Source organism: Delphinapterus leucas, chromosome 10 (genome assembly GCF_059928025.1).
Source record: "Delphinapterus leucas isolate spDelLeu-1000000601 "Yukka" chromosome 10, BTC_Dleu_Yukka2, whole genome shotgun sequence".
NCBI classification, from domain to species: domain Eukaryota; kingdom Metazoa; phylum Chordata; class Mammalia; order Artiodactyla; family Monodontidae; genus Delphinapterus; species Delphinapterus leucas.
Genome location: NC_143138.1, coordinates 13,347,418 through 13,595,263, shown reverse-complemented (window position 1 = coordinate 13,595,263; position 247,846 = coordinate 13,347,418). Strand labels below are relative to the sequence as shown.

General features: G+C 39.4%; 3 protein-coding genes, 1 long non-coding RNA gene and 2 pseudogenes across 5 annotated transcripts in view; 2 read left to right on the top strand and 4 right to left on the bottom strand.

Moving 5' to 3' along the window:
- Window positions 1-1,659: 1,659 nt before the first annotated feature.
- On the bottom strand, window positions 1,660-10,971 carry FAM8A1 (family with sequence similarity 8 member A1). 2 transcript variants are annotated; one of them, XM_022586732.3, is made up of 5 exons: window positions 10,167-10,968; window positions 8,964-9,084; window positions 7,222-7,345; window positions 6,571-6,710; window positions 1,660-5,089 (listed from the first exon to the last, which is right to left on the bottom strand). In XM_022586732.3, exons 1-5 carry the CDS (start codon window positions 10,873-10,875, stop codon window positions 4,945-4,947), a joined length of 1,239 nt encoding a protein of 412 aa, XP_022442440.2. In that variant the 5' UTR covers window positions 10,876-10,968; the 3' UTR covers window positions 1,660-4,944. The 2 variants fall into 2 exon arrangements, with proteins under 2 accessions (XP_022442440.2, XP_022442441.2); XM_022586733.2 differs by lacking the exon at window positions 1,660-5,089 and adding an exon at window positions 5,096-6,175 and having other exon boundaries at window positions 10,167-10,971.
- Window positions 10,972-19,951: 8,980 nt separating this feature from the next.
- Window positions 19,952-21,708, top strand: LOC111181286 (small ribosomal subunit protein uS2B pseudogene; annotated as a pseudogene).
- Window positions 21,709-34,616: 12,908 nt separating this feature from the next.
- On the bottom strand, window positions 34,617-175,113 carry CAP2 (cyclase associated actin cytoskeleton regulatory protein 2). Its single transcript, XM_022586729.3, has 13 exons — window positions 174,093-175,113; window positions 146,603-146,724; window positions 143,013-143,113; window positions 120,693-120,770; window positions 78,383-78,526; window positions 77,964-78,049; window positions 70,527-70,632; window positions 51,659-51,839; window positions 50,399-50,574; window positions 49,292-49,415; window positions 49,116-49,198; window positions 44,411-44,551; window positions 34,617-41,279 (listed from the first exon to the last, which is right to left on the bottom strand). Exons 2-13 carry the CDS (start codon window positions 146,721-146,723, stop codon window positions 41,169-41,171), a joined length of 1,452 nt encoding a protein of 483 aa, XP_022442437.2. The 5' UTR covers window position 146,724; window positions 174,093-175,113; the 3' UTR covers window positions 34,617-41,168.
- On the top strand, window positions 150,038-167,224 carry LOC149748141 (uncharacterized). The gene is made up of 3 exons (XR_016394551.1): window positions 150,038-155,534; window positions 162,185-162,401; window positions 162,483-167,224. It is a non-coding gene; the product is annotated as an uncharacterized LOC149748141 (long non-coding RNA).
- A 6,634-nt stretch (window positions 175,114-181,747) lies between the features above and the next one.
- LOC111181285 (S-formylglutathione hydrolase pseudogene) lies at window positions 181,748-206,865 on the bottom strand (annotated as a pseudogene).
- Window positions 206,866-239,328: 32,463 nt separating this feature from the next.
- Window positions 239,329-247,846, bottom strand: part of RBM24 (RNA binding motif protein 24) — a 10,186-nt gene continuing 1,668 nt past the window's right edge. The window contains exons 3-4 of the mRNA XM_022586727.3: window positions 246,535-246,589; window positions 239,329-239,750 (exon numbers count right to left, since the gene is read on the bottom strand). Coding sequence (XP_022442435.1) covers window positions 239,387-239,750; window positions 246,535-246,589 — 419 coding nt within the window. The 3' untranslated portion in view covers window positions 239,329-239,386. The remainder of the gene's footprint in view (window positions 239,751-246,534; window positions 246,590-247,846) is intronic.

Genomic DNA, 247,846 nt, shown 5'->3' with positions numbered 1-247,846 from the left:
TTTCATTAAAAATGTGCTGGAAATATTTCATTTTATTTAGTAATTTTTTTTTAAAAGCAAGTAACTGAAAACCAAACTTAGGGTGGCTTATTTTATGAATGAAGTCTGGCCCCCAGAACTGAGATCTCTAGGGCTAGAGTATTTGGGACTTCGGTAGGACTTGTCTTTTCGTGTCCACTGCTTTAACTCTGAGCCTGCACACGGCAGCTGTAGAAAACATTCGTGGTAGCAGCTCCAGCCTCAAATCAGTCCCTGCTTAAGCCCAGCAGAGGTATCTCTTCGTCGGACTGGTACAGGCTGTAGACCCACCCCTGTGGCTGTAATAGCAGCCTTGGGTTCCATGCTCCATACACAAATGAAAGTCAAGCGCTGTCTGTGGAAGAAGGGGAAACGTTATGGAAAGAAAACAATAAAAGCCCACTTCTCGTGCTGGATCAATGAGGAATTGTTTTTAACTGAAAATAATCTCTGAAGGTAAGAAAGGCATATGCAGAAAGATGGAATCATCAGGTATGTTTATATAATTTGATTTACAAGCGGGTCCGTTGTTCTCACTGAATGTACATCAACATGCTTGGTGAGGTGGGCCAAATGTATATCCTGGGACCTGCTCACCAGAGACTGATGCATCACTGGGTCCAGGTAGGGCCCCAAGTCATTACATGAGCACCTGGAAGACTTCTGATGCATGAGGTCCAGGCATGCCACTCTCAAGTGGTAGGTTGGTTTTTTAGTAATTTACAGTTTGGGGCACTAAGAAGTACAATTCAGACAACTGAAATAAGTCTTTAGCTATTTGTTACAAATTTCTCTTGGAATTATTCACGGAATTAGGATTTTATTACTTGAAATAAGTGTTGGACTAATTTTAGGAATTTGTAGCCAGGCCATAAACTTCCTGGTTTAGCCTGGGGAAAAACTTATGTTTTCTTTAATTGTATCACTATGTCATGTGCTGGGCCTGTTTGGAAACTGGCGAATTTGGTACAGTAAAATTGATAAAAATGGGTGTGTTGGGTCTAGCTACACACACCAGCTATATGTACCACGTCAGAGCTTTCATTTCCTTGTAATACGGGGCAATTTTTATAAGCTTACCTCAGACATCCACTGTGGTTTCCAGAATGTGTAGTAGTTCATGGCTGAGGTGCTGACAGCACATTGTCTACAGGATTCAGACCACGCCACAGTTTAACTACATTTAAGTTTATCCTTTATTATCTTTGTGTTTCTCGAGGAACCTGTTGTGTGTCCTGTCCTCGTTTTGTTTGCAAAGGTCTGAATAGGGAACGCTTTCAAGACCAGACTAGGATTAAATTGCCCAGCTCAGTCTTCTACTAGCTACGAGACCCTGCCTGCTGGGTTCCTCTCATTTGTAATGTGGGTCCTTAGTATCTTGCACTGCGGTTGGAATGGTTACTTACTTACTGCGGTAAGGAACGGACAGGATTAGTTTAACATTAAAAGCTTAGTCATCTACAGCTAACTTCTGAGTGACTTGCTAAAAGAATATATCTCAAAGTGGATGATTTTGTTTTTTGATAGACCTCTATTTCTGAAAGCATTCATCTCCTGAAGGCAGAGAATGCTAGAGCAGCTGTATTTGGAAGCAAGAGATTCTGGAGCAAACCTCAAAGAAACAGGCAAAACACAAAAGCATTGGTGACCAGGTATTTATTGAGACAAAGAATACAAATTGGTGGCAAATTATTAAAAACAGAATGTTGAATTTTCATTTATAGGCAGGCCATCAGATACTGTTTGTGGATCAAGCCATACTATATAATGAACTGCAAAGAAATACGCACACAGCTTGAGATGAGGAACTTTACCCAGGCAAGCACGTATTGCAAAGATTTTGGCCTTTGGTATGGGCTGGAGGGTGGGAAATGGCAAGTAACTGAAGTATTTGCCAGATTTTAGGAATACTGCTATTATTTAGGAATATTCTTTAAAAGGAACAACAGCCTGTTTTCACAGGGGTAAGTGTAGAATAAAAAAAGTTAATACATTCCCATCAAAAAGCCCTTTATTCCAAAGTAGTTTAATTTTCAACTCCTGTCTTCCTTTTGCTGGAAGTATTTATGCCTAAGTGAAACGCCCAAACAAGTCACTTAAGGGGAAAAAAATCCTTCTTTTAGTTAGAACAATTTTTACCGTCATTTGAAACATTAAAGACTTTTATAAATTTAGACAAAGCCCTCAAATATAATGTTTTTTCAATCCTAAATATTTGGGAGAAACTAGGTGACTGTTTAGGGAGAAAGAAGTAACTTCTGAAGCAGTGCCACATTGAGTACCACACAGGTGCTTTCTCTCTAGCCAGACTCCCTAAAAGCACAGCTTGCTTGCCGCTGCTCCCTCACCTAGCTCAGCCCAGCGTGCATTTAGTATGTCAGACTTTTCTCAAGGTGCAGGAGCCACTCAGGCTGCACATTTCATAACAGGTAGAGTTTCTAGATGCCTAAATTAACCGCATGACCTGTGGTTTTATATACGGTATGTTCACTGAAATAGTATTCTCAGCATAACAACTCCTAATTCTTGTTCCCTTATTATCTTGTAAAAGTGATGAATAACATTAATACTATGAAGACAACTTTCTTTTTGCCTTTTTTAGGCTGTAGAGCTTCAGTATGAGAATTCTGTCTTGACACAGAAAATTCAGCATTTCTGTAAATGAAATATAATAAAGTATACTGAAAAGAGGGAGGCCCCAGCCCCAAGAGAAAAACATGTGGCTCCCCCTTCTTCCCCATTTTGTCATTTTTTCCCCCCCAACTTGGGAATCAAAAATCTCCCTAAGTGCTGAATTCTTAAACAGACTTGGATTTTGTTGTAAAGGCAGACAAAGTAACACTTTTTACTTGATAGGGCTACATAGTGTAACTTGAATCCTGAGAAATGCATCTACATAGATATTAAAGTATAAAACAAACTGGACTACATATTTCCTTTTGTTTTACTGTATAAAAATAGCCTAAGTGGTGAACCATCGAGGAAATTATACATTAAAGGTGTATTCCAGAGCTACATGTCGGAAGGGTACGTTTCAACTCCAGTTCCCAGTCAGGGGCAAAGGGGCTGTATACTCTGATGCTAATGTATACAGTACTAATCGGTAAGTTTATGTAACATTTCCTAATAATTTCTCCTCTAATTTAAGAAGTCAGTGGATGGTTTGGGTTTGTTTACTGTGAAGGACCATAACAAACACTTTCTCTTCCCAGAAACAGGTGAATGAATGATCTGTTTAGTATTTTGACACATTTAACTAATAGGCTTTCTGTGATGGATCTACTATAAAGTTATTTTGAAAAACATTGTTTATGAAAACCATGGTTCATGGTTTATGAAATTTTACAATAAGAAAAGGCATCAAGGACACTGTTAAGGTTTCTATAAACAAATTGAAAATATTCACGTTTTAAATGTCCAAAAAAAGCCCACTTTAAAAACTGATATAGTAATAGCAAATGTATTTGCTGTTAAGACCAAAATAAAGCCTAGACTGATCCTGTAAGCACCCTAGTTATGAACTGTTCAACACAGTTTAGTGTTTTGGGGGAAAACAACAGAGATGCAGAAAATGCCTAAGAAACAAAACTTTTAGTTCAGATATACCTCAGCACAGCTAACTGGGCCATCTAACAAAAAGCACATACACACACTTAAAACTCTACAACTATGCAATCGAAGAATAAATTAAAATGGCAATACACAAAGTGTTACTTAACATTTCCCTCAAAAACATCATCCCTGGCAGGCCCCAAATGAGCTGTTGGCCCACAGAACCAAAGAACTTGGAATAACATCTGGAAATGCTACTCTTCCTTGTTACAGAGAACAGTCCCTAACGGGAAAACTGGTAAGTATTTCACAGGCTACTAGTATTTAATCATGAAATGCTAAGATTATTTAATTCCTTGAACAATATAATAAAAGGAAACTAGTATGTGGATATCCTGTATATAAAGAGAAGTTATATTCAGAACACTGAAAAAGCACTAATACTTTCTTCATGCTGCGCACATACTGGGAATATTGTTTTACAGTAGATATGCAACAGTTTGATAGGACTGCTTTTCCCCACATATTTATGGTTTGATTTAGGGCACTGAAAACACTTGCACATGAGTTTCAATTTAAATTTACAGTGAAAACTTACCCCTCCCCCCAACCCCATTAAAAGCAATCACTAACTTACCTTTTTCTTTAAAAAAACAAAAAAAAATCAAGGATAAGATAGCAATATGACTTAATACTTTTTCATCATCATGCAAAATCTGCCCCCAAATACATGTTTAGGCATTAAGAATAGTTATAAAGTTACATCATTCCTGCAGTAAACTGCAGTACAGATTTTAAAATTTCAAGTCAGGGGACTGCTAGGCCGGCCTCACTTTCCCCTCTCTCTTGCAGCTAACTCACCAGCTCCTGGGATGGGCGCTAAGTGGCTTATCAAATGTGTGTCCCCACTCCCTCCCCGCAAAAAGCAAAGACAAAAGTTTCCTTAAGAAGTGTTAACTAAAAGATGAGTGTGTTCACAAAACACAACTGGACATTTTCCATCATTTTGGGATAAACCAAAATAAGCTTTTAAAGTTTCATTTGGAGATTTCAAAGCTGAAAATGCTTTCAGCAAGTTCTAATACCTTAGATCTTAAGTATATACTGTCCGTTGCTGATTATGACACTACTTGCCTTCAGTTCAATCTAAAAATTTTAACACTTGAACTTAACAGGTTTTTCTTCTGGAGAAGTTCTTTCTTTGACATTCAAGTAAAATCAATACTTTCAGCATAGTCACCTGCATCACACTGGAGCGACTGCTTTAATTTCTAAATCATCAGTTAATGTAACCCAGGGATACTGATGGCCTTGATATATAGTTTAGTCTTGTCATTATTCCAGAGAGTATGGAATTCAGGGCTTTTTGGGGCATCATCTGACCCCATTTCTTTTTACCACAATGGTTCCTGCTACAATGTCATAGGCTGTTCGATTATGCTGAAAAAACAGCAGCGTGATGAAAGCAGGGAAAAAAGAAGCAATAGAAAAATTCTTGATCAAAGCTCGTATAGTGGACCTAAAAAATTAAAGCAAAAAAAAACCAAAAACCAGATAAGTCGTATACCAACTACATATAGATTAATAGTATTCTATCAAGTTCAAGATGTATTTAAAACATATTCAGAGTATAATTAACAGAGTTTTAACCTTTGATAACTGAATTACTTTCAAGCAGCAAAGTATGATCAAACCACCAGGACTAGTTCTAAAGACTTTGTAACATAAAAGTTAGTTCGACTTTAGAACTTACACATGAAAAGCAATAATATGTCTTAGAATGTGAACTAAAAGTTTACAGTATATTTTGACAGAAGACTAGAATAACTATTCCCTTTACTACCCTTTCTCTGGTCACTCAGTACCTCTATACTTTTAGTGTGTTTTCACCATCTTCTAAACTGAGTACACTTACGCAGTCCCATTTTCTACCTTCTGTGAAGAGCACCAGCATTTCAAATTACTGTATTTGTTTATCAGATCTTTCTCTGTGGGCTTCTGTGATTAAGGAAAGCTTTCAACAGTAGCTCAGAATGGAGAATTGTCCTACTAACATTAGATTTCTGCCTTTCGGTGCACTGAACGGTTATAGGATAACACAGCAGCTGAATGTGGGCTCTGAATCCAGACTGCTTGGTTTCAGATTCATTTTCTACCAACTACTAGTTGTGTTACACATCTGTAATAAGAGGGTTATAGTACCTAACTTAAATTAGTTAAACATATGCAATGTTTTTAAAACAGTGCCTGGTTTATGAGGTGCTCAATAAATATTAGCCATTATTGACTCATTAAAAGTAATAGCCAGGATTATGAGAATCACAAAAATGTAAGGAAATTTTGAAGATGTGAGCAAATTCAAGGCTTTTTCTAGAGTCTCTTGTTTAAACAACCCAACTCTGAATCATTCTGGCAGCAATTCCAGCCAGTATCCTGTTTTGCTCAACTGATTACCACCTACTCACCTCCACAACTTCCATTATCACTATCTGTACCTTCCCCCAGAGCCAGATGCCAACAGCTAGCCATGAGTACTGGAAGTATTACAAGCTCTATCACTTAGGAGCAGGATGCACGCATGTATAGCTGTCAAAATTCTTATTGCCTATTCAAGATGGGATAATGACAGGTATTACCAAATGGAAGCTTCAAGGCACAGCAGTAACTAAACTCCAATATCCACAGATCTAGAGAATAATAAAGCTAGGCCTGGAGCACTGATACAGAGAGTAGCCACGCCCAGATCCTCCTCATTATTGTGACCTACAGTTCATAAAATGCTTACCTTTGAAGATATATACTGAAGAGAAGTCTATAATCATTGAAAACATTCAAACTTTGTTTTAAACTTAATAAATGTAAGCCTATTATATGCCATGAAGAACCAACATCCTAAAAATACTTTTATCAAATGGTATAACTTGTGAAAATAATTTTTAAGTACAGTAATCAATACAATTCATAAGTACATAATACATTAAGCTAAAAAAAAGAACTTACGTGGTAATGCTAACATTTGAGGAAGGAATCACTAAAACCCGACTTGGCGCAATAAGCACCGACGTATCGCATGTCACAACTCGAAGCCCTAGCAGGAACTTCCCTGGGGTGGCTCCACCTGCTCCCCAAATGCAAATTATCTAAGGAAAGAAGGATAATTTTATAATAATTTACTGGCTCAACTATACCAACTTTAAAGGTAAATTTTCCTGCCGTATGATTCATGTTTTAAATTTTTCACGTTGGAAAAATTTCATAGAATACTTAAGGGTTAACCTTTTAATGCATTTCTGCAGGTCTCTAACATCTTCAATACCACAAGATATCTACTGTAATATTTCTCTATGACCCATTATATTTTTTAGCAAGTTGCTTCTATGGAAAGATGCATTTCAAGTTCCACAACCAACTTACAATATATTTTTGGACAAGACTGAAATGTATTACAAAGAAATGTATTACAAATGAAAAATGTCTCCATTCTGAAAGTTTTAACTTGGAAAGTATTATGTTAAAGGAAATTTAGAAAAAAATAAAGACATTTGATAAATACATGATTAAAAATAAAAATCTCCACTACTTTTTTGTCTTGGGCTGATAATCTAAAATTAGATTGTTAAATATTAATATTTGCTGAACTCAGCAGCTTACCTCATACAAACAAACTAATAATCTGTATATAAGCGCCACAACCATCATTTTCTGCAAGTCTTCCATTGATGTGTCTTCATCTATTTCTTCTATTATATAATGCATAGCAAACTTAGAGATATCCCTACAAAAAAATAGTTTTCGGTTACAAAGAATGAGTTACCAGAGCAGTTGCATTGATTTCTTTTTCATTAGTGTACATCAAAAACTTTAATTGAAATTATAAACTAATCTTTAGGTTTCAAACTGTAGAGCTTCACAAAACATTCATTAGTTTATTCAACAAACAAGCAGCACTACCCTGAGCAGGCGCTGTACTAGCCCCGGGGATAAAATGGCAAGTGAATTCAACATGGTCTCTGCTTTCACAGAGTTGCTAACCCAGCAGGTAAGGCAGAATAACTAATAATGAAGTGGGAAAAGGGCTATAATAGAGAACCATTGGGTACTTGGAGACACGTACCAGGCACACTTAACTTAGTGGAGCCTTCCCAAAAATGACATTTAAGGTGAGATCTGAAGGATGAAGAGAAGTTGGCCAGACTAAGAAGGGAGAAATTTCAGAGAGAGGGACTAACAAGAGAGAAAGCCTTTAAGCAAGAGTATGATGGAAGCTGTAGGCAGTTCAGTGTGGCTCAAATAACTGTGACAGGTGAGTGATTAAGAAATAAGGGTATTTGTTAAAATATATGAGGACATTAATAAGACTTACCCTGATGGCAATGAGAAACTACTGAAGGATTTTAAGGCAGGAGAGTGGCAGAATCAGATTTTATGATCTCTTTGGTTTTCTATCAGAGACTGAATTGAGATAAAACAGGAGACAGTAATCTGAGATACCAGTTAGAAGACTTGTGTTATAATCCAAGCAAGTGATGGCAGTGACTGGACTTGGGAGAAGCAATGATGAAAAATGAAATTCTGACAGTGAAAAGGAAATGGTATGGGTTGAAGGTTATTCAAGAGACTGAACAGAGTTAGTTGGTACTTGATTGGATGTGTAGGGCATAAGGGAGGGAGAGACAGGGAAGAATCATAGTAACATTCAGGCTCCTGGCAGGGGCCCTGAAATTTAATTACCAGGGTCTGAACTTGACTGTTGCTTACTTCCTTTGTAAATTCTGGGCTTAACTTTTTGTAAGCCCAAATTTCAATCTCTATAAAATGGAGATATTAACCTCTACAGTGGTGGCAAGGTTAAGAATCCATACAAAGGCTAGCCCATGGGAAGTGCTCAGCAAGTGATAACCGCTATTATGATTGTTAATCTGAAAGGAAGATTATGCAAATAAATAGCTCACTTTGCAGTTCACTTGGAACTTGCCTGACAGTATACGCAACCCCATTTGGAAATGCCATCTAGCTGATTATTAATAGTTCATCTACCAAAACCTCTTTATGCCTTTGTGTTTAGATACTCCACTCTGAAAATGACTGTAAGAGAAAAATTTGCAACTGGCCTAAGAAAATAGTGAATAAAATCAAACCAGGATTGGAGGTTCCTTTCACCTACTTTTGATAGGTGAAATTCCCCACATCTTGCAGAATTAAGTATTTTTCTCTCTTTTGTAGTTATTTTTTAAAACCAACAAGAAAGCAAATCCAACAAAGCTCCTATAAAGAAATCACTGACACTGGCACACAGATTATCCATGAAGTCACTTGCAGGCATGAAAAAAAAATTAAAGCAAGATCTCTAGACAGTGGACATTAAAACCCTTCTGCAAATGGCCTTAACTTACTTTATTCCACTGAGGTGCATAATGCTTAAGACAATGGTTGCTTTTATAAAGAAGAGAATAAAGAAATCCACCATCTCTGCCATGAATCTGTGGGCCAAGGATGGAATAACATACTCTCTACCTGTAAATTAAAAAAAAAAAAAAAAGTTAGGAAAACTAATCGTTACACATAGGCCTTGGAACCCAAGCTAGGTAATGAATGTAAAGTCAGGGTACAACTTGCTGATAAAAAAAATTTTATAACTGCAACAATTATTGGTATTGACTTCAATAGGGCATGTTATTAAAACAGCAACGCTACTTCACTATTTACTGAGCAGTTTAAAGCTTGTTTTCACCCCCTTAATGTTTAGAAATGATTTCACAGATACATTTATTTCAAGTACTCAATACATTTCACTAGGGATTCAAATGAGGAGACTCCAGGTGATTACAAGCCTATGACACAAAATTAAACTTTTTAAGCAAAATATCAAGTGTAGACGGTACGAAGTAAATCCCTGAGCCCCTCATCTTACCCCTTATTTAGTTTGTCTTTCTATGTAACAAATCCAGGGATTATCAAGCTGCCATCCTAAATTTTGAATCAAATTCAGGCAACTAGGTCTTGTCCCATATTATCTGTGGCTGGATAAAGTAAACAAAAAGTCTAAATAATACACTAAAAAGTGTAAGTGACTCAGAATATTCTAATTCCCATACAGAAGTAAACAGACAACACACAAGATGAAGCCAAGGCCCAAAGGTTCATAATTCCATTTGCATTCCTGAAAATCTCCTTTAATATCCGTCAGTTCCACTGTCCCTAATTCATAAAACAGTTATCATATTAACTATAGATACTATAGTTAACACATCCATGTCTGGATGCTTTCCAGCATCATCAGTCAAAACTTCCCCTACCCCCAAGCCGGGTTTGCCGTCTGAGAGTGAATTAAGCTTCGGATCTCACTCCACACCGTGGAGACGAAGGCTAAGGGGACGCTTTGAGGGGCAAAGACTTCTTTGCACGTGGAAACCACCAGACCGGGGGGCCAGGGAACCGATTCGGAGCGCTAGGTCTAAGGGGAGGCGCGCGCAGGGCCGCGCTGTACACCCTGCGAGCTGACAGACGCGCAGAAGCCGCGGCGAGCGCGGCGGCGGTGACAGCGGAGAGGGGCCCGCCGGCCCCGCCCCCAGGTCGCTCCCCGAAGAGCCTCTCACCTGCCTGCCGCCCGGTCTCGCTCGGGGCTCGCGAGGCAGCTGCGGGTCCTACCCTCGTCGCGGGGGCTGCCCGGGCCGGCGGCTGCACGTGAGGCGCGCGGGCTCCCGGGCCGGCGACCGGAGCCGAGGCGGTGAGGCCGGCGGAGGCCGGCGGCTCGGGCCCGGCGGCCGCGGCGCTCAGGAAGTAGAAGGGGTTGTAATAGCCCAGCTGCAGGGGCGGCGGCCCGGAGGCCGGGGCAGCGGCGGCGCCGGCGCCCGCGAGGTAGCTGGGCGCGGGCGGCTGGGGGCTGCAGTAGGCGGGGAAGGCGGCCAGGCCGCTGTGCCAGGTGAGGTAGCCGCAGTAGGACTGCCACAGCCACTCGTGCACCTGCCGGGAGTACTCTCGGGCGCTCAGCCGCGCCGGCTTCTCCCGCGGCGCCGCCGCCTCGGGCGCCTCGCAGCCTGCCGGTGCCTGCGTGCCAGGGCCGGAGCCCGCCTCCCTGCCATTCTCGGGCTCGCGCGGCGGCTCCGACTCCTCGGTGGCGGCCGCGGGGGGACCGAGGCCCGGGGCTGGGGGCCGGCCCGGAGCCTGGGGTTCGGCCTGCGGCCCGTCCCGGGGCCGTGGGGCGGCGGCGGGAAGGCCTCTTCGGGAAGGAACGGGCTCGTGGTCCCCTCCGCCGTCGTCCTGCCCGGGAGGGCGGCCTCGGGCTTTCTCCGGCCCCTCCGCCATCGTCGCCTCAGCAGCACGCTCGGCGGTCCTGTCACTGCGCCGTCTCACTCCCCCACTGGCCCCTCCCCAACCGCCCGGTAGCCACCGCCGCAGCCGCAGGCGTCAACAATTCGCCACCGGAAGCGGAAACCCACCCCCTCGTCGGCGTCGCCGGCGAGGGGCGGAGCCAGGAGGCGGGGCGTGAGAGTGGGCCTTGGTGCTCAGAGCCGTGGGAGGCAGGAGGACTCCTCTTCGGCTGGGCGTGGGCTTATCGCTTGAGGGGCCCAGACCACCACCCGTCCCCCAGACACACACCTCTTGTGGTTTTAATCAAGTTGGAGGCCCGAGGCTTCTCCAGATAATCTCACGGGATGTGGACTCAGGCTGCTCCAGGAGAAAGAGCTGATGGAAGAAGAAGATTTCAGAGAGAGGTCCCAGGGCTCGGCGCCGCCTTTTCTGTTTGGGACCGCGACAGTTTTGGTCTCTAGGCACAGGGCTTGTTACTTGTTTCCGCCTGCGTTCATTCCAGTTAACTGGTCCTCGCCCATCTGTACTCAAGGTGATATGAGGCATATCCCCTTAGAGGATAAGAAATTAATAACCAAACCATACTGGGATCTATCAAGATAGTATGGCTCAGCGGCAGAGATCTTGATTGTAAGAGAAAAGAGGAGTTATGTTGATTTAAGAGCTAGACTCTGTCCTTATCCTGGAGCTGACCTGTGTCCATAATATCTTACTCTCCACTGCTGCAGACACAAGCCTACTTCAGCAAAATTGTGCCTTTCCTCAGACCCGTTATCTCAACCTTTGGTGCCTGCCTTTTATTTTCTGTTAAGGCAAGGCCCCGTTCATATCCCAGGGCTTTGGAGCCTCCTCTGAGTACAGAAGCCCAGGCACGATTTCCCCTTCCTCTGAATTATATATGGCACCTTACATATGTATAGTTTAATACACCTTCCTATGTCCTTAAGTTGGTTAAGTGATAGGAATATATCTTTGTATCCCCAGTCCCATACAGGAGATCTACAGGGGCCAGGTATCGTGGGTTATACTTGTTAACAATGATTCCCATAATCACTCTTGACTTTGCTCTGGGAGATGAAAGTAAAAGGCTTAACTTTTGCCCTGAAGGAGCTAATGATTTGGTTAAAGGGAAAGACTTTCATGAAACACTCGAAGACCTATTTAAGACAATACCAATATAATATGAGTCCAAAATAAGGGAAAGATAATGGTGGCCTATTGCTAGAAAGGTTGCCCTTACAGATGTGATTTTAAAACTCAACTCCGGGACTTCCCTGGTGGTGCAGCAGTTAAGAATTTGCCTGTCAATGCAGGGGACATGGGTTGGATCCCTGGTCCGGGAAGATCCCATTATGACGTGGAGCAATGAAGCCCACGAGCCGCAACTACTGAGCCCACGCACTGCAATTACTGAACCCGGCACTTCTAAAGGCCGTGCTCCACAACAAGAGAAGCCACCGCAATGAGAAGCCCACGCACCGCAATGAAGAGTAGCCCCTGCTCACCGCAACTAGAGAAAGCCTACACGCAGCAACGAAGACCCAACACACCCAAAAATTAAAAAAAAAAAAATCAACTGTGAAAAAGTTGTAACACTTAAACATGCATTCCAAGTTTGGGTCGGGGAGGAAGGAGAAGCAGGAACAAATAAATGAAGACGGCATGGAATGAGTGTAAATATTGTGGTTATTGGAGACACTGGTCTTTGTTTTGCATACCACTGATTAGGTAGCACCTGGCATAGTGCCACTCACATAGCAGACATTTATATTTATCAGTATTCTTTGCTGCAGTTATCAGAAATCCAATTGTAACTGATTTAAGAGAGAAAAAGTAAATGAATTTATTGACTTGCATAGAAAGTTCAGGAGTAGTTTAGGTTTCAAGGATATCTAGTTACAGATAATCATAACAGCTTCAGGAATCACCTGTTTTTCTTTGACTTCGCTTTTGAGAGAGTAAGAGTGTTTCTGTTTCAGTGATAAACCTAATTCTAACTGGCTTAAGCAAAAATAAAATTATTGCCTTTTGTAATCAACAAATTCAGAGGTTCTACATTATAAGAAGGTTCAACAGTACATCTAATAGACATTCCAAAAGAGAGAAAAAGAAATAATGGCCAATAATTTTCTAGAATTGAAGGAAGATGACTCTTTACATTGAAGAAGCACATCAAGTCTTAGGAAAATAACATATACATATAACACATATATGATAAATATAAGCAAAGAGAAAAATAATGATCTTAACTAGCAGCAGTTAAAACGTAACCTGACTAGAAAGAAATGACATTTAGACTGGAAGCCATATTGTCAAAAGTAAAAATATGCCAAAGATAGTGGAACATATATAGTACAGAGTATATATATATGTGTATATATATATATATATGTGTATATATATATATATATATATAAATAACCTGGACAACGTAGTAAATCATCACTCAAGAATGAGGATGTGATGTAATGCACCACTGCTAATCCAAACAACACCCTGATCAACCCTAGTCCTTTCCCATCAAACTCAGCCAAGGACTGAAGTCTCAGGGATATAAAAAGGGAAGTATTCATGAGTCAAAAATATAAATGGATTCTGGAAAGAGGGCAGTACGTGAATCTTGAATCTCCATGAATCACCACATCAAAACAGACTGTATAGTGAAACCAAAAATGCATGAGGCAACATTTACAACTAAACTAGGTAACAGATAACTCCACAAACCCCAAAATACAAGTGTGGGATCAAACCACAAATGCAAAATTGCATAGTGTTAATGCCGAAAAAAATCAGATAAAAACTGTGAAGATATTAAGAAAATTATATAAGACATGAAAGAAAAATCAGAATAGGGACTTCCCTGGTGGTCCAGTGGTTAAGACTCCATGCTCCCAATGCAGGGTGCACGGGTTCCATCCCTGGTCAGGGAACTAAGGTCCCGCATGATGCGGCAAAAAAAAAAAATCAGAATTAAAAATACCTCAGAAATAAAGTAACAACTTGGGAAAGAATTAGAAGTAAGAGAAAAAGTGGTTTCAGAAAATACTGAACTAGAAGGAACACAGGAGTAAATACAGATGGTGCCCAAGAGAACTAGAATTTGAAAATGAGATTTTTAAATAAATATAGAAACAGAAATGATTTTAGAGAAAAGATAAATATTGAAGATAGGTAAAGAAGATCCAGTGTACGGATTAAGAGTTCTTGATAAAGAAAACCAAAGCTAGCTAACAGAATACAACGCATAATTCAAGAGAACTTTTCCTGAAGTAAAATACATATATTCTATTTATATATATTCACATATATATTCATATATACATTTACATATATATTCGAAACCTCACACTGAAAGAGTATACTGTGTGCCCCTGAAAGCACTGAGCGTGAACAAGATGTATTCTAGTCAGTAAAATTACTAGACTTTACGTTTTGAAAAATGGTCATTTAGGCCAAAAAAAATTTATGAGAGAAAATTGGATTACCACAAGACTTCAACATTAACACTTTATGTGAGGAGAAAATGGTGAAACATTTAAAATATTCAAAGAAAGAAAATGAGAACCAAGTACCCTGTATCCATCAAAACTGACTTGAAAGTATAAAAGCCTTGGGGCTTCCCTGGTGACGCAGGGGTTGAGAGTCTGCCTGCCGATGCAGGGGACACGGGTTCGTGCCACGGTCCAGGAAGATCCCACATGCCGTGGAGCGGCTGGGCCCGTGAGCCATGGCCGCTGAGCCTGCGCGTCCGGAGCCTGTGCTCCGCAACGGGAGAGGCCACAGCAGTGAGAGGCCCGCGTACCACCAAAAAAAAAAAAAAAGTATAAAAGCCTATTGGTTATCAAAATGAAAGGGCTCAGACTGTTACTTGAGTGCTTCCTGAGGGGTGAAGCTTGGCAACAAAATTACTGACAGTGACAGAAAGACAGTTAGTGAAACTTTCAATATTACTTGTAGAACTAAGACTACATGAGGCTTTGTTTCAGTCAGGGTCAAGAGAAAGAAACTACACAATAATTTGAACAGAGGACATTTACTATGAATATTAATGGAATTGGAATAAAGGGAGGCTGACTAGCAAAAGGCAAAGAGAATTCTTACCATATAGGAACAGTAGATACAGGGAACAGCCACCACTCCTGAACTGAAATAGAATGGCCAAGAAGCACCCTTGCCCCCATGCCCCATCCACCTCCTTGTTGGAGAGGGCATGACTGTGGCTCCCTGCTGTGGCCTCAGTGCGCCCCGTTAGAAATCCTCTCTGGAGTTCTTGGAGAACTAGCCACAGCAAGGTGACTTTATCAGAATTCACCGCAGAGTGCCCAGAGAAGCCACGTACAGGAAGGTGCTATACCAGCAGCACACCACTTCATGAAGCCATCTAAAAACGGTGTACTGGGGGAAGCTGCCCTGGGAAGCTGCCGCTTGTTGTTGGCTACTGGGCGCTGCTGAAAGGAACCACGCACTCTGCAGGAGCCCAGGGAGATAAAGTACAGGAGAATCAGAAAGAGAAGCCTCTTCCTCCTCCAGTGCCTCCCCGCCCCTACTCCGGCCCCGCCCCCTCCTTGCAACAGTACCTTCTGCTAACAAAGCCTAACATTAAACCAGCTGATATGGGAGAAGTATTTATAGAGTTCAGCTCCATTATTGCACAGCAAACAAAGATTTGGAGCTGAGAGCCACAAAAAGTATAATCTGAGATGGATTTGTATTCTGAAATATTGGTACAAAATTACTGTAAAACTGGAAAGGAGTTTGGGAGGAGCATCGACAAAAATTTAACTTTTCAGTATATTGATGGTGGCAATATTAGTATTTTGAGAATGTATGTTTAATATGGGGTAAAATGAGTAATTATCATTAGTATGAACTATCTATCTAGTTTCCTGCATCTTTTCAGTAGCAATGCTCATTCTTATCATCTGGAGTGTGGTTTTGAAATACCAAGTCCCACTTAAAGAAACAAAGGCTACTTGGAGAAATGGGTGATTCTTGATCTGGGGTAGGAAATGTATAGAATGAGCATAAAATATCTTGACATACTGAAGAGCAGAGGAACTATTAAAGACTTCTAGGGTCATGTCCAAAGGACCCAGGAGCCAACTTGAAGAGGCTCCCCATTGGCCAAAGATGGGACAATTTGAGTTTCAATAAGGGTAATAATTAGAATGGACTGAAACCCATTAAATAAGTTTAAATACATAAATTCATAATAATAATGTAGTCTTACCAGAGGGATTAAACCTGAATCTGATCAAGTTGAATCTGATCAACTGCCAATTTACAGGAAATAGAGGACAAAGACACATTGAAAACGCCATGAGTGTGCAATCTGCAAAATCCAGACTGTGGGGAACCCTGCAATCAGACAGCTGAGTTCAACAGATAAATTGTAAGAAAAGGAAGGGAGAGAACCAATAGATTAAAGGAGACTTAAAAGACATCAAATTATCCTAAACGATACATTAGAACAGTTAGACTAATTGATATTTTCAGGACACTAAAATCTGTAACAAGACAAGGATGCCCACTCTCACCACTTCTATTCAACATAGTATTGGAAGTCCTAGCCACAGCAATCAGGAAAAGAAATAAAAGGCATCCACATTGGAAGGGAAGAGGTAAATTTGTCATTATATGCAGATGACAGGATACGATATATAGAAAACCTTAAGACGCCACACAGACACTACTAGAACCGATAAACGAATTCATCAAGGTAGGAGGATACAAGGTTAACATATAGAAATCAGTTGCAGTTCTTTACATTAACAATGAAATATCAGAAAGGGAATGTAAAAAACCAATCCCTTTTAAAATCGCGTCAAAAAATAAAATACTTAGGAGTAAACCTGACCAAGGAGGTGAAAGACTTATATTATGCTGAGAACTATAAAATATTAATAAAGGAAATTGAAGATGACTCAAAGAAATGGAAAGATATCCTATGCTCTTATATTGGAAGAATTAATATTGTTGAAATGGCCATACTACCCAAAGCAATCTACAGATTTAGTGTGATTCTTACCAAATTACCCATGACATTTTTCACAGATCTAGAAAAAATAATCCTGGGCTTCCCTGGTGGCACAGTGGTTGAGAGTCCGCCTGCTGATGCAGGGGACACGGGTTCGTGTCCCGGTCTGGGAAGATCCCACATGCCGCGGAGTGGCTAGGCCCATGAGCCATGGCCACTGAGCCTGCACGTCCGGAGCCTGTGCTCCGCAATGGGAGAGGCCACAACAGTGAGAGGCCCGAGTATCACAAAAAAATAAATAAATTAAAAAAATAATAATCCTAAAACTTATATGGAACCATAAAAGACCCAGATTCGCCAAAGCAATCCTGAGGAAAAAGAAAAAAGCAGGAGGCATAACCCTCCCAGACTTTAGACAATATTACAAAGCTAACAGTAACCAAAACAGCGTGGTATTTGTACAAAAACAGATACATGGATAAATGGAACAGAATAGAGAGCCCAAAAACAAACACACACACACACATATAGTCAATTACTTTGACAAAGGAGGCAAGAATACACAAAGGAGAAGAGATAGTCTCTTCAGCAAGTGGTGTTGGAAAAGTTGGACAGCCACATGTAAATCAATGACATTAGAACACACCCTCCTCCCACCATACACAAAAATAAACTCTAAATGGCTTAAAGACTTAAATATAAGACACGACACCATAAAACTCCTAGAAGAGAACATAGGCAAAACATTCTCTGACATAGATCGTACCAATATTTTCTTAGGTCAGTCTCCCAAGGCAATAGAAATAGAAACAAAATTTTAAAAATGGGACCTAATCAAACTTACAAGCTTTTGCACAGCAAAGGAAACCATAAATTAAATAAAAAGACAACCTACAGGCTGGGAGAAAATATTTGCAAATGATGCAACTGACAAGGACTTAATTTCCAAAATATTAAAAGCGCTCATATGACTCACTATCAAAAAACAAACAACCCAATCAAAAAATGGGCAGAAAACCTAAATAGACATTTTCCCAAAGAAGACATACAGATGGCCAACAGGCACATGAAAAGATGCTTAACGTCACTAATTATTAGAGAAATGCAAATCAAAACTACAAGGAGGTACCATCTCACAGGGTCAGAATGGCCATTATTAAAAAGTCTACATATATGAAATTCTGGACAGGGTGCAGGGAAAAGGAAACCCTCCTATACTGTTGGTGGGAATGTAAATGGGTGCAGCCACTATGGAAAACAGTATGGAGGTTCCTCAAAAGGCTAAAAAGAGTTACCATATGATCCAGCAATTCCACTCCTGGGCGTATATCTGGACAAAGCTATAATTCAAAAAGAAACATGCACCCCGATGTTCATAGCAGCACTGTTCACAATAGCCAAGACGTGGAAACAACCTAAATGTCCATTGACAGATGAGTGGACGAAGATGTGGTACATATACACAATGGAATACTACTCCCCCTTGTGGTTGCCAAGGGGAAGGGTGTGTAGGGGAGGGAAGGGACGGGAGTTTGGGACGAGCAGATGCGAACCATTATGTATGTAGGATGGATAAACAAGTGTCTGTATGGCATAGGGAACTGTATTCATTATCCTGTGATAAAACATAATGGAAAAGACTACGAAAAAGAATGTATATATGTCTAACTGAATCACTTCGCTGTACAGCAGAAATTAACACGTTATAAATCAACTATACTTCAATTAAGTATTTTTTAAAAGACATCAAATTAAAGAGTAAGGCTATATTATAGTGTCTAGAGGTACACTTAAAGACATTTTTAAAAGTGGTGATTATCAAAGTCAAGATAGTGATTACTTTTGGGGGAGGCAGGGGGTTTGTGATTGTAATGGAGAACACAGGCTTCTGGTGTGACTGACAAAACTCTTGATTTGGGAAGTGCATACAAGTGTGTTCACCTTGTAATCAACCATCTGTTTATTAACCAAGATGTTAATGAAACATTTTAACCAAGCTGTTAATGAAAGTGACAAAAATGGAGAATTTTTCACTCAAACACCTAAACTCTAAAGGGTATATACTTTAGTAAGAGGGAAATGGAACTCAAAAGCAAGGAATGAGATGCAAAAAGAAATGACTTTGAGTAAATTAGATCCTGAAAGAATATAATTCCTGAGTTAAATGAATTTGAGAAAGAGAGTCTGGAAAAGCATAGTGAATTGACCACATTCACTCATTTTCTTTCCAAAACACCCACTGAAGTGAAACAAAGGAATAGTTATAAACTGACAAGGTGGCTGCAGTTTTGCAAGACAGTAGGTCATTGATTTGAGGAGAGGCTCAGAACCTGAAGGTATAAGGTACTTTGGGAAGTGGAAAGTGCCTACAGGAAGCTGATGAGTAAAAATCTGTATGCTGAATAGTGACTCCTTATCCCCCACTTTCTTCCCATTCCTCTTTTTGAAATTCCATCAGCCAAAGCCATGCCTCCTAAACTAGATATTGGAGTATTATTCTTTCGAGAAACTGAATGGTCCCAGAGAAAGCCTTCTATATGTTGCCATTTGGAGGCCAAGAGCAAAAAATTTGGTTTACCAGCTTATCACTCTCACCTGAAACCTATTAGTATATAAAAATAAGTGTAGAAAGAAGTCACCCCAAACAAACCTATTAGTCCCCCAAACAAAAGTGAAATCTATAAATATGAATTGCAGAGAATAATATTGATGAGTATTTGACAATTAAAAAAATAGTTGGATAGGTATACAGAAAACCAAACAAATTTTTAAAAGAAAGGCAATCATTAATACCGGGAAAAGCAAGCCTTTCTGTGTTACCCTAAAAGGGGTCCATATGGCATTGTTCTGAGTTCCCATCTTAACTCAAAAGGAAACTATCACAATGTCCAGAGCCCCCGATAGCCTGAAAATGAAGGAGGAGGGTGTCCTCAAATTCCTTGCAGCAGGAACCTACCTTGGTGGCATCAACCTTGACTTCCGAATGGAATACAGCATCTGTTACCGAATCGGGTTCATTTTGCGGGATGTGCAGCAAGCCGAAACGCTGAGACACTGCAGTTTGCAGCCAAGAGAGGGTTTATTCACAGGGCAACCAAGTGAGGATACGAGGATATGGGCGGACAAATCTCAAAACCGCCTCCCTGAAGGGGAGCAGGGCGGTCTGAGGCGTGGGGAGAGTCGGGAAAGGTGATTAGAAAAAGGTGCGGTAATCGTCGTTCTGCGCAGGCGTAATAAGCTACAGGCCTCCCCACGTTCCAATGACGAGGCACTCAGCACAATCTGAGGGTGGAGTCTTCAGCCCTCTGATGTCAAAGGTCACCGAGGGGGCACTCGTGCATGCCCTGTTGGAGGGTGGGTGGTCCTAACCAAGTTTAATCAGCTCAGATGGAACTAGACACAGCTGACTCCAAGTCCCAAGTTAGGCTACCTGCTGCTTGGAGGACATGCAATTAAAATAACCTTGATTAGTGAAGGCAGATGAAATGTATTTAACTCATGATTACCTATGGTTTCACATCTACGTCATAAATCTGAAGAGAACCTGGGAGAAGCTTCTCCTGGCAGCTTTTGCTGTTGTTGCCATTGAAAACCTGGCTGATGTCAGTGTCACGTGAAATACTCCAGGAGTACCGGCCAGTGAGCTGTGCTGAAGTTTGCTGCTGCCACTGGAGCCACTCCTCTTCCTGGCTGCTTCACTCCTGGGACCTTCACTGGCCAGATGCGAGCGGCTTTCTGACTTCTAGTGGTTACTGATCCCAGGGTTGACCACCAGCCTCTCACAGAGGCGTCTTATGTTAACCTGCCTACCACGGCTCTGTATAACAGACACTCCTCTGTGCTGTGTGGACACGGCCGCACCGCGCACCAGCGGGAGAACTCACTCAGCCGGTCTGATGTAGTGGATGCTGCTTCAGGAAGTTCTGCACATGTACAGCACCATCTCCTGTGACCACCCCTGGGAAGTCAGGCCTGATCATTACTTCTACAGAGATCCTGAGGAGAGTGAAAAGGAAGAGCAGGCTGCTGCTGAAAAGGCCGGGACCCAGGGAGAATTTCAGGGGGAATGGACCGCTCCAGATTCTGAGTTGACTGCTACTCAACCTGAGGTCACAGACTGGTCTGAAGGAGCACAGGTGCCCCCGAGTCTGTCTAGCAGTTTCCTGCTGAGGACTGGAGCGCTCAGCTGGCCACCAAAGACTGGTCTGCAGCTCCCGCCACTCAGACCACTGAATGGGAAGGAGCAACCACTGAGGGGTCTTAAGCTGTTCTACAGACCAGCTTAAGACTATTTCTTAAATAGAAAATGGAAATAAGGGTGATGGAAAATAAACAGTTAAATAACAGAATAGCAAAAAAAAAAAAAAAAAAAGGCTCAGGAAAGGAAACATTAATCATAATTACTACTTGGCTTATCATTGAATAATATTTACAGAGTCATAATAATATCAATACTATTATTTTAACCAAAATTTGTGATGTATTTACTATGAGAGAACAGAGGAAGAGAGAGAATAGAGGAAGTGGGGGAAGAGATAAGTCGGCTAAATGCTGATCTCCTTATTAATACAAGTCAATAGTTGACATCTAAAACTGATATATAAAAAAATCAAAGAAAAAAAAATCAAAGTAAACATATTCTTTAGAAATACGGAAGCAATGAGGTACCACATCACACCAATCAGAATGGCCATCATTAAAAATCTATAAATAACAAATGCTGTAGAGGGTGTAGAAAAGGGGACCCTCCTACATTGTTGATGGGAATGTAAGTTGGTACAGCCACTATGGAAAACAGTATGGAGGTTCCTCAGAAAACTAAAAATAGAATTACCATATGATCCAGCAATCCCACTCCTGGGCATATACCCAGACAAAACTATAATTCAAAAAGATACATGCACCCTTATGTTCATGGCAACACTACTCACAATAGCTAAGACATGGAAACAACCTTAATGCCCATCAACAGATGAATGGATAAAGAAGATGTGGTATATATATACAATGGAATATTACTCAGCCATAAAAAAGAACAAAATAATGCCATTTGCAGCAACATGGTTGGACCTAGAGATTATCATACTAAATGAAGTAAGTCAGAAAGAGGACAAATACCATATGTTATCACTTATAAGTGGAATCTAAAATATGCCACAAATGAACCTGTCTACAAACCAGAATCATGGACATAGAGAACAGACTGGTGGTTGCCAAGTGGGAGGGGATTGGAGGAGGGATGGAGTGGGAGGTTGGGGTGAGCAGATGTAAGCTTTTATATGTAGAATGGATAAATGACAAGGTCCAACTGTATAGCACAGAGAACTATATTCAATATCCTACGATAAACCATAATGGAAAAGAATATAAAAAAAGGAATGTATATGTATGTACAACTGAATCACTTTGCTGTACAGTAGTAATTAACACAACACTGCAAATCAACTATACTGCAAAAAAATTTTTTAAATACAGAAGCAAACGTCAGATGAAATAGCCAAAAGAATGGAAGGTACATAGGGTCACCTTCGTGGAAACTAAATGAAGGCCCCCCTTCTCCAAGACACATAAACCTGTAAGAAAGTTATTTTAATATCTTGATTTTGTAAAAGCAAAACCAAAAACGCTATCGGACTTCCCTTGTGGTCCAGTGGTTAAGACTCCACGGGGGCTGGGGTTCGATCCCTGGTTGGGGAAGTTCTGCATGCCACGCAGTGCGGCCAAAAAGGAAAAACAAACAAAACAAACAGACAAAAAATCACTGCCATTTGCAAGAAAATAATGTCTGTGCTGTTAATACACCTGCAAGGGTTACGCAGTGAACTCCCTCCACAGCAACAAGCCTGCTTCCAGGGAGCAGAATGGGGTCTGCAGTGGGGAAAGGTGGGGCAGAGTATTTCCAGTTTTCGTCTACAGTTTGATTTTTTTAAACTATGTATATCTATTACTCTGATGGGGAAGAAAGAAAAAGTGAAGGGAGGGGCTGGCTTCAGGTATGGCTAAATAGAGAGGATTCAAGTAATGTCATCAGGATCTGGATTCTCCCAGCAACGCAAGCGCTCCTGTTAGGATCAAAAGATTGCTTCAGCCTTTACTTTCTCTCTGTGTTCCTAGTCTTGAGAAGGAGTGAGCTTTCTAGGGGTGAAAAGTTGTGGGTCGATACATGGAGCCTGGACCAGTTAAGTGGCAGGGAAGTCACTGAAAACAAGACAACAGCAGCAGGAAAGAACATTAACAGAGTCAAATAGGAAGAGAAGATTCAAAAAAAGGAGAACGTTTAAAATATAGCAGAAAAGTCGAGGAAAAGGAAGATGGAGAAAAGACCACGACATTGACGAAGACATTGCTGAATTTGAGAGGATAGTTCCATGGTGCAGTGGCAGCCCAGTCATTTTGTTACAGTGGTTTTCAAAGTCTGGTTCCTGGACCAGAAAACAATAGCCACACCACCTGGGAACTTGTTAGAAATGCAAATTCTTGGGTCCCACGTCAGACCTTCTGAATCAGAGACTCTGGGCCCGGGCCCCACCAAGCTGTGTTTTAATAAGACCTCCAGTTGCACACTGAAGTTTGTTGGCGGTGTGAATTGGTAAAATCTCGATATAGGACAATTTAACAATATTGGTCATAATTAGAAATGCATATACCCTCTAACTCAGGGTTTTCACTTATAGCAATGTGCCCTACAGTTATCTGCCTGCAGACAAAATGACATATACAAGGTTGTAGCATTATTGATTGGAAACTAAATGTCCATCAACGGGGACTGGTAAAATCTACAGTGCTGCAGCTATTCTATACAATGCTATGTAGCTATAATAAAAATGAGGAAACTCTTCATGCACTGATGTCCCCCAGATAAATTATACCCATATCTCCAGATTAAGTTGCAAAAACAAGGTGCAAAATAGAATGTGTGGTGTGCTGTCATTTGTGTAAAATAAGAAAGGAACAAAATTATCTATCTATCTATATAATGCAATGACTTTATGTATGTTGACAAAACCTCTGGAAGGACAAATAGGAAATAATATGGTTATCTACTGAGGGGGATGGAAACTGGGTTATAAGCAAAAGGGTGAGAGAGTGCTTGAACTGTGGGACTTTATCACTTAATCAAAAAACATTTATTTTGAAATTCTCCAATGAATTCATCTCTGTATTACTCTACAGCAGGTTATCATCAATTTTATTTTTTTGGCCGAGCCTCATAGAGTGTGGTGGGGTCTTAGTTCCCCCACCAGGGATCGAACCTGGCCCAGGCAGTGAAAGCGCCGAGTCCTAACCACTGGACCACCAGGGAATTCCCATCATCAATTTTAGTGCAGACGCTACAACACTGCCTACAATGGCCTCCCGGCCTCCAGGGCTGTCTAGTCTTGACCTGCTCCAATTCATTTCCTACACAGTTATAGGAAATGTTATATCTGCCTCTAAATCCAGATAATCAGTCAAGAGAAAGACAGAGTCTTTGATACCTTACCCGAGTCCAGCAAATCCTCTTCCCGAGGTGATCCATGCTGGAAAAGATGAATCCCCATCCTAGGTGAGCAGGTCTCTGTACAGATCACACATGTGGAACCTCAACAATATAACTGCATTAGAAGGCAGCACAGAGCTATACACATAAAGTATCAAGGGGGCCATTTTATTTCTTCTTCTGTAATTGTTATCAAATATTTTGAATTTCAGACCCAAACTAGAAAATTTTACTTTAAACACATTTGATATTTTTAGTTAATATGTAACAAGATCGCAGAAAATAGGCTTTATACCTTGACCTAACCCTTCTTACTCTGACATCTGAGGTTTGGGAGCAGAGGGAGAGGAGAGCAGCTAGTGTTTGGTTGTGTAGTGACAGCTTCTGTGTGTGTGTGTGCGTGTGCGTGTGTGTGTTAAGAACACTTAACGTGAGATCTACCCTCTGAACATCGTAAGTGTACGATACGATATTGTGAACTATAAGCCCGATGTTGTACAGCAAATCTCTAGAACTCTAGTCTTGCACAACTGTCTGTTCTACCTGCAAGAAGTGTGGATCCAGAGGGCTTTATATAGGAGGTGATTTTGAGCTGAGTTGAGTCATATAGTTATTTATTATAAGGACATAGTAGGGAAGGTTACTCCAGGGAGAGGGAGGAACAAGGCTAAAATCGTGCAGAGAGCTAAGCTGATACTATGGTCTGGAGTAAAGGTAAATCTGGAAAAGTAGGGACAGGCTGGATTATGAAGGGCTTTTAATCCCTTAGGAGGGAGTTTGGACTTTATCCTGTAGACAACAGAAGCTGTTGAAGACTTTTTTTTTTTTTACAGTGAAATATGCAGATCTTTATTATACAGTGCAGTGAGTTTGGGCAACTGTGTACACCAAAGTAACTACCACCCCAGTCAAAGTACAAAGCATTTCAACCCAGAAAAGTCTCCTGGGTCCAGTGGTGTGCAGGAGATAGCTCCCACACAGGCAATTCCAGACATCTCATCCCCATATCCTGTTGTTATCTTAAAGAGGGCCATGATGGGAAATCAGCAAATACTACAAACCAGAGATTGCCCCATGCCCCCCTGCCCCCGAGAGCCAGTTTTCCAGCAAACTGTAGCTCATGCCCCTTCTCAGTCAATCCTCCATGCCCAGAGAGGCAAATCAACATAGGTTTACTTCTGCTTGTTCTTGAACTTCACGCAAATGGAATAACATTTTTTATCTTGTTTTCTTCCATCAAAATGATGTCTGTGAGATTCATCAGTGTTGTGATTTATTAGTAATTTGTTCCCTTTCTGTTGCTAAGCACCATTCCAATGTACAAATAAACTGTATTTTTTCTAATTTCTTGTTGAAGGACATTCATTTGTTTCCAATTTGGAACTATTAGTTTTTATTTATTTTTTTCACCTTTATGGAGGAGTAATTGACAAATAAAATTTTTATACTTAAAGTGTATAACTTGATGATTTGAGGTACATATGCATTGTGAAATGATTACCAAATTCAAGTCAGTTAACAGCCATCAGCTCACATAGTTATAACTCTTCTTCCTGTGTGCTGAGAACACATACAGTCTACTCAGCAAATTCCAAGCGTACGATTCCATATTATTAACTATAGTTACCGTGCTGTACATTAGATCCTCAGAATGTATTTATCTTATAACTGAAAGTTTGTACCCAATTTTTAAAAAGCTACTGTAGGGCTTCCCTGGTGGCGCAGTGGTTGAGAGTCCGCCTGTCGATGCAGGGGACACGGGTTCGTGCCCCAGTCCGGGAAGATCCCACATGCTGCGGAGCGGCTGGGCCCGTGAGCCATGGCCGCTGACCCTGTGTGTCCGGAGCCTGTGCTCCGCCACGGGAGAGGCCACAACAGTGAGAGGCCCGCGTACTGCAAAAAAAAAAAAAAAAAAAAAAACCTCCTGTAGACATTCTTGTGCAAGTATTTTCATGATCATATGTTTTCATTTATCTTGGGCAAATACCCAGAAGTGGAATTTATGGGTCATAGAATAGGTTTATTTTTAACTTTGTAAGAAAGTGCCAGAAAGTTTTCCAAAGGGGTCGTAGTGCACAAGCAATGTATGAGAGTTCTGGTGGCTCCAGATACTTGCCAGCATTTGATGTCACAATGCCTTTTTACATTTAACCATTCCAATGTGTATGAAGTAATATCACTTCATAGGATTTTGATCTGCATTTCCCTGAAGGCTAATTATATCACACATATTTTTGTGGGCTTGTTAGCTATTCCTTTATCTTCTTTGGTATTGTGTCTGATAGAATTTTGCAGAGTATTTGATAGAATTCATCAGCAAAATGTTCTGGGCTTGGAGTTGTCTTTGGGGAAGGTTTTTGATAATGAATTAATATCTTTAGTAGATATTCAAGTTTTCTAATTCATTTTATTAGTTTTGGTAAGTTGTGTTTTTCAAGGAATTTGTCCATTTTTTTCTAAGTTGTGGAATTTATTAGCCTAATGCTTTACTTTTCATAATATTCCCTTATTATCCTTTTGTAAAAATATTTTATTTTATTTACTTTTTTATACAGTAGGTTCTTATTAGTCATCAATTTTATACACATCAGTGTATACAAGTCAATCCCAATCGCCCAATTCATCACACCACCATCCCCACCCCACCACGTCTTCCCCCCCTTGGTGTCCATACGTTTGTTCTCTACATCTGTGTCTCAACTTCTGCCCTGCAAACTGGTTCATCTGTACCATTTTTCTAGGTTCCACATACATGCATTAATATACGATATTTGTTTTCCTCTTTCTGACTTACTTCACTCTGTATGACAGTCTCTAGATCCATCCACGTCTCAACAAATGACCCAATTTCGTTCCTTTTTATGGCTGAGTAATACTCCATTGTATATATGTACCACAACTTCTTTATCCATTGGTTATAGGATTTGATTTTACTGTGATTGCACCCCTCCTACCGTCTCATTGTGGCTTCTCCTTTGTCTTTGGATGTGGGGTACCCTTTCTGGTGAGCTCCAGTGTTCTCCTGTCGATGATTGTCCAGCAGCTAGCCGTGACTCTGGCATTCTCACAAGAGGGAGTGAGAGCATGTCCTTCTACTCCGCCATCTTGGTTCTGTGTGAGCTGTTGAAGACTTTTAATCAGGGAGATAAACCTGGTCATATTTGTCTTTTATAAATCTCTCTCTGGTAGTCGTGTGGAAGATGGGGTGGAGGGGTGCCAAATTGGAGACTGGGACTCCAGTTGGGAGGCCATAGTCTAGATAAGATGAAGAGAACCTTGAACCAAGTCACTAGTGATGGGGCTGTAAAGGAAGGGGGGCATTGGAGTGAAATTAAGAAAGCCCGATTTGCTAAATTTGGTGACTGAATGGATCTGGGGAGATAGAGAGAGAAGCATCACATAGTTTCTGACTTGGATGCCTGAGTGAATGCGCTGTGATGCCCTTCATGGAAATGAGAGATGGCAGAAGGAAGTGCAAGATGGCAGAAGGGAGGAGCAGTAAGGTGCCTGTGAGATAGCCAAGGGGTATGGCTGTTGAATATATTGTGTCTGTAAAGATACAGATAGAAGAGTCATAACCATTTACAGGTGGTCCTTGGAGTGACGACTAGATGGAAAACTCTATGAAATGAAAAGAAAACCAAGGACAAATACCAGGGAAATATTGAAGAAGAAGACAAAAAGACTGACAAGAATAGCTAGTGAGGTGGAAAGGAAACTAGGATTGAGTGCCAGGAAAGATTTTCCATAAAAAAGGACTCTACCTGGTGTCAAAACCATAAATAAATTAAGGAGGGTGAAAACTGTGGTGGGCATTTTTCTTTTTTGACCATCCTACCTCATTTTCCCTCTTTTGATAAGAGCACCCCAATTTCCTCTTACTGAATAACCTTCTCTTAACATGTGCAGCTGTGGTAGAACTTTCAGGGCATTCTGCTCTGTCATTCTAAGCCATGGGATTGGTGTGTGACCTAAGCTCATCTAATTGGACATGCTGACCTGGGACTTGGAAACTTGAACCAAGTGATCCAGGAGAGATCCTTGATAAGATGGTTGATTAGCTCTTGCTATCTACACATTTTTCTTCAATTTCAGAGACTGTGATATCCTTCCAGTAAGTTCCTCTGACGTGGAAGTTAGCAAGTGCTGGTTTATGATCCTTCTAACTAAAGAACCTTAATTGGATTCAGCCATTAAGAGGTCACTGATGGCTTTACCTGAGTAGTTTCTTGAGGTGAAGGGTGAAAGGTTGATTGAAGAGGGAATGGAAGGTGAGGAAGTAGACATAGTAATTGTATACTAAACTTCTGGGAGTTTATTTTGGAAGAGAAGGTGTTAGGGAAATAGCTAATAACTTTAAGCCATGTTTGAAGCTGCGTTTTGCTAAGATAACTGAAAAGAGAGTTCCTAAAAATCAGGCAGCTATGAATCTGTGGTTTTAGTGTTGATTTCTCTAATTTTTAGTGATATTTAACTTATCAACATATTTCAACTGTTCTTATTAGTAATATTGACAAACCCACACCTGATGGCAAATTGCTTTTTAAAGTGTACTTTAGAATAAAGGTTTGTCTGATCTGATACATTGATAGAAAACAATTTGAAAAAAAAAAAGTATAACCACTGCCATAGGTTTCATCTGAAAAGATGTCCAATGCACCAAATAAAAGATTAAATTTTAAGATAATTTGATTTCTAACTTTTAGAAATACACATAAAATAAGGCATCTTTTCCGACTCTAGCCAAACTTGGAGTGAGTTGCTCTATGTTTTTCTGCCCGCCAGTGGTTGTCAAAGAGCATTAAGAAATTTATCAGGTTTAAAAATATTGTATATTATAAGAATACATTTTCTTCAAAACAGACTTTTTTATTTTAGGAATTCAAAGTGATTTATAAATGTGTCAGCATTCACTAGAGGCACATGCTATTCTTGAAAATGGGCGGACTCATAAAGCAACATCAATCTCAGTGTAAACTGACTTCAGACAACCAGTAGGTGGAGGAATTTCCAAAGCTAAGAACCACGGCACTCCCCAAACCCGCCTTCAGAATCTGAGAATCTTAAAAGTCATCCATCCAGTCTTCTCCATTTTATCCTAACAGAAACCAAGGACTGTTGACTAGCTTCACGTTATGTATGTTGACTAGCTTTGAGTTACATATACACATAGAGCCCAGGAAATTCCAGTAAAAGGAAAGACTATTTTAGGTTAGGATTAGACTTTACTGGTGAAATATGAGCATTTGGGGTAAGGTGAAAGCATTTTAGGTATGTATAGCATGAGATAAAAAGCTGAAAATAAGCAGGGTGTATGAAGAAAATGACTATGACATAAGGGAGGAAAGAGGCCAGAAAGAGAGAGCCCTGGTGAGATGTTGGAAAGTGTTAGGATTTGCATAAAGGTCAAGGAAGGAGGCTGAGTTTGGCTTTGGTCCAGGCAACAATGGAAAACTGTTAAGAAAGACAAAGAACAAATATTTTAAGCTATCGAGTGTCGGTACATCATGATGAACGTGAAAAGAATTGATTTGCCTCTGTCGGCTTCTCCTTTATTTAACAACACCGGAAGCAACCAATCCAGGGGGAAAAGCCACGGAACCTTTTGAGCACGCAGGTCAATTTAGTCCTCATCTTCCTAACTCAGATTCTCCCCTTGGAACTTCCTCCTTGACCTTGGCACATCCTACCACGCTTCTTCCTGAGCTCCCCCCAAGACCCCATTATTATTTACTTTATTTACATGATTTTTTCTTATCATTATGATAAAGCGGGGTCCCCTGCCAGGCCAGTCTGGAGTTGTAACATGTAGGACATTAACTGAAACTTCAAATCAGCTCCATCCAGTGCCCACTCTGTTCTTGGCCCCCCTCACTCTTGCGGTCAAAAGAATGAAAAATTCCACAATTCTGCTGGTTTCTTCTCCATTTTCTCTTATCATAGTGTTTTGTTGACCTGTATACTCTTTTCTAAATTTAATACCCTGGCTCAGTTTATTCTCACTAGCTAACCATGATAACGTACCTGCTTTTTATACACTAGCTTGCCCCACTCCCACCCCATCAGTTCCGTGCATAGATAGGCCGTATCATGTTTTTGCCTATTGGACTGGAAACATTACTGATGGTACCCAGTGTTGATGAGGTATGGAGAAACAGGTTCACTCACAGTTTGTGGAAATGTAAGTCTGCACAACTTTTTAAAAGGACAATTTGGCAGCATCCATCAACATTAAAAAATATCAGACTTGTGACTCTTTAATCCCCCTTTTAGGAATCTACCTTATAGACATAAGAGCACTAGGGTAAAAAGATGCAAGTCAAGCATATTTTCTGTAGGATTATTTATAAGAGTAAAACAATAAAAAGAAATGAGCTAGTCATCAAAAATTAAAAGATCAGAAAGTAGAATGATAGTATAACTTGTCAACAAATCCAATAACTAGTTCTTTGAAGAAAAAACAATACATAAAATTGTGGCAATGTTAATTAAGAAAAAAGAAGAAATTATAGCTGTAGGACATTAAGAATGAGAAAGAACATATAATTTATAATACTGAAACGATTAAAAAAATAAACAGAATACGATGTTCAATTTCATTCCAACAAATTTGAAAACCCAGAAGAAACGGATTATTTCCTAGAAAAGATAGATTGCCAAAATTAACTAAAGAAGACAATATCCAGTAAGAGAACCTCAGTCTTACAACCTCAAGGAATTAAATTCTACTAATAACCTGAATGAGCTTGGAAGAGGACCGCAAGCCTTAGATTGAACACTAGATGAGAACACAGACTAACTGGCATCTTGATTTGATTTCGGTCTGTGAGACCCTGACCAGAGCACTCAAATACATCATGCTCAGACTTCAGGCTGCATAAACTAGAGATAGTAATGGCCATTAAGTTTGTAGTAATGTGTTATGCAGCAATAAAAACTAACACATACACATAAAGAGTTTTTCTGAGAGTTATATTTTCAGTGTGAATTACACCCTTCATTATAAAATAAACTTTATTGTTCTGTTTAATATATTTACTTTGAATTTTATTGTATTATATATATTATTAGTATTGTGACTCCTGCTTTCTTGTTGTTTGCATTTATTTAATATCCCTTTGCCCATCCTTTTAGCTGTAATATTTTGAGATGCTTTGTTTTAGATCTGGCTTTTAAAAACAGTGTATATAACTGTTGAATCAAGTTTTTCTATTCTCATGATATAATTTGTCACATTTATACCTATTTTTATACTATCTTTGGTCTATTTTTTCTCTTGCTCTATTTTTACTATTTCATTCGTCCTTTTATTTTCTGCACTTTGTATATAATTATTATTATTATTTTTTGCTGCTCTGAGGCGGCATTTATTGGCTCCCTATATAATTATTTTTTGTGTTTTCTCTTTTCTAGTGTTTTAGAAAGTATGCATTTATCTTTAAAATAATTTTTAAGAAATTAAAAATAAAACGTAAGTTTCTTTAAAGAATTCTTCAAACTATAATTTTGCTCAAAGCAGGGACCATGACTCTTGCCCCTTGTATCCTTAGTACCAATTACATAGAAGTACTTAAAAAATGTTTAACTTGCTGAATTGAAATCACTAGGTTCTAAACACTTGTGCTGTTAGATTTTACCACTCTTTCTGTAAAATAAACATTTAAAAATATCATTTGATTTTGCCATTCAGACTATGTTTTTCAAGTTGATTATAAAACATTTTCTTCATGTATACTCTTTTGAAACGAAAACCTATAATCTGAATCAGATAAAATAAATTGATGAAAAGGTAATTCTCTTCTTTTGAATATATTTTTTAAATTATTGAATGTTTAGTAATCACTAAGAATTATGAGAAATTTAATAACCAAATGCTCATGTTTACTCTGACAAATTCAAACAATAAGAAGAATCAAAAGTGGAAAGATTCTTTCCTCCAACCCCATACTCTGAATATAGCCTTTGTTGCCATTTTAGTGTGTATCTTTCTATATTTTTCTCTATGCTATAATGGTGATGATAATAATAGTAACTAAAGCTTCTATGACCTGTACTGTGTGCTATGAGTATATTTATTTACTCCCTAAAACAACCCAACAGCTAAGTACTATTATTATTATAGCTATGTTAAAGATGAACAAACCAAAGTGTAAAGAAGTGATTTTTTTCCTCCCAAATCATACAGCCAGTAAGTGATAAAACTAGGATCCAGGCTCTCAACCACTATACTAAACTGTCTCTCATCAAATATATATTTACATCTTTATATACAAATATAGTTCTTTTAATTACATACACTTTAATAAAAATTTTCTTACAATCTGTTTTTCTGATACGTGCTCATTTTAATGTACTCTGCACATCTTTCAAACTCTTTAGAGGTATTTCTAATGACTGAATCAGTAAATCAGGGGTTTCTGGATAGCATATTAGTTTTGGTAGACTAGCCTTCTCTGATAACTAAATCCAAATATGTAACAGTTTAATCACAAGGTAATTTTATTTCCCATGTAACTACCTAAAGCAGGTCAGGTCAGTGAGTGGCTGTCTTCCATATTGTAACTCAGGGACCCAGGCTCCTTCTAACTTATTATTCTTGCATAACAAGAGCATATTGTCATCTGCATGATTGAGGCTGGTTGCCACATCCAGGATCTGGCTGGTGGAAGGGAAAGGGAACATGAGAAAATATGCTCTCTTAAAAGACTAAGTCCTGAAGTGGGATTTACATTACTTAATACTTACATTCCCTCAAGGAGCATCCAGTCACATGGCCAACAGACTGCAGTGGAGACTGGGAAATGCAGCCTAGTAAGGAAAGAAGAATAGATCTTGGTGGTCAACTAGTGACTCTGCCACAGGCAGTTTTGTTGTATATTTGAAAAACATTTTAACACACTGATCTCATTTTAAAAGAATTACATGTCTTTAAAGGTGTCACAGGCATTTGTCAAATGGGCACATCTCTGGTTTGTGGCCGATCCAGAATGAAAACCATGTCTTCTGATTCCCCGCCAAACTTCTTTCTGATTAATGCAAGCCTTATTTTACTTTTTTGAAGAGTTAATGAAGTGTGAGCTTTTTTCCCCTGAAGATAAATTCTATTGGAAATATGTCTGTCTGGTAGATGAAGAGAGACTTATTTCTGTAAACTAAAGAGTATGGAATTAATTTAATTTGAGAAAATAGTTGTCTAGCCAGTTGGTAGAAACAGCCTGCAGAATGTAGACGATATTGTTGGTGGAATTATTTTAGATGCTAACAAAGGAGAGAACATTTTGATAACTCTCTAGAGAACCAGGTTTTAGTTGTTAATGATGGGACATCACTCCCTGAATTCCACATCCACTGAATGGGCTTATATTAAAATATTCTTTTTATTCAGACAATTACACATGACCTGTGAATGAGCATATAGTAAAATATTGACCACTTAATCAGGTAATTTGGATGGGTAATTTGGATACCTTAGGTTTTCAAATACTATTTCTTTTTCAATAGGCATATACAATTAATTTCTTTTTGCCTTAGTTAGATAAATATAAAAATCTGTTTTGATTTGCCATTACAGTCAGAGGTAAAGAAGTGAGATTCACAATGGTGGAGGAAACTCCTGGTTTTTTTAATCCAATTTTTCTCTATCCCAGGATATGGAGAATATATACAACTTACAACTCCTTTAAATATCCTATTGCCATAAACTTATATCATTTTCCTGAAGACACATACGATACATGGTTCTTGTACAATATTTCTCTGGACCTCTATACATCTTTTAGTAATGCTACAGGATGATGTCTTTAAATATCCATAAAGGATCAAAGATTTTATCATGTTTGATTGCAGAAGGCAATTGCTCCCCCCTGGAACTAACTGTCTGCATCTGCCTAACTCTGATATTTTCTCTATAGCTTTTAAGCTGAAGAGGAATACCTGAAGCACGGGGTGTCATAGTATCAGCGGCACGCAGGGAAGGCTGCTGGGGAACATGTGTCATTAGCTCATCCCTGCTAGGAATGTGTACCATTCATTATATGTGGGCATGATTATGCCCTATAGGGACCATGAGCAGGAAAGTACAGTCTTCCCGAACAGATCTCATCTTACCAAACAAATCTACAGAATTGTTATGTTCATGGGAAGGCTTCCTATTATAAGTTTCTTGGCTTATGAGTTGAAATGAGGCCATAGAGTTATTATTAAAAATAACAAAAAATTTTTAAACGTGTACCTTCTGATTAGTTTCTAAGATGAATTACTGACACCATGGAAAATTACTAATTGAATTTTAATGAAAAAACCCTTGTGATATTGGTGAATGAAATTTAATAATTAGTATCATGGTTTAGTAAGTGTGGTCAGTGATGTATTTCTTTCATCTGGATCTTCATTTCAGCATGAAGTATCATTTTTTAACTATGATGATCCTAAAAAGCAAGATATTAAAATAAAAGTTGACTTAGAACTCAAATATTCAAATTTGTAGTTTTAAGCAAGAATTATCTTTAAATATAAGTACCTTGTACTGGAGGGAAACCTGAAAAAAATTCTCTACCAACAGGCAAACATTATCCTTCATTAGTTACATATTCTTTGCCACATTACTAGACAGTACAGGAACAAAAAACATTTGGAGAAATATGGATGAATTATCAAGGGCTAATCTGAGTTGGTTTATTTTTCGCTTGTAGCATAGATATAAGCTTCATCATACACAGAAACATTAAAACGGTTAAACTTGCAAAAGATATCTGTGAAAGACTATAAAATCAGCTTTTCTCAGCTGAGGCAATTAAAGTCTTTAAAATTATATCTGTATCTCAAGTGGTGCAGAAAGTGCCAATGGTTTAAAATAATTCTTTCGAAATGAACATGTTTAATGAAAGTCATTTAAAAAAATATTATACTTTTGAAATGATTCTTAAGGATTTGGTATCAGACATAATGAAAAGACTCCAGACCCATATCCAACCACCTATTCTCCATTTCCAATTAAGTGTCACAAAGATGCTCTGAGCTAAACATGTTCAAGACTGAACCATGGATCCCTCCAGATCCTGGTTCTATTTCACTGTTTCCTATCACAGGAAAGAGCTGATTTTACATCTATGATGAAAGGTATGAGGAGGCTACGACTGACACTAGAAATGCGGATGAGGAAAATATGGTATGTGTGGGCAATGTGCGTTAATTTTAGCCATGTTGAATGAAGTTGGGACAGGCAGGTTGAAATACTCTGTGGACACTTGGAGTTAAGAATCTGGGAAGGGACTTCCCTGGTGGCGCAGTGGTTAAGAATCCACCTGCCAATGCAGGGGACACAGGTTTGAGCCCTGGTCCCGAAAGATTTCACATGCCGCGGAGCGACTAAGCCCATGCGCCACAACTACTGAGCCGCGTGCCACAACTACTGAAGCCCGCACACCTACAGCCCATGCTCCGCAAGAATAGAAGCCACTGCAACAAAGAGTAGACCCTGCTCACCGAAACTAGAGAAAGCCCGTGTGCAGCAACAAAGACCCAATGCAGCCCAAAATTTAAAAAAAAAAAAAGATTCTTGGGAGATGGATTTGAGTTGGAGAGTCATCTACATAGAGGTGATAGATGAAGTTAAGGGAGAGGAACGAGCACTTGAGACAGGGGGGAAGGTAGAAGAGACAAGAGTCAGAAGTCTATTGTGTATCACAAAATCTAAGGAAGTTTAATGAGAAACAAGAAGCATCAAGAATCTCAATGGATGAGGAATGAGATAAAGCCACTGGATTTAATGACCTTTGAGAGTTTCTGAAACTTGGTGAGACTAGAAGCCGCATTACAAGAGTGATAAAAAGGTGTGTGTGTGTGTGTGCATGCTCACGCACTCCACTCCTTGCTCTATCTCTAACTGGCTGCTTGTCTTTACACAAGTTAATGTCACTGGACCTCAGTTTATCCTTAAAACGAGGGGATTCCCTTGATAAACACGTCTAGATTCTAGGAAGTTGAGGTAGATATTTTCAATGAATGAAAGAGTAAAAAAAACTAAGTGTATTTCCTACCAGTTCTAGAAATAATTTTCATAGATAAGGAGAAGTGGTTAGTACTGACTACTCACTTCAAGACATCTTGCTGTGAAAGCAAGTCTATCAGTAATAGATTAGCTAATGGAGACAGTATTATCAAGGAAAATATTTTCAAGGCAGCGAGGACTCTTTTGGATTATTTCATCATTTTGGTCATATAAAATGATACTTTGTATTATTACAAAGAGAGATAGGAGACCCTTGGCATTTAATTTTTCTGACATATTTTTGTTTTGACTTTTTGTGAATGTGTACAACATGCAATTCTGCAAAGTATGGATTTCTTACTCCTTTGACAATATTTATTAGGTCATAGCATTGGTAACACTGGAATTCAACACAGTACAAGAAAAAAACATATTGGAAATGCAGTGTTGTCTTTGGTAATTGTTTTCCTATACATTGCCAAAGGTTTTGTTTTTGTTTTTCTCTTTTTCTTTTTCAATAAATCCAACCTACTCAAAAAGCCAGTAGGTGATTTAAGGCATCAAGGCCGGTAAAATAATTCTGTGAACCTCAAATGCAGATTTTCAATATCTTCAATGAAGTATTTTGAAAGGCTGATGCCAAGTCCAAAGCTGGTTGAGAGATTCCAAGAATTTTGAGTGAACTTATTTCTCATTATAAAATTATTACTATGTAATAGGTATATAGCAGTTTTTTAAAATAGTCTTTTCTTGCCACTTAAATTGTTTTCCTCCAGAAATTTATAAATTTATTCTAAAAGTTATTTATATTATATATTTAATTATATAGTATATATAATACTCTATTACATTTATAAACTACATTTATTTTCTGGGATGTTTACATTAACAAAGATCAGTGAAGGGGATTCTCTCAGTGAAGAGGCCTTGAATTATAAAACTGGATTCTAACTGTCACTGTTTGCAGATGACATGATATTCTATGTAGAGAACCCTAAAGCCTCCACAAAAAAACTACTAGAACTAATAAGTGAATTCAGCAAAGTAGTAGTATAGAAGATTAATAAGAAATCTGTTGCATTTCTTTACACTAATAATGAAATATCAGAAAGAGAAGGTAAAAAAAAAATCCTGTTTAAAATCATGTTAAAAAAAAGTACCTAGGAATAAACTTAACCAAGGAGGTGAAAGACCTATATGCTGAAAACTATAAAACACTGACAAAAGAAACTGAAGAAGATTCAAAGAAATGGAAAGATAATTTGTGTTTTTGGATTAAAAGAATTAATATTGTTAAAATGACAATACTATGCAAAGCAATCTACAGATTTAGTGCAATCCCTATCAAAATACCCACAACATTTTTCACAAAACTAGAACAAATAATCTTAAAATTTATATGGAAGCCCCAAAGACCCAGAATTGCCAAAGCAATCCCAGGAAAAAAGAACAGAGCTGGAGGTATCTTCCAGACTTCAGATTATACTACAAAGCTACAGTAATAAAAACAGCATGGTAGAAGAAATCTAATGGTTAAATTTTCCATTTGTATTTTATTTTCTTGAATACTTTTTTTCATAGCTGTCTAAGAAGATTTAAAAATCATTGCACTTTGGTCAAAAAAATAATAAATTTATCTTATAAAAAAACAGCATGGTATTGGCATAAAAACAGACATATAGATCAATGGGACAGAATAGAGAGCCCAGAAATAAAAACCCATACACCTACCGTCAATTAATCTATGACAAAGGAGACAAGAATATACAATGGAAAAAAGACAGTCTCTACAACAAGTGGTGTTGGGAAAGCTGGACAGCTACATGTAAATCAATGAAATTAGAACATTCCCGCACACCATACACAAAAATAAACTCAAAATGGTTTAAAGACCTAAATATAAGACATGACACCATTAAACTCCTAGAAGAAAACATTCTTTGACATAAATTGTAACAATATTTTCTTAGATCAATCTCCCAAGGCAAAAGAAATAAAAGCAAAAATAAACATGTGGAACCTAATCAAACTTAAAAGCTTTTGCACAGCAAAGAAACCGTCAACAAACAAAAAGACCTATGGAATGGGAGAAAATATTTGCAAATGATGCAAACTACAAGGAGTTAATATCCAAAATATACAAACAGCTCATACAACTCAATATCAAAAAAACCCCAAACAACCCAATCCAAAAATGGGCAGAAGACCTAAATAGACATTTCTCCAAAGAAGACATACATATGGCCAACAGAGATGTGAAAAAACGCTCAACATTTCTATTAGAGAAATGCAAATCAAAACCACAATGTGGTATCACCTCACACCAGTCAGAATGGCTATCATCAAAAAGTCTACAAACAATAAATGCTGGAGAGGGTGTGGAGAAAAGGGAATCCTCCTACACTGTCGGTGGGAATGTAAATTGATGCAGCCACTATGGAGAACAGTATGGAGGTTCCTTACAAAACTAAAAATAGAACTATCATATGACCCAGCAATCCCACTCCTGAGTATATAACCGGAAAAAACAAAAACTCTAATTTGTAAAGATACATGCACCCCAATGTTCATAGCAGCACTATTTACAATAGCCAAGACATGGAAGCAAATCAAGTGCCCATCAATAGATGACTGGCTTAAGAAGATGTGGTATATATATACAATGGAACATTACTCAGCCATAAAGAAATGCAATAGTGCCATTTGCAGCAACATGGATAGACCTACAGAATATTATGCTTAGTGAAATAAGTCAGAGAAAGACAAATACTATACATCACTTATATGTATACAAATAATAAAAATGAATAAAACTTAAAATAAAAAATAATACAAATGAATCTAGTGATATATGCAAACCACAAACAGATTCACAGACATAGAAAACTTATGGTTACCAAAGGCGAGAGTGCAGGGGAGTGATAAATTAGAAGTATGGGATTAACAGATACAAACTACTACACATAAAACAGATAAGCAACAAGGATTTATTGCATAGCACAGGGAATTATATTCAATATCTTGTAATAACCTATAATGGAATACAATCTGCAAAAAATATAACTGAATCACTATGCTGTACACCTCAAACTAAACTAATGCAATATTTAAAAAAACTGGATTCTAGACTTTTCTGACAGTTCTTCCAACTGAAAATGGCTTTATCTGATATTTATCTAGAAGAAGCTATTCTTCAGGGAAACTGATGGCATGCTGGGTAAATTCTCTAATTCAACTAGAAAAGCTCAGCTACATTTTCTAAAGCTGACATACGAGCAAGGAGCAAATCAAAGAGGAAGATATTTTAACACCCTGAATTCATCACAGTATTTAAACAATTAGAATTTTACTTTATTTCAGAATAAGTTTACAGCTGAAAAAAAGGTATTTACTAAAGCCACAACATTCTTCATACGGACAAAAACTTTTCTAGCAAAACTGTGGTACACAAGCATTAGTAATTTGAATACTATACGGTTATAGAAGATATTTAAAAAATGGAAATGATGTATTCCAAAGGCTGTACTAGGCACAATATATATGCTTGTATTGGGTCTGCAAGCATTATACTAAAATTCATTACATGTAATCCAAGAAGTTGCAGGTTTCCAGCACTATGTACTAACAAGACAGAAAGGAATATCAGAGTTACTCTCGCGTTGAAAAAGCATGTACTATCAACACTGCAAAACAGGAGCAGCAAGCCAAGCCAACAAACAATCCCTTAGGTTTTAGAAGTTGTAATATAACTATGGCTTTTTCATTTTCATTTTTGAGACTGGCTAGCGAGTCTGGCAAGTGGAAAAGAAGAAAGTCTCTAATAAAACACTAAAGACATCACTTACAAGGCATCTGATATTTCACAGGTTCAAAATTGGAAAATAACAACTGAGCTTGTTCCTAGAGCAACATTGTGAGGTATTATAGAGCAAAAAACACCCTGCTTTTTCCTATCAATCTTTTGGCATAAAAATCTCAGAAAAGTAGGGCTTCCCTAGTGGCGCAGTGGTTGAGAGTCCGCCTGATGATGCACGGGTTCGTGCCCCGGTCTGGGAAGATCCCACATGCTGCGGAGCCGCTGGGCCCGTGAGCCATGGCCGCTGAGCCTGTGTGTCCGGAGCCTGTGCTCTGCAACGGGAGAGGCCACAACAGTGCGAGGCCCGTGTACCGCAAAAAAAAAAAACAAAAAAACTCAGAAAAGTAAAAGTTTTCCAAGTGACATGGCAGAAAAGTATTTAAGATAAATCATTAGAGTTTACTTTTGGTTTTTGGTAACTGCAAAGAATAAAGGTCTTTTCAAGGACCAAGAAACTGGATGTGGTTCTTAGTACGGAACTTATGTTTTTTTAAAAACATGGGTTGAAATATGTATTCAGGCTGACAGTGTATTCATGCTGATAAAGGTGGTAAAAAGAAGAAAACAAAAATCGTACATTTTTTAGAGCATACTACCAAATATATGGAAATTGTCTAAAAGATAAAAATGTACATCTTAGATTCTCAAAGGTTTTATTTTTCAACTAGCAATTAAACATAAGTGAGTCATGCAATATTTTTACCTCTTAACTACTGTGATAATGATATGAGGGGAACAGACTTCTCTTTTTTTCCCTTTAAATGTATAACGCTCACAAGTCATCATGTGGAACTCAAATCACACACAAAGGCAAATCATGAAGAAACGTTAAATATTCCAAAATGCCCACGAAGGCGTGCCAGAAATTATGCTGTTTCTATAGCACAGAATTGTTGGAGGCCAAAGCTAAAGCAGTAGGTGCTACTGCAACCCCTAGGTCTTTAATGCTGCTTTTATTTGTTTTTGTTTTTTTGATGGGGGGGATTCAGGTCAGGGGGTTCGGTGGTCTCTCAGAAACCATAATTTCTGCAGGTTCAGTGACCAACTTGGATCCATCCCATGCTGTCTTGAACTGTTCAGGAACGGGAAATTCTCTCTGGAAAAAGGCCAGAAGAACAAAGTTATTTAAACCAAGGCTTTGCAAACAGATGGAAGGCTGATTAGTGTCACATGATGGACAAAGACATTTTATGGAACCCAAACCTGCATCAGGGAGCAATGCATGGTCACGTGTCAGCTCTGTGACTGCCTGCCGGCATCCTCATTGATGCTAGCACTTACTAAGAACCAGGCATTCTGCTGAGCACCAGATATACGTGAACTCAGTTAATCTCTGCAAGAACTTTAAGAGCTAGGTATTATTGAGATGCCATCTACAGGAAACAGAGGCCTGAGAGGTCAAGCCTCTGAGCAGCCAAAGTTCAAACCTGAGACTTTTTACCCTTGACCCTGCACCAGACTCAAACATGCACTGGGGATCATGCTGAAAGGCAGACTCTGTCTGATTCAGTAGATCTGGGAAAGAGGATGACAATCTCCATTTCCCACAAGTTCCAAGGGGATGCCAAGGCTGCTGGCCCCCAGTCTGAATAAGGGCTTTATCCCGGCGTTATGTCTACCCTCTGATGAAATATGAAAATGTGCTGCAAGTTATATATAAACTTGTTACCCTTCATCCTGCTTTCCTACTCTTCCCATTGGGGAATACATGCCCCCCTTCCACACACACCCCTACACACACACACACACACACACACAAACAAACACAAAGAAAAATGCAGAACAGTCAAAATAAAATTAGTTTGGGCTGTCTCCTTTTCCTGGAGAGTGATTCCCCAGTCATTGCAGGAGAGGGCAGGAAAGGAAGCTGAGGAGCGGTCCCCTGAGCCCTGGCTTTGTGACATCCCTGGACTTCCTGTACCGCAGTGTGATAAGCTGGTGCCTGTGCTCATCTGTCGGTGAGATGTGATGTTTCACATCTACTGGAATACACACACTAACACGTATCTTCCTAGATGTTGGGTCCAGCTGTTTCTTTTGGAAGAAGCTATTTATTTAACTACTTTAAAGGGAAGGACTTTTCTATCATGAGTGGTGAATTCTCCTTGAGTGAAATCTGCGATAGTCTTAAGAGAAAGCAAAGAAGCCACAGTCTGAGACACCTAGTGTGTGTGTGTGTGTGTGTGTGTGTGTGTGCGCACGCGCGCACGCGTGTGTGTGTGTGGCTAACATCCTTTCTGGGGCTCTTCTTGATGAATAAACCAGGCTTGGTGTACCAAGCCAGGTGGAGAATGCTCCAGAGTGGAGGCACCTCTTTGATGGTAACTGCACTACAGCTGTTCCCAGTCTTTCTTGGGAGTGACATGATAGTAATGTGATGACAGACCTTCTCTGGGAGACTGATTCCCTTCAAATGAATCATCCCCACCATCTACTTCGAGATTACAATGCCCGTGGCAGGACCTCTGTATTGCTCCCTACTACCCCCAGCTGGAAAATGCATGAAGTGGGCCATGGACTGAAGACACAAGATAATTCACCTATAGAGGGGAGACTACGTTTTCAGCATAAAAGCTCAGGTTCTGAGCTATACTCATCCTTTAGGTCAGTGGATCCCAATCTTGGCTCCACGCTGGAATCACCCGGGAAGTTTTAACCAATACAGATGTCTGGATACCACATCCAGGGATTCTAGTTTAGTCTGCAGTGCTCGTCCAAACCCCCATCGCTTTTCTTAGCAGTTCCAGCCAGTTTCCATGAAGCTGAGCCTTCTGCTTAAACAGCTGCAAAGGCCAGGAATCATCCTAATTTTTAGCTTTCCTCTTCTGAAGCTGTTCTGTATTGGCTTTAGCTCTTCAGTATTTTTTTTTTAGGTGGAGAGCCCAAGAGGAGATACTTCTCTAGCTCAGGGTTAGGCTGTCCAGATACCTAGTGAAGCATGGCCCAATGCTTGTGGAGTTTTGTTCTTTAGACTTAAACAATGAATTCTGAACTGAAATATGTGGTGTGTGCCTGGGTAGTGCTCACTGGCAGGTGGGGAAAGGAGAACATGGCAGCAATCCAGTTGTCTGCCTAAGGAGATTAACCTGAGTGCTGACTGCAGTGTAGACGGCTGGTGATTGACCCATAGGCTAATGGGGGGGTCCTCTTTCAAAGGTGTGCCTAAGTTACGTTTTCTCCCATCCTTCCCAGTTCACTGCTTCCTTGCACAGTTAGAACCAGAGGGAATGATCTCTGGATTTACTTCTCCACTTTCAGGAAGCAATAACTAGGGACTTCCCTGGAGGTCTAGGCGTTAAGACTTCGCCTTCCAATGCAGGGGGCGTGGGTTTGATTCCTGGTTGGGGAGCTAAGATCCCACATGCCTCTTGGCCAAAAATTCAGAAGGTAAAACAGAAGCACTATTGTAACAAATTCAATAAAGACCTTAAAAAGGGTCCACATCAAAAAAAAAAAAAAAAAGCAACAACTAATAGGAAGTAATAACTTGCTTTCAAATGGCAACAACCAGCAAGTCCATCACACTGCATGGTGCAGAAAATGTATTTATTTATACTTCCTTTTCAATGTGTGAGAATATCTGCTTGCTTCTTTTAGAAACTGCTTTGCTGGGGAGAGGAGACAAAGAAAATACATGGTGGCTTAGGCTACCGTTTCTTAGAAGGGTCACTGGATGGACTGATAATATCAGAATCACCTGGGTATATTAAAACTACAGATTCCTGGGCCCCCTCCAAGCCTCCTGAATCTAACCTCTGGGTGTGAAGTTTGGGAGCTGGTATTTTCATCAAGCTTCCCAGCTGATTCTTATGCTGGGTTTGAGAACCACTGACGTGAGAATACCTATACAAATAGGTCCACTTATTATTACCTCCTTTCCCTCCTTTTTTTCCCCCAAAGCACTTCTCCCTCTTTTCTGTTTGCCTCCACCATAGCAAAGGAAAATATTTAGTCCTAAGTAATATGAACTCAGATGCCTGGTGTACTATTTGATAAGAGCTAGCCCATTAAGGTAGTTATTAGGAAAATGCTTTGAGAATCACAGATCCAGGACCGGGCATAGTCAAGAAACTAACAGGGGAGCAGATAGGTGAAAAGCCACTCTCTGAATTCCTCTCCGCCTGTGAATTATTCTCCAAAGGAAGGTCACAGGTTGGGAGGTGATTAATCAGTCTCTAAGAATGTTAATAATGAAAAATTCTTCACAGTCTTTTCAAAGGTACTTACATAATCACCGTCCCGAGGGATAAGTATATTCATCTCAGATGACTTGGCACTCACAATCTCACAGTCTAACGCATCTTCACTGAGGTATATGTGGCAGCCTTCTGTCTTATTAATGGAAATTGTTGGCACTTTCCCCATCACCTGAAATAGAAGGGAAAAAAATCTAGGGCCAAAGCAAATAAACAGAAATTCCAATGTCCCCAAATAAGTACAGTCCACAGGCCTAACCAAGCATTAGGAATGGCTGGGTTAGGGCTGGAGAGGCTGGCTGAATGACCAAGTCTCCAGAGTGAATTAGTACGTGTCATTTGGGGACAGAATGAAAGGACCACACAAGGGGATTCTCAAACCTCAGGGTCTCTTTCCTGACACAAAATAAAGGGACTAATTGGAAAACAGCAGCTAAATGTTCAGAAAAAGTTTCACAACCCCGTTAGTGGATTTGAAACATATATTTGATTTCATGATAAAAGAAACAAGATGCATTTGCTTTCATGTGCTTAAAATTTTAGTTTTGACGAATCTCTAGGAAACTTGGATTAAAACACGCACTAATACTGTCATTTAAGAGTAAATAAATTATTCTGTAATTGAGAAGATTTTTCCTGAATCTAAATAAGAATAAATAAGAAACACTACAATTCTTTTCACATAAGTCCTTTGCTAGATAAAAATCTCATTGGCTGAATGTGAAGCTTAAATGAGATAATGAGTGTCTAGGTATTCTGAAATGTATTCATTTCAGGAGCCAAAACTGGAGACTTGGTTCAGGCTACTCACTGTATAGGTAAATAGTACCATACACAAGAGGAGGTGGTTCTTTGTATTGTTACAAATATCAAGTGCTATAAACATTATGATCAGTTTTAAATTTCTTTTTTAACAGTCAGTTTTCAGATATTCCCACCCCCAAAATCTCTACAGGCACAGACTATTCCCCCAACGACCATATTACAACTACATAATTTTCCTTCTCGTAATGGTAATTGAAGCGATAACAACATCTCCTCTTTCACCCTGAAGAAAAGGCTGGGTTGCAAATTAAAGGAGCAACTACTGTGATGGTGAAGGTGATGTAAAGAATTCCTTAGGGGAATCTAGCCAGGTCACTACACTTCTCTGTTTTCTCCTCTCCCCACAGAAACTGGACACCAAGTTGGAATTGAGACCCCGTGCCAAAAGAAAAAAAAAAAAAAAAAAGGCAGAGGTAGTTTAAGGTCAGGTAAGCACAGGGGTTTGCCATAAATAAAATAAAATAATATCTATATGTATATATCAAGAATGTGTCAGCAGTAACGTTTTGGCAATTTCTAGGTTTATTTTATAATGATGAAGAGCATTTCCATAGCGACCAGAACTGTATGAATACCAGGCAAGCAAAGGGAAAGAAGTAAATTGTCAGTGTGTCTTAGGAGATTCATTTATGAGACAGAGTGGGGTCACATGAGGATAGCACATTTAGCACATAAAATGCTAAAATATCTATGTATCTGAAAATCTGAAAAGCAGTAGACTTTTTAAATAGCCCTGAGGGGGTAAGAATTGTCATTTCCACATCATTTTTAGTCAATATTTCCTTAGAGTAAATTATATACAGTACATGCCTTTTTTCCCTGGTACTCTGTAAACATTTTGAGAACAGAGATTGTTTCTTATCAGGAGAACCGGACTAAAAAGTAGCTCCTCTGTTGAGTGACAGGTGATATGTGACCTTGCCCAGGCCAATGCTCTAGCATTTAATACATGTACCTGTATTCTCTGTTTTTCTTAAATTTATTTCTCTATACGTTTAAAAAAATTTCCATATAATATCTTAGTCTCCTCTCTCCCATAATTTGTACTATTTTTCTAGGATAGTCTGCAAAAAAACAGAATTACTGAACTAAATCATATGGACTTTCCTCTGTGCGCTTTTCCTCCTTTCAATCTTTTTAACAGCATTATTGAAGTAAAATGTGAAAACATAAAATTCACCTCCCTTAAGTGTACAATTTAATGATATTTAGTGAATTTGTGCAACCATCACTTCAATTCAGTTTTAGAATAGTTCCATCATCCCCCAAATACCCCTCATGCCCATTTACAGCCAATCTCCGTCCTCATCCCCAGGCAGCCTGCACTAATCTGTGTTCTGTCTTTATTGTGTCCAGGCCCTTTTAAAATAGTTTATTAAGTGTTTTAAATAGGTAATGACAATCACTTGGTTTGAACATCCAGAAGGTTGAAGTGTTCAGTAAAATGTCTCTCCCTTGTTTCTGAACCACGCTGCCAAGTTTCTATCCCTCTTGGACAGATAACCATGATTTATCCTTCCAGATTGCTTTAAGGCCCATAGCCTTAAAAATGTATATTTCAAACACAGAAGCATACAAAGAATAATATAACAACAATGTAAATATATATATGCCTGTTAAACAGCTTTATCAGAGTTTAACATTTTGGCTCATTTGCCTTTTTTTTAGGACTATCATCTTACAATATAGTTGAAGCCCCCTCTCTACCATCCCCCATCTCACTGTCCTCCTTCCTTCCCTCCACAGATGGAACAACTCTTCTGAATTTTGTATTTACAATTCACAGCAGGTTTGTCTCTTGCATAAGGTGAACTTGAGCCCTCATGAGTATATTTAAAATGTGCGTATTGTTTTGCATGCTTTTGATCTTTATATAAAGGGACACATTATACAGTGCCTATTGTTCTATAATCTGCCTTTGTCACTCAAGGCTGCTTCTGAGATTTTCCTATTTTTATACATGTAAGTGTAGTTCATTCATTTATTTAACCACTGTATTCTATTAGGTGGATTTATTTATTCATTTACCAGCTGGTGGACATTTAAATTGTTTTTGTTTTTATTGCCATTATGGATAATACTGCAATAAATATTTATCCATGTCTCATCAACATTTGTACTAGACCTTCTTTAGTGCACACACCTAAGAGTGAAATTGCTTGGTTACAGGCTATGACTGCCTTTGACTTTATTAGATGGTGCCAATTTGCTCTGCACAGTGAGTGTAATAGTTTACTCTCCCAACACTGATGTATCAGGGTTCTCATAACAATGCTTGTACCATGAGACTTTTTAATATACAGGCAGTCCTCAAGTTGCACAGTTCGGATACGCATGCGTTTCAGCTAACATGCCCCTTGCAAAGTAAGGACAGCCTGAATTCAAAACTGTTGAGTGTAAGAAGATATAGCTAATTAATCTGCATTTCTTCTTCTATTAGGCAGGTTGTGCATATGTTCATATATTTATCAAATACTTCACTTTTTCTTCTCTGAATTGCCCTGATATTCTTTGCCCATTTTTCTACTGAGTTGTTAGTCTTCCTCTTGATTTGTGTTAAGTTCTTTTTTTTTTTTTTTTTTTTTTTTTTTTTGCGGTACGCGGGCCTCTCACTGTTGTGGCCTCTCCCGTTGCGGAGCACAGGCTCCGGACGCGCAGGCTCAGTGGCCATAGCTCACGGGCCCAGCCGCTCTGCGGCATGTGGGATCCTCCCGGACCGGGGCACAACCCATGTCCCCTGCATTGGCAGGCGGACTCTCAACCACTGCGCCACCAGGGAAGCCCTGTGTTAAGTTCTTTATAAATTCTGGTTATAAATCCTTTTTGATTATCTGCATTGCAAGTATCTTTCTTCAATCCATGCCCCATCTTTCAGCTTTGTATGTGATGTCTTCTGTTGAACACATAAATTTTAACGTGGTTAGCACCTGTCCTTTTCTTTATAGTTTGTGCTTTTTGACCCTAATTGCTTTTCTACTGATTTTCTTTTGTATTTTATTCTCAAAGTTTAAAAGTATTTCTTTTTATAATTAGGACTTTACTTTTAAATATGGTATGAGGTAGAGATTAGATATTTTTTTCCCACATGGAGGGTCCTAAAATACATCTCCATGTATGTGCCAACTATTGAATGTACTACTCTAGTTAAAAGGGGCAGTGGTGAAAAGCCTAGTAAAACCAAAGAGAACAATCTATAAAACTAGCAGCCAATTTTAAAAAACATTATCAGGAAACATCAGATAATAAGGGGTGATTAACAATACGAAAACAGTGTAATCAAAGATAGTAGTTATAGCTGTGGCCAAAGTAAGAAGTCATTTAGCTTTTGGCATATTATAAAATCCCATTTGGCTAAATAAATATTGCTAAAACAGTGCAGATTTTCTTCTGTTTTGCAGATTCAATTGCAATCCTGCTTTCCAAGTTGTTTTTCTGATAATCTCATTGACTCTTCAGAAAAACTTTACCCAGAACCAATTTTTCCTGAGGGAAATAAATTCTCTTCCGCATGGTACTATTATGCTAGGAGACCCTCTTAATATTTCGGTTCACTCATTAGTTGATTTATTCCAATCACCCATTCATCAAACATTTATTGGACACCTACTATGTTCAGGTACTGTGCAAATTTCTGGAGCTGTAAAGATTAATTGGCTGTTCTTGAAATAGAAATGGTAAACTAGTAATTGCTGTGCAAGATAGGATGTGTTATAAGAGGTTGAAAAGGGGGAATTAACACTGTCCAAAAAGTAAGAGAGGGCTTCAGAGAGGAGGTGAAGACAGACCTGTGTCTAGAGGGAAAGAGAATAAGAGTTTTACAGGTGGACATGGAGGGCCCCTTGTAAGCAGAGGGGACGTCTAGGCAAAGCCACAGGTAGTGGGGGCCAGGAATGGCTGAAAGGGTCAGTTACCTGCATCTGAATGTCCTTGGAGTTGATCACTTCCACAATGCCCACCACATTGTCAAACACAAGGCCAAACTTCTTACAGCTGTCTAGGGAAAAAAAAAACAATCTACTAAATTCATTCAGCATATTTATACAAAGCAGCTTATCATAGCAGGTACAGACCCATAATTCTGCCCTACCAAGTGTAATGGAATTTATTTTCCCTTTTATCTGTAGAGTAGACTTGCTGCATTTGAAAATGTAAGCCACCTGTCTCAGTTCAGTCTCTGAAATCACAAGGTCATTCCTGTCCTCTTGGTATTCCTAAAATTAAAACATATGCAAATATTAAATATAAGGATGCATAAATTAAGTCCACCGCATGCTGAAATTACTGTGGAGCATTCACCAGTTACAGCTTCTCAATATGTTCTTCCTTTAGGAACCAATTTCTTAACAGACCAAACCGCAGGTCTGACTTTGTCACTGTAATGTTGGAAATGAGAGGAACGGCTGCTTGGAAGGGGGGTCGGTGTCAAGTTGTGAAACGTCAGGCATCAGGCACGCTGGCTAGTGGGCGGGGGCTGCAGCAGGGACGTGAGGGCTTTGGGTTGAGTCTGGCCGCTGAGTCTGGACTTGATGCTGCAGTACTACCTGCAAGTAGGAGCTGGACAAATAAACTAGCAAAGGTCACAACAGTGGTCTAAGTCCCAGTGTACTTTCGGACCATGACAGCCTTTCTGGGGACTTTGTTCCTCCATCTTTAGGGAAGGCCCCTGAACTGGCAGGGGGCACCAGCTTCCATCCACATTCAAGGTGTCTTTGTCCTGCTCAGACAACTGTGAAAGTGGTGGGTGACGTAGTAGGTTATATCAGCACCTCGGCCAGTGGAATAGGATGAAACATCCTACAGTAGACCAGAATGGGGCACAGATTAAAAGTTTCCAGAAAGAGGATTCAAATTCATAGAGACAGAAAGTAGAAAGGTGGTTGCCAGGTGGTGAGTGAGGGGGAATGGGGAATTATTGTTTAAGCGGTGCAGTTTCAGTTTTACCAGATGGAAAGAGTTCTGTGGATGGATGGTGGGGATGGGTGCACGACAGTCTGAATGTACTTAATGCCACTGAACTGTGCACTTAAATGTTAAGATGGTAAATTTTGTGTTATGTGTACTGTACCACAATTTTAAAAATAATTTTTAAAAAGTTGAAGAAAAAATGGGAAATCCTTAAGACCCTGGCAAACAGTTTAGCCATTGTTTCTTTCATCAGAGTATGTCAGAAATAAAGTTAAAGGGCTTCACTCACCACTCTCCATTTCTTCCCTTCCAACTCTAACACAGGAGCATGTTTCTTAGGAGGATGAGACTGGGGACACTTGGGGCCTGGAGTGTGGCTTTTGGTAGGAGACGGAGTTTGTCCTCCGTGAGCCCGGAGGCTGGGATTCTTGTATGTCTTCTGGTCATCTGTAACATGCCGGAGCCCTGGGAAGGTAACACATAGACACATTTCCTACATTTTATGCAAAGGGAAATGTCCCTAACTTCTTGTATCAACATGATGTAAACAGCACAGGTAATGCTATTTTCATAACAGTTGAGTGTTTTCTCAAGGTCAGTATGCAAAGGCTGAGACCTATGTTAAGTTTAGAGCTAATAGAAGCCCTGTAAGTATTTTTTAATTTGAGGAACCTCTTTTTTTTTTTTTTTTTTTGGCTCTACCACATGTGCTGCAGGACTTTAGTTCCCTGACCAGGGATTGAACCATTGCCCCCTGCAGTGGAAGCCTGGAGTCCTAACCACTGGACTGTCAGGAAATTCCCCTTGAGGAACCTCTTCTTGAAGGAGATAAGCTAATAGATAAAAATTATGCAAAATGCAAACCCCCTCGCCAGAAAGGATTCCATGATTTACTTCTGTCATAGCTAAATCATTTCCTAGATACAGTCTAAAAAGTTAGGGCATTTCAGTAAGCATAGGTCAGAGTACGGAATCGACTTAAGGGTTATGAGTCCATTCCCTTCCTTTGCGGATGAGGGGACAATGCAGCCAGTTGCAGCCACAGAAATAGTTTTGGTTCTTAGCTCCCAGCACAGCACACAAGAACACTTATACCATAATTCCTATTACCCATGCAAAGCAAAAATACATCTGCATAAGGTTTTTGGCAACATGAATTTATTAAGTATATGATTAAAAATATTAACCATTCACAAAGGTAGTTCAATGATATAATTCTTTGACAAGCCCATACACCTCTGAGGACAGAGGTTCTATTATTTGTCATTTTTATTTCACTTGATCTTGATGCCTTGATTGTAGCTGGTGCTGAAGCATCAAAGGCTGAAGTGGTGATACAGTGCAGTGGTCCATTTAGAACCTAGAATCTCTGAGTTCTTCTTTCTGATCCACCCAACAGCCCACTGAGCCCATCTACCTTGAGATGAAGAACACACGGCTCTCCATGTAGTAGGGACTGGCATGGAATGATGTATCCATCACCGTGGGCTCTGAGGAATCTGTGTGCCTGAAGCCAGAGGGAGACAGCCTCAAGGTCTGGTTTTCTCACCTTTTGTAATTGCTTCCCCTTGGTTAAGTTGTGCAAATAAAGCTGAGCGTGAAGGAGAGGACTCCTCTCTTCTGCCCTCACTATCAAAGGGTGGAGGTGGCCCTGGAGGAGGTGGAGGTGGAGGAAGGCCAGGCCCAACAGAGAGGACAGACAACGCTGATGCAGTTGATGCTACTGGACCCTGTGGGAGAGAGAAGACGGAAAGCACTCTATTGAGATGATATCCTTGCTGAGAGCTGGGATTCTGCCAACATCACTTAGAACCTGTTGTCAATGAGGGAGTGGGGTTCGAGATTCACAAAGGGCACCCAGGGGTATACCTGTGCACCATGGGTCTGTTTGGGAAGACCTGGGACCAAGTGGGGGTTTGCCTTGGGAACACGGAGCATCATGTAGCTGTATAGCCCTGTCAGTAGAAACTGCACGTGCCAGATTCACACTGCCAACTCAGAGGCAAACAAAGCCATATTCACAGGCTCATGTCCAAAGCTCAGGATATGAATGAAACTGGGCTTTGGCCAATTGATAATCATAAGAAAAAAGTGGTCCAACTAGTAAGAGGATTCTTTTGGGGACACTGGGAATTACAACCACCAATGAGAGAGAGAGAGAGAGGAAAAATATTCAGTGGTTAGCTTTATGAGCAGCTAAAGAAAGAGATACTGAAACTCTTTCTCTGCAACTCATTTTTCAAGTATGCATGCCTCAAACCGAACCCCAAGTGAGGACCACATGTGACCTGGATGCCTGTCAAACATGAAGGTGATCAGGGTCCAGGATGCTTCTGATGGTTTGGTTCATCTAATGCTGACTGTTAGTAAACCAGAGAAAATTGTATTTTGCCTGAGAAAGACCTATGCTTATTCTCTTCTCTGCTATGTGAAGTGCAATCTTTGTTTTCAATATGAAGTTCTAACAAATTCAAATGTCAGTAAAAGGTGATAGACCATAGAGGGATTTGTTTCAATGTTTTGAGAGGACCCCACAGACGAAGCTGTCACAGAGCTTAAAACTAGTAAGATAGAAGCACACGTATACAATAACCTTGTGTTATGTACCATTTTACTTTTAAATCCTGAAGTAGAACTGTATGACTATGACAAAGAATGAGAAGTTAATTCAAGTAAAAAAACGGAAACTATAAAAATTGAGAGTGATGAAAATGTGCCTGAGGCTTATATGTTTTCAGTACGAAATACGATATGTAAAACATCACATAAGTGCTAAATATTAACAAAGACAGCAGATCCTTATTTTCGTAAACAACACAGTATTACAAAGTGTCAATATCAGGAAGTTTTAATCTGTGGTAGTTTTCCGCTGAAAATAAAAAATCCACACTATTTTCAAAGTACTTATACAATCCCTATTTAGTGTAGAATTATCCTGAAAATAAAAGGTTCTTCTCTTACTGAGAATGCACATCTTAAAAACTGAGTAGGCTGGAGGTCTCATCTCCTGAAATGATAATTTGTGATATTTTTTTTTGTTTATAAGGAAAAACAGCCTGACTCCATCAGGATTCCTGGGTCAAGTAGAAAATGACTGCACAGTTCTTGAGACTGACCAATTTTTTTTTTTTTTTAGCATTTTAAATATTTCCTATTATGTTACTGGGGTGAAATTTGAACATTTGCTCTGAATCATAAAGTGTAAAATATAAGCTTTGCACATCAAAAAATATTCCAGTTCCAGACACTCAGAGCCACGACATACTACTTTTACTCACAAGCACATAATAACTCAAATAGTCAGCGAAGGGCCAGGCTCCTCTCCCACATGTGAAACACTGCAGCTTTAAAGTTCTCCTATTTTGTGGAAAGGGGAGACAACACCGGCTTCTAAATCTTAGAATGACTTAGATGGTTCCCTAGCTCTCAGCATTCATTCTTTTCATGGCTCTCTCCAAGAGCCATTAAAGGACACTGAAACCAATAAGCCACATATCCAGCTTCTTGGAACTCTGATACATTCAGATGGCTGACCCAGGAACACCTAACAAAGGATTTTACTGCAACAAGTGTTGACTCTAAAAGCCAAAAAAAAAGAGGAGAACTCAGGACCAGCTGAAACTCTGCCACTGGCTTATCCGTTGTGCGTTGGCTCATTCCTGCATCGGCCCCAGTGAGAACACACACCTGGGCTCCAGTTTCCAGGGTGACTTGACAAGCAGTGCCCAGGGGATTTATCGTACAAGTGTCCTCGAGAGCAAACTCAGAGAGTCCCTTACCAGGTGCTCATGGGCTGCCCCTCGTGATGAACTTATCTTCGCCTCCTCTTCTCCTCCTGCAGGCAGGTGGGACCAGGGCTTTCTGCGTTCTCACGTGCCTGGCATGAGCAGCAGCCGCACTGATTGGAATCACAGCCAGACGCTGTCTTCACGCACCCCGGTGAAAGAGGGGAGACGGGCAGGGAAAGGAAGGGAGCCAGGAATTCTGGAAAAGCTTTTCCATGCCAGGCTCTGGTTGTTTCCACTCATCTAACACATATTTAATGCTCAGTGTAGGACAGGCTCTATGCCAAGGGGTTCCCAAAGTTGTCTGAACATCAGAATCATCTGGGGATCTGTTAGAAGTTGCCAAGCCTAGGCCACGTGGCAGGAACATTCTGGGGAGGCAGCACATGGGCATTTTCTGAAGCTCCCTATAGGTGACTCCAATGTGTGCACAAGTTTGGGAACAACCACGGCATGCTTTGTGCTGAGATTCATCTTAGTCATCACAACCACATTACTAGGATTGAAATCCCCCTCTCACAGAAAATAAAGCAGGAAGTCAGAAAGTATGACCCGATATTAAATGGCCAGTAAATGGCAGGGACATAATTCAAGCACGTACCTGCTTGATTCTAAAGTCTTCTTCAGGGAAATCCTTTATGCTGTATTCAGACGTAAAAAAAAAAAAAGCCACTAGTCAAATTAACCAGAGGTGTGGGCGACCCTACACATATGTCATGTTGCTCTTGGGCCTCTGTCTTAAATATACGTGAAGTGTTGGGAGGCGGTGTAATAATTTAATTTTTATCTCCACTACTCCTTGCTCCCTCCCTCTAATGCCTTAGCAGCTGACTGGGCTCCTATGGCCAACTCTGGAGCCAGGCTTGATCCCATGGGGATATGTCTTGAGTACTGACACTGGCATCTCAGCATCAAGTCACCCTGGACACTAGTTTGTACTGACTCTGTGCCTGCGTTCTAGCAACTGGACTCTTGCCTTATTCACTTTTCCTGAGTACCCACAGGTGCCAGTAATGGGGTACTTGCACCCAAATCTCAGTTTCCTGCCTAGTGTCCAAGTTGTTCTGGGATGGGGACCTGCCCCCCCGCCCGGGGACTGGAGATTTAAGGGCATTTCCTCTGGGTGTGATCTAAGATAAAATCTCATGGCAGAGGTAATGCACCAGGTTGTCTAGACTGAATGAGAAGTAGTGGGTCAGATCAAGCCTACAACCTCGGTTGCCTGTTGAGGGATCTGCTGCTTCTTGTTCTCAATGGGATATGGGCCCTGTGGGAAGACTAGCTAAGAGGGGAAAGGAGCATTGGCAGGGGGGCAGATCTGGCCCAGCTCACACTGTGAGTCAAGGCCGTACAGGGATACAGACGGAAACTTCCAGTGGGCAACTCCGTCTCTGAGCCTGCACCAGGAACCTGAGAGGGTCCTGGGAGACTCACAGGGGATAACCTTTAATTAGGTTGCAGACTGCATTCATTTCCTGGAATAGAGGCTATGGGGTCAAATTTACACATACAGAATAAAAGACATTTAATAAAAGATGCCGTTCCCTTGCAAATTATCTGAGTATTTCCGGTCCTTCTAAAAAAAACCCTTAATAAAACAATCTTCTATGGTGTGTTTTACCCTAACAATTTTACTTCTACAGTGTAGAATTACACTTCTAGAAACTCAGGACCTACAGAATTATGATATCCTGTGACTTGCACAAGGTCACACAGACTGGAAAGTAAAGGTGAGGTGAGGGCCGAAATGAAGGAAGTCGAAGGGGGAAAGGCTTAACCTGAGTGAAGGAGCAGCGACCCCCACACAGCTGCTTTTTAAAGATGCTACCTGATCCTGACGAAATGAGGCTGAAGTATCTTAGACCCCAAACTGGAAACAACTGAAAAACACATTTTATTAAAGCCATTGTAACAATGGTTTCCAACTTAAAAAAAAAAAAAAGCCATTTATGATTTTAAGTGGCCGCATTTAGGGTACAAGCGTTCACTTATGTTGTAAGAACACAGCACAAAACCTAACAATGCTGCTTCTGAAAGCTCTATTAAGATTAATTTTGAGAGCAGATGTTTGATTATTTACTTTTTTTTTTTTGGAGTCGGGGTAGAGGCGGCACAAAGACTTTTTAAAACGTCTGCAAATCCCTTTCTCTAAATTAATTTCAACTGTCCTGGGAACAGCCGCTTCCTCTGCCTTTAAATATATGAACTATAATTATGAAATAATGAAACCATTGTATGTGGCATGTGGAAAGCTCGTAATGTTTTGGTTATATATACTATATATATAAAATTCTATAATTGTATTACATGGAATATATTTATGTGTTAATGTGCATCAGAATTTTTTCCATTAAATGTCACTTGAAATAATTACCTATCATTTTATTACTTTGGAAGTTAGGTTTTATTCTGAAAGGGAAACTATTTCTAGTTCTTAAATGAAATCTCCACATTGTTTTGACACATGTAATTAACAACCACTTCTATCTCCCACAGCCCATACCACTGTCTTAGTTATCCAGTTAATTCAGCTACAATCTAGCTTTGGATCTAAATAATCTGCAAAAGGGACTCCAATTCTCCACTTTGTTGGGTCTGTTGAAAATAAGACTAACAGACTACTTTTAGATGGAGGTTTTATGTCTTTGTGATAAAATTAAGCAAAAAAGTGAAACACAGCTCTTTAGGCAAAAAAAAAAAAAATCAGCTACAAAGAAAAGTTTTCCATCTAAGATTTTCTGTTTAAGCGTTACATTTTTGGGGAATTTTCAACTTTCACTTTTTAAAGTCTAAGATTTTTCAAATTCAGCAATAGGGGTAGCAGATGTTTGGCCTAAATAGAACCTCTTTAATAGACTGAAAGTCAATTAGAATAAGTAGGCTCGTTTGTCCATTCCACATTTGCCTAGAGCTACCTTGCAAGGAACTGGGTATATGATGAAGAAGTAGGCATATGTCTTGTTTGTTAAGAAACTCATAATCTAGTGGGAGTGTCGAGTACACAAAATAGTAGCTGCAGATTCAGTTTGATATGTGTCGTGTGTCACGTGAACAGGAACACTGGGAGCACAAAGGAGGGTGTGGCCAGCTCTCCTCAGGACAGTGGGGTCAGAAGAGCCAGAGAACGACTTAGGCCGGGGCCACACCATCGAATGCTCTGTAGAGGACACAGGTCTTATAAGGAGAGACTGAGGGAGAAATGTATATACACGTAATATTAATCTCCAACTTTAAGAGCAGGCCTGGCAACCTACATCTTGGTGTGTGTTTTTCCCAATTTCTTAAAAGGCAGAGACCAAGAAAATCAAAATCACCCCTGTGACAGTATCTTGGAACAGACGGATTCTGTCCCTCACAGCAGAGCTTTTGTTATGATGTTTCTTATATAAAACTAGCTTAGTGATAGTAATATTTTGAGCCACCATCTTTGTAAGTATTTGTGGAGATCACAGATAAAGCTACAAAATGAAACAGCTGACATGCAGTGGCACTGTTTATGGGTTTCCTGCCCACCCCCCATCCTTTCCTTATGGCCACCACCTCAATTCCCCTTCACGCACACACACAGATGGCTGTCTTCAGTTTCTCGGTCAGGTTCTCTCTTTTGCTGTCCATCTCAGAGACAGCCTGGTCCATTAATCGCCTGGCTTACACTTAATGCTTTCCAGGTACATTACACGTGCCCAATTATACACTTTAAAAGTGTTCAGGGACTTCCCTGGTGGAACAGTGGTTAAGAATCTGCCTGCCAATGCAGGGGACACGGGTTTGATCCCTGGTCAAGGAAGATCCCACATGCCGCGGAGCAACTAAGCCCGTGCACCGCAACTACTGAGCCTGCGCTCTAGAGCCCGTGAGCCACAACTACTGAGCCTGCGTGCCACAACTACTGAAGCCCACACGCCTAGAGTCCATGCTCCGCAACAAGAGAAGCCACTGCACCGCAACGAAGAGTAGTCTCTGCTTGCCACAACTACGGAAAGCCTACGTGCAGCAAAAAAGACCCAACGCAGCCGAAAATAAATAAATAAACAAACAAACAAACAAATAAAGCGTTTAAAAATCACAAAGCCATTTCAGTCACAAATACACTTGGACTTATTACTTTAACCTGCTAAAACTATAGGACTTCACAGTGCTTTACAACTGAGCCTTTTGCCAATGCTGTTTATTAGTTTTTCCAAAGATGAAGAATCTGAAATGATCTTAATGTAACATGGCATATAAACAGGATAATGATAAACCTCTCACATACCACAAAAGGAGGGAGGGATTAAAAGAACTACAGTTTCAGAACTAAAGACTAACTTTCTATATACATAAACTAGTTTTCATAGCAGTAAAAATACTTCACAAATTCATGGTTTAGGGTTTGTTTATATTTTAGCCATCAAAACTAGTTTCTATTTTCTGAAAGGTGTACTTAGATCAAGAACTTGGCGAGACTGATACATTTCCAAATTTGTCAATTTCTATAAGTATGTCCAAATTTCACATGCATATTTATACCACACTTTTATTGGCAGACAACCATTTTCAAGAAAAAAGATTGCACATAAACAAACAATCATCCTTTATACATGAGTATAAACCAAAGTGAATTTGTGACTTTAATCTCTGTTCTCTTATTTCTATCACTACCTATAATTTTTAGACTTCTGCCAATGAAAGCAAAGTTTCTGGGGGCCTTTCCAAGAAAACAGAATTGTTAAAAAATATTACAATGAAGAGCTATATAATATTTTAAGCATATGTTTATTAACAATTTTTAAAAAGTCAATTTAGGGAATATTTCCTATTTCATCTATGGTAACAATACTACTCGAATTTCAAGTTGCCATAAAAATACCAAGGGTACTTATATACTGTCAAAATAAAAAGATGGTCCCACAATTAAGAAGGAAATGTAAGGTCCATTTTGATCACTTTTCTTCAGAGGCAAGACACCAAACTCCCTTAGCCCAACATAGAGGTACAACAGGAAAGGTAATGAAAAACCCAAATCTCATGGTTTCGCCAATAACTTCTGATGGTTTCCTCATCCCCATTCTCCCCACCCTCCTGGGGTCTCTGTATGTTATTCCTTTGATAATCTGGAGAGATGTGAAATATGGCGGTAGATGAAAAAAGAACAAGAAACAAAGTCTCTTCAGAGAAGGAAAAACAACTTTAAATTGGAAAACAGCCTGAGAATACCTTACACAGTCTATATCGGTTTGTGGAAACCAGTAACTTAGTGTTTTTATGCTAACTGTTTCCTAATTTATAGATCTGGATGTGGCCCTTCAAAAACCACAGGTGGTGATTCCTGTTGTACATGCCCAAAGCAGAGATGTTTGATAAAAGCAGACCAAGTCCTCAGAGCAGATTCCAGAGAATATGTTGAACACAACCTAATTTGCTCAAGTGACCCTTGAGCTATTTTGCTATTTTGCATAAACTGTCTTCATAAGTAGCTTTAATGATTGGTTTGGCCTATTTTTTGCTACTGCTCCGTGGACCAAATCTAGGATTCCCAGATTGTTTTTTCTTCTTGTCTGCCAGCATTGGCAGCTTGAAAATATAATTTCTCATAAAAAAAGGAAAGATAAAATTAAATTTTCCATGGGAAAAATTTCCAGAGTTAAAGATAGCAGAATATACCCAACAAAGAGACAAACTATAGATAGCCAACAGTTGTAAGACCAAGAGTGATGTGTGGCTTGAATTATCTGGACTCTGACTTCATTCGGCCAGAAAAGCCTAGATCTGAACAATCATTGAATTAAAGTTTGTTTTGCTTCTGGATTTTAGGATCATAGAGAAATAACTGTATTTCTTAAATTATCCATCCTTGGTAAACGGCAGTGGTGGGGAGTGAGGCAAAGTGAGAGCTGTTGTAAAGATGATTTACGTTTGGCTCTGTATTATTTACATTATTTACTTAGGAAAAAATAAAAAAATAGAAGCATCAGCATCTCCTGAGGTTTATAGCTGAGGTGCACTAAAGACAAAGTAACTTTTGCCTCAATTTCAGTTCCAAATTTTGCAGGAAAGGTCTGGGAAAGTGTCTGTGATTAGCTCAGCTTCTATCAAGGGTGCAACCTGGACCAATAAATCTGGACTTAGCTCTATGTTATATTCTATGAAGCGTTTCTTTTACCTTTAGAAGACAATCTGCACCTTCCCTCCATCCCTTCTTAAGAAAACCTTTTTACTTAATCTAATATTAGCTTGTATTTCCTGAGTTTATACCAACTGGGAATTAGGGGCATGCAGACGGCAAGGGACAAGTGCAGGGAAGGCATTGCCGTTGCCTATAAGAAAATGCATTGTACATTTCCATTACCATCATTTGATATAAGAAATAAAGGAACAGTATTTACGTGGCTCTTAAACAATGAACACAATTTGTAGTTAGTGGAATAAGCCTCTGGAAATTTCACTGTGAAGAAATGCAATTACCAATTACTGTGTTCAATTTAGCAAAAGTGTTTGGACATTGTCTGTATTTAAGGCCCTGTACCAGTCACTGCTGCAGATCCCATGCAGAATGAGAAAGAACCCTGCTTTCAATGAGCTCACAGCCTCAGAGGAGAGAAAAGACACTTCCATTCTCCCTGACAGCAGGCAACTGGCTCTTAGCCTTCATGTTTCTGCTCAGGTTGTGCCTTTGTTTGGAAGGCTCTTCCCCAATTTACTATCTGGAAAACTCTTACATACCCTTCAAGGCTCAACTCAAAGTTCTCTTCTTTTTGTAGGTTTTCTGGAACTCTCCTAAGAGGAAATTTTCTGTTTCTCTATTGCAAGGGCTCATTAGGAACACCCTTATTATGATACTTCACATTATATCGTAATTATTTGTCTGTGAATTTGGGTTTGGTCATGTCTTGAGCCCGAGCTCTGAAGAGCCACCCATTATTCATCTTAATGTCACCAGTAATGCACCTAGTGCCTGAAACGTGGTAGGTGCTTCATAAATATTTACCAAAATGAATAAGTAACTGCTTTATAAGGTAGAAAGTGCTAAGCATCATAAAAGAAGTACAGATTTTAAGAAGTACTACAGAGGTTCTGTGGAGGAAAAGGATAACTTCCAGCTTGGAAGGGCATGGTAATAAGCAAGGGTGGTCAGAGAGGCTTCTGGGAGACAAGACCATTCGAAATAGACCTTGAAGGATGGATGAGTCAGATTTGACACAGGGAAGCAAGAGGAAGGGGATTCCAGGAGGAGGGTACATGAACATTGTCATTACAACAAATAAATGCAACTGAATTGTTAGCAATCACACAAGAACTTACAGATCCACATAAGTACTGTCTTTCAAAGCATTAGCTTCTGATGCGACACACTTGTTTAATAAAAAACTACCAGTATTCAAAACTTTCTTTTAGGACTGCCTTCAGACCTGTTTACAAAAACACACATACCAAGTAATCACTCATGCCTTTGTATTCTGCTCTTTTTGACTGAAAAGAGTTATTACTTGAATTAATCCTTCTCCAAAGAGGGTCTCAATGGCTTTTGGCCATTTGAAAAGATAAAATTCACTTGTGAGGAGGGAAGACTTGCTATCACTTAGTATCCTAAAAAGGACGGGCCCCAAGTTTCAATTGCCATCGCCCTGCTCACTGGAGGTGGGGAGGGACAGGGAGGCAGATAAAGCCACACAGCCCTGGCGGCAGTTACCGGGAGGCCCAGCCGCAGGCAGTGGAGGCTTTGAGGCATTCCTCAGGGAGTTAAGAGGTTGGACCCAGAGGCATGGCACCTCAGGGATGAATGAAAACTAGGGGTGGAGGGGTGGCGGTGGGGCATTGTGGCTCGCTCTGGGCTGGGACTGACCACCGAGTTCAAAGTCTCCTCCTATCCAGGCGCCCCCAGCTCTGCTCTGGGGAGTACCTCTGCCTGCACCTTTAAACCACAGCCTCCTGACTTTCCTAAGAGGGGTTGGAGGAGACAGTAGTCAACAGGACACCCCCAATTACACCACTGCCTTCAACACTATGCCTTAAAGAATTCTAAATGAACACACCTTAATTAAAATACTCCCAGGGTGATGGCTTAAATAAATTAGGAACATTTATTAACTTGCTGGCCCCCAGGTTTAGAGAGTTTGAGTTCTTGGTTATAAAAAAGTCCTAGTAAATAAAATAACCTTCATCATTAAATTAGGCAGTTTTAAAAGCCACTACTGTGTGATTTACGGAGAGAATAAATACTCTAAAAACATCTATGTATTGTTATCAACTAGCAATAAAACTCAAAGGTATTTATGAGATAATAAAAATAGTCCTAAATATAAAAAGCTTGCTTACAGCTTCATAGTACAGCTAACTCTAAACTACTGTGTATGAAACTGACCTACACTTACTCTACTGAAGATATAGCAAAGGTAAAAATAAAACCCGCAAATAATCCCCAGACTTCAAAAGGCAGAAATTGAAGCTATAAGCAATAATCCATCAAGTCAGACACCTGGTCCATAAGTAATGAAGAGATCATTACACAAAATCTTTTTGCACCATGATTCCGTAAAACTGCATCTACCTCCAGCCCTTCAGAAATTGCATTCTAAAAGTCAATAATAAGATAGATGTTGGCAGCCTTTTTCTAACCTTACCCTCCCCAGATTGTCACAATTGATCAGCCAACCCATTGTTCTTAGAGCTTTGTGACCCTCAGCTCTTAGTTCTCCTCCTCTTTCTTGTCTTTGTCTCTTTGATTGATTTATTCCATTCTTTTTTTTTTTTTTTTTTTTGCGGTACGTGGGCCTCTCACTGCTGTGGCCTCTCCTGTTGCAGAGCTCAGGCTCCGGACGCGCAGGCTCAGCGGCCATGGCTCACAGGCCCAGCCACTCTGCGGCATGTGGGATCTTCCCAGACCGGGGCACGAACCCGTGTCCCCTGCATCGGCAGGCGGACTCTCAGCCACTGCGCCACCAGGGAAGCCCGATTTATTCCATTCTTAAGTAACAGTGTCCCCCCAGGTTTTATCCTTCATCATATTCTCTTTTTCTATCTTCTCTTCTGTTTAACTATCATCTCTAGGTTTCCCCCTTCAGTGAACTTCAGACCTGCATTTCACCTGCCTGCTCCACCTCCCCATCTAGATGGACATCTCTGGACATCTCACCTGTGCCTCACATGCAACATGGTGAAAACTCAGGTGAATATATATATATATTTTTTGAAGAACTTCGGACTTTGTAACTTCGAACTTTGTTTCTTTGTTTTTTGAACTTGTTTCTTTGTTTTTTGAACTTTTTTACTTTCTAAAAGTACAATTTGAACACAAATGAATACTTTTTTTTTTTTTTCCGGTGTGTGGGCCTCTTACTGTTGTGGCCTTTCCCATTGCGGAACACAGGCTCGGATGCGCAGGCTCAGCGGCCATGGCTCACGAGCCCAGCCACTCCATGGCATGTGGGATCTTCCCGGACCGGGGCACGAACCCGTGTCCCCTGCATTGGTAGGCAGACTCTCAACCAGTGCGCCACCAGGGAAGCCCTCAGGTGAATATTTTCTTGCTTCTCTACCAGCTCCTCCTGTCGATATCCCTATTTTTATTGATGTTACTATTATTCTCCCAGACTTCCAGATTGGAAACTTTGAGTTTAGATTTGATTTCTCTCTCTTTTTGTCCTCCAAATCAGTGTCCATTTCATCTCTTGCATTCCATTGCCTTTGTTACACTCAAGGTCACATACTCATTATGCCATCCTTGGCATCCACTAAAGTCTCCTAACATGTATTAGGGCCTCTAGTCTCTCCCCTTTTCCATTTATCCTGAACAATTACTAGATCATTATTTACAGTGAGTAACTTTCTGCTTAAAAACCTATGGTGTACCCCTATGTTCAATGCGCCATTATTTACAATAGCCAAGATATGGAAGCAACCTAAGTGTCCATCAACAGGTGAATGGGTAAAGAAGATGTGGTAAGAAGAAGATATCAAGTATATACAATGGAATATTACTCAGCCATAAAAAATGAAATCTTGGGACTTCCCTGGTGGCCCAGTGGGTAAGACTCCACACTCCCAAGGCAGGGGCCCAGATTCAATCCCTGGTCAGGGAACTAGATCCCACATGTATGCCACAAGTAAGACCCGGCACAGCCAAAATAAATAATAAATAAATAAATATTTAAAAAATGAAATCTTGCCATTTGTGACAACATGGATGGATCTAGAGGGTATTATGCTAAGCGAAATAAGTTAGAGTAAGAAAAATACCATATGATCTCACTTATATGTGAAATCTAAAAAACCAACCAAACAATCATACAAAACAAAATGAAACAGACTTATAGATACAGAGAAAAAAACGGGTAGTTGCCAGAGGGGAGGGGGATAGTGGTAGGCAAAATAAGTGAAGAGGGTTAAGAGGTACAAACTTACAGTTATAAAATAAATAAGCCACAGGGATGTAATATGCAGCACAAGGAATATGGTTAATAATATTGTAATAACTTTAGGAAATGATAGTTACTAGACTTATTGTGGTGAACATTTCGTAATGTATGCAAAGGTCAAATCACTATGTAATACACCTGAAAGTACCATAATATTGTACATCAACTTTATTTCAATTAAAAAAAAAGGCTGTGGGGAAGGAAAAAACCCTGCACACCACATATGGACCCATCTTCTTAGGATAACACGTAAGGATTCCACCATATGGCCCCAATTTGCCTTTCTGGCCTCATCTCTTGCCATGTTCAGCTCTGCAAAACTAACAGCTTTTCTGTCAAAGTACTTAGTTCATGTCCTTTGTGCCCAACTGTCTGCTGAATTCTCTGCTAAGAACTGCCCTTTCCTTTACTGTCTGCCTAGGGAACTCCTACTGTCCTTCAAGACCCAAATCAGTACACCTGAAACTAATATAATATTATAAATCGACCACACTTCAATAAAAACAAAACAAAACCAAAAACCATAACAAAACAAAACAAGACTCATACCAAATGTAGCCCTTTGTTGCCCTTCCTGCCCACCCAGAAGTCTAATTAGCAAGGTTTATTTTCCAACATGGCCTTGTATTGTTATTTATTTTTTTGCATTGTAATTAAAACCTGATGCTTGATGGCAGAAACTGTAGCATTAATACAATGTCTGGTGTGTGCTTTGTACAAGGTGGGTATCCAATAAATGGTTATTAAGTAAATGAATTACTAAACAAATGAATGAGTAAAAACTAATGGTCTTCCTTGAGTCTCCCACAAATTGGACTCCTTTGGTCCAGCATGACTATACTAGAGTAGTGCTTTTCAAATTTTAATATGCATATAAATCACCTGGGGAAATCTTGTTAAAATGCAGGTTCTGATTCAGGAGGTCTGGGGTGATGTTTGAGATTCTGCATTTCTAACAAGTCTCCAGATTGCTGCTGGCCCAAGAACCACACTGTACTACGGGATTGGGTATTCCTTCCACGTCTTCCTGGTCTATGTAAGCATCGTGCTTCTGCTTACCTCTAGCATGCTATTCACCCTATTCTATCACGTTGTGTCGTTTTTATGTTCTTCGGCTAGAATGTAAGTTTCTGTGGACAGGAACTGTGTCTACTGTGTCACGTACCCATCTTTGTATTCTCAGCACCTTGCTGAGAAGCTGGTGCACAGAAGGTGGGCGCCTAAGCAACGTTTGTTTAATTTCTGTAGTCTCTTTCAGGCTGAACTCAGAGCTGTTTCCAACCTAACTTCATTATCTGTGTGTTTAGAGCTCCTTTGTTAGTCAACGACACCCCTAACTCCCTCTGAGCAGTCTGGATCTCTTCCAGAGGAGAACGAAAGGAACTGTCTACCCAAAGCCCCCAAAGGGAGCTAAAAACCCAGGAGTGATGACTAGACTGACCACTGATATGGTCAGGTAGACTGGAGAGACCCACTCTCCGTAGACCTATAGAGGTATTCAGTGAGCTAGTGGTAGAGACAAACAACACACCGGCTGAGGTTTCACCTTGATTAATAAACCTAAGGCACAGGTTTGGTACAAGTTCTAAATGAAAACTTTGATATAAAAGATTGAGGACAGTTTTTGCTTGTAAAAATCAAGAGGAAACCAGAGAGGCCAGAAGACTTGAAAACTTACGAGACATACATATTTAATCATGTGCTACAGAGTCTACATTATTTATGAGTCAGGGTGCCCTCTGGCTGTGTTTTAATTTGATCACCAGCAAACTGTTAAACTTTTGCTTTGTTAATGGACATTTGGCCTTTACATTGAAAAAAAAGGCTGAAAAGAAATATCTACCTGGGGGAAAAGGAGTGATCATAGAGTGTCCTGCTTTGAGAAAAATCAAACCCCGCCTTGTCTATAATTGTGACCACTCCCAGTGATTTCATTTACTGGAGGTTCAGGGGAGTTTAGGATGGATGACAACTGGTGTACAGATTTAAAAAATCCACATTATCAGTAGAAAGAATTACATCACTACAACATAAGACTTTATACACGTCCATCTATGTGTAGTTTTATTCTATTCTACAAATAATTATACCCTGGCTATTCTCAAAACTAATTTGGAAAGACACATAAAAGGACAAAAATATGTCAACAAATTTCACACCAGAAAGTTAAGAAAACAACCACACTGTATCCTATTCATAGAACTATCTTCATGACCTTTTCCTGGCCAGATCTACAGAGAACAGAATAAAAGTTGGAATGCTGATCTGGACAATTCATAAAAAGAATCAGTTATTGCGGTCATTATAAGCGTAAAGATCAGGCCTCTGTCTTTCAGCTTAAGTTATCTGATTTGCAGGAACTGCCAACGAATATTACAAATCTGACCAACTGCAAGGGATGATAAATAATAGTGTCTCTATTGGGTTCCTGCCAAGAGATCAATTTATTCAACAAAGTGCATTTGAAACCCAGGGCTGAGGAAACTGTAAATTAATATGGAAAAGGGTTCCCAATAATTAAACTAACTGAAAACTGCAAGTCATTTCTGGTACAGAGTCTTTCCAGTCCATGGTCATGTGAAAAAAAGCTGACCGAATGAGAAGATTCCATTTACCACAGTAAATGTAACAAGAAATTCCAGATAGATTACTCCACAGCTGCTTCCTCCCCCAAAACGCACCCACCCCGACACGAGCACACTTGTGCACACACATGGACCCTCTCTCCAATCACTGTCCTGAAAAATTGCTGGCCTCAAAGATTTACATTTTGTGGAACAACTGAAGGGCACAACAGTTGCCTGGCACAGCTGCAGTCTGAACACAAAGGCTAGGAGGTGGGAACAGCAAGTTCAGTTCCAACTGTTAACTCAAGGGAAAGAGCATTTCTCAGAGCAATGCAAGCTTGGAAACTCAGTCTAGAGCAGCATGCTGTTGGTCACTAACACCCCATAGAGCTCAAATCTCAAAATCCAATTTGAAAATAGAAGAAAACAATGGTTACTCAAAATACTTGAGCTGTTGAGTCGCCATAAGCTTCTTGACTTTGTCCATTGAGATGGAATGCATTTCTTAAAACTTCTGAGTACTGTAGTGGCAACGAGTGCCAACACCCCACCCTTCTGCATACTTTTTGCAGACTTGTGATAAGTGGGCAAATAAATGAAATGATTTTTATTTATTTTTTCCTCCCAAAAGCTATTTGATCAGATAATTCTAATAGCCTTTTCCCTCTTCTTTGCAATAACACTGTGATACTGGCTGTAATTGTTTATGAGTTATTTTGCTGGTATGTCAACAGGCCATAGTAAATGAGAAGAAATCAGTTTGATTCATTCTAGGGATTATGTTTTGGAATCTTTCATATAGTTTTTACTAATTTAGATTTAAAATGAAAAACTATAATTTTTATAATATACTTTGTAATAGTTTTTCTTAACCCCAAACTTTAGAAGAAGAAGATAAAAATATTATGAAATATATTTCTATGCATATATCTTAAAGTTTGTCAAAAGATTTTGTATATATGATGTTATCACTGAACCAACATTTTCTTACATAATCATTCCTCACTTTTAATATCTGGCCAAAACTTTATCATACTACTTTTCCATGAAAGAAGTGAAGTAGATGCTCTGCTTTATAATGATTACCATTTTAAATAGAATTTGCCCACATCATAACATGTGCTCAATAAATAATAGCTGTCATTATTATCATGGCAATCCATACCTCCTAATGTATGCTGTAAGGATTATATTTTATATAAATAAATAAATATTTATATTTATATAACATTTATGTTTTACAACATGTTTTTCAAAATGTGGGATGTGACCCATTAGTGCATCACGGAATCAATTTAGTGGGTCTCAGCCAGGATTTTATTTAAAAATGAAGTAAAACACAAAAGAAAATATCTGAATGCATTCCACGTGGTGGAAGAAAGTACTGTTTTGTGAAACTTGTTTTAGTATTGTGAGAAGGGTGTGTGTGTGTGTGTGTGTGTGTAAAATATATTTCTTACTATGGGTTGCCTTTAAAAGTTTCAAACTCATTGTTACAAAGCATATATTTCTAACGAACATGATGAAAAGATAGGTGTTCACTCTAGAACAAAGGAAAACAACTACATTTATTTATCTGTGATAATCGATCCTTCTTTTTTATATTCAAAACATAATTACTCAGCTTTGTACATTGCATTAAAGGTATTCAAACCATTTCAAAAGTAATTTTCTATTCATTTTCCATGGGCACCATTGGAGACTTAATAGGCCAATGTCTGTTGACATGATTATTTTCCACAAATGGATTCTCATTCCTTTTCCATTTATCTATCATGAAATAATAAGACATCCAAGGACTCTTGATGTTTAGTTTTCTGTTTTGTCATGATGTCCTATCTCCATGGCAAACATGTGACAATTCCCCTTTATGACAAATTGATCTATAACAAAACAGCATCTCATTTGAAATGTATGAAAAATAATTCCAATTAGTCTACACAAAGACCCACCTACCTCCACACATACCCTTCCATATTAAAACCCTTCAAATGTTTATGAACTCTCTTTACAGAATCATAATATTGTGGGCAGAAGAAAAATAATCAACTTACTGTATCTTGCATTTCTTATGGAGAAAACAGGCAAAGTAGAAAATAAAAAGAAGCATCAGTCTTTAGTGGTCAGTGTTAACATTTGTACCACAAGTGTTGGGGAACAAGTGTAGAAGTCCTATACTGCTTTGAAAAACCACAAACTCTGCCTTGGTATAAAGCCCATGCTACTGAAAGCAACGTTCTGCGTGAAGGTTAGCTGCTGGTTATGACTGTGGGGAGAGTGAGGGTTCTACCTTTAAACTGAGTTCACAAATATGCCACTTCATCTTCTCAACATTTACTCTGGTTAGACCATCCACTGTGACAACTGGAAGGTAACATTCATTTCTAATGGACTGAAGTTTCCACAGGAAGCCTTTTTATAGCAAGTGCAGAGATTTTAAAGAGCAGGGACGATCCTAAGAGTACCCTAATTCACGATTTAGTTCAAACTATTTACTGAGTACTTACTCCATGCCAGGCACTATGCGAGGGGCTGGAGACAGAGATGAGTTTCCAATCCAGTGGGAGAGCTCCATAAACACACAAAAAATTACAATTCTATATGTAAAGGGATATGACTGAGGTATACTGAAGATATGAAGGAGGCATAGAGGAGAGCCATCAAACCAGATGGGGCACCAAGGGAGATCAATGGAAGTTTCTTTTTTTGGGGGGGGCCAAGCTGTGTAGCTTGCAGGATCTTAGTTCCCTGACCGGGGATTGAACCCAAGCCCACGGCAGTGAAAGCACCAAGTCCTAACCAGTGGACCATCAGCGAACTGCACTCAATGGAAGTTTCTTAAAGAGATGATGTTGAAACTGAGTCTTGGGGAAGAGGGTTCCCCAGGGAACTCAGGTCATACAGCATGATATATGTTCAGGACATCACAATAAAGGTTAAACAACATGAGACTTGCAAATTTTGAAACAATGACATTTTGATTTGGTTCATTCTAAGTACTGCATGTGTTCAGAATTCCACAAGTAGTTTGGTAGTGCTGGGCCAGTGAGACGGGGAAGACAGGAGAGACAAGGTGAAGAGGAAGGCAAAAGTCAGATTAGAATCTCATGTGGGAATTCAAGTCGGAACAGACACAGCTGGGATTTTATCCTAGGACTAGGATACCATTCAAAGCACTAGGATTACCGAAGTATTGAAACATATTACTTAGTAAATTTTAAAATGCCAAAAGGGAAATTTAAAACATTTAAAAAACATTCTATTCATAATTCTATCTTCTCAAAATTATAACTATTTTCAAATCTTGTTTCCTTCGATTTTACTCACACAGTTTCTTAATACATATGCCGTCTTAGTGCTCATAACTTTTGCATTCTACTTTATCACTTAACATTGACTGGTAAATCATTTCCCATGTAACCACCATATGTGGTATCGTAATGACCCCAGAGTATTTCACTGGGTTCTTCTGACAACTCAACCATTTTCTTTTTCTGTGTCATATAGGTAGTTTCCAGACTTTCCTATGACAATGGCATTTTCATAAGCAGCTCTGCATGTATATTTTATCTTATGCTTTCCTTGAGGTAAATTCTAAAATTGCCAGGCTACCAAGAATGAATAGTTTTATGACCTTTTGTTACTCAGGTGGAAGAGGGCTGGGTACTTACTGTTTTGCTCCAAGTAAGGCCTGCAGTGTGGTGTTCCTTGATGTATGCTTGAAGCTCACTCCATATGTTCAAATACGACTTTACCCAATCCACATGGCGTAAATCACTTTGTCATAAAAGAGAGTGGAAGAGAGTGGATTTAGGATCTATTTAAAGACATTGGGGAGCACATGGCAATCCAGTAACTAAGGCTCCAGATGACCCTGGAACAACTGTCTTTCTAGACCAGTCAGTGTGGACTGATTCTGAAAAGAACCTTGAAAGGATGGTGGTCCTGGTCTCCCCTGAGAGGAGCTGAGTGACCTGAGCTCCAGTGCGGAGTGGAGAGGCCCACGGAGAGAGCATCCACCAAACTTAGTCAGTTCATCCTCGTGTCATCTCTCACGGGGAGATGAACATGGAGGGGAGACCACTTCTCTCCGTACTGCTTCTGATGCAAAATGAAAAACAATGCACTTTCAGGCAGGAGAATGGTACAGAAAAGAAAAAAGGTCCTTTGGTTTGTTTTCTAATAATTTGTGGAATTATTCGGTTGAAAGTATAACCAAATTGGAGAATTCTGGGCTGATATGGAAAGTTGCTATAGTAAGAAAAATGACTTCCTACAAATGGGTAACACTCAATACTTCTAAAGGGACAGTCACTTAAATTACTTCAATTTGATACTCATAATGACAAATGCAAGTGAGGCAGGGCATGACTGGTATTTTTATTCCAATTTTACTGAACCAAGAAGTGGTAAAATGTTAATCCAACTTTTAAAGCTGGATTAATATACAGGATTGGGAGAGCTGTTAGAAATATTAAATTTATAGGTAGGCAAAAATAGTTGCATTTCCTTTGGATTATTTCCACTCACACATTTTTTCCTACTTTGAATAAAGTAGTGGTAAATGAGAAAATGATGAAATCTCAGTTAACAAAAATTTAATCACAAACCTGGGCCATTAATCTGAAGACAATCACGGAAGGAAATCTCTATTATTCAAGCTCTTGTCAGTAATGACTTGTCTCTGGACATATTTTGTTTTCCTTGAAAAGCTCTGAGTACCACGAGCATGTTTAGAATCCCATTGTATTAAGTCATGCCATTTAAGAAAAGGGAAATGGGGAACTGAAGTCGTAATTATCTGCCCCTCAAAGAGGAAAAACATGAGTGTGATTTTGTTCTACATCTTTAGATTTACTGACTATAATGATCAAATCTATGACATATTTCATTGTCACTTTCTCACTTTTACAATCAAAACCCAAACCCATATATTTATATATATGGTCATTTAATACATACATGTGCATATGTACAGGTGTATGTACATACAACACACATCTGTAGGCATTCTAGAAAAAGCAGGCTGCACGTTCAGTACACTTCTATTAAAAAGTTTAACAAAGGATAAAGTCCAAACCTGCATAGGCAAATTCATCTTTCTTTTAACTATTACAGTATGATTTTAACTTGAAGAAAGTTCTAGCAAAACTTGTAATAACGCATAACAATATGGTGCCTTTTAACCTGAAGTCAGTTTCTAAGAGACAACAAATTGAGAAGGACTCAACTATACCTCCACAGCTGCAAACCCAGCCTCAGTTCCACTTCCCCTGTAAGAAGCTATGGGAAGGATGTGTGACTCTTAATGATTATGACTCAAGAGAGGTCTGACCTCTAGAAAGTCAAAATAATTAACCTGCTCTATTCATTTATTGAAAAAGAGCCAAGCAACCAGCCAAGCCAGTCGAAAAGGTTGCACAGATGCAGAGTCCACTGGCCACAGCCCTTCTGTGTAAACCACAAGGAAGCCTGCCTTTCACCTCCTCCACCCACGGCCCTGTCTGTCAGGTAGGCAGCAATGCGACTGCCTCACTGGCAATGCCTCATCAATGAGTCTGCAACACCCCACAGCCCTCACTGAGCTCACACAGAAGGAAGACACAGCCGGCTTGGGTGCACCCATAAATGGGTGTTGAGTGACTGGTTGTGGAGTATTGGGCTTGCTTTGGGTTATCGATCCTGGAAGCTCACCGCTGACTTGGGACTGGTCTGGCTACTTGTGCAAGTGAGGTGAATAAATCCACACCCGTGGCTGCATTTCCCCAGCATATTACACACTCTTCAGGTGGTCCATTAAGTTTAAGTGAACTGTCCTTGATGCTGTCAAAAGTACATTTTCTACTTAATAGCCGACATTGAGGAGCAAATACTATACTCTCTTTGTATATGTACAAAAAAGGGGAACCCCTAACCCTCTTGGCTATACTACCACCTGGGGAGAATCACTCACACCCATGGGCCCAAGATACACTCAAGTAGGGACTGGGAGGACAACAGGAGCTGATGAACTGAGATAAAAACAAAAATGGCCTCCAAGGGTGATACGCAAAATGGCAGAGACTTAGGTGTCTTAATAGGCACCTCTGTATATTCCGAGAAAAGACTAGGTAAAGAGGTCTTTTATGATGACGAAGTCGTCATGGGCTGTTCATGCTGACATATTTTTGCAACTTAAGCTTGTTCTTTCCTGAACTGCTATTTTTATGTGAGCAGAGCAGATTGTCTTGCATTTCATTTTTCTTTTTTTAATTTTTAAATAGATCTTTATTGGAGTATAATTGCTTCACAATTCTGTGTTAGTTTCTGTTGTACAACAAAGTGAATCAGCCATGTGCATACATATATCCCCATATCCCCTCCCTCTTGCGTCTCCCTCCAACCCTCCCTAACCCAACTCTCTAGGCCATGGCAAAGCACCGAGCTGATCTCCCTGTGCTATGCTTCTGCTTCCCCCTAGCTAACTATTTTACATTTGGTAGTATATATATGTCATGCTACTCTCACTTCGCCCCAGCTTCCCCCTCCCCCACCGTGTCCTCAAGTCCATTCTCTATGACTATGTTTTTATTCCTGCCCTGCCACTAGGTTCATCAGTACCATTTTTTATCTTTTATTTTTTTTGATTCCACATATACATGCCAGCATACAGTGTTTTGTTTTTCTCTTTCTGACTTACTTCACTCTGTATGACAGACTCTGGGTCCATCCATCTCACTACAAATAACTCCATTTCATTTCTTTTTATGGCTGAGTAATATTCCATTGTATATATGTGCCACATCTTCTTTAACCACGCATCTGTCGATGGACATTTAGGTTGGTTCCATGTCCTGGCTATTGTAAATAGTGCTGCAATGAACACTGTTGTACATGTCTCTTTTTGAATTACGGTTTTCTCAGGGTATATGCCCAGTAGTGGGATTGCTGGGTCATATGGTAGTTCTAGTTTTAGTTTTTTAAGGAACCTCTATACTGTTCTCCATAGTGGTTGTATCAATTTACATTCCCACCAACAGTACAGGAGGGTTCTCCTTTCACCACACCCTTTCTAGCATTTATTCCTTCTAGATTTTTTGATAATGGCCATTCTGACTGGTGTGAAGTGATACCTCATTGTAGGTTTGATTTGAATTTCTCTAATAATTAGCGATGTTGAGCATCTTTTCATGTGCCTCTTGGCCATCTGTATGTCTTCTTTGGTGAAATGTCTATTTAGGTGTTCTGCCCATTTTTAAATTGAATTGTTTGTTTTTTTTGACATTGAGCTCCATGAGCTGGTTGTATATTTTGGAGATTAATCCTTTGTCTGTTGTTTCATTTGCAAATATTTTCTCCCATTCTGAGGGTTGTCTATTTGTCTTGTTTATGGTTTCCTTTGCTGTGCAAAAGCTTTTAAGTTTCATTAGGTCCCATTTGTTTATTTTTATTTTCATTACTCTAGGAGGTGGGTCAAAAAAGACCTTGCTGTGGTTTATGTCAAAGAGTGTTTTTCCTATGTTTTCTCCTAAGAGTTTTATAGTGTCTGGTCTTACATTTAGGTCTTTAATCCATTTGGAGTTTATTTTTGTGTATGGTGTTAGGGAGTGTTCTAATTTCATTCTTTTACACGTAGCTGTTCAGTTTTCCCAGCACCACTTATTGAAGAGACTGTCTTTTCCCCACTGTATGTTTTTGCCTCCTTTGTCATAAATTAGGTGACCATAGGTGTGTGGGTTTATCTCTGGGCTTTCTATCCTGTACCATTGATCTACATTTCTGTTTTTGTGCCAGTACCATACTGTCTTGATTACTGTAGCTTTGCAGTATAATTTGAAGTCAGGGAGCCTGATTCCTCCAGCGCCATTTTTCTTTTTCAAGATTGCTTTGGCTATTTGGGGTCTTTTGTGTTTCCATACAAATTGTAAAATTTTTTGTTCTAATTCTGTGAAGAATGCCATTGGTAGTTTGATAGGGATTGCACTGAGTCTTTAGATTGCTTTGGGTCGTATAGTCATTTTCACAATATTGATTCTTCCAATCCAAGAACATGGTATATTTCTCCATCTGTTTATGTCATCTTTGATTTCTTTCATCAGTGTTTTATAGTTTTCTGAGTACAAGTCTTTCGCCTCCTTAGGTAGGTTTATTCCTAGGTATTTTATTCTTTTTGTTGTGATGGCAAATGGGATTGTTTCCTTAATTTCTCTTCCTGATTTTTTGCTGTTAGTGTATAGGAATGCCAGAGATTTCTGTGCATTAATTCTGTATCCTGCAACCTTACCAAATTCATTGATTAGTCCTAGTAGTTTTCTGGTGGCATCTTTAGGGTTCTCTATGTATAGTATCATGTCATCTGCAAACAGTGACAGTTTTACTACTTCTTTTCCAATTTGTATTCCTTTTATTTCTTTTTTTTCCCTGACTGCCATGGCTAAGACTTCCAAAACTATGTTGAATAATAGTGGTGAGAGTGGATATCCTTGTTTTGTTCCTGATCTTAGTGGAAATGCTTTCAGTTTTTCACCATTGAGTATGATGTTTGCTGTGGGTTTGTCATATATGGCCTTTATTATGTTGAGGTAGGTTCCCTCTATGCCCATTTTGCCTCTTCTCATTCATACTGCACAGTTCTATAGTCTCCAACACAAAGGGCAACATTTGGAGTTATATCATTGGGCACAATTGCCTCAAACACAGTTCTCTGGGTGCAGGGAGTCTGTTACTGAATATCAGTAATTTAACCAAAGTTTCCTTAGGGTGGGAGAGACCTCAGGAGGAAAAGAGGTGGGCGGAAGTCTGTCTCGAGAGCTGCGCTTCCTAAAAGCTCTAAGACCTGTTTTGCTAACATAGAATGACTAAACTCTATAAGGGGAAGGGAACACTGCGGCTGGATTTTGTCTTATTTTGTTTAGTATAATTGCTCTATTGGGATATAATTCACATCCCAGGCAATTCATCCATTTAAGGGGTACAATTCAATAGTTTAGTTCAAATTGTGCAGTCATTAACACAGTGGTTTTAGAACATTTTCATCACCCCCAAAAGAAATCCTACACCCATTAGCAGTTACTCCACATTTCCACCCAACTTCCCCAGCCCTAGACAACTGCTAACCTACTTTCTGCCTCTGTGGATTTGCCTATTCTGGAATTTCATATAAATGGAATCATACAATATGTGTTTTTTTGTGTCTGACTTCTTTCACTCCGCATAATGTTTTCAAGGCTCATCCATACTGCTACTTGTATATTTCATTTTTTAAAATGGCTGAATAATATACCATTGTATGGATATACACTTCATTTGTCTATTCAGCAGTAGCACATTTTGGTTACTATAAATAATGCTGCTATGAACATTCATGTACAAGCATTTGTGTGGACATGTTTTCATTTCTTCTGGAAATACACCTAGGAGTGGGATTGCTGAGAGTGACTGTTATTTTCTAGTACAAAAAAGAAAGTATTGGTACATATTTCTTAAAATGATTGGTGGATGTATGGGTATTTTTTGTATTGTAATTTTTATATCTTACATATATTTATAAATATTCTTCTGTATCTACTCAATGTTTATTAAAACCAAAAATAACCTATAAAAGAAATAGTTATACAAGTTTTGAATATGTAACATTGGTCAATGACCTGGGACTACAGGAGGTATTTATTTACACATTCTGTGCAATTTTTCTATATTCCATACAAAATTTGTCTTATAATGTTGTTTTCTTCTTTTCCTACTTAAAACCTGTTCTTCTGGCTCATATTTTTAGATCTATGTTAGTAATAGAAAGAAGTGAATTGAAGCAATTATCCAGACTATTCAGGTCCTCAAGTTTCCTTTCATCTGGACAGTATGGGTCTGTGAGTGAAATGCAGGAACCCCTGCATTTGCTGACTGATGATCATTTCTACTCCCGTCACCTACGGGCTCAGAGGGGGATTCACTCTGAGCTCAGTGCCCAGGGGGTGGAACTTTGTTGCTCTTATTTTCACTTCATTCCTTTCCTGCATGATGACGCATCAGCCACATCACATCTTGCCAGCTGTTGACAAGGCAGGCCATGACATCATCAGAGGTGAGGGATTTCATGACACCCCTTCAGCTGTTCAGAGATATCTTCCTGTCTATTCAGCTCTGGCCTCTCCCCATTTAGTCCCATTTCCAATTCTAGCCCCAGTTTGCGGCTCTCTAGGATCTATTATTTGTGCTGGAGAATGCAATGTCCTTTTAAGCTGGCTCTCCAGGCAAAACCTGTTGGTTCAGTCTCATCAGTACTTTCAACAGCACTTTGAATGGCGGCTGTTCTTACAGACGTCTCTCTTGTCAACCCAACTGTATTTCACCTTAACGCAATCTCTGGTTTCCTTCTCATTGGCCTGGTTTATTGTCTCATCTCTGTTCCTCATTTATACTTCATTTCCTAAGCCCGTTTATTTTCTCTCCTCACCCACCAATTCTATTTTTTTAAAATTTTATTTATTTTTGGCTGCGTTGGGTCTTCGTTGCTGCACGTGGGCTTTCTCTAGTTGCAGAGAGCAGGGGCTACTCTTCTTTGCTGTGCATGGGCTACTCTTCTTTGCTGTGCATGGGCTTCTCATTACAGTGGCTTCTCTTGTTGCAGAGCACGGGCTCTAGGGCACGCGGGCTTCAGTAGTTGTGATGTTTGGGCTTAGTTGATCTGTGGCATGTGGGATCTTCCCAGACCAGGGATCGAACCCATGTCCCCTGTACTGGCAGGTGGACTCCTAACCACTGTGCCACCAGGGAACTCTCACCATTCTATTTTGATCAATGTAAAAGGTTTGTCCATTTAGGGCTGGTCCATCACAAACCATCACAGATCTCTCTCATTATTGTGGGGATACATAACAGAGTGACATGCATTCACGTGGGGAGAGTTTATTCACTACCAGAGAACTGAGGCAGACTTTCTAAAACACACATATTATCTGGATCATTGATTTCACTTTCCACTTTGCTTTATCTGCAAAGATGGGATTTTTCCTTAATGTTTGTAGTAAACTAGACTTTGAAAGGAATCAGTAATGAACTACATTAAGCTTGGGGACAAATGTCTATCAATCAATCAATTGAAAATCTGGTCAATAAAAGAAGGTACGTACCTGTGTTTGTAGTCCTTTAAGACCCTGTTAGTGTAAAAGGTGGCAGCATCATTCATCTCCTTGACATAAGGACCGGGTTTGGGGGACTGAGAGAACAGGACCATCACCAAAGCATAGAAAGAAAAAAAATAATAGGATAAGAAAGAAAATGCCTTAAAGAAGAAGAGAAGCAATGCAGATGTTGACTTCAAAGCTGGAGGCAAATCTTGCTCTGTAAAATCAGTGAAGCACTTTCCACATCTCAGAACACAAAGCCCTGAACTTCAAAAGGGTAAGAAAGAGCTGATGTATTCAGCCTGAAGGGAATCTTCCTTTCATGTAACAGGCGGAGGATGGAGAAGCCTGAAGGCAGCCATGAGTTCTCCCAAACACTCCACAAACCTGACGAGGTGCAGGGGCAACATTCCAGCCACACTCACCACAGCTATCCACCCAAGGGCAGGGATGCTTTCGCTGACAGCCGAGAGATGATTAAACATTTTACTCCCCCGGTTTCTCTCTCTGAAAGTTTGGATCTCCTGAATCTTTTCCGATATTGGTTTCAGAAGTGCAGCCACATCGTTCTGGAAGCAAACATTGAGCACTGTTACTGAGGACAGAGCGGAGGCACAGCACCTCCACCCACGCTGGCCTAAGCAGGACTACTCAGCGCCTGTCATTTGTCGGGCTTTCAGAATCCAGCAGATTTTCTTATGGTCATACTGTATTTTCATTTTCTGAAGTATGAAGATTGCGATTTCTTACATTATTAATGCTGTCTCCTGAGACATGGAAAAAATGCAGCAGTATGATACAGTCCCTGTTTTGGAGACCGCTGCATGGAACACAGTGAAACTGAGTGTAGATCAAGTTATATTTTCTAATGGAATGCACAGATCACAGCCTAGAATAACACATGTCTAAAATCGGGATAGGTAGAAGTTAGTAAAAGGATATCTTCCTATTCCTGTGGGAAAATGATGTGAGGAAGGGTCCTTGGTTTTTACCTTAGTTACTAATCCATAAAGTGGAAATCTTTCACTGAGGCTCTCTGCAAGAAAATGTAACAGCTTATAATATTTATAGTCACCTTAGTCTGGTTTGGTTTTCAGCATCATCCTCAGACAACTTGGCTGATGGCTACTCATCCCTCTTTTTTTATTTTTTAAATTTTTATTTATTTATTTATTTTTGGCTGCGTTGGGCCTTAGTTGCTGTGCGCGGGCTTTCTCTAGTTGCGGTGAGCGGGGGCTACTCTTTGTTGCGGTGCATGGGCTTCTCATTGTGGTGGCTTTTCTTGTTGCAGAGCATGGGCTCTAGGTGTATGGGCTTCAGCAGCTGTGGCACATGGGCTCAGTAGTTCTGGCGCATGGTCTTAGTTGCTCCGCGGCATGTGAGATCTTCCCAGACCAGGGCTTGAACCCAAGTCCCCTGCGTTGGCAGGCAGATTCTTAACCACTGCCACCAGGGAAGTCCCACCCCTCTCACTTCTGATTAATTGATTCAACAACTGACTTTTCTAGTCACATAAAAACACTTCTAAAATTATGTGAGCTGAGTTATGAAGTATCACAGCGATTGGTGCTTGTAGCATCTCCCCATAGCATTCTTGACTTTTTTTGGTTTGGAAGAGCAGATACAGTTATCTGATTTTTTTTTTTCCTCCAAAGAAATAGCAACAGTTTGTACTTCAGCTTTGTAAAAGCAGTTGAAGAGGTTTTGGCAGTATTTTACAGTCTTTTAAAATAGAAAAGCCCCTTAAAGCTCCTTAATTTCTTTAACCAAGGCTTCAGAGGTTCTTAACTGAACTTCAAGGTTCTCAACTTGGGCTACACATTGAAATCACCTGGAAGCTTTCAAAAACAGGCCTTGGGGGCTTCCCTGTTGGCACAGTGGTTAAGAATCTGCCTGCTAATGCAGGGGACATGGGCTCGAGCCCTGGTCTGGGAAGATCCCACATGCCGCAGAGCAGCTAAGCCTGTGTGCCACAACTACTGAAGCCCGCGTGCCTAGAGCCCATGCTCTGCAACAAGAGAAGCCACCGCAATGAGAGGCCCACAAACCGCAACAAAGAGTAGCCCTCGTTCGACGCAATTAAAGAAAGCCCGTGTGCAGCAACGAAGACCCAACGCAGCAATAAATAAATTAAAAATAAAAACAAAAAAACACAAACCAGGCCTGGGCCCCACCCCCAGAGACTCTGATTTAACTGGTCTGGGGGTGGCCTGAGTTTCGGGGGGAATTGGAAAAGCTCCCAGGTGCAGATTTTAATCATTGCTACAATGGTAGTTTAACATCCTTTAGGACAGTTGTTTGTGCCAGGGACAGCAAACCATTAGGGAAGAAATAATGCTCAGCTGCAGTAGCTTCCAGCCCTCACTTCTTCTTGGCCCTGTATATGCCCTCCCCTAAAAGAAATGTATAAAGGCTTTGGAATTATAATGACCTTGGTTCAAATCTTTGCTCTGACACTTTATGAGGCCTTGAGCAAACTACTTAACCAAAGCCTTGGTCTCCTCATCTGTAAATCAGAGACAGTAATACTTACAGCTTATAGGCTACAGGAGAGGTGACGTCTTAAACCTCTGGCACATGGGATGGACACAATAAACGGAAGTGATTATTATTATTACTATTATTCAGTTAGCTCAGACTGGGGGTAAAAAAGATGTTCTCTGTAATACGTAATATTCATTTGCCTCAAACAAACAGTCTGTGTATTTAAGATAAGAGAGGCTCCAAATAAACATCCACGTAGGCTAACAGGATTTTAGGGTTACGGGAGTCTAAATTAGGTCATCTAGTTCAGGTTTTTGACAGACTCAGCTAAGTGGGTCACATTCAGTATTTTAAAAAAGTAACTGAAATAGAATAGAAAATATCAGAGGGCATGTCATGTATAAGGTTGGGTGTTTTTTTTTTTTTGGCCACACTGTGCTGCACGTGGGATCTTAGTTCCCCAGCAAGGGAGAGTAAAGGCTCAGGTCTGGATGAGACTGCTTGGGTTGAAGTCCTTGCAAGTCAGTGTACTAAGCTCTAGAACTTTAAACAAGTGGCCAAACTTGTCTATGATTCCGTGATCACATCTCCAAAATACTGTTGATAATGGCACTCACTTCACATGGCTGTTAGAAGGAGTAAATGAGAGAACATGTCTGTGCTTGGTAAGGAGGCAGGTACATTGTGAGTGCTCGGCAAATAGCAGGAGACCCCAAAGACATCTGCCAGTTTAAAAATCTCTGATTGACAAGATTCACTGACCAGCTCTTTCCTATCACTGACATGCAAAGTCAGGAAAAACATTTTCTAACTGAGATCTGCAGCTGGAGAGGCATGTTTTTGTTTGGGAGAAACAAAAAGAAATACAGGGAAAGAAAGCAAAGCATTCTTAAAGTTCTCAGTGGACTTTTTTTTTCCTGTTTTATTGAGAAATAATTGACATACATCACTGTATAAGTTTAAGGTGTAAATATATGCAAATCAAACCAGCATGATGGTTTGATTTACATATACTGTGAAATGATTACTACAATAGGTTTAGTTAATTAATATCCATCATCTGATAGGTACAATAAAAAGAAAAGGAAAAAGAGTTTCCCCCTGTGATGAGAACTCTTGGGATCTACTCTTTTAACAACCTTCCTACATATCATATAGCAGTGTTAGCTATAGTCGTTACGCTGTACAGTACATCCCTAGTACTTATCTGTAACTGAAAGTTTATACCTTATGACCAGCTTCCTCTGACTCCCCCTTCCCCCCAGCCCCCAGTTCTGGTAACCACAAATCTCTCTTTTTCTGAGTTTGGTGGGGTTTTGTTTGTTTGTCTAGATTCCACATATAAGTGAGATCATACAGTATTTGTCTTTCTCTGACTTACTTCACTTAGCATAATGTCTACAAAGTTAGTGGACTTTTAAAATTCTTCCATACTGAAGGAGGTGAAAAACAAAAAAAGGTTGCTGCAGAAGCTAGCCAGGTCTTGTGGAAAATTCATGAATACCTTTCCACCTTCTCACTTTCCCTTCTGGCCATTACAAAGGAAAGGTCTCATAGGTGTGACAGGAAGACCCTGAATCAGGGTTGTTATGGGCTGAATGTGTCCTTCCCAAATTCAAATATTGAAGCCCTAACCCCCAGGACCTCAGAATGTGAGTGTATTTGGAGGCAGGGTCTTTAAAGAGGTGCTTCAGTTAAAATGACGTCATGAGGGTGGACCCTAAACCAATATGACAGGTGTTCTTATAAGAGATGAGGATGCACACACTCACAAGGGAAGACCATGTGAGGACACAGGGTGAAGACAGCCGTCTGCAAGCCAAGGAGAGAGGCTTCAGAAGCAACCAACCCTACTGACACCTTGATCTCGGACTGCCAATCTCCAGAATTGTGAGAATATACATTTCTGTTGTTTAAGCCACCCAGTCCGTGGTACTTTGTTCTGGCAACATTGGCAAACTAATATGAGGGTGTAATGACAGTACAGGAAAAGCAAACAAACACCCCCAAACTCTCAACAAAGAAACAAAACCCCTCTAAACAGTCCCTGCCCCAAACACAGCTCTTCCATTTTCTTGGTGAATGACTGCTAAAGTCAGGTTTAAATGCCCTCCCCTGCAATTTCACTCTTTAGAAGGGAAACACTTCCCTCTTCAAGAGATTCTTTTTAGTCCAAATTCAACACCCAATCAAAGGTGCGTTATATAGGTTTTCCCAGAAGGCAGCTGAGTATTAATTATGGCAACACTAGTAAAAAGCATCCTAATTTTCTCCAGTGATTTGCTCAGCCATGATATTCTTTTCTTTTTTTTACATCTTTATTGGAGTATAATTGCTTTACAATGTTGTGTCAGTTTCTGCTGTATAACAAAGTGAGTCAGCTATAGGTATACATATATCCTCATATCCCCTCCGTCTTGCGCCTCCCTCCCACCCTCCCTATCCCACCCCTCTAGGTGGTCGCAAAGCACCGAGCTGATCTCCCTGTGCTATGCTACTAGCTATCTATTTTACATTTGGTAGTGTATATATGTCCATGCTACTCTCTCACTTTGTCCCAGTTTCCCCTTCCCCCCTCTCCATGTCCTCAAGTCCATTCTCTACATCTGCGTCTTTATTCCTGTCCTGCCCCTAGGTTCATCAGAACCATTTTTATTTTAGATTTCATATACATGGTTAGCATATGGTATTTGTTTTTCTCTTTCATTCTGTATGAGAGACTCTAGGTCCCTCCACCTCACTACAAATAACTCAATTTCATTTCTTTTTAAGCCATGATATTCTTGATGTAATGACATTTTTGAGAAAGGCCAGAATATCTGAATTGTTAGTGATATCTGGCCTACTGCCCCAAGGGGAAAAAGAACCAGAAACTGTGTATTTACAATGTTAGATAGATTTATTAAGGCCATCTTTGTTTATCTCTAACTTCACAAGAACAAACTCTGAAGTCTGAGGAGACAGAGTATTCTGGAAGATATTTTATATTGGTTATCTGATGAAAGCACCAAAAAGATTGAGAAAGTTTCCTTCTGCCTTAGTTTGGCAATTGTGTGAAGAATTGTCCTCATTAAAAAAAAAAAAAAGTAATGCTGAGAGGACTAAGTACAACGGCTATGTGCACAACCCTAATAAGCAGTACAGCTTTATTCTGTGCCAACAGATTTCTCGTGTACTTTAAAGGAGGCTTACATTCTCCAGCTCATCCTGAACTTTCACAGCTGCAATCAAAAACACAGAGAGAGGGCTTCCCTGGTGGCGCAGTGGTTGAGAGTCCGCCTGCCGATGCAGGGGACACGGGTTCGTGCCCCGGTCCAGGAAGATCCCACATGCCACGGAGCGGCTGGGCCCGTGAGCCATGGCCGCTGAGCCTGCGCGTCCGGAGCCTGTGCTCCGCAACGGGAGAGGCCACAACAGTGAGAGGCCCGCGTACCGCAAAAACAAAAAACAAAAAACAAAAAAACCCCACAGAGAACATTCGAGTTATGGTGTGATTTCCATCAAGGCTGACTGTATGGGATATCAGAGGAAAAGTGAATTGCGGAGCGGTGGGGGTCTGTTAGAGGAACTTCCACTTGTTTAAGTATTAAGCATGTATTAAGCATACTCAATAAATACAGGTTGAATTGCACTGATGTCAATTAACGCTACAAAAGGGCTTTCCACTGATGGGAGATAAATTTCAGAGGCATCCTGGGTTTTTTTCAATGGTGTGCATTGGTGGTAGCTTTTCAGACACAGCTAAAAGCTAGTGTGCTTTGGAATGACTTTAAATCGGCCAATTTAACATAGGTCTCACCCAGATTTTTTTTTTTTTTAACTTATCACTAAGGTTTCTTTTATTCCGAGAGACTTTTCCCTGAAAGAAAATCATTTTTTAAGACTCATGTGAAGGTTAGCTGAAAAATCTCCCTTGCCCTTCCCCAGGTTTCTGTGGCTTTAACAGAAGGTCAAAATGGCCAAACTGGAGAAGATGCATGTGCAAATTGCAAGTTTCAGCGAGTGTTTCCAAGCACTATCTTAGCTTAATGGGACTGTACTTTGGAGAGTATTTCAGGACTCCATGTCTTTATGACCCTAGTTTCTGCTTTAAAGTTGAAGAGTTGAGACCCATTATCAGCTTCATCTCAGTTTATCAGCAAGCTCTGTAGAAACTTTACCCAAAAAGGAAAACCAAATTCCCACTCATGCTTTTTTGTAAGGGGATGGAACGAATTCTGGGAGTTTGACCTCAAAGATGTGTCATTGAGTAAACTGAAATAAGCTTGTTATTTCTGGAATCCATGGTTCTTGTGTAGTTTCTACATCAGGTAGAAAATGGATCAATCTGCTATTATTTCTTTTAAAATAATTTCTTTTTCTGATTACATGCTCTTTGTGAAACATTGGAAAATAAAGATGGAAAAACATAAGTAAACAATAAACGTCCTTAATTCCACCACACAGAGAAAAACACTGCTAAATGGTGATTTTTTTCTTGTAGATGTAATTATCAGAGATATCGTCAAAACTAATAACTTTAAAAATAATGGCTGTTAAGACCATAAGGAATAATCGTAAGAGCTGAATTTAAGCAGTTCAGTTAAAACAAGCAAGCACAAAAACAAATAAAAACCCATCAGTATATTGGCAAGTTCTCTGAAACTCTATCATTTTTAGAAAGGATGTTTTAAATACAAATACTACAAAGACATTACTGTTACAACTCAGGAAAACTTAATAGCATTAAAGTAAAAATTGGACTTTTTAATATTTGACTCCCACCTTCATTAAAAAATTCTAAGAAAGCTTATATCAAGCAGTACATCTTAGCCAACCATACTAGCAAATATCAATGACTATTACTTTGGCTTAGTTGTTTTTGTATAAAGTTTTACCAGTTGATTCCATGTGAGTGCATATGACATGTATATAGCACAGAAAACATATGGAAAGATACTCATCAAAGTTTTTGTTTAATTGTATTGCCTTATCCATATATTTAAAATTTTCTAATATGTATATGCATTTCTTTTGTAATGAAGGGAAAAGTTTTAAAACATACTAACCAGTTTTGTACCTTCAATGGTAGAAAAAATTTCATATAGGTGCTATTAAATTTATAGATATCAAATAATATTAAGACTCTTTCTCAGCATTAGGGAAGTAGCTTCAGGAAAACATGTTCAGAAATAATCAGAATAAATTATTCAGCTGAAGAAGAATAGTTAACATTTTTTTCAGGCAAAGGTTATCCAAATCAGGAACAGTGTTTGCATCTAAAAATATATCATTTGGGCACATTCTAATAAATGAAGCAATTGTTTTCATCATTTTAAGTCAAAAGCAAACTTTTTTTAATCAGAAATGCTAATTTGCATTAACTTGCTTTGGTGAAATTGTAGATATTTCTCTAGACTAATTTCCCTTCATTATTCCTCTAATATAAAAATTTTCCACTGTCCAGAAACATTTTGGAGGTTTCAGAATATCCTCACGATAATACTTTCAGAAACATTTGTACATTTAAGACAACTTGAAAATTTAAAAGATTTGCAAAACTGTCACAGAAATCAATCTAAATAAATAAAACTGAGATCCATGAATGTATGTGATGCTATGGTAGCTGCCATTGTATTGCATTATGACAAATCCCTCAGAAAATATTTTTATATGCTCTTAAGGCTCTACATTCCACATATATGTCTTATTTTATGATTGTTAAACTCTCTTAAAAGTACACTGAAGGGGCTTCCTGGGCAGTCAAGTGGTTAAGACCCCACACTTCCAATGCAGGGGTCACGGGTTCGATCCTTGGTCAGTGAACTAAGATCCCGCATGCGGCACGGTGCGGCCAAACAAACAAACAAAAATACACTCAAGAATCCCAAAGGCTTTTTTTGCTTTCATTCCTTAAAAATCATTCTTAAAGAATTAAATTCTGCCATTTGCAACAACATGGATGGACCTGGAGGGTATTATGCTTAAAGAAATAATTCAGACAAAGAAATACAAATACTATATGTTTTCACTTACATATGGAATCTAAAAATTTTTTAAATGAATGAATATAACAAAACAGAAACAGACTCATAGATACAGAGAACTGGTTACCAGAGGGGAGAAAGGGAGGAGGAGCAAGATGGGGAAGGGAATTAAGAGGTAGAAACTATTAGGTATAAAATAAATAAGATACAAGCATGTAATGTACAGTGCAGGGAATATAGCCAGTATTTTATAATAACTTTAAATGTAATATAATCTATAAAAATATCTAATCACTATATTGTACACTGAAAATAATATAACGTAAATCAACTAAACTTCAATTTAAAAAAATCATTCTTGGGACTTCCCTGGTGGTGCAGTGGTTAAGAATCCGCCTGCCAATGCAGGGGACATGGATTCGATCCCTGGTCTGGGAGGATCCCACATGCTGTGGAGCGACTAAACCCGTGAGCCACAACTACTGAGACTGCGCTCTAGAGCCCGCGAGCCACAACTACTGAAGCCCACGAGCCACAACTACTGAAGCCCGCACGCCTAGAGCCTGTGCTCCCCAACGAGAGAAGCCACCGCAATGAGAAGCCCGCGCACAGCAACGAAGAGTAGCCCCCACTCACCACAGCTAGAGAAAGCCCACACTCAGCAACGAAGACCTAATGCATCCAAAAATAAATAAATCTTAAAAAAAAATCATTCTTAAAGAGTAAAAGGAATGAACTGCTTTCCAGAATGAACTGCATTGTCCTGATACTTATGAGAGAAGCTTCCAACATGCATAAACTCCTACTTAAATTTTTAATACAAATCTATCAACAACCATTATACTCGTCAGCACATTTTTTCCCAGTAATAATATTTGAAAAATAAACTATTTCAGACATAACAGAAAAGCATACAAAGTAATGACAAGCACCCATATACGTGAAACATAATTTAATATTGCATTGGGGCCCAGGATCATTCCTATGATATCCCTTTACTGACATTTGCCAAAAAAAAAACAGCTGGAAATGCAGAGGTCTGGAGCCTGGGACACAAAACTATTCAGATAGAACCTCAGGGGTAGCACTGAAGCTTGATGTCAAATTGTTGTATTTTTCTCATAAAGGTAGAACAGTTGCAAATTGGGCATTTTTAGTGTAGTCTTTTCTGCCAAAGGATTCAGCAAACCACAGGCTAAACAGCCTTCTCCAAAGTCATTTTTTAAAAAACTATTCAGGTAACAATTTACACTGTTGCTTATCAATATATTTAAACCTCTCAGAATCATGCAAAGCCTTATTTAGGATTTTGGGGCCATTGACCCAATGAACAATGGACACTTCTTTGTCAGTTCCCACTTCCTGTTTTTAGTCTTTGCCACTGTTCACAAGTGTGAGCCCCACCTGTCATCATTTTTAGTTTTTGTGCGCAGTATCTAGGGAAGCCCTCGCTCTAAAACCTACAATTTATTCATCAGAACAAGAACACAGTTCTGCTGATGTGATACGTGGGCCACAATTTTCTCTAAGCTCTCAATGGTTGACTTGTCTCAGAATGGTAGGTATGTGATATAAAAAGTCAAGTTCAATGGCTATCTAAATGTATACACAGTAACCCAAATAGTTTGTATCCTTACAATATCTCATCTCCTGAATCTTACTGCAACAACAGGGGTCAGAAGACGATAGAAACGAACAAACTTAACATTAACTGCTCCTCAGAATGAGAGTTACAGTTTTCATTATAGTTGTTCTGTTAGGAAGAGAATTTCATTGATAGTACAGGAAGATAATAGTCCAATCAGAGAAAATACATCTTTTTCATTCATTCATGTGTTGGCTAACGACTGTACGTGGGACACATACAAAGCTCTAGTGTCTCTCTCTTGTATGACTGGACTTGACAAAATGGGTTCCTAGAAAATGCTGGGTTCATGGCAGGGACTTGGCATTAGCTACATTATTTGAGATCCGGGAAGGAAGCAGTGGGTCAATAATGGGCAATGACAAATAAAGACATACGAAATCATGGCACAGAGAAACCAGAAGGGAAAATTAAGTTGAAAATCAAAAACTTAACCTGGTTACCCACAGTAAGCATAAGAGAATAGACTGGATGGTTGAGAAGAATCTCATCTTGTACTTTGTCATTGTTTCAACTTATTTTATGGACCCAGCTGAAAAGACATCAACTTTCCCTCTCTCTGGGTAGGTACTATCTGGCTTCTGACAGTGATAAATTTTATAATCACCCACAATTTTACTTTATGGGATTCTGAACATTAAAGCTGAACAGTAGATCTCACTGTGCTTTACTTAAACGCACAGGGACTTCACTAACAATTTCTAAAGTTGGAGAGAATTGCCAAAACCATTCAAATTTACCAGCTTTATAAAATCTAAAACAATATACTGTGATCAGAAATTAGTTCTCTGAGATAGAAAAAAAATCTGAACTGCTGTAAGTTTTTAAAAATTGAAGTACAGTTGATTTACAATGTTGTGTTGGTTCCTGGTGTACAGCAGTGATTCATTATACATATATTATTTTTCATATTCTTGTCCATTATGTTATTACAAGATATTGAATATAGTTCCCTGTGCTATAGAGCAAGAACTTGTTGTTTACCTAGTTTATATACAGTAGTTTATGTCTGTTAATCCCAAACTCCTAATTTATCTCTCCCCCTCCCCGAAGTGCTATAAATTTTTGTCTACCAACGTCTGAGTATTAACTGTATGCCATTCACCATGTTGATTGGTTTTCCCCAGTTCTGTCCACTTTGTAACGATAAATCTCAGTTTAAACTACCAAAGTCAGCACTTGAAGGATCCCTGTGCAGTCAACTGCATTTTCTGGGTCACTGTCTTTCCCCTAGATATGTGGCCCATGGTAGAGGGATGGCCAGATCTTCTCTTCGGGATTCATTTATGCAGAATATTGCTGAGATGACATAATCCTACAGTTTCCAGTTCAACCTCAGAAGGTGCAAAAAATGTCGACAACTGCTCTGTAAGTCTTAAGACATCCCACGGGGTGGATTTGCCATTATTGTACCAAGCTACTGATACAGAGTTCCAATCATCCTTAATAAGAAATGAGCTTTCTCTTTTAAGGTTACCACAACCTTTTTCAGATTCTACCGTTCGCTGTTCTCAAGAGCGGTGCTTCCCACAGTGCATCCAACAGAGCCCCGGCCCTGGTTCGGTGAACAGCTCAACACAAACCGTCTTCCTGATCCATGGAGTTTGAAGGAATTCTGCATATGGCATCTCCCTCTGGCAAGTCATGATCCACCTCAGAATACGAAAGGAGTTACTACCGAAGTCCATTTATCTTGTTTACCCTGATGTCTCTCAAGTTTTTTTGCCCACAGAACCTTTGATTCACACCTCCCTCCCGCCCCCCCACTGGTTTTCTGTGGAACAGACTCTGGGAAAGGTTGCCAGCAGAAGCCTGTGAAGTGGCTTCAGGGAGTCACAGGGGTCTGCCGGGCTGCTTACCGTGTGTTCATTTTTCCTCTTCCTCTCCAGTTATCCTTGCTCATTACCATGGAAACACTTTCAAGGGCATTCAATGGAGGCAAAGAAGTCTCTTCTCTCTCATTTCCAACACACACACACACACACACACACACACACGCGCGCGCGCGCGCAGAGCGGCTGTTTTCAGGAGCTATAATCATCTCTGAGAGGATGGCTGGCACAACCCTCCCCCTCTGCACTGAGGTTTTATCTTCTGTTGGTGTCTCACAGTCAGTCTTTTTTTGGCCAGCCCTGCCCGCACTGCTAATCACCACTGGCAGGTAGAATCTCCTTTGTCCTTATCTTCTCTGTTTTCTCTTTCTCCTTGCACACATCTAACCTTGTGTTTGGAAAGGCAGACCATTTAGAAACAATGCCACTCAATCACAGTATTCCTTCTGCAGAGCAAACTGATGGCTAATGACATTTATTTGCCTTTAGTCTTCAAGTCTTGAGCTATCTTTTCTCTTTGTGCTGCCCCATGGCCATGGGATGCTTCTTTACTACCCAAGGGGGATTTCTGACTGCTTCCAAGTCCAGAAGCGTCCCACAGCTTTTCCCGATGTAAGGCTCCCTTATACCATAGATCACATGCACTCAAAGTCTGATCAGTGCCAGTAGGTTGCTGTGCTTGGTTTTCCACATTGACCCCAAAGGGAAAGCATGGCTAACAGCATGTGTGAAGCTAGCAAAAAACGTGACGTACATCCAGAATTCCTTTCTATGAGGCACGTGCAGGAAGACCGTTCTTTGATCTTTGGCTCACTTATTAGATATAAAGCCTATAGCTCTTGACTATGTAATAAAATGGAGATGACTGTGTCACCATATCTCTAAAGATATATCTAAAGATTGCTACCTGTTGGTCCACTTGTTTCTTCATTTATTCAACAAATATATACTGAGTGCCATCTATGCGCCACGGCTGGTCAAAAGAGGTGGAGTAGAGCAGTAAACAATACAGGCAATTCACAGCAGTAAACAACATAATGACTCCTAGGTCCCCACCCTCTTTTGTCCAAGTAGGGTGGGGAGTGTATTAGTCAGGGTTTTCCATAGAAACAGCACCAACAGGATGTGACTACATATATAGTTTTATAAGGAATTGGCTCATGTGATTATGGGGGCTGACAAGCCCCCAAGATTTGCAGACTGAGGCAGCAAGCTGGAGACCCGGGAAACCTGATAGTTTAAGTTTTCCCACCTGAAAGCCAGCAGGCTTGAGACCCAGAAAACTGATGTTCAGTTTGAGTCCAAAGGCAGGAAAAAGCTGATGTCCCAGTTTGAAGGCAGTCAGGCAGGAGGAATTCTCCCTTACTCAGGGAAGGGTCAGCTTTTTTGTTCTATTCAGGCCTTCAACCCATCGGATGGGGCCCACACACATGAGGGTGCTTTATCCAGTCTACTGATTTAAATGTTAATCTCATCCAAAAACATGCTCACAGAAACACCCAGAATAATGTTTGACCAAATATCTGGGCATCCCATGGCCCGGGCAAGTTGACATATAAGATGAATGATCACAGGAGGAGATAGACAGTAAACATAATGAGTAACTAAATTAAATGGTATGTTAGTTGTTAAAAGCCATAAGGGAAAAAAATAATAAAGTCAAGTGAAGGGAATCAGAAATATATGTGGGGGATGAGTTTCAATTTAAAATAGGGCCAGACCAGACACTATAAAACTCTTAGAGGAAAACATAGGCAGAGTACTCTATGACATAAATCACAGCAAGATCCTTTTTGACCCACCTCCTAGAGAAATGGAAATAAAAACAAAAATAAACAAATGGGACCTAATGAAACTTAAAAGTTTTTGCACAGCAAAGGAAAACATAAACAAGATGAAAAGACAACCCTCAGAATGGGAGAAAATATTTGCAAATGAAGCAACTGACAAAGGATTAATCTCCAAAATTTACAAGCAGCTCATGCAGCTCAATATCAAAAAAACAAACAACCCAATCCAAAAATGGGCAGAAGACCTAAACAGACATTTCTCCAAAGAAGATATACAGGTTGCCAACAAACACATGAAAGGATGCTCAACATCACTAATCATTAGAGAAATGCAAATCAAAACCACAATGAGATATCATCTCACACCAGTCAGAATGGCCATCATCAAAAAATCTAGAAACAATAAATGCTGGAGAGGGTGTGGAGAAAAGGGAACCCTCTTGCACTGTCGGTGGGAATGTAAATTGATACAGCCACTATGGAGAACAGTATGGAGGTTCCTTAAAAAACTACAAATAGAACTACCATACAATCCAGCAATCCCACCAGTGGGCATATACCTTGAGAAAACCATAATTAACAATGTTAATTGCAGCTCTATTTACAATAGCCAGGACATGGAAGCAACCTAAGTGTCCATCGAAAGATGAATGCATAAAGAAGGTGTGGCACATATATACAGTGGAATATTACTCAGCCATAAAAAGAAACGAAATTGAGTTATTTGTAGTGAGGTGGATGGACCCAGAGTCTGTCATACAGAGTGAAGTCAGAAAGAAAAAAACAAATATGATATGCTAACACATATACATGGAATCTAAAAAAAAAAAAAAAAAAGGTTCTGAAGAACCTAGGGGCAGGACAGGGATAAAGACGCAGACGTAGAGAATGGACTTGAGGACACGGGGAGGTGGAAAGGTGAGCTGGGACGAAGTGAGAGAGTGGCATGGACATATATACACTACCAAATGTAAAACAGATAGCTAGTGGGAAGCAGCCACATAGCACAGGGAGATTTGCTTGGTGCTTTGTGACCACCTAGAGGGGTGGGATGGGGGGGTGGGATATGGAGGGTGGGAGGGAGACGCAAGAAGGAAGGGATATGGGGATATATGTATATGTATAGCTGATTCACTTTGTTATACAGCAGAAACTGACACACCATTGTAAAGTAATTATACTCCAATAAAGATGTTTTAAAAAAAATAAAATAAAATAGGGCCAGAGTCAGTCTCATTGAGAAGGTGATATTTGAAGAAATAGTTGGAGGAGGCATTAGCCACGTGGATATCTGGGGGAGGCAGATACAACCACTGCAAGAGGAAACAGCTGTTGCAAAGTTCCTAAGGCTGGAATGTGTCTCCTGTGTTCAAGGACTGGCAAGCAGACCAGTGGAGCTGGATGAGTGAGGGGGAAAGTGGTGGGGTATGAGGTGGGAGAGGAAGCAGCAGGGAGCAGGGGCACAGATCATGAGGCTGTTGAGAGGACTCTGGCTTCTGTCCTGAATGAAATGGAAATCACCAGAGGGTTTTGAGCTGAAGAATGACATGGTGTGATTTTCTTTTATGAGAATCACTCTGGCTGTAGTATTGAGACTAGATTGTCAGGGGGGCAAGGGGTAATGTGGAAGCAGGGAGATCATATTTGAGGCTTTGCAATAATTTGGATGAGAGATGAAGGTAGCTGCGACCAGAGTGACTGCAGTGGAGATTGTGGGAAGTAGATTATGGACTGGAGGTGGGCTACCGAGCAAAGGAAGAGTCCAGAATGACTCTTTGGTTTTTGACCTGAGAGAATAGAAGGATGGAGTTGCCATCACTTGAGAAGGAGACACTGCAGAAGGAACAGGATTTAGCAAGAAGGCTAGGAGCTCAGATTCAGACACACTGTTTAATCTATCCTTAACCAACCTTTCCCAGGGGCCACAATTCACTACTATATTACCTGCAATGTGGCTGTTGATGTCCTTAACTTTTTCCCCCAGCTGAGTCTTTTTCTGGTTTCCACTCGACAGTTTGCCTTTGCTTGGGAGCATCTTCTCACATTCTCAATTCAGTGCAACACAATGGATAAATGTGCTGTTTCTCACATATGAGGATGGTGCTTTTGGCCCCCAGTCAGCAAGGAGTGAGCTCTGTGCTGTCTCTCCTGGTGATGGCTTGTGCTGAGTCATCTACTCTGGCAAGCAGCAACCATTTGTGAAGACAGCTAGCATGGATTATGAGTTTATTCTGTGGTTGGCGGTAAAATTATTTTTGTTAATTTGCCAGGCTGATTGCTCATTCTATCCTGAAACTAGCTGGCCCGTGGAGATATCAAATCTGTGGACCTGGCTTTATTTGTACCATATTTTAACTACTTGAGGTAATGGATGGAGACACACTGTTTAAGACAGTTGATTTGGGGTAGACCCAATCATGTTATATGACTGTATGTTAGTGACCTAGCTTGCATTCTGATGCCAAATACAATGCTTGTCACGTAACAGGTGAGTGAATGAATAAACAAATTAATGTTTAAGTGATAAATAAAAATGAACCTTCTGAGAAATCAGATGTGATCTGTGATCTGGGTAGCAGAAATAAACTTATCTACCTAAGATGGCAATATTTTATCCTGTTTTGATGTGTATTTTTTTATTCATAAGTGAACAAAATTATGAGACATTTTCTTTTACATCCTCCTCTTCTGTTTTCCTTCATAAACTTTTTTTTTTGGCTTGGTGTCCACTCACCCCAACCTCATCATGCTTTTTTTTTGTTCCTATAATCTGTTAAAATGTTTATTGAGCACCTATTATATGCCAGGTATAATCCTAGGTATATGGAACATATCAGTGAGAAAAGAAAGACCTCTCCTGTAGGGTTTACAAGCAGGGAACAGAGAGCAAACAATACACATAATAAATACATCATACTACGAAAAAAGGAGCAGAACAGGAAAAAGGGATCGGGGTGCTGTTGAGTTTTTAATTAATGTAAAAAGGCTGAAATAGAATTTTTGGCTGGCTGCAGTATTTGACGGATCATTTGGTTCATTCTGTTTGATCTAGCCCGTCTGTCACATGCTAGCAGCTGATCAGAGTGGAATACGGAGCATCCATGAGGGCAAAACAGGAACTAGAAGGGGATAAAAGTTGCTTTTCCCCCCAGCTGTCTCACCTGAATTCAGCCACTCACAGGCTACATATAGTTCACTTTCAATTCCAGACACTCTTGACCTTGGCACATGATAGAGGAAAATACGCTTGCTGCTGATTAGAATTACAGAATAAAAGCCACCAGCTGCAGTTTCAAGTCCCCATTTGATCACCATGATGTCTTACCAATTTAGTTTTTTATTTTAGGCATCTTTTGTCAGCTCTGGGTCCTTCTGTTATCCAGCCCATAGAGTTACTTTATGAAATATCACCAGTTCCTTGTTTTTTTATGGTGACCCCAAAACAAAAAATTAAAATATGAATACATTGGCCAACATCTTAAGAGAAGTTGGTAAGTTTCAGAGAGATAAAATATACAAACATTTTCCATAGTTGGTTTTAGAAGATTTCTCTGAATATCTAAGCTGTACCTTTGAAGCACCACACGTTAGCGTTGCAAAGTACAAAATATAATTCCGCAAAGGAGAGGCCAAAAGGCCAAACTCTTTCCTTCCTCCTGGTACACTGAACGTTCTTCCCAGAGGAAACATAGAGACAGGCTGGAGTTAAGCCAATGGGATTTGGTCCTCATCAGCAGGCCATGTTAGGAACCCCACAAAAGTCTGCACGAGCCCTTTGGGGTGAGTATCATCTGAGACTCAGTTTCAAGGGGAGGGAGGAAATGAATTACCGATTGGCTACTATATATCAGACACTGTACTTTGTAGTCTATATGTTATTTAAACATCACAAAACCTTGGAAAGATTGGCATCATTATTCCTGTTTTATGAATGAAGGAACAACGTCAAAAAATACTTAGTGACTTGATTAAGATCATCTGGCCAGAACTGGGATTTCCACCTGGGTATGTTTGGCTCTCAAAGCTGATATTCTTAGGCATAATGAAAAAACAGGCATAATTAACTTTGGAGTAGAACACACCTGGGTTTAAACCACATCTTTCATGTGAGTTGGGGCTAACGCCCCTCTCTGAGCCCCAGAGAGGATGCCTATGAACGTGTCACCGGCAAAACCCATTAATAATTCCCGGGTAATAAAAATAGAATCTGGGTAATAAAATAAAGTCTAACCTTTTTTTCCCTTTGTGCTTAGTCTAGCTTCACTTGCTCACAGGGTGCTGTGTGCAGACCCGAGTTCTTGGTGCGAGACGGTTGTGCGGACACCTCATCTCGGGGCCGCGAGCTGAGATGTTGCGTCTGCATTGGGATCTAGAGCCACGAGCAGGGCGATCTCTGTCCCCTTCCCGCCGAGAACCCTAACACGTGTGCGCACCTCTCTACTCTTTGATCCAGGAGTAAAGCTTTCCTTTGCTTGTGAACCACACTCGGTCTCATTCTATTGGCGTGAGTGACACCAGGCAGGAGGACCCTTGTTGGGGACTGGAGAGGGTTGGACAAAAAAGGAGTAATACTCATCTGTGAGGTTATGATGATGGCCAAATAAGATCACATGTGCATAACATCTGACAAAACAGAAGCCTAGAAATGGGAGCTTCTATTATTTTCATAATTATTTGAACATTTTACTGACCACAGATACTGAAGAAACGATATGCCGTTGATAGCCAACAAAATAGAATTACTGCTTTAACATCATAATGGATAAAAGAACTGAGAGCAGAGTGCCCATGATACACAGTCAAAAGTGCGAGCCTACAGTGGAAACTTAGGTCTCCTCTTCTTGAGAATCCCAGGCCATTTACCCACATGCTCCTGGTATATACTAGATTAGCTGGAGCACAGAGGGGGAGCTCTGACAATCTCTGGGGCACCGAGGGACAGTCCTTGGGAGAGGCTGCCCCAAATCAACGTCAGGCACACCCGCATCACCTGAGGTGTGGACACCATGCTGGACTCCGAGAACTTTCACACTGTTGCCGGATGGCACCGGTACTGAATAGTAGATATTGTGTTGCTGATTTGTTTAAAGGCAGTTTCTCTTGTGGGTCATAGTGGCCATCAGTTTCATAAATTCTGGAATTAATATCAGTTTCTAGGCTTTCTCTATGTTTGTACGAGTGGGCCACAAGCAAAAGACGTGTCACCCTCTAGTAACAGAATGTCTTCATGGCGGGGGCACACCCTCTGGCATAAGAGGTAGCACAGCACACCTGGGCACAGGGTCATTCCTGGGTTCTAGTCTTGATTCTGCCCCTTATTAACCGACTGAATAGTATCCACCTCACAGGTGTCAAGCAACAGGTGCTCCGTATTCACTGACCCCCTTCCTCCCTACACTTCTGGAGGGTATAATGTGAGGTCAACTGTGGTAACTCAAAGTGCACACAAATCACTCTTCAGTGAGATGCCACGATGTGACTGATATGACGGTTTCTGCCACGATGGATGCTAATTCTTGCGATGACTTTGAAATGAAGTATTACTGTCTCCATTGTTCAGCAGAGGAAACTGAGGTTTAGGCGGGCTTAATAGTTTCTCTCTGGAATTAATGTTGGCTTGTAACCTGAATTTTTTTAAATAACGGGGTGTAGAATTCACTGAACAATCACTATTACTTCTCACAGTGACTACATTCCTGGCACTGTGCTGCTCAAGATGTAGGAGACAGGCATGTGAACACATGGTTAGTGGCCGGGGGTGCTGTGCGACCGAGTCTCGGGAGGGTTGGGGGAGGGGCTGGTCTGAGGGGGCTAGGCATCAGGTGGGACAATCCAGGGGGGCCATGTTTGCTCATCTTTAAGGATGAGAAGAATTGTGAGGGGAAGGGGCATTCCAGGCTGACAGAACCGTAGACAAAAGTATCTCCCCTCCCCCAAAAAGCACAGAGGCATAAAAAAGTCAGGGTGTGCAGAAAAGAACAAATTTTCTTGGATGCCGTGGAATACAAATCCTGTGCTGGTGTTCTGGGCGGTGAGGCTGTCAAGACAGACAGGAAAGGGCTCTTGGGGCCCCACCTGCAATGCTGAGGAATGTGGATTTCAGTAAAGAGCCCTGGCAGGACTGTAAGCAGAGAAGGTAAGACTAACTAGTCTGGGAGGGAGGAGAGAGTCAGAGTGAGGTGCAGAGGGAAGCACCAAGCAGAGGCAGTAAGGCCAGTTAGGTAGGGGGCATTGACAGGGTTTGACGAGGGGCTGAGGCGGGCAGTGGCAAGGGCTACCGGGAGATGGGGACGGATCTAAAGGAACGTAGGACAAGCACGGACCTGTTTCTTCTCTGCTGTATCTCAAGCACCTGACACTTAGTAGGCACTCATCAACCAAGTGCTGAGCTGATGAAGGAGGGGAGTATGAAAAGTGCTGGCAGAGGGACACACGGAGGATGATTCCAAGGCTCCTTGTTTGGAGGATGCTATTTAAAATGGCAACTGCCTTCTGCTAATGAAGTCCAGGAAAACCACAGGATTCCACAAGCAGAACAGAGATGGCCATGCCATCCACAGAAGCTCATCCTGGAAACCAGAGGCGACCACGAGAACACGCCACACAAGGACTTCCAGGTGTCCCGGGATTTATTTCCACAGGATGCAGAATGAGAATTCACACACATCTTACCTGAACCTTCAGGGGAAGAGTGACCTCAGCTGGCCTTTGGGCTATGGTCACAGTCAGTAAGAGCAAGTGTTTTCAAATCCCTAGGCTATAATGATCCCATGTGATGGTATTTGGGGCTCTTTTATAAGAAGCAATCCTATAGTCTTTTTATGATACCCTGGGCATGCTTAAATATTATAAGTTGTGTATCTCAGTATTATTTTCTTGAAAATTTTAAATTATCAATACTCACAAATTCCTGGAGTTTTACTTCCCATCATTTTGTAGGATTTTTCTGTTATATTGGTTCTTAGAACATATTTGGCCACAAACATAGGAGTCTGCCGGATATAAGGGATGTTCAGGTTTTCAAGCTTTCACAGCATGCTGGCTCTGTGGATGGTGGGAACGTGCACGTCCTCCCTCCTCATCCTCAGAAGCCCCTGCACTATGTGGAGGCCTGGCAGAGCCTGCATGGAAGTGTAGTTTCAAGGCGACTTCGAACAGCATTTGAAACAGGGAAAACGTGGTAAGGCTGGGAAGACCTGGCTGCTGTTCAGATTTTCCTTTCAAAATTCATATACTTTTTGGAAAACTGTGACCTTATTAATAGTTAACAACCCCTTTAGTTATCATTTGACCCTCTTCCAGAGTCAGTGGAAGTCAAGCAAGAGCAATAAGGCCCCCTGAACAAGAAAGAAGGAGGAGTGGATGGGAGGTAGGAGCTTGCCCTGCAGGAAAAGGGTGCTGAGAGGGTGAGGTCCAAACCCAGCATTCCCATGGTATCCCAGGGCTAGCCCTAGACCTGATTCTTAGAACCTGCACACTTGCTCTGTTGGGTCAGAGTATCATTGGTTACTGAGTCTGGCTGGGGAAAGCTGGGTGGCACTGGGAACCAGAGGCTTGTGCTCTGGGCTGGAAAGAGCCTAGCTGATCACTGCAGGTCTCTGGCAAGTTCTGTAATTGAACATCTGCGAGCTTTGATCTCTCCATCTGTAGATGGAGTATAACATTATTACCCATGCGCTCTAGCGTGACATTGTGAAAATTAATAGGTGATCAAAGAATTCTGAGATCCTTAAATTAAAAGGTCCCTCATAGATATTCACACAAAATGTCATCAGTACTTGTGCCATTTAAATTAGGATTGGGGGGAAAACCCAGAACTGGGAAATCTATTTAATTATTTCTATAGGCCAGTCTACTTATCTCAAATGATTTCTCCATTGAACTCCCCCAACTTCACAAAACAAGTACTGTCCCTTCTCTATTGGCACTATTATTGTGAGTAGAGAAACTGGAACCAGCATTTGTGCCTTGCCTTTTGGATTCATTCAGAAGAATCTTCACAGTAGAAAATCATAAAGAATGATTTTTCAAAGGCAGTGAAAGAAAACCACCTTTGGTTAAGAATAGTTTGGGTCAAGAGAAGCAACGGGATGTGGATCCCAAGAAAATGACACACTCCATCCTTCATCTGTAACAGGGACAACTCCAGCTGTCCACAGGCAGCCGCTGAGTGGTCTCAAAACCATACTTCCTATGGGGTTTTCTTATTCTAGACAATTCTATGGTGCCGCCACACCCACACCTCCTGGTCAGGTGCATATGTGTTGCTTGCAGACCCAGTTCCATATAAAGTTACCCCCACACTTGACAAACACAACACACATGCTCAGTCCCATATGGCTCCAATTTGATTTTTCTATCTGTAAAACACCAGGGAAACATGTTAGATTGAGATGAAAAGCAAGGTGTTTACAAACTGGTAAAGAAATACGATATTTATCCTGTCAGCTGAAATGAACCCGGCAGACGTATTTTTGGTTAAAATTAAAATTGTGAGCCCTATCAGGTTACCCCGGCGATGCCGCCAGATGCACAGCGTGTGTCTGACAAAGAGGCATCCCTTGGTCATTTGAGCCAGGCTGTGGGTTCCAACAATTCACGACAGGGGAGCTCATTCCAAGGGCTTGCCTGAGGGGAGGAGCACCTAAGTATTGAATACACAGAAGCAGACTCATGAAAGTGGTATAGAAATGATTCTTTTCTACCTTTCCCTACCCATAAACATCCTCACTGTCAGGGAAGAGTTCTGGAAAGAAAACGAATGGAATCAATCATCTTCGATTTTGGTCTGCAAAAATGGTTCTCATCTCAGACTAGCAGATGACACACTCCCAAGGACACAGGCATGGGAATGGATTCGTTTTTCCCACCACGCTTGCTGGGACCCCTCTTCCCATTGGACTTACAATAACTCCAAATAGAAGTGACCTGCATGTATCCAGAAGATATATAGGAGAGACACAACAGACAACCTATAGGGCTATTTTCTAGGGCATGCTCCTCTGTTTTTTTTTCAGGGTCCTCTTGTACCTAGTTTATGAGGATGGTCTACTTTTCTCATCACTGAACAAGGGGCTGGTGGTTCTTTTATTTTTTTTGCGGTATGTGGGCCTCTCACTGTTGTGGCCTCTCCCGTTGCGGAGCACAAGCTCCGGACACACAGGCTCAGCGGCCATGGCTCATGGGCCCAGCATGAGGGATCCTCCCGGACCAGGGCACGAACCCGTGTCCCCTGCATCGGCAGGCGGACTCTCAACCACTGCGCCACCAGGGAAGCCCGGGCTGGTGGTTCTTGATGTGGAAATGACACTGCTGGCAATACCAGGGAAAGATCTCTAAACTGCCTTTAAGGCCAGCCTTCCTGAGGGCTCTGTGGTCCAGTGGTGGGAGCTGGACATGTGAGAATGCTATTTTGAGGGGTCCTGGGGCTCCATGCAGGTTTGAATTTCCATCCTTTCACCCCTTCCCTTTATGGGCTAGTATTTGGTTCTCTGGCACATGTGCCTAAGCCCATCTCCATCCCATTGTAATAATGAATCCCAGTCAAACTGGATCCTTTGTCAGCACCTTACCCTCTCAGCACCCTGTAGGGCTAGTCAACCGCTGATTATGTCTCCTTGGAGTGTGGCCACCTGCACACCAACAATGTCCTTCACACTGACATGTGTGCACATGATATCTTAGGAAGTCACAAAGATTCTCACAGAACTGTCTATAAGAATTAGAAAAGAAATAATGGAGGGAAAGAAAGAATTAAAGAAAAGAGCTGTATGTTATATACCTTGGACTCCTGAGAAGGAATTTGGGGGATGGTAACCCCCTTGCCAATAAAATGACCTGAAAAAGAGAAACAACGAGATACAACAAACACATATGATAAACTCCATAAACAATAAATAAGTCAAACAAATAAAATCCCCAGTTAACAGCATGAGTCCTATGTAACAGTTTTGCAACTTAAAAGGGAATGAGCAAAGCCATGTGAACCTCGGACTATCCACCCAAACACATCTGAATGAGCGAATAACAACAGCTTCCAAAGAGAGACAGAAGAAATAGTTATGGCTACAGAGGAATATGGAGTGATATGAAGCTGAGCACAACTTGCAAATATTATAAAGGAATAAAAACACAAAGAGGAGACTTGGTGAAGCACAGATGGTTAGTGTTACCATGATATGCTCAAACAACTGGCCCAAATTATGGCTGCATTACACAGATAATAATATTGGAAGAGTACTTGACACACCTAGTATTAACCACTGAATTATGTCTCCCCCAAATCCGTATGTTGAAAGTCCTAAGACCAAGCACCTCAGAATGTAACCTTATATGGAAAGAGAGGTGTTATAGATGTCATTAGGTAAGATGAGGTCATACTGGAGTAGGGTGGGTCCCTAATCCATTATGACTGGTGTCCTTATGAAAAGGGGAAATTTGGACTCAGAGACACACACACCAGAAGAATGCCATGTGAACACGAAGACAGCAGTCAGGGTGATGTGTCGACAAGGGTACAGGAGATTGCGAGCAAATCACCAGAAGCTAGGAGAGAGGCCTGGAAAAGATCCTTCCATGGAGACTTCAGAAGGAGCATGGACCTGCCAACACTTCAATTTTGGAATCCTAGGCTTTAAGACTGTGAGGCAATAAATTTCTGTTATTTAAGTCACTCAGTCCATGGTATTTTGTTACGGCAGCCCTGGCAAACAAATACACCTAGGAAATAGGATAAAGAATCTCGGGCTTTGAAGAGTAGGAATCCAATGGAGTCAGGAAAGGATTGTGATGAGCACAAAGTTAGGAACAGAGATAGCAGAAAATTTACTGAATGGAAACAGAACTTTGGCACAGACATCATGAGAACCCAGATAAATCTACTCAGTGGTGGATGATTTCCCATGTCTGAATTTCCCTTCACATTCTTTTCTACCACTTAAAAAAAAAGACAAAGGCAAAGATTTAAAGCTATCACAAATAAGGGAAGTTGGAATTTAATGATGTAAGGATAATAATGCAATTAGATTTCCCTCCTCAGACTTTGGAGGAGAAGTGGGATGGGTGGAGAAACTATGACAAAGCCAAAAGAAAGTACTTGACCAGGGTCACCTTACTCTTTGAAGGCAGAGGAGAATGTACTAAGACTTAGAGGACTTGGAACTTCCCTGGTGGCGCAGTGGTTAAGAATCTGCGTGCCAATGCAGGGGACATGGGTTCGAGCCCTGGTCCGGGAAGATCCCACATGTGGTGGAGCAACTAAGCCCATGTCCCACAACTACTGAGCCTGCACTCTAGAGCCCGCGAGCCACAACTACCGAGCCCGCGTCTCAACTACCGAAGCCCATGAATCTAGAGCCTGTTCTCTGCAGCAAGAGAAGCCACCGCAATGAGAAGCCCGCGCACCACCACGAAGAGTAGTCCCTGCTCACCGCAGCTAGAGAAAGGCCGTGCACAGCACCAAAGACCCAATGCAGCCAAAAAAACCAAAATAAATATATAAATTTATTTTAAAAAATTAAAAAAAGGCTTAGAGGACTTAAAATAACTGGCCAATTAAAAATACAAACAGTGGGTCACAAAATCTCACACCCGTTATGTCACTGTAGGAGATTTAAAGACCTCTTTGAGAAACAAATGAATTAGAATATTAAGCAAGGATTAATTAATAATCCTTTCATTAATAACGAAAACGGTAAATTAGCAAATAAATTCTTATAGCTATTGGGTATTAACAGAACCTCAAAAGGATCTCAGATAATAACTACACAGAATGAATAGAAGGGAAACACAAGACTGCTTTTGTTTCCTGAAAGGGAATCGAAGTTTATTTAGTTAATAATAGAAATAAATAGAAGCAATTAAATTTTTTTCTAAAATACATTAATGTTAAAATGTTAAGAAACAGGACACTTAAGGTTATCTTTTGGCCTAGTTCGAAAAGAAATAAAGAGTGTAAAATCCACCACAGAAAACACAGAAATGAAAAGAGAAATCAGTAAATGACTACACTAAAGATAAGTTTACTTGGGCTTAAGGACAAATAACGAATCAAAGAGTAAGTGTATACAGCCTAAACTTGATTATTAAAACAAAAAAGTAATTGGCTGAATTAAAAAATAAAATTCAATAATCTGTTGTTTAAAAAAAATAAATTTAGCACCACATCATTTTGATAGATAGGATAGGAGAGAACTGTCCAAGATTTAACCCATTTACATACAACAGCAGAGATACCTGGGCTTTTCCATTTGTTAGATGAAATTTCACATACTTGAATCCTACTTATTTTGCAAGACTTGGTTCAAGGGGTCCCTTCTCTGTGACTCTGTCTCCAACTTCCCCAACCTGCAGGCAGTGTTCATGACTGCTACCTCGGAGCCCCCATCAGCTCAGCATTTATTACAGTGTACCCCATTTAGATTTATCTTTGGCCCTCATTAGACCTTGAGCTCTTGAAGAAAGCAGCTCTTGGTGTCTCCAAGCATAGCTAATCAAATTATGGAATATATCTATTAGAATGACAAAAGTATGGAGTAGGAAGAGAAGGATGGACATTTCAGGCCCATCATTCTTTTGCTCATGCATAGGCATGAAAGCATACATGTTCCCAGAACTTTGGTCCTCCAGCGTGATGGGGATACTGGATTTGTTGTCAGGGAGGAGTTCTGGGGAGAGGATTCAGATGCAGAAACAATACATTGCAAAGGGCCTTGAATGTCATCCTATGGAGTCTATAGAATTGATTGCACAGGCCATGGGAAACAATGGCAGGATTCCAGATTAATTTTGCTTTCTGTTCGTTCACTTTGCTTTGTAACAGTACCTATGATGAGGGAATGGGGAACAGATCGGAGGAGAGAGAGCTTTGAGGCAGAGAGGCCAGTTGTAAGAAGCTAAACCTATAGTGTTTTGCAGTGAGTGGTGGGATTTTTTCTTCTTCTTATGTCTTTTCTTTATTTCAGTTTTTTTAAAAAAGCATGCTTGTAATACCTTTACTTAAAAAATTTAAAAAGCAGGTGATCTTTGTCTATCTTCTCCCTTTCTTTCTCTCTTCTCTTCTGTCTCTCTCCTTCCTTCTTTTTCCCACCTTCTTTTATCCCTTCCTTCATTCTCCTCTCCTCCTTCCTTCCCTCTTCTTTCTTTCTTTTTTCCTTCCTTCCTTCCTTCTTCCTTTCTTCTCTCTCACCCTTTCCTTTTTTCTGCATTAGGGCCCTGGGAATGAAGCAAAGGTTTTAGATCCCATAGATTCTCGTGGTCAGGGTGCTGTCAGGACTCAGAGATTGGTTAGACATGAGGGGTGAAGGACAAGGAGAAGTCAGAAGGACTTAAGAGTTTCTAGCTCAGGTGACGGGGTGGTTTGGGGTTCCAACAATTGAGAGAAAGAACCAGGAAGGAGAACAGAGTTTGGATGAAGTGTCTGTGTGTCTCCAAATAAAGTCCATTTGAGGCTCACTAAGGGTTAATCCAGACCCAGGGCTAAGGAGTAAGGCCTGGAGTCTGGAGATGGACAGTTGGCACCATTAGCATAGGGGTGACTGATACCACCATGGACATTGATGAAATTGACCAGGGAGAGACTATGTTTGAGAAAGTCCTCTTCGGCTGATAAAGAGTGAAATCTTGAAGGAATATATACATTTAAACTGTAGAGGAAAGAAGAAAAGTCAGAGAAAGAAATTAAATGAAACAGAGAACTTAGAAAGAATAAAGTTCATTCCCAAGGGAAGGAAAAACTTTGAGGAGAGTGACTGTCATTGATAAAAATTCTTCAAGGAGGCTGAATGGAATGAGGTCAATTAGGAAGATACCATGGCAATGGGAAAGTCTTTTCTGGTAAAATGATAAGGAGCGAAGACAGATGACAGGAGACTGAACAGTGACAGGGAAGTGACAGAGAGAGAGGACAGAGTCTTCTTAAGATGTATGGCAGTAAAGGGGAAGAAAGAGATGGTGTAGGTGGTCAAGGAAGCCATTCTTGCTTGTTTGTGTTTTTAAAGGAGAGAGAAACTTGATTTGGTTTGCAGATTAAGCAGAAGGAGTCAGCAGGGAGAGAAAGAAGGGAATGATTGATTAGATAAGTTTCCAAAGAAATCAGAAGGAGGTCAAACAAACAAGGATACTTATAATGCTATCAGATTAAAAAAAGGATCCTGAATAAAATGCAGTGAGGGATCACTATTGGATTGCAATAGACACACTCTATCTAAAATAGTAACTGTTTATGTCCCAAGCAACATAAAAAAATACACATGAGAAAAGTGAGGAAATTGCAAGAAGAAATAAAACTAGTAATTGCATAACAAACACTGTTCAAGACATGCCTGAGCAAAGCACAGAAATAAAGCTGAACAAAGAATAGAGACAAAAATGGAAATTGCAGTAGTTAAGGAGAAACTAACAGGTATATGAGACAACCTAAATGGCAGAGTTGAAAATATTTTCTTTTCAATAAAAACAGGTCTTGCACCAAAATCTATCACATAAGGGAGACAGTCACATTTAATAAACATACACATATAATACAATATTCACAAATATTAGAAAAACAGTATTAACTGAATTCCATTTAAGCAATATCATACAGGTATAAACTTTTTTTCTTATAAATAGTATCAATAAAAGAGGCAAGCCATGGCCCAACCCCTGTACCTTAAATTTCTTTTAGAATTTCACCTCTTGAAACTATTCTTCTACCCCAGCTCTTCAGGATTTCTCCCTAAGCTTAGCAGAGGACATTGGAGGTGGTTTGTTCTTTATAAAGACTGATTATTGTTTGATGCAACTCTCTACTTATTCTGCTCTATTAAGACAAATAACGTTTTACATGTACAGGTTAAAATTTTTTGGAGAATAGAATAAAAAATTAAGATATGGATCATAAGAATTTATGATTAACTAAAAGTAACTCAAAAATAGATGAATGCCCAATCAAATCATGTCATACATAATTATGGAATACAGTATGTCTATTAAAATTACAAATATATGGATTTTGTTGATATGAAAAAATGTGAATATTTAATTATGTTCTATGTGAAAAACAGAAAAAATACTTTGACACAGAACTGAGGAGGGTGTGAAATAATAAGTCATTCGAGCATAATGTTCCTTACGTTATTTCCTTTAGAATTTCTTAAACTCATTTTTTAAAAAACAAAACAAAACAAAGACCAGGGACAAAATGGAACAATGTTCATCCTGTTTGAAGACTCAAGAAAATGAGCAGGTCATAGAAATTTCAGCAAAAGTACTCTTTTTAAATGACCTAAATCCATCTTGAAGACCCATCATTAGTAAAGTAAGTGTCCCACACAGAAAAACCAAACAAGATTAAAACTGCTCAAAACACTTCAGAGCAATAAAAAGCTCAGTGGTGAAATCTGTGGTGACACCCACAAATTGGGAGATCTTATAAGCCAGTTATCTTGATGTTCAGGTAGGAATAACACAATTTAATTAGCATTTTAAGAAAATAAAAAGGAACCAAAAAGCCAAATGAAAGAGAGATTGAGGTGATATATTCATAATCAGATTGGAAAACCTTGGCTTTCAATCTCTTTTGCTCTTATTGAGGGATACCAAATGAGTAATCTTTCTGTGCTTTATTCCTTATCTATGTGGGAATAATAATATATGTTTTTATAACCAACCCATAGGCCAGGAGATAGTTTTGCTAAGGTCTTCCTATGGTCTTGTTGAGTATGAATCTCCTTTCTGCGAGAACATTTATCCCATAAGTACGGAGAGAAGACTCTGCTCTTCCAGACTCCCTGAGATTCTCTCACTGTAAAAAGTGATTGGGGTTGACTTTCCACGTACTGTCTGTTTCCACAAACACAAAGGTAAGAGAAGGTTCCCAGATATTCATTTAATAAGTGATCTGGGGAGAAGGGCTTAACCATCCTGAATGTCTGGGGTTCTGTCGGTTTTAGATGGTTAATTCACTCCATCTCTTATTGAGCACCTACAATGGGCACTGGACACAAGGCTGGGTGTTCATCGCTCAGAAGTACTGAATAATCACATTCTATTAATCCCTCCCTGGTACTGACTGGCAGTAATTGAAGGGATTACTCACAACCTAAGTCAACAAGCAAATTAATGCAGTGCCAGGGACAACCGAAGAGCTTAAGGAGTCAATCGATCCAGGGAAAACAACGAAGTTTAGGGTAACCTGACTCGAAATAAAGATATTAATAACAAGTCAAAGGAAATGAAAGTGGTTTGATGACGTGTTGTAACAGCACGGGCAGCCCTGTATTTCACAGCTTCACTCCTTTATTGCTGCCTTCTTACTAATTAACACCTATTTTCTAACACTTTCCGGGCCTTGGGGGCTACAAATGATGGACAAAGACTCGAAGAAGAAAACAAGAGCAGAGTGGTTTAGAGAGGCCATGAGCTAGAAAGCTCCCAGGTGCACGGCCACATGCCTGGCTTAAAACCTCCTCCCTCCCTTCTAACTGATAAAAAAGGGGATATGGGGCTTCCCTGGTGGCGCAGTGGTTGAGAGTCCGCCTGCCGATGGAGGGGACACGGGTTCGTGCCCCAGTCCGGGAAGATCCCACGTGCCGCGGAGCGGCTGGGCCCGTGAGCCACGGCCGCTGAGCCTGCGCGTCCAGAGCCTGTGCTCTGCAGCGGGAGAGGCCACAACAGTGAGAGGCCCGCGTACCGCAAAAAAAAAAAAAAAAAAGGGGGGGTTATTATTATCCTTCTTTGCCCTCCTTCCTCCCATTGCTCTTCTCTGACTCAGCAAAGAGGGATACCTCAATCCGTACCAAATATACCTTCAAATAACAACAAAGAAAAGTTGACTGGGACGATCAGAAGAAAAAGTCCCATCCCAAACACACTCCTTGATAAGATCTCTGAATGCTGTGATCCTTTGGTTGCTATTTTTGAAACGGATGATTCAATCTCAGGTATAGTATTAGAGAATTACAGAATGATTCTGAATGTCTCTGTCTAGACCAGAGAAATCCTGTCAAAAGAGGAAAAGAGGCAAGTGTTCTCATTTTCCCACAAAAAATATTTCAAAGATAATGGATCATCCAGTACATCTCTACAAAAAGATCCTTCAAATTCTAAAAAAGTCAAGTAAAATTACTACTGATGAATATTCACTACAGCCATCATCAGTTTCAGATCGGTAAGTTATAATATAGCTTTTTTATGTGTGGCATATGCAGTTAAATTCATTAGGGACTCATAATTAAAGTGAACAGCACATTTATAACCACTTTACAGGACATGGAGCCACATTTCCCCGTTTTAAATAATTATAATGTTTTAGCTGTATCTTGGTTTTTATGATGTGTAGTTTGCTCTGTCTGTGCTTCATTTGCTGTCGGGTTGGTAAAACATGAAGTTTCAAATTATATCCCTATTCCTGTGGGAAAACAGAATCCAATTTATGACTTTCCAGGAGGAATCCTGAACACATTCAACCACAGGATATCCAGCCAAAGAAAATGATGGTACTCCTGTTGCTTGAATCACTGAAATCTGATTTGGGTGATGTGCTGCCCATTCTCCTATATAGAGAACCCAAGTGGACGAAGGCAGAAGAAAGCCTGAAGTTCTGCACCGCAGTCGCTGTGGTTCTAACTGTGAAATTACCAGCTTCAGAGGGCTGATGGTGGACACTCACCACAATTTCACCACCTCAAGAAAGTACCATTCTTCACAATTTACATGAAAACTCCATATAGGGAAGAAACCATCTAATTGGAACATTTTTTCAACAGCATTTAAATATCAGGCCAGCTGGATCTCCACAGCCCATGTGAATTTAGTCAGCACACTCTTCCCAGAACCTATATTCTAACATCATTGAATGCTTGAGCTACATCTATCACCCAAATCTGGCTGTGATCATTTCTTGTCATTCGTTCCACACATTCAAAAATGAAACATTCTGTGGTAGCCTCAGAGGCACTCGTTTTATGAAAGTGTGCATAAGAGAAACGGCATCCTTGAAATGAAATGCCTTACTAACCCACACCACTTGTTCTTCCTCTAACCTTCCCTTTCCCAAATTCCCCTGTAAGGAATACATTTTCAAGGCTAATTCTATGTGACTGATCCGTGACTTACATTTTAGCAGTTATAACCTCAATTGATATCTCAATCTGTATCAAACATACCTCCAAATATCAAGTTCCTTTTTTTTTTTTTTTTTTTGGTAAAAGATAACAGTATCACTAAATAAAAATGTCATTTCACTCTGTTCCTCTGTTCCCTTCCTGTGCCACTGGAATCTATTAACCCAGCTTTTATCCCTCAAACCAACCAAAAGTGTCAGGAGCCAGAGCTTGTCTTTTTATCAAACTTGATATCAAATAAAATATAGTTAAGACCACAATGAAAAGCAAAGACACATCAACTATAAAGCTCCTTGAAGCTCTCAGAATCTTGTTGAGGGGATGGAAAACATGCACAAAAAATAACAGTGGAACGTTTTTAAAATAAACAAGTTACTTTTGTTTTGACAGAAACTACCATAAAGGTGCTGAGGACGTTCAAAGATATAAAGAGACCGTCAGAAGGCATACTGAATATGTTCCTTAAGAGAGGAGAGTGGGTGGGAAAGTTCGAATGGTGGTCGTGGTGGTAGCCTGAGGGCAGTAATAACGAAGATAAGTGCAGGAATATATGAATCATGACAAATAACATCACCCAGACCCTATTTTTCCAAAGTATGTTCTCATACAAATGAGGTAATGATAGATGTAGAAATGCCAAATGCTGTGACTGCTATATAGGAGGGATCCAATAAATATTTGGTTAAAAAAAAAAAAAGCCCCCAGAAATAAATTAATAGAGTTGAGGAAATTAAAGAAGGCTGGAGTATGTAAGGTGAACAGGGTTTAACAAAGATCTGAAGTCACTACTTAACAGGGAAATTTATCTAATAAGCGACTCCAGAAATAGAAACACTAATGCTCACAGCAGTTAGTCCACCAAAACCTGACATTCTTTTTTCCTGTTTAGTTTATGAAAAGAAGTAATCATCCATTCTCTAGGTGTTTGCTGCTAGAAACCTAAATTTTCAGCTGCAGTGGGAAAAGCAATGTGGAAGGCAGAGGGGGGAAAAGGCACATATGTGTTTTCTTTTCTCAATTAGTTTGGGAAATGTATCTTCATTAAAAGAAATTGCCATCAGCAGTAAGACACTCTCTTGTTCCGCTTAGGGGAGGGGCTGGATGATGTAAAGTGGTGAGTATGGGTCTTTATTATTCTGGCGATGTTGACTTGTTCATGTTCAAAATTTACGTTTTAAAATCTCTGGAAGGCATAGTGCATTTCAATTAGTTAGGATATGCAGTAGTTTGTCTTCTCCTAAAAACAATTATGTAAAATTTATTCTGGATTATTTGTAGTTTTAGTACTTAGGGGAGTGTCTGCATTTTCAATTAAGAGCTAAGTATACAAATTAAAAGTGCTGCACAGTGAAGCTTAAATCCAGCCCTCACTAGTTGGTGCACATAAACACTAATATCAAATGATGCTTTTGTCATGTGATCCGACCCACAGCACATACAAATATAGAACATGACCATAAAAAGTAACGGACCATGCCCTCTGCTAAGTAATTTATGACAGCGGATCCAGACTGGAATGTCAGCTGGAATTACCTTCTCCCTGTTTGCTATTTTCGCATATACAGCTTTGTACAGATGATAGAAGCTATGTCTTGCAAAGAGGACTCACATTAAGGCTACTGAAATGATGAACAAGTACCAAATCCAAAGGCCAAAATATGTATGGCTTTTAAAAAGATTTGTTGAACGACGTCAATGACCACTTTTAAAATTAATTTTTGAATCAGGCCGCAAGAGAAAAACATGTAACCCTACCAATTTTGAAATATCAGATTTATAGTGTCTAGCAAGCAAATATGAAGCTTCACAGTGGAGAATGAGAAATAGTTGAAAATCATTTTATTAAAAATACAGAGTGATCCCAACACTTGACTAAATGGAGTATGAAAAATTCCCTAGACATATACGTAGTTCTAACCTTTATGTAGAATTTGCCATCAAGGCAGTCTGGAATTGTAACAAACTTAGTATGAAATAGTTGATAAAACAAAGGATATTATCCTTCTTTATTAACCTTTACCCCCTTAGATAATCCCCCAAATCCCCTGTGTGTGATAACCACCTCGCTTCCTTTGGGAAGCCATTCATTATCTAATTCATGTCTTACACAAAGAGAAATGAGCTAATGTGCCTTATCAGATTAAAAAAAAAAGTCACCATGAGTGATGTCCAACAGGACAGGGTCTTAGCAAATCCCTTCTGCCTCCACAGTCCTGGGTTTCTAAATACCTATAAAGCTACTAACCCATGGTCACAGCTCACGGGCTCATTCACAGCTTTATGTTGCTAAAGCAAACAGTCTGGCAGAAGAATGACAGAATTACCCTCTTTTCTGATTATCCTCCTCTCTGCATTCTGATAAACTAATGATTAGCTTTCCTGTTGGGATTCAGCCCTGACTGGGTAGCTTCAGGCTGTCAACTCAAGCAGGCCCTGATGATATCACACAAACCTCTTCCTCTCCTTCCTTCCCCCGTGCTTTATTCTTCATCAACCAGCATCTACACCAGCCTTCACAAGGAGCCAGCATGTAATTACCAAGGTAATGTTCTGGCCCTGGAAAGGCTCATATGAAAAGCAAAGGCTTCTTTTTGCCTCACTTCTCCAACTGTAACATGAAATGCTACTCAGGAAGCTGCTGGTTACAAAAAATTCAATCCTGTAGGTATCTGTATGTAACCAGTTTTTACCTGCTCTTCATAGATTGTATTTGAGCAGATGTTTCAGTTGGGTTTAAGCCTATCTCTTCTCTAGAAATTTAAAGCGTATATTGCCTTTGAGTGCTTTTGGGTTGGTAATGAAGAGAACCACCCACTGAGCAATATTAATGAGTCAAAACTTATACATATTTATGAAGTGAAAATATAGAGTTAATTTGGAAAAGGCCATAAAGTGAGTCATTGGTTAGATTCTAAAGTGCTACTCCTTTTTGAAATTCTGTCCACTGGGAAATACCACTGTTAAATGAAAACATAACTGAGCATGACACAAAAGATGAAAACCTGTTAATTTTTCTTGCAGTTTTATTTTCCTGTTTTCCAGATAAATGTAAAATTACATATTTAAAAATCCATTAAAAATACTCGCTCAGCACATATAATTAATAGCAGTTACTCAACAGAATATTTTCTTGATAGCTTTGTATGAAGGCAAAAAGCTTTAAGGCAATCTTTTAAAGTAGGTGTTTCATTTTACGTTAGGGCCAGAGTTATTTTATTGCATTATGTTACCTGTCATATGTCCCCTAACAAGAGAACTTGGCAGCACTAATCATGGCCAAATCTTTCAAGAAGATTCAGCAATCCTGACTGAGCCACACTGTGACATTTTCTGGGCACGGACTTAAGGAACACTTAGGAGTTTGGCTTTGTTCATTCGTTTGCTATTCCTTTACAATTTCCAGACCTGCCACTAGCACAACCTAATTTACCCAAGGCATGCTCTGAGATCAATGTCACATGACTACTTTGCTTGGCATTTTAAAATATGGGACAATAATTTACACCTTATGGTAAAACATTACAGAGGCAAAAAAGGATGAACTCATTCTAATTAAAGGAAACTCTGAGGTTTCTATATACATGCATCTCTATCTCTCTATATATACCCAAAAAAAATAAAAATAAATTCAACAGCTAGATTTGAAAGTTTTCTTGTCTTTCTCTGGATGGGAACTTGGGGATTAGCCTGGAAAACCCACTTGAGTGTTTAGAAAGGTATTTCCACTGAGAAAGACTTCATTTTAGTCAAGCCAAGTTACCCACTCTGGCAGACTGGTGACATGCTCAACAAATCTGTGAATTCCTCCTTCCCAGCATACAGATTGATTAAATTTGCCACCTCCCTTGCAGCTAGGAATGTCCAAGAGACTGAATGAAAGTAGAGGTGACACATGCCACTTCCAGGTCTGACCCATAAAACCTTCCCAGGAATGATTCTGTGTTCTCTTTCCCAATTCAATGGCTGAGGACTTAGAGCCAGGTAGGGGCTGAAAGACAGAGGAAGCCTGGTTCCCTGAATGACCATATGGAAAACTGTCAACCAAAAACACCAGAGAAGACCTTAGGTGAGCAAGAAAAAAAATGTCTACAATGTTCAGTCATTGAGAATTAGGGACTTTTTCCTAAAGCAGTTGGACTGCCCTAATACTGAATTCTCCTACTCAGTCACCTGACCCTTGCATGCTTTTTCTCATTCAATCCTCACAATAACTCTGTGAGATAGGAACTATTCACCCTATTTAAAAATAAGGAGGGACTTCCCTGGCAGTCCAGTGGTTAAGGCTCTGTGCTTCCACTGCAGGGGGCATGGGTTCAACCCCTGGTTGGGGAACTAAGATCCTGCATGCTGAAGAAAGGAAGGAAAGAAAGAAGGAAGGGAGAAAATAAGGAAACATGGGCAAAGAGAGTTCAACTGCCTTCTCCTAAGTGAGTAACTTGACAAGTTGGTTAGGTTAGAGTGACTCAGTGGGAATGTCTTGTGGACTTTACCAGATTAGTTTGTCAGTAGTCACCCGGAAAAAGAGAAAAGATTCTCAAATGTAGGAGACACCAATGAATTTGTCTTTCTTGCATTTGGATTAGCAGAGCTAATGAGCAGAAGATCTGGGACTCAGATCCACGTAGGCCCAACTCCAGAGTCTCTCCTCTTAACCACCCCCACAAATTAATGCGTTTTACGAAAATCTCAAACATATGGGCATAAACCCATGAGTAATCTGGATCTACCAGTGTACCGACGTAATTAGCTCAAGTCCTAAGGTTAACGCTACTAGGCTTTCTTTCTTTTTTTTTTTTTACTAGGCTTTCTTGCTTAGTTTAAGATCAATAAATTATCAACATATTGGATGACTGCCCCATGCCTCAGAAAATCCTTACTGAGTGCTCTGAACAGAGCACCGTGTTGGGGCATGCATATCACTAGATGGAGGAATGGACAGAAGGAGTCTCTCATCTTCCTTTCCCTTCTAATTTCTCAGACAGTTTAGACAATGAAAGGACAAAAAATGTTTTAGATTCTTGCTCCACGCACAGGAAGGCACTATTTCCTTTTAAAATGCAAGCCCAAATAAAGACAGAAAAGGAGAGGGAGGGGTAGTAGAAACTCTTTCTCTCACTTCTGGAGGAATAAAAAACTCAGACTTCCAGTTTTTTTAATAGAATAAAATCCACAGACCAGTCAATGACCATAAATTATCTTCCCTTTAGTTGGAAACTTTCCAACTTCCCTTTAGTTGGAAACTAAACTTCCCTTTAGTCAGAAACCGGTACACATTAATTCCATGCAAACACACATACACACACACAATTTCATTGTCCGGTCTTAGCAGTGTAAGGCATGTTGGAGAAAATATGGAAAGTGTGCGTAGGAAGGAAGGCAATGCCTTCTGACTTACGGCACAACAGATGTGGTTCTCCACCACACCGGTGCTTCCTACCTGTCCAAAATTAACCAGGGCTAGAGGTGGTGGGGTCCAGGTGGAAGACTTCCCCAAACCCCTGGCAATAGCCTTCCTGGGGGGTGATGCCCATCCAGGGCTTCAGAAGCACTGGTCCAGTAGAAGTTACATTTTCAGTTCAGGCTAAAATTTGGGGGCCACTCATGGTAGAGATGATTAAAGATTATCTTTCAGATCTCTCCCTGGTGATATGAGATGTCTCAATGCCAAGAGAAATCATTTCCCCTCTCCCAGTTAACTAGACACTTTCTACAGTTTTATTTGGCCATGTAACTCCTATAAATGACTGTGCAGTGCAGTTCTTTTTATGTGTAGTGTGAAAAGAACTTTGGATGGTGAGTAAAGTAATGGGCCCAGGTCTAGATCCCATGGCCAGGTCAGTAATGTGTCACTGAACTTCACTTTTCATGCTTGTGAATTAGAAATATCCTATTTTCCCTAGATCCAACTGGTATAAAAGTAAATGAAGAGTTGAGTGTGCCCGGGTCCCTTGAAAAATTCTGCACACAAATAGGATTTTTAAATTGTCACTAAAATTCTTAACAAAGATAATGTAAGGACTAGAACAATCTTTTGCCCAAAGATCATTTTTATAAATTACAACAAGGGGAGAGAAGAAAAGCATGTTCTGCACATGTTTTATAAGTTGATCTATATCATGAGCGTTGTAATATGTCTGTGATATGAGAGGGGTGCTTTCAAAGTGCAAGATGTGATGACCCATTAATACATCATGAAATCAATTCAGTGGGTCATGAACTGTCTTTAAAAAAAGAAGAAAAGAACAGAGCAATAGAATGGACTAGATGAAATACATCATAATGTACATGATAAGGATAACTGTTGTTTTGAGAAACTGGGTGATGAAATAAAATACATTTTTTCCTACAGGTCAAGGTTGAAAAATTTGAAACCCTTCATAATAGAGAATATAAGAAACGTGTTTCTTAGTCCAAAATGAGAAAGGAAATTTGAAATTGGATTGTCATCATTGTCAACCAGGGCTGTAGGCAAATCTCTTATCTTCTTCCAGGATAAATGGAGGAGTGAAGGTGGAGGAATGGGGGTGGGGGACAGGGAAGAAGAAGCAAACGGTAGGGTGGCTTCACATTTTGATCTGTGGCTCACGGCCTTATTTTAAAAACCAATTAACTGTTTTAGAGTCTGGCAAGGAGGAGGGAATCAAGGCAATCTGGATGAGTTTTCTATTTGTGCATAATGAACTACCACAAACTTAGTGGCTTAAGACAATATACATTTACCATCTCACAGCTTCTGGGAAAGGTGAAGCTATATTCTCCGCTCAGGGTCTCACAGGGCTGAGATCAAGGTGTCGGCAAGGCTACATTTCTATCTGGAGCTTTGGGTCCCCTTCAAAGTGCACATAGTCATTGGCAGAATTTGATTTCTTACACTTGTGGGACTGAAGTCTCTGTTTTACTGCTGGCTGTCAGCAGAGGGTCCCTCTCAGCTTCTAGAGGCTGCCCTCTTACAATGTGGTAGCTCATGTGTTCAAGGCCAGCAGGAGAATCTCTCTACAGCCACAATGACAGTCTTATGTGACCTTACATAATCACTGGAGTGACTATCCCATCACCCTGATCATAAACCTAATCAAAGGATCGATATCCCATAAATTCACAGCTCATTCCTACACTCAAGGGGAGAGGATTATACTGGGCATGTATGTACGTTAGGCCGTGGGACTCTTGGAGTTGGTCTTAGAATCCCTGCTAATAGTTAGAATCTACCAAAAGCAATGACCATCAGGCATTTAGAACAACTTAAAAGAAATGTACACCAGCCTTCCACAGGACATGAACAGATGTCCCTCTACAAAAAGCCTCCATGGTCAAATAAGTCTGGGAAAATGTAGGTTTAAATAATAATATTTTACATGCTTCTTCAGTGAACAGAATATGGGATTTTCCCAAACATATTTAATCCAGGAAAATATTTTTTTGAGTCTGTGCTAAGTAAATTCACCATTTTATTAATATTAGTGTAATTACATCAGAAGCACTTGCATTACTGCTCTCGGACTGTCATTTTATCTCCTCCATGATGCCTTTCCTGATCATCCTTGTCTGCAAGATCCCTACTTCCCCGAATTTCGGTAGTACTAATGGTTTACCTTGCTTGATTGGCTGTTTGCTTATAATTGGTAAATATAAAATACTTTTACATTTTGATGGTGACCCTCTACAAAATTTAATCTCTTTGAAGGCTGACACTCTGGCTTAAAGCAACAGTGAAGAGCGCTGGAGACAGCTGTGTAGTGGTGAAGCATGCTGGCTGAGAGTTCTGGGGGGCAATTCACCAGCTTTGGGACTAGTGAGCAAACCAGTTACCCTCTCTCTGAACCTCTTCTGATTCATCTTTAAATTGAGATTGCTGCAAGAGATGCCTTCTAAGGTCTCTTCCCATCTAATACTCTCTATGTGTTTTCCCAAGCCCTGCCCCATCTCCTAGGGGGCCTGGCCCATAATAAGCACTTGATAAATATTTGTTGACTGATTAATTGCATGCTTGCATCACTGTGGATTCAAAGATGTTCTAGGAGGTTGCTAGCTTCCAGCTGGCCAGGTGCTCAGCCCCAGTCTGGGCATCTAACACACACAACCCTCAGACCACAGGTGACTAATGTTGGTTTGGCCTTGCCTTATGCTTCCGCAGCATAAGTGGTCACCTTCATTAGCATGATGGGAGGTACCCCTTGGGAAGTCCTCTTACCCTAAAATATCTTCCCTTCCCAATGCCTGATATTCCTTTTAAAGATTCATTTTCTACCATTTTCTCTCAGAGCCCTATTATAACTCTAAGTAAATAATTGCATGAGTAATTAATTGTTTAATAACATCCTCTAGAAAGTAAGTCACCTTACTTTCATACATACATAGGAATGTAGGGTGAGCAAGAGATAAACCTCTGCTCTTATAAGTCACTAAAATTTTGGAAATGTTTGTTAACGTAGCGTAACACAGCCTGCTTTGATATAGACATGCTAGGAGAAAAGAACATGAGTTTGCTATTTGACTATGAAGGGATTTTGTGCTGGTGGGGATTTCAGGTGGGGACGCCTGTCTCGCTGCTCAAAATGTAGCAACAGACCAGTAGCATTAGCATCACCCAGAGCTTGTTAAAACTGTAGACTCTTGGGCCCCATCCTAGATGTACTGACCCAGACGCTGCACTTTAACAAGATCTCCAGGTGATTCAGATGAAGATCAGAGTTTAAGAAGTAGTCATCTAGAGGCAGCTAGAGGCTAACTTTGAGAGCCATCCACACACTACACAGGGTGCAGTCCCTGGCCTAGGAGCATCACCACCACATGGGAACTTTTCAGAAATGTCGATTCTTGGGCCTCAACCAGGACCTACTGAATCAGAGGCTCTGTAAGTGGGGCCCAGCAATCTGTGTCTTAACAACCCTGCAGGCGATTCTCATACACGCTAAAGTTTGGGGACCACTATCATATATCAATGAGAGTTAAAATTACAGGAGTTAGTATTCTCCTGAAAGAAGAGAGGAAGGCATGGACAATTATAACATTGTTCCTATGAGAAGATACAATCTGTTTTATGACAATCTTTATGATGTATCTTCTAGAATGCACACTGGGAATGTCTAGGCCTGGTGGACTGCTTTTCTATTGAATGGAAGCAACTAGGACAGTGCTCTGGGTTAAGAGGGAGGGCACAGAAAGGGAGGTGGGCATCAAAAAATTGCCTTCTATTTTGCCTACTGATCTTCTGGGGCTTATTACTCTTGGAGTACTGTGATAAGTGCTATAGGGAACATTTCCAACGAATGCCTTTCCTGGATATGAGTCTCCTGAAACATCCATTCCTCTCCCTTTCATCAAGAATGCGGTAGAGTAAGAAGTGGCAACTCCAGATATTACACCCAAGAATCTGCATAGCCATGTGAAGTCACACATTATCCCTGACTATGGCTTATTTGGGGATGCCACAGTCCCAGTATATTCATTCACTTGTTCAGTCACTCACTTTATCATCCAGTATTTAATGAGTGACTTTTAAGTGCACGGCCAATGGAGAGGCCTCTTGTTCTGCGCTTAGAAAAGGGATTGAGTGGAGCACCGGCCAGGAAAGTAATGGTTCTTTCCTCCATCTGAGACTCAATGATGCAATGAAGCCACCTCTCCTCTCACTTCAATCACAGAAAGGGTAGGCTAAGGCTCTATCACACTGTGATTTCCTAGTTTCACTGTTCTCTTTTGCAAAGAGAAAAAAGTCAGGGATTGAGAAAGCCAAGGAGGAGACTGCATCCCCGATGGAACACAGAATATCTCCATCCCTGCAGAGCTGCCTGCCTGGACTGTGTGCTAAGTCCTCATTTCCCACGAGGGACATGATACATCCATCAGGGTGGGGGTTGGCAGCTCTGGCTGCAAGTTATCTGGTTTTTTGGTTTTTTCGGCTGCACTGCACGGCATGTGGGATCTTAGTTCCCTAACCAGGGATGGAACCCACGCCCCCTGCAATGGAAATGTGGAGTCTTAGCCATTGGACCGCCAGGGAAGTCCCTGGCTGCACGTTAGAATCACCTGTGGAATCCATAAACCTCTTAAGGCCAAGACCACTCCTCAGACCAATTAAACCAGAACCTCTTGGAGCGAGATCTAGGGCACTGGTATTTAGAAAAACTTTTCCAGGTGGTTGCATTGCACAGGAGGGCCTGGGACCTACTGCTCCAGAGAGGGTAAGGTCCCAGGTCTTGGTTCTTTATGAAGCCGAGCTTCACCCTCTGAAAGTCAAATCCTAGCTTCCTAGGATTCTCAGCCCAACTTTTTCAACTTTAGGTGTTTGTTTTAGAATTTAAAGTGAGCTATTAAATTTAAACTATTGTGTTATATTTCAATTATCTTTTATATTTATATGGCTGTTACCAAACTTCAGATGCAGAATATTTAGTCAAAACAACAATTCTTATTTTTTCTTATTCAACAAGGTATGCTGGTAGTAGATCTACTTTTTAATGAATAATTTCATTCATTACACACTGAGCCTAACAATGCTATTTGTTAAATAGGAACTAATCAAATTCATACATAGAATTTACAGGTGAGGACAGATGTGAACAGTTTTTGAAAACAAAGCAGCACAAAGTATGAACTAAAAATTAGCAGCAAATACTTCCTTGATTATAAAATGGTTGTGAGACTAGTAAAAAGAATAGGATACAGATGACATAAATAAATTGACCTTTTAAACTGGTGATGTTGATTGTTGCAGTATGAGTTTGGCCATAGTAAGATTATAAAGACAGAAGAAATGTTTCATACTGTGATCTGGATTAGGGACAGAACTTGCAGTGCTATACATCTCATTTTCGGGATGTCTCTCACAGTAACTGGTTCTGTTGCTTCCCTGTTTTCTATCTTACACTGCCCATTCCCTAGGCAGCCCTGGCCCTCAGGATACACTCTTACCTCTTGGGGTTGTTGGTACTGAGAGGCCATCAGAAGGAAAGCTCGCTGGGCCTGGAAAGCACTATGCACCATTTCTGCCTGGGAACAAAAAGGAATAGGAAAGTTTAATTGTTTGAGCTCCTAAATGGAGCATTACCACATGATCCAGCAGTTCCATCTCTAGGTATATACCCAAGAAAAATGAAAACACATGTCCACACAAAAACGTGTAAATAAGTGCTCATAGCAGCATTATTCATAATAGCCAGGAAGTAGAAAGAACCAGAAAGTCCATCAACTGATGAATGGATAAACAAAATGTGGTATAGTCAGACAATGGAATATTATTCTGCATTCAAAACAAATGAATTGCTGATCCATGCTACAACATGGGGAACTTTAAAAACATTATGCTGAGTGAATGGAGCCAGTCACAAAGGACCACATTTGTATGATTCTGTTTACATGAAATGTCCAGAATAAGCCAATCTACAGAGACAGAAAGTAGATTAGTGACTGCCAGGGGCTGGTGGGAGGAAGGAATGGGCAGTGACTGCTAATGAGTATGGAGCTTCTTTTGGGGGTGATGAAAATGTTCCGGAATTAGACAGCGGTGATGGTTTCACAACTTGGTGAATATACTAAAGATCTCTGAATCATATACTTTAAAAGAGTGAATGTTATGATATGTGAAATATATCTCAACAAAGCTGTTAAAAAAAAGTTTGAGCCCCAAAGTGCAATTGTTTTCCAAAGGGTGTCTCTCCTGTCCTCTTTCATGCCCCAATCTGTTCCATACATTCTAATGGAAAGAAAATTGTCCCTTAAGCCATCCCCATAAAGATATGCTCACCAAGGATATATGTATAACTGATTCACTTTGCTGTACACCTGAAACTAACACAACACTGTAAATCAAATATACTCCAATAAAAATTTTAAAAATACAAAATTTTAATAAGAAGGAAAAAAAAAATATGCTCACCGAGAGCTAGTGATTTCTACCACTGTTCATTAAGACTGGTCTGAAGGAGATTTCAGTGCTACCTGGACTCAACCCCACCCCAGAAAGGCCTTGAGCAGATGGGAATGTCTTTAAACACATGGTACCATATTCTCTTATCTTTACCTTCTACCCATGCTTAACTAACTCTTTAATTTTTTTAATTTAAAAAGTTACAGAAGAGTACCAAGAAGAAAATAATTCCAAATATTCATATCACACAATCAGTCATTTTTGGCATTTTTTTCTAGTTTTTAGGAAAATTCACACAGTTGTTCTCATAAGACAAAGCATAATGATTTAGAATAATTTTTTAGGGCCATAAGGTACAAAGATTAAAGTTTTTAAAAAATGCCTCACAACCTAGAAATAATCATTATTAATGTGAGATGAACATCATGGCAGCCACCATTTAAGATCTATATGCAGAGAGACTTTGGTAAAATGGGACCACACCCTAGGTGCCATTTTTTAAAATAAAAAGTATAAATTTTAATTATAATTGAATACTAAAAATGAAAGAAAGAATTGATAAGCTTCAAATAAAAGTTTCTGCACTGTAATAATGATTATGTCCTAAATGATGATTCTAAGGTAAAAAAATTTAAAATATTAAGAAATTGGAATAATTATGTGTTTATACTTTAAACTAATACATGATATAATTTTAGACAATACTGATGGAACTGTGGAGTCTTAGCCATTGGACCGCCAGGGAAGTCCCTGGCTGCACGTTAGAATCACCTGTGGAATCCATAAACCTCTTAAGGCCAAGACCACTCCTCAGACCAATTAGACCAGAACCTCTTGGAGCGAGATCTAGGCACTGGTATTTAGAAAAATTTGATATAATTTTAGACAATACTGATTGACTCCTTATTGGGAAAGATGAGAACATAAGGACTTCCCCACTTCTTTCTATCTCTGGTCCCCATTTTTCATATTTTTTAGTTATTATTTTTACTGTAACATTAATTCCCATAGCTTTTGAGAATTAGTTCTACATTTAAACCTACCTAGGGGTTCTCACCAGTTGTCTTACCATGACTCCTCCATTTCTGAGTTATTTTGATTTTTTTAACTGGTTGGACTCCCATTATCAAGGTATGTTCTTCAAAAAGGTCTCAAAGTTGCTTAAGTTCTTCAGTCTCAAGCATGTCTCCCTGTCATCGATATATTTTAACAACATCTTGGCTCGATATAACATCCCTGGGTCTCTCTCTCTTACCATGTACAGACAGCATAGCAGTGAATGTGGCAACGCAGAAATCTAAGCCACCTTGGTTTTGTTTCTCCCTTGTGGGAAACTGACTTTTCTATTTTGACACCTGAAGAATTATTTCTTTATCCTTGGATTTTAACGGCTTTACTAAGTTATGTTTGCATTTTGAGCATTCTGTGTTATATTTCTTGGAATAGACTTGGTCCTTTCTTCATTTATGGGAAATTTTCTTATATTACTATATCTTTCAAAATATCTTTTGTTCCATTTGTTAGATTCTCTACTCAGGGACTCCAATTATTATCCTCATATTGTATAATTTTGAATGTTTTCATATCATTTAGACTCTCTCTCCCTCTCTCTGCCTTTAATTTCCTTGTCTGTCATCTGTATTTACTGTGATTATATCAACAGTTTTCTCTATTGTTGGTAAACAGATTTTCAGTAGGGTCTCATATACATGAACATTTCTAATTTATATTTCATTTCTGTATTAATGTTGTTTTTGGTTTTTATTTGTTAGACTTCAATTTCCCTTTCATTCTTATTGTTCTATCACCTTATGCTATTTAAAAAATATGTTTATACTCTTATTAAATTTTAAGTTACTTATTAGTCTAAGAGTCTAAAAAGATTAAGCCATAGTGAAGAATCTGTTTCTGTTCATTGTTTTATTTTCTTTGAGGGCAAGCCCATGTCTTTCCTTTGCATGCTCTGTTCCTCTCTGACACACTATTTCTAGCCACCATGTGGGTGATTCCTTGAGTCTTTTGCTACCATATGAGAGATTGGTTTATTTTCCATTTCAAACAAGAGTGTTCTACCTAATCTTCTAAGGCCTGATGGAACAGGGGACAGGGAAAGGGAGTGCTCAACTTTTCTCATTATTTTTCATCCAAGCGTTTTTTTTCCTACTGACAAGAAAATGCTTGAAAGCAAACCAAGGTTTCTAGATCACTTACATTTAAAATCACAAATTCATCACCATCAACATAACAGATTAAGTCTTATGAATATTTAAATGAGGGTATATTTTCCATTTTGGAGTACACCATCTCCTCTTTGTCCTGGTAGCCTGATTGCTGGGATTACATTGCTCAAAATCTCAAATTCTGAATATTCCTTAGGGAGATAGTGGATTTTCACATTTTACTGTCCTGGAGGCTACAATGACCTTATGAATGTGAAGCTCTGAGCTACATGAATGTTTATCCATACATCAAAATGTATATTTTCAGTGGATCAGAAGGACTTTTGTCAGTCTCTAATGACCACATTTCCAAAAGAAGATTATGAAATAAAACTCTCCACTGCTTGGATGTAAATAAAAGAACTGCACTTCTCCCAACAACGATAATATAGAAGTATGGTCCTCATCTACAACAAGCCTTGTGGAGTCAGCTGAATTATAGTTGGTGTGGAAATTTGGGATTGCCTGACTTCTACAGTTAAAACTGCAGCTCAGAGGTGGCATTAACAATAATTTTGTAGTTATCCCAAGATGAACACTATCATTGGCCTTTTTTACTTTCCCTAGAAACAACATTTAGCCTGTTGCTAACAGAACAATCTTCCAACGGGTCTGATTAGCCAAGATGGCCAATTTCATTAATTAGTCTCTTCCCCCACATGGCCTTTCACTCAACAACAGGGGTGGAGGTTGGAGCACAGAATGGTTGAATATCTAGCTATCTGCTTCAACTCTCCCTACTGCTTTGCTTATATAGACAAATCTTTCTGAGGATTCAGCTGTGTACCTCTTTCAGCTCCCTGGAACTCTGGGCACGATTAGCAGACTCTAAACCACATTCATTTTTAACTTCATCAGTCCACGTTTCAAAGGATTTTCATTCCACCTTTGAAATACTCTGACCTACCTGCTTCTTACTTCTGGAAAGTTCCATGAGTCCCCTCAACCAGACAGCATCCTATTTAGGAGCAATTTCACTGAACCTGCTGAGTTCTGATAACTTGAAAGAGAGAATTTGGCTCACTCAGGCAGTTCAAAACATTGTGAAAGAAAAAGCCAAACGTAGGGATTTTCAGTAACAACAAATAATTGAGGGTTTTTGCTGAGTTTATCACACATGTGCCAGGCTCAGAGAGCCTCAGTGACCTTTGTGTGTATACATGCACATCTATCTGCTTGTGAGCACGTGTGTGCAGAGAGGAAAGGGACAGTTCGGGTAAGAGGCAAGGCTGTGCATTTTGTTTGAACTCTAGCAATTATCACTTAGGCAACTGGGGTTCTTAGATAGGTAGGTTGGTGGACCATCTTGTTCTGTGGTCCTAGACAGTAGGAGAATGAATTTCAGTAATCAGTTTAAAGCAAGCCTCGGGACAAGCAGGCACCAGTTAATATGACTTATTTCCATCTAATCCCCTTGGGAGAGAGCTGACTCACTGGGGAAGCTCAATTGATCTCTGAATATTCATCAAAGCTTTCCATTGTTTCATTGGGAAGCTACAGGCCACAAAGTACCATGTGGATGACAAAATGAACAGGTGCAACTGGGAGAAAGGGTACAGGTAATACTTAGAGGAAATGCAAGAAGCATCCAGCCAGGGTGCCTGTGCTGAAGGCATTTCCAGATCTTCTGAAACTGCATCAGCCCTCTTCCTGACAGCCAGACAGCCAAGGGAAGGGGATCCTCTTCCTCTGACTGAAGGTCAGGGGAATGGGCATCTGCTCATCAGGTGCAATTTTTGGGCCCTGGGAAGGTCACTGTCAATGCCATCTTCACATTCCCCCCCAGTGAGTCTGCCAATGTCCCACATTTTACAATTAGAGATGTTTTATTTTTAGATCTTATTCCTTAGGGCCCTCTAATCTACCCTAAAGGAGAAGTTCCTTGAGTTTCAGCCAATGAAGAGGTAAAAGGGGACCTGATAGATGAAAGCAAGACAGGAAAATGGGCTAAGAAAAAGAGGTGATAGGATGCCAAAGACAAGTTTCACCTACTTCACGATTTTGCTTAAAACAAGATTGAAGATGCTTAATTTTGTAGACATAAACATAAGCACTGACCCTACAAAGTTGGATTATGAAGTCATCTGTGTTGACATATAAAGGGCCATGAAGAAGACTTACACCAGCAATTCTCAACCTTGAGTTTTCATTATAGTCACCTGGAGGGTTTGTTAAAACAGATTGTCATGTCTCAGCCCCAGGGTTTCAAATTCGGCAGGTTTGGGTGGGCCCAAGTATTTACATTTCTAACGAATTATCTAACAAATGCTGCTTGCTATAATCACTTAATTAGTTCCAGGAGTTTCTTCTCAATTCTTTTGAATTTTCTACATAGACAAAGATCATGTCATCTGTGATAAAAGACAGTTTTATATCTTCCTTCCCTATCTGTGTGCATTTTAATTCCTTTTCTTGCCTAAGTGCATTAGCAGAGATTTCTAGGATTGGTGAGAGGGGACATCCTCGCCTTGTACCTGATCTTAGTGGGAAAGCTTCAAGTTTCTCACCATTAAGTATGATGTTAGCTGTCGATTTCTTGCAGATAGTCTTTATAAGTTGAGAAAGTTCCTCTCTAGTCCTAGTTTACTGAGTTTTTATCATGAATGGGTGTTGGATTTTTTTTTTTTTAAGTTATACTTTTTTTCATGTATTTTATTATTTATTTATTTATTTATTGGCTGTGTTGGGTCCTCGTTGCTGCGCACGGGCTTCCTCTACTTGCTGCGAGCGGGGGCCACTCCTCGCCGCGGTGCGTGGGCCTCTCACTGCGGTGGCCCCTCCCGCTGTGGAGCTCGGGCTCCAGGGCATGCGGGCTTCAGCAGTTGTGGCTCACGGGCTCCAGAGTGCAGGCTCAGCAGCCACTGCGCACGGGCCTAGCTGCTCCATGGCATGTGGGATCTTCCCGGACCAGGTCTCGAACCCGTGTGCCCTGCACCGGCAGGCAGATTCTCAACCACTGCGCCACCAGGGAAGCCCCTGGGTGTTGGATTTTGTCAAATACTTTTTCTGCATCTATTGACGCGATCACATGATTGTTCTTTTTTAGCCTGCTGATGTGATAGATTACATTAATTGATTTTTGAATATTGAACTAATCTTGCATACCTGGGATAAACCCAATTTGATCATGGTGTATAATTCTTTTTATACTTTTTTGGATTTAATTAACTAATACTTTGTTGAAGATTTTTGCATCTATGTTCATGAGAGATATAGGTCTGTAGTTTTTCTTTTTAATGTATTTATTTTATTTATTTTTGGCTGCATTTGGTCCTCATTGCTGCATGCGGGCTTTCTCTAGTTGTGGCAAATGGGGGCTACTCTTCATTGCGGTGCACGGGCTTCTCTTGTTGCAGAGCGTGGGCTTTAGGCATGAGGGCTTCAGTAGTTGTGGCACGCAGGCTCAGTAGTCGTGGCTCGTGGGCTCTAGAGTGCAGGTTCAGTAGTTGTGGCACACAAGCTTAGTTGCTCCCCAGCATATGGCATCTTACCGGACCAGGGCTCGAACCTGTGTCCCCTGTATTGGCAGGCAGATTCTTAACCACTGCGCCATCAGGGAAGTCCCAGGTCCGTAGTTTTCTTATGTCTTTGTTTTATTTTGGTATTAGGGTAATGCTAGCCTCATAGAATGACTTAGAAAGTATTCCCTCTGCTTCTATCCTCTGAAAGAGATTATAGAGAATTGGTATAATTTCTTCCCTAAATGTTTGATAAAAGTCACCAGTGAACAAATCTGGGCCTGGTGTTTTCTATTTTTGAAGGTTATTCATTATTAATCCAATTTTTAAAATAGATACAGGCCTATTCAGGTTGTTTGTTTCTTCTTGTGTGAGTTTTGGCAGATTCACCTTTCAAGGAATCAGTTTATTTCATCTAGCTTATCAAATTTGTGGGCATAGAATTGTTCATAGTATTCTTTTATTAACCTTTTAGTTTCCATGGTATCTGTAGTGATGTCGCCTCTATCTTTTTTTTGTTATTAGCCTGGCTAGAGGCTTATCAATTGTATTGATCTTTTCAAAGAACAAGCTTTTGATTTTGTTGATTTTTCTCTACTGATTTCCTGTTTTCAACTTCATTGATTTTTGCTCTAATTCTTCTTCTTTTCTTCTTTTTCTAGTTTCCTAAGGTGAGAACTTAGATTATTGATTTTAGATCTTTGTTTCTAATATATTCATTCAATACTACAAATTTCCTTTTTAACACCACTTTCACTGCATCCCCTAAATTTTCCCTTTTATTTAGTTCAAAATATATTTTTTAATTGAGGTATAATTGACATGTAACACTGTATTAGTTTCAGATGTATGACATAATAATTCAATATTTGTATATAGTGTGAAATGATAACCACAATAAGTCTAATTAATACCTGAGTTCAAAATATTTTTAAAATTTCTTCTTTGACCTATGAGTCCTTTAGAAGTGTGTTGCTTAATTTCCACATATCTGGGGATTTTCCAGTTACCTTTCTGTTACTGATTTTCAGTTTATTCCACTGTGGTCTGAGGGCAGATATTATATGATTTCTATTCTTTTAAATTTGTTAAGGTGTGTTTTATCACAGAATGTAATTTATCTTGGTGAATGTTGCATGTGAGCTTGAGAAAAATGTGATTTCCTGTAATTTGAAAGTGATATGCTGAGGTGTAGTTTTTTTGGCATTTATGCTGCTTGGTGTTCTCTAAGCTTTCTGGATCTGTGGTTTGGTGTCTGACAGTAATTTGGGGAAAATTCTCAGTTATTATTGTTTCGATATCTTCTGTTCCTCTCTCTCTTTCTTTTCCTCTAGTATTCCCATTATAGAGATGTTACATCTTTTGTAGTTGTCCCACAGTCCTTTGATATTCTGTTCTGTTTTCTTCCCCAGTCTTTGTTTTTTGGTTTATGAAGATCCTATTAATATATCCTCTAATTCAGAGGTTCTTTCCTCAGCTGTGTACAGTCTACTAATAAGCCTATCAAAGCCATTCTTCATTTCTGTTACAGTGTTGTTGTTGTTGTTGTTTTCATTTTGGCCAGTGTAATTTTATTTATTTTTATTTTTAACATCTTCATTGGAGTATAATTGCTTTAAAATGGTTTGTTAGTTTCTGCTTTATAACAAAGTGAATCAGCTATACAGTAAAAAAAGCATGCATGAACAGATGAGCAATATAAGCAGAGAGATACAAATTCTAAGAAAGTACCAGAGAAATGCTAGCGATAAAAAACACTGTCCAGGGCTTCCCTGGTGGCGCAGTGGTTGAGAGTCTGCCTGCCGATGCAGGCAACGCAGGTTCGTGCCCCGGTCCGGGAAGATCCCACATGCCACGGAGCGGCTGGGCCCGTGAGCCATGGCCACTGAGCCTGCGCGTCCGGAGCCTGTGCTCCGCAATGGGAGAGGCCACAACAGTGAGAGGCCCGTGTACCGCAAAAAAAAAAAAAAAAAAAATAGCAAAGTTCTCTAAAGGTGCTTTTATCCTCAGTGCATGAGACTTTATTCTCTGTTCTTATTATTGTTATTTTTATCATATTTATCTGGAGATGCTTGTAAGGGGACTAAAGCAACACCCAAACTGGCCCATCACTGCCAAGAATAAAACATTCAAGTACACAATGTCTCTTCACTATGACATCTTTAGTTCTCATGGACTTTTGCCTATTTTGCATAAGTTTGGGAAACGGCTCTCTCTTCCCTATGTGCCAATAGGAAAAGGCACAAAGAAGCAAGCCAGGATTACCATCAACAAAGAAAACTGTATATCTGCTTGTGCTAACACTTGTTCTGAGGGCAAAATCTGTTTTGTCAGTAATGTAGTCTAAAGATAGAAGTTAAGAAATGAGAAATCAGATTGACTGCTACTTGTTGTTGACCCTGAAATTGCCACAGTGACACTGGAAAAGGGCCAAGTTTTGCTTGGACTACAACTGTCCCCTTAATTTCAATTTGCATCTTAATATCTCCCCTGGACTACCTGTACCCTTCTTGGCATGTGTCACTTGTCCTTATACATATGACCTGCACAGATCAGTGTTGATTCTATCTTATCAAGGAGGAAACAGGACTTTGAACAATGTCCTGAAGAAATAAATATGCCATGATATCAATGGTGGTTAACTCTGAGTAGTGGGATTATGAGTGGTTTCTATTTTCTTCTTCATACATTTATTTGTCAAAATTTCTACATCAAACATTTAAATTTTATTATAAGAAAAAAATTATTTAAAAGATATGACTGAATACAATAGAAGAATTATTTAATTTCATAAACAGAAAGTAATTTCTGAGTACCTACTATGTTGCTAGGTGCTACGAGGTATAAATCAGGGGAAACAAGTCATGAACCCAGAGAACGACTAGTGACTGTAACAAGCAACAAGGTACCAGTTGTGTGGAACAGACAACAAACATCTGATTTTGAAAGGAATGGACTGCTGATAACCATGATTGAAAAGGTAAGTTTTCCCATTTAGCTAGTTTGACAAAACACAAGAAGTAGTCTCATAAAAAAAGGAAAAGTTTTTTTTTTTTTTTTAAAGAAACGATTTCCTTCTCTCTAGAACCCAGGAAGCACAATGCTCGGTACCCAGACATTTCTAACCATCGTTCCTCTTAACATGTCTCTCTGGCTCTTCAAGACAACAGCGTTCCCTAAAGCCTACAATTCAACCACAGCTTTTTTTTTTTTTTTTAAAGTATCCAGTGTGCACACAATAAAATGGAGTCTAAATTTACAGTCTGACCAGGAGAAGGAAGCAGTCATGCCACACTCCACTTACTTATAAATATGTTGGCAGTACTCCATTAAATCATAAAGACGTGAATTTAAAGACTCTGGCCTGCTCACATACCAACCAAGTCCCTGTCAATTTCAGGCTCTGCCTTAGCCAAAGCACATATCAAAAGGGCAATAATTTTATATTAGGTAATTGTTATAAATTAGTATTTTTACTGCCCTTACAGTTGACTATTTTTTTTTTCAGTGATTCCACTTTCATTGGCAGAGAAAAGATGCATGCTTACTGAATAGAGCTAAATAGTTTTGCAGCCTAGAAAGGAAAGATGAGTAGGTAGATTGAAAATGTCAATGTGAGACTACTAGGCACATTTTATTAAAAAAAAAATAATCATCCAGGCACTGATAATAAAAGAGGTTCATTCTTCATTAATAGAACTGTTGCCTTGACAACCTCCAGCTCACATAAGTATTTGCATCAGCCACGGTGCACAGTTCTGACACTAAGGAACAGCTCCAATGTGTCCTTTCTATATCCATGCCTGAGACTGTCTATTATACAGCTCAGCTGCATTATCAGTTACCATTAAAGTTAACACCCAACCAACCCCATCCAGAACATGTCACATCCAGCCCCAAAGAAGCAATTTAAACAATTTTCCTGGCATGTCAAATAGATAAAAGGTAGAACTGATAAATGGTCTTCTTTTGCAAAAAGAATGTTTTATAGGAGGACATATAGCTTTGTTTTTTATCTTCTTGTTTGTGCAATGGAGGGCAAAGTATTTTGAAAAAATTGATTCCATGAATAATAATGTGCATTCAAATCATGCATTGTGTCCCTAAAATTCTTATTTTCCTAGTTTGTAATTATCACCAAACAGCCTAAAGTACTTTTAGACACTGAGGGTATGAATCAGTACAATGTGTGTGGTGGGGAGGAAGGGCAGGGGGGACGATAAATATTAGGGAGCATTTACCATTGACCTATCACTTCCAATGCTTGGAATTTTCCTTGAGAAATAATTGTACAATTATAAAATAGCATTTGTACAAGGACATGCACTGTAATTTCACTTCTAATAGGGGAAAAACTGAAAATAAGTCAAACATCACTAATTTTTTAAATGATTATAAATACCACTAGATGACCATCCTTGCAGGGAAAGGACCAGGTGAGGCTGGTGGGGAGCCCAGGTGTGCGCCCTCTCAGAGTCACACCCTAGGACCTCACTCATCTCACCCACGTTTGGGCTCTGCATTCTTGTACGTATTATTTCCCCTACGTACAATTTTGATTGTTTACATCAATTATAGTGTAACCATACAATGAAATACTATGTAGTCACTAAAAAGTGATAGTATAGACCTCAACTTACTGACATGGAAAGAGCCCCAGAGCACAGGGTCTAAGTTAAACAAGCAGGCCACAAAAATAGAATGTGTAGAAAGTTGTCAAAATCTATAATATAAAACCAATCAGTGTAATTTAAAAAACCCAACACAGAACTTTTCTAAATAATTAATTGTAAATTATATTTTAAAAAATGAAATATTTGAAATAATTAAAACCAGTGAGTATTTCTTGGGACTTCCCTGGTGGTCCAGTGCTGAAGAATCCCCCTTCCAATGCAGGGGATGCAGGTTCGATCCCTGGTCGGGGAACTAAGATCCCACATGCTGCAGGGCAACTAAGCCCGCATACCACAACTACTGAGCCTGGGTGCCTCAACTAGAGAGGCTGTGTGCCGCAAACTACACAGCCCACACGCCACACCTAGAGAGAGAAAACCCACATGCCATAATTAGAGAGAAGCCCGCATGCCACAACGAAGACCCGATGCGGCCAAATAAATAAATAAAACAGTGAGTATTTCTTAAGGCATCGGACTAGGAAAAAAAAAAAAGAAAACACTATTGTATATTTAAATCTGTTTGCTTTTCTTACAGGTAGAATATTGTTACAAGTTTGTAATCTGAACAAAACTATTCTCTGAAATAAACTTCATCTTCAAATTCAGTCACTGTGTAGCTACAAAACACTTGGCAGATTGGCCCTTCTTTGAATTCTCTAACTTGCTTTTCTAACATTTAAGGAATCTAAAGCATTTTATCAACATGTTTAAACTAAATCTTTTGACTCAGGAAGCCAGAACTGCTTCACGGTTGATGAATTTTGGGTCTATACAAGTAAAGGATACTTGGCTGCTCTAATGAATCAGAAAAATTAGAGGCAACAAGTACTCCTTATTCTAGAATGCACTGTAATGCTAAGCATTGTCCTTTCATTCTGTATTATTTAAGCCATACTCTTATTTAACTTTCATGCCTATGTATATGCCTTGGGTCTCCAAGTAGGTAATAGGCTCTTGAAGACTAGGCCACTGGGTGCAGATGTAGAAGGGCCTTTATTACACCAGAAGCTCAGTAACTACCGCTATATAATGAATGACTGAAATTATTGGAAAGCAGTGTGGTAGAGCAGAGAAACTGTGAGCTTAAATCTTCAGATAGGCCTTAGACAGAATCCAATGCTGCTCATTGCTAAATGCATGGCTATAAGCAAGTTACCCAACCTTACTGAGACTGGGCTTCTTTGTCTCGAATTTACATACCTTAACAGGTTCTCCTAGTGATCAAGTAAAGCAATGTCTGCTGGCAGCTACACGAAGTGCCTAACATACCAGGTCCTCAATAAATGCTAGTTCTCTTTCCCCTTCTTTACAATTGCCTCTGTCACTAACATAGAAAACTTAAATAAGGCAGGGAAATGAAGTCATCTCTAGTGACTATAAAATTTAGCTACAAATCAGATTTTGTTCATTTGTCAACCATATAGACCCGACATCAGTCCATCTACACTAAGATCTCACTATGAACACTCAACCTAGGAAAGTCCTTGCTGAACGCTGGTTCCCAGAATCCCTATGGATTCCCAGGCATCTTGGACTCCTGACCACGAGGTCACCCTGCAGCCAAGCTGTGTGGGATTAACACCATTTGGTGCCCACATTTTCTCACTTGTCTTTTGCTGCTCAGTGAAATCCCTTCCAGGCAATACCTCGATTCCAAGATTTTTTTCTTAAAATACCAAATATTCCTTTCCCCTTCTTCTGATGAAAACAGTTTATACATGCTTGTTATAAAAAGTTCAAAAGACATGGATGTTTAGGAAGTAAAAGCTTTTGGTAAGTTTACCCCCTAAAAATTCAAGAAGTATCCTTCCAGACTTTATTTTCAACAAGGCAAATCTTTCTTAAGTGTATATATCACCTCTTTTCACCTTCCTTTCAATTCCTGCTCCACTATCCTTAGAAAATCTCTTTTCCTGCCTTTTTTGGGTCCCATTTGTCAATTCCAACGTTATTCTTATAATCAAAGGAGAGTAATTATACACTCATATAAAGAAAAAGAAAAATTCTGTGCTTGGCAGAGAAAGGAAGAAGGAACCAGGCCCAACATCAGCTGAAAGTACGCATCACCTGCATAGAAATCCCTATCTAGTTCTAAGTCCTTCTCTAATTAAATTCACACTCGCCTAGGTATCAGCATTCATAACAAACGACTGCTTTTCATTTAATGTGATTGTTTTCCTGCTTCATTTAACTAAAAGCATAGGGGAAGAGTTTTTCCTAACATTTTGCATTACCTAGTGCTACTCCAAAAACCTTCGGTGAAGATTTTCTTTTTAATTTCTCATCTGTCACGGAGTGATAGTTTTGTAAAATAAATAAAAGAACCTTACTAGAAAAATGAATAAAAACCAGACACACAAAGCATAAGTCCAAGTCTTTTAAACTACCAGACTTAGCAGCCTTAAAATTACTCTGTTGGATTGTTATAGAAGTGTTCAACGTCTTACTCACAATTTTTGTACTCATCTCATAGCAGACCATTAGCAGAATTTGCAGATGGTGGTGGTCTGTGTGCTACACACGGAGTAATACTCTTCTGCATCTCTGCATAGAAAACGAACCACCCATCCCTTACATTAAGTCTGTGGGCAAGTGTCTTCCAAGTTTCTAAGAACTAACTTGCAGATGAACTTTGGGGTGGGAGTCCCCATTTAAAATTTGGGACTGTCTGAACTGGACATATTGAGACAATCTACTGAATTTTTCACTTTTCACTCAGATATTTAAAATTATATTAATAAAACTAAAGACTCTTGAAACCAGGGAGAGCTGGTTATTGGAAATATGCCAAGAAGTCCTGGACAAAAATTCAATTTTCTTTTTAGACTCCAAAGTTATTTCTTGCCTGATGGCTATCATTTTAATGTTAATGATTGAAGGGGAAAGCAACATGCCCAAACCCAATGCAAACAGAAAAACCAAACAAAATCCTATTTCTTTTCTAAATATGACCTTCAGTTTAAAATACTTACAGTAAGGTTCACAAAAATATCCTGTCACACATAGCACTCATGAGATTTCTATTGGGCTACAAGTCACTATACTGATGGATTTTCCTATTACTTATGAATTCTCATCTAGCTTTCTTAAGGTGCCTTAGAGCTCTAGGCTTTCAATGGCTCACTTTCCTCAACTATAAAAGAGGAATGAGAATAAAGGGAATGAGGGGGGTACTACATACATTGTCAGGGCTACGACAAAACCAGGATGTGTGTGTGTGTGTGTGTGTGCGTGCGTGTGCACACACAATAAACAAAAATCTATAGAATCTATGTTTCTCCAATATTTCACTTGCTAATTCAGGACATAAAACCCGGCCTTGATTTTCTTTTAACTCCTCATCTGGGATATTGCTTGATCCAAATTGCCAGCCACAGTACATTCATCTATTCATTGATTCAATAATTTGTTAAGGATTTGATTCATTTTCAATCATTCATTTAGCAAAAATTTATTAACCACCTACTATGCTAGACACTGAGAGGGCAAGAGGAAAACAGCATATTTCTGGAACCTTGAAATAGATCCCAACACTCAACAGGTGGGCCCAAAGGGATAAATCAGACCACCTATTCTGTATATTAAGCTGTTTAATCAAAGCAATTGCAAGTCAACTATCAGCATTCCCAGTACCTTGCCATTTAAAATATTTATTTTGCAAAGCGTTTTCTGAAAGGGAAAGGATTTCTATTGCAAACACATATAAGTGATAAATTATTAATTCACTGAATACCGTTTGTTTTTTTTACATCACCAAAACATCTTATACTTGATATATTAAAAAGAATTGGCTGGTAATGAGCTATAGAATGTATAAACTGTTATATTTTAAAACTTACCATGTTAAACCATAATCTAAATACAACTGGAAAGGGAAAAACATACTAATGGTAAAAAAGCATGTTTTGTACTTGCCTCATGCACACTAAGAAATCTGAAAACACATATCCTGCAGTTAGAGTGACTCTTGGGTCAGAGCACCCATATATTTGACCAAGACTGTTTTTTCTTATGTGTAGTTAATACAGAATTATAACAAATTCTTAGGTGAATAGTGGATATACATGTGTGTGTGGGCATGTCTGTGCGTGTGGTGTGTTCTGTGGGGATGGTTGCTTGAATAGAAATAACAAGATAATCTAAATGAAATCAGGTCATTACTTTTAGACAAAGTATTAATTTTTAGATGCTGAAGCAGCCTCCAGGCAAACAATTCAACTATCCTGAAGTCTAGAAAGAAAACAACAGCAAATGTTCCCATTATTGGCATAGTTTTAGAAAGAAGGAAATACAGGGGGAAAAAAAAGGAAAAGGCAAAAAAAAAGGAAAGGGGCCTCTATTTTGCAGTACTAGGTAACATGATTAAATTCTGATGTGGGAAACAATCTTCTGAAAGGGTATTACTGAGGGGAAAAATGTTTGGAGGACAGTTGCTGGTCACCCTCAGGAAGTCCTGACACAGACTAAGTTGCAGATTCTTGCTATGCTTTTACGTAGAGCAACACCATTCTCGTGAGACCCAATCACCTATCCCCAGGTGTAGGCCCAGAGGGCCCAGCTGGTGGGTGACATAGCTCACCCCCAACCACAGCAGCCTGAGCACGCTCAGAACACATCCCTGTATATTTTGGCTCTTCTGAAGTTTCGCTAATGCCAGTGAACACAGAACAGAAGAGGATAATCAGGACAGGCATTCCACAGGCTTTCTTAGAAGGTTTCCTTTAAGAAGCAAAAAGAAAAGCACAGATCTCATCTTAACCTGAGAGATTCATGGAACCTAGTTCATTGTTTCAGCAAAATACTCTGGTAACGTATTTTATTTCTGGTGGAGTAAACAGGGAGATCCTGGAGGTTAGTGATGCCTGTGGCCCTTCAAGAGATGCTTAGATTCCAAGTCCAGTTCCTTATTTAGAGCCTCTCCACGGCTCTGAATGTGCTATGAAACTAGAATTTTCAAGGAAAGAGACAGGGATCAGATGTTCTAAACGCAAACATCCTTGAGTTAAAAAGCAGTCACAGGGATGTCCGACTAAGGCTGGTGACTTAATAGGAATAGGCTGTGAGTCAACGCATATGTAGGATAGCAAAATGTGTGTTCAATGCTGAGAATAAAAATTCCCCGCCTTCTTGGGAAGAAATAATAACAGAGCTGGATCTATCTGTGACCTTTCTGAATTCTGCAAATTTGGTGTCAACAGCAGAGTGAGTGATGACCAGGCTGAGACAAGGCTAGTGTGATGGGGGAGAAGCGAAGACCCACAAGGGACACAGTTCATCCATCCTGGAGGTCACTGTTCTCCCTGTCACCTCACTCAGTGCTACTCTGAGGAGACACATGAAAGACATGAGTCACACTGATGTTCCACCCTCTCCTCACCCGTTGTACCTGAGCCCACCTTCGTCATGACCTTTCCATATATTGTGGAAATTCGGTAGGGCAAACTGTAATAGCTGTAGAGTGCAGAGGGCAGGAAGAGGTGGCAGATAAGTGCTATTGCTTCTCACTAGCGATCCAGGTGCCTACAAAGGCAGTGGAAGATAGCAGCCCAGGGGGTTTAAGCCTGGCATCTCCCAAACCATGGATGGAGACTTTGGAGACCAGATTTCTGGCTCTGCCATAGGGTCGTGGTGCTGCATTCGACACATCATCTACATCTCCTACCTCGCTAAGTTGTAGTTTCCTTCTCTGAAGAAAGAAAGAGAAAAAGAAGAAAGAAAGAGAAAAAGAGAAACGGGGCTTCCCTGGTGGCGCAGTGGTTGAGAGTCTGCCTGCCGATGCAGGGGATGCGGGTTCGTGCCCTGGTCCAGGAAGATCCCACGTGCCGCGGAGTGGCTGGGCCCGTGAGCCATGGCCGCTGAGCCTGCGCGTCCGGAGCCTGTGCTCCGCAATGGGAAAGGCCACAGCAGCGAGAGGCCTGCGTACCGCAAAAAAAAAAAAAAAAAGAGAAACGAAGAAAAGAAGGTAGGGAAGGAAGGAAGGAGGATGAGAGGGAGGGAGAGAGTAAGGACGGCAGAACGACAAAGAAAGAAAAAGAGGGGCTTCCCTGGTGGAGCAGTGGTTAAGAATCTGCCTGTCAACGCAAGGGACACGGGTTCGAGCGCTGGTCCAGGAAGATCCCACATGCTGCGGAGCAACTAAGCCCAAGTGCTACTGAGCCCGTGTGCCTAGAGCCCGTGCTCCGCAACCAGAGAAGCCACCGCAATGAGAAGCCCGTGCACCGCAACGAAGAGTAGCCCCTGCTCGCCACAACTAGAGAAAGCCCGCACGCAGGAACGAAGACCCAATGCAGCCAAAAATAATAATAAATTTTAAAAAAAGAAAAAAATGAGGATGTATATTGGAATGGATGATTTATAAGGTATTTCCTTCTCTAATAATCCTGACTAACATAACTGGCCAAGACTGTAAGATGCAAGATCCCTGATATAAAGCCTGTTTCATGAAATCTAGATGCAGAATTCTTTGTACAAGTCATTTTTTTTTTGTCTCTGCCATTTGGAGAATGTGAAAGATGTACAGATCCTTTGGACTTGAGATTGCCAAAGTATTCATGTCTAATTATAATAAAAATAAATGTTCAGATTAAAGCTATTAGCAAGAAACTCGTTAATGGGAGGACCAACTTGGCCAAAGGCAAGCAGGACAGTGAGGAGGATCTGTACGGAATGGGCTGTTTCACTGAGTCAACTCCAAACTTGTGCTTCTGATCATTTTTTTGGTGGGGACAGGAGGGTTTCTATATAGACCCAGATTATAAAGCACCAAAAATGCAAATGGTCATTTTTTAAGTGAGTACAAATTACCCACAAAAGTTTTCTAAAATCAAGGAAGAATATGGATACAAATAGTAAAATATATATGTAGACATTTTTTCATTATTTATTCTAGAGATAGGTCCACGTAAAGGAAGAAGTGACAACCTGTAAGACCAAGAAGGACAGACTCATGGAGGCCGCAAGGTCTTTTTAAACGAAGGAGTCTGATTTTTTTCTATATCATCATAAAGCAGGATGATATGTTGTCCTTAGTGTTCTGTGTATCCTTTTTCTGACATGTTTCCTTCGGCTTGTCTTGCAAGTTCAGATGATTGAGGTACCTTCCCTGGCATGGCTCAGGATTTTTTTTTTTAATGGTGATGATGCTGTTCTATCTCAAGCTCTTCATCTGGCAACTGAGTAACTCCCTCATGCTTTTTACATGAGACAACGGGTGAGTCACTCAAAGGGGCTCTGAGAGCCCTTGGAAATGATGTCGTCCAGTCTCATTACTGAGAAGGGTAAGGGACTAGTTTAAGGTCATTCTATAAAAAGTAAGAGCCAGCTCTAAAATCCAAATACAAACAAGAAGAGATCATTCTTACTTTCCCACCCTTTGGACATGTCACCCAACCAGCGTGGCATAAAATGAACAAGATATTTTGTAGATGATTTAAGTATATAACAAATCCTAGGAACATCTAGAAGAGTAATCACGACCCATCAAAAGTACAGCTATAATAATTGTCTAAATAGGTTCATCCTTTATAAAGTCCAGGAACTCAAGGACATAATATTGTGCGGTGCGATTTAACCCTACCATGTGTAGCGTGTTATACTTTTTCGTTGAATTTTATTGCCCTTTTGTTAAAAATGTGTTTCTCTCATTTTTATTGATTAATAAAAGAATATTTGTTTTTTATCAATTTTAATCATGATAAGAAATAAATGTTCCAGACATTTACAAACATTAAAATGTAAATTCTATAAATCTCCAAAAAGGGCTTGAGTTAGGAAGAGCTATATGATTTGCAGTTGTTTCATGATTGTCAAATCATTTAGAAATAGACCCAAGATTAGTTCCATATACCACGAATAGCAACAGGACAGCTTTGTAAAAAAAAAACAAAAAAAACACAGTCATCCATTTAAGGGTAAATGATGGCTGACCAAGGGCTTAGAATTCTGTAGGCCCAGTTTCTAGGGGATCCTTTCCTTTGACACTGAGGACTATATTTACCCTAAACATCTATTATAAAAGTATGCATTGTTTATTATTTCTTAAAAAGGGCGCAAGCTGCGTCAGTGTTCCTGGGTTGGAGGGTAATTTAAATAAGCCCTTCGGTTTATGTTGCATACGAGAAGGCTTTACAAGATCTAATCTTTTCTAAACCTGTTATGTTCTTCGGTTCAGCAGAGCTTCCTAATTGTAGCTATTAGTTCCCCTTTTTTGTGGTCTGTTCTGTCAATAGACTATTGAGTGTTCAGTAAATTAAGGCCCAACCAGCAGCCAACACATCAAGACAGACGTTAAATCATAGTTCGGCTGCCCTTATTCATTATTAGTATCTGTGAAATAGCTTTTAAGCAGAGGGACAGGATTTAACATGATGCACATTTGTGTCATTCTCAAATTTCCATACTGTACAATCAGGTATGTGGGGTTTTTTTTTCCTAGGCAACAGGTGTGTTCTTGGAACAAAGTTCAACCCTCACTTCTGGCTTATGTGAGAGGCAGCAGCTGCAAGCTTAATGTCAGTGACACATGGTTCTATAAGAGAGAAAAAATAAACTACTTGTTTAATGTATTAAAGTAATGGGCAGATGGATGATAGCTGCCTGTACTTTTCTTTGTGTTGTAGAACCAGAGTCTACATTTTTGGATGACAAGTGTTTTTCTCTCTTTCTCTTCTCTTTCTTTCCTTCCTTCCCTTCTTTCTTTCCCCACCTTCCTTCCTTCCTTTTTAAAAAACTAATTAGTGAAAAACATAAATTTCTTTGAGCATTACATATTCATTATTGAGAATATTCCTTCCTTTGAGTCATACTGTTCTCAGGCTAATGAGTGGAGAGAAGAAAAAACTTAATATAAATCAAGCTACACTTTATTTATAACTCACTTTGTTCTAAAAGGAATTTAAAGGAACCATTTACTATGTAACTTAAAGAGACTTACTTAGTATGCAAACCCTACAATTTTTTAAATGCAAAGTTAAATATACATATTTACAGGCTTCATTATTCCCCAGTAAAAAAATTATAGAATTTTGTGAGCTATTACTAATAAGAATTATAATGTACTGTGTACCTCAGAAGCGTAATGACAATATTAATGGTTATAATAGTGATATAATAATTATTGTAATAGTGTTCAAGAGAGTAAACTGTTCTTTAATCATTCAAGAATCTCATTTAGTGTACTGGGGGTAATACTCCATTTTATATGTTAGCTTGCAGGTACTATCATGACTCAGTATAAGAAGCTCAGCCACTACCTTACGACGACAGACCAGGTTTCTGTAAACAAAAACATCAAGCTCAGGAATAGACCAGAGCAATTCTAGAGCTCTGTGATACATTAGAAGTGAATGTGTCTTACTACACAGACTTTTCTAGAACTCCTGTATATCAGCGCTTCCTCTCTTTTGCCAATGAGTATTTCAGCAGGTATGTTTAATACAAATGGAGGCCATGAGAAGAATCTTCATTTTTCTTAGATGTGGTGAACAAACACATTGCAAATGTGATGAGATAAGCACCTATTTAATTACAAATCTGGAACCAATGGTATAACCTGAGTCACCAGATCCCCTGGAAGACTGGTGTTGAGTGTTGCATATAAAGTCTAATTGGGGAAGGAGAATCCCTTTATAAGTTTTTGTTGTTGTTTGTTTGTTTGTTTTTAACCACAAACCACAACTTTATTCAAGAATCAGATTTTCCGTGAGTCTATACTGAAAATGATTTTGCTGGGACTCTCTCATTGCTGAGAAATCTACAAGCAGATGGATGTGGAATTCAATCCTTTGCAAGAAACAAAGGTAAATAAATAAGAAAAACCTGGTCATAAATCTCTTTTAGGTTTTTAATTGGTTTGGCTTTTACTTTAGATTTTCATAAAATGCATGCAAATAACAACTAGCCTCAGGGAGGATGCTAAACATTTTTTTTTTTTTTTTTTTTTTCGGTACGCGGGCCTCACTGTTGTGGCCTCTCCCGTTGCGGAGCACAGGCTCCGGACGCGCAGGCTCAGCGGCCATGGCTCACTGGCCCAGCCGCTCCGCGGCATGTGGGATCTTCCCGGACCGGGGCATGAACCCGTGTCCCCTGCATCGGCAGGCGGACTCTCAACCACTGCGCCACCAGGGAAGCCCCTAAACATTTTTAAATGCATAAAAGGTGTCTAAAACTGGGAGGCTGGCCTAGATATCATTAAAAGTCTCTACCAATCCAGAGATTATCGAATTCTATGACTTTGTTTTTCCTCAGGCTGCACTTTTTAAAAAAATTGTGGTAAAATACACACAACATAAAATGTACCATATTAACCGTTTTTAAGTGTACAGTTCAGTGGTGTCAGGCATATTCACACTGCTGTGCATCAGATCCCCAGAATTCTTTCTGGAGTTTAGTTTGCATCGAAAAACTAAAACTCTATACCTGTTAAACAAGTTCCCATTTTTCTCCCTCTCCCTAGGCCCTGGCAAGCACCCTTCTACTTTCTGTTTCTATGAGTTTGACTGCTCTTGATGCCTCAGATAAATGAGATCATACAGCATCTTTTTGTGACTGGCTTAATTTACTTAGCACAATGTCCTCAAGGTTCATCCATGTTTTCCTATGTGTCAGAATTTCCTTTTTTATGGCTGAATAATATTCCTTTGTATGTACAAACCACATTTTGTTGATCCATTCATCTGTCAACAGAAACTTGGGTGGCTTCCACCTTTCAGCTATTGCGAATAATGCTACTATGAACATGGGTATACAAATATCTCTTTGAGATCTTGCTTTCAATTCTTTTGGGTATATATCCAGAAGTAAACTTGATGGACCATATGATAGGTCCATGTTTAATTTTTTATAGAATCGCCATATTCTTTTCCACGCTGGCTGCACCTTTTACATTCCCACCAGCAGTGCACAAGGGTCCCAATCTCTCCATTCCCTCACCAACCCTTGTTATGATCATTATTTTAAAAAAATTTTAATAGCAGTCATCTTTTCCACAGACAATGGGGGAGGAAAGTACTCACATGAGTTTCAACGTCACCAGCCAGGATCCTACTCTTCTTTAAAAACTCAGCCACCATGCTGTTCATCAGCTTATCAAAGGCCTCCACCGAGGGTGCCACACCTTTGGAAGAAGAACATTCTGTTATTCCCCGGTAGTTTAGTGAAAAGCTGGTACTGCTTTGCCATAAGTAGTATGGAAGTTTAATGTCATTCATATCATTCTCTTCCTATTCACTAAGTCATTCATTCACCCAATATGTACTTATTAAACACTTCTCAATGGCTCAAGAAAACAGTGTTTTCCTATTTTTCATCCTTCAGAGTAAGCACTTTCACCTACATAATTTCATTTGATTCTCCCCCAAACCTATGAGGTAAGTAGCACTGTCACACTTTGACTGATGAGGAAATGAAGATGCAAACAGAACACGACTTGTTAAAAGCTCTATACCAAACAAGCGGCAGATCCAAAAACTGAACACGCCTTATGAATCCAAAGCCAGTGTACGTTCTTCTATACCGACCTGTGCAGGTGCTATAATCACCTTGCAAATAGTTACCAAGATTATTCAGGACAATTAAAAGGTAATGATGAAGTCTGGGCAAGTAAGCTGATTTCACACATTTTGCTCCTTCTTCACTTCCCAAGGGGAGGGACAGACAGCAAAGGTGGGCACAAAAATGCCTGGTGAGCTAATCCATAGTGAATGTTGATCTGCCAAATTACTATAAAAGCTGCATTGACAATGGCCCAACCTGGTGTGCTCTGCATTTCTTTCCCTGCTTTTTAATTAACAAAAAATTTTTTTGTCTAAGTCCCTGATTGCATATCCCTAATACTGAGAAAGATAATATTGAGAAATTCAGCAGTACAGGCTATTAAAATCCAAACCCAAACTTAGGAGTCCCTTTCTTATACTGGACAGGAATATCCATGCTCATAAATGCATAGGATAAAGCTTCCTTCTTCTTCCCTGGTTCCCACTTGCCCATATCCACAGGCCAAAAGAGTGATAGAAACAGTTGTTTACAGTTCTCTGCACCTACGGTCTAACTTCTAAGCAGGATATTGAAGCTGACTTATCCTAAAGTTCAAAATGCTGTATGTACCAACTCCTATAACATAAAAGGGGTGTAAACCCAAAGATTCCTTATGGATCCATTTGGAAACAGATAAACCTGCTTGTTGCCATGGGAGAGGTCTGAGAGGTCTCTGCTGGGTGTTTAAAGTGGGAGAAAGCTCTTCAAATGTGATGGAGGCCTCTACATAGCAGAATGGACAATGATAAAAGGGAATATCAGTTGCCTTTCATCACTCAGCTCTACTCACACCTCCTCCGGGCAGCCTTTAATGACTTGTCTTCCTCCCCAGCCTGCATCCTTTGGGCAACTCTTAGTCAAAGCATTTGAGGCCCTGAATAGTAATGAATTGAGACCAAAGATTCTGGAGGATTAGGACTCTGTATAATTCATCATAGATTCCCCTGCACCTGTCATAGTGCTTGTCAACTGGCAGGCATGAAAATATTTCTTCAACTGTTGAGTCAAACTCACCTGGTTGTCAGGGTGGGGGAAAAACACATTATAAAACACATCATAACAACAGTCTCATAAGGCAGTTCTTTGATCTGTGCATACTATGGATTTGTAATGGATTGGGTTCCTTCTAAAAGTTTCTTTTTAAATTAAAAAAAAATTAACTTTAGTTACAACATCATTGTAATGGTGATGTTTACATTTAAGGTGAGAGGTTGTCCTTAAGGATTTGTTAAAAATAGAATTTAGGAAATCACCAAAACTGACTAAGAAGAAACGGAAGTGATGTTGTTTAGGATAAGTAAAAGGTTTTAGGATGAATACCATTCAGACATTTTACTAATTATCCTTCTTCATTTCATATTATCAATAGGATAATAAATTGCTGGCTAAGCTGTTTTAAGATAACTTACTTTAATAACTGGTTTGAAATTATTTGTTATATTAGAAAATATATGTTTAAATACTTAACTAATTTAATTATATGCCTTCCAATTTTGCTTAGCTTATTAATTTTCTTTTTTTTTTTTTGAAGAAAGTACAAAGTGTCTTTACCTCTTTGTGTAAGTGAGGTTCAAATTATTGGAGTTTTTTTTTTTTCCTTTTACTCAGCAACACTACACAGTCTCCTGGGAGTTGGATTTTAACTTTATGTATTCACAGGCTTTATATTTGTGGGCAGCAATCTCAGAGAAATGTCTTTTGATCACCTGATGCCAAAGGCATAAGGAAACAAAGTTACTAAAGAGAACATGAAAATATTTTCTTACAAATAAAGTCTACTGAATCTCATATACCAACTCCATAGTTAACAAAAAGAAGCTTAAAATGAAATCATAGATATGTCTCATTTGATGCGGAAAAAATTTACAGGCCCCTGGCAGCTTTCCTTTAAACAACACCCCCTTTCAATTCATTCAAAGCATTATGTTCGGAGTGGGGGGAGAAAAAAAAAAACCAGCCTGTGCATTTGTGCTCACACAGTAATTTTTGTCCCAGGGCACGTAATACAAGGCACAGCTCCAAATACGCCTGAAATTCTAGAATCACCAATGTGGCTCTTGCCTGGTGAAAGCTTTTTTTGAAGCCCCCTCTTCCCCAAGGCTTTTCTCAAGCCCCAAAAGCCTGACAAAATTCAAAATGGGTCAGATAAGGAGGAAATGTGTGTGAGACAAGAATAGAGTTGACAAATTAAATACAGATCGCCCGGTTAAATTTAAATTTCAAATAAATTGTGAATAAATTTCTGAATAAGTGTGTATCGTGCAGTATATCCCACGCAGTATTTGGAACACACTTCTAATCAAAAAGAAAAAAAAGAGTGTAATTTATCTGAAATGCAAATTTAACTGGATATCCTGTATTTTTATTTGCTAAATCTGCAACCTTAGCGAAGAAGAAGTTGGAAAAATTACTGTAGATAACTTAGAGAGCTGGCTGTGCATGGTATTTTTTTTTAAAGAAGTAGTTAACTTTTTATAAGTCTGATCACATAATTTTTAAAATCTTTTTTAAAAATTGTGGTATTAGCATATAATTTAAAAAACGTGTTTGGTAAGGAATAAGCAAAAGTAAAACAATGTGATGTGGTCATGTTACATCGAAGTAATATTTGGCTTCACATCAGACTCTCTTCCTTTAAAACTGCAGTTCTTAAATTTAATGACTTGTTCTCTTTAAAATTAAAATGTGCAGAATGATAATTCCTTCCAATTTACATTCTAATAAGGAACATTAGTTTCTTTTTGATAATTACTTAGATAATATATTTAGTCACTGAGTGTGGAAGAGCAGCATAAACATTAAAACGAAAGAATAATGACATTTGGCTCATGGATTATGCTCTTAACATGCGCAGATACAGGAAATTTTTGTGGCTTGTAGGTTGAGACTTTTTTCTTTTTCTCTTTCTCTTTTTCAGGGATCGCTTGCATCTGGTTAATGTCACGGTCACATATAAAGGAAGGAGTAGGGGAGTTAAAGTTGACAGAAATATTTCATGAGAACTATATGATGGGTACAAAATTAATTGACCCACATAGAGATCAGTAATGACAACAGTTGGTGGCCCTACCTCCGCTGACACCGTTAATTTCCCCACAGTCCCCAGGAGGCCGGTGTAACCCTGCAGACAGCGACTCCAGTCGACCGACGGCCTGCTCCAGTCTTTCCATAAGACCCTGCATCTCTGCCATCCTAGGAAAACACCGGCACAAATGGAGGCCATGTGAGCATCAGGAAGGATTAGCAAGCTGACACCATTAAACTTACCATCAGCAGGAAGGAAAACAGAAATTATTCAGAATGGCTACGGCTTTAATTACCTAGAGAGCACTTCTACATGTCAGGAAAATAGGTGAAATGCAAAACAAAAACCCATAAAACTTGGGGCAGAAAAAAAATAACAAATTATATTGAGCTTATTTTCTATTCACTTCAGTGATGTTTACAAGCCTCATATTGCAATACACAAATATTCATTCTCTTTACACCATGATCAAGTGTCTCCTTGGATGCTTCTTTGTTCTATGATACAATTTATACATAGTATTTACTTAAAAGCCTCTGAACATATATTACCAACGTTTCTGCTAAATGGTGACAGCACATTTTAACTATTTCCAATAATTCTTTCTGTTAAAGTATCATTCTCCAGGGGACACTAAACCCAATGATAATTCTTGTTTACTCAATTACCTTAAACCAAAGAGCCTAGCACAGATATATGAGTTTATCAAACTGCATCATTTAGCAGGCAACAGAGACCAGCCCCTCCAAGAGCTGTCTTCTACTTATTATAATTTGTTCCAGCATTTTTGTTGATGAATTATTTTAAATTACAATTCTTCTGAACGGTGCAAGTTTTAATTTAAAATAATAAAAATGGTTATTTCCCTTTGCTGCTAGATCTTTCTAGAAAAAATTTAGTCTTAGGCGGGGTTGTTTTTGGACACAGGGATCTTCATTTACCCAGCACTCTTGGCTGGGATAAATGGGTTTTGAAGCTAAGGGACTGAGAATAGAAGTGGGGCTGGGTATCTATCCTTCCTGCTTCCAAACAGATTTTATTATATATAGCTACACTGAGTAGCTTGAGGACAAGTACTTTAAAATTATTGGCCCTCGATTGTAATGTTATTAAGGCCACCTCTGATGAATGGAACCCAATCGAATTTGGCCAGGTTCATGAGATCCAGTGTACAGGTACCATAACTCTGACCATACCAACCTATGACTGGTTTGGGCCAAATCAGGCTGCTGCTCCAGAGAGGGAAACATGCCTCATCTTAATCAGTGTCCAGAGTCCTTCTCACTCTTATGAACTTTCCTGGTATCATTCTGAGCCAAAGAGGACTCGCATGCTCCTGCACCAGAGACAACACTGCCCCAGAGTATGGAGAAATTTTATTGCTCTAAGGTGTGTAAATATTTTCTGTTGCTGCTGGGAACAAGGTAATGCATTTCTCTTTTGTATTTTGTATTCCGCTAGTTTTGAGCTTAAGCATAATAATGACTTGCCATTGCCATTTTTAAAAGCAAGGTTATACATATCAAGACATGTGGATGGCTCTGTACTTCTGTGTCCAAATGTCAGATGGTCACCAGATACGGATGGGGGAGTTCACTGTCTATTTTGGAAAGTCATCTCCTCTGAAACTGCCAGCAGCTATTCTTTCAAAATATGGGGCAGTGTTCTCTGCGCAGCTGAAATCAGCAGCTAATCCCAAGGGGATTCAAAATTAGAAGTTTCTCATCTATTCTTTTCCTCTTAACGTCAGAGCTTTTGCTTCCATCGCAATTGAAAAAAAAAAAAAAAGGAAGAAGAAATTTAATTGAATTCTTTACGTAATCTTACAAGGGAACTGGGTATCCTGTAGGTAGGTGAAGGCCAATTGAGAAATGATAAAAGCCGCTCAAATCTTTTAATAGTTGCCCATCTGTTCACAGTTATCTATGTTCCCTGTTACTCAACGTGCCAAATGTTACCACCATAGACCTAGCCCGTGATAGAAAAAAATGTGTTTGCTTTGTTAGCAAGCTCCCTGTCCCCCAACAGAGAAGCACCAACCACCTCCAGCCACTCCCAGAGCTGTTCAGCAAGGCCTGGTACATTTCACACATAGGACTGATGTCCCTGACTGTGGCTTAATCAGCCTCCCTGACAAGACTCAAACTCACACTATCTAATAGTGCTCCATATGTTGAAAGACAGCAGGAGTGAGCCCATAAACTGCAGGGCTGGGCAGATTGGTGTGGAATGCAGTCTAAAAGCGAATCAGATGTCACTTCATGTAAAATCACCAGGAGCTAAAGTCTGGCAACAGCCTCTTAAGAGGTCAAAATACAGCTCACGCAAGTTGGAAAGATGCCTCTGGGTTTTAAATTTTAGAACAGTTTCTAAGAGACACGGAAGAACAAATAAAAGAAAGACTATACCAGGATATCAAAAATACACATTAGCATTCCCAGGGAAAATGACACAGTCCAAGACAGCTGTGCCCTCTTCTCCCAACACACACACACACACACACACACACACACACACACTTCCCCCCACATGTGCCCTCAGCTGCCAGCCAGGCTCTCAAGAATGAAGAAAGGGCAGAGCTGTGGATTCTCCAAATTCTTCCCAGGCAGTTCCATTCGCCTTGGTTTTCCAAAGTGGATTTAGCCAAGTTTGGATGAGGAGGTGGGAGCCAGGAATTAAGAATTAGGCTGAGGAAATGGATAGGGCAGTCAAAGCAAATGTAGGCAGCAAGGTCAGGCTAAGGAATGAGTCAGGGCCAGGTGGACAGACAGATGAGCTTGGATCAGGAAGCCAACAGAGGAGGGGGATATGGCAGGATGGCTGGATGTAAGAAATTCTAAGAATCTGAGGAGAAGCAAAGAGAAGCCAGATACACAGCTAGAGAATCAAGAGACTGGGTTAGATGATGCAGCTCAAACTTGGCCTCCAGATTTCCTCGTCGTCCTATTCAAGTAGAAGGCAACCCCAAGCTGAGGTTCCCCTATAATCTACAGCTAATCGAGAATAAACAAACATTTGACCAGAGTGTGAGGACGGGTGGAAAGAAAAAGGGAGAGGAACGTAGAATTTCATGACTTTCTCTTTTTAATGTTTTAGGAAATTATACTTGAGATTAATCTTAATTCCTTGTTTTGTATTAATTTTTGAGTATTTTGAGTTTCTTTCTAACAGGAAGTGTAACTCATCCTTGTCATTTTTTTCTTATTTGAATTTCCCCCTTTCATTTTTTAAGTTTTTTTTTAAATCAAACAATGCAAAGAATTTACAGTCAATAGTTCTACAAGGCTTATCACAAAAACACAACAGTCCCCTGACTGCCTCCTTTCATTCTTTGTCTTGAGAGTCAACCATGTTCAATTATTTCAGCTGTTTCTTTTAGTAATTACCTCCTTATCTCTGAATAGCATGGTTCTATCTCTGTCTTGTTTATTTTCTTCAGTTTTAGGCATTATCCACTGAGTTCGCACCAAAAACATGAGGGTATACTTTTCTATTGCCCAATCGCCACCAGCACATTAATGCATATTTCCTCTTGTCCCCCCCCCCAATAGCGTTATATCACAATTTTTGTGTGACCGATCATCAGTGTTAACATAATTACGATTATTCACAGCTGAGTCATGAGGTGTGCTACGATTGTCTTCCATGTTTTGCACAACCTGTTTTCCTAGAGCCGCGTCGTTCAGCTTCTGTTTTCTTTGTACTTAAATAATTACTCATCTCCAAGTTCTTCCCCCAGTTCTATAAGTCTCCTTTCCAAAGGGCCAAACACATTTGGAATTCTCTTAGCTTTTTCTTCTCAGAGGCATCTCTCCTGGCGAATCACTCCAACTGCAAGACTGCTCTGCAGGCCTGCTGCACACCTGTCACCTGGGCTCTGCCTCCACCTGCCCTCCCTCCTGTGTGGGATCACCTGTTTCTTGGATTCTATATCATCCTCTTTCTTGGGGCACTTTAACCGGGAAGAGTACTGTCCTCTGAAAAAAGGTACATGAAATTATACAAGTCTGACCTTGTATAATCTGAAAATATCTATATTTTGACTGCTGGTTTGGCTGAGTGTAGAATTCTAGGCTGGATATTTTCCTCAGAATTTAAAAGGCTTCACTCCATTTTCTTCTATCTTCCTAGGCAACTGTTGAGAAGTTCAAAGCCACTCTGATTCTTCAACCTTTAGATGTAACCTGTGTTTTCCTCTCTGGAGGATCTTCTCTTTATCCCCAGTTTTGGGGATCTTCTCTTTATCCCCAATGTTCTGAACTTTCATGGTAATATGTTTTGTTTTTGATCAAATATTTTCTTATAAGTGATTTTCAAGCGTGTAGAAAAGATTGGAGAACGGGCAATTGCATATTGTTTGTCTCTGGGTGAGTTTATAAAACAAGTTTGTTTCTTTCAAATAAAGAAGTTAGCATTCTAAATATTTAGAATTCAAACTTCTCTCACATCAACTGCATACATTTACAAAAACTTCATACACTTCAATAAGAATATTGCCAATCAGTATTTTCTCATATACTGTCTTGTAATAATAAGGTGTTCTAGAAACAATTTCCTGGGAAAAAAGGCAGCTGTCATTGTTTTAAAAAAAATTTTTTTTTTGCTTCACTGGTCATCTTATAAAACCCATCATTAAATTACAGATATTTTAGTCCCTAACGTTGTCCAATTTTATGTCCAATGTCCAATGACTACACTTAAAGCCTGAAGAGAAACAGTATTTCTATCCTTTTTCACAGCAGTTTTCAGAAAGGGAGAGTTCCCCACACTTTCAAACCTTTTTTATAAGGTCTCAATTGCTTTGCTTATATTTAACTGGGGTAGTATAGAGAGGCCCTGGCTTTGGAATTACTAGCTAGGGGGGCTTTGGGAAAAGAGCTTGATTTTGTTTTGCTTTGTACTACCTATACATAGGATTGCTATAAATATGCATGTAAAAACATAAAAAATCTGGCACGTGGTCAGTGACAAACATGTTAGCTACTGTCATGAAGATATCCCATCTTGCATTGCTCTTATGGGAATAGTTAGGTCTACACACCACTACATCAAGTTTTCGTGTACTTGAAATGTTAAGCAATCATCTAGATCTGGCCAATGGAAATGACTAGCTGAAAACTTCAGGTCAGTACACCCTTATTATTATTTTTTTCAACATTTCACTTTCCTCTTCCATGTACTTATTCCTCCAACATTTCGAAAAGAGTTTTCTCAAGTCCGTGTGTAATGGTTACTATAAAATAAAAATTTTGCTAGGTAATTAGTAATTTTGTAGTCACAAAGTTCCCCCCCCGAACATTTTTATAATGACTCTTTTGCTTTTAAATAGTCCTCTGAGAAGGACACAAGCATAATCTCTGTGGAGCCATTTTTGGAAAAAAACACTCCTTCATCCTTCATACTTTCTCAACCAAACCATCTTAGGCTCAGTGATAGGGGGTCTGCTAAGGCCCTAACTCCTCAGTCCAACCAGTTATAAAAGCAGCTTTCATAGCTGCTTTTGAACAGTTGGCACACCACGGCACAGAGTAAATGGTGATAAGTCCAGAATAACAGCCTATTTGTATTACACACTTGGTACCTACAAGACAGACTGCCCAATTAAAATACTGCCTTGTGCCATCTTTTCTGCTAGCACATGCACACCTTGCCTCCCAAGAAGACCTGTCCCAGCTTTTCATGGGCTGAGGCTGTATCTTACTTTCTTTGTATCTCCCATTGAGTCTGCATGCTGCTGCACACATGGAGAATTCTATAAATATTTTTTGATTGACTAATTAATTGGCTACCACTCACTGCCTTTCCCTCACCTGCCCACTCACCGACATAATCCTAGATCAGGCGGAAAGCCAGATTTTCGTAGGAGAAATTTCCATTTAAAAGGAGATACTAGGGCTTCCGTGATGGCGCAGTGGTTAAGAATCCGCCTGCCAATGCAGGGGACACGGGTTCAAGCCCTGGCCCAGGAAGATCCCACATGCCGCGGAGCAACTAAGCCCGTGCGCCACAACTACTGAGCCTGCGCTCTACAGCCCGTGCTCTGCAACAAGAGAAGCCAGGACAATGAGAAGCCCACGTACCACAAACGAAGAGTAGCCCCCACTCACTGCAACTAGAGAAAGCCTGTGCACAGCAACGAAGACCCAACACAGCCAAAAATAAAAACAAATAAATTTTTTAAAAAATTTAAAAATAAAAAAAATAAAACGAGATACTAGATTAGTTTTTCCCACTGAAACCCTCAGTGGCTTCCTCCTGTGATTTGAAAGAGCACCCTTGCTCCCCCTAATGTGAACATTTGGGCTTTCCATAGCTCCTTTTTCTTTAGGATTTTAAAATTTTAAAAACTCCACATTGTCCAAAGAGTTTTGTAAATTTCCCATGGCAAATTCATAAAACTAGTAAATGCTCCTTTGGTAACATTTTCAGGTTAATAAAAGAGCTAAGTCTTCCAGGTTGCTGGTTTCAAGTTCTCACTAGGCCAAAGGTGCAGAAATAATTGTGGTGAGTTTCTCCCCTGGTTCTGTAAGGGAAACCCAGATCCAAGCGATTCCAAAATTCACAAGCCTAAGATTACATAGAAAATAGACCTGAAGGACAGGAAATTGAAGAATGTCTCATGGTAAGGCAGGGCAGCTGGCTTATATGTGAGCTCTCTGCAGAATATAATCACAATGGACGACTTTCTCTATAAGTCCACCCACATTCAAAATAAATATTTGTTAAACTATCATCATACCAGACTTTCCTAGTTTGTTATTTGTCTTTATTGAGACTATATCAATTACCTTCTTTCTTTTCTCTGGAAACTACCAATCACTGGGGGGAGTGATCCTGTGAGCCACTATTACTAATTAGGGTAATATTATACAGTACAGAAGAAACAAGCCATGGTATTTATTCATTCGTTCCTTGACTGGCTCATTGAATATGCCTGTTTTCTTCATTAAGTTAGTCCTCACTATCTGCTAAGCAAACGCTCACAATCTAGAAAATCAAAAGTGATTAAAATACATATTCTGCCCAGCTGTAGTGGGAGAGGGCTGGAAGCAGGTCCTGCTCAGTCAAGCCAGGGAGTTATTTCACTAAGAGACACATTCACATCGCCAAGGTACCCGCCTTCATATCTTTCCCTTAGTTTCCTATAGGAATTTCTGGTGCCCGCTTCTCACCAACAGCAAAAAAAGCCACCATTTTCTTCTTACTGCAAAGAAGTTTCAAGAGTCTCTGAGCTTTGAAACAGTGTAATCAGGATAGGAGAGAGCAGAGAGTTATACAAGTGAAAGAACACTTTCCATTTTTCACAGAACTGGAGAAAATATATATGAGATCCTGATTAGACAACTGATTCCTATAAAGCCTCTATGTTCCACTGCGGAGAAAAAAGCAAACCTCATCTTGATTTTCAAAGGCCCTCACCCCAGCTCTACACCTCACCAGGTTCCTAAGAGCCCGTCACAGAGACAACTCACCCCTTCCCAAATGGAAGGCCCCCAATCCCTCTTCTCTGCCACAGTTCTGCCATTTCCACTTCTTCCAGGGCCCTTCTAGACACTGCTGCACCCATTCTCCCAATCCCAACCCTCCAAGAGGTCATCCCTTTTCTCACAAATCAGAGATAACCTCCCTTGAGGTATTTACTTCCTGTCATGTCCATCAAATCAAGAGTAGAGTACAGAAGGGTAACATAAACAAACCACATATAGAAATTACCTCCTCATCCCATCTGCCCTCTCCATGCTGGTGGCGTCACTCCTCAGAACCATCCCTGGTCAGTCTTGTAGTATAAATATTTCTCCTCTAAGTTAGAATCTCTGAAGATAAGAGGCTGGGACTCATAGCTTGATGTGGTGGAAAAAGCATTTTTGGCATCAGAGAATCTGAATCTGAGACCCAATCCCTTAAGTGACAACCGTGTGACTCTGGGCAGATCACTTAACCTGAGTATCAGTTTTCTCACTTCCAATACATGAACTCATTCCTTCTTCTTCATTCACTGACTTAAGACAATTGTATGCAAATATGTTTTGAGCCATGTTCTGTGCTGGTTGCTGGAGCTACACAAGTGGATGAGACACAGACTCTATTCTCAAGGACTATGATTTCCTTGAGGAGCAGACAGTTTGGCTGTTGGGGACAGCCAGCGCTATAGGATACCAGGACACAGCGGACTGGGCTATTTCAGCAGAAGAGAGTCCAGTGGAATCTGAGACCAAGGGAACATCTAAGTATATCTTGAAGGCTGGTGCTGTGCCCTGACTTGGGGTGGTGAGGCTGGGTAAGGACAAAGACATAAAATCATAGACTCTGAATGCTGACTGGGACCCGGACAGACCCCTGTCACATTCCCATCATGAAGTGGGAACTCCCTTAGCTAAATGTGAGGTAAGACCCCTTTACTGAAAAGGAGCTCCATCCCTTCCCCCTTCTGACCACCTTTCTACACTCCTATATGCTATTACGGACTCTTTCTATTCCTGTGCTCCCACACTGCCCTTTTGCTCTTGCTTAGGCTGTGGAGGAGGCAGAGGTCAAAGAGATGCTTCCAGGAGTTCCTCAAGGGCCACATCCTGGCACTGGAAAAAGAAGAACCATGGAGTCCCTGCTGGCCAGGCTACCACAGCCTGAGTAGGGTTTCCATGGGCCTTTTGTCCCTCCATAAAGTAGAAGTATTGCTCACCTTGTATCTAGAATACGTAAAGAACACTTAAAACTCAACAAGAAGAAAAGTATTCCAATTTAAAAATGGGTAAAATATTTGAATAGATATTTTTCCAAAGAACATATGCAAATAGCCAACACTGCCCGTAAAGATGCTCAACATCAAGTCATCAGGGAAATGCAAATCAAAACCACGATGAGACGCCCACTAGGTTATCTGTTCTATCTGTAACCACCAGGTTATACATTCCCTAGGTGAAGGGAAGATACCCACCAGAATGGCTGCAACCAAAAATACAGATGATAACAAGTGCTGGTAAGGATGTAAAGAAACTGTAACCTTTCTACATTGCTGGTGGGAATGTAAAATGGTGCAACTGCTGTGGAAAAAGGCTGGAAGTTTCTTAAAAAGTTAACCACATATTTACCATGCTGTCCAGCCATTCCACTTGTAGTTACCTACTCAATAGGAATAAAAGCATATTTCCACACACACAAAGACTTGTACACAAATGTTCATGGCAGCATCATTCACAATAGCCACACACACACACACACACACACACACACACACACAGGAAACAACCCAAATGTCCATCAACTGATGAATGAATAAACAAAATGTGGTCTCTATCCATACAGTGGAATATTATTCATCAATAAAAAGGAATGAAGCACAGACACATGCTACCACATGGATGAACCTCAAGATCACTATGCTAAGTGAAAGAACCAGACCAGAAGACCATGTATTCTATGATTCCATTTATATGACTATCTAGAAAAAGCATAGAGACAGAAAGTAGATTAGTGGTTGCCTAGGGCTGGGGAGAAGCATGGAGAGTTACAGCAAATAGGCACAAAATTTCTATTTGAAGAGATGGAAATGATCTAAAATAGGATTGTGGTGGCAGTTGCATTATGTACTAATAATTATTGAATTGTGCACTTAAAATGGGCAAATTTTATGGTATGCAAAATTGTACCTTAATAAGTTATGAAAAACAAACAAAAATAGGTACTGTTCCTCTTTATAAAGATATGGTTGAAAATCGGTTAAGTCTGAGGGACTTTGCCAGTCTTATCTCCCAACAAAGTCATAGGTGGTAATTAAACTTAACCAGAGGTTGCTCTGAATGGCCGCACCCCTCGCTCCCGGAACCAGTTGTACAGGCCAAGATAGGTGACAGAATAGAGCACAGTTCTCACTGCTCCTCTCTCTTCTGTGCATCAGAATCACTGGGGAGAAATGGAGCTTCCTAAATGCAGATTCCTGGGCTCCACTCCCAGCAATACTAATTCAGTGGTTCTGGGTATTCTCAGGAACACACATTTTTAAGCAGCACACTTCAGAGTACAAGGGCCCATGCTTTGGGAAACAGTACAATAGAGTTGCACAGGAATGTTACAGGTGCACGTGGGAATGTGTGCAGGGGGTCGAGAAGGGTGCGTACTCACTGAGCCCTGAGAAGTAGGGAGGCTAAACGAAATCTCAAAGGATGAGGAGGTGGTGTTCAGAAGAAAGGTAAGGAAGGCATTCCTGAGCCCACGCCCAGCATATGCAACCATATGGAAGCATTACAGCCAGAAAGTACTTATTGAGCACTCACTATGTGCCAGGAGCTACCTAAGAAAGCACAAGGAACAAGGGATTGATGAGTAGTTAGAACGAGTGGTAGATAAAGCTGGGAAGAGACTTGGGAATTCACCGTGAACGTGACAGTGGATTGAAGAAGATCTGAGGTATAGACTAGGCAAGATCTGAGAAAGGATTAAATGGATTAAATGAGGTTGAGAGGGAAAGGGAGAAGGTAGGATGTCTTAGATGTCTTGCTTCGGGATAGGGTGGTACCAATAAAAATGGAGACAGGGAGTGAAGGCAGCTAATGAAGATGGGAGCTCAGTTCTCGACATCTGAGTTTGAAATGCAGACAGTGATATGAGATGATAGCTGGCAGCTTCAAGTAGGGACCTGAAGCTCTACCTAATAATAATAACACCTTCCTCAGGATGCTTGGGAAGATTAAAGGAGGTGATAAAGTGAACTTTGTGAATTACAAAGTGATGCCCAGGTATCATTCTTATAATTTATCTCTGAAAGCTCTACAGCATTTATCACTGTGATCTGTACCCAGTGAGTGCTCAACCGTGAACTGTTACTGCATGTGTTACCACCTCTCCTGTCCCCCAAACACAATGATGGTAACATCTCAAACATTATACTTCTAAGACCATGCCATAGAGCAAATAAACTGCAGAAACGCTACTGACTGAAAGCATAAAAGGGGATATCATTTCATATAGTCAGTTGTTTCTCATAACATGACTAGAAATGTTTTACTTTATTAAACTGGCATTTCTGCATTAAGAATGCCATGTCTCTCTGGAATAATGAAGGTACTAGGTTTGCTGAAATTCCTTCTAAACTCAAAATTCTAGCATTCACTGTAGGATTTACATACAACTGAATAACAGATCCAGTAACTCTGAGAATCAGTTCTTAAGTGCTGGGCCCATTTTATACCTGGATATTTTCAACAAATGCAAGTGGGATCATTTGATTTCAAATAGCCAGGTGATGAATTTGGCCCAAGAGCTCTCCTTCAACACTTTTTTTTTTTGCTATTTCATGTGTCTCCAGCCTCCTGGGTCTACTTCCATACTTGACTTTGATTTATTACTTGTGACAAAATCAGAGTTTTCAACTAGACCTGTGGACCACCAAAAGACTAGAAGTTCTTCTTCTTTTTTTTTTTTTTTTTTGTGGTATGCGGGCCTCTCACTGTTGTGGCCTCTCCCGTTGTGGAGCACAGGCTCCGGACGCACAGGCTCAGCGGCCATGGCTCACGGGCCCAGCCGCTCCGTGGCATGTGGGATTCTCCCGGACAGGGGCACAAACCCATGTCCCCTGCATCGGCAGGCGGACTCTCAACCACTGCGCCACCAGGGAAGCCCGAAGTTCTTCCTTTTTGCTCTTTGGACCTGGGAGCCCAAAGTAAAGAGGAAAGAGAGAAAAAAGGCAAAGAAGAAAGGAAAGAATGGTGGGGTGCAGGGAAAACAGAGGGGAAAGGGAATAAGGAAGGAGAAGGGGCTACCAGTGCCAGTCCAGAAGTAGTAAGCTCTCTAAACTCTAAACTGTGTTCAAAATGCAAGAAGAAACTCCTGGCTCTGAAGAATGAACAACAGCAGGAGGATTGAGGAGGGCAATCAAAACTTGAAAAAGGAACCCATTTGGGAGTGCATTCCTGGGCTTTCTCCTCTTTTCTCTTCAGATTTGACTTGAGGTTGGAACTGCACAGGGGGTGCAAGCCACAAACTCCACGAGAACCCTCTTCTTCTCAGCCAGAAGACTTAGAAAGGGGGTCCCTATAAGTGGAAGAATGTGAAGGGAAGTCTGGGTTATTTGTTTTCTTGTTTTTGTTTTTGTTGTTTCCATTTTTCTTTTCCAAGAGTGGCTGCAGTCACAGAACTGCATGGTAGAAGAGCAAGCAGCAGCACAGACAGCTAAAATTTCTCCAAGAAAAACCTGGTCTTATTGCCAGAGGAGCAGGGAAAAGGAACCTTTGTGATCCAAAGAGTGTAGGCAGAACCCTGTCATTTTTCCCTCTTACTTTTCTCTCAGTGCTTTGCTCTGAGAATGGCCCCTGTCTTGGGGAAACCATACTGCAGCAGCGTGAGCAGCTAAAACCTCAAAAGAAACCCAGTCTTTCTGGCCAGAAGACCAGGAAAAAAAGGCTCACAGGGGCAGGAGAGTGTGGGAAGAATCCCAGAGAGGAGAGAGCTAAAGAAGGGGGTCCCTTGATGCTGTGCATGAACCAGTGCAAACCCCAGTCTCGCCCCTGAGCTGTGCATGCGTGGGACAGATTCAAAGGCTTTGAGAACTGAACTACAACGTAAGTTCTGCTCAAGTCCCACTGTTCAAGTCCCATGCTAACCCCTAAATAGTGCTTCCATGGGACCCAAGGCAGCAGAACAAAGGCTTTGAAAAATGAAATGATGTTGGAACCACTGCCCACAGAATGCAAGACAGAACTGGGTTGACTGCCTGGTAAAACAAAAAACTGCACATTTCGAAAGGACCTGATTCTCACAGCATAATACTCGAAATGTCCAGAATTCAATAAAAAAAATATCTAACATGCAAGAGACCAGGGAAATGTGATCAATCCTCAAAGGAAAAGAAAATTAACACATGCCAACCCCAAGATGACACAGGTGTTGGAATTATCCGATAGATTTATAGGAGCTGTTTTAACTACGCTCCAGGAAATAATGGTAACCACTCTTGAAATGAATGGAAAGACAGAAGTTCTCAGCAGAGACACAGAACCTATAAAAGAGAAACAAGTGAACGTTTTAGAACTGAAAAATACAATAAACAGTAAAAAATGCATGGGATGGGCTCAATAGCAGAACAGAGATGACAAAGGAAAATATCAATAAAGTTGACGTAGATATTATCCAGTCTAAAGAACAGGGAGAAAAAAGGTTGAAGGAAAAAGTGAACAGAGCCTAAAAAGCCTGTGGGACAACATTAAAAGGTTTAATATTAATGTCACTGGAATTCCCGGAGAGGACAAAGAGACTGAGGTAGGAAACGTACTCGAAGAAAAAATGGCCAAAAACTTCCCAAACTTGGTGAAAACTATACATTTACAGACCCAAAGAGTGCTATCTGTCTGGTTATTATACACATAAACACGTAATGTATTACAGTGAGTTGCCTCCAAGGGAAGAACAAGAAAGATGAGTGAAGATATAACTGCCTAAAAAGAAATAAATAAAATGTGATGGGCTATCATTCTCTTTGGAGAGCTGTCACAAGTATTAAGAACTTTAGTTCTTTTCTCTTTTTTTAAAAAATAAATTTATTTATTTTTGGCTGCGTTGGGTCTTCGTTGCTGCGCGCGGGCTTTCTCTAGTTGTGGCGAGCGGGGGCTACTCTTCCTTGCAGTGCGTGGGCATACTGCAGTGACTTCTCTTGCTGTGGAGCATGGGCTCTAGGTGCATGGGCTTCAGTAGTTGTGGCACACAGGCTCAGTAGTTGTGGCTCACAGGCTCTAGAGCATAGGCTCAGTAGTTGTAGTGCACGGGCTTAGGTGGTCCGCAGCACGTGGGATTTTCCTGGACCAGGGCTTGAACCGGTGTCCCCTGCATTGGCAGGCGGATTCTTAACCACTCCGGCACTAGGGAAGCCCCGAACTTTAGTTCTTAGATGTCTTCTCTAAATCTAGTAGAACAAGGATTCACTGTATCAATCAATGAATTGGTTCATTTATCAATACTAAACTTGCAGAAATGGTTTGTCACATCAGACTCTTATTTTTGGTCAGAAAATAGAGGCAGGATGAGCCTCAAAGGGATTTTCAAATTCTTACTTGTATATAACCTAAAAGAAATCTGTAAATCCCTCTTGCACATTTTTAGGTTGACATGTAAAAACTTTCACCAAAATGTTTATTATTGTGAAGAATGTAATTTCCAGTACTCTGTAAATGTTGACATGTAAAAGTAAAACTATTTTATCACTTGCTGAAATACATCCATTGAAATTCATCATCATTCATTTTAAAAGAATACATAAACAGGCTGCTCTCTGACAGTCAAAAATTTTTGCATGATTATATTTCTCCTTTAATTTACATTTCCATTCTTTTTGCCTTATAAGAGTTTATCCTAGTTTTATATAGTTTATGCTTTAATGTCTTTTATTCATTACCCTATCATACTTTTCTGCATCAAAAGCATATATATATATTTATTTATTTATTTAAATTCAATGGTAAAAAGAGTGCTCTTCTAATTGTTACCACTGTAACTCTTATTAGAATGAACTTATCAAAACACAAATATTACAAATGTTGACAAATATTTAGTAAATGTCGATAAAAAGCATTTTTTTAAAATTGGAAACCTCTCTCTTTTGAGCTCTTTTATTTTTCAGTTATCTCATGCATATGTGGATGAGTATACTTATTGCCAGAATGAGTCAAGCTTGAACATCGATTCTCAATTTTTGTTTTTATCAATGTAAATGCTGGAACTGAGATGCAAATGGATGAAATTTTGTAATAGAAATATCATTCAATTTTTTGAACTCCTTGAGTTATATTCTAAACATCACATGGTGATGAAATATCAAAATCATTTAAATCACCAGTGTAAGAAAAAATTGGGGAAGACTGAAATTTAGTGAGTATGCTAACTACGCATCCATCTGAGTTATTTCAGCCATTTGTTGTCTACAACTAGGCTGTTTTACAACTCTGTAGAGATAAAAGTTAACTTGTAGGGACTTCCCTGGTGGTCCAGTGGTTGGGAATCTGCCTTCCAATGCAGGGGATGTGGGTTCGATCCCTGGTGAGGGAACTAAGATCCCATATGCCGGGGGGCAACTAAGCCTGCGTGCCGCAACTACTGAGCCCACATGCCACAACTAGTGAGCCCATGTGCCACAACTACAGAGCCCATGTGCTCTGCAGCCCGTGTGCCACAGCTAGAGAGAAGCCCGCATGCCACAATGAAAGATCCTGCATGCTGCAACTAAGACCTGACACAGCCAAAAATTAATTAATTAATTAATTTTTAAAAAGTTAACTTATAGAAAACTGATAGTAAAGCAAGTAATAACTGTCTATAGGCATGCAAATAAAACTTATCCTGTGGAACTTCATTGGACTTCCCTCTCCCACTGTGGTGGAAGCTTGTTTACATCTATTAAGCAAATTTATTTTAGCATTCCCATTTATTTTAGCATTCCCATCAATGGTCTCCTTTCAACTGATCGTAAGACCTTTCTGGCTCTCTCATTTTTTAAGATGCTTTTTTAAATGTTAATTTTTTTATATGTATGAGAATCATGATTTCATTGTCTTTTAAAATTTATCCTTTAACATCAGTTTACAATTTAATTAGATTGAACTTTCAGTTGGTTATTTTTGTTTGTTTTGTTTTGTTTTAACAAAGATTTAGAAAACACAAGATCTGTAAAAGAAAAGGAGGCGTGAAAGGGAACCTGCATCTCCGTTACAAACCCACTCTCTAGAAGATCAGTCTTAGGTAAAAAGCACTTGTGAAAGATGAAGATTTGTAAATTTATTTTCTTCAAACACTCATGTGCATGGACCTTAGGGAAGTCTTTGCATATAGTAAATGCACCCAGTTTGAAGACTCTCAGCCTAAAGTAAGAAGCATAAAAATGAACCTCACCCCTAATTCTGTATACGTAGAGACTCATTTGCATTAACAAACTTCTTTTTTAAAGTTTCAGTTACTGAAGAACTTTATTTAGATAATCATCCACCTTCCATTCATAAGAGACACTGAGAAGGAGGAGTCCTAATGAAGAGAGAGGCCGTTGGAAGCAGGGCGGAAGGAGAGGGAATAGAGGGTTGTCAGCGGGAATTCTGAACAGTCAGAGGGCACCATGAGAGTACTAAGAAACAAATAAGAAACGAAAACAGAGGGGGGATCAATACTCAAACTTTAAAAATTTTGCCTAAATATTTGTGAACCTGCACTGTACCCCCGAAAATCTCTCGCGCCACTGCTTCTCTCATGCTAGAAGATGATGCCAGGGGAAAGACTTCTGCACTGAGTCTACCTAATGCCAAGCAACTAATTAAATGGACACTTCCATCAACCTACTCACTATGTCAGATATCTGAGCTTTCTGCCCCTGGACAGAGGTGAGTAGAAGCATCTAGCTCCTCCGGGACCATCCTCCTCTTCAACACTACCATTTAGACCACCACACTTCTGTTTTCAGTCTCCCACTCTCCTGCTCTTTAATACCCTTCTTACAAAACAAGAATTATTTTAGATTAGACTTTTATATTGCAGAATGGCCTTTCAATTTTGGGAAGCTGGGAGCCATTAGGAACCTCAAAGGTTACCTAATTCATCCATTCATCACATAGGTGCAAAATTTTAAAAATTGGGGACTATTACACCTTCTCCTTTTGGCTAAGTGGTCAATAAGAAGCGAGGATTATTAGATGTCTAATTAAGTAGACAGGGCAGATGAAGGTCACATCTGTAATAACTGAAAGTTCTTCTTATTGTTTTAGACAGCTTCCTATGTCCCTTCCTATATAGGGCTGTATAATGAAAGGGAAATAATATAAATTATTACATAATTTCTCAGTAAAAGAAAATGTTTTCCATAAGTGGGAAAAGGGTATACTTTAGAAAAACAAAACAAGATGGAATTTCCCTGGATATAAAAGCTCATGCAAAAGAACAAATACTGCATGATTTCACTTATATGAGGCACCTAGAATAGGCAAATTCATAAAGACAGATAGTAGAATGGAGGTTGCCAGGGGCTGGAGGAAGAGGGGAGTGGGGCGTTATCGTTAATGGGAACAGAGTTTCAGTTTGGGATGATGAAGAAGTTCTGGAGATGAATGGTGCTGATGGTTGTACAACTTTGTGAATGTACCTAATGCCACTGAATTAATTGTATATGTTAAAGTGGTAACTTTTTATGTTATGTATATTTTACCACAATAAAAAAAAAACAACTCTAAAACTCTTTTACAACAGCCTGTTCTGACCTTAGGGTGCTTGCCCCCTTCCAAGTACAAGTAGAAATCTCCTGAATGAACAGCAAAAGCTCATAGCCTGAATCAGGGCAGACCTAGAAAGAGCCCAAGACTAAAACACCGCATTTCCAATTGGCTTATTTTTACCAGGATAACCAAACTAAATCATGTTAGAAACACTAGACCAGGGACTTCCCTGGTGGTCCAGTGGTAAAGAATCCACCTTACAATGCAGGGGATGAGGGTTTGATCCCTGGTCAGGGAACTAAGATCCCACATGCCATCGGGCAACTAAGCCTGTGTGCCACAATGACTGAGCTTGTGCACCTCAACTAGAGAGCCCGTGTGCCGCAAACTACAGAGCCCACACGCTCTGGAACCCACGCACCATAACTACAGAGCCCAGGCACCCTGGAGCCCATGCCACAACTAGAGAAGAGAAAACCCACATGCCACAACTAGAGAAAAGCCCACATGCTGCAACGAAAGATCCTGCATGCCTCAGTGAAGATCGCGTGTGCCCGCAACTAAGACCCAAAGCAGCCAAAAATAAATAAAATAATAAATCTTTTTTTTAAAAAAAGACAAGGAACACTAGAGCACCCAGAACTATACACATACAAAGAAAAATGTTAGTGAAATTTAGTAACCACTTATGTACCTTGCTTAAAATAATATCCCTTGGATTTAATAAAGTTGTCCTCGGTCCTATCCTAAATCCAGGTGACATAAGAGGATGAAGATGCCTGTAAGTGACTGGGTTAAGTGAGGCTGCTGTGAAATTCAGTTGTAAAATTTTAGAATAGTATTTTTCCACACCTCTGAGGACATGAGAAAATAGATATTACAACTAGAATTTAAATGGGATGAGAAGTCAGGATATCAGTTCTAATCACTTGGTGGTTTGGGGGGAATGAATAAGCTGGGGATATACCATTAATGTATAAGTCAGAAGGAGAATCAACTTCGCTTTTGGTCATTAAAATACATGGCATATTCACATTCACACAGAAGAACTTGCACATGTGTCAAGACACATGGAAAAAGAGTCTCCAAAGCAGCAAAACATGGGAACCAACCCTAATGCTCAACAATAAGAGAATGGATAAATAAACCGTGGAATATTTGCCAACAAATAATATACAGTTACATACAGTAATAGGGATAATTCTTTAAAACTTAATTTTGAGTTTTGTAAAAGTGAGGCTATATATACCCTTTTTATAAATCAAAAAAACAAGCAAAGGTAAACAAAATTATGTAGGAATACTTACATATGTCATAAAACTATTTAACAATAAAATCGGGTAATGGTTAACACAAAATCCAGGGCTGGGAGGGGCACAAGGAATGGCATAGGAGAAGGGCATAAAGAAAGATACAACAGTATAGGTAACAATCTAGTTCTTTTTTTCTAGCCTTCTGTTTATTTTCTTTAATGGCTTTATTGAGATACAACTCACATATGATACAATTCACCCATTTGAAGTGTACAATATGATGATGTTCAAAACCATCACCAGTTAATTTTAGTATATTTTGTCAGCTCAAAAAGAAACGCTATACCCTTTAACTATTACCACCCACCCCTCACATCAACCCCCATCCCTAAGAAACCACTAATCTACTTTCTGTCTCTATTCATTGCCCTGGTCTGAATATTTCCATATGAACAGAAAATCATACAGTGTGTGGTCTTTTGTGACTAACTTCTTTTACTCAGAATAATGTTTTCAAGGTACATACTTGTTGCAGCATGTATGAGTATTTCATTCTTTTTAAGGCCAAATAATATCCCATTGTATGGATATACCATATTATATTTATCCATTCATCAGTTGATGGACATTTGGATTGTTTCTACCTTTTGGTTGTTATGAATGTTGTCAGTATAAACATCTGTGTATAGTTTTTGTGTGGACATATGCTTTCATTTCTCTTGGATGTATATACTTAGAGTGAAACTGCTGTATCACATGGTAACTCTGTTTAACTTTTGAGGAACTGCCAAATTGTTTTCCAAAGAAGCTACACCAGATGATATTCCCACCAGCAATGTATAAGGGTTCCAATTCCTTCACATCCTCACCAACACTTATTAACTGACTTTTTGATTCTAGCCATCCTAGTGGGTGTGAAGTGGTATCTCACTGTAGTTTTGATTTGCATTTCTCTAATGAATAATGATATTGAACATCTTTTCATATGCTTATTGGCCATTTGTATATCTTCTTGGGAGAAATAGCCATTCAGATATCTTGACCATTTTTATATTGGGTTATTTATCTTTTTATTGTTGAGTTGTAAGAACTCTTCATATATTTTGGATACAAGTTCCTTACCAGATATAGGATTTTAAAACATTTTCTCCCATTTTGTGGGTTACCTTTTCACAATTATCTAGTTCTTACGCCCTAGTTTTTAAAGCTGTGACAGGGTTACAGGTGGTCATTGAATATAATGTTTATAGCTTACATAAACTTAGCAAATTATTCTTATGTATATTACATAATTAATGAATTAAAAATAAAATCTCGTGCTGCCAGTGTCCTTGTCCTCACGGTGAGCCTCAGCCGCCCCCCACCTCTGCAGGAGACCCTCCAACACTAGCAGGGTTTCTGAAGAGAATTCTTATCCTGTTCCTTTGTAGGTCATTCCAGAGTACTGAGTAGAGTTCCCTGTGCTACACATCTGAGCTGTGTGTCGGACAGACTCTTGGCGCTCCAGCCAGGCGTCAGGGCTGTGCCACTGAAGTGGGAGAGCCAACTTCAGGACACTGGTCCACAAGAGACCTCCCAGCTCCACATAATATCAAACGGTGAAAATCTCCCAGAGATCTCCCTCTCAACACCAAGACCCAGCTTCACTCAATGACAGCAAGCTACAGTGCTGCACACCCTATGCCAAACAACTAGCAAGACAGGAACACAACCTCGCCCATTAGCAGAGAGGCTGCCTAAAATCATAATAAGGCCACAGACACCCCAAAACACACCACCAGACGTGGACCTGCCCACCAGAAAGACAAGATCCACCAGCCTCACCACCAGAACACAGGCACTAGTCCCCTCCACCAGGAAACCTACACAACCCACTGAACCAACCTTAGCCACTGGGGACAGACACCAAAATCAACGGGAACCACGAACCTGCAGCCTGTGAAAAGGAGATCCCAAACACAGTAAGATAAGCAAAATGAAAAGTCAGAAAAACACACAGCAGATGAAGGAGCAAGGCAAAAACCCACCAGACCTAACAAATGAAGAGGAAATAGGCAGTCTACCTGAAAAAGAATTCAGAATAATGATAGTAAAGATGATCCAAAATCTTGGAAATAGAATAGAGAAAACACAAGAAACATTTAACAAGCACCTAGAAGAACTAAAGAGGAAACAAGCAACGATGAACAACACAATAAATGAAATTAAAAATACTCTAGAAGGGATCAATAGCAGAATAACTGAGGCAGAAGAACGGATAAGTGACCTGGAAGATAAAATAGTGGAAATAACTACTGCAGACCAGAATAAAGAAAAAAGAATGAAAAGAACTGAGGACACTCTCAGAGACCTCTGGGGCAACATCAAATGCACCAACATTCAAATTATAGGGGTCCCAGAAGAAGAAGAGAAAAAGAAAGGGACTGAGAAAACATTTCAAGAGATTATAGTTGAAAACTTCCCTAATATGGGAAAGGAAATATAATTGATCAAGTCCAAGAAGCACAGAGAGTCCCATACAGGATAAATCCAAGGAGAAACACGCCAAGACACATATTAATCAAACTATCAAAAATTAAATACAAAGAAAACATATTAAAAGCAGCAAGGGAAAAACAACAAATAACACACAAAGGAATCCCCATAAGGTTAACACCTGATCTTTCAGCAGAAATTCTGCAAGCCTGAAGGGAGTGGCAGGACATATTTAAAGTGATGAAGAAGAAAAACCTACAACCAAGATTACTCTACCCAGCAAGGATCTCATTCAGATTTGATGGAGAAATTAAAACCTTTACAGACAAGCAAAAGCTGAGAGAGTTCAGCACCACCAAACCAGCTTTACAACAAATGCTAAAGGAACTTCTCTAGGCAAGAAACACAAGAGAAGGAAAAGACCTACAATAATGAAACCAAAACAATTAAGAAAATGAGAATAGGAACATACATATAATTACCTTAAATGTAAACAGATTAAACGCTCCCACCAAAAGACACAGACTGGCTGAATGGATACAAAAACAAGACCCATATATATGCTGTCTACAAGACACTCGCTTCAGACCTAGGGACACATACAGACTGAAAGTGAGGGGAAGGAAAAAGAAATTCCATGCAAATGGAAATCAGAAGAAAGCTGGAGTAGCAATTCTCGTATCAGACAAAATAGACTTTAAAATAAAGACTATTACAAGAGAAAAAGAAGGACACTACATAATGATCAAGGGATCAATCCAAGAAGAAGATATAACAATTGTAAATATTTATGCACCCAACATAGGAGCACCTCAATACATAAGGCAAATACTAACAGCCATAAAAGGGGAAATCGACAGTAACACAATCATAGTAGGGGACTTTAACACCCCACTTTCACTGATGGACAGATCATCCAAAATGAAAATAAAAAAGGAAACATAAGCTTTAAATGATATATTAAACAAGATGGACTTAATTGATATTTATAGGACATTCCATCCAAAAACAACAGAATACACATTTTTCACAAGTGCTCACAGAACATTCTCCAGGATAGATCATATCATGGGTCACAAATCTAGCCTTGGTAAATTTAAGAAAATTGAAATCGTATCAAGTATCTTTTCCGACCACAATGCTATGAGACTAGATATCAATTACAGGAAAAGATCTGTAAAAAATACAAACACACGGAGGCTAAACAATACACTACTTAATAACAAAGTGATCACTGAAGAAATCAAAGAGGAAATTAAAAAATACCCAGAAACAAATGACAATGGAGACACGATGACCCAAAACCTATGGGATACAGCAAAAGCAGTTCTAAGAGGGAAGTTTATAGCAATACAATCCTACCTTAAGCAACAGGAAACATCTCAAATAAACAACCTAACCTTGCACCTAAAGCAATTAGAGAAGGAAGAACAAAAACACCCCAAAGTTAGCAGAAGGAAAGAAATCATAGAGATCAGATCAGAAATAAATGAAAAAGAAATGAAGGAAATGATAGCAAAAATCAATAAAACTAAAAGCTGGTTCTTTGAGAAGACAAACAAAATTGATAAACCATTAGCCAGACTCATCAAGAAAAAAAGGGAGAAGACTCAAATCAACAGTATTAGAAATGAAAAAGGAGAAGTAACAACTGACACTGCAGAAATAAAAAAGATCATGAGAGATTACTACAAGCAACTCTATGCCAATAAAATGGACAACCTGGAAGAAATGGAAAAACTCTTAGAAATACACAACCTGCCGAGACTGAACCAGGAAGAAATAGCAAATATGAGCAGACCAATCACAAGCACTGAAATTGAAACTGTGATTAAAAATCTTCCAACAAACAAAAGCTCAGGACCAGATGGCTTCACAGGCGAATTCTATCAAACATTTAGAGACGAGCTAACACCTATCCTTCTCAAACTCTTCCAAAATATAGCAGAGGGAGAAACACTCCCAAACTCATTCTACAAGGTTAGCATCACCCTGATACCAAAACCAGACAAAGATGTCACAAAGAAAGAAAACTACAGGCCAATATCACCGATGAACATAGATGCAAAAATCCTCAACAAAATACTAGCAAACAGAATCCAACAGCACATTAAAAGGATCATACACCATGATCAAGTGGGGTTTATTCCAGGAATGCAAAGATTCTTCAATATATGCAAATCAATCAACACAATACACCATATTAAGAAACTGAAGGAGAAAAACCATATGATCATCTCAATAGATGCAAAGAAAGCTTTCGACAAAATTCAACACCCATTTATGATAAAAACCCTCCAGAAAGTAGGCATAGAGGGAACTTTCTTCAACATAATAAAGGCCATATATGACAAACCCAAAGCCAACATCGTCCTCAATGGTTAAAAACTGAAACCATTTCCACTAAGATCAGGAACAAGACAAGGTTGCCCACTCTTACCATTCTTATTCAACAGTTTTGGAAGTTCTAGCCACCGCAATCAGAGAAGAAAAAGAAATAAAAGGAAACCAAATCGGAAAAAAAGTAAAGCTGTCACTGTTTGCAGATGACATGATACTATACATAGAGAATCCTAAAGATGCTACCAGAAAACTACTAGAGCTAATCAATGAATTTGGTAAAGTAGCAGGATACAAAATTAATGCACAGAAATCTCTGGCATTCTTATACACTAATGATGAAAAATCTGAAAGTGAAATTAAGAAAACACTCCCATTTACCATTGCAACAAAAAGAATAAATTATTTAGGAATAAACCTACCTAAGGAGACAAAAGACCCGTATGCAGAAAATTATGAGACACTGATGAAAGAAATTAAAGATGATACAAATAGATGGAGAGATATACCATGTTCTTGGATTGGAAGAATCAACGTTGTGAAAATGACTCTACTACCCAAAGCAATCTACAGATTCAATGCAATCCCTATCAAACTACCACTGGCATTTTTCACAGAATGAGAACAAAACATTTCACAATTTGTATGGAAACACAAAAGACCCTGAATAGCCAAGGCAATCTTGAGAACAAAAAATGGAGCTGGAGGAATCAGGCTCCCTGACTTTAGACTATACTACAAAGCTACAGTAATCAAGACAATATGGTACTGGCACAAAAACAGAAATATAGATCAATGGAACAGGATAGAAAGCCCAGAGATAAACCCACGCACCTATGGTCACCTAATTTATGACAAAGGAGGCAAGAACATACAGTGGGGAAAAGACAGTCTCTTCAATAAGTGGTGCTGGGAAAACTGGACAGCTACATGTAAAAGTATGAAATTAGAACACACCCTAACACCATACACAAAAATAAACTCAAAATGGATTAAAGGCCTAAATGTAAGGCCAGACACTATCAAACTTTTAGAGAAAAACACAGGCAGAACACTCTATGACATAAATCACAGCAAGATCCTTTCTGACCCACCTCCTAGAGAAATGGAAATAAAAACAAAAATAAACAAATGGGACCTAATGAAACTTAAAAGCTTTTGCACAGCCAAGGAAATCATAAACAAGACCAAAAGACAACCCTCAGAATGGGAGAAAATATTTGCAAATGAAGCAACTGACAAAGGATTAATTTCCAAAATTTACAAGCAGCTCATGCAGCTCAATAACAAAAAAACAAACAACCCAATCCAAAAATGGGCAGAAGACCTAAATAGACATTTCTCCAAAGAAGATATACAGATTGCCAACAAACACATGAAAGAATGCTCAATATCATTAATCATTAGAGAAATGCAAATCAAAACTACAATGAGATACCATCTCACACCGGTCAGAATGGCCATCATCAAAAAATCTAGAAACAATAAATGTCGGAGAGGTTGTGGAGAAAAGGGAACCCTCTTGCACTGTTGGTGGGAGTGTAAATTGATACAGCCACTATGGAGAACAGTATGGAGGTTCCTTAAAAATCTACAAATAGAACTACCATACAACCCAGCAATCCCACTACTGGGCACATACCCTGAGAAAACCATAATTCAAAAAGAGTCATGTACCAAAATGTTCATTGCAGCTCTATTTACAATAGCCAGGACGTGGAAGCAACCTAAGTGTCCATCAACAGATGAATGGATAAAGAAGATGTGGCACATATATACAATGGAATATTACTCAGCCATAAAAAGAAATGAAATTGAGTTATTTGTAGTGAGGTGGATGGACCCAGAGTCTGTCATACAGAGTGAAGCAAGTCAGAAAGAGAAAAACAAATATCATACGCTAACACGTATATATGGAATCTAAGAAAAAAAAGATCATGAAGAACCTAGGGGTAAGACGGGAATAAAGACACAGACCTACTAGAGCATGGACTTGAGGATATGGGGAGGGGGAGGGGGAGGCTGTGACGAGGTGAGAGAGTGGCATGGACATATATACACTACCAAGCGTAAAGTGGATAGCTACTAGGAAGCAACCGCATAGCACAGGGAGATCAGCTAGGTGGTTTCTGACCGCCTAGAGGGGTGGGATAGGGAGGGTGGGAGGGAGGGAGATGCAGGAGGGAAGAGAAATGGGAACATGTGTATATGTATAACTGATTCACTTTGTTATAAAGCAGAAACTAACACACCATTGTAAAGCAAGTATACTCCAATAAAGATGTTAATAAATAAATAAATAAAACAAACCTCATGCATAAAGATGTCTGTTAGGAAATATTTAACACAAAACAAAATGCTGTAATGCTCAAAATAAGTTAATGCTACTCTTGAAGGCATTAACTTAATGCCTGGGTATGACTTAGGCACCCGGAGAATCTGGCCCATTAATTCTCCCAAAAGGTTCCTCTCCAAACTCTACCACATGGTAGGGGGGAGTAGCAAACTACTAACAACAGGACAAACCTGCCCCCTCTCCCCTCCTGTTTTTGTGTCTCCCCCTCCTCTCCCAAGCTAAAAATGAATTTTACATTTTTTAATGCCTGAAAAAAAAAGACTACTTCATTACTAGCGAAAATTATACGAACTTCAAATTTCAGTGTCCATGAATAAAGTGAAATACAGCCACACCATTCCTTTAAGTATTGTCTATGGCTGCTTTTAAGCTACAACAGCACAGACGAGAAGTTACTAAAGAGACCACATAGCCAAGAAAACCTACAAGTTTACTATCCAGCCTTTTACTCAAAAAGTTTGCCAAACCTTACTATATCAACAAGTTAAATTACTTCTCACTTTTACAATGAATAACAAAAAACCTATTTCCTACTAGCCAAGACCACCTTCACAGTCATCCTCCTGGTTTCTCAATTTTTTCTCTTTAACTTTAATAAATATTTATACAGTACTTCGATTCTAATTTTATTAAGGATTTTTACATTTGGGGATCATAGTCTTTCCTTGTAAAATAATGTGGTATCTTCAAAAACTCATGATCCAGCCACACTCAAACTATTGGGTTAATCATTTTAACAAACTTTTATTGCCTGCTCATTGCATGCTTTGAGTCAAATACTTCTTGGTGCAGTAAAAAACTACCCAAAACCCCATGCTTGCCCTCAAGAGGCTTACAGTCTAATTAGACTCTAGTAACTGTAAGAACAATTTCCCCAAAGATCACTCCACAGTTGAATCTTACATTAAGGGATCTTAGAAATTTTACCAAGAATTCTAAGCTATGTTCCTTAAATAAAAAAGTCTTATATAAGCAGTAAAGAAATAGTACTCTGCAAACAATTCTGGTAAACTTTGGTGGTTTAAGTCCCGTAACTTCTGCGTTCCCATGACCATATAATCAAAGCTTCTTGATTTTTTTTGCTGTGTTCATCTCCGCTTTGGCCGTTTGGACCTAATCCTAGTTCAATATACTAAATGTAGTCACCCATATTCACTCATTTTAGAGAACGCACCAATTCAAATATCGCTGAAACTTGCAAACCTATCTGTGTTGCAGGATACCACTCTGATGGCAATGAAAGCAAGGCCGTTTGCATATGTGATTATTAGTCCCCAAAGTGATGACAACGAGGCTACTTCCACAAACAACCCTCTACCCAAAGGAGACAGAGACCCAGCTGTGAGGTGACCTCTTTGGAGCTGTCCCTCAATGCCTCAGTGGCCTTCGCATTTTTTTAAAGTGACTCATGGCCTCAAATCAGTTTCTGCAGAGAAGCCAGGTCCGTTCCTTTCCAGCACTTCCTGGCTAGGGTCAAATTCAGTCCAATGACAGTCCTCCCCCCAACGACCCTGCACCCCTCTGAGGCTCAGAGCCAAACTGACGAGAAGCCCCGAAGTTAGACCAGCCTGGAGCGTGGCCGCAAGGCCTTGGCCATCCGTCCAGCCCCAAGCCCGCTCCGCGCCCGCACCGCCTTCCGGTCAGGCCAGCGCGCGCCGGGGCAGGCGGCGGGGGCAGGGAGCGCCGCTGCGCTGACCCAGATGGGGCGCCCGCACGCGCCCGCACGCCCGCGCCCGGGTCCCCGGCACCCAGGCCCCGCGTTCGCCCGCGTCCCCGGCAACGTGGCCCCTCAGGCACCAGCCCGGTCTTTATTCCTCGCGCGCCGCCCGCCCCGGCCCCTCTGCACCCCACCCATTGAGCGCAACTTCCGAGCGCGGCCGCGGAGCGCCCCCCGCACCTGCCCGCCGGCCCCTCCCGGCCCGGCTGCTCTGGATTACCTGCTTGGGGGTCCTGCGGTCTGGTCCTGGGCGATGCCGATCCGTTGCTCGGCCCCTCGCGCCCTCCTCCCGCCTGCCCTCCTCCCCTCCTCCTCCCCCCTGAGTAGGAGTCGGTGTCAGTCACGCCGCTCCTGGGGAGAGTGGCCGGCGGCTTCCGGGAGCTCCAAATACAGGCAAGCCGAGGGGGAGAGAGAGGGAGAGGGAGGAAGGGAGGAGAGCCAAGCTCCGCGGGTGGGGAGTGGAAATAAAGGGGAGCGGAGAGGAGAGGGGAATGGAGGAAAGGAGGGGCAGATGGGCCGTGAGAGAAAAGAGAGGGAGATGAGGAAGGCAGAGGGCGGCAGGCTCTGAAAGAAATGAATTCGCTGCATCAGGCGGCATTGCAAAGAAGTCTGGAAAGATCCGGGAGGCTCCTGGCTGAAAGAGCCACAGATTGGATCCTCAAACACTTGTGCGGAGAAATGATGGGTCCTTAAGAAGCAAGAGACGGGCCTGTGTGTTCCCCAACCCCAGGATAGGGATAAAGGTCCTGGCTGGAGAGGGAGGTGGACAAGCGACGCTTTAGCTAGACATCAAGCTGAGATGCACTCATATTTTGTAACGACATTTTAAAAATATATTTTAAAATGCACTTTACATACATCATTTTAAAAAATTGCCTGATTGTTTAAAAATAAATGTACCCTAAACCAATTATTTTTATTATGCGTATTTGTGTCCATTCCTATTTATAAGTTGACTGTAATTACAAAATTGGAGATTTTTACTTTTTTGTTAACACTGTTAGAAGGAAAACATTGATTTTCAATTTTCATTAGTTTATTTCCATCTGAAAAAGTAGACTTAAAGCTCTTCATTGAATGAATGCTAGGAAAATAATTACAGAGAAGAGAGAAGGGGTGGGTGTAATCCATACTTCTTAAAGCAATATTTCCAAACAAACACTAGGATGAGTATCTAAAAAGCCAATATTCTCTGTCAGTGTTTAAATTGCACGTAATTTGGTTCTGTGCATTACAAGGCTTATTCTAACACCACAGGTCACAACTTAAATGAAGGTTTTTCCTATCACACATTGCTCTTGTCCAACAGTGGTGATAAGGAGTGCCTCTTTGCTCCCCTTTGTCTGGAAAAAAGGGAAACAAAATGACATTGCTTATGTCATTGATAACATTGCTAAATGAATGCATACACTGCAAATATCCAGGGCCAGTGCTGTCCCTATCATGCACATGCCTTGCATTTGGTAGGTAATTAATACGTTTATACTGAAGAATGAATGAATGAAATTATATATATACATTTATGTTCCAGGGATGCCAAAAATAATATATCCTTAAGAACCAATTTTTACAGGTTCAAAGGAAACTTCCAAGCATCCAGTCTAACATGACTTATTTTTCTCTAGCATTAACTTCAGCAATCATTAATAGAGCACTTCTTTCAGTTAAGTGTATTTTGCACTGGAGTATAAAGTATTATGGAGTATAAAGGTGAATGAGGCACAAATCCTCCCCTTAGGTTTATAAGATAGTAAGATGATGAAGAGAGTATAAAAATAACTACAGTGTAAGAAAGACTATATAAAACATGTCCTAAGAGAAATATGAACAAAGTTTGTGGATGTGCAGAAGAGGCAGGTTGCTTCTAGTGCTGGGGACCAGAGAATGCATCCTGGTGGAAGTAAGAGTTGAGTCTTCAAGCAGAAATGACAATAAGAATGGGCAGTGGGGGAAGGGCACTCAAGATGAAAGGACAGCAGGGATAAAGATGGAGAGGTGATAAAGGATGGGACATGTATGAAGGACAGTGGGTGAGCTTTGCTGGAATGGAGAGCTGTGCGACCCAGATCTGGGAGGAAAGGATAGGTCCCAGCAGATGGAGGCCTTCAATCTTAGCCTAAGTTGTTTGAACCCTAAGGGGCAGGCACCGGGGGATTATGACAGTTTTGAAGCAGAATCATGATAACAACAGTTAATTTGGTGATGTTGTCTAGGATTGGAAAAAGATAGGAGACAGGGAAATTCTCTAAGAAATAATTCACTAGTTTGGAGGGTCTTAAGCCTCTTGAGTCTTAAGCCGGTGCCTGAATTCTTCCCTTAACTAATTCCATCTCACACAGCACCTGTCTGCTATGTGACGGATGCCCAATGGGGCTACCCCCGCCAGTGAACTCTTCTTTCTCACAACTCTCTCACATTTATTGTCCATATTTTCCAACTAGACCTGAAAGTTCCAAGAAAGCAAAGATAATGTCTGTTTAAAGGTTCAAGGCTATTTTCTGGAGGCTGACACAGAGAAAAGTCATTGAGTACATATTTATTGATACATTTTTCTTTTACAGGATTAGTTCTGAAGGTGGTGGAGTTGGAAAGAAGAGGACAGATGCTGGGCTCTTCTAAATCTTTTCAGACCTTGAGATTCCCACCCAAACCCTTGCCCTTCTCCTTAACAGATGATCTCATTATCTGCTGTACAAGGAGGCTGGTGCCATGTTAACTTCTATAACTTTTCCTTACACTTAATTTGAACTATGTCCCCTTCGTTGCCAAAGCTAAGAGTATTCTCGTCTTATTCCACCTTGGTCCTCTACACTGCATCTGAGACTCCTCCTCCCCATTGATTTTGTCCCTCTGGATAACATTTCAGTTGCCACCAGCCAGGCTGTACCAGAAAGCTGGTAACACGGTAGACACATGGGGGAGGGGGGGCCATCTTTGGAATGGTTGTGCTGTTCTGCCTTTCTTTATATAGTGTAAAACTTTTAAATTGACCATTTTATATGAAGGGGCTTTGCTAGGATCTCAACACAGAGTAGGTGACTCAGGACCTTGAAATTCACAGTCTATAAAGCTTCTACAAGAATCAAGTAAGATCCAGACTTCCATGATCCTCTCCCAGAATCTGCTCCTGAGGTTCAAGTGCACCTGTGGAGCAGTCTGACATGCAGGAGGCTAACCATCTCTGAGCTGGCTTGCTGAAAAATTCTCCCCCAAAGGGATGTATTGGATGGAAACAAATGAACCCAAATATACCCTCTTCCTAAGCAGTGTTCATGCTTCTCAAAGAGGTGCAAGGAGAGAGAATGGGTCCCTGGATTCTCAGTTGTGCCCTAAATGAAGTTATGCTAGGGCCCCAGGTCTCTGTGAAGCCTATTCTACCCTCACGACTGCTGAGACAGTGAGACCAGATTATAGTCCCCTTGCTGTTTTACCTGAATCCCCTTTCACCTTTTCCAGTAAGAGACCATACCAGCAACAGCCAATGAACACAGTGTCCATTTGTTGGAGCTTTTCCCAGCCAATGAGGAGGAAAGGAGAATGATGACATGCCTCCACAAACATGCCTTCTCAGGAGTTAAAGTTTTGAAGAACACGTTACCAATGTCCCATGAGAGCTGGCATTTCATTTCAATAATTCCCAAGTGGGAAGTTATCAATGGTAATTTTACCAGCAGTTGATACACACGTTGTGGGTGCTGAGAATACCACACTCTCAGCAAACAGAGCATAATAATCATAGATAAAACTTACTGAGCACTTACCACGTGAATGAGGCCTTTATATTCTTTCTTCTTAAAGAGGGAACTGGGGTAGCTCAGCGCTTGCATCCTGACCCTCTTCCTCTTCATTGGAAGCTTGTGCTCGAGAAGTCAAAGACTCTAAAAACAAATTTAAAATATTCCAAACTTTTGTCATGTGAAGGTCCTTAGTAAAGATTTCTATCTGATTTACTTCCGTATGTCCTGACCCAGCATCTATAAGAGACAGGATTCTTTGATGGCTACACTTTGTGGTCTGATTGTCCCTGATATGGAGGAATTATACTGAGCTTTCACTGGATGGGACAGCTACAAAGTATGGCAGAGCTGGCCACATCATATAACCTTTGCAACACCACCTCCATTGCCCACTTCTCCTCCACCACCGCACATGGGCCCAGCCTCCTTTGGCTACACTTTGTTCTTGGTTACATAGTTCTGGCACATGGAAACAAATTGGAGGTAGCAGCACACAGCCCTCTTTTTCCCAAGGTGAGGATTCTCAGTCATTATTTTGATAATTCAGTCCACCCACAAATGGGGGTGGGGGTGGGGGGTTGGGAAAGATGAGCACGGAAGGTGAGTGGATGAACTGTAAAGGGAAGAAAGCAAAGGTGAGCAATGCCAGGTTCCCTAGCACTGCAGACACTAAAATCGACACTTTTTATTTGTTCAGTGAATTCTTAACCTGAGATCCCTAGACAGGCTTCAGGAGTCTGTGAGTTCCATGAATCGTGTGTTACGTTTTAGGTTTTGTGCATTTATTTGAGGAGATGATCCACAGCTTTTATCTTATTTTTTTGGAGTCATCTATGTCGAAATATTGACCGAGATATCAATGATTTTATGGAAGTGCAAAACAGAGAACTGGTTCCTTCCTGCTTTTTCTTTCCAAGTCCCTCTGCAAAGACAGAATCTCAGGCTCAGGTGAACAGAGGCTTTGGTTCTTCAGAACAGAGGTGTGAACAGCCTTGCTGAACAGAATTATCCAGGCAGATCATGTTTGGTATGTTCAATCTTTTGGGAATATCTTCTCTTTTTAAAGGGCATCTTGTGATGGTCATACTTTAACTCAAAGGAATAATTCACTAATCCCAGGCACCGAGGAGGGGGATGGGGTAAGGTTCAGAGGCATTTGAGAAGATGACAAGGGCTAGTGGACACCACTCAGGCCACCGGGCATGTCTCTAGTAATCCACTTTGTGGATAAGACTGTCCCTGCATGAAAATTTTATGTCATTAGAAATAGATAAGACTGCTGGTCTTAAACCTAAGGATTCTTTTTATATTCCACTGATTTGTTGGAGCTATACCTAAATACTCCAGTCCACATTCATCTCTTCTGTCATTGAATCCCTTGGAATTTGAATAAATTTACTGTTTATTCATTAAAATATCAATATAAAGAAATTACTCTTAAATTTTTTCCCCCGTTTTCTGTTTTCCAAGTCTCCCCTGTCTATATTTAAATGCCTCAAGGCAGGACCATACATAGTCCAAATTTACTTTATGTCATTATGTAATGCTAAAGAAAGTGCTGCCCATAGTCTTTCTTTTTTATTCAAACAGAAAGTCACAAAAATTATTATCATCCTCATCAGTTCACTCAGTCCCATGTAATTAATTTTTTTTATCTTGATCTTTTGTTAGCACTTTTATGAATTCATCAGTTTCCATAGTCTCTTCCTCTTGGCATATGTTGACAAAGAGCCTCTATTCACCTGTTGGCCAGGTGCCCTTGTGCCGGGGACACCTGCCCAGCTGTACACAGTGGCCCTAACCAAGGAGAACATGACATGCAATCAATGGTAAGTAGTTTCCATTGGTTTGCTTACTGAAACAAATCCAGATTTAAAGTCAGAGCTCAGAGAAAGAGACAAGTGTGTCTGAAATAGTATAGAAAATAAAACCATTGCCCATGGTGTTTAATATATATTTTTAAAATTCTAATTATTGGGAAGAAATAAGATGACTTTGAAAACAAAATTAATATGAGAAGTAATAGGATTAATTATAATTAGTTAAAATTAACCAATAATTATAATAATCAGCCATATTAATAAAAACAGAATTAATAACCGCCAGATTCAAAGTTTGGAGACAGTCTAAGGGAGAAAGATTATCCAAGAGAATTTAAGAGACCTAGTGGTATCAATATGAATCCAGAAAGAGTATAGAGAAAGGGGCCAACACGGTATTTAATTCTTCTGAGTGTAAAGAAGGCTCGAGAAGGTGAGTTGCCTGAGACCAATGGTTAGACAAGGGTTTATTAGTAATAAGGCAAACTTATTTATCTTTCATTTGAATGGAGTATCTTAAAACTAATGAAAATAGGGAATTCCCTGGCGGTCCAGTGGTTAAAACTCGGTGCTTTCACTGCTGTGAGCCCAGGCTTAATCCCTGCTCAGGGATCTAAGATCCCACAAGCCACGTGGTGCGGGCAAAACAAATAAACAAACAAAAAGTAATGAAAATATAGAACAAAAATAATCATTTCATCCTAACATGACACACTAGTATTTGTATGTTCTTTCATTTCTTTTCATGTTTTCTATGTGATATACTTTGTCGCTGTAAGTTAAAAGCGAAGTCAAAATGTATAGCTAAAATAGAGAATTAGATTTCAGTTTAAAAACTAAGATTATGTTTATTAAGGGGAACACACTTGCCTCTCTCATTTGATCACAGCAAAAAGTAATACTTATACAGTATTGCTGTAAGATGGAACAGCTAACGATGGGGAAGAAAGAAAGACTGAAGGATGTGGAGAAGTCTACCTAGAACTTACCCAGAATTAACAACGCTCTTTTAAGTGATGGAAATGCCACAATATCCATCCACCACACACCTGGCGCACAGAAGGCTCTCAACTGATATTGGTTGAACTGAATGTTTGACACATAACGTTCAGTTAGAGAACAACCTAGAAAATATGCATTGTCTAGAAGAAACTTTCATTGTTCGAAATAATTTTAAACAGTAAATATAACAATCAGTGGTCTATTATGAATTTAATGTTGTACATATGTATTATATACTTAGCATGTATTAAATACAGAGTATGTTTAATACATATGAAATAAAAAGTGGGCTGACCTGCAATTTCATGGAATCACTAAGACAGCAAGTGGAAAATTCCGAAAAAATAACTCCGTCTAATCAGGTATATTCCTAGTCAGGGCATCTAAAAACATTTTACAATGGACAACTCTAGTTATCCAAGTTTCTGCCTGTTTTAGGTCAAGAGTCATCACAAAACAGGAAGGATTAACTTCAAATAACTTTCCCGGCTAGATCTCACGCTTGGAAAATAGTATTCTATTGAGTTTTGTGGATTCCTCCATTTTTTGGAAACAACACCATCCAGATTAAGTATTTTGTAATGATCCAAAAAGAGAAAAGAAAAGAAAAGAAAAAGAGGCTGATTTAAAACCTTGATCCTTCTTTATGACACCTCAAGAGTTTTGTTGATGTGATCCGGTTGCTTCTCAGCAAATGTAAGGGGTAGACTCAGGAGTTATTTAGGAGTCTGATCTACATGAAAGGAAGATCTGTGAGCCTTCTTACCAGTTCTGGTCAGAGGAGCCAGCATTTGTCTCCTCCTTCTCTCCCCCACACTTCCCACCCTAGATTATCTTCATCATCTTGTGACCAAAGGAGAAAATAACTCCCCAGCTGTCAGTGGCTTTCTCAGCTGCCAACACAAGAACTTGATCACACAGAGGGAAACTCCTGATTTAAGGAAAGACAGTCAACATGCACACTTTTGCTTATACCATCAGGGCTTCTGGTGGTGGTCATGGGGTGTACCTCTGCCTGCATCCACCAGTGCTCCCTGAAGCTACAGTAAAGACTTAGCTTTTTGTTGTTGTTATTATTCTTTTAGCTTTTGCATAACTGGCCTTTTGAATATCTCACATGGACCACTGGCCACCAGGTTTTATATGATATATAGAGAATATAACTTTGCTCACTTTCTGCCATTTTAGAAATTCTCTGGGTCCTGCTGAACCTGTTAATAGTGAATAGTGGACCAGTGGTGGGAGGAAGGGAGGAGGCTCTGACTGAGGAGCTGCGGCCTTGCTCAGTGCTGGCTCTTTGTCCATGCTTCTACTTTTCAAGAATCAATAGGGTTGGAAGCTGGAGACACTGGAGGTATGTGACAGAGGAGAAAGGCGAAGATGCTCGTAGATCCATCTGGCAGTGCATGCATGGAGGATGGAGGGAGGCCTAGAAGAGGTAGCAGGAAAGGCATGGGGCTCTGTACAGGGCAGAGAGAACGGACAAAGCCAGAGCTAGGACCAGCCCGTGGTGCCAGGGTTGGCTGGCTGGGCTGTGGGTGTCTTGGGGACATGGAAACAATGCCTGGGATAAAAAGCTCCACGCCCACCACCCATGACCATGTGGCAGGTCTTCCTGAAAGTAGTCCTGAATTTAAATGGAAAGAGTCTAGAAGGGCTATATTTTCGATTTTTTAAGGATAATAAAAGCATTAATGGATGAAATTCTGCATTTTTGACTAAGTATCTATAATTTTGTTAATTTCTCCCAGTGGTGATGAAATAATAGTGGATGAAGTAAAATCAATGTAGCCTCTGCAAATACCTGTGGGGAGAGGGTGATAGACAGGAAGGGGGAGGATTCTACAGCACAGATGGAGTATAGTTTATAGTTCCAGCTTCTGACATGATGAGGAAGAAGGAGAAGATGCGGGGCTTAACTCTAAGTTAACTTCAGAAAAAAAAGTGATGAATTTCTTACTTCTCACAGATGTAGCAATGAAAATTCATTCTTCATTCAACAAAACTTGATCTTCAGACAAGTCTCGAATGATTTACTACAACCTCATAAAAAGTGTCAAAGAGATCTGTAAAATAAGACCAACCTGCTCACAGTTTTTAAAAAGTAACTACAGAAAAGTCTGAATAATTGTGTGGTGCCATTCAAACATATTTGATAAGCCTTCTACAATCATTACTATGTACTTGAACTTTTCTTGTTTTATGTATTTTCTTGTATTTAGATTTTCAACTACATGATCAAACTCTTTTAGTGTCATGAAAACTCATTTTAAAATCGAATAACTGTATTTTTCTTTAGTCTAACTACTATAACTCAGAAAAGATTCTAATGTCTGATTTTTCCTGTATTTGGGAATTCTTCTTGAAGTCTGATGTGGTCATTAAAAAAGATTGCAAAGAAAAGTAACTATAATCATAACCCTCTTGTAATCTAAAAACAACTGATGTCAGGAAGTAGCTGTGCGGCTGAAATGTTTAGTCAACACCTCCTTGATCAGGTCTAACCAGAACCTGAATAAAACTTACTAAGAGGGCTTCCCTGGTGGCGCAGTGGTTGAGAGTCTGCCTGCCGATGCAGGGGACACGGGTTCGTGCCCTGGCCCGGGAAGATCCCACATGCCGCAGAGTGGCTGGGCCCGTGAGCCACGGCCACTGAGCCTGCGCGTCCAGAGCCTGTGCTCCACAACGGGAGAGGCCACAACAGTGAGAGGCCTGCGTACCGCAAAAAAAAAAAAAAAAAACTTACTAAGAACACCAGTGTCATGAGCTTTTCATTTATTTTGCTCTGATTTCAAATATCCATTGAGAGATTTTTGCCCTCCCACCCACCCAAAGACAGAGAGCTGGTGGCAAATTGGAGCAAATGCTGACATAGATTTGCATTTTCCAGGGTTCTTTAAAGCACAAGTAAGAGCGCCACAGCCTCCCACTGAGTAGCAAAAAATAGCCAATTTTCCATGGTCCACTGGAAAATTGGCATTTATCAGTGAGGGAAGCTTATTCATTATGTAAGAGTACATTCTGTAGATAGTTTTTCAACTATCCACATAAAATCCAGCCCCAGTGCCAAGGTCCCAGATCTCATCTTGCCCTGGTATCTGGAGCAATGATGACCAGGCTGTGTTTTGAGCCTGCTTGAGGATGGCTGATTCATTGTAGCATTTGCTCTGTGTATTTTAAGACAGGAAGCCAGTACAGTTCAATAACTCTTCCAGTTCCTGGCTTTGGAAGTAAGCAGACAGCAAATTTCATTTTGCACGTTAGTTCAAACCTGTCATGTTCAAACAACTTCAGCAACCCTCTAGAGAGCAGTGCTGCCCAGAAGAACTTTCTGTGATGATGAAGGTGTTCATCTAAGTGTGATTTTAAAAGTTCAGGTGTGCTCCCCTCCCCCTCCCCACTCGCTTCATCTCCCAGAGCAGAAGTCTCCACTACCACTTCCAGGAATCATCTTTATCAGTCACCCTTCAGTGAGGGCTGAAAAACTAAAATAGCAATCAGACAGGGAAAGAATGAAGATGAAACAGATTTCTAGCAACAAGCGTTCTAGAGTTGTTCTGTCTAATATGGTATCCACTAGACACAGGTGGCTATTATAATTTTTACTAATTAAAGTGAACAATTCAGCTCCTCACTGGACACATTAAAAGGGCTCAATAGCCACATGAGCTAGTGGCTGCTGCTTTGGACAGTACAGCATTTGGCCATCCAGTAGGATATAGGAGAAAAATATCTTTATATTTTACATGTAAAGCCCCATTAATGGATTAATAAGACACAGAGATAGTTTTATATAAAGAAGAGAAATTTTTAAAAATTAACTTGTTTAGAAAAATTTCAAATAAACATGCTCTTGACAAAATTTAACTAGTATATAAAGAGTAGGGTGTAAAACGTAAAAGTCTTTTCTCACCTCCAGCTACTACAAATCCTTCCCACTGTGGCACTGAATATAATCATGATTTAGTGTGTGAGTGCGTGTGTGTGTGTGTATTTCTCAAAAATGCCTATGTAAATAAACACAGGTAAAGGTTTTCAATATCAGCCATTAAGAAAATGTAAACTAAAACTACAATGAAACACTTCTCATTTAAAGGGCTAAAATAATAAAAATAAAAAACTTACAATACCAAGTCCCCACAAGGAGGTGGAGCAACTAGAACTCCCATATATTGGTCATGGGAAAGCAAAATGGCACAGGCATTTAGAAAGAAACGTGACTTCTTATACAGTTAAACATATACTTACAATATGACCCATCATTCCTACTCCTAGAGATTCACCCAAGTGAAACAAAAACTTAAGTTTACACAAACACCTATGTATGAATGTTTATATTGGCTTTATTCATTAACTGCCAAAATGTGGAAATAACCCAAATGTTCCTCAACTGCAGAATGGATAAACAAACTGTGGTCTATCTATGTAATGAAATACTACTGAGCAATAAAAGGAAAAAACGACTGATACACCTAACAAGAGGGATACATCTAAACATGCTATGCTTGCTTAAAGAAGTCCGGTTCAAGAGACTGTATACTATATAATTCCGTTTATATGACATTCTGGTAAAGGGAAAACTATATGGGACAAAAACCACATCAATAGAAGCCAGGGATTGAGGGTGAGGGCTGGGGTGGGACTTACAAAGTGGCACAGGGGAGTTTTGGAGTGACAGAAACTGTTCTATATCTTGATTGTCAGGTGACTACACAATTGTATGCATTTGTCAAAATACTCAGTACTATACACTAAGAAGGGTGAATTTTGCTGTATGTAAATTATACTTTAATTTTTTAAATGGAGAAAAATAAGTTACAAAAAGTGCTTATGCATATACAAGTATGGGTGTGTGTATGTGCATCCTTTTATTGTTTTACAAAATGTAATAACAGTATAAATTTAATCTTGCTTTTTCATGTATGAGAATAGATACCTTATCATATTGGTACATATAATACCAGTCATCAAGTGGTAGACATTTAGTTTGTTTTCAAATTTTCCTATTTCAACAATGTTGAAATAAGCATACCTGTATGTGTCTTTTCCCAGTTGTTCAAGTAAATCCGTATAATGAATTCTTTTAAATATAATTCTTGAGTCCAAGAATATGCACACCAAAAATTTTAATAGCTACCAACAATCATCCACCAAAAATGTGAACAAGGAGAGAAACTTTGAAAGAAAAATCAATAAATGACTAAAATGACTATGTGTAGAGGGCAAGTGGCCAGAGAAATTAAAAAACACTTAATTTTTTTCCAGTTCTGAAATCTGAAGAATTGGGAAAATTGTGACACCATTTACAGAAACAGAAAAGTTAAAGGGGAACTCTTTGGGGTGAGGTGGGATTAGTGGAGGAGAGGTTAAGGTGATGAGCTGACTTTCAGACCTGTTGAATTTGTGGTGAGTGAAGCATAGCCAAGGTCTAATAGGCAGTTTGTGTGTATCTGAGCTCAGGAGAGGGTTCTGGAACAGAAATAGAGGTCCCTTAGCTATTGCTGAAGAAATGATAATTAACATAACACTATTTAAGATCTCTGAAGTCTGGGTTTCCAGGATCAATGATCTCTTCAAGCATAAAGGGAGGAAAGGTAAATAACTGAGGACTGAACCTTGGGGAAGCTTGGAAGGTCAAGTTTGGAAGATCAAAGAGGAAAAGGAAACACGAAGTTAAACAAAAAAGAACCAGGAAAGAGCAGCATTATAGGAACCAAAGAAAGAATTTCAAGGGATAAAGAAGTGGTCCACAGTATGTTAGAGCAACTCTCAAAATGAGAAAATTACACAAGCATTCCTACAACTGAACCAACCCAATAAAGGATAAAAGAGCACACTGCTTCACAAGAGAATATTTCAGAAGGATGAGGGCTGAGTGAAAAAAAGTCCTGTGATCTGTTAATAGATCACTTTTAATTATGCACTGTCAAAGGTAAGATGAACAGAAGGCAGAATTCAACCTATAGAAAGTCATGGAAAGTGAATTGTCAGAAAATGGTGACAGTCGGTAAAAAGAACTCAGAAAAGAGAAAAATAGAATGGTAAATTGAGAGGCTAAACATGGCAATATCTTAGCTCAGAATCAGAACTCCTTTCCAGAACAGCTATGCCTTTCCCACTGTGAGTAATTTCAGAGATTGGGCTCATACGTGTCTTATTCAGGGAGAAGACTTTGCAGCAATGGAAGCCACAGAGATGAAGGCTAAAACTCAGACTGCTGAGGTCAACAGAAAGATAGGTAGGTATCTATGTCAAGTGAATGGATGCTGTCACTCAGGAATATTTAAATTTTAATGTCCATCTGAGCTTTATCTTACTGTCAATAAACATGGATTGGATCACTGATTGGTGACCCTAAATTGATAATCAGATTGTTAAATTCAGCTCCAATGTGAAGTTCTATTTTTCTTAAAAAAATAAAAGCAATATAACTAGGATGCAGTGAAATGACTATCACATAAGTGGTGATGATGTTAATATCATCTCATATATTATAGTGTTTTATAGTTTTAAAAGTTTTTTAAAATTTGCTTTCAAATGAAAAGTAACACCTTTAGCAAAGAGTCATCACACTTTAAGGTTCAAGAAATTTAATCTAGAAAGAAATTTCCATTTGAGAAAACCTCCATGTCTAGGGAATGTACATTTGTCATCTTAGTACTGAGGAGGTTTGGATGATATTTTAGGAACTTGAGGAGTAAATCTAGAACTAAATATGTGAAATGTGGGTTTCTAATTGAAACACTTGACATTGGTTAACTGATTCTGTAGCATAATAAAAAATGAAATGAATGCCAGTGGCAATGGCAGAGTAGGACCTTCAAAAATCCTTTCCTGGGCTTCCCTGGTGGCTCAGTGGTTGAGAGTCCGCCTGACGATGCAGGGGACGTGGGTCCGGGCCCCGGTCCGGGAAGATCCCACATGCCATGGAGCGGCTGGGCCCGTGAACCATGGCCGCTGAGCCTGCGCGTCCGGAGCCTGTGCTCCAAAACGGGAGAGGCCACAACAGTGAGAGGTCCGCATACTGCAAAAAAAAAAAAAAAAAAAAAAAAAATCCTTTCCTCCATAAAAGCAATGTGAACACTTGAAAATTTTTCAGAATAAAATATTTCAGAACTCTGAAAATTAAGTTTAATTTCTGGTCGTTTCAATGATTAATTTTATCAAATAGTTTAAATACAGATCAATACAAATACAAATAACACAAATTCTTCACAAACTCTTTTAGAAAATAGGGTGGGGAGAGAATATTTCTCAGCTCATTCTATGAAGTCAGTATTAACCTGATACCAACAGCAGACAAAGAAAGCCCCCAAACAAGAAATCTACAGACCAATATCCCTTGTGAATATAGATTAAAAAATCCCCAACAACAACAAAAAAATAGTAAATTGTATCTAACAGCATACATAACCTTGGATGATTTATCCCAGGAATGCAAGCTTGGTTCAACATAAGAAAATCAATGTAATACACCATATAAATAGAACAAAGGACAAAAAGCACATGATCCTTTCCATAGATGCCGGAAAAGCATTAGACTAAATCCAACTCCCCTTATAATAAAAACATACAACAAACTAGGAATAGAAGGGAACTTCCTCAACTTGATAAAGGGCATCTACAAGAAACCACAGCTCATGTTATACTTAATGGGGAAAGACTGAAAGCTTTCTCTCTAAGATCAGAAAGAGACAAAGATGTCTGTTCTGACTATTTCTGTTCAACATTATTATAATGAAGGTTATAATCAGAGCAATAATGCAATTTTAAAAACCTAGATTGAAAAGGAAGTAGTAAAACTATCTCCATTTGAAGATGACATGATTATGTATATAAAACATCCTAAGAAATACACACACATAAATGATTAGAGCTAATAAACGAGTTCAACAAGGTTGAAGGATACAGTATTAATATACAAAAATATCTATTTTATTTCTAGCAATGGAAAATCTGGAAATGAAATTAAGGAAACAATTCTATTTATAATAGTATCAAAAACAATAAAATGTTTAGAAGTAAATTTAGCAAAAGAAGTATAAGATTTGTATACTGAAAACTATAAAACATTATTGAAAGAAATTACAGAGTAAGTAAATGAAAAGATATTCCATATTCATGGATTAAAAAAATATTGTTAAGATGGCAATTTCCCCAATTAAATCTATGGATTCAACATAATCCCTATCAGAATCCCAACTGTCTAGTTTTTAGAGATTGAAAAGCTGATACTAAAATTCTTTACGGAATTGCAACTCATAATACCTAAAACAATCTTACAAACCACAGAGTTGGAGTTTGCACACTTCTTGATTTCAATACTTACTAAAAAGTGGCAGAAATAAAGATAATATGGTACTGGCATAAGGCTAGATATATAGACCAATGATAGAATGGAAAGTCCACAAAAATTTTACATTTACGATTCATTGATTTGTGACAAGAGTGACAGCACAATTCAACAGACAAAGAATGGTCTTTTCAACCAACTTGAAACTGGATACTACTAGGAAACTGGATAAACATATGCAAAAGAATGAATTTAGACCTCCACTTCACACAATATATAAGAATCAACTCAAAATAGATCAAAAACCTAAATATAAGATATAAAGCTATAAAACTATTAGAATAAATCATAAGCATAAATCTTTAAGACTTCAGATTAGGCAATGTTTTCTTAGGTATGACATCAAAAGCACAAGCAACCAAAAAAACAAAAAATTAAACTTCATCAAAATCCAAATGTTTTGTGCTTCAAAGAATGCTACTGAGAAATGAAAAGACAACTCAGAGAATAGAATATATTTGCAACTCATATATCTGATAAAGGTCTAGCATCTACATATATAAAGACGTCTGAAGTCTACAAATAACAAATGCTGGAGAGGGTGCGGAGAAACAGGAGCCCACCTACACTGTTGGTGGGAATGTAAATTAGTGTAGCCACCATAGAAAACAGTATGGAGTTTCCTCAAAAACCTAAAAATAGAGTTGCCATATGATCCAGCAATCCCACTCCTGGGCATATATTCAGACAAAACTCTAGTTCAAAAAGATACATGCACCCCTATGTTCATAGCAGCACTATTCATAATAGCCAAGACATGGAAACAATCTAAATGTCCAATGACAGATGAATGGTTAAAGAAGATGTGGTACATATATACAATGGAATACTACGCAGCCATAAAAAAGAGTGAAATAATGCCATTTGCAGCAACATGGATGGGCCTAGAAATTATCATACTAAGTGAAGTCACAAAGAGAAAGACAAATACCATATGATATCACTTACATATGGAATCTAAAATATGCCACAAATGAACCTGACTACAAAACAGAAACAGACTCACAAACATAGAGAATAGACATGTGGTTGCAGAGGGGGAGGGGGATGGGGGAGGGAGGGATTGGGAGTTAGCAGATGCTAACTGGTATATATAGAATGGATAAACAACAAGTCCTACTGTATAGCACAGGGAACTATATTCAATATCCTGTAATAAACCATAACGGAATAGAATATTTAAAAGAATGTATATATATGTATAAATGAATCACTTTGCCGTGCAGCAGAAATTAACACAACATTGTAAATCAACTATACTTCGATAAAAAAAATAAGTCTGACAACTCAACAATAAAAAGACACATAACCCAAATCAAAATAAAAATAACCAAATTGAGTAGGTATTTCTCTAAATAAGATATACAAATGGCCAATAAGTATATGAAAAGATGTTCAGTGACACTACTGTATAGGGAAATGCAAATTAAATCACAAAAAATTACCACTTCACACTCACAAGGATGGCTAAAATAAAAAAGACAGACACACTCCACTCCTAGAGAAATGAAAACATATAGTTTCATAAAAACTTGTTTGCTAATTTTCTTGGCAACATTATTCATAATATCCAGAAGGTGGAAACAGCCTAAATATCTACCAAAGGATGAATGGATAAACAAAATGTGGTATATCCATACAACATAATATTACTCAGAGATGAAGTCCTGACACAAAATACAGTGTGGATGAACCTTGAAAATATTATGCTAAGTGAAAGAAGCCAGACACAAAAGCCCAGATATTGTATAATTTCACTTATATGAAATGTCCAGAATAGGAATCCACAGAGGCAGAAAGTTGATTGGTGGTTGCCAGGGGGAGAGCAAAATGGGGAATGATTGTTAATGGGTATGGGGTTTCTTTGGGGGGTTGATGAAAATATTCTAGAATTAGCAAGCTTTGGGTTAATCTTTGTATATGGAGTAATGCAAAAGTTTAACAGCATTTTTTTTTCATGTGGCTATCCAGTTTCCCAGCACCATTTTTGAAAAACACTGTCCTTTCCCCATTGAATGGTCTTGGTACTCTTGTTGAAAATCATTTGACCATATGTGTGAGGGTTTATTTCTGGGCTCTCAGCTCTATTCTACTAGTATCTATGCCTGTCTTTATGCCAGTACCACACAGTTTTAATTATTGTATCTTTGCTGTAGTAAGTTTTGAAATCAGGAAGTGTGAAACTTCCAACGTTGTGTTTCTCAAGATTTTTTTTTTTTAACTGTTCTAGGTCTCTTGAGATTCCAGATGAAGTTTAGGATGAATTTTTCTATTCCTGGAAAAAGAAATCATTGGGAATTTGATAGGGATTACATTGAATCTGTAGATTGATTCAGGTAGTATTGACATCTCAATTTTTCCAATTCATGAACATGGGATGTCTTACTATTTATTGGTGTCATCTCTAATTTCTTTCAGCAATATTTTGTAGTTTTCAGTGTACAAGTCTTTCACCTCCTTGCTTAAGTTTATAACTGAGTATTTTATTATTATCGATGCTATAGCAAATGAAATTATTTTCTTAATTATCTTTCTAGATTGTTCATTGTTGGTGTATAGAAATGCAACTGATTTCTGAGTGTTGATTTTGTATCCTACAACTTTGCTGAATTTACTAATTCTAACAGTTGTGTGCGTGTGTGTGTGTGATCTTTAGGGTTTTCTACATATGAGGTCATGTCATCTATGAACAGAGATCATTTTACTTCTTCCTTTTCAATTTGGATGTCTTTTATTTCTTTTTCTTACCTAATTGCTCTGTCTAGAACTTCCAGTACTTTGTTGAAACGAAGTGGCAAAAGTGGGTATCCTTGCTTGTCCTGAGCTTAGAGGAAACACTTTGTCTTTTATCCTTGACTATGATGTTGGCTGTTAGTTTTCATATATGGTCTTTATGTTGCTGAGGTAGTTTCCTTCTATTCCTAGTTTGTTGAGTGTTTTCATCATGAAAGTGTGAATTTTTTCAAATGCTTTTTCTGCATCAATTGAGATGATCATATAATTCTTCTTTCATTCAGTTAATGTGCTGTATTACACCAATTGATTTTCACATGTTGAACCATCCCACATAAGTTTTGATCTGTAGACTGGCTGATACTGAAGGATGAGCCAGTACAATATTTACCTTAATAAATAATTTTGACTATTGAAGAACTCTGAGTGATTTCTTCTGTATGTGTCTTTTTCTTGCTTATAGCTTTTTCCTTATAACATTATTTTTAAAGATTATGGAAGTCCATCATTCTCATTTTATGGAAATTAAGATATTTTAGAGAGGCATAAAGTGAACTGGTAATTTAAAAAACTAGAATGAACTATTTGGAGAAACTACTTATTACTTTAAAGAAAATTCTTGAGATGATTTCAATCTTGTGAAACAATGTGATTATATAACACTTCAATGGATCTATTCAATTGTAATGATAGATATGTCATTTTCTCATTCTGGGAGTTTTTTAGCTCTTGATATTTTGAAATTTAACTTTCTCTTTTAAAGTGATAAAACTGGCATAGGTATGCCAAGTTATATCCTCAGCAGTCCTACAAACTGGAGGAGCAAGGAAAGTGTGCTTTTAGAGCAGCACTATCCAATAGAAATTTAAGTTGAAACACATATGTAATTTTAATTTTTCTAGTAGTCACATTTTAAATGATAGAAAAGGCGAAACTGGTTTTAATATAATTTATTTAATCCAATATATTCTAAGTATGATTTCAACATATATTCAAATTAATTTTTTATTAAAAAGTTGAGATTATTTGTACTAAATCTTTGAAATACTGTATGTATTTTATACCTATAGCATACCTCAATTTGTAGTTGCCACATTTCAAGTGCCCAATCGACATACGTGGCTTGGGCTATAGCGAACCTTAGAGTTCTACACTTCCTGAATTTATAATAGCATGCTTTTGCACACATGAAATCACATTATGCAATACCTAGCTACATCTCAGCAAAATATTTGTCGAGGCCCTCGAAGAGGGGAGAGACTGAGGGTTGATGAGAAATGGTTATCTCACTACTTGCTCAGTGTTTGGGGCTTATTGCCAGCCCTCAGAGTTCTTGGATAGACTGTTATATTCATAATCATTGTCAGCTCCTGATGTTTTTCCTTTTTTATCAGAAAGTTAGGCTTCTGGCAGTATTCAGTGCTCAATGTCATTGCCATTCATTTTTAATTTATAACATTTGCCCTCAATTAAAACGTTTTAATTTTTAATAGGTATATAAATGTCCAAATAATAAAAAAGGCAAACAGTGGAAATATTCTCTCTTATACCTGCACCCCATTTGTCTCAGTTCCCAAATCTCCAGTGCCTAATAACTATTATTTTTTCTCATTTATCCTTCTATCTAATGAAGCTTAAGCTTCACAGCACTCTATTTGCCTAGGTCCCTTCCAAAGCCCTGGGTGGGGTCCCAGCAATGTGTTCACAAAGAAATCTATTTCTGTAAATAAAAATTTATTTTTATTTACAAATTTATTGTTGTAAATGTTGCAAAAATAAGATATTTTCAACTGCAGTAAGTTAAGACCATTGTCTCTTTCCACTCAACTTTCCCTCCATTATATCTTCCCTCATTTGAGTGGTGACAGAATTGACTGCATCCAATTTTGGAATCTAGCCAAAGAGAAGGTGAGTTAAAGCTACATTTAATTTAGGCTTAGAAGGGCATATTTATGTGGTTTATAGTCACTTTCATGTATAGTCAATTTATTGGTAACTGTTCTGATATAAGAAGAGATTCTAGGAATATCCCTACTCTCCACTGTGCTGAATCTCCCCACCTCATGATACATAGGTGCAGGACCAGAGATTGTATCACTACATGGACATGAATTAGTTCATACAACACTGGAAGAACATGTATGGTGGAAGAGAAACAAAATTTGAAATGTAGAGAGTTGAAAATAGCCTGTGGAAAATTCTTCCAAACATCAAACATGTAAAATTATAAATGGAAGATGTGATTCTCATTGACATCTGACCCAAACTAATGTTCTCTCCTGTCATGAATATACTCAATAACACAGTGTATATAATTATAAATGTACCATGCATGTTTTTCTGATGAGAATGGTGTAAAATAACATTTATCGAAAATGTACTCACTTAGAGAACACAAACCTACCCCTGTCTATGTCAGATGTCAAATTTTATGTATTCCAATATATTGAATTGCTTTAGTATATCTCACATAGTTTACCCTGACAAAGTCTGGTGCTTTCTGAGGAAAAAGCACCCCAAATTGTTACTAATTCAGCAAATGATCAACATGTTAGAGGAATGACTAAATAATATATCTATTGCCTCCATATAAAATAGTAATGTGACTTGTTATTATGCAAAGAGGCAATAAAAGAGTAAGCAGCCCCAAAAGTTTGGGGAAAAAAGCACTATGGCGATGTGTCACAAATTAATAAAAGTAGTATGCTTTTTTTCTGGATTTTGTGATGTTTGGTATATTTTCTCATATATGACAATGACCTAGTGAAATTCTCCATCTTTTCACCTTTTAAAAAAAAAAAAAATTCTTGCCTGAATAAAATTCCTGCCTGGTAACTCCAGTATCTGGAACACATCCAGTTTTGTTATTACCATCTGCGTTTTTTCCTAGTTTTGAGTTGTTTATGTCTATTGCTTGGAATGGCTAGTAATTTTTTTTTGAATGCCAGATATTATGTATGAAAAATTCTAGAGGCTCTGGGGATGTTATCTTCTTCCAAAGAGGGTAAATCTTTAATTTGCTAGGCAGATATCAGATGTTAATTTGCTGGGTTTGGAAAACTTTTTGTAAGGAACCAAATAGTATTGCAGTCTAAGAGACAAAATCAAAGATATTGTGTACATATGTATATAACAAGAAAAAAATTCAAACATTTTTTGATGAAATTCAACATATAATTACAATAATTGAGAACTCTTTTGTAATACGGTCTACCAATAAGAATGTGGGGATTTTCTTTTGGGGGGATGTCATTTTGTTTGAGGTTTAAATTTAGTGTTTCCTATCATAACAGTCAATTGCAAATATTTATCTGTTAATACTGACCTGTAATGAGATTTTCTGTATTTCATCTTTGAAAATGTCCTTTTAAACAGATAGGTACTACCAAATATTGATATCAGACTATAATCATATGACTTTAATAGAATATATTCATCCCTTAGAAGGCATTTATAGAATTCTATTAGATTCTTCTCTTATAGTTTAAGATCAGAAAATATATCCACTGAAAACTGGCTTGTGGGATCCTCCTTCTTGTTTTAACTTTTGCCAGAAGGAGGTCAACAAAAATTTTGACGTTACTTGTAATTTAAACAACATTAGTTGTTATCAAACAACTTCACTGCAGTATAAGTTTTGCATGTAAGTGATGCTTGGTCTGGTAATTTTAAATTGAATTCATTAAAAAACACCATCAAATCTACAGCAGTGTTAATTTCAGAAAAGAAGAAATTTCTCAAATCTATAACCTAAACTTCCAATGCAAGAAACTACAAAAAGAAAACTAAACCTACAGCAAGCAAAAGGAAGGGAATAATAAAGATTAGAATGAAAATCACAGAAATAGAAAAAAAAAACCCCAAAAATAAAGAAAATAGATTAAACCAAAAGTTCAATAAAACTAACAAACAAATAGACTTACCAAGAAAATAAGAGAGAAGACACAAATTACCAAAATCAGGAACATAAGAGGGGATATCACTACTGACCCTATCAAAGTTTAAAGGATTATAAGGACTATTATAAACAATATTAGATCTACAAATGAGACAACCTGGATGAAATGGAAAAATATCATAGAGAGATACAAATTATGAAAACAGACTCAGGAAGAAATAGAAAATTTGAATATACCTATAACAAGAAGAGAAACTGAATTGGTAATTAGAAATATCTTACAAAGGAAAGCTCAGGTCTAGTTGGTTTCATTGATGAAGTATTTAAAAATAATACCAGTTTTTCACCAACCTTTAGAAAAGAGAGGAGGAGGAAACACCTCTCAACTCATTCTATGAGACAGTATTACCCTGATAACAAAACAGACAGAAACCTCACAAGAAAAGAAAACTAGCCAATATCATAAACATACATGCAAAAAGCATTAATAAAATATTAGAAAAATTAACTCAGGAATGTATAAAAATTTATATACCACCTCCTAGTGTGGTGTGTTCCAGGAATGCAATGTTGGTTTGACAACTGAAGATCAATTAATATAGACTACCGTATTAGTAGAATAGTAAGGAGCCAAAATCACATGATTATCTCAATTGTTTCAGAAAAAGCATATGAAAAAATTCAACATCCATTTATGATTTTAAAAACTTAAACTAGGAATAGAAGGGAATTTCCACAACCTGATGAAGGATATCTATGAAAAACCTATAACTACTTAATGGTGAAAGACTGAAAGCTTTCCCCCAAATATCAGGGAAAAAAGCCACAATGTCCACACTCAACATGCTTATTCAACATCAGATTGAAGGTTCTAGTCAGTGTAACAAGTTTTTAAAAAAAATAAAAGCATCCAGTCCAGGTTTGGAAGAAGGAAATAAAATTGTTTATTTGCATATATCATGAGTCTGTATGTAGAAAATCCTTAAAAAATCCATAAAACATATGAGAAGCAATAAACTATTTTAGCTAGTTCACAGAATACAAAATCAATATGCAAAAATCAATTGTATACCTATACAATTGTAACAATAGGCACAATTTAAAAATCTGAAAATGAAATTAAGTTTTATTTATAATAGCATCACAAATAATAAAATACTTAGAAATACATTTAACAAAAAGAAATCAAACACTTGTACACTGAAAAGTAAAAAGCACTGTTGAGAAAAATTAAAGATCTAATGAATGGAAAGATGTCATCTTCATGGATTGTAAGACTTAATACTGTCAAGATGGTTGTTCTCCCCAGATTGATCTATAGATTCAACACAACGCTTATCAAAATCTTGCATGCTACTTTTCAGAAACTGATGAGCTGATCCTAAAATTTATATGGAAATGCAAAGTGCCTAGTATAGGCAATACAATTTTGATTAAGAAGAACAAAGTTGGAAGACTCACACTACCTGATTTCAAGACTTATTATAAAGCTACAGTGATCAAGAATATCATACTGACAGAGGGATAAACATAAAGATCAGGAGTTAGCAAATAATCTTTATAAAGTGCCATATAGTAAATATTTGAGACGTTTTGGTTTCTGTTGCAAATGACGGCACTCTGCCATCATAGTAAAAAAGTAGCTCAAACAAGATGTAAACACGTGGGAATGGCTGTGTTCAATAAAACTTATTAACAACAGAAAAAAGGTAGTGAGCTGGATTTGGCCCACAGACCATATTTTGCCACCCCTGTTACAGATCACTGGTATAGAATTGAGAGTCCAGACATAAATCCTTACATTTGTAGCAAACTGACTTTCAACAAGCATGCCAAGACAATTAAATAGAGAAAGGATTGTCTTTCCAACAAATAGTGATGAGGCCATTGGATATCCAGATGCAAAAAAGAAATATATGGAGTAAATAAGTGATTTAACCAACACAGAATCTTACCTCACACTATACTCAAAAATTAGCTCCAAAGGAACCTGAGTCCTAAAAGAACTGAGGTTAAACTTTTAAAAACTTAAACTAGGAATTATAGAGGCTAAACCTCTATAAAAGCAGCTAAGAGTAAATCTTCATGCCCCTGGGTTAGCAAAGAATTCAGGGCTTCCCTAATAGCGCAGTGGTTAAGAATCCACCTGCCAATGCAGGGGACATGGGTTCAAGCCCTGGTCCGGGAAGATCCCACATGCTGCGGAGCAACTAAGCCCGTGCGCCACAACTACTGGGCATGTGCTCTGGAGCCCGCAAGCCACAACTACTGAGCCCGTGTGCCACAACTACTGAAACTCATGCACCTAGAGCCCATGCTCGGCAACAAGAGAAGCTACCGCAATGAGAAGCCCGCACACCGCAACGAAGAGTGGCCCCCACTCGCTGCAACTAGAGAAAGCCCACGTGCAGCAACGAAGACCCAACGCAACCAATAAAAAAATAAATAATAATTTAAAACAAAATAAGTCAGACATGACACTAAGAGCACAAACTATAAAAGAAAAAATTGATAAATTGGACTTCATTAAAATTAAAAACTTGTTCTTCAAAAGACAAGATTAAGAAAGTGAGAAGATAAGCCACAGACTCAGAGAAATATCTGTAAATCGTATATCTGGTAAAGGACATGTACCTAGAATCTGCAAAGAGATCCTACAATTGTATAATGAGAAGACAAACAACCCAATTAAAAATGGGCAAAAGACCTGAATAGACATTTTACCAAAGAAGACATATGAATGGCTAATAAGCACATGAGAAAGTGCTCAACATCATTAGTCATTCGAGGAATGAAAATTAAAGCCACAATAAGATACCACCTTATATACTTACTAAGAATGTTTATCAAAAAGACAGTATCAAGTACTGGCAAGGATAGAGAGAGCCTGGAACGCTCAAATACTGGCAGTGGGAATGTAAAATGGCACAGCCACTTTGGAAAACAATTAGGCAATTTCTTTAAAAGTTAGTCATAAACAAACTTGCCATATGACTCCCATATTTTACTCCTAGGAATCTAGACAAGAGAAATGAAAACATAGGTCCACAAAAAGACTTATACATAAATTTTCTTACCAGCATTATTTGTAACGTGTCCAAACTCAAAACAACCCAGGTATCAATCAACAGACAGATATACAAATTGAATAGTATTTGGCATTTAAAAGGAAGAAAATACTGGCACATGCTAAAGCATCGATAAACTTCACAAACATTATCGTAAATGCAAGAAGCCAGATGCAAAAGACTACATATTGCATGATCCTATTTATATGAAATGTCTAGAAAAGGTAAGTTTATAGTCAGAGAGCTGGTCAGTGTTTGCCAAGGACCAATGGGGAATGACTGAAAGTGAGCCTGGGCGGAAAATGGATTGTTACGGTTACACAATTCCACTAATTTACTAAAACTCATTGAATTGTATACTTATGGCAGGTGAATTTTATGGTATGTACATTATGCTTCAATGAAGCTATAAAAAGATAGGGCTGTTTTCTCATATAACAAGACATCTAGAGGTATATACCCCAGGTCTAGTCAATGGTTTGACCATGTTGTGAGAATTCATCTAATCTCTTTCCGTTGCCAATCTGCCATCCTTATGATGGTAGCTTTCATCCTCATGCTAGTTGCCTCATAATATAGCCTGCCATTGAGGCATTTAATTCAAATTAAACTCAGAAAGAAGTGAGTGGGAGGCAAGAGGATGCTGAAAGTTGTATCCATGCCTTTTTTCCCATAAGCTCTAAGTAGGCTTCAAGTTACATCCTATTAGACAGACCTGTTAAACATGGAATTTGCTAGCTTAGCTACAAGGATATCTGGGTAAGAGTTCATTTAGTTTTCAGGAAGACAAGGAAAAGGGATTGGGAATGGGTATTAGGATATCCAGCCAAGAATTTCTGGCACTCCTTTTCTTTTTCAACAAAGAATATCAACCTTAATAATAGATTTCATTATACTGAATGAGATCAAACTACTTATGTATATATTTTATGGAAGAATGGGTATTCCTGGTATATGAATCACTCTAAAGATATATAATTATCTTTCTTCTTATAACCACATAATTTTAATTGTTATTAAAGTTTCTTCTTTGATATGAAAATACAGATTAAACTTCACAATGATGGGAAGGACCTCAAGATAAATATTAGAATAGCTGCAGTTCTCATTATTAAAATACTTTTTAGTAAGAAAGCAAATTTAAACAGCTGATCAAAATAGTTGGAAAAGGACAGGAAAAAGAAACAAATACGGCTTTAATGTGCCAGGCCTAAACCAACCTAAAATACCTCTGTAAAACCTTTTATGAGGAAGGAGTCAATATAGGTGTCAAATGTTATAGGCATTTTTTTTTTTTTACTCCAAATATCCAACTAAATTTTTCCCCCCACTTTCAATTTAAGAGACTTGCTTGACTCAAAGCCTATTAGCCCATTTCTTCCCAACCCCAAGTTCAGTGAGATCTATTTTGGTAGACTGAAATCAACCATGAAGGGAGTATTTACACCATAGAAATTGGCAAATGCTATATATAAATCAGTGTTTTTTTTGTCTTCATGGAGAGCAGTTAATCAACTATGAGCATACTTCTGCCCACTTGCATCAATTTTTAGAATGACATTACACACAGAGAAACAAATTCCTCTTCTCTCATATACAACATGAGTCCCCAAAATGGGTCGATTTGGTTTTTCCTTTGAAGGTTTATTTTCTTCCCTAACTTGACATCAGCATGCCCACTGATGCCAACACAAACACCAAGGCAGCCAATAGCAATTTTATGGCCAACAAAAATAAAGCCATGAAAATACTGAGGTAATTTAATTTTTGGTTGGGGGGGATGGTTAAAAAATAAATTCATGGCACAGGAGTTTTGTGTAAGGGAAACATGGAAGTCTTCTGGCCAGAAAGCTCACATTATTGCCTAGGAGTGAGGACTTTTATTTCCTAAATATCACCAAAACCTACTGTCAGAGTGTATAAATATGGTAGGGTAATTGCTGCACCACTACTACCAGTATCTGAAATGGTAAGCAGCCATCCTTGACACGAGGTGCCCTTGCATGATTGTAGCCAAGAGAGAGGGTGAAGGAATGCAAAGGAGCTCTACTCACCCTCACCCTCACTGGGGTGAGACTGAATTTGAGCACAAAGGATTCTATATGCTTCAGGCACACAATTCTATTTCATCTTCAATGAGATTGTTCTAGACTAGATGTTCATCATCTCTTTCAGGTTGAGAATTTAAGGAGGTACCCTTAGTAAAGAATTGTGCACCATATTCAGTGAGACAGAAAACCCTTGGAACACCAATTATACTTACTATGCCTATCATAAGACTATCATTTTTGATAGAATTGATCAAATAAATATATTTAAGATATGATATCACATCTTGTTTTTAAACATTAAAAATCAAAAGTCGATTGTTAATTCATGTCATAAAATTATACATTTTTAGAATTCTATAATCGGTCTTAAAGGTTGTCTATCTGATGATTTTCTACTTCATCTAGAGCAAGAGGTAGCTTGGTCTCTGCCGGAACATCTCCAAGGATGGAGAATACAAGTCTCACAAAACAATCCATTTTACTGTTAGACAGGCTAAAGATTTTCCTTATATTGACCTGAGATTTATCTTGTTGAAAGTTCCCCTTTGGTTCTAATTTGGATCTTGAGGAACCTTCTTGCAACTATGTAATCAAATGTCTGTGGCAGACAAATTATATTCTTAGATCAGTTGGAGGGTCAATCAGCCAAAATTCCTGTCTTCTTAAATGAGATTTTATTAAACCATGTTTCCTCCATTTTTAACTTGTGTTGTTGGATTTTTAAATTTAAGGGTAGGACATTATGTTTATCCCAAATCAATTTCATTTTCTTAGATTTGATCATTTCCAGATAGTCGAGTTATTTTTGAATTCCTGGTTTTATCACCAAAAGAATTAGCTATTTTTCTAGCCTCACATCATTTGAAAAATTGATAAAGTGCTTTTTCCTTTTCCTATGACGGTCATAGGTACATATACTTTTTAAGATTTTTTTTTTTGATGTGGACCGTTTTTTTTTAAGTCTTTATTGAATTTGTTACAATATTGCTTCTGTTTTGTGTTTTCGTATTTTGGCTGCGAGCCATGTGGGATCTTATCTCCCCGACCAGAGATCGAACCCCCTGCACTGGAAGGTGAAGTCTTAACCACTGGACCACCAGGGAAGTCCCTACGTATATTTTTAAAATAGGACCCGACAGAGAGTTCTAGAACACACCACAAGAGACCTCTCTCGATGGTGACTGGGATCTGGATTTGGTTGTTTCTAACAATTACAAATCTACTTTGTAGTCCTTGGATCCAATTCATTGATGAGGACACTAACAATTACAAATCTACTTCGTAGTCCTTGGATCCAATTCATTGATGAGGACATTGTGATGTAATAAAAAAGATATATTTGGTCTTTGTCCCCAGTTCTTGGCACAGAGCTCCTAAAACTCTTGTATTGATAACTTCCTAAGTAACAGAGCAGTAGGAGTATCTTTTGTTATAATATTTGGGGTTTGTCTCTAGTTCCTGAAATCAGCTCCAAAGCAATAAAGGGAAGTGTCTCTTATTATTCATAACAAGCCCCGAGCAAGCCTGTGAGGATGGGGCCTGGTTGCAGGGGAACCAACCAGGTGACTAGACTGGCAATTTCTGACCTCCAGGGAGGGGAGAGGGGCTAGAGTTGATCGTTAATGGCCAATGATTTAATCAATTATTCCTACGTAATAAAGCCTCCATAAAAGATCTTAACTGAAGGGGTTCAGAGAGTTTCTGGGTTGGTGAATTCATCAAGGTGCTGGGAGGGTGGTGCACCCAGGGTGATCATGGAATCTCTGCACCCCTTCCCCATATCTCGCGCTATGCATCTTTGCATCTGCCTGTTCCTGAGTTGTATCCTTTGTAATAAACCAGTAACAGTAAGTATACTGCTTTCCTTAGTTCTATGAGCTGTTCTAGCAAATTACCAAACCTGAGGAGAGGGTCTTGGGCCCCTTGAGTTAAAATCAGAAGTACTGGAGGCCTGGACTTGCAATTGGCATCTGAAGTAGGGGAAAGTGTCTTGCTGAGCCTGTAACCCGTGGGGTCTGTGCTAACTCTAGGCAGTTAATGCCTGACTTTCTTGGTGTGGAAAACCCACACATCTGACGTAAGAGGCGGGAGTAGGAGCAGTGGAGGAAAACAGAAGCTTTCTTTCAAGACAACATTCATGAACATATTCCCGATGAACCTGTGGCAACTTCCACGGGCCACCTCTTGCTTTTCTGTTAAAAACAGTCACAGGTTGTAAATGATTCTCTTTATTAAAGTGTATAAAATATAGAAGGAAAAAGACTGAAAACTGAAAGTTTCCTTTGCACTCCCCTATTCTAGTACCATGCCTTTACTCAGAGGAAACCACTATGAAATTGATCCTTTCAGATACTTTGTTATATATTTTCATGTATATGTACTGATATACATATTTCTTTCTTAAAAATATATATAGGATTGTGCTCTATGTTATCTCATTTAATAAACTGAGGATCTTCCATGACAGTACACATTCTCTTTAATGGCTTCAAAACAGTCCTCAATTTACCACAACTTACTCTACTACTCTCCTTTTGTTGGACCTTTAGGTTGTTGCCAAATTTTTGCTTTTATACACAACGCTGCTATGAACATCCTTTTATCTTCAAACAAATGAGAAAGAATTCATTAGTACAGAGTCCCAGAAATGGAATTGCTGTATTAAAAGGCATGCACATTTTTTTAACATCTTTATTGGAGTATACTCCAATACAATGTTGTGTTAGTTTCTGCTGTATAACAAAGTGAATCAGCTATATGTACACATATATCCCCATACCCTTCCCTCTTGCATCTCCCTTCCACCCTCCCTACTGCACCCCTCTAGGTGGTCACAAAGCACCAAGCAGATCTCCCTGTGCTATGCAGCTGCTTCCCACTAGCTATCTATTTTACATTTGGTAGTGTATATAAGTCCATGCCACTATCTCACTTCATCCCAGCTTACCCTTCCCCCTCCCCATGTCCTCAAGTCCATTCTCTACGTCTGCGTCTTTATTTAAAAATCCTAATGAATACTACAAACATTTTTTTCCAATTTATATTTCTTTCAGGAGTATGTGATAGTACTCCACAGCCTAGCTATGCCAAGCGTGGTCCTATGACAAGTAGAAATGGCATCTTCTGGGAGCCTGCTAAAAATGTAGACTCTTGGGACTTCCCTGGTGACGCAGTGGTTAAGAATCTGCCTGCCAATGTAGGGGACACGGGTTCAAGCCCTGGTCCAGGAAGATCCCACATGCCGCAGAGCAACTAAGCCCGGGCACCACAACTACTGAGCCTTCACTCTAGAGCCTGCGTGCCACAACTACTGAAGCCCGCGCGCCTAGAGCCTGTGCTCCGCAACAAGAGAAGCCACTGCAATGAGAAGCCTGCACACAGCAACAAAGAGTAGCTCCCGCTTGCCACAACTAGAGAAACTGCCCACCCAGCAGCAAAGACCCAATGCAGCCAAAAATAAATTAATTAACTAATTTTTTGAAAATGTAGACTCTCAGGCCCAATTACAACCACTCAATCAGAATTTGCCAGCAAGATTCCCAGGTGATTCACATGGTCATTAAAGTTTGATAAGAACTGCTCTATATCTTCTTATCCTCCCAAAAATATCATCAATCTTTAAAATGTTTGCCCCTTCTCCTTTACTCCCAAGTACTTAAAAACTATTTAATAACATTCCCTAGAATTTTTTCTGGGATCTCTACTAAAGGCATAAATTGATAATTCACAGAATCCACCCATTATAAATACAAAGATAATATATCCCCTTCTCTAATCTTTTGACATGTCTTTCATGCTCCAAGACTTTTTATGGACAACTGATAATTATTTAACAAATACATCTGCTGGTTGCCTCCATTTTCTGAGCACAATTTACCTGGGTTGAGAGACCTGAATTTATTTACAGCAGTGAGGTTCTCTCTTAAAGTCTTCTCACTTGTGTTTAAATCTAGGAGGACGTTCACAGACCACCTGGAGGATATTGAAGAGCCATCAGAGAAATATGTGAGCCACTTTGAAAACTACTGCCTCAGAGGATCCTTTAACAAGTGCTCTGGGTGCAGGGGTGGTTGCCCCCTCCGTCTTCCACCTCCCACCAAATCTCAAAGCGGAGAGCTCCTTTCTGCAGTCCTGTTAATTGGAGTGGATTGTTCCTGGATTATCGCCTTTGTCGACACCAGTTTATGAGTCAATCTTTGACCTTTATACTGCTAATGTTTATTGAGTGCCTAATGCAGCCCAGATACCATGCTTTACACACATCAATTTTCTTAATCCTTGAAGCAGCCCTCTAATACAGACACAATTATTAGTCATTTTCCAGAATAGGGACTGAAATAAATGACTAAGTAAATGGTGGGATCTGGCTTGACTCTTAAATACCACTCTATACTTCCTACAGGTGAGAAGCAGAACTATTTGGAGGATCAGAAAGGGACTCAGCAGAACTGAGGACTTTTTATGCAAAGCATCACTTTGCTGTTAAGTAAACAGTATTAGAGGCAGCGTTGTCATTTATAGCGTTAGTAAATATGAAACTAAAACAAAATTGCTTTATCTATAAACACAAGTAGCATTCTTGGGTCTATTTATTCCCATGAATCCTGTTTCCTGGGGAGCCTAAGGATCAGAGTTGACAACAGTTCCTATTTCTGGATGTTTTTGAAAGAGTAAGTTAAAGAAAAAATAAACATGATTCTCGACCCTTGCAGAAATTGCTGTGGATGCTAGGAGCACCGTGGTTCACTATTAGGGTTAACTAACCTAACCTTCCTAGTCCTCCTTGAGTCTCTCCCTTCTATGACCCTTTAGCTGTAGATTCCATAAGAACAGTTTTAAGTTGTTAATAAAATTCTATCACTACAAACTGCTCATTTGTCTGTTCCTGATACAGGAGCAGGAAAAGTTTCCACTTATTTCAAAGATATATTGATTGCAATTTTAAAGGAAGTCTCAAACTGAAATCAAGTTCAATGAAAAATATATATTTCCTTTTCAGTACTTTGGGAATAAGTGCATATGTGTGTGTGGTTATCATAATATATAAGACCTTAGTAATTATTGCTGAAAGAATTGTGATACTCATTTATTAAAAGATTTCCTGGAAGCTACAGATTTTTTCTTAAATATTCAATACTCTCAGCATTAATTTACGCACTAGGAGAATCTGAACAAATTATGCAACACCTATATAACTTAAAGACCTCCTTGGGGGCATTTCTTGAATTTGGGTCCCGTCACAAACATACTTTCTACATAAATATTAGTTAGTTGCACTCCATTGGCTCAGTCAGCTTAGACATTGTAAAATAAAGAGAAAAAGAAGGATAGCACTGGTATAAAAAGTATGTATTAAAAAGTACCAAAAACAAGAAAAGGGAAAAAGAAAAAAAAAAGGAAACCTATTCCACTAACAGAATAGCTATAATGTCTCTTCTTTGATGAGTTTTCCTATATTAAGGCCCGGAGGAAGTTGATGAATGAAATATTTATAAGGGAAACAAAAGATCTTATGAAATTATGGGAAAAAATTGACTTGTAAGATAAGGATGATAAGCAGAGCTGGGGGGAATAGCCACATTTCCATATTCTCTTCTTCGGAAATGGAACCTAGAGGTTCTCTTGCAAAATGAAGTGATGGCTTGACTAATTTTAAAAGTTAATTAAATTGGAATATATAGCAGTTTGTTAAATCGTTAAAAATATTTTCATAAAAGAGAAAATCATGACTTTTATATAGTACATCTAAAATGAATAAATACCAAAGAATTTAACTCATTAATTAATAAGGGAACCAATAAGATGTTACAGCTGGTTTCAAGGAGAATTTAAGAGGTGGAGACATAGGAAAATCATGAAATACATCTGAAAATAGAGGCAAAAATTGGCTATGTCTGCAGGGTAAGGGAGAGAAAGCAATTGTCTCTCCACCAGCCAAAATTTATTTGCAGGACTGCTGCCCCAAAATATTTGCATTGGATTCATGATCTACAAATTACAGTTGTAAAATAGCACAAAGGCAATGAAGGACATGAGCCCCATAGAACCAGATAATCCAAAAGAGTGTGCTCTAAACTGAACAGTTTTCCACTGAAAACCCCCAATAATCTTTCAGTACATTTCAAAGGCTTTCACAATTTTTCCTACATAGATGATATGAAATTAAACATAATTATTCCTATGGCTACCTAAAGTTCTTAGTATTTCTGATGTAGCTATAGCCTTCTCCGGTTTGATTTCATTCCAAATACATAGAGTAACGGTTTACATCTATTTTTTGGATGGTGAAGATTCATCTTTTACTTGCAGAATTGTCATTAGCAAAGCCCATTAACAATTCCTGGGAAATAAAAACAGAATTTGGGTAATAAATTCTAACCTTTTCTTTCCTTCTCTTTTCCTTTGTACTTAGTCGTTTCACTTACAGGGTGCTGCGCACAGAGGTCTTACACGTCACTTCACGGCAGAGTTCCTAGTGCGAAATGGCCGTATTTTCCACAGCTCAGCTGGCCGTGTGTAAACACGACGCCTTGATTCAAGATGGCAGCGGCGGGCCGTGCGCACAGACGCCGCATCCCGCCCTGCGGTCTGGAGCGTGAGCCGCGCAGCTGCGCCCATCCCCGCGAGAACTCTGCCCCTCTCCCGGCAGACGAGATCCCTATAAAGCAGCCCCGCCCACGGCCTGTGGGGAGCTCATGCACTCTAGAGCGTGAGCGCGCACGTGTGCATTTTTTGATAGAGAATAAAGCTTTCCTTTGCTTCTGAACCAAACTCGGTCTCATTCTATTGGCTCCAAGGACATGGGGCAGATGGACCCTTGTTGGGGACTGACTCAGGAGGGTCGGTAACAGAAGCAGAAGATTAAAATGGCCGTTGAGGATTCACGGTTCCCTTTTGTAAGGAGACCACGCTAGATGGGAGATACCAGATATGGGGGCACATCAGAACTGGGAGCTGGAAGTTGGGGGGACAGCAGACTTTGAATCTTCGGTGGGTCTGGCCCCTGGGGTTGTCAAAGGAAATATCAAGAAGCATTGCAAAGATTTTCAGTATTTCTGGAAATTTATTTGTTAATTCTTCTAAATCTTGGAAAATGTTATATTTTTTTCTTTTATCAGAACACCAAATTAATTCACGTCTCCCAGATGAGCCATTAATTTTCTGAATTCTTCTCTTTTGATTACCAAGAGTTGCATATACTTTGCATGAACTCCCTCTCTTCATTTATTCTCTGTAATTTTTTCATTCTGAAGTTCAAATTGCATTACAAGCACCATTAACAACAGCAAAGAAATTGTTCAGATGTAGCTCTTGTGTTCCGATCAAACCTATTTCTCTCAAGGTGATTCACATTCTCAGACTTTCAAAGATGTGCAAGCGTTTATGTCGTTACTAATATACCAGCAAAGCTTCAGCTGTACCAAAGACCCGAAGTAAAATGAGAGCAGTGAACTAATTAACGTTGTTGCACTGAAAGAAACTGGCAGCTATTTTTTGTATTGACCACTTGAGAATGGGAGGGTGGAGTTTGTCAAGTTTAAAACCCAAAGCGTTGACAAGGTTCCCCTCGAGACTTATAATCATGACTCAAATAGTATTACTACTGGCAGCATGCAATGTCATCTTTAAGAAACTTCAAAACTGGCACCAGAGAACCAATTGCACTGCATCTGGGAAAAAGAATTGAGTGCATTTTGGCTTTTGAGCTTTTCAGAACAACAATATTACTTCTCTTCTGACTGAGAAGCTATAATTGTAGCTCTGATTTAAAAAAAGATTTCTTGAGACAAATTCTTCTTTTAAAAAATCTAAATTAGACTGTTTGCCCTTAACTTAAAATTGTGCACGCCAATGAAGGTTTATGCAAGATTGTGTTAGTGTCTGTACTGTTTTTCTACAGGATTTAAAAGCTAATGATCTGGGGCTTCCCTGGTGGCGCAGTGGTTGAGAATCTGCCTGCTAATGCAGGGGACACTGGTTCGAGCCCTGGTCTGTGAGGATCCCACATGCCGCAGAGCAACTAGGCCCGTGAGCCACAACTACTGAGCCTGCGCGTCTGGAGCCTGTGCTGCGGCTGTGCTCCGCAGCAAGAGAGGCCACGGTAGTGAGAGGCCCGCGCACCGCGATGAAGATTGGCCCCCGCTTGCCACAACTAGAGAAAGCCCTCACACAGAAACGAAGACCCAACACAGCAAAAATAAATAAATTAATTAATAAACTCCTACCCCCAAAATCTTCAAAAAAAAAAAAAACAACCTAATGATCTTTGGACTGTCACTTCCACTTCTTCAATGTCTGGTTGAAATGACTTCATACTTGTAGGGGAACTTATCACTTGGGAGGGTTTGGTCTGTCTGCCTTTCAAAATGCTTTGCAGAAATTGTGGGAATAAGCCTGGTAGAGTGGAATGGAAGTGACTCTTGATGTATTTTGTCATCTATTTTTTCTCTTCTCAGATTTTTTTTTTTTTCACATGCTGATGCTGGCTACTAAAAGCATCTTTCATTCCTTATGCCTAGCAACCGATCTACTTCAGGAATAGACAATTGTGTTGCAGCAATGGAGAGGGATCAAAGCCTATCAAAGATTAAGACGGATTCTTAGCCAGAGCAGCCTGGGTTTGAATTCCAGCTCTGGCTGCTTTTACAGCTGTGTGACCCGGGGCAAGTCACTTCATTGCTCTATTCTGTTTTCGCATCTGTAAAACAGGGATGATAGTATCAGTGCCTACCTCAATGGATTATTTTAGAGAGTAAATGAGCTCACTTTTGTAAAGTGCTTGGAACACAGCTTGGCACTTGGTACATGTTATATATTTTGAATTAATTAAGTTAAAATAATTGCTCTCAACTGTGAAGGCTAGAAACAAGACAAATGTCCATCAACAGGAGGCTGCTTCAATCAGATATAGTACATCTGCAGAACTATACAATGTAAGTATTAAAAAAAATGTGGCGGGCTTCCCTGGTGGCGCAGTGGTTGGGAGTCCGCCTGCCGATGCAGGGGACACAGGTTCGTGCCCCGGTCCAGGAAGATCCCACATGCCGCGGAGCGGCTGGGCCCGTGAGCCATGGCCGCTGAGCCTGCGGGTCCGGAGCCTGTGCTCCGCAATGGGAGAGGCCACAACAGTGAGAGGCCCGCGTACCGCAAAAAAAAAAAAAAAAAAAAAATAGAATGTGGCAAGTTCCCCTGTCTTACATGGGAAGAACTTCAAGAAAAACGCGCTATATATATATATATATATACATACTGTACCATAGCCCCAAGTAATGCCTTGGAAAAGAGGATGAGGGTTGAGGGTGTTCAGTGCTAGCTCTCAGTTCCCAAAGAGAACACTAATGTTGTATTTAATGCAAAAGACACAAGAAAGTATTTCAGAATCTCTTATATGTGTCTTTATTCTTTTAGGTAACAAATTTAAGTTCATTTCCTTAATCTTTCACAATTATCCTTTTTCCCCCCTACTAAAACCATAATGAATCAGACTTTTATTTAAAAAATAATAACTGAAACTGGATTAATGTTTTAGTAGAAAAAAAGGGTATATAATAAAAAAAAAAAAAGAAGCCTCCCAAATTCCCAAGTCTCTGTGCCACTCAGAAAAAATTGTTGATTGTAGTTACCTCTGTGTTCTTCCACACCTCATTTTCTATGTGTGTGTGTGTATAAATGGTGGGAATTGTATGTTCACTTTGGGAGTTAGTTTCCTACTCTGCAAAATAAGGATAATACTTGTATGTATGGGAATACAAATGTTTTGCTGTATAACCCCAGAGCCTAGAACTTCAAATGTTATTTGTATCCATCAGGTCATGCGTTTTTTTTTTTTTTTGCTTATCAAATTGGAAACTTGTTTTTATTTTTAAATTTTATTTTATTATTTTTTTCTTTTTTCATCTTTATTGGACTATAATTGCTTTACAATGTTGTGTTAGTTTCTGCTGTACAACAAAATAAATCAGTTTTATGTATACATATATCCCCATATCCCCTCCCTCTTGAGCCTCCCTCCCACCCTCCCTATCCCACTGAGGGTAGCTGTACACAAAGACTCTTAAAAAGACAGGGCAAAAATACCTTGGAAAAAAAAAAATCGGTCATGCAATTTTGAGTTGCCTTACTGGAAGCATGGTATCAACTAAGCATGGCACCAAGTCAAGTTAAGGCATGGTCCCGATTTACTCTGTGACTCTTGGAAGTCTATGTTCTACTCTCAGAGTCCCAGTTTAAAAACAACATATGAAAACTAGCTTGAATTTAGAGATGGGTGATCAAGATCATGAAGGACCTGGCACTATGTGTGTGAGGTTTGATTAAAGAAAAGGAGAATTTAGCCTGGAGGAAAAAGGTACATGAGGGTAAAATGTTGCTAGGTTGTCATATGGGATAGAAATTAGATTTGATCTATAAGGCACCAACAGGTAAACTATCTTTAATGGGGAGAATTAAGAGAGAGCTTTTTGTCTCAGTCTATGAAAGAATTTTTATGGGTAAAAACTGTCCAAAGATGGTATAAACAATAATGGTTTTCTTCATTGTAAAAAGAATGCATGTCCTTTTAAGAAAATCAGAGAGCAAAAAATCTTGAAATATAAACATTGTTATTATTTGGAAATCTCACCATCTGTTTAAACTCAAGCACGTTAATGCATTGTTGAAAAAAGTTTTGAGTTTAATAGTTCACTGAATTTGGCAGATGCGCATGCAGCACTTGGTCCAGAGCTCAGCAGTGAAGTTACAGACAGGATGGCACTTAGATTAAATAACATTTTGGGCCCCTTTCAAATCTGGGAGCCTATTATCTTATAAATGCCAGAAGTATTGATTCTATTGAGTGCATAGCTCAGGCTGGCCTTAGTTCTAGGCCTCCTGTGAATATGTGTTAGCTCAATCCTTGCACTGTAACAGCTCCATCCACAGCTGGAAATGGAAACAACTAGAATGGAAAGCTGATGCAGTTGCCAAGCAACTAAGATTTGGATAAATATGGCTCTCTTTTCTGGTGTACCAGATAAGTAGATAAACAAACATTCTTTTGAATATGACTCAATCTTATCCTATGAGTACACTTATAAAATTAAAGAACTAAGGCAGATAGGTCATTCAGGGCAAAAATTTCTATGCATAATCTAAAAATTAAAAAACCCAAATGGCTTGACCCATGAGATTAATGTCCTCAATCCTACATTTTAATGTGTGAGTAGGACAAAGTCTCAGCAACACACTTCTCCTTGAGTAGGCAGTAGATGGGGTAGCACCAGAGACAGAAAAAGACGAGAAAGAGAACTGAAATGTGCAACTGTATTTCTTCTATAACTTGGAGCTGATTTGTGAGTTGGGATGTCTTTTCTTAGAATCTTGGACCACAGTCAGTAGCTGCTAGCAAGACAATGAGGTCAGTTTCTGGCAGCAATGAAATGGTTGTTTCCCCAGCTAGACTCTGAGCTCTTTGAGGGCATTTAGTTTTGTATTTCACAATGTCCAGAAAGCACAGAGTACTAGATATTAATTTACTACAATTACAGATCAAAGATGTCCTTGATATATGTATATTCACTTATGTTTCCCAAATTTATGGGCACAAAATATACATATTATACTAAATATACCCAATAATATACATACCAATCAAGATACCTGAGATGATGCAAATGAATTCTCTGAATATATTTATTATTAGACACTTTAAAGCTTAAGCTAAGGAAAGCATTCTTCCTGCAACAGTGGTGAAATATTGAAATTCATACATCAAATCTTTTTTCAACAAGCCACTGCCATGCTTGTGTTTAGAAGATGGTGAAGTTTCAAAATATTAAGTGTTTATATTTCAATAGTTTTCTTTTTCTGATGTTTAGAGGTGACCTGTATTCTTTTTACAAGAAAGAAAACCATCATTATTTTATAATAATAATTTTTTTAAAAACCTAGGAAGATTCCAACTAGTCCCAGTGTAGAGGATGACATCTGCCTAACTCATGGCTAAACTAGCTCCTCTTGGTACCCCATATGGCAGGGGGTGAGAAATGAGTACGGAGTGGAAATCCTGAACATTCGGGCTGATGGCTCTTTATTCAATCGGCTGCTCTAGAGTTGGCTTGGATTGAAGGTCTGGCAGCCACACTTCAATCATGGCTAAGGAGTCTGCAGTGGCTGCTGCTACAACTCTCTTCCTATCGCCCCATCCCACATCCTACTCAGCTGTCCCCAACCCCACCCCTAACCCACAGTCACTCTTGTAAATTTCTAGGGGCTTTGCATTGCCAACAGTTTTGGGAGTCACCAGATCCAAGAGGCATAAAAGGAAGGGTATTGAGGAAAGGTTTCTTGTAGCCTCAAAGGGCAAATTGTTTGAAGGAGGAAAAACGGGGCTGGATAAATATAAGAGGAAAATCAGATTCTCTGAAGGCCACCTAGTGTATAGTAAGTTCTCCCCTTAATGCACACATTAGAGGTTCTGTGTTATTATTGTCACAAGTCTAGGGGTTAAGCATTGTCATCATCCTTATTTATAGAGACATTGAGATGCAAAAAGGTAAAAGGCTGAGCCAAGATTTGTTTTCTCATTCTGCTGGACACAAAGCCATTAAACGACCTTTTGAGAAAGATTTTTTAGAGCAGACAGAATCAGTAAGAGAATAGGCTTCATTTAATTCAAATCACTACCACCACTGCTGTTCCCTCTCTTATATGGGCAGAGATGACTCTACTTAAATCAGGGCGTTCCCATTTTTCTCATTCCTCTCGAAGATGTTAAAGATTATGAGCTCTTTAAGGGCGAGATCATATCTCAATCCCTTTTGCATCCATAGCACCTAGTACAGTGGCTGACACCCAGCACGGAGGTGTGGAATGAAGCTGATGGGGAGAAGACCACTGGCATATTATCTCCATAAAAAGGTGTGAAGGAGTTTCAAGCTTATGAAGACCTAGGATTTTGTTTTACCCCTGCCACTAGTTTACAGTCCTGGGAAAGTGACTTACCTAATCTGTGCTTTGATTCTCTATGAATAACATTAAGTAGGTTGACTCATGTGTTCTTGCCTTTTGCCCCTAAGCTTCTGTGTCTACAGGAAGGCTTATGTTTCCATAGAGAATGGAAACATTCTGCTGGAATACTTAGTTCATATCATCAGTAGCACGTACCAGCTCTTACATAGCTCAGATTCAAGGCGCACAGTTTACCACTTTAGAGGAACCTTGTGCTCACAACAAGAAATTAAGAAAAGCAAACAGTCAACAAGCCCGGGCATTGTTGACAAATAATCATGGCAACTCTGGAATCAACTTTTACATAATAGCCGCTGTTTACTATAATTTGGTGGAAGCCAGTCTGGAGACCTTCTAAGTATATAATATGACTCCGTTCTGTATAGTAAGTAGCTTTCCTTTAGGAAGAAGATTCTCTGTCATGTTGAAAGGACTCTACTTACTTATGGAGATGTGAAAATGTTAACTTCCAGAATCTAAAAAATATAGTCTCCTCTCAGGAAGATGTTGTGCAAAGGCAAAATGAGAAGCACAATACCAATATGTTTGTGTGCGCATGGAGGAGAGTTTTTAAAAATTCAATTAATTCTTAATTCAAGACGTTGTCTTAGTAACTACTATTTCAAGATGCTCAGTGCCTGCAACGTAATTCATAGCTTCACCAAGGCAGGAGAAAAATAGAAAAAGACAGAACCTTAAAATACCCTTGCCAATTAAATCCTGAATTATTTTTGACTCTGAGAATAGTCAGTCATTTTATTTAAGCTGTTAAGGATGACAAAGAACGCATTGATTCTTCATGTTTCCACTTACATTTTCATTGCTTCACAATCTTCAGTGTGTTTTGGGGGTTTCATCTAATCTCCTCTACCTCCAAATCCAAGGTGTTAAAAATAAAGACCAGCTTAATATTTGAACTTTACAAAATAATGGAGTTCATGATGCAAGTCACAAAATCCCCATCATCCCAGGGCAATCTCAAGAAATGCAGAAGGTGTGGAGTGGTGGAGCCACAGACCACACACCAAAGCCAGCCAGTACTTTCTTGTTTACTCTTTATAATGAGAAGTTCATTGTTTTAGGGCACAGAGATCAAGACGACTGTATAGATTCATAGCAAACCTCCAAGGTTCATTTAAAATTTCAATAACTGCCCATTAGTAAGCCTCTCATATGGTAGGTTCCTGTGCAAGGTCTTGTTCTTTGGCTACTGAAAAGCTATTCCCCACTCCCTTTCTCCTGACATCCCTTCTACAGATGCTTAAAAGCCAAACAGTTGCTTTTGTAGCTTTTTGTCTAACAAGGGATGGTGATATGACAGCATTGAGATAATCAGAATTCTGCTGGTTGTTTCTAGGTGAGCTTGCTGTCCCCATAACAAGGGATAAATGTCCAGCAGGACCTTTCTCCTTTCCCCCTCATTCCTGTCTTGAATGCAGGCATGATGTCAGGATCTTTAACACTTATGTGGCCACCAGGAGGCCACAAACATAAAGAAAAGGCCAAGAAACTTTCAGGGGTGCACTCCACTGGATTAAGGCCAGCAACTTCCTCCATCTAGACTTTTAATATACATTTAAAATATATATTTAAAAACCGTTTATTTGTTTAAGATGCTGTAGATTGTTTTACATTGCTTGCAGTCAAAGCATCATAGCTGATCGAGTGTTTCACATACATCATTTATAATTCCCACAACGCTCCGGAAGGTAGCCATTATTATCGCTGTTTTATAAATGAGGAAATGGAGGCGTGGAGTCTAAATTACTTGTCTGAGGCTACACAACGGTCTCATCACTTTACTAGCATTTCCAATTTTTAAAATAGGTGTCATTTACTGGCTAAATATGTTTCCTGCACTTACAGCATTCTCCCACTGTGTGTGTGTGTGTGTGTGTGTTTGTGTGTGTTTGTATGTGTGTGTGTGTGTGTTGTATTCTTCCCACTAGGAAAGTTTGGCTCTAGTCTGATTCTACTACAACCTGCTTTCCAGGCTGCTCCTCATTCAGTTTCCTGTCCTGTAAAATGATGGGTTGGATTACAGTTCAAAAATCTCTTCCAGCTCTAAAGTTCTATGAGGCCATCATGTCCTCATAAGATTGTGAGCTTCACAACACTACGGATTCTGTCTTTTGTTTGTTTGTTTTCAAGCCCACATTGCTTTGCCTGTGGCAGATATGCAGTAATTATATTACGTATGGTTTAATTAAATTCCAATCTAAGGATGTATAAAAGAAGCCTCAAGTACCTTGGGGAAATATTAATTCAAGCTCATAAAACAGACATTGGAAATGATATTCCTTAGAAGAAATATACCATACAAGTGTAAGATTCATTAATCTACTCAAGGAATGTTTGTTACATATCTCTTATTTGTCTGGTCTCTTTTTTAAAAATTAATTAATTAATTAATTTTGGGCTGTTGGGTCTTCGTTGCTGTGCACGGGCTTTCTCTAGTTGAGGAGAGCGGGGGCTACTTTTCCTTGTGGTGCATGGGCTTCTCATTGTGGTGGCTTCTCTTGTTGCACAGCATGGGCTCTAGGCACGTCAGCTTCAGTAGTTGTGGCATGCAGGCTCAGTAGTTGTGGCTCACAGGCTATAGAGTGCAGGCTCAGTAGTTGTGGCACACGGGCTTAGTTGCTCCGCGGCACGTGGGATCTTCCTGGACCAGGGCTCGAACCCATGTCCCCTGCATTAGCAGGCAGATTCTTAACCACTGCACCATCAGGGAAATCCTGTGTCTGGTCTCTTATGAACACGGGGCTGGTTGTGATTTTATGAGAAGTTGGCATTACAGTTGGGGATGTACATGAGGAGTTACAGTACAGCACAGCAAGTGTGATGATTCAAGGACATATGGGAGAAGATTTCAGACCCAGGCAATCCAGCCTGGGGAAATGCGGAAAAGCTCCATGGTGGGGCCGACTGGCTGAGCTAAGTCCTGGAGGATGATGACAGATATCAACAGCAAACAAGAGGAGAAGGGGCGGGAATGACTCTGGCTGGGGAAACGTGTCCAAATCCGTTCAGACACATAAGAACATGTCTTGAGAACTGCAGACTTGGTCTGTACGGCTGGAGTACAGGACATGGATGGAGTTGGGGAAGAGGCTAAAGAACTAAGATGGGGCTTGGTAATACAAGGCAGTATAACCATGCCGAGGGGGATGGATTTATTTTGGCAGGCAATGTGGTGCCAGGGATGTGACCAGATTTGAAACGTTAGAAAGATGGTCATGTAATGTGAATTTGTAATATGGTCAATGTCATGCACAGTAGCCTCTTTTTTATTCCATATCCATAATATGATTGATATTCATACAGTCTATGAATACGAGTGATAGAAGGGTGGCGAGAAGACCCAAAAGCAGAATGTTTCAAGGTTCCACGAGTAAGATGATGAGCATTTAAACTAAGGCAAGGAAATGGGGATGGAAAAGAATAGATAGTCATTAGTTATGTCAAGGAGGTAGAAAGATAATACTTTTGATGAATGAAATGATGGTGGGGCTGGGGGCATGGTGACCAAGAGTGTAGCACTCAGGAACCAAGCGCAGGGAGGGAGTTTTGTGAAGCCAGATGATGATATTTGCTTTGGACACATCTAGGATGCCATGCAGTGTCTAAGGACAAGATGTTCAGTAGGACACTGGACAAATATGGGTCTGGTGCTTAGACTATAGGGAATCATGAGCACGTGGCACAGTGATTCTCAACCCTTTGAAAACCAACATCTTCTTTACGTAACATATAATAATACCCCTGCAATTCATAGATAATATGCACATATAGTAAATTTTTTAAGAATCCAAGTAACACTAGGTAAAGCAGAAATAAAAGGAAATCAGTTTATATTTTAAATGGAAATTTAATATTTACATACTTAGGCATGGCTGCGTTTACAGTAAATAGTTAAAGGTTAGACCCTGCAGACCGGTTCATTTGTTCATTTAACTATTCTTCACTAAGTGCTTCTAGGTTATCAGTACAATTTCAGGCACTGGGAGAACAGCAGTGAAACAAAAGAGATACAGTCTCTGCTCTCATGGAATTTACATTCTCTAACGGGGCAAGACAGACAACAAACAAATAAATAAGGAAATAATAATGTGATTTCTTACGGTGATAAGAGCTATGAGAAAATAACATGAGATTGTTGGGATAAAGAGTGATTTGTAGTGAGGGAGGCTACTTCAGATGGTAAAGTCAGGAAAAGTCTCTCTGAGATATTAAAGATATGAAAGAGGTATATCTTAAGCAATATCTTAAGATGGAGAAAAGTTGTCTGTGTCTGAGGACCAGAAAGAAGGCCAATGTAGCAGGAGTGTAGTGTTTTAAGATGAAATCACAGGAGTAAGCACAGGTCATGTAACCTAGGGCCTTGAAGGTCAACCTAGGAAGTTGAAGTTTTGTTCTAAGTGCCATACAAAACCACTGGAAAATTTTAATCAGAGATGTAACGTGATCCGCTTTACATTTTTTAGAGTATATTCTGGAGACTTCCAATTATGACAGCATGGCAGAATAGATGTCCTAAATGAAATCTAATCTGATTAAAATGTGAAATGAATCCCTCCTATTAAAAACAACTAAAAATTCTGGATAATTTTATATGTTTAACACTTTCAAGATTTTGCAAATAAGTAAGGAATTTGCAGATGCCAAAATGAAATGATACCAGGAATCCTACTTGGTACATGCCCGAAACTGGCTTTTATCCTAAGGGTGTTTGCAACTTTGGTGAACTTTAATCTCTGTTTTGATTGATGCTCAGGGCACAGAGAAGGAGATGAGGTCTAGGGTCCACCCAAGCTGGGAGTGTTATAGGGAACTCCTATATAAAGCTCAGATCCCCAAAGGCTGGATCTTAAAGAGTGAACAAGAAATAAAACCACAGTGCAGAAGGAGAAAGCAGGCACTCCCATACATTGTTACTGGGAGTATAAAGTAGTATAACAATTTTGGAAGATGGTCTGGCTGTTTCTTATAAAACCTAGTTTAATCCTACCCTATAACCCAGCAATTCTACTCCTGAGGTTTTTACCCAACAGAAATGAAAATATACGTCCAAAAATTGACTTGTATGTAAATGTTCATAGAAGCTTTATTTATAATAGCCCCAAACTCGAAATAGCCCAAGTGTTCATTAACCCAAGAATGGATAAACAAATTGTGGTGTATGTGTGGTGTATGTATACAATAGAATACTAACAAGCAATAAAAAGGAACAGACTAATGAAACATTTAACAACATGAATAAATCTCAAGAACATTATGCTAAGTGAAAGAAGGTTCACTCAAAAGAACACAGTTGATTCTATTTATATGAAATTCTAGAACAAGCTAAAGTTACCTAAGGAGGAAAAAATCTGAACAATGGATATCGCTAGAGTTGGAGATAGGGAACATGGACTGACTTTAAAGAGGCATGAGAAAACGTTCCAGCATTATGTTAATGTTGTATATCTTATAGGATTAAAGCTCATAAAACAGAAAAATTAAAATTTGTGCATTTCATTTAAATTTTATGGATGTATATACACACACACACATATATATACACGTATAAATATATATTTCTGTTTGATAATAAAAACAACAACAGATCACTCTTGCTATTTTGTGGTGAATGTGAATGGACCAAAAGGGTCAAGGGAAACCAGCTAGGAGGCTATTGCAGTGAATCAAGTGAAGCATGATGAGAACTTAGTCTAGAGTAACAGCAATGGAGGTCAGGGAAAGTGGTTGAATTCATGATTTATTTTGGAGCTGGAGCCAATGTGAAATTGGATACAACAGTTGAAGGAAAGATAGGAAATAAGAATGACTGCTAATATTTTAGTCTGTATTATTAGGTGGATAGAGGTGTCATTAATTGAGAAGAGGAAGATTAGGAAAGGAAAAATTTGATGGGGGAACACAAAAATTCTCTTTTCTGACCATTTCAGTTTTGATAGCTATTTGATATTAAAAGTGAAGATACCAAGTAGATAGATAGTATAATAATCTGAAGGAGAGGTCAGGGCTTGAGATATAAATTAGAGAGTCTGAGCATATAGGTGATATATTTCATCATTTGTAATATTAAAATATACGAAATGTTTAAATGCATATAACAGCTACCTAGTTATATAAATAGTGGTATTCATAGTAGAATATCATGTAGCCTAACAAGGGTGTAGGTTCACATAGGCTGATACTAAAGATGTTCAGGATATATTGTTAAATTTATTTATTTATTTGTTTGTTTGTTATTGAAGTATAGTTGATTTACAATATTGTGTTAATTTCTGTTGTACATATTCTTAAATTTTAAAAGCAAATGGCATATGTATCATATAATTTGTATTAAAAAATCCCATATAAATGTTTGTGCATGAATGGAAAATTTCTGGAAGATACATAAGCAGGTGTCAACAGTGGTTACTTGTCCGGAGATGAAGTAGAGGCATGATATGGGGATGGTGGATTTTGCTTATCCCTTTTTATTATGTCACATTTTACCTCAAATATGCATTTTATAAATAAATATCAAGTAAATACCTAGGTGGTGATTGTAGTGGTATTGTTTTTTCCAAAGGGGCTTCTGGTTATGATAGAAAGAGAACCAAATTAGGAACACGTAAACCTAGTTTCTTCACTGACTCTTGTGATGTCATAGGACCAGTCATCTCTTCTACATAGGCTTTAATTTTCTCATCAGTAAAGCATCATCATTAAGCAAACAGCTCTCTGCATTCAAAGTCCCATCTAAGCTAATTTTGCCTTATGCTACGTTCAATTCAGGCTTAATTATTTATACCACACACCAACACATGGACTCAAATACTCTGCTTACATCAATCTGATCCAATCTATCCAAATCTATTCAATTCATCCAGTCTTAATCAATCCATCCAGTACTATTGATATTTAATTCAACAGGGCATCTACTCTGTCCCAGGCACTGTGTAAGTGACAAGACAATAACAGACAGTCCTAATTTTGACAAAGAGTCCCTGGTCTAGTCAAGGGACTAGAGCCATGTAAACAGTTATAACACCCTCTGCAATAATAGAAGCATAAAGAAACTCTGGAGGTGAAATAGAGGAAGCAGTGATGAACTCTGTCTGGGAAGACTGGGGGAGGTTCCTTTGGTAGATTGTATTACAGTTTACCAACATCTGTTTGCCCTTCCTGAGAGAAGATTCTACTTTCCCAAGCGACTGAAGTCATGCTTGGACAAGAGACTTGCTCTGCCGACGGAGTATGAGAAGTGATATGTATCTCATTCATTCAAAAGTTTAAGACGAGTTTGTGCTTTGCTGTAATCTTTTCCCTCTGTCACCAGCCACATTCCAGATAGTCTCTGCCAGGGTATCGTGGGTCCTGGAGTGAAGATGACATGAAACAGCATGGCAGCCAAACACAGTGGACGTGTGGCTTGACTGAAATTCAAACTCTGTTATCATAAGCCACTGAGATTTGGGGATCTGTTCACAATGCGCACATTTCAGGGCTGATCAATGATGTTGGGCTGAGTCTTCCATACAAAGAAATTCAAGGCAATAATTTACTAAAATATCAGGGGTCAAGAGCACCAAAACCATATCATTCATGAGCAAAGCAACCCAAGATAGGCCCTAGGAAGGAGAGCACATTACCTTGATGTAGCTCACCTTTGTTTCAGAGACGAAACACATTTCTCTCTCAATGAGTGATGATGAAACAATTTCTGTCATGTCATCCTTTTAATTTAGTTGCCACAATTGCAAAACTACACTTATGCATAAATTAGACATATTATAAGCAAACACTGTCCCTGACTTCAAGGTGGCTCTATCCTGAGAGGGGTAAGTCAAACACTCAACTTTATACAGAGACCCGATAAGCTCTAAGTAAAAGGCAGTTTTTTTTCCTATTCAGCCTTTTGCAGTGAGAGCGGAAGAATCTGTTCCTTGGCCCAGACAGCTCTTTTGAATTTTCTAAAAAGATAGCCCTAGTGTCTAATAGGAGGTAGATGATGTGGAAGTGGAATGGTATTTTGGGAGCAAAGACCTTAGCTAAGATACCAGGTTTTGGGGCTCTTGGAACACTTGGCAGCAGCATCACTTGAATGACAACCAAAACATTTCATTAGGAATCTCACGACTTTTTCTTTTTTTCTTACCTCTCCTGTTTGTTCATGAAGCTGACTATTTTTTTCCAGATAGAAAATGAGATATTTCTGAATATTGGCATATTTTTGAAAAGATACAGTGCTTTAGATTCATGGACATTAACCTTAGTAGGCCTTGAGAGCTGCTTGTTAGTCCTACTCTGTTTCTCACCATAATCCCACTCTCCTAGACTTTTATCTTAGACCTTCACCTCCCTCCTCAAAACACAAAGTTTTGGTGCTTGTGCTGCTTAAATTCTGGGGGCATGGAAGACCAAAAATAAACAAGCAAGCAAATATACTTATAGGTGATAAAGGTAATAACAAAGAATAAAGAAGGAAAAGGGTTAGAGTAGGATAGATACAGGTAGAAAGTGGGATGGTAGTTTTTTTTTTTTTTTGGCCTCACCATGTGGCACACAGGATCTTAGTTCCCCCACCCGAGAGGGAACCTCCACTCCCTGCAGTGGAAGTGCAGAGTCTTAACCACTGTACCACCATGGAGGTACCAGGTGGTGTCTTTGATTGGCAAGTCTGGGAAACTTCTCTGATAAGATGACATTTAAACAGAGAACAAGAGTAAGGGAAGTAACCCATGTGGGCATTTGTAGGAAGATCATTCTGGGCACAGGGAACCACATGTGCAAAGGCCCTGGGGCAGGAGTGTGCTTGGTGTGTTCAAGGAAGACAGTGCAGCTAGAGTGGAGAATGTGAGGGGGAGAGTGGCAGGAGAGGAGGTCAGGGAGGTGGCAGGGAGTAACCAGAACACACAGAACCTTTCAGACCATTCTTACCTTTGCTGTCTCATTCTTAGCAAATGACGTTACCTTTTTTTTTTTAATTTTCTTTATTTTTTTGGCTGCATTGGGTCTTAAGTTGTGACACGCAGGATCTTTGGTTGCGGCACACATGGGCTCTTCATTGTGGCATGCGAGATTCTCTCAAGTTACGGTGTACAGGTTTTTCTCTTTCTCGTTGAGGTGCACCGGCTCAGTAGTTGTGGCGCACGGGCGGGCTTAGCTGCCCCGCAGCATGTGGGATCTTGGTTCCCCAACGAGGGATCAAACCTGTGTCCCCCGCATTGGAAGGCAGATTCTTTAACACTGGACTACCAGGGAAGTCCTGACGTTACTTCTTATTGCATTGAAAAAATCGAACCAATCAAGAGAACTTTTACCTCATCACCCCACCTACCTCCCTATCTGCATCTGTACCCTTACAATTTGCCTTCTCTCCTCTGACTGTGGAGGACTACTCACACTCCAGCCTCATCATTTGAACACTATATCACCCCCTCTGCCTGTCAGTGACATCGCTCCTGCAGTGGTCCACTCTCCTGCGGCATTAGTATTTTCTCTCTACTGGATAAATTGTTTCATTGCTATAATCTTCTACCTTAAAACATCCTCCTTTGATCCCTGCTCATTTTGTTTCTCTTAACAGGAAAATGTTCTCCATCTTTCTTGTCTGTGCTTACCATCACAATTCCTTTTATCTCGTTCATTCCTGAGCCCAGTACCAACCAACTTTTGCTCCCAACCCATCTCAACATCTTTCTTAACAAGCTCATCAGTAACTTCCACATTGCCAAATCCATTGTTCATCCATTGCTCATTTCTAAATTCTCATCTTTCTTAGCCGATCCACAGCACTTAACACAGTCGATTACTTCCTCCTTCTTAAGGCATTTTCTCCACGTGATCTCTTAATTTTCTTTAGCAGCTGCTCCTCTACTCTCCTTTCCTGGAACTTCCTTTTCTTCCTCACCTCTAGGTGTTGGGACAGGACCACGGGGCTCAACCCTCAGCTGGCTCCTGGTCACCATCAAAACGCATGCCATAGGTGATCTCATCCAGGTCCATGATTTAAATACATTTTTATCTTTATGACTTATGCATAGCTAGAATAGCTAGATTTTTCTGCAAAATACCCTCAAATCTCAGTGCTGTAGGAAAATAAAGATTTGCTTCTCTTTCACTCTAAGTGTCCGTCATGAGTCAGCAGGGATATCTGTTAACTGTGGTCACTCAGAGATCCAAGCTGACACATATGTCCACAATCACATAGGCAAGAAAAGCAGACATGGTGAGCTCTCAAAGCCTCTGCCTGAAGTGACAGAATCATTTCTGTTCTCATTTCATTGGCTGGATCAAGTCACGTGGCTGTGCCTAACTTTAAGGGGGCAGGGAATACAGTCACATCGTGGACCTAGAAGAAGCAAACCAGAAATATTGGTCAATAGCTCTAATGATGACAACAATTCTCACAGTTTTATCTCAGACCCTGTCATCTCTGCTAAACTCTAGATTAGTGTATCAACCTGCCTGCTTGACATCTTGGCTACTTAATAGACAACTCAAACTTAGTACATCCAAATCAAAATTCTTGGTTTGTCTCTTGCCTTCACCTCATATTACCGAATTTGTCCTTGCTTTGATTCTGCCTTCTTGTTAATTAGTCGTTCCATCCTACCTGCTACTCAGGCCAAAACCTTGGAGTCATCTTTGACTACTTTCTGTTTCCCAAACCTCACACTGTTTCTATCTGCCAATACTATTGACTCTTAACTGAAATATATACAGCATTTGACCTCTTCTCACCTTATTACGACCATCTAGTGCAAACTGCTATCATCTCCTGTGTGGACAACTGTGATAGTCTGCTAACTGGTCTCCCTGGTTCCCTGTTTGCCCCCCGACAGTCTATCCTTCAAACAGAAGGAAGAGGAATCCTCCCGAAACTTCGCTATATTTGACCTTCCCCGGGCTCAGAACCTGTCAGTGGCTCCCTATCTCACCCGCAGTAAAATCCAAAGTCATCATGGTCTATAAAGTTGTACAATGTTGTGGCTGCTCCCTGCCACCTTGCTGACTTCCTCTCCTGCCACTCTCCCCCTTACTTTCTCCACTCTAGCTGCTCTTTCTTCCTTGCCCAACACACCAAGCGCACTCCTACAGCAGTGCCTTTGCACATGCAGTTCCCTGTACCTTGAATGATCTTCCTACAAATGCCCACATGGCTTACTCCCTTACATCCTCTTGTTCCTGGTTTAAATGTCACCAGAGAAACTGATAAGATGTCACTACTCCCCTTCCCACCTCTATTGCTCTCCCTTTTCCTTTTTTCTCCTTTGTCATTACTTTTTCACCTACTGGAATAGCGTATTTACTTGTTTGTTTATTTTTGGTCTCCCTTCCTCCCAGAATGTAAGTTCCATGAGTACCAAAGCTGTATGTTTTTCTACTTTCATGTCCGCAGTGCCTAAAACAATGCCTAGCACATATTAAACAATAAATATTTGTCAAATGAATAATTGAGAAAAGCAATTAAAATGTCTAACCTTTACTGAATGCTTACTCCTTGCCTTTCTCAATACTTTACATTATTGTACTTCATGAGGCATCATCCCCCTTACAGAGGAGGAAATAGAGACTTACAGAGGGTATGTAACTTGCCTAAGGTCACTCAGCTAGCACATGGTGGAGCCCAGTCTCAGTCCCAGCTCAGTCTGCCTCCAAATCCGAGCTCCTGATGACCTTGTCCTGCCATGATTTTGGCAAACTCCCTAGTGAGCAATCTATTAATGCACTCTTAAATTAGAACCTAAAAGTAAGGAAGGATTAATAATTAAATGTTACCATAAAGAAGAACTAGACATATCTAGAAGATTATGAACTCTAAATGGAATGAAAAATCGATTTGGAAATTCTGTTGATTTTCAGTCTTCCATATTGGGTCTAAAACCAGGCAGATAACATTTTTATACTTAAACAGTGACCTGATATAAAGCCTAAGGCCCCAAAATAACTTGGTGCCCTTGACCAGTGTTGAAGGGACAAACAAACAAGCAGACCTCTGGTCAAGTTTCTCTCCTCCCTCCCTCCCTCCCTTCCTTCGTTCCTTCCTTTCTCTCTCTTTCTCTCTTTCCTTCTTTTTCTCTTTCTATTGCAGTATAATTGACACATTGGTCAAATGTGTTTCTGACCAGCTTTTGACCCTAACAAATTATGCTGGCAGAAATGACTGTTGTATGAGGAATGCATCTTCTAAAATTGCTTCTGATCTAAGCTATCTGTTGGTGTTACTGGAAAGTTCAGAGAGCGCTGCGTCACCCTGAGCATATTCGGTTTCCCTGGAAGGAGGGCATCATTGGCTCTGTCTTTTACAAACAGCAACATTTCTTATTAATAGGGTTCTTTCTGTACAGGGCCATGGATTATTGATGGATCTCACTGTTAGGCAAGGCCCCCATTGCCCCAAATATGACACAGCTTTTCAGCCTCATTTCAGCAGGCCCAGACATCCCCTCCAGCAGCCCACATGTGTACCTGCCCCAGGCAATGTGAGGGTGGCTCTTGTTCAAGCTACATATCAGAGGAAGAGCAGCTTTCTCCTGGCTGAGTGAATAGAGAGAGGAGAGGGGAGAGATGCTGGTGTTGTCATCTCCCTGGACAGACACTACACCTGGGTGCCTCTCAAGTTGACCAGAAAGCTCTCACTGGACCCTGAATCTTTTTTTTTTTTCAATTTTAATATACTTAACCTGCTATTTTATTTTATTTTTTTAAATTGAAGTAAAGGGACCCATAATCTTAACTGTAACCTATCGGCACCAAATACCTTCTCTTCAAGCTCTTTCTCATGTCTTTCTTCCCTTAGTGTAGGCATTTTAATACATGTAAAAATGCACTGAAACATGCAAAGGGCTAGAAGCTCTATTGTAAGATAAGGCAGTCACCAAAGGAACGCTTTTAAAATTATTTTTCCTATCTCCTTTTCATACATGCTTTAAGAGCTGCCCTGGTAGGAGGGACCTGAACTAAAATCATAGTGTCACCGTAACTGGAAGAAAGGAACTCCTGAAGTTACCTAGCCAAACTCTTTACAGATGAGGAAACAGAAGACAAAGAAGTAAGGGACCTACCCAAGCACATAATGGTGATAACTGGTGGGACATGGATTAAACTTGTAGCCCTTGACCTCCCACTCCATCGTCCTGCTAAGTGTATAGGCTGCTGGCTTCCTCTGGATGTAGGTTCCTGCCATTTAGTGTCATGGTTCACTCTGTGCTCTCTAGATCTGGCCATTTTTCCTCCAGTGCATATCCCAACTCTAGGAATTTGGACTCACATCCTAACATCTGGCTAGTTGGTTATCAGATTTAGAAAAGTGTCAGTCTCCTAAAAAGTTGGGTGCTAAATTATATCTAATAACTATTTAACATACCCTACTGACATCTGAATTTCTGTTTTGTTATTAAAACTAGTAACCTCTTATACAGCTATACCCCAGGGCTCTACCACTCATAACACAGCACACCAATTCCTACATTTCAAACATGAGCAACTATAGCCACAGAAAGAAGAGAACTTATTACTTACAAATCAGGTATTAGGATGAAAAAGGCATTAAAGGCAAATGAATTTACATTGAAAAAAAAACTTTATTTATATGGCAGTTTTAAAGATAGCACCAAATACTTTTTATTCCTCCCATCAAGAGGTGGGGTCTAAGTCCCCTGCCACTGAGTCTAGGTTGGCCTTAGTGACTCACTTAGAATCCACAGAATGTAGCACAAGCAATGCTATGTAACTTGTTGGGCTGGGATAAGAAAGGTCATGCAGCTTTCACCTTGTTCACTGGAGTTCTGAGCTGTTGTGTAGAAAATCAGACAGCCCTGAGACTGCCATGCTGGAGCTACCATCTTGGAAGTGATCCTCCAGGGCCCAGCTGTTTGGGTCACTGTGCATTCCAGACACCTTGGCCATTCTAATCATGCCTGCTGATGGAGTGCAGACACTGTATAGCAGAGAGGGGCTGTCCCCTCTGTGCCCTTTCTGAATTTCTGACCACAGGACAGCAAACATGAACAAATAGCTGTTTTTGATTTTGCATCCCTAGGTTTTGGGGTGGTCTGTTATACTGCAATAGACACTGGAACTGTTAAACAGTTTAATGTTTCTCTTTGTTCAGAGTTACAATTCTTCACCCTATGGTGACATTATTTTTATTTTCTCACCCTTAGAGAATACTTTGCATCATTCTTTGATGCACTTGCATGTTCCCACAGTCTCTTTACAGCTTTTATGCTTGGATTCATGTCTGCGTTAACTGACATCTCCTCTGTGTGTGAAGAATCTATACACACCTACTAGCTATATCTAACAACATAACTGAAATCGTGAAAGTGATTACAGTTTTATGGTAACCATTTTAAATAATTCCTCTGGAATAAATATAAGAAAGATAACTGATCTGTAAAACAGTAAACATTTTAATTTTAAGAAACCAGTTCCCACCATTTTAGTTACTCCTTCTTTATTCTATCAAAGATTTTAAAAAAGTCATTTATTCAAAGATCACATAAAAATTAATAATGTCAAGGGAATGTTAGCTGCCAGATATTGGCTATTACCCAAAGAAAAATTCCAGAAAGATGTAGTATATTTAACATGCCTTATACATAGAAAATGCCCAGTGATGTCCAATGAAGATTAAAATTTTAGTTTTGATATCACTGTGACAGAAAAGGAAAATGGACAAAAAAAGAATAAGAATGACTCTGGAAATGAAAAATAATTACAACTTTAGTTTTTAAATTGTAATCTGTAGAATCCACTGGCTATATCACTTGTCTGCCCCAGGGCTATGAAGTGCTGAGCTGATGCTGTTTGGAACTGCAGGATCTCAAATATGACACCAATTCATCGTTTAGAGTTATAGAGCTTCTACCCTTCTAGCACAAACTATTTCTATCAGGATCCAAACTTTTATCTAATTAGCAATAGCTGGAAAGAGTTTGCCCTTTGCAACTGGGAGATGTGCGTGCGTGTGTGTGTGTGTGTGTGTGTGTGTTCAACTATTCTTTCTGGCAGATTATAATCAATGTAGGTCTTTATAAAATACATTCAGAGACAGCAACTGATCTGATTGAGAAGACAGTCAAAATGAGTAAATCCAGTTCGAATGGACCTTGCTTGTTGATTTTCCCCTCATCTCAAGAACTTGTACTTAATTAGGTATACAAAAAGTTCCCATTTACTTCAAAGCATAGTGGGTATGTATTTCTGTACAAGCAAGAGATTTACCTTTGATATTGGTTGATATCATTCTTTGGAATAATACTCTTAATAGCATGCTAGCAACACAACGATAGTTTAACAGATTTGTTCAAATTTCCGAGGTTAATATAGAAGAGAGTAATACTGGCCAACCCCACAGAGAACCAGGGGATTACCCAGGACATCTTACTTTTGGAGCATTTCTTGAGTGGGAATAAATGAGTGACGGCTGCTGAGCCAGAAGCTCCTAGCTGTGCCTAGCAGTGTGGCATCCCCAAAGTTTTCAGAGGTCCTCAAGCCCTTATTACATAATTTATTTTAAAAGACCCTCAAACTAAAATTATATTTTTTCTCTTAATCACTCAGAGTCCATCATGTTAAGAAAATCTGGTAACCCCACAGAACCACTAAAATTCTCTCAAAAGAATTACCCTGAGGCATGACAATCACATTGATTACAAAAGCTTAGAATCAACTACAGGTATTGGTGATAGGCAAGTGAAACCAAAGAGTTTCCAATACGAAGTGAAATTTGTCACCAGCTTGTAACATTTACCTTTTTGTACACAGTGGGGATGCCAGTAAACATTTTATCCAACCAAGAGGGTGTTACATAAGCTTGGTGAGTCTGCTGCCGCAGAGAATGTGCATTTCTAAGGGGAGAAATCTCTTGTTTTGAACAATTAAGTGCCCTGTGGTTCTCTCTGGTGTTTCCTGTGCAAGCCTCTTAAGTGTCTCATCCTTGCAGAAATGCATGAGTTGATTCATGCAGTGCACAGGTTGTAGGAATGCTGAGATGATTTCTTTTCTTCATAGATTTCAGGGCTAAGTTTGCAAATGCACTTTTATAATGGTTACGTTCCCTCCCCACATCGGCGTGCTGAAATGTCTCACTCTGAGAGAACCGAGAGACAACTACTGTGCCAGAAGTGGCAGCTGGGAAAGATTAAAAAAAATCAGATAAAGGAAGCAAGGGCTGAAAGGTAAGACAGACAGCTGGGAGATTTAAGGGACGCGGCTTCTAAGCAGCTGAAAGAGACAGCAGTCCAGAGCGAGAATGTTTGCAAGATAAGAGGTTTTGTGCAATCTGAAGAAATATGCCAAAGATGATAAGAAATGCAGCTGTTATGAAAGTTTGAATTATCAAGATTCCCGGTATGCCCAGGACATAAAGCCATTCCACATGTGTGCTTGAGGGGCAAGCACAGGGACTTCTTTCACTGGTCAGTCTCACTCCTCAGACTCCAAGTGAAGACCCTGTGTGTACCTCCCATTCAGCCCTTCCCAAGCTGCTATGGCTCCTGTTTCCCGTGCTATTTCTTCTTCAAGTTCTCCTTTCCTCCTTAATCTTTTCTTAACTGGCATTGAGACAGTCAAGCTCCCTACTCAAGCTCATTCATGGCAGATGACTTGAATCACACACCTTTAATAACTATACCCTACATTTAAATCCCATGTTATTATTATTAAGATGGCATTATTAAAAGTTTATAATTATTTGGCACTCTTTGACATATACTCATTCAATTTTATATTTTACTACAATAATAAATCACAGTATAACACTTTTCCCAAAAAAGCATAAGTGGATGGAGGTCAAGATGACTGAATAGTCATTATAACCCTTAGTACTGTGACTACATAAATGTTGACAACAGAAATTAAATTCAGAAAATGAGCACAGAGGCATTTGTGCTATGCTATCTTTCTGTATATCTTTATATATTTTTAAGCATTTTAATCATGTAAATAACTTGCCTTGGAGTCCTTAAATTAGGTTTTGAAGGGTCTATAGAATTGAAATTATGTTTGTTAAACTTGCCTTAGAATTTCTGAGACAATTCCTAGTGACACAGAAAGAGACTGCTAAAATAATCCAGTGGCAGTTAGTCTTTGGCATCATCCAGACCTGGGTTTCAACTTACAGTTCTACCACCTTCAGTTATGACTTTAGGCAAACTACATTAGCCTCCACGTCAAGTGAAGATAATAATGCCAAGTCTATAGTGAGGCTGTGAGGATTTAAGATAATGTATGCAGTTACTTACAATTGCCAAGATATGGAAGCAACCTAAGTGGCCATCAACAGGGGAATGGATAAAGAAGATGTATATATATACAATGGAATGCTACTCAGCCATAAAAAAGAATGAAATAATGCCAACATGGATGGACTTGGAGGGCATTATTCTAAGTGAAATAAATCAAAGACAAATACTGTGTGATATCACTTATACCTGGGATCTAAAAAAAAATACAACTAGTGAGTAAAACAGAAAAGAAGCAGATACATAGATAAGAGAACAAACTAGTGGGTACCAGTGGGGAGAGGGAAGAGGGGAAAGGCAAGATAGGGGTGGGAGAGTAAGAGGTACAAACTATTCTGTATAAAATCACATACAAGGGTTTATTGTACAACATGGGGAATAAAGCCAATATTTTATAATAGCTATAAATGGAGTAAAACCTTTAAAAATTGTGAATCATTATATTGTACACCTGTAACATGTAATATTGTATGGCAACTATACTTCAATTAAAAAAAGAAAAGAAAAAAATAATGCATGCAGTGTCTGGCATAAGTGGATGCCCAGTAAACGGTAGCCAAAAATCTAGACATTTAAAGTAAAGAAGTGTACAATGGTAATAAACAGAAAAGTGTTCAATTTGATGCTATTATCAGTATTCCTTTTCTGATACAGATCTATCAGTATTTCTTTTCTGACACAGAATGACTCTTTGAATGTGACAGCAGGGGCTGCAGGGAAAGCACCAATCAAAGGATCTGTAAGATTGTGTGTGTGTGTGTGTGTGTTAGTTTCTGCTTTATAACAAAGTGAATCAAAGCTATACGTATACATATATCCCCATATCCCTTCCCTCTTGTGTCTCCCTCCCACCCTCCCTATCCCACCCCTCTAGGTGGTCACAAAGCACCGAGCTGATCTCCCTGTGCTATGAGGCTGCTTCCCACTAGCTATCTATTTTACATTTGGTAGTGTATATATGTCCATGCCACTGTCTCACTTCGTCCCAGCTTATCCTGCCCCCTCCCCGTGTCCTCAAGTCCATTCTCTACGTCTGCATCTTTATTCCTGTCCTGCCTCTAGGTTTATCAGAACCATTTTTTTTTTTTAGATTCCATATATATGTGTTAGCATACGGTATTTGTTTTTCTCTTTCTGACTTACTTCACTCTGTATGACAGTCTCTAGGTCTATCCACCTCACTACAAATAACTCAATTTCGCTTCTTTTTATGGCTGAGTAATATTCCATTGTATATGTGTGCCACATCTTCTTTATCCATTCATCTGTTGATGGACACTTAGGTTGCTTCCATGTCCTGGCTATTGTAAATAGAGCTGCAATGAACATTGTGGTACGTGACTCTTTTTGAATTATGGTTTTCTCAGGGTATATGCCCAGTAGTGGGATTGCTGGATCATATGGTAGTTCTAGTTTTAGTTTTTCAAGGAACCTCCGTACTGTTCTCCATAGTATCAATTTACATTCCCACCAAGAGTGCAAGAGGGTTCCCTTTTCTCCACACCCTCTCCAGCATTTATTGTTTGTAGATTTTTTGATGATGGCCATTCTGACTGGTGTGAGGTGATAACTCATTGCAGTTTTGATTTGTATTTCTTTAATGATTAGTGATGTTGAGCATCCTTTCATGTGTTTGTTGGCAATTTGTATATCTTCTTTGAAGAAATGTCTGTTTAGGTCTTCTGCCCATTTTTGGATTGGGTTGTTTTTTTGATATTGAGCTGCACGAGCTGCTTGTAAATTTTGGAGATTAATCCTTTGTCAGTTGCTTCATTTGGAAATATTTTCTCCCATTCTGAGGGTCATCTTTTCATCATTTATGGTTTCCTTTGCTGTGCAAAAGCTTTTAAGTTTTACTAAGTCCCATTTGTTGATTTTTGTTTTTATTTCCATTTCTCTAGGAGGTGGGTCAAAAAGGATCTTGCTGTGATTTATGTCATAGAGTGTTCTCCCTATGTTTTCCTCTAAAAGTTTTATAGTGTCTGGCCTTACGTTTAGGTCTTTAATCCATTTTGAGTTTATTTTTGTGTATGGTGTTAGGGAGTGTTCTAATTTCATTCTTTTACATGTTGCTGTCCAGTTTTCTCAGCACCACTTATTGAAGAGGCTGTCGTGAGGTAAGATTTTGTACTTAAAATCCCCCTCTGAGTTGTGCTGGGAATTCAGACACTTGCTTCAACTTCCCACTTGGCCAGTTACACTCTCCCAGTGTATTACCTTTCCATCGAGCATTGGTTTATGCCAAGCACATTGCTGATCACGATCAATGATAAGCATATGGAGTGTTTTTATTTAATTAATTAAATTGAGGTATAGATGATTGCAATATTATATGTTTCAGGTGTATAACACAGTGTTTCACAATTTTAAAAGATTCTACTCCATTTATAGTTACTATAAAATATTGGCTGTATTTCCTGTGCTGGGCAATATATCCTGTGGCTTATTTATTTTATACATAGTAGTTTGTACCTCTTAAACGATTATTCCTATGTTGCCCCTCCCCCTTCCCCTCTCCCCATTGGTAATAACCACTAGTTTGTTCTCTATGTGGAGTGTTTTAAAAATATTATTGATGAAGTAGCAATAGTGCAGAAAATCGGCATTAAATTTTTTAATATGGTTCCCTACTGATAAGCAGGTACAGAAAGTACAGTTAGATGTCAGGCTAAAGGTCAAAAGAGTGGATTCAGTTGTAATTGGGAATGAATCAAACATGTTCAGAGCAACGCTGAAAGCTTCCTCAGCCCCCTGGAATCTTCTACCCCCATTCTCAGAATTCATACCTACGTGCAGGAATTTTGCCTCCACTCATTCAGTGGTCACTTGCTCATATGTCACAGGAGATTGAGGACAGGTGCTAAGGAACCCCATAGGGTTCACTAGAAAGAACAGGGTCAGGAAGCAGTGTGTTGAGGTGGTGGGTACAGAGGATGTGTTTTCAGGCCACCCCAACTTGAAATCCCAGTTCTGCACCATGCTGAATTTGTGGCTTTGGGCAGGCTGCTTACTGCTCAATGGGGATACCATTGCTTACCTTATGTTTAATGAGGATTACGTACACACACCTGGTACATGGTGTGTGGTTAGTGGTGCAGGCCGCTTCCCTCGCATCCCTTCGCAAACTTTCTGTTATTTCTCCAAAGGCCCATCAACAGGAGCGACCAGCATCGCATCGAGGCAGAAGCAGCAAAGCACGTGCAAACACCGATGTGAAGAGCTCACCTTTCTCAGCCACAAATGACCTTTCCATACATAGAAAAAAAGTATACTGGTTAGCAAGGTAAGTACATTTTCTTTAATCTTCCTCCTCTCTTTTTTGACTCGCTTGTCTGCTTAAAATGGAAAGTGAGGATAGATCAAAGAATTCCACTGTTCCTTATCCCTGGAGGCCCAAGGGCCCTGATGAAGCTCTATCTGATCCTACCAAAGGCACCATAATTGTCTGTTTCTACCAGCTTTCAGTTACAAAAAATATACTCCTTTTTCTTAAACATCTAAACCTTGCAAGCATAGTTCAAAAATTCAGCTGTTGTCCTGCCTTTTATTTAACTAGAAAACTAGATATCTAATTCGTGTCCTTTAAATGACCCCCCACCCTCTCACCCCCAGATGAAGTCTCCTGCCAGCCAGCCAGCCCCTCTCCGGCTCTTGCCCACAGCAGCCCCCTTAGCGTCAAGTCCTCACCTCGTGCGATCCGGCCCACGTGACCCCCACTCCTTCATCTCATCCCCTTTCACTTGTTTTTCAGGGAAGCTTTTTTCTTTTCTTCATTATTTTCTTCTACTTCCTTTGCACATCACTCTTTTCTCAAATTTCAAAATGTACATAAGCAAATGCAGGATGGAAGCGTGTACTCTAAGACTCTCCAAAGGCATCTTCTCTATCTCCTTCGCCTCACCTGAGGCACCTACGGCACAGGTGGCACAGCTAAGAGTCAGAGTATTCAGAAAGTAAACAAGTTCATGCCTGGTTGGGACTGTCAGATGAACATAGTTTAAAAATAGAGCTAAACCACAACTTTCTACTTGGCAAAACTATGTTTTTGTATTTCACGCTCATTTTGGAAGTCAGTCTGAGATATTTGTCCTTTTAGGAACATATTATCTGAACTTTTAAATGAAAAGAAATAATGATTGCTACTCAATCCCCGTTATGATGTAATCAGAATGACCTCTAAGTGTGGAAAAATGGAAGACAATACACAGCCTCCAACTCACTTAAACTATATTGATAGTTTAGTGGTAGCATCTTGAATTTAAAAAATAATTGCATTCATCTTCTGGGAGACAAGTGACTGGAAAGAAGGGTACTTTCTGAATAAGTTGGTCAAGAATGACCAAATACTGTGCAATTTTGAGACAGAACTAATTTATGATATCAAAGCTAAAAATCCTTTTTCTTATCTAAAATTTCTAAAATGCTTATACATGCACGTATTGTCTGATATCCTTCTCATTTTGATTTACGATTGAGATTTCAAAGTCTGGAATGTAAATGACTTAGCTAAAATCATTACTGAACTTCTAAAATTCAACTCAGAACAAATATCCAAAATGAAACCTCTTCTGTATGAAGTGCTTAAGCAAAACAAAGTTAGAATTTCCATGGAAACAGCCTGGAACTCTTGAAGGAAAAGAGAGGACAAAAGTAAGCATGAAAATGCATTTATTTATTTTTTGGTTCCTCTGTACCTCTGCCCCTGCAAACTTCAGGCTGTCATCTTAATGAACACTTTCAAACCTCAGAGGGAATTAAGAAGAACAATATTTGACAGGAGTGAGGAAGGAGCTAAATATAGTTCCCCTGTGAGAGAAATATATTCCATAATCTTCTCCTCTCCCCTTCCTTCCCCTGAGCAATCTCTCCATCTTTCAATGTGATTTTTGTGCCGCTCTTGCTGTACAGCAAGTTTAGCTGTGACTTGGTTGGGACAGAATGAAGGTAACATCGTGAGATACTTTTGTCCTCTTTTGGGAGGATCATTTCATACCAGACAACTGCTGAGGTCAATTTCCAAATTAATATTGTATATATTCCCACAGTATAATTTCCATCTGCCTAATAGTTCAGAATTTCTAAAATGCTCTCATATCAGTTAACTCATTTGATCAGTACAGTCTGAGAGGTAAACAAATCAACTATGTTGAGTACTATCAGCTTACACGTTACCAGGACAGAAGGGTTCAAGATCACCCTGCTCGTAAGTAAAGAAACCAGAACTCGGCCAGCAATTTGGATCTCAGACCATTGCCTTCTCCGACTATACAAATACAACTAACCTCCTGACCAAGGTAGACATTGTTTCATGGGTACTCTCCCCTCTTCATTAGAAATTAAGAACTTTTATTTATTTTAAAAATACATGCTTTAGCATTATAAAGTAAAAATCTCGCCTTCTCTGTAACTGCTAATATTGATCAGTAAATACCTCCAAGAAAGGTATAGTCAGGGATACATGGACTTTTGACTTCCCTGAGTGTGGCTATTTCTGACAAGCTTTTCCCAGAACCTATTTTTAATTGATAAATCAAATAATGTTTCCTTTTAAAGCTCAGCAGTCAATACATGACTTACAGAGGACAAAAGTGACCTTTTGTAAATCTGAAACATTAAATGTTGAACTTGTCTTTTGGAATAATCATTGATGCATTGGCTGAATTAAGTAACTTAGAAAATTATTTTACTGATCCAAGATAATACCTTGGGGTGCAATAAAATCTCTCCCTAGGGGTATGGTGGTATCTATTTTCTTTGGAAAATTAAAGGCAGTTAAGGTTGGAGATGATGACGGCTCTAAACAGGATGACAGTTATCATCAAGTACAAAGTCTGGGACCTCCCTGGCGGTCCAGCGGTTTTGATTCCGTGCTTCCAATGCAGCGGACGCCAGTTCCATCCCTGGTCAGGGAACTAAGATCTCACATGCCGTGCGGCCAAAAAAAAAAAAAAAATAGAAAGCATGATGGACTCTGTTATTATAAATTTCTGCTGCTTATAATTTTTGAAAACTAATGGAATTCAATAAAAGATATCATATCATGCATTTGGGAAATATTAAGACCAAGGGACCAACAGACAATCCATTCCATAATTAACATAACATGTATACTTTAAGATAATATGACAGTCATTCATTTGATGTTCTAAGACACACATTATTAGATATGGCCACATCACTGTGGACAAAAATTAAAAAACAGAAACATTCCAAGAGGTGACTTCCTCTTTGGTTAGCTTTCACTATAGGGCATTACAACAAGTGCTACCAGTAATCATTTATCTAGATAAATAGTAATATATTTGACTGTGCCAAGTAGTTGATATAGTTTAATACTTAAATAACCATGTAAGATAGGTAGTACCGTCCAACATGATAGACGAGAAATCAATAAAAACCTCACCCTAAAAGTGAACTACAAAAAGCAACGTGTTCCATTCACATTGCTAGTACCTGGTACAGGCTAGCACCAAACCTCAGTTTACCTGATCCCAGCATCACTGTGCTACTCCAGCTTCGAGTTGACTGTTCCCCTCTACAGCCCAGTCCTTCCAAGCAACCTTCAGGTAACCAAGTATCACTGCCATGAATCGTCCTTTAGGGTTCACTATTGGGGAAGGACCTGTATCATTTGCTAAATGTAAGGCAGATACTGAGTTAATGAAATTTACTTAAAAGGTATAAAAGCAGGGCATCTGGGAAGCTTTCTGCTCACTGAAAATGTTACCTGTAAATCACAGCCATTAATTCTAGTTAAAGGGAGAAATCATTCCACTTTTACAACAAAATTAGAAACAACCAATGCAACAAAAGTTTTTAAAAATTATATTTAATACAAGTGAATAGATTAGAAGATCTGAAATGTTATAAAGCAATATACACAATGAATAAATAATTTGCACAGGAGAGTCATGTCTACATTACATAACACTGTCTAGTATGGGAATACTTAAAGTAAATCCAGTGATAATGGAGAAAGTCCATAAAAATGCTAACCTGTCTTCCCTTGTATGAAATTGTTCAAGTATAAAAATCCAATACAGTGTAAAATAGTATTCAATTTACTTTAAGAATAAAAATTGCAAGTATTGCAGTTTCAGAAGAAAAATGTAAAGCAGCATTTAAAAACTACATAAACTACATAAGAAGAGTGTTAAACTAATGAAGTACCAATAAATGAGAGCTACACGAGCAAAAATCAGAGAAGGAAGCATGAAACTAGCAATAGGTCCTGTTAAAAATTAAAAAAAAAAAAACCTAAAAACTAAAATAAACTAAAATGTGTTAATGTAAGAGTACTCTCTTATACAGTGCACATATGAATTTAAATAAATCCAAGTCAACATCTTTAGTTGAATAGGTTAATATTTAATATGCTACATCTAGAACTACTAAATAATTTATGCCATGAGATGAATACATAATTTTACAGTGTCACATCTAAAGTTCCTTTCTTTAGAGTGCAGCATAGTAAAACTTAAAAATAAATATCTTAAATAGCATTACTATTAAGGCACAGTATAAACCACATTATCATTAATTGTTGAAGAATTGTAATCTCAGTAACCTTGTTGTCTCATGTACTGTATTCACTAATAAATAGTTTTAAATATGACTCTGAAATAGATACTAAAAAGTGTAAAATTATTTAAAAAGGGAAAAAAATAAATGTCCTTAAGACAGTTCTTAAGGGTTTAGCGTCTGCAAACTTTGCCCGCCTTTAATCGTAAGCCATGAGTCGACACAATAAATAGAGAGAGAAGGCTGTTGTAGTAAAAGCCTGATCCTATTTCAGAATCAGAATTGCTGACACCAGCAGATACAAGTTTCCCAAAATTGAAACAGGATGGGGAGAGGGATTAGAATGTGACAAGCTCATCAAACAAGCACAAGTGATGTGTTCTTTCCAGAACTGTGTGTGTTATTGATTGTCTGTACAGCTGTTGCACCCATTCATTCCACATCACTTGTTTCACAGTCCCACTCATCCACTGGGTAGATGAGAAAATAGCTTTGGTGCCTGTCCACCAGTTCACCCACTGCCATGCTCCTAGATGGATTGTTCGATGCCCATTTTTGAGAGTAAGAACACTACCTTCTTGAAAAAGTTCTCTAGGCCATAGTGACTGCTAAAACTGACAATCAGTGCTTTCACCATTTTTTTAAAAAAAAAATCTGCTTTTAAATGTAATTCAAGCTACATATTGCTCACTCTGTATTCCCTGGTTCAACTGGATTCAAATAGCATTTTCTAACTGGTAAAAGGCAGTTTGCTTCCCTGATACTATAAAAAGAGCAAAAGTAAAAATCCCGTTATAAAAGTGAAGTTCCATTGTTCCTCCTGCCACCGTTTCGTCGCGGCCTTTTACTTACTCAGGCTCTTTGGGATTGATTTCCAAAACTGCGCCCACTCCCCCCCTCATTCTCATCTCTTTCACGTCTAGAACTACTACTGGAGTATTAAAAAAAATCATCATCATAATTCTGCTTCACAAGAGCATAGCTTTTTTTTTTTTTTTTTTTTAAAGCTGTTAAGTCAATGTTAACTCTTATTAGCTACTGAAAATCGGGAAATCGGGAGGGAAAGAGGAAACAATTCGACTTTGATCAGGTTCTGGCCTATTGCATCCGATCTGTTTGCAGCTGCTGAGGCTGATACTGGCCAAAGGCAGCGGCGGCGGCAGCTGCGGCGGCGGCGGCGGCCGCGGTCCCAGGTGCGGCGGCGGTGATTGGCTGCTGCACCGCGTAGCCGTAGCCCCCGGCCGTGACGTAGCCAGCGGCAGCCGGGGAGGCTGCGTACGGGTACTGGTCGTAGGCGGCGGCGGCGGCGGCGGCTGCGGCGGCCGCCGAGTACTGTGCGTACGCGGCTCCCGTGTAGTCAATGTAAGGTGCGGTGGAGGCGGCCGCTGCGGTCGGCTGGACGTGCGGGATGACCACTCCAGGCTGCACAAAAGCCTGCGGATAGACATAGTGGGCAGGTATCCTGTCGAGAAACGGAAAACAGAGTCAGGCGGGAGTTGCCTCCTGTCTGGAGCATGGCTTCTTCCGAGATCAGACCAAACTCAAATTTAGTGGTTATTATGAGCATAGGGTTGCCACAATATAGACTTGCCAGTCACCTGTGAAAGTACTCTGGCGGGAGCCCAAATCATGGAGTGCCCCAGAAGGAATTCAACAACGAAAATAGGATACCCTCCCTGCCAGAATTTTGATTCAGGATCATTTTGGAACCAAGAAATGGCATGGAGCCAAAGTTTGGAAAAATAAATCAAGTTTCAGGAGGGCCTCGCACAGAGGAGGTATTTAATAAATGCTGAATTGAGTTAAGACTTGAGAAAATTTTGTGGTGAGTTCGTTCAACAAAAACGGTTTAGACAATAGAAAAATTCTTAACCGTGAAACCAGGAATCCAAAGGGAATCTGTGATCGTTCAATTCCATAAGGGTGATGGCTGGTTTCTCAAAAACTACAGTAAATTTCAACAAAAGCCGTATGTTTATTATCATGGCAACCCTACTGGAAATTGCTATGCAGACTCAGCACACATTAATCTCTCTGCAACCTCAGTCACCCTTATTAAAGATAATAATAATGAAAAGAGAAGCAGGCGCCAAAATAAAGAAGGAGTTTAAAAGATCACAAGTGTGGTAAACACAGCAGAATCACACTTCTCAAACGAACTGTAGTGCAGCTCACTCTATCACAAGAGGCTGTTGTGGGAAGCTACAGAAATGCTATTAACATTCATGGCAGTGATTCCCAAAGAGATGTGCAGCACGCTTTTGGTCTTTCTTTCTTTCTTTTTCTCCATTAAATTCATAAAGACACAAGGGTCAATCAAACCTGTTTGACTATCAGGCAACTGAAGGTCAGCCAGCTTGTTTATCTCTATGCAAGACAGACAGAAGGGGTTTTGGGGAAATGATGAGGTTGAGGGAAAAGGTAGGGTCAGGGAAACACAACTAAATATTTCTAAAATTAATATCAACTTAAAAGGATTACATAATAAGAGTAAGGAAGGAAACTTTTTTTTTTTGAGCATCTACTAAGTCTTGTTTTATCCTCTAACTCAACAGAAATAGATTTATTAGCATATCTGTTTTAAATCTTCCTTACTGGTAGATATTTTATACAAATCAATTCTATTATGGTGTATTATCCTGCAAAAGTTCTAGAAAGTGAAACAAAATTGAGTACCTTTTAAAATGATACATTCAGAGGTCACATACAAGACACACTCCAATGGCCTTACTTAAAAGTTAATTTTGTTAAAAAAAAAAAGAAATCACAAGAGGTATTTTAAAAAAAACCATGCATCTCAGTTCTCACTCTTGCGATTCATAACTGCCCAGTTAAAACGCTACTGTGAATATCTGATTTATTTTCATCCTTCTTTAGAATAATCTCCATCAAAACCCCCTGTATTTCTAAAAATATGACACCATAATGCCATCTGGTTGTTGCCAAAAGCAGCTTACAAGAAGTACAAGCACAAGTAACAATCTTTGAATTTTAAAGAACTCAAAACAGAAAACTTCATATTTAGATTATGAAAACATAAATTTTGCTTTGCCTTTTCAGAGTTTTACTGAAAGCACTCATTAACCAACATCCATGGAAAAGATGAATTTATCACAGAGGGTAGTGAACTTTGACCCCAATGATAAAAATACACTCAATTTTACTAGGCTTGTAGATCTTTCCCAGTGCCAGGAGAAACGACGTCATCAAGTGTTTCTGAGGACACTTAGAGATGTTCTTAATTGCTTGTCAGAAACCAGACTCATGGTCATGCACACACTCAGAACTTCTCTGCAGGTCAGGTGACTGGCTCGTTCAGAGCGACAGGTGTGGCTTTATGAAACACCGTCCCTGGAGGCCGCCGTGTCCACGATGTGCAGACACGGATAAGAAAGCCTTACTCATGCCAGTTTACATGTGGTGATGGACAGCAGGGGCTGCAGCCGGGCTATTTTTGATCCTGTCATGCGACAAGGGTTTCCAGCGGGTAAAATGTCTTTATAAGGCCAAAGTAAAACATCTATCAGCTCCAAAGGCCAGCCAGTATGAATCTCACTGATACTGAAACATTAACCCCTGTGCTCCCAAAGTTCCAAAGACAACACGACAGTTGCTAGGCTTGTATCTCTAAATAAAGGTGGTAACTGAAAATAAGTTTAGCCTACAAAAAGGCAGGATAAAAGTGTGTGTGTGTGTGTGTGTGTGTGTGTGTGAAGAATGCTTTAAATGATACACAGGCAGCGTTGCTTACAGGACTCTTGTCTCTGCATTTATTTTACATTAATAGTTTTCACTTGAAAATGCCAACCAATGAGTATAAAGTTCCTTAGACTATCAGAAACCTACATGAAGTCTGGCAAGGGTTAGGAAGCTATCTAGCAGGCAAATGAAACCCTAGAGTTTTTAAGGCTTAGGGAAAGGAGAATCCAGAAGACCACGGAGAGGCTAAAATAGTTCAGAAGGCAGGCAGAATCGGACTAAAGGGTGAGGTGGCACTTCTGAAGCAATTCCTGTATTAGGAGCTCTTTTAATAGCCTACGGAGCCCATTAAGGCAATTTGGGAATCTCCCTCCTGCTAGAGAGCTACCAACATCCTTTCCCTCAGTGAATCATAGAACGTAAATGCCTAGCAGAAATAAAAGCACCAGAGCAAAGCTGACACTTCAGACAACTTTCAAAGAAAATTTACTATGTTTTCCTTTTCTTCCTATCTCTTCAGGTCCCTCTGGCATCTCTCTGTGACTTTTGACATCCTAAAGGGTTTCCTCTTTCAACCTATCACATAAACTGCTGACACAGGCTGCATCTCATTCACTTGTTTAAAGTAACCTAGGTCCCTAACATCCTACCAAACTAAGTAGGCATGCCAGGCCTTTTATACTTCTGGCTCCAAAATACTTTTTCCAGTATTTCTTCTCACCTTTCCTTGAAGCCAGGTCAGCTGGGCTCCTCAATGTTTCCTGGACATACCATACACACCTAGAGCTTCACCTTCGCTCGCGACATCCCTCTGTCAGGGATGCCAATCCTCACTCCATCTCTACCTGTTGCAATCACAATCCTATCTACCCTAGCTCTACCACTCACCACGTGTAAAGCCTTCAGGAATTTGCTTCACCTTTTTAGTCTCATGTATTTCTCATAAGTGAAATGAACCTAATATTTCCAATCCTAGTATTTCCAACCCTGAATTGCTGTGCATTAAATAAAATTATCTATGCGAAGAGCCTACAGTGAGGAATATATTCATTGCAAGAGTTCTCTATCCTCCATCATAGTTTAAAATCTAGGTCAACTTCTACCTCTTTCATGAAGACTTCCTGGATCCCACCAACCTGATGTCTCTCTGCCTTATCTGGAGCCATATAGACAGCCCTTCTGGGCGCTTCTCAGTTTTCTTACTAGATTGTAAGAGAGAGCCGAGTTGTGTCTTTCAGACTACAGCTTGACACAGAGGAAAGAACATGGCTTTGGAGGCCATGATTCAGAACCTAGAACCAGACTCTATCACTTAGTAGTCCCTGAGGGAAGTTAATTAACCTCTCTGCATCTCAATTTTTCACCCATGGAAAGGACATTAACAGTGCCTTCATCAAATAATTACTGTGATAATTAAATTATATAATTTATGTAAATCCCTTATCAGTACCAGGCAAGTAGCAGGTGTTCAGTTAATGTTAATTACTGTCCCTTCTGCTCCGCTTAGTGGACAGTATAATACTTATTATGTGTTAACACAACTAGAGTAAAACTTAGCACTTAAAGGAGTACTAAGTGCTAAGTTTAGCACTTGAAGGAATACTCCTTTAAACTTAGCACTTAAAGGAGTACTAAGTGCTAAGTTTAGCACTTGAAGGAATACTCCTTTAAACTTAGCACTTAAAGGAGTACTAAGTGCTAAGTACCAAGTACTAAGTGCTAAATATTTACTAAGTAAATATTTAAGTGTATTTCAACCTGATCTAAACTAGCCCAGAATTTTCTACTCAAGATCCATAGGCTCTCCTCTCCAACGTTTCAATAAGAAAATGATTCTTTCAAATATAAAATATTTATAAGATACTGTTTAGCAAATCCACAAATTTCTGTACATCTGCCCACTGTGTTACATCAGAAATTCCTTCAGGCCAAGGTTTTTCTCTGTAAAGGCCCAGAGTAATCTGGGGGCCATTTAAAGACCATATAAAAAAATAGTTCCTAGAATTTCAAACAAGTCAAGTAAGATTAAAAATTCTCAAGCTTCTTTCCAGGCCTAAAAATAAGAACATGTGGCATTCAAATAGAATTTAGGATGACCAGGTGTGATTTGTTAGGTACAGACTCCGGGAATTAGAGCAGTGTTAAGAATCCCTTAAAAAAGAAAGAGAAGGCTTGCTTGGTCTATTTGGAATGCTATCTATTTCTAATCAAGTTCAAACAATTTATGCAAACAGTAATAATCACCATCCTTTATAAAGACAGCTAATACTAGAAGGGATGAAAAACCAAAGGTTACTATCAAAATATGCTTCATTTAAAATTTCCATATGACACATCTTATTCTGGTTGTTATTGCCCTCATGCTACTTTCTTTCTCAAGGATCTGTAAGGACTACCACAGCCTGTCCAAATTTCTATTCTAGCTCTCAAGACCCTCCATAAGAGTCTGGTTTCTCCACGCACTGAGTCTTTTCTCCTCTTTGCCTTTGCTGAGCCTCCCCTCATCTTACACCCTTTAGACGTGTCCCTTCTTCCTTTTACCTGTCCAGGACCTACCCACTGGTCCAAGTCTAGCTCCAGTCCTCACAAAGCCTTGTCCAACTCCTCCAACTCACCTATTTTCTTGCTCTTCTGAATTCCTTTGATACTTAAAATAATACCAAGTAATTTAGCAGTTAGTAGGTCCTGATTCGTTTGGGTTAGTTTGGCTTCCCCAACTAAAGTGCCATCGCCTTATTTTGTACCACCCACCGGCACAGGGAAAACTACTCATATGCTAACACTGGTTGATCAGTTTAGCTGTATTAACAACTGCCTCAAGATTATGCATGTGAGATCATGACTAAGTTCACCATCACTTCTTAAGATGCATGTTCTCGTCCCCAATTCTGCCTTAAACATAGTCTAGACCGATGAGAGGGGGATCCGCAGAAGTAGCTGGACCCATCAGCCCACTGTTTATCATCAGTATCTGGAATGGGTTGGATGTGGCATTGATAAATCATTATGGGTATACGAAGGCCCTCTCTAATCATATTGGACAGAAGACTCTTCTACGGCTTCAAAAAAAGTAAGGGTTGTCAGTAAGTGAGATCTCGATATGGTAAAGGGAATGTTATAAAGAAGGCATTCGTGGAAAATATAACTTGACTCTTCCGAGTCAAATTATTATTACTTTTTTGGATCTATTCTTGGAGACACACAAGGTAGACATCTATCTTTGTAGGTAGAATCCAACCTTCCAGGTTACACATGTAGATGTTCAGGTGCTAAGCTAGAGAAGAAACTATTGTTGAGGATGAAACACTTCTAAACAGTTAGAATATTTAAAAAGAGTGTAAATCTCTAGCATTAGAGTTACAACCATGTTGATCAGGTAGAAAACAGCCAAAACAGACCCTAGGTGTTTGGAATAAATTGAGGTAGGTGGGGATCTCCCACCCATATCGTGTCTGAATGGAAGGGAAATGGGGGAGCTTGGATGAGGAAAGCTGGTAATCACAGAACCCACAGAACACAAATATAAGCAGGCTGTTCACCTGAGTCAGGTATGAAAGGTGAAAGTTAGTGCTACTCTACTCAAAAAACTGGCCAGTGTTAATGAAATCTGATGAGAGCTGTTGAACCTTTACATTAGAAGGCCTAGAAGTGGATATACATTGCCAAAGAAAGAACCCCATTCCCAGAAAAAACACCACAGTAAAACAGAAACTTAGGACATGCAAGCGATGAATCTGTATTCTTACAGAGGGAAATCACACCATTTAGCACTCACTACAAAAATATGGTTAAATGGAAGTCACAGGCTACAGCTTAAAAGCAAGGAATAAAAAGGCCCTTTGCTTCCCATGGCAAAGTCAAAAGTCAACACCCGTCAACACCACCACCAAAACCAAAAACACAAAGAGCCCCTTCCCCGAGGAAAAGAAAACACTTTCACTACAGCTCTTTTCAATTAAGTAAAAAAGCACACAGTTTAGCTATCAACACCACTTCATTACTGTAATAAATAAAATAAAGCACACGGAGGTCTACTGACTATTGTGAAAAATAAAACAACAACAGCAACATCCATGCATCGTTAATCACCATCTGAGCTTGTGTGTCTGAGTCTACTGGTTACAGAGTTTAATTCCAAACAGAACTATTCCACCTCTTATCACCGTATCCTTCTGATCAGTTAGCTTAACTGTATACGAGCCCTGTCAGGTTAGAAAGAGATAAATACAATTGAGTCAAGTTGAACAGTAGTAATGGTGTTGGGACACAATCGTCTGGTACACAAGTCATACCTGGTATTTTTGTTTTGTTTTGTTTTGTTAATCATGAGCTCAAATGTGTCTGTTTTGGAGGCTGCATACTTGGTCAGATAACTTGACTCATCTAAAAATATTTATTTTATCAGCATTCAAAATACACAAACATATATAAATATGTATAACCGGGAACAATCTGTGACATGATGGTCTTATCTGGATATAAAAAAGAGGCAGGTTAACAAATGATATCCATGTTGAAACTTAGGAGGGCCTGATTAATTGACTTACCCAAAAGGTCTTTGTATAAGGGCTGGATGAAGCTGTTGAACACCAAAGGCAAAACCTAACAATAAAACATACCACATTCTCTATTTGTGCATGGTTAGGCATTTATTACTTCTACACATAAAATGCAATCACACCTTTCACTTAGAAAAGGTAATCATTCTTTTAATACTTTAGAGAAAATATTATACATATTTTTAAAAGTCATTTTACTAATGTTATTGTTGATCTAAATAAAAATTTTAATAGGCTACAAGTGGAAACTAAAAATGATCTGCAAAGTTTAGTTGACAGACACAGAATAAGACCTTAGAAAATCAGACATAGAGAAAGTTCTTGTGAAATGAAACCAAGAACAATAAGACTTGATAATGAAGTTACATGTCACAAATCTTCCTACAATTCTGAATCATGATCTATAAAAAAGCCTTTTTAATTTGGAACATTCTGGAATGCTTTGGACAATGCTTTGTAAGATTCTGGATTTTACAGGTTATAATATTAAAAATTCACAAAACAAACTCTTCTTTCTTTTCTGGATAGTGTACACAGACACACACACACACTGTATTAGACAAATACATGTTTTTCAATGCTCACAAATACTTGCACATGCACTCCCTTTCTTGACAACCTAGTTTCCTAGTAAATCTGTTTGAAGTGTCCACCTCTTTCCAAAATTTCAGATGCACAGACTTAAGAATGAAGAGTACACGACTTAATCAAAATTGCATGCCCAAGAAAAAGATTACATTTGTTCAAGAGTCGATTCACAATTATTTGTGCTCGTGCACAGGGCAGTGTTGTAAACCATTCAAGAGGTCATGTTTTCACATAAACAAAATTCTCTCCCTTTTGGTGACTAATAGCTATGTGACTTTGGAGTAAACCCCTTCTCATCTCTGCATCAGTTTCTTCACCTGTGACATAAGGGTCCTGGAGCGCCTGAAATCTCTTCATCCTCTTTCATTACTAATACATTCTGGGACTTTATTTTGAACATTTACCAGCCAGGCACCACCACCCCTATGCTTCTCTTGGCTCAGTGTTCCAGCTGAATTGCCCGCTCTGAACACAGGGCAACGGGTGGCAAAAGGAGAGACAACACTAAGAAGTATAACCAGCTGGAGTTGACACATTTGGCCCATAGCATCCACATGTGAATGATCTACAAGTGGCTAAAAACCAGAAAGTGGAGAGTGAACTATGATTGTATATAGGAAACAGATGAGTCAAGCTCAAGCCTGGGTGTGTGCAAACTGAACTGACCCCCAAGATCTATTTTTTGCCCATAGGTACATTTCAAGTCAGGAAA

Excerpts from the sequence above, each read along its gene's own strand:
- CAP2 (XM_022586729.3), bottom strand. The coding sequence starts at position 146,723 with ATGGCAGAGATGCAGGGTCTTATGGAAAGACTGGAGCAGGCCGTCGGT. Across the intron at positions 50,575-51,658 it reads AGGGGAAGCAATTACAAAAG|GGCTCCGGCATGTTACAGAT; the intron begins GTGAGAAAACCA and ends TTACCTTCCCAG. Across the intron at positions 49,416-50,398 it reads AAGGGAAGAAATGGAGAGTG|GAATACCAAGAGGACAGGAA; the intron begins GTGAGTGAAGCC and ends TTTTAATTTTAG.
- FAM8A1 (XM_022586732.3), bottom strand. The coding sequence starts at position 10,875 with ATGGCGGAGGGGCCGGAGAAAGCCCGAGGCCGCCCTCCCGGGCAGGAC. Across the intron at positions 9,085-10,166 it reads CGAGACCGGGCGGCAGGCAG|GTAGAGAGTATGTTATTCCA; the intron begins GTGAGAGGCTCT and ends TTTAATTTACAG. Across the intron at positions 7,346-8,963 it reads ATGCACCTCAGTGGAATAAA|GGATATCTCTAAGTTTGCTA; the intron begins GTAAGTTAAGGC and ends ATTTTTTTGTAG.